General features: G+C 45.8%; 1 protein-coding gene, 4 long non-coding RNA genes and 1 pseudogene across 49 annotated transcripts; 3 read left to right on the top strand and 3 right to left on the bottom strand.

The window, feature by feature from the left end:
• Nucleotides 1-23,568: 23,568 nt before the first annotated feature.
• On the bottom strand, nucleotides 23,569-219,565 carry AFF1 (ALF transcription elongation factor 1). 43 transcript variants are annotated; one of them, XM_084973587.1, is made up of 22 exons: nucleotides 219,312-219,565; nucleotides 207,389-207,462; nucleotides 138,059-138,110; nucleotides 119,435-119,555; nucleotides 117,846-118,772; nucleotides 83,018-83,059; nucleotides 76,411-76,497; nucleotides 75,502-75,538; nucleotides 72,329-72,380; nucleotides 61,827-61,881; nucleotides 61,665-61,702; nucleotides 59,295-59,481; nucleotides 51,986-52,900; nucleotides 43,757-43,860; nucleotides 42,176-42,416; nucleotides 41,152-41,243; nucleotides 40,928-40,988; nucleotides 38,097-38,233; nucleotides 37,452-37,523; nucleotides 36,887-37,027; nucleotides 29,920-30,131; nucleotides 23,569-28,909 (listed from the first exon to the last, which is right to left on the bottom strand). In XM_084973587.1, exons 5-22 carry the CDS (start codon nucleotides 118,731-118,733, stop codon nucleotides 28,788-28,790), a joined length of 3,483 nt encoding a protein of 1,160 aa, XP_084829713.1. In that variant the 5' UTR covers nucleotides 118,734-118,772; nucleotides 119,435-119,555; nucleotides 138,059-138,110; nucleotides 207,389-207,462; nucleotides 219,312-219,565; the 3' UTR covers nucleotides 23,569-28,787. The 43 variants fall into 43 exon arrangements, with proteins under 43 accessions (XP_084829713.1, XP_084829706.1, XP_084829705.1 ...); XM_084973580.1 differs by having other exon boundaries at nucleotides 83,018-83,062; XM_084973579.1 differs by having other exon boundaries at nucleotides 83,018-83,062; nucleotides 119,435-119,558.
• On the top strand, nucleotides 111,216-112,918 carry LOC146401084 (uncharacterized). Its single transcript, XR_014813488.1, has 2 exons — nucleotides 111,216-111,298; nucleotides 111,913-112,918. It is a non-coding gene; the product is annotated as an uncharacterized LOC146401084 (long non-coding RNA).
• Nucleotides 135,452-137,495, bottom strand: LOC146401085 (uncharacterized; annotated as a pseudogene). The gene has a single exon (XR_014813468.1). The product of XR_014813468.1 is annotated as an uncharacterized LOC146401085 (transcript).
• Nucleotides 137,620-150,122, top strand: LOC106504773 (uncharacterized). Of its 2 annotated transcripts, none has more exons than XR_014813493.1 (3): nucleotides 137,620-138,140; nucleotides 139,372-139,911; nucleotides 142,621-142,900. It is a non-coding gene; the product is annotated as an uncharacterized LOC106504773 (long non-coding RNA). The 2 variants fall into 2 exon arrangements; XR_014813494.1 differs by lacking the exon at nucleotides 142,621-142,900 and adding an exon at nucleotides 150,041-150,122 and having other exon boundaries at nucleotides 137,977-138,140.
• Nucleotides 160,132-162,983, bottom strand: LOC146401086 (uncharacterized). Its single transcript, XR_014813502.1, has 2 exons — nucleotides 161,950-162,983; nucleotides 160,132-161,841 (listed from the first exon to the last, which is right to left on the bottom strand). It is a non-coding gene; the product is annotated as an uncharacterized LOC146401086 (long non-coding RNA).
• LOC146401087 (uncharacterized) lies at nucleotides 177,013-188,590 on the top strand. Its single transcript, XR_014813495.1, has 3 exons — nucleotides 177,013-178,195; nucleotides 179,178-182,019; nucleotides 188,003-188,590. It is a non-coding gene; the product is annotated as an uncharacterized LOC146401087 (long non-coding RNA).
• Nucleotides 219,566-264,026: the final 44,461 nt, after the last annotated feature.

Genomic DNA, 264,026 nt, shown 5'->3' on the forward strand with positions numbered 1-264,026 from the left:
TTACCCATTTCTCCCATCCCCTACATCGCCTCTGATAACCATTGATCACTATGTTTCTGCAGTAATATTTGAAACACATATGAAAATATATGTGCCATGGAAGTTACTAGGCATGCTAATCAGACGCCCTGCCTATGTAACCACTCCCCACTAAGAACTAGAAACATTCCTGGAATTGAAAGATGTTGAAACTACCTTTGTGCTCTTTCTCCATTCCAAACCCCAGCTCCCCTTCTCCCCAGAGGTGAGTACTGTCCTGAATCAGTTCTCTGCTTTTTTTTCCCTTTTGATACAAATATACCTAAGTCACATATTGTTAACTTTTATTGGTGAGCTTTATAAAAATTAGTACCATTCTGTTTGTAGTCTGAGGAATTCGATCTTTACATTCGACAGGTTTGTGTTTCTAATTTATATTGGGTATAGTTTTCCCTTTTTTTTTTTTGCTTTTACAATGCTAAAAATGAACATTTGTATAGTTTCTTGGTATACAAATGCAAGGTTTTTTTAAGTTTATACCTAGAAGAGTTGGTTGTAAGATTTATGCTTGATGAGCTTTATAACAGTTTATAAGATAATACAAAATTATTTTCCAAAATGGTTGTGCCAGTTAACAGTATGGGTTTATTATTTACTTTTATTGTAAGACCTGGTTCTTGCCAATCTGTTAAGTATCAAATGATATTTTACTGTGGTTTTAATTTGCATTTTCTTGGTCATTGAGTTGAACGTGTTTCCGTGATTATGAGTCATTCCTGTTTCTTCTGTGAAATACTTCTTGATGTCTTTTGTCTGTTTTTCTATTTTTTTTCTTATTTTCATAAGAGTTCTTCATGACAAGATGCTAATATTTCCACTTATTTTTATTGTACATGTCTTCTCCCAGTTTGTGGCTTATCTTTCCACTTTTTTAAATTACTCAGTGAACTTTATTAAATTTTATAGTTGTACAACAGTCATCACAACCCAGTTTTATAGCATTTCCATCCCAAACCCCAGGCGCATCCCCCTACCCCCCAACCTGTCTCATTTGAAAACCATAAGTTTTTCAAAGTCTGTGAGTCAGTATCTGTTCTGCAAAGTTTATTTTGTCCTTGTTTTAGATTCCGCATGTAAGTGATCACATATGATGTTGGTGTGTCACTGTCTGACTGACTTCACTTAGCATGATAATTTCTAGATCCATCCATGTTGCTGCAAATGCTGTTATTTCTTTCCTTTTAATGGCTGAGTAATATTCCATTGTGTACATGTACCACATCTTCTTGATCCACTCCTCTGTGGATGGACATTTAGGTTGTTTGTTTCCATGTCTTGGTTATTGTATATAGTGCTGCAGTGAACATTGGAGTACATGTATCTTTTCAAGTCATGGTTTTCTCCGGATAGATGCCCAGGAGTGGGATTGCTGGATCAAATAGTAATTATATTTCTAGTTTTCTGAGGAATCTCCATGCTGTTTTCCACAGTGGTTGCACCATTTTACGTTCCTACCAACAGTGTAATAGGGTTTCTTTTTCTCCTCACCCTCTCCAGCACTTATTGTTTGTAGATTTTTGATGATGGTCATTCTGGCCAATGTAAGGTGGTACCTCATAGTGGCTTTGATTTGTATCTAATAGTGATGTTGAACATCTTTTCATGTGTTTTTTTTTTGTGTGTGTGTGTTTTTTTTTTTTTTTTTTGGCCATCTGTATGTCTTTGGAGAATTGTCTGTTTAGATCTTCTGCCCATTTTTTGATGGGGTTGTTTGCAGGTTTTTTTGTTTTGTTTTGTTTTTTGTATCGAGCTGCAGAAGGTGTTTATAAATTTTGGAGATTAATTCCTTGTCATTGGCTTCATTTGCAAATATTTTCTCCCATTCTGTGGGTTGTCTTTTCATTTTGTTTAGGGTTTCCTTTGCTGTGCAGAAACTTTTAAGTTTCCACTTTGTTTTGGTTTTGGTTTTGGTAAATAAAACTTCATGATTTTTAACGTGTTTACATGTTCTTTGTGTGTCTTAAGTAATTTCTTATCTCTTCTAAAAGTCAGAAATTTTCTCATATAATCTTTAATCCACTTGGAACTGATTTCTGTATGTTTGAGAGGGAAAATTTTATTATTTATTTTATTTATTTTGTCTCTTTAGGGCCACACCCAAGGCACATGGAGGTTCCCAGGCTAAGGGTTGAATCAGAGTTGTAGCCGCTGGCTTACACCACAGCCACAGCAACACCAGATCCAAGCTGTGCTTGCGACCTCCAACACAGCTCACAGCAACGCCAGATCCTTAACCCACTGAGTAAGGCCAGGGATTGAACCTGCATCCTCATGGATACTAGTCAGATGCGTTTCTGCTGGGCCGCAATGGAAACTCCAAAAAAAATTATTTTTCTTACTATGTGGATATCCACTTTTCCTCACACTGTTTAGTAACTAATCCACCCTTTCCTCAGAGACTTTCTTCATGGCCATTTTCCATGTAAGTTAACATCTGTTTGGGGACTTTCTATTCTATTCCATTGGTCACTTTGTCTAACCAAGAGCAAAGTGACACACAGGATGGGTGACAGAGTCATCGCTCTTTTCTGTTCTCTGAATTATTTAGCATTGAAATAATCCATTTCTTGAGCATTTAATAGAACTTCCTTATAAAACCTCCTGGACCTACAGTTTTCTTTTACAGAAAAATTAACTACCAATTCAGTATCTTATTGGTTATATGATCTTTAGGACTTTTAAGTCAGTTTTGTTAAATTTTACTTTTTAAAATATTTACTGGATCCCACAATTTTTATTTGTACTGTTTTCATTAATGTTTACTTCTAAATATTTTTCTAATATTCATTACATTTGTCTTTGATGTCTGAGTTTAGAAGTATTTTTTTAAATTATCGAATATATATATATTTTTTGATCTATTTGACTCCACTTCATAGGAATGTATTGAGACTTGTTTTATGGCCTCTTATGTTAAAATGTGTTATTTGCGTATTCTTGAAAAGCCTGAGTAATGTGATGCTTAATCTTCTTTCTATATATTGCTGTTTTTTTCTTTGGCTGTTTGACCTGTCAATAGCAATAAGTGTGTTGGCATTCCATATTGTGATTAGTTTTTAGTGCATTTGTGGGTGTTGAGGTTTTCTGTTTTACATTTATGCTCATTCAAAAGAATTGAACGTTTTTATTTTTTTATTTTTTGCTTTTTATTTTATTTTAATTATTATTTTTAGGGCCACACCCACAGCGTATGGAGGCTCCCAGGCTAGAGGTCAAATTGGAGCCACAGCTGCCAGCCTATGCCACAGCCACAGCGACACCAGATGTGAGCCTGAGCTGTGTCTGCAATCCAGCACCACAGTGCTGGATCCTTAACCCACTGAGTGAGGCCAAGGATGGGACCCGCAACCTCATGTTTCCTAGTCGGACTGACTTACACAATGCAAGGATGGAACTCCCGAACATTTTATTGTAAGTGTTTCAGATGTGTATTTGATTCTGTTCCTAGGGACTATCCTGGAAGGGAGCTTCCACTGGTTAGTTCTGAAGAGTTTGTGAGGCCCTTTCAGACCTGCCTCAGACCTTTTGTTCTCCCTTGCTGTTGGAGAAGGCAGAGACGTCTTCCAGTTTCAGTGCGTTTCTGGGGCTGGTCCTCCAAAATCCTCGGTGAGTGCCTTGAGCTCTCGCGGTTCACGTGCTGGGAACATCCCCTGCTCAGTTATTAACATCCCTCAAGTCTTACTACCTGCGCAAATCGTGGGGTGCCCAAAACACGTGGTTTGATTAGGATGCTGTACATAAGTTTTTACATTTTGTCATCCTACTTGGCCTGGCTGGTTTATATTTTTGGATGGGAGATGTTTAAGTGGTCAGAAATTTTATTATTACCCGCACTATTGTTCAATAACCTTTTTTGGGTTTTTTTTTGTTTTTTGTCTTTTGTCCTTTTAGGGCCGCACCTGCAGCATATGGAGGTGCCCAGGCTAGGGGTCAAATTGGAGCTAGAGCTGCCGGCCTAAGCTAGAGCTAGAGTGATGCTAGATCCAAGCCATGTCTGCAACATACACCACAGCTCACGGCAACACCAGATCCTTAACCCACTGAGTGAGGCCAGGGATCGAACCCACAACTTCATGGTTCCTCGTCAGATTTGTTTCTGCTGTGCCATGATGGAAATTCCAAGAACCTTTTTTTTTTTTTTTTAAAGTCTTTTTGTATTTCCCCTCCACCCCCTTCTATTCTTTTACTGATTAACTGCTGAATTTTCATTGCGTATTTAACAATCTAACCAAGGAGTTCCCATTGTGGCTCAGCAGTAACAAACCTGACTAGTATCCATGAGGACCTGGGGTCGATCCCTGGCCTTGTTCAGTGGGTTGGAGATCTGGTGTTGCTGTAATCTGTGGTGTTGGTCGCAGACCTGGCTTTGATACAGCATGGCTGTGGCTCTGGTGTAGGCTGGCCAACTACAACTCCGATTCAACCCCTCGCCTGGAAACTTCCATATGCTGCCAGTACAGCCCTAGAAAGACAACAAATAAATAAATAAAATTAATCAAGGAGTTCCTGTGTGGCTCAGTGGGTTAAGTATCTGCTGTTGTCATTGCAGTGGCTCTGGTCTCTGCTGTGGCACGGGTTCAATCCCTGGCAACTTTCTGCATGCTGCAGGTGTGGCCAAAAAATTAAAAGATGTTAATCAGTATGTTAAATGCTTTTCTGAATAATGAGGACCTTAGGACACTAAAATTCATCTCCTTTCTTCAAACTTTTGTTAAGTATTTAGTTATTTCCCAATCCACATTTAAATATTATTAAATATATTTGGGCTTATTTTGTTTATCTCAGACATTCCTTCTGAAGTAATTTTTTTTCCCTACAGAATGTATTTTTAGGGAGGGGGAGGGAGTGGGGTGGGTTGGGTGCTTGGGGTTAATAGATGCAGACTATTGCCTTTGGAATGGATTAGCAATGAGATCCTGCTGTGTAGCCCTGGAAACTATGTCTGGTCACTTATGATGGAGCATAATAATGTGAGAAAATAGAATGTATACATGTATGTGTAACTGGGTCACCATGCTGTACAGTAGAAAATTGACAGAACACTGTAAACCATTACATGATAGAAAAAAAAGAATGTATTTTTAGAAGTTACTTTAGGGAAGTTCTGTTCAGTTGGTTCCTCTGAAAATGTCCTTATTTTATCGTCAATTTTTAAAAGTATTTTTCATTTTTTTAGCTTTATTGAAGCATAATTAACAAAATTATATTTACTTAAAGTATACAATATGGTGACCTGACATACACATTTCTGAAATGATCACAGCTTAATTAGCTCATTAATCTGTCACATCACAGTTACCTTTCTTTGTGTGTGTGGTGAGAACAGGTAAGGTTTACTCTCAGCAAATACACAGCACTTAGGGTTATTCCTAATAGTTTTACTAGATACAGTCGTAGTTAGTTTTCTCTCAATATTTTGAGAGGGTTTTTTAAATTATGTTTTTCATTTCAGAAGTTTTACTCTCTTTTAGATACGCATGGATTCTTATTTCTTAATTCTTTGTATCTTTTTCTGTGGGCAGTTTGATACATATTTAATTCTATATTCTATATACTGGGCTAATAAATCCAGTATCTGAGAAGTCTTTGGGGGGGGGGGTCTAAATCTGTTTATTGTCTCTGAATTTTTCCGTATGGTGCCATTCTTTCCTGTTTGGTTTTATTTTGTAAACACCTTCTTAATTGAACCTATGGAAATCCAGAGGTTCCAAGTCGGGCATGTTCTGAGCAGTTTTGCCTTTGCTTCTCTAAGCCAGGAACTGTCCCTGGGACGTTTTGGCTCTCTTCTTGGCTTCTGGCCTAATTCGAGGTGCTCAGATTTGACTCCTCCCGTTCCTGTGGTTCAGCGCTTGGTCTCCCAATCCCAGCACCAGTGTTGGCATTGTCCTCTGAGCAACTGACTTTTCTGTTTACCTAACCACTCCTGCTCATCTTCCAGCTAATATGCCTGCCTTGGAGTTTTCTCTCTTTTCTGAGAATCCAGTAAAGTATTTAAAATTGTAATTCTCTAAGAACTAACAGTAATGGGGGCATCCTTCAGAATATGGAGCTTTTCATAAACTTCCCAGGCAGTGCGTTGCCACTCCCAGTCTAGAGCACCCTCAGAAGTGCAGGGTTTTATCTCAGTTGATACTCACTCTTACCTTTCTTTCTTTTATCTAATACTCGACCCCTTTGTTAAAACTTCTTTCTTGACTGTCTCAGTAGACTTAACAGAAAGAGCTTTTCAGTCCCATGTATTTGTCATGCCAGAAGTTTTTTTTCTTAAACCGAGTTTATAATTTATAAAATGTAGGGTTCCTTAGCATAGCTGTGTCTATCACTTTGTGCCTCTAGCATCAGTTATTTTATATGTCCGTCCATAGCACATTAGTGTTATAAATCTTTTCATAAAGGACTCCAAAGTACTGATGTAGATTTAGAAAGTAATTGCATTCTGCCTAAAACTTTGCAACCCTTCTTAAAAAAAAAAAAAAAAAAAAAAAAAAAAAAAAAAAAAAAGTTTCTCTTTTGGCCTTTAGCCAAAAGTAATAAAACTCTTACCTGACCATAAATTCCTGATTTCTCTCTATTCGTCTGCAAACAATTATCTTTTTTCCTGCCTGGAGACCAGAGCTCAAGACTAAATGACACAGTGGCTATGTGTACTGCGTTGTGCTCTAGTTTTCCTCCTTATCCTTGTTTAATTTCTTAATATCTACTCCACTGCAATACCAAATCAGTGTCCTTTTTTGGGAGTCAGGTTGATTGAAGTATAGTTTATATAATAAAAATACGGGGTTACAATCCATAATTTAGTAAAGGTATAGAATTGTGCCAGCTCAGCACAATCCAGATGTAGTGATTTTCATCATGCTCCTGAAATTTTCACGAGACTTTCTTGCCGTCAGTCTCCACGCCTCCCCTCCTTTCCTTCCTGCGTCTTGCTCCAGGCACCCATTGATGTGGTCTCTGTCCATAAATTTTTCTTTTCTGCTTTTATCATATAAGTGAAACCAAACTCTGTAGAGTCTTTTGCACGTGGGTGTTTCACTGAGCATGATATTTTTGAGGTTCATTTCATCCATACTGTAGCATTTTTGCTGCTGAATGGTAGTCCATGTTATGCGTCTATACCACATTTTGTTTATCCGTTCACCAGCTGATCATCTGAATTGTCCCTATTTGGGGGGCTGTTATGCACAATGTTACCATGAATGTCTATAAACATGTCTTAATGTGAATACGTTTCCATTTATCTTGAGCAGGTTTATACAGGTGCAGTCACTGGGTCTTTTAAATACTCTCATCGACAGGGGCTATTTTATGTTCTGTTCCTATCAGTGCAGTTTGTTTCTGCTTTCTCTGCATCTTCTCCAACACTTTATGTTCTCTTTCTTTGGGTGTAAAGGGGTATCTCATTGTGGTTAAGTCAATTTTTTAAAAAACACTTTTTTTTTCTTGAAAGGAATGGCTGCTCTCTAGTGGTGCATTCTGCACATTACACTTAGGAAAGGGGCACTAATAAGACGCCTAAAGCTAAAACATCTTAAAATTTAAAAATGTGTTTCATGTTGTGCCTGCATTGTTTAGCATACTGTGTGCAGTTTGAGACTCAGGTTCAAAATGTTTTCCTAATTACCCCTATTAATCTGCAGAATCTGGCTGGTTAGCTGTGGCTTTAACTTAATCCCTGGAGGTACATTAGAGTCAAACCAAGCTTTTGTGCTTCAGATCTCATCCACTTTATGTACTCACGTCTTTTGGTATAAAAGTTTACACCTGTGGAGTGGCTAATGCCTATGGAGAATGAGGAAAAAAGGCCAGAGACGGTTTTGTTAGCTTAAACCTACCGCATCCTTCCAAACCAGAACCAGAGGAGTAAGTACTTCTTACTTGTGGAATGAACATAAATTCCTTTTAATAAATTGCACACAAATGGAATGTCTGGTGGCTTCTTGGTATTTTCAGGTAACACTTTGTAAATATGCCTGCAGAGAGTTGTAAAATTTTAGGAGAATGGGTCTCGATGCCCCTGGGCCTCTGCTGAAGTCAGAGCACTATTCACATGAAAATAGTGAAGAAATTGGGTCAGGGAAGGAACTGGCCAGGGACTGACTTAAGGAAATGTCCATTTGCTAAGCGAACAGAGACAGGACTTTAGGAGATAGAGTAGTAGAACTAAACATTTAATGGTTTTATGTAAGACCTTAGAAAGTTTTGCTTTAATGCAACAGGTTATCTCATTTTCTAGAAAGGAGGAAAATGTACATATATGAAATTTCCCTAACGTCTCATGCCTTAGCACGATGCACCGTGTTCTCCTGACAGGTCTGTAAAATCATGCATGTATGTATGTGTGTACATACACGTCCACACAAATGCCTGAATATAAAATAGTAGGAAGCATGATGGGCGAACCTGCTTGTGTTTGATTTACTACTTCAGTCAAGTGAAGGCAAGAGGAGAGGCCAGCCCATCTTTCTGTGAGTGGCATTTTGGTGCACAGGAATTCTGCTTCGTAGTAAATGGAACTGTGTGATCAACTGGGGCAGACGAAGGGGTATAATGTTTAGGATAGGAGATACAATCGTTCCTTCAACCTTAAGGTAAGCACTGTATATAAAAAAATTGAAATATTTGGGGCTTAAAATAATTTTTAAACATGCATCAGAACTTGAGCTCGCTTTGGCAGCACATGTCCTAGAATGTGTATCAGAATTTTAAAATACTGCCATCATGAAGATTGCTTTTTAAAGGATTAATATGTGGGGATTTTGATTGCCCGGATGCTGTCATCATTGCCAAGACAAAACAACCTAGGTATTTTATTATTTCACAAGGACAAATGTTTACCCTCTGCCTTTGAGTCTCGGAACCACATCTGGTGATCCCTGTGACCAGAGTTGTTTAACTCTTCCCAGAAAACCGTCGGAGAGTAAGGAGTATGTATGTAGGCTTGCCCATCTAGCTCTGCAAACAATTTTAAAGACGATGTTATAGATGGATTCTGTTGGCAACAGCTGTGCAAAACCCCACCCCCATGATTTTGAAGGACAGTGGTCTCTTTGGTAAGTTCTGTGTATCTGTTTAAATTTTAACTCGCATTTAATGGGGAAATATGTAATTACTAACGTTTTCACCACGTAGACTTTAGGATACATATTTCAACTCCTTCCTTTTTTGTTACAGGTGAGGAAATATACCAGACATTCAGGTAACTTAACAAGATAAAGGATGTTGGTTGTCATTCTAGATGCTGTGTGGTGAAAATTATTGTCCAGCGGGGGCCCAAGACATTCACCCCTCAAAGTCATCAGTTTCTGAGTGAAAGTTTTATTTGGTTCCCTTTCCTCTCAAACCTGGAGGTCCCAGGGGAATTCATGCTATTGTCTGTTTTAGGTATCATTTCGTATTTGCTGGGAATTTAACCTTTAAGAGTTACTTTACACTGTTCATGTAAAGTTTAAAAATTGTTTTGTGCTAATTTCCTTAAAGGGCTTATCACATGAGGAGTTCCCTTGTGGCACAGCAGGTTAAGTATCCAGTGTTGTCACTGCCGTGGCTTGGGTTGCCGCTGTGGCATGGGCTTGATCCCTGGCCTGGAAAGTTCCACATACCACAAATGCAACCAAATTGTTTTGTTTTTTTTGTCTTTTTGCCTTTTTCTAGGGCCGCACCGTGGCATATGGAGGTTCCCAGGCTAGGGGTCGAATCGGAGCTGTAGCTGCCAGCCTATGCCAGGGCCACAGCAACGCAGGATCCGAGCCGCGTCTGCGACCTACACCACAGCTCACGGCAACGCTGGAACCTTGACCCACTGAGCAAGGGCAGGGATCGAACCCACAACCTCATGGTTCCTAGTCGGATTCGTTAACCACTGCGCCACGACAGGAACTCCAAAAAAAGATTTATCACATCAAATGTTCCTTTTTTTTTTTTTTTTTTTTTTTTTTTTGTCTTTGCTATTTCTTTGGGCTGCTCCCGCAGCATATGGAGGTTCCCAGGCTAGGGGTCGAATCGGAGCTGTAGCTGCCAGCCTATGCCAGAGCCACAGCAACGCAGGATCCGAGCCGCGTCTGCAACCTACACCACAGCTCACGGCAACGCTGGATCGTCAACCCACTGAGCAAGGGCAGGGACTGAACCCGCAATCTCATGGTTCCTAGTCGGATTCGTTAACCACTGCGCCACGACGGGAACTCCAAATGTTACTACTTTTATTAAGTTTTTCTTAAATAGGTCATGTCTGCAAAGAGTATACAAATAAGAAAAACACTTTTCTCAGTGATCCCTAGTGGCTGGTCTCGTACTGGTAGATGGAGAGTCTGTAGGGCAACATGCTAAGCAACCTCAGCAAAGGACCCTGCATCACCATTGTGCGACTTCAGTCACATTTTAGACTTGATCTCCATGGGCCATGGGGAAACCTGTGGCAAAGTTCATTTTGTACATCCAGTGGGTTTCAAAACTTCGCCAATATTTTACAGCTTCCCATTTATCCAGGACAAATGCCATTGGCTTGGACCGAGAAATAAGTTTTAAAGATTAACAGAGCTTGAAATCTTGAGGGATCCAGACTGTGAGGTGAACAGAGTTTCAGTGACTTGGGGACTAATGATGGCCTCTGATGTTGGAAAAGTTGGGAAATGCTGGAAACAGCTCCTGATGTTTTCTGAGGTGCAGTGGCACCAACGCGGGGAAGGGTTGTGCAGTATATTAGAGAAAATCAACACTCGACTTCAAGTTACCTGTCTCACACCACAGCTCAGAAATGGACCTGCTGCTTTTACTCTAACAGCTGGGGAGCAAACGCTGCTCCCTCCATACAGGGCTGTGATAACCACAGAGCAAACAGGAGACCCTGCTCGATATCCAGTGCAGTCTCTGGTCACCACAACCCCCGTTACACTGCCTATCAAGGCAATAATGGCCAGCACCACTGAGGAAAGAGAAGGCAGGCATCATACTAAAACTAGCCCTTGCACCAAAATTAAATCACCACAGGCTACACAGGGATATGCCCACATAAAAGCTCTCCAAGATAACATATATTTCTCTTACTCTGTGAGTTTTAGGAGAAAGTAACATGAAGAGGCAAAGAACCACTCCTAATTAAAAGATCAAGAGAATTTCCCTCAAAGAACAATGAAACGGTCCTCTTCAGTCTAATAAACCCCAAGTTCAAAGAGGAGGTAATAAGATACCGAAGGAATTAAGAAAATGGTATTGGTAGAAATGCTGATTGCTATAATAAGGAACTAGAAACTAAAGAAGAACCAGGAAAAATTGAAAAACTCATTTTGCAATGATGAAAGCTCAGTTAAAGGCAACAAATAGCAAATTGAATAAAGCAGAAGAACAAATCAATGATCTGGAAGATAGAAGGGAAATCGCCAATCAAAATGGCAGAAAGACCAAATTTTATATATATATATATATATATATATATATATATATATATATATATATCTCCAAATAGATATATATCCAAATAGATGAGACCTATGGGATAGTATAAAGTGATTGTGCATAATAGGGATCTTAGAAGAAGAGAGAAAAGGGGGTCAAAAAAGTGAAGAAATTATGACTGAAAACTTCCCAAATCTGAAAAGAGGGAAACATAACCAGGTTCACAAAGCACAGAGGGTCCCAAACAAGATGAACCCAGACTGACACCAAGACATGTAATTCAAACAGCAAAAGTTAAAAGTTTTCTAAAGGAACCAAGAGAAAAAGAGTTTACTAGGTTACTCTACCCAGCAAGATTATCATTTGGAATAGGGAGATAGAATTTCTCAAGCAAAAACTAAAAGTCCACAATATCATACCTATCCTAAAAAATACTGCAAGATCTTATCTAAGTAGAAAAGAAGCAAGAATCTATAGGAAAGAGAAAATCACTGTTGAAAAATAAATCATTTAAGCCAGTACAAAGATGCTTTTTTTTAAATCAAAAAGGTTTTATGAAAGCAATGATAACCAGCATGAGCAACAAAAGGATAAATGTGCAGATGTAAAAGAAGACATCACGGAGTTCCTACAGGGCCCAATGGGTGAAGAATTCCACTGAAGCAGCTTGGGTCTCTGAGGAGGTAGGGGTTTGATCCCCAGCCCCACACAGTGGTTTAAAGGCTCTGGAGTAGCCGCAGCTGCAACTTGGATACAGTTCCTGGCCCAGGAACTTCTATGTGCTACTGGTGTGGCCATTAAAAAAAAAAAAATCAAAATAATTATGTAGGGGAAGAGACTAAGAAAATAATTTTTTAAAAGGATATTCGAGCCTATATGACTATAGGTCTAAAGTAGATATAGGTAATCTGAAAAACAGGGCAACCACATATTAAAAACACGATTGACTCACAAAAACAAAAAGAACACAAGCATTAAAAAGGGGGGGGGGCTCCCATTGTGGCTGAGCAGAAATAAATCTGCTAGTATCCATGAGGATGCAGGTTTGATACCTGGCCTTGTTCAGTGGGTTAAATATCTGGCATTGTGGTGAGCTTAAAGATGCAGCTTGGATCTGGTGTTGCTGTGGTGTAGAACAGCAGCTACAGCTCTTATTCAACTCCTAGCCTGGGAGCCTCCACATGCCACAGTTGTGGCCCTAAAAAGACCCAAAAAAAAAAAAAAATCCACAAAAGGAAGAATTAAAAAGAAAACAAGAATGTAAAATCAACTGGTAAACAAGGTTTAAAATGGCAATAAACACTTATCAATAACCTTAAATGTCAATGGATTAAAATGCTTCAATCAAAAGACACAGGGTGGCATATTGGATGAAAAAAAAAAGCTGGAGTTTCCATTGTGGCTCAGCAGGTTAAGAACCCAACGTAGTGTAAGTAAGGATGCAGATTCAATCCCCAACCTTTCTCTATGGGTTAAGGTTCTGGCGTTACCTCAAGGTGCAGCATAAGTTGCAGATGTGGCTCGGATCTGGTGCTGCTGTGATGTAGGCTGGCAGCTACAGCTCTAATTCAGCCCCTCACCTCGGAACTTCCATATGCCACAGGTGCAGTGATAAAAAACAAAAAAACAGAAGCCTACAACATGCTGCCTAGTTAGGGCAAAGGACACACATAGATTGAAAGAGTGGAAAAAAGATATTTCATGAAAACAAATGGCAAGAGAGCAGGCATAGCAATACTCTTATCAGATAAAATAGATTTTAAAACAAAGACCATAAAGAAAGGACATAAAGATAAACAAGAACACTATATAATGAATCAATACAAGAGGATATTACAGTCATCAACATGCACCCAACACCAACCCAACCCAACATAGGAGTACCCAAATACATAAATACTAGCAGAAATAAAGGGGAAAGATGACAGGAATACAATAGTAGGCGACTTTGACACCCTACTCCATCAATGGACAGATCTTCTAGACAGAAAAATCAGTAATGCAACAGTAATCTTAAGCAATATAATAGAACAATTACTTAATTTGTATTTTCTAGACATTAAATCCAAAATGCCAAGAACATAGTTTTTTTTTTTGTTTTTTTTTTTTTTAAGTGCACACGGAACATTCTCTAACCTTCCCTGGTGGCCTAGTGGTTAGGATTTGGTGCTCTTAAGTACACATGGAACATTCTCTAGGATTGGCCACATATTAGGACACAAAATAAGCCTCAGTAAATTTAAGAGGATATAAATTATTCTAAGCATCTTTTCTGACCACCTCAGTGTGGAACTAGAAATCAACCACAGAAAAGGAAATGGGGGGAGGGTGACAAAAAAATTTACATGGAGATGAAAAAACATGCTACTAAAAATAAAACAGATCAATGATTAAATACAAAAGGTAATGTAGGGAGTTCCCATTGTGGCTCAGTGGGTTAGGAGACCGACTAGTATCCATGAATTTGTGGGTTCAATCCCAAGCATCACCAAGCGAGTTAAAGGATCTGGTGTTGCAGTGAGCTGCAGTGTAGGTTGCAGACACAGCTTGGATCCTGCATTTCTGTGACTGTGGTGTAGACTGGCAGCTGTGGTTCTGATTCAAACTCTAGCCCAGGAACTTCCATATGCTGCAGGCATGGCCGTAAATAAAAAAAAAATTTTTTAAAGGAAATTTAAATATCTTGAGACACATGACAATGAAAACAGTAATACAAAATTTATAGGATGCACTAAAAGTGGTTTTTAGAGGGAAGGTCATAGAAATACAGGCCTTCCTCAAGAAACAAGAAAAAAAAAATCCAAAACAGCCTAACCTTCCACCTAAAAGAATTAGAAAAAGAACAAACACCACCTACAGTCAGAAGAAGGAGCTAATAAAGATCAGAAAGGAAATAAGAGATTTCTTTAAAAAAAAAAAAAAAGAAATCAATAAAACCAAGAGCTGGTCCTTTGAAATGGTAAAAAAATTAACAGACCTCTCCCCAGACTCACTAAGAAGAGGAGAGAAAGAAATAAGAAGTGAAAAAGTAAAAAAAATGTCAATGGATACTGCAGAAATACAAAGATCCATAAGAGATACTATGAACAATTATATATCAACAAATTCAACATCTTAGAAGAAATGGACAAGTTTCTAGAAACATACAGCCCACCAAAACTGAATCGAGAAGGAATATATAATTTCAACAGAGTGATCAGTAGAAGTGAAATAGAATATGTAATTAAACAAAAAACAAAACTTCTTGCAAACGAAAGTCCAGGACCAGAAGTCTTCACTGGGGAGTTCTATCAAACATATAAAGAACTTATACTTCTTAAACTCTTCCAAAGACTGAAGAAGAGGGAACACTTCCAAAGACATTCTATGAAGCTACAATCACCTTGAAAATAAACCAAAGACACCTCCAAAAAAAAAAAAAAAATTGCAGGCCAATGTCTTTGATAACTATATATGCAGGAATTCTCAACAAAATATTAGCAAACTGAATTCAACAACACATGAAAAGGATTATACACCACAACTAAGTTGGATTCATCCAAGGGTCACAAGGATGATTCAGCATACACAGGTCAATCAATGTGATACCTCATATCAACAAAAGAAAAAATATACAATCATCTAAATAGATGTAAAAAAAGCATTTCATAAAATTCAACATCCATTCATGATAAAAACTTACCAAAGTGGGTATAGGAGGAACATGTATCAAAATAAAAACTGTTTATTACAAACCCACAACCAACATAATACTCAACAGTGAGAAGCTGAAAGCCTTCCTGCTAAAATCTGGAATAAGACAGGATGCCTACTCTCACCATTTCTGTTCAACATAGTATTGGAAGTCCTAGCCACAGCAATTAAACAAGAGAAACAAAATGTGTTCACATCAGTAGGGAAGAGGTAAATTTTTCATTAGATGCAGATGACATGATACTATATATAGAAAATCATAAAGACTCCACACAAAAATACTGGAACTGATAAACTAATTCAGTAAGGTTGTAAGATACAAGGGTAATTTACAGAAATTGGCTACATTTCTTTTTCTTTTTCTTTTTTTTTTTTTGCTATACCTGTGGCACACACGTTTCCATGCCAAGGATCAAACCTGAATCACAGTAGTGACAACACCAGATCTTTAACTGCTAGGCCTGGAAATCAAGGAACACACCTTGGTTGCATTTCTTTTTTCTTTTTTCTTTTTTTTTTTTTTGTCTTTTGAGGGCCATACCCACGGCATAGAGAGGTTCCCAGGGTGGGGCTCCAATCAGGGCTGTTGCCGCCAGCCTATGCCACAGCAACACCAGATCTGAGCCGTGTCTGGGACCTATACCACATCTCACAGCAATGCCAGATCCTTAACCCACTGAGTGAGGCCAAGGATCGAACCAGCAACCTTATGGTTCCTAGTCGGATTCGTTTCCACTGTACCACGATGGGAAGTTCTGCATTTCTTTATACTAACAATGAAATCTCATAAAGTTAAAAAAAAATCCCTTAATGACATAAAAACAAAAACAAAACCCACTTAGGAAGAAACCTGACCAACCGGGTGAAAGACATATTCTGAGAACTGCAAAACGTTAATAAAGGGAACTGAAGTTGATTTAAAGAAATGGAAAGATATCCCATGCTCTTGAATTGGAAGAATTAATATTGTTAAAATGGCCATACTACCCAAAGCAATCTACAGATTTAATGCAATCCCTATCAAATTACCCATGACATTTTCCACAGAACTAGAACAAATAATCCTAAAACTCATATGGAACCATAAAAGACCCAGAATTGCTAAAGCAACCCTAAGTAAAAAGAATAAAACAGGAGGCATAACCCTCCCAGACTTCAGTCAATACCTCAAAGCTACGATAATCAAAACATCATGATAGTGACACAAAAACAGACATATGGATCAACGGAGCAGAACAGAAAGCCCAGAATAAACACACACCCCTACAGTCAATTGATTCTCAACAAAGGAGGCAAGAATATACAATAGAGAAAAGACAATCTCTTCAGCAAGTGGTGTTGGGAAGGCTGGACAACTGCATGCAAGTCAAAGTTAGAACACTCATATCCTACGCAAAAATGAACTCAGAATGGTTTAAAGACTTAAGTATAAGAAATAACACCATAAAAGTCCTAGTAAAGAACATAGGCAAAACAATTCTCTGACATAAATCATAGCAATGTTTTCTTTCTCTTTTTTAAGATTTATTACAGCTGATTTAAAATGTTCTGTCAATTTCTGCTGTACAGCAAAGTGACCCAGTCATTCACATACGTATATATATATTCTTCTTCTTATCCTCTATCATGTTGCGTCACAAGTGACTAGATATATTTCCCTGTGCTGTACAGCAGGGTCTCATTGCTTATCCACTCCAAATGCAATAGTTCACATCTACTAACAGACTCCCAGTCCATCCCACTCCCTCCTCTCCATTGCAACCACAAGTCTGTTCTCCACGTCCACAAGTTTCTTTCTTTCCTCTACATAAGTTCATTTGTGCCATCTATTAGATTCCACATATAAGTGATACCGTAAGGTATTTGTTTTTCTCTTTGTGGCTTCATTTAGTATTAGAGTCTCTAGTTGCATCCATGTTGCTGCAAATGGCATTAGTTTGTTCTTTTTGATGGCTGAGAAGTTGTCCATTGTGTATATGTACCACATCTTCTTAATGCATTTATTTCTTAATGGACATTTAGGTTGATTCCATGTCTTGGCCATTGTGAATAGTGCTGAAATGAAATAGGGGTGCCTGTATCTTTTTTAATGAGCGTTCTGTCTGGATATATGCCCAGGAGTGGGATTGCTGGGTCATATGGTAGTTCTATGTTTAGTTTTCTGAGGTACCTCTTTACTGTTTTCCATAGTAGTTGTGCCAATTTACATTCCCACTAACAGTGAAGGAGGCCCTTTTCTCCATTTATTTGACTTGTTAATGATTGTCATTCTGACCAGTGTGAAGTGGTGCCTCAACATAGAAATGTTTTAGTTCAATCTCCCGAGGCAATGGAAACAAAAGCAAAAATAAACAAAGGGGACCTAATCAAACTTACAAGCTTTTGCACAGAAAAGAAAACCATAAAACAAAAAGACAACCTGTACACTGTGAGAAAATATTTGCAAATGATGCAACCCACAAGGGCTACATTTCCAAAATATACAGACAGCTCGTTCAACTCTATAGCAACTATGACAATAAAAACAACAAAAATCCAATTAAAAAATAGGCAGAAGACCTAAATAGACATTTCTCAAAAGAAGATATGCAGATGGCCAATAGGCATATGAGACTATGTGCAACATTGCTAATTATTAGAGAAATATAAGTAAAAAACACGAGGTAGCACCTCATACCATTCCAATGGCCATCACAAAAAGCTCACAAACAATACATGCTGAAGCGGGCGTGGAGCAAAGGAAACCCTCCTATACTGATGGCGGAAATGTAAATTGGTAGAGTCACTATGGAGACTCCTCAATATGGAGTTGCCATGTGATCCAGCAATCCCACTCCTGGGCACATATCCAGAAAAAAACGTAATTTGAAAAGATACAGGCACCCCCATGTTCCCAGCAGCACTGTTTAGCCAAGACATGGACGCAACCTAAATGTCCATCAACTGAGGAATGAATAAAGAAGATGCGGTACATATAAGCAATGAACTACTACTCAGCCATTAAGAAGAATGAAATAGGAGTTCCCTTGTGGCACAGCAGGTTAAGGATCTGGCATTGTCACTGCAGCAGGCCAGGTTACTGCTATAACACAGGTTTGACCCTGGCCCAGATATTTGCACATGCTGTGGGCACAGGCCCACCCCCAAAAGAAATAATGTCATTTGCAGCAACATAGATGCAACTAGAGATTATCATCCTAAATGAAGTCTGTCAGAAGAGACAAATACCATATGATATCACTTATATGGAAAATCTAAAATATGACAAATGAATTTATCTATGACACAGAAAAAGGCTCAGCGATCGTGAACAGACTTGTAGTTGCCAGGAAGGAGGAAGGTAGGGAAGGGTGGGTTGGGAATTGAGGACTAGCAGCTGTAAACTATTACGTATAGAATGCAGCAAGGTCCTACTGTGTAGCGCAGGGAACTGTATTCAGTAGCCTATAATAAATCATAAAAGAAAAAACGTGTAGGTGTGCAGAAAGAGAGAAGGAAGGAGATAGAGCAAATGTAATGGTGGTTTACTCTGGGGAGGAATGGATGAGGCAGACATGCTCTTTTTGCTCTACATGCTTTTGCGTCACTTTAAAAAACGTGTCTATTTGTAAATGATTTTGGAAACAGTTCTTAACGAATTCCAAAGTAATACTTCCATAGCGCAGGCTTGGGGACCCCTGCAAAACCACTCTACCAGAGCCCTTGCTCCCTTGAGATGCTTGGAAAGTCTTCACTTGCAATCTTATGTCTGAGTCCTACCTGCAGGAGGAGTTTCTTCAAAGACAGGGCAAAGATAGGAAGGCAGGGAGTTGAATCGTCAAAGCCAGTTTCTTAAAGCCCATATGCCGTTGAGGACAATTTGTCCTCCAGTAATAGTGTGTGTATATGTAAAAGTGTATGCGTGCGCGGGTTAGATGATACCTCACAGGAATATTTAGCAGTGGAGAGATGCAAACCCATCATTATTTCTGCCTCCAACCCATGAAGGAAGGTAAATGAGACACCAGGACCGGGCCCTCGTCATAGAAAAGGGTGATATAAAGCATTCATCCCGAGCAGGCACATGGTCTTTTAAAGCTAAAATAGAATTACCTGTTTAGAAAGTATTTCAAGACCTGCCCTCCAGTCTGTTCAGAGGGCAAGGTCTTTATTATCAGAGCCTTGCTGTCTCACTACCGTCTTGGCTTTCAGCTGAGGGCGGTCTGGGGAGAAACCACAAGCACTGAAAGAATCCTGTTCTAGGACAAAACAGGGCGGACAGGTATAGTTATCTAATCACAACCGACAGCAGATAAACCTCTGATTATATTCTGGTAAAGACCCGCTGGGATTCAAAACTGGTTGGAATGGACTGGAGGGTTCTGAACACGACCTAGGTGTCCGAATTAAAAGTGGCCTGGTGAGTTCCTGCTGCGGCACAGTGGTAAAGGATCTGGTGGTGTCTTTAAGGCGGCTCGGATTCAATCCCTGGCTCACGAACGTCCATATGCCACAGATGCGGCCAAAAACTCAAAGTGCCCTGGCTTGTGACAATCTACACTCCCTACCAACCTGGCAAATAGTAAACAGATTTAAATAACTCAATTTAAAGAGCTCAGGCTCCAAAGATGCCTAAATACTTATGAAAAGACAGAAGGCAACCCAGAGAAGGGTTTGCGCCTTACCTCAGAGTTGCAGCCAGTCATCAGCAGTCGTAAAATTGCCTCCCAATGTCTGGGAAACAGTCCTTCTGATACTGAAAACAAGCTGCAAAGGCATTGGTACAATCTGCCTACTTTAAACAAACCGTTTAAAAGTGCCGTTAAAAAACTGAAAGGTAAAAGATACTCTTGAGAGAAATACTTACAGCATAAGAGCTTCATGTGCTGGATATGTAAATCACAAGGAAAAAGACGAATCGTCTGGAGGGATGCGCCGCCTCCCCTTCCTTCATTAGCAGAGACTTCCTAACGGTGAACCCATTCTATGTGATTTAAGTGAAACCCATCCCCGTATCTACTCAGGCTAGAGTATCGGTCCTGTAACCGATGCTCGGCAAGTGGCAACTTCGTGAGTGTGTGACAAACATCCTCAGTACCGTAGGAATGAAGACATCTGAAGACATCATCTCCCACCTATCAGACTGGGTGATTTTCTTTTTCCTTTTCCAATTTCCCAAACATAATACCCGCGGTTGGTAAAGAACTGGATTTAACTCATGCTAAAACACTAAGGGCGTTCCCCTGTGACTCAGTGGGTTACGAACCGGACTAGTATCCTTGGATGCAGATTCGATCCCTGGCCTCGCTCAGTGGGTTAAGAATCCAGTGTTGCCATGAGCTGTGGTGTAGGTTGCAGACCTGGCTCGGATCCTGAGTTGCTGTGACTATGGCGTAGGCCGGCAAGTGTAGCTCCAATTTGACCCCTAGCCTTCGAACTTCCCTGTACCGAAGGTGCAGCCCTAAAAAGATAAATAAAACCACTATGTGAAACATGGTTGGAACAGGACAAAGCCGATATTTATGAGTTTTGACGATCATAACCCTAACCAAAGACTTCAGCTGGCATCACTAACAGGATTTTAGGTGCCTCCTGATGTGATGCAATATGAAATACACAGCAACCACCGGTGAAAAATTCTTGCCAAGTATAATCAAGCCTCTAAACCTAACCCAGCTTACAGGAAATCTATACAGGAGATACAGAAGTGAATTAAAGGACACTTAGGAAAACACAAATCCCAAGATGTAAGACATTAAAATGTCTTTTTGTTTTGGGTTAATAAGGATATAACAACCAAATATAATGCCTGAAATATAACGACTGAGTCCTGACTCAAAAAAATAAGCTCTAGGGAGTTCCTGTTGTGGCCCAGCAGGTTAAGGACCCAACATTGTCTCTGTGAGGATGTGGGTTCAATCCCTGGCCTTGCTCAGTGGGTTACAGATCCAGTGTTGTCACAAGCTGCAGTATAGGTCACAGATGTGGCTCAGAGCCAGTGTTGCCGTGGCTGTGGCTTAGGCTGCAACTGCAGCTCCGATTCAACCCCTGGCCTGGGAGCATCCAAATGCTGCAGGTATAGCAGTAAAAAGAAGAAACAAAAAAATCTGTAAGAGCTTTGGGGGACAATTATAGATATTTACATATGAACTGATTATTAGATGTTGAGAAATTTTCTTAGCTGGGAGTTCCCGTCGTTGCACAGCATAAATGAATCTGACTAGGAACCATGAGGTTGAGGGTTCGATCCCTGGCCTTGCTCAGTGGGTTAAGGATCCAGCGTTGCATGAGCTGTGGTGTAGGTCGCAGATGTGGCTCAGATCCCACGTTGCTGTGGCTGCGGTGTAGGCTGGCAGCTGTAGCTCTGATTAGACCTCCACATGCTGAGGGTGCAGCCTCAAAATGCAAAAAAGAAAAAAAAATTTTCTTAGCTAATACATCAGTATCATGGTTATTCTGGAAAATGTCCTGTGAAATGCATACTTAATTTTTAGGGGTGTTACATAATTTAGCATAAATATGCATTTATATAAAGGAAATATGGTTAAATATTGTTGAATCTGCCCAACTTGTTTGCTTCAGGGATGGCCATGGGAGCATTTCTTATCGCCAAACTAGAGATAATCTCCATGTCTAACAAGGGGATTGGTTGAATAAACTAGAACAGAAGTTCCTGTTGTGGCACAGTGGTTAACAAATCCGACTGGGAACCATGGGGTTGCGGGTTCGATCCCTGCCCTTGCTCAGTGGGTTAAGGATCCAGCATTGCCGTGAGCTTTGGCGTGGATCCCACGTTGCTGTGGCTCTGGTGAAGGCCAGTGGCTGCAGCTCCAATTGGAACCCTGGCCTGGGAACCTCCATATGCCGTGGGAGCGGCCCTAGAAAAGGCAAAAAGACAAAAAAAACAAAACCCCAAAAAACTAGAACATGCAGTAGAAAACTACTACTGAAAATTTGTAATAGATGTGACATGGAAAGATTTTGTGTGAAAAAAAAAAAAAAAAAAGCAAGCCCAGGAGAGGTTTTATAACCTATGTTTTAAGTTCAACTGAAATCTCTTCCCTGTAGCTTAATCAGGACTAAAACAGCCCCTTTCCCATACTGGCCACACCGAATGCTTACCAGTTATTGCTGGCTTATCAGCTCTACCAGAAGCTTGCCAAGGATGGGAACCTGTTTGCTCATCAGGACCAATATAAGTAGAGGTAAACCGAACTTCAGGAAGAACAAAAAAATCAGAGGAAGAAGTTGGTAGCAAGGTCTTTATCATTGTTCAGAGACTGGAGGAGCAGCTGTGGGGATATTAGGGTACAGTGAGGGGAAGAAGTTAACAAAAAGCCTCCAAGAGTTCCCCTGTGGGACAGTGGGTTAAGGACCTATAACTGTCACTGCAGTGGCTCATGTGGCTACTGTGGCTTGGCGTTTGATCTTGGTGCCACAGGCATGGCCAAAAAAGAAAAAAAAAAGCTTCCGGTCTGAGTGTTTATGGCAGAAGTGCTATGCTAAGCACTGCCTGTACACCATCTAATATGATGATCCTTGATATCTTTCTAGGCAGACACCAAATCAACCAATTTTGCGGGGGTGGGGGGGGGAGGCAACACAGGGAGTGCTGTTTGTGGCTCAGCAGAGATGAATCTGACTAGTATCCATGAAGACACAGGTTCGATCCCTGGCCTCTCTCAGTGGTTTACGGAGTCATAAGCTGTGATGTGTGCAGGTCGCAGAGGAGGCTCAGATGGGGTGTGGCTATGGCTGTGGTGTAAGCCAGTGGCTACAGCTCCCATTCAACCCTTAGCCCCTGGGGAGCCTCCATATGCTGCAGGTGCAGCCCTAAAAAGACAAAAAACCACCGGAGTGGTTAAGTAACTTGCCCATGGTCACACAGCAAACCCAAGAGCCAGGATTCAAACTTAGAAAGACAGATTTCTGCACCTGGAGTATTTTCTTTTGGAGTAGCAAAGGAAGGAGACATCAGATGGCCTTTATATTCCTTTCAATATCAACAGTCTACAAACCTGTCTACCCAGCAACCTGAAAGCAGCACATGTGGTCACTGTTGCAGCTGGCAGTTGATGTCAGGATAAGCAACGCTGGTGCTAATATCACTTTGGTTTCATCACAGCAACACCCATTCTACCAAAACATTTCAACAGCTTAAGAAAAGGCATGCATACCTCCTAGGGGAAGAGACAGAGGATTTATGGACAAAGTTACAAATAGGCAATGTCAGTGATTGTATTGTTTAGGTTAACAGGCTCGTTTGTCATTGAGATCTTGAAGATAAACTTAACAGAAGGATGATCTACACTCTGCCCACACTTTTCCCACTTCAACAATAAATATATATTGTGAATCAGGCAAATTATTCCGCTTGAGACGCTCCTTGGCAGTAAGTGGTAATTACAGAGAGCAATTTTAGGAATTACTTTATTCGGGCCAGTGAAAGCATGGATTCCACCCCAATGATTTCTCTAAATTTTTATTAATTTTTTTTTTTTTTTACAGCTCGATCCTCTTGTGAAAAGTAAAGAATTTGAAGACAAACAAGTCAATTACATGTTTTTTTTTTTTTTATAACAGCAATTAATCCTCATTACAGAGAACAACAAACAAAAGATCTGTGGCACATTTTCTTTGGAAAGATCTTTTGCAAATGTTTCTTCTAAAAAAAGAAAACAAACTATAATTCTCACAGATCATACATGTCTCTTTCAAAGGACTATACAAGGCAGCTAAATTTTATTCACAAAGCCCCAGGTGCAGTTCCATTGCTGAGTAAGTAAAACACGTGGAGTCCCCTCATCTGTGCGGCTCATCTTCCCACTGACGACATCACTGCTTCCCTAGCCTACGGACAAAGTCGCTGTGTGGACTAGATCGCTGGCACACGTTATTACACCATAAAGAAAAATTCATATTATTTTAGAGATAGACCAGTGATCTCCATGTATCAACTGGACAATTTAATCTTTTTTAAACAATTTTAATAATACCAAGATTTGACTTTCCTCTAAAGTTATAAGAAAGCAAAAAATATATAATATAATATAATATATAATGGTAATAAATAAAAAAAAGGCAACCCTGCTCAGGTATCATCCAAAAACATGATCACATTCAGAAGAAAAAAAAAAAAAAAAGATCTGGAACACACGTGTATAAACACACACACACACACACACACACAAACGAGAACAGTGTATACTTGATATCTGGGGGGGGGGTATGTGCAGTTAATTTTAACAATACATATTGATGGCCTGAACAAAAAGGCACAGACTGCCTTTTGTTGTTAAACTAAAGTTAATTAACACAAGTTAATACTGCCTGTATGACGCATCGCTTAAACATCTACTTTTAAGCAAAGCAAGTTATCGTCCTTGGGCAGCCCCTGCCCGGTCGGAGCAGCGCGGCTCCGCCAGCCTCCCCGTCAGTGGTCTTATTCCTTCGTCCTTCCAGTAATATCGAGGCTCTGGGGAGCTGGACGGTCCCCTCCTGCCCTCCTGTGTAGAGAGATACAGGCGCTTCTCTACCCATCCCCGCACCTGCCGACGGCCGGCACACCTTCCCCAGGACAATAGAAAAGTTACAACCACCTTCAGAAAGGTGGTAGGTGATGCTTGTCGACTCCTCATAAGTAAGAACTAAAGAACAGGGCAGTGGTCACAGTTCCTTCCCGTAGTTTTGGTGACGGACACACTGGATGGGGGATTTGAGGTTTCCGTGGTAAAAACACCACCTGCAATGTCTGGAGGAAGATCCCCAACACCTGCCACTCCACCTCCCACAAACCCAACGACGAGAGAAAAGAAAAGCGCAGGGAAAACCATTTACAGCCCCAACTCCCAAACAGAAGCCAACGAAAGCAGCGACCCACGAGAGCAAGAGGAAAGGGAGGAAGTACCGCTCTGATCCTGACACCCCCCCCCCACGGCCGCAAGGAGCAAACCTCTACCTGTGTGTTTCCAACAGAAAGCCAACTATTCCTGCAAGATTTAAATACTGCTATTCAGCGGTAACGTGTGACAGATGAAGTGGCAAAGGTTTTCGCAGATTTTGTGTAGTGTCTGGGAAAATCAATCCTCAAGAAAAAAATGTAGGATCTAAGGTGGCAGCTAGGGAACCAAGCCGTCTTTGATTCATTTGCCTCAACATGCACCAACACACCTCAAACTTCACGAGGCAGAAGAGGTGAAAGACCCACCTAACATCTCCTAAAGTCATGGCAAAATAAATAGATTATTCCAAAATTATGTTTGGTCTACAAAGGCACAATAAATATATCCAATTCGGCTAGCCTCTTATTCTCCGTGTGTGTCTGTGTGTGCGCGCGTGCGCAGACACACACACACACACACACACACACACACACACACACGTTTCCTCTCATTCATCAGAAATAAATAAGAGTTTTGTTCATTTTGCAGGGCACGATGGTTTCTGCTTCTAAAAGTTATTGAACAGTTTACTGAACAAGAATTACCTATCTTTTAAAAAGTAAGCTCCTGCTTCTACTATCATTAATATTTAAGGTACCAATTAGGACAAGTTTTCAGCCATAAAGGGATGGGTGTTTTGCTTCTGAACATCCTGACGTCAGGAATTAAAGGATGCAGAACAAGGGAGCTAAGTGTGGTCCAATCTGTGCAGGGAAACAGCTAAACATGTGGGTCAAAACATTGTAAAATGAAGGTCCTTTTGTTTTAAAAAACTCAGATGCTTTTCCCATTCAGTCTTGTGATTAAATCACAACCAGATAAGCCATTCTCCTAGTGTAGTTCTCGTGCTGATACTATGCCAGCTGGGCTCTCCCCCTCTTCTACCACGGCTAGCACATGGCCCATGGGCTCACATTCGTAGCCCTGTGTAACCTGGAGAATTTCAATAAGGTGTGTTTCATAGTTTATCAGGGCCCTTGGTCTGGCGAACATCGTACATTCAGTGACTCACATTTTAATTATCTCCAAGGACAGAAGCATTCAACATTTTCAAAAGAAAAACAGTGTTCTTCCATTTTCTACTAAAAGACAGACAGACAGACACACACACACACACCCCCCGAAGTGTAGTGCCAGAGGCAAGATTTTTATACTCATTTTCACGCAAGATGTGTTTCTTGTATTTGTCTCACTGTGAAGGGTGTACTATTAATGGTTGTCACAAGAACGCCACGTACTCAAAAGGCTTAATTTTATCACCTAGTCCCTTCAGTGACCTGCCTGCGTTCAAATCTTGCCTTTGGGAATTTAAGCATGCAGTGAAAAAAGTGCAAATGATTAAAAAATCCTTTTGATTTCTATATACAACTGTCACAGCAAAAAGACCTTGGGACCACGAAGGATTCATTGCCCACTGCCTCTGACATTCTTTTTAAAAAGAAGCCACTACGAATTCTTTTAGGTACAATGCATGTTGCAGTACGAATCAGAAACACTCCATGATCAAAAGAGTACAAATGGACCTCTGCGAATTCATTAGGTTTTCAAGGGACAAATAAAATGTTCATATAAAGGTCAGGGGAAAAAACACACATACACAAAGAATAAGGCCACTGAAAAAGCCAATCACCTTTTTTTTTTTAGAAACGGCTGAAAAATTGACTTGGAAATGTTGTCAGTCAAGGGGGCACTGTGGCTCCTGACAGGAGAGAGAGAGAAAGAGAGAGAGACACACACACACGGCACAGTCTGCATAGATCAGAACAGTCCTCAAAAACACACCCTCCCAAACTGGCAGGTGGCTTGTGCTGGCGAGTGATGGGGTGAAGGGGGTGGGAATGGCCCACGGGGGAAAGAGGCTCAAGAACCACATCAGCCTGGTTCCGGTGTCTTGGCTCTTGCATCTGAGAGCTGCACAAGCGATGCCGCAAGCGTACAACCTATGCCAATGAGCAGGCAATTACTGTTCATTTCACAAGTTGCTTTTTGAACAAGGAGTTTAAAGAGGACCATGGCTTTGCTTTAGAACATCAACAGCCAAAGAACAGGCTGGGCCACAGAAGACACAGCTTCACACCCACAGTGAAAAAGAAGCATCACTCCCAACTTTGACGCCTCTCTACTACACAGCTACCAAATTACCAAGGAAGCTCTTACATTCATCACATGGCCCTTCGACCTCTTCATTATAAATAAAGGTGGTACGCCCTTCTTCACGAATAAATAAATATGACAAGGTCAAACAGGCTTGGCAGGGAACAGCGCGGAGAGGGTGGAAGAGGCCGGAGGGAGAAAAAGCAATTGCTGCGCCAACGCTCACTCCTCGGGTGTGATACATGTGCAAATTCGACTTCTAAAAGGGACAAGGGTTGGCTTCTAAAAACACTGCACTCACAATAATGCTTCCAATAGTGACCCCCAAAGTTTCAATCAAAGAAATCTGTGCTTATGGATATGTGGAAATTCTAAGCTTTCCCTCCCTCCCACTTTAGGTCATTGAAAATAAACTTGGTTTAATGGCTAGCCTCTGGCCATAACAGCTTATGGGAAGGCCACAGTTCTTCCTCAATCTAATCAAATCTGAGACTGAGAACATTCTGGAGTGAAGGCATGCGGTGACAATTTTTTTTTTTTTTTTAAGTCTAATTAACCACCCCAAATCTCCATAGAGCCTCTCAGGGAGATAACCTCCCCTGGACAATCAAAGCCTCGTTTTGCTATAAATATAAAATAATTCGTAGCAGAAAAATATAGCCTCTCTAAGAAGTGGATTTTCTTTTGTTTGCAGACAAAACTCTGAGTTGGTAAGACAACATGAGTTACCACGTAACTGCAGACCCCAGATCAGCACCGCAAATTCCAGCTCTACTTTAAACAAAAACCAGCAAGCACTGTAACCGTCAGGTGACAGACAGACGGTGGATCTCTTCTGCCCCACGGTGCAAAGTCAAGAACGTATTCCACGGGCACGGCTTTAGCTGAAGCAGGGCGGGGGGACAGGGGTGACGGTGGCGCCCGGCCCTCTGCCACGCCGGGCAGCTCCATGGCCTCTCTCTCCACAGCCCGAGGCCTCCTCCAACCCAGCACCGGAGCAATCGGGGCCGGGGCGGCCGTCCAGTTCTCCAGGCGATTCGGGGTTGCCGTCAATCTTAGACATCGTGACAAGACCTGATGTGATCGAAGCCACCGTTCACTGGCAGAAAGTGGGGCAGAGTGGCGTCCTTCACGACTTACGCTTTAGAGATGACCACATTAGAATGCATTCAACAAGTTATTTTCCCGAAACGTTAAAAAAAAAAAAAAAAATCCACCAAAACCTACACCACGATTCACGGTTACAAAAATTTCTTTCTGGGAATGAACTCATGTGGCTACAGAGATGATGCGATTTGCTTTCAGAGTTGAAACTGCTCCTCTTCGTTTCACTCTCATCCTGCTGGTTAGAAAAAATGAAATGTTTCTAGACCACACACACACCCACTCAGGCTGCATTGCACGTCTGTCCTTCGGTCGGGAAAGGCAGGCTGTCTCTGAGGCCAGCCTCCCCCCTTCCGCCTCCGCGTAAGCACTGTGTCCAGCCAATGATTCCAGAGGTGTCGAGGGTTTCAGGGAACAAACGTCCTGGCCATCTCATGGTGCTTTTCTTCTTGAGTTTGGTGTCCTGGTGAGACAAATGTCTGGACTGTTTTGAGGCTTCCAATGTGCAAAAAAGTTCCCAAGACATCAAAGCAACCTGGGCCTCCACTAAGGGGTTTTGGTGACTTGTTTTAGCCGCTGAAAACCCTGTCTTGTATAATGCACCAGATCCATCAAACTGCTGTTGAGGGCCAGGGCACACACGCTTGTGCTGAGCTGAGCAAAAAATTCTGCAAACAAAGCAAAACCAAAACCCACATAAACACACTGGCACAAACACAAACATCAAAATTAAAACGTAAAAAGTCCAGGTTCCAGCAACAATATCCCCACACTATTCTGTACTTCATCTAGCACAGAAGAGAGAAAAACAACAACCCCACAATGAGCAATGGCTTGCTAAGTCACCATACCCCTCCACTAGCCTAAAAAAGTAGCAATTCGATTTGTTTTAGAGTTGATTCCATAATGCCTGGTACGGTGGCTGACCCTGGAAAATGCTCAATTTATACTTTTGGATCAACGGATGCATGAATGAAAAACAACCTAACATGTTAAAAAAAAAAAAAAAAGCACCATTCGTTTGCTAAGCAGAAAGAAAGGAAAGCTTTAAGAGACTGTGAGGAAATTAAGTGGCCACAGCCACGAATTCCCTCTAGGCAGGAAAGACCGGGTGTGTAAAGGCACTAGTCTGGTGTTTACACATAAGTGTTTACTTAGTGGTCACTGTGGCACTGACGCTGAAAGCATATGCTAGATCAGCTCCTAAACCCTCGTTTTCTCCACGGGCCTTCTTCTCAGACGAGAGTCAAGCATGTTGACTCCACCCTGTTTCCTGGCCTGCTGCTAATCACCCCTCTTAACCCCGACAGAAAATGAACAAGCAGCTCGGTCTTTGAGCTCTGCTCCTTCCCATCTCAAATGCCTCGGGCCTGGGGACAGCCAAGGACCTTCCTTCTTCACGTGCTAGCGCTTCAATTCAGGCTGAGATGAGGACACCAGAACCTCGACGGGCGAGGGGCTGATGCCACTGCTATTTTAATACTGCTAAGATCTAATGGCTGAAACCCAGCTCCTGGCCACAGGCTCCAGGAAGAACAACGACGAGGTGATGAGACGGCACCGGAGAAAGGCGAGACGAGGAAAGAGAGAGACACGTGCTTTTCTTCCAAAAGCTGAACAGAAAATCCGGTGTGTCCCCGCCCCCCCAGTAATAACCAACACAGAGCCGCTCGCTCACCTTTGTTCTTCTTGATGAGGACCTCAGCCTGTTCCCAAAGGTCAAAGGCGGTAAGGACGTGGGAAGTGATGCTGACATAGGAAGATGTCATGTTCTGGATGGTGACCGGGGTGCTGACAGCGGCGGGCATCCCGCCGCCGGCGCCCGACTGCGATCCGAGAGAGCCGGCTGGCGAAGGCGTCGGCGAGAGGGGGGACGGCGTGCCTGTGCTTCTGGGGGCGGAAGGAGAGAGAGCTGGCTCGGCCCCTGAACGCCCAGGTCACCGACCTCGGCTTCAGGCTGTGTTGGCCGAAGTGACAACCCCGGCCAAGACCACGGCCACAGGGTCAGAGAGGCACCTGCCGCCTCGCAGTTCCGGAAATGCATTTCCTAAGGCAATGGGGGAGGGGCCCTCCAACCGCAGAAACGGGGCGGAGGCAAGGGGTCCTTCAGGCGCCTTGGCCCGGAATCCCTGCCCTCCCCGCCTCCCTGAGGAGCGGGTCCTGATCGCCGGTCTCTGCCTCCTTTCACCCGCTCAATCAGCACCGCCGAGCGCCCGCTCCCCACCCTTCCCAGACCCTGGCCATCCATCACCGCTTCCTTTCCGCCACTGTTTAAAATCACATCTCATTGTCCTTTTCCTGCCTCAAGAGAACCCTGAAGGCAGGGGCATTTCTTTCTTTTTTTTTTTTTTTTTTTGTCTTTTTGCTATTTCTTGGGCCGCTCCCTCGGCATATGGAGGTTCCCAGGCTAGGGGTCGAATCGGAGCTGTAGCCACCGGCCTACGCCAGAGCCACAGCAACGCGGGATCCGAGCCGCGTCTGCAACCTACACCACAGCTCACGGCAACGCCGGATCGTTAACCCACTGAGCAAGGGCAGGGACCGAACTCGCAACCTCATGGTTCCTAGTCGGATTCGTTAACCACTGCGCCACGACGGGAACTCCGGCAGGGGCATTTCTTACTCATGTCCGCGTGTCCAGCACTTAGCAAGTCAGGTGCTGAGAGCAGGCTCTTGATAAAGAGCTGCTGAATCCACGACTGGGGAGAGGACAGCCCCCAAGGCGCTCTCTGTTCTCCTCGTGGGTGCTCACCTATACCTGCAAGTGTACTGTGCCCTGATGTGGCTCAGACGAGAAACAAGAGTGAGGTCACTCGGACCTAAGAACTGATGGATATAAAGGGAAAGACAGGTCAGCAGCAGGGGCCCCCTGATGCAGACACATCTGTCCCTGGGCTGCATGGCTCCTAATGGATCCTAAGGGTCCCCAGCAGAATGTACTGTATATCTGAAGGCCTAGAGTAGACGCTCCCTGCAGACAGCGATTCCTGTCTGCTCTGCTCACTGCTGCATCCATGCACCGAAAACAAACTTTGGTGCCAGGAAAGTGCTCCACACACAGGGCTGAACGATGGCGAAGCGGTGATCGAAATCCTTGCGGCTGACAACCTATTACCTAGAATAACAGCTCAGAGATGGACGTCGTGAAAATGTGCAGAAGTAAAGAAGTTACTTCTCCACCAGGACTTTCTTAAGAGAGGCCATACCTCGGGAATTGCTTTTTTCAAATGTGCTGGAAATGGGGCATTTTCTAGGTGATATTCCTCAAATAGCAAAACCTATCAGAAATGGGAGCTTTTCAAGGAGTATGACCAAATTAAAAGGAAAAAAATACTAGGCAAATGCGAAAGGGGAGAAAATTCTATCTTCATCTTAAAAACACCCGCATGGAGTTCCCATTGTGGTGTAGCGGAAACGAATCTCACTAGGAACCATGAGGTTGCGGGTTTGACCCCTGGCCTCACTCAGTGGGTTGAGGATCTAGCATTGCTGTGAGCTGTGGTGTAGGTCACAGATGCAGCTTGGATCTGGCGTAGTGTGGCTGTGGTGCAGGCTGGCAGCTGTAGCTCTGATTCTACCCCTGGCCTGGGAACCTCCATATGCTGTAAGTGCAGCCCTGAACAAGACAAAACAAAAACAAAAAACAAAAAAACACCTGCATGAGAGAGGAGAGATCAAGGTGGCAAAAGAGTAAGACGTGGCACTCACCTTTTCCCATAAACACACACACAAACCATCTACATGTAGAATGATTCACACAGAATATCTACTGAACACTCGCAAAGACTGGAAACCACCAAAAAGGGCAAGAAACCCTCCACATAATGGGGTAGAACGAAAGGGGAAAAAAGCGAGAGAGAAAAGGAATCCAGATGGGACGAGCACTCTGAGAGGGAGCTGTGAAAGGGGAAAGGAACCCACACCCTGGGGAGCCACCTAACTGATGGGAAGATCAGCCGAGATGGAGGGACCTCAAGGCGCAGCAGCTGGACCGAGGAGGGCAGAGCAGAGAGGCACATGGGCCATGGGTACCACTGCCCCGACACCACAGCCTGAGATGCTCGGAAGGGGGCTCAGGCTCCAGAGGTTAGTTCTGGGGAAAGGACTCGTGCTGGCTGTGTGGAGACAGCCTGAGGGGCTTGAGTGGTGTGCCAAAGGCTGGGGAACAGAGCGCCACAGCTGAGAGAACCTGGGAGGAGGTCTGGGCCCACAGGAGAAGTGAGGCACCCTTGCTGGGGAAGGCAAGAGGAGGAAGGGTAGACCGCTATAGGAATATCTCTGCGCATGTGTGGACTCTCGGAGGGTGCAGCTGTGGACGACAAGTCACCTCACACAAGGGCTACAGGCAACGGGCTCCTCTTGCCCAGGATGTGGGTGGCAGCACCTCCTGTGCAGGCTAAGTGCAAGAGGGTGCCTCTTGAGTGGTCTACAGGCAGTGGGGGCAAACCACCACAGTCAGCTCAGACTCTTTTCTGAGGGGTAGGGGTGGGTGGAATGTGTTTGAGCCTGTATGACTACAAGGCTAAAACAAGCAGATATAGGAAGGAGTTAACATACTTGAAAAACAGGGCAACCATAAGTCAAAATCAAACAATACATTCAAAAAACTAAAAAAACAGGACACAAATATAAAAGAAAATCATCCAACCAAAAAAGAGAAAGGAACAAAGGAGAAACACAGAATCAACTGGAAAACAAGGTTTCAAATGGCAATAAATTTATCAATTATTACCTTGAATGTCAATGGGCTGAATGGTCCAATCAAAAGACATAGAGTGGCAGACTGGATAAAAAAATATAAGAGCCAACAATATGCTGCCTATAAGAGACTGGCCTTAGGGCAAAGGACACATAAATTGAAAGTGAAGGGATGGAAAAAGATATTTCAAGCAAATGGAAAAGAAAAGAAAGCAGGAGTTGTAATACTCATATAAAACGAAATAGACTTTAAAATGAAGGCCATAAAGAAAGACAAAGAAGGACACTATTTAATGATAAAAGGATCCATCCCCTTCAAGAAGAGGCTATTACACTTGCCAATATATATGCCCCTAATATAGAAGCACCCAGATATAAACAACAAATACTAACAGACATAAAAGAAGAAATTGCTAGGAATACAATAGTGAGAGAATTTAACACCCCTCTCACATCAGTGGACAGATTCACTAGAAAGAAAATCAATTAGGCAACAGAGATCCTAAATGACACAATAAAGAAGTTAGACTTTTTAAAGTTAGATATTTTCAGGACATTACTTCCAAAAAATGTCAGAATGTACATTTTTCAAGCACACATGGAACATTCTCAAGGACTGCCCAGACACTGGGGCACAAAATTAACCTCAACAAATTTAGGAGTACAAAAATTATTTCAAGTATCTTCTCTGACCACGAAGGCATGAAACTAGGAATCAACCACAGGAAAAGAAATGAGAAAAAAACTGACTACATGGAGACTGAACAACATGTTACTAAAAAAAACAGTGGGTCAGTGAGGAAATCAAAGGGAAACTAAAAAATACCTTGAGACAAATGATAATGAAAACACAACCATTCCAAATCTATGGGATGCCCCAAAAGCAGTTTTTTGAGGGAAGTTCATAGCAATACAGGCCTTCCTCAGAAAAGAAAAACCTCAAATCAACAACTTAACCTACCACCTAAAAGATGAGAAAAAGAAGAACAAACAAAATCTAAAGTCTGCAGAAGAAAGGAAATCAAAGATCAGAAAGGACATCAATAAAATAGAGATTCAAAAAACAACAAAAAAAATAAAAATAAAACCAAGAGCTGGTTCTTTGAAAGGGTAAATAAAATTGATAAACCTCTGGGAAGATCACCAAGAAGAAGAAAGAATTAAATAAATAAAATAAGAGCAGTTCTTTAGTGGCTCAGCAGTTAAGGAACCCAACTAAGATCCATGAGGATATGGGTTCGTTCCCTGGCTTCACTCAGTGGGTTAAGGATCTGGCATTGCTGTGGTGCAGGTCACAGGCGAGGCTCGGATCCTGTGTTGCTGTGGCTATGGCATAGGTCAGCAGCCTCGGCTCTGATTCAACCCCTAGCCCAGGAACTTCCATATGCAGCGGGTGCGGCCCTAAAAAGCAAAAAAAAAAAAAAAAAAAAAAAAAAGAGAGAGAGAGAGAAAGAAATGAAAAGGGAGAAATCTCAACGGATACTGCAGAAATACAAAAAAAAAAAAACCTAAGAGAATACCATGAACAACTATATGCCAACAAATTTGACAACCCAGAAGAAATGGACAATTTCCTAGAGACATACAGCCCACCAAAACTGAATCAAGAAGAAGATCAATTGAACAGTTTTATCACTAGAAATGAAATTGAATATGTAATAAAGACACACCCCATAAACAAACGTCTATGACCAGATGGCTTCACAGGTGAATTCTACCAAACATACAAAGAACTTATATCCATCCTTCTTAAACTTTTCCAAAAGGCTGAAGAAAGAATAATCCCAAAGACATTCTATAAAGCCACCATCACCCTAATACCAAAACCAGACAAAGATACTATCAAAAAAGAAAATTATAGGCTAACATCTTTGATGAATGTAGACACAAAAATTCTGAACAAAATTTTAGCCAACCAAATCCAACAACATATAAAAAAGATCACATACCACAACCAAGTGGGATTCATCTCAAGTTCACAAGAATGGTTCAATATATACAAATCAATCAATGTCACACACAACATTAACAAAAGTCAAGTCAAAAACCACATGATCATCTCACTAGACGCAGGAAAAGCATTTGACAAAATTCAACATCCATTCATGATAAAAACTCTTTCCAAAGTGGGTATAGAGGGAACAACACCTTAACATAATAAAAGCTATTAATGACAAACCCACATAAAATGCAATACTCAATGGAGAAAGCCTGAGAGCCTTCCCACTAAAATCTGGAACACGACAAGGATGACCTCTCTCATCACTTTGTTCAACATAGTACTGGAAGTCCTGGCCACAGCAATCAGACAAGCCAAAGAAATAAAAGGTATCCAAATTGGAAGAAAAGAGGTAAAATTGTCACTCTATACAGATGACATGATATTACACATAGAAAACCCTAAGGACTTCATGCAAAAACTATTCAAACTGATCAATGAATTCAGCAAAGTAGCAGGATACAAGATTAACACTCAGAAATCAAGTGGCATTTCTGTAATATTAACAATGAGATAAGAGAAAAGGAATACAAAAATGTAATACCTTTTAAAATCACACCCCCCCAAAATTAAATACCTAGGAATAAACCTGACCAAGGCGAAAGACACATATGCTGAGAACTATAGAACATTCATCAAGGAAATTAAAAAGGATTCAAAGAAATGGAAAGATCCTCCATACTCCTGGATTGGAAGAATTAACACTGTTAAAATGGCCATACTGCCCAAAGCAATCTACAGATCCAACGCAATCCCTACCAAATTACCCAAGAATGTTTCACAGGAATCCAAAAATTTATATGGAAGCACAAAAGACCCAGAATTGCCAAAGCAATCCTGAGGAACAAAAACCAAGCAGGAGGCGTAACTCTCCCAGACCTCAGGCAATATTACAAAGCCACAGTCATCCAGACAGTGTGGTGCTGGTACCAAAACAGACATACAGACCAATGGAACAGAATAGAGACCCCGGAAATAAACCCAGACACCTATGGTCAATTCATCTTTGACAAAGGAGACAAGAATATAAAATGGGAAAAAGAGAGTCTCTTCAGCAAGAAAAACTGGGCAGCTGCATGTAAATCAATGAACCTAGAACACACTCTCACACCATGCACACAAATAAACTCAAAGTGGCTTAAAGACTTAAACATAAGACAAGACACCCTCAAACTCCTAGAAGACAATATAGGCAAAACTGGGAGTTTGTGGTTACTAGATGCAAACGGTTGCATTTGGAGTGGATAAGCAATGAGATCCTGCTGCATAGCACAGGGAACTGTATCTAATCACTTGTGATGGAATATGATGGAGGATTATGTGAGAAAAAGAATGTATATAAATGTATAACTGGGTCACTTTGCTGTACAGCAGAAACTGGCAGAACACTGTAAATCAAAGATCATTTAAAAAAAAGAAAAAAAATTGAAAGAACCAAAAAACCACCTGCACACGGATTCCGTTTTTCAGCAGCTTATGGGACAGATGGGCAATTTCAATTCACAAAGTGGGGGAAAGAATTTAGCTAGAGACAACTGCTTTCATTCTTGATATCACTGTTAGAGATCCCGATGAAGGTGGAAGGTATGTGGTTCTAGAAAGTTCTTGTTTACTGAAATGCCAGGACACTGTGTTACACAGGAGAATGGACTTTGCCTCTGGTTCCGCTGGCTCGGCCCGTTTTGTGTTATTAGGCATATCTAAATTTCTTCAACACTCTAAAATATTGACCCTATATTCTCTGTAATTATCTTTCTGTGTTGCCCAACCAGCAGACACCTGGACTTCTAACTATTCCTCAAAAAAGCAGAAATATGCTAATGACTTCAGTTGAAGGATCAAATCACCAGACCGATGCACACAGTTTTTGAAAAGCCGAAGTCACAGCCAAAGGTAAACAAAGACATAACTTAATTTTGGAAATTATTTAAATTAGACGGATCATTACCTTGCAATGCATGGCGAAGGTGCCTGGGCAACTCGGGAAGAAGTCTTGAAGAAGTGTTCGTTGAGAGTTCGGGAATACTTTATTGCTATATCTTTTTTACAACGAAACATCGCCATGTTCAAAATGGACTGGCAGCGCATGCTGGGAACAAAACACAAGCTGAAGTCAAGAGCTGAGGTATCACTACCACTGAGAGCCACCCAACCCTTCTCACACCGTCAAACACATTGCGTCCTCCTCGTCGACCCAAGGAAAAACATCTCAGTCTCACTGCGCTGTTCCCGCTAGCATCCCGAGTTATCTTAGTGGAAAAATACAAACCCACAACGACATAATTTAAGTTACAAGACCAAAGTCTCCATGGACTCATCCGTAAAATGGCAGGAGAGGCCCTTTTGTAATAACTACCTAGCAGCGAGGTTAACCCCTTGACCACCCATCCAACCACTTTCTGGTCCTGATGCACCTGTCGTCATAATTTTCCCCTTACCAGATAACAACATCTTACATCAAAGACGCAAAACTAAACGCAACACTCTTTAGACAAAGAAAAAACTATACACACCATAAAACAGCAAATATTTTCTCCTGTGTTGGTGTTGTGGCATCTGAGAAGGATTTTAATGACATTATGGATCTATAGGAAAATAAGAAAGAATCTCAGGTTAAAAAAAAAAAAAGGCAGTCAGAAAATCCCAGACACAAAGACACTGTCCTGGTTTTACACTGATTTTTCCTGAAGATGGGATGACATGACAGCGACAGAGAAGAAAAATGAGGCTTCAGAGCAACAACTCAGACCATCCAGAAAATTAGGCGAGGACAGGCCTCTTCTCTGACCTGTGTACCTGCTTGAAACCTAGCAGACTTGTTTCCTTACTGCGCCCCTGATGAAGGGCAGGCAGTAAACAAAGACGAGAGGGCAGCTGCTAAGAAAGCCAAACTGGAAAAACCAACCCTCTGCCTGGAGGGTTTGGCATTTCACGGTGCACTTGGCGACACGAGGCAGCTGGCCCAGTTATGCTGTCCTCGCATTTCATCCAGAAAACAATTTTAGTTGACCAAAAAAAACAAAAGAAAGTTCCGGGATCAGTACCTTTTTCAAGGCTCGCCTTTGTCACGCTGTCTCCGTGGGCCAGCTCCAGCGGATGAGCGCGCCAGAGGTGAGGACGGAGAGGTACTGGGAGGGGCGGGTAGGGGGGACACTCACTTGATGAGGTCGAGGGTCTCCGAGTAGATGGAGTAAGCGGACCGGGACGCCGGGCTCTCCGACTCCACGGCGATGCCACACTCGATGAAGGCCAAGGCGGCTTCCAGGTACTTGAACGCCTTCCCGACCTTGTCCGTCTGCCGAGGAGCAAGGTCACTGTTAAGCCTAACACGGCCTTTTAGGTTCTCACCCGCTTTCTTTACAGTAACCCCCCTGCGCCGTCTTAGTCTAATGATGGCTGGGAAGGTGGAGGACAAACTCAAAATAGTAACCAAAGCCCGTCAGCTCTGACCCACTGAAAACCTTCTTTGAGGAGTTCCCGGCATGGCTCAGTGGTTAACGAATCTGACTAGGAACCATGAGGCTGCAGGTTCGATCCCTGGCCTCGCTCAGTGGGTTAAGGATCCGGCGTTGCTGTGAGCTGTGGTGTAGGTCGCAGATGAGGCTTGGATCCTGCGTTGCTGTGGCTCAGGCGTAGGCCGGTGGCTACAGCTCTGATTCAACTCCTAGCCTGGGAACCTCCACATGCCGTGGGTGTGGCCCTAAAAAAGACAAAATAAATACACAAATAAATAAAAATTTTCTTTTAGCAGAAATTCAGCAGGAAATAGAAAACAATCTTGTAATAAGACTATGCTCTCAAGAGTTCCCTGTGGCCCAGCAGGTTAAGGATCCAGTGTTGTCACCACAGTGGTGCAGGTTCAGTCCCTGGCCTGGGGAACTTCTGCCTGCTGTGGGAGCAGACAATCAATCAATCAATCAATCAATCTTTTAGAAATTCAGCAGTAGAGGGCCTTACTGATTTGCTGCACTGGTGGGAATTTAACTCTTCAAATTGACTTACTATCATCTCCTTCATGGAAGTTCCAAAATTTATAGTGGTTTTTGGGTAGAAGCAAAAGAGACTATAGAGAAGCAGTTTGCCAGAATCCACTTCCCCTCACAAAAGCACTGTGTAAGGTTAACCATGGATTTCTTCCAGTGTCCACCCTGTATCTCCCGAGACCGCGTCAGGGCAGTAGAGTTCTAACGTCCTTACTCAACGACGAGGCATGAAGAGAGGTCAAACACACTCCCCTTTCTATTCAGTTGTGCACTAGAGTGTTTGGAAAGCGAGACGGACACCTCCGAGACACTGTGCAATTAAAGGAGAATTTTCATGAAGCGGCTTGCCGTTCATGTCTCGGGGTCTACACTGGCATATTCTGAGAGTGGAATGAGCTAATATTTATTAAAGCAGGATGCAACAGGCACAGGAAGGGAGCAAGAAAATGTGCTTAGTAAAGATGAAAAGCAACCCCAAACAATGCACCTGGAGAAATAATCTTGTTTGAATAACCAGAAAATCTAGGACTGAAAGTGTTCGTTCAATGTCAAGAAAAGTTTTAGGTAACCAAGTACTGAATATTTATACTTTTTCAAAGATCCAAAGATTCATCCAGGTCTAGCAACAGCCTTGGAGAAGTGAAGAGGTTGGGAAGATGCTCTTATCTGGGGCGACCCGATCTGGCCCAGGACATGGACGCACAGGGTCACTTGAGAGCCGACCCTTGATGTGTCATTAGAGATGACGCCTGATGCGTCCCTGACCCTCTCAGAGCATCCAGCCCGGGAAAGACTCCAGACACTTTTACCCCCGTGAACAGGGACCTGATAACAGGGTCTCGCCCAGCGTTCCCTGGCCTGAGAACAGATGCCAGTCTACAGACCGGGGCTGAAGAACACTGGGCTGGGTTTTGGCAGCCACCACAGGCCGATCGGATTCGATCCCCGTGGCTCTCCAGAGTTTGTGGTTAGATCTGCACGTGGCAGAACAAGGCAACCTGTGCTGTTCTCCTGTGGTACCAAGCTCGACATACGCTATCTGCAGGGGTTTAGGTTTAGAGAAGACACCACGTAAATAAAAGCCCCAGCCTGGGATGTTTACATATGACAAAGGGCAAACATTATCTAATTACAGTGCAGCAAAGAAGTAAAAGCATGCTTAATCACGCTGTTTAACAAAATTACCACCTCCCGGCAAGTCCAACAGCCACCGGGTAAAGAGAGTTCCTTTCTCTAAAGCATGTTTACCAGCAGTGCAACTGTCCCCTTCATCTCGAAATGTCACCAGACGGCACCGGTCCACTGCTCCCTGTCAGGTCTCTCCAGGGCTTTAAGGTCATTTTGGAAGGAAGACAGGCTGCCTCACTTTTTGAAATGTTGCAGGGTGAAGACACACCAATCAACTTTTTTTTTTTCTTTTTTAAGGTCGCATCCTTGACATAGGGACATGCCCAGGCTAGGGGTCAAATCAGAGCTGCACCTGCTGGCCACAGCCACACCTGCAACCTACGCCACAGCTCATGGCCACACTGGATCCTTAACCCTCTGAGTGAGGCCGGGGATCAAACACATCTCACAGACACTATGTCAGGTTCTTGACCCGCTGAGCCAAAATGGGAACTCCACAAATCAACCAACTTCCGATAAAGAGCTATTTTTCACATGCAAGGAATGGATTCAGTGGGACGAGGAAGCCGTCCTCGTGTGTGTCAAACAAAACACGAGCAGGCAGATCAAGCTGCACGGACCAAGAGGAAAACTTGTCACTAGCACGTGGTCTATCTGCTCATGATCCGATTGAAGGCATGAAGCCAAAATAATTCCCCTGCACGTCTCGTTCATTGTGATCCTACTTGCGGTGTGGACACTGGACCAACGTCAGGTCCCACGCGGTCCTGCCTCCCGCCTCCCCCCCCCCCCATTAGTGATACGGAAAACGGCAGAATGAGCCGGCGGACGGGTCCTCGGCAAACAGTCCGCCAAAGGGAGAAAGAGCCAAGACTGACCACTAGTTCTGCTTTGTCCTTCAACCTTTTGGCCTCCTTCATGTGAAAATCTGCTTGTTGTCTGCAAGAAAAGAAAAGATCCAGCGTGGGTCACAGGGACCTAAAATTCCTGGACTGGAGCAAGATGACAAAAGAGAATAGAGGGGGAAAGGGATGGGGGCGGGGGGGGCACAGACGGGGCGGGGGGCAGGGGAAGGGAGACGAGAAGCAGCGGCCAGTCTTACTTGTCAGACTTCACGTGAGGCTTCCCTGGTTTGGAGTTACCATTTGGCAAACAAGGCACTGGGAAACGGTTTGCAGTATCTCCAGAAGATCCCTTTGGAAAAAAGCATCAAACAGATCACATTCTAGGACTTAAGAGCAGTGACCTAAACGTACCATCCCTCCAAGTTAGCCCAGAACAGTGGCTCACAAAAGAGGAGCTTGGTCCAGCATGGTCCCAGCTAGATTCAAACCAAACTGTAGGTTTTTGGGGTTTGCGTCGTTTTTTTGCTTTTTAGAGCTGCACCTGAGGCCTATGGAAGTTCCCAGACTAGGGGTGGAATTGGAGCTACAGCTGCCGGCCTACGCCACAGCCACAGCCACAGCCACGTGGGATCTGAACGGCATCTGTGACCTACACCACAGCTCGTGGCAACACCGCATCCTTAACCCCCTGAGCAAGGCCAGGGAGTGAACCCACATCCTCACGGGTGCTGATCAGATTCGTTTCCGCTATGCCACAGTGGGAACTCCCATCAAAAGCAGCTGTAGGTTTTGGTTGTGTTGGGGACACAAAAAAGTCCTAAGACAAGAATGTCCAAGAGAACAGAGTGGCAACAAAGCCAAATTTAACATTTTCTCTGAGGCAACACACACACACACACACCCACCCTAGATTAACAGGAAGAAAGGAATTTGTATTTGAGAAAATGGGTAATGTTTTTCCCATCATAACCAATAATGAAAGTATTTCAGATCAAACATCCAAACCAAGAACTAATCAGGGTAACCATTTTTTTTTTTAACTGCAAAACACCAGATTTTTCATCTCTAAACCACTTTAAAGGAGCAGCAACAGCTACCTAAATTTCATATGACAGAAACTATCTTTTCCTCTCCCTCTAAAAAGTAGAGCACAGATAACCCACTACCGCCTCATTAAATGGTGATGAATCGTTCCGAGGTACCAGCGTCAAAATCTCCGCTGTGCATTGAACGTAAAGAAACAGCCACTAGTGCATGACTCGCTCGGCTTCCGCTCCTTACTCTGTGTTCTGTAGAGCTTCCAGAGCCCTTCCCGTCCACTTTTCTGTGCTTGGAAACGGAAGAGTCTTTGTGGATGCCCTTGCTACTACTGGCACTTTTGGGAGGGTCCTGGCCACAGGCGTCTGCTTCCTGCCTCGGCCTCTTTTGTGCAGGTTTGGCTGGCTTCTGGGAGGACGAGGATGAGACAAGCGGAGGGGGAAGCGGCTCCTTCTTGGAGGGCTCCGAGGAGGGCCGAGGCGTTCTGGAATGAAACATCGTGCAGAACTGAGCTGAGGTCGAACACGAGCTGCATGACGTAGCTGTATATTTACAAGGACAAAATGGCCATTGACACAAAAGATGAACCCTCTCAGAGCAGGCAACCCACGTGGGCAGAAAGGCCACATTTCAGTGTCCTTTTTTATTGCATGCCTTAGAAAACTCTAGTCCTGGAGTTCCCGTCGTGGCGCAGTGGTTAACGAATCTGACTAGGAACCATGAGGTTGCAGGTTCGATCCCTGCCCTTGCTCAGTGGGTTAACGATCCAGCGTTGCCGTGAGCTGTGGTGTAGGTCGCAGACCCAGCTCGGATCCCGCGTTGCTGTGGCTCTGGCGTAGGCCGGTGGCTACAGCTCCGATTTGACCCCTAGCCTGGGAACCTCCACATGCCGCAGAAGCGGCCCAAAGAAAATAGCAAAAAACAAAACAAAAACAAAAACAAAAAAAAAAAAGAAAACTCTAGTCCTATCCAGGAGTACTGAATGAAGCTGCTGAATTTGTTACTAGGCGTGCAGGGTCTGCCCAAGGCCTTCCCTTCACCTAACAACCGAGCCGCTCTGAGGAGCTGCTGCCCGTCTAGCACCTTCTCAGACAGGCCCGGCAGACGCCTCTTCTCCAACCTTTTCTCTCCCTCAAGTCTCTGGTGACTCCTATATGGTGACACTATTCACTTGTTTTTGCCACGTCTTTCTGTGCTTTTCTTTTCCTTGTCTTTTTAGGGCCGCACCTGCAGCATATGAACGTTCCTGGGCTAGAGGCCGAATCAGAGCTGCCACTGCCGGCCTACACCACAGCCATGCCGGATCCTTAACCCGCTGAGAGCGCCCAGGGATCAAACCCACATCCTCTCGGACACTGTGTTGGGTTCTTCACCCACTGAGCCACACTTCCTTGTGCTTTTGTTAAATCCAAGTTTGCTGCCAAATGAACTGTTCAGTTCCCTAAGGTCTCATGGAGAAAAGGAGCATAGAACAAACTCAGCCGTATCATCTCAACGAGCCCTAACGAGTTTACGACGCCCTCATTCTAACGCAGAAGATTTGAAACATTTTTGCCACATTAAGATCCCGGAAGACTCGATCCCTTTCCAGGCTGTTCCTAATCTCTGTTCTCATTTTGTTTTTTGAGTTTTGGGGTTGCCCCTCAGCATATGGAGCTCCCAAGCCAGGGATCACCTCTGAGCTGCAGCTGTGACCTAAGCCGCAGCTGTGGCAACACCAGATCGTTAACCCGCTGTGCCGGGCTGGGAATCGAACCTGCGCCCCAGCACTCCCAAGATACCACTGACCCCACTGCGCCACAGCCAGATCTCCTCTGTACTCACTTTGACTTAGAAGGTTCTTTGTGGGAGGATGAAGCTGATGACTGTGATTTGATTTCCTTCTCCAGTCTGGTTTTCTTGCTCTCGTGATCTCTTTCTGATTCGCCCTATTATTGCAGAATAACAGAGTCAACTGTTACATAGTCGTACGGACAGAACAGGAAAAAATATACAGCAAAGGCAATGAAAGTAAGAACGCAGCCTTTTGGAAACAGCTCCACACACAGCAACCTTCTAAGTACTTACACCGGGGAGGGGTGTGGGGCGCAGGCCTGTCAGGCACAACCAGGTAGATGGATGTGATTTGTACTGAGCTAGAGTTTTGCACGAGGAAGGGCTGTTCGAGGAAAAGGACGAGGTCTGAGAAGGGAAGAAACTGGGTTTTTCTCAACCTAGGAAGAGAACGGTGGAGTTTTCCCAGGACAACGGGGATACCAAGTTGACAGCAAGCCCAACGCGGTCTGGACGCAGGTGCCGGCCCCCTGGGGAGGAGGAGCCACTGGCTCTCCAGCAAGGACAGCGCGGGACGGGGGCGAGTCCTTCAGCTGCCGGGGTGCGTGCGGAACTGCACTCCTCTGACTGTCAGCTCGCCCAGACCGAAATCCGGGACGCCACCAGCCGATCTAGGACAATTCCTAAACAAACCTCCCGAAATCCTCTTAGAGGCTTCAAGGGAAACAAACAACGCCCTTGCAATGGTCCCATCGGCGGAGGCCCCTCCACCGCAGTCTCTCCTCTGCTATCCGAATTTCTCCCCGAAAAGTGAATACATTGAGATGTGCGGGCTCGAGCTCTGCCCAGATGCGGACGAGAGGCCTGGCCCTGCTCAAAAGGAGGGAGAAAGCAAAGACGTGGCCTCCATCCAGCCCGGCACAAACTCCTGCACAAAACATCGCTCTCTCGTCTCCAGATGAAGCGCTCAGGGTGGCTCACAAGGATACCTGTTTCTAACCTCTTGGCAAGCACACGAATGAGCGCATTTAGCAAGAAGGGAAGATCCAGGTAGCGACGTTAAATCCAAGGGAGGCTGGTACCCACGGGAGGCCAATCCCGCACCGTCTGGCCCACTGCACCTGGGGACACGTGCACACGGCTGGCCACAGGGACAAGCCCCGTTGTGCCAAAAAGGAGGAGGTAGGCACGTGTCTACTGATTCAAGGCTGACGTGGTAACATTTTAGATCTGGTGGAGTAAGTTATCAAAATTATTTTTCACTGGTGTGTTTTCTTCCTTTTTGTATTTTTAATGTGGCAACTAGCAAATTTAAGATGACACAGGAGTTTCCGTCATGGCGCGGTGGTTAACAAATCCAACTAGGAACCATGGGGTTGCGGGTTCAATCCCTGGCCTTGCTCAGTGGGTTAAGGATCTGGCGTTGCTGTGAGTTGTGGCATAGGTCACAGGCTCGGCTCGGATCTGGCACTGCTGTGGCTGTGGTGTAGGCCAGCAGCTGTAGCTCCAACTCAACCCCTAGCCTGGGAACCTCCATATGCCACAGGTGCGGCCCAAGAAATGGCAAAAAGACAAAAAAAAAAAAAAAAAAAAAAAATTAAGATGACACAGCTGACTCATGCTATGTTTGTATCCACCAGCCAGCACGGTTTCACCCGCTTTTCCAGCAGTGATCTGCAGCGTGGACCTGGACCTTCCAATGAGCCAAGGCAAAGAAAGACGGTCAGGTCAGACAGGAAGCCAGGAGTTGCTCAGAAACACAACCGTTCATCACGGAAGGTTGGAAAAGAGGCTCCTAAGGGACGGCGTGAGGCGAGAACACGGGATGGGAGTGAGCAGCTCACCCGCAGGCCCAACTGAAACACAACAGGGAGCTCCCCGCAAGGCCGACGGGGAGGGCCAGCAGCACAAGCCTGGAGTGTGGCTCAGGGAGAGAGCGTAGGCCCTGGCCCAGGCCAGGGGGGTCTGCCCGGCCTGGAACTCACCCTCCGCTCCAGCAATTCATCGGTGGTAACGCTTGAGAGGCCCTCAGTGTGGCCAGAGAAACAAGAACAAGGTGCAAACGGCTGATTAAAGCTGAGCCCTCCCACTAAGGTACCCCCTGTCATGCCCCCATGACCAAGGGTCTCTGTTACGGCGGCCCCAGTGAATCCCCTCGAGGTTTATTTACTTATGTAGGCCTTTTTAGGGCCACACCTGTGGCATATGGAGGTTCCCAGGCCAGGAGTTGAATCAAAGCTATAGCCGCCAGTCTACACCGCAACCATAGCAATGCCAGATCCTTAACCCACTGATCGAGGCCAGATGGATGCCAGTTGGGTTTGTTATTGCTGAGCCACCAGGGGAACTCCCAACTCTGAGTTTTAGATTCAAGGCCAACCCGCTGGCCCAATGAGCACGGCAAGAGGATAGGGAATTTATCTTTGGCAAAAGCCACAGAATTTGCTAAAATACCCAAGTGGATACTAACTTGTACATAAAGTACTTAGGAAGATATACTTTTTAAAGTGGAAGGCATATAAAAATAAAATAAAACAAAATATGTATATATATATATATATATGACTGGGTTACTCTGCTGTTCAGCAGAAATTGGCACAATATTGTACATCAACTATATTTTTTAAAAAATACATTTTAAAAACTTCACCATAAAATCAGCTTCAAATGTATTAATTGAAGGAGGGGGAAGGGAGGTATTTCCAGTTAGCTCGTGACACACGCGTCCCCAGGACAAAGCTAAACATCAATGGTCCACAAAGTTACTTCCTAAAAACACACCAAGTACCGGCAGTGGAGAAACAGTTTTGTCTGTCCATCTTCGTGCTGCTGCGGACATGCCAGTGATGACCAGAAACCAAGCAGCAGACCTTGTACACCACACATGAAAATAAGGTGCAGAGTCAGCCAATCCTCACAAACTGGTTTTAACTTTGGCTTGTGCCAATTGGTGACTCAAGAGAAGAGCCCCAAGCCAAGAATCGCCAAACACGCACTTCCGTGCTGCTCTAACAACGGTGTTGGCGCTTCCTGGAATAATATGCTTTATATGGACTAGCATCCATGAGCAGCATCCACGGAGCAGCTCAGAAGCCGATGACATTCTGTGAGCTGCCGGAAAGTGAGCCATCAGGCCTCTGGGCCTGGGGTTAGGACTCGTACACTGTGCACCTGGAACCCTCTCGTCTTTGGAGCAACAGTCCCACGGGTGTCCCCAGAGCTGGCACTTGCGTGTCTGGCAGCTGGCACGGAAGCAGGCTGCACTACAACCTAAGTGGATGGATTTAGCAAGAGGCCATCAGGGAGGGAGCCATCTGATCCTCGGGGGAGGAAATGCAGACTTGAATTCCGAGGCTGGAAAATAGGAGGCAAGGAGTTGTGGAGATTTTTCTGGGGCAAGAAGTCATCTGAGGAGTTCTCGGCGTGGCTCAGAGGAAACAAATCTGACTAGCATCCATGAGGACGCAGGACTGATCCCAGGCCTCGTTCAGTGGGTTAAGGATCCGGTGCTGCCATGAGCTGTGGTGTAAGTCGCAGACGTGGCTCGGATCCCAAGTGGCTGTGGCTGTGGCCGGCAGCTGCAGGTCTGATTCGACCCCTAGCCTGGGAATCTCCATATACCGCAGGTGCAGCCCTAAAAGGCAAAAAAAGGAAGCCAAACAAAACCTGAGGTGTGAGTGATGTTCTCTCTTCAGGAGGGGAAAAAAAGGAGTCTCCTCTGCCCCACGGCTTATTCAGATCAACTCCCATTTCCGGGACCCCTACCTAAGGTCTGGGTCCTGGAAGCACCCTGTTTCCAGAAGGACAATGTCTCGTGGGGGCCACACCTCCAACAGGAGGCCGCAGCCGACGACCTGCTCTCTCGACTTGTTTGCTTTTCTTAACCTGCTGGGTCAGGCAGCCTTGGATTATCTGCCAGATGCCGCTCCACCTACAGAGTGGAGCAAAAGGGCAAGAATGAGGACCATAAAAGGAAGAGCTGGGCCGGAGCTGGGCCGGGCCGGTTTCTGCAGGGAAGGCCTCCGGGGCAGCCCAGCGCCTGTGCTAGCACCTGACTCACCACCTAGGAACTGCAGCTAAGTGGGGGTGAAGGCGGCTTTTTCCGACTGACACGTGGGGCTAACCGTCTGCTCAGCATTTGGTCCTGATGGGGAGAGATGAGAAGCATCGGGGAAGCGGAGGAGCTGGCGGTGGGGCACGGGTGTGGCCGGAGCAGGGACAGAGCAGAGGGGCTGCACAAACAGCCAGTCAGGACACTGACCCTGAATGATGAACCTGGGGCCTTGCTCCAGGAATCCTGCGGCCACGCCCGCCCCCCAAAAGTGGTGTGAAAGAAAGCGAAGATCCCCAGACTGGGAGGAGTCGGCACAGCGGCGCTGCAGGCCTGCTTGTGCAAAGAGCATGACGTGAGAACCTTTCTGGAACCCACGTGTGAAAAGCGGCGGCTGAACAGGAGCCGCGGGAGGCCTCGGCCCTCCAATTCGAAGCTCCATCCTCCTCTGACACACGGAAGCAAAGGAGCCTGGGGGCACAGGGAACGCAGCAAACGTGGGGCACCCTTTGGGGAAGTTCAGGTACTTTTCCAGGATGTGCCTCTGCAGGAAGTTCGTTAAGACATGACAGGGCAAACAAGCCCAAGCTGACACCAAGAATGAGGGCGGGGACTTACTGGGCAGACAGGTTACCTTCCCTGGCATAAGAACAGCAGAGAAGGAAAATGAACCCATTTCTCCCCCTTCCTTTTGGCGAGGGGATACATGGGCATCAGACTGGCCCCCAAAGAGCTCTTTAGTGACGCTCTTAGGGTAACTAGCAGGCACGAAGAAATTAGATGTAAGTGGCTCTAGGAAATTATAGGCATGACTTTTCAAACCCCTGATTTGAAGGATAATAGCTGGGAATGTTGACCTGGAGAAACAACCCGAGAAAAAAACAGCTCTTGGATAGAAGGGAAGGTCGGAAACAACCATCAAGCAAAAAAACTGCACACTTTCCCACCACATCCTGTAACTTCCCTCCTTATCCTTCAAAACACACATAAACAATGGCACTGAAATATGTTTCCAAAAATGTCCAAGCTTCTGGGTCAGTAAAGCAGTTATTTAGAAAAAGGAGGGGAGTTCCCGTCATGGCACAGGGGTTAATGAATCCGACCCTGGCCTTGCTCAGTGGGTTAAGGATCCGGCGTTGCCGTGAGCTGTGGTGTATGTTGCAGACGCGGCTTGGATCTGACGTTGCTGTGGCTGTGGTCTAGGCCGTGGCTGCAGCTCTGACTGGAGCCCTAGTCTGGGAACCTCCATATGCCTCGGGCGTGGCCCCAAAAAGACAAAATAAATAAAATAAGATGTCTCAAGGCTGTGTTAACCCTCTGAAAACATGTGTTAAATTTTGTGCCAAAAGAGGAACGAGTCTTTAAATAAATCCCACTCATGTGCAGGAGCAGGTGCATTGGTCAACTGCTCTCACTACATCCTCATGGAGCTATTTCTAGTGTTCCCACTTAGTAGGAAGAAAATAATTAAGTCTTCACGATCCAAATTTGGGGGAAAGCTCCCAAGCTCGTCATGGGGGGCGGGGGGTGGCCAAGGTGCGCTGAGCAAGGGGAGTCGGGGTCCCGGCGGGAAGAGGGAGCCTGCCCCTTGGGAAAGAGAGACCCCGGGGTCATGACGAGCAGCGTTAAGACCACTTAGAATCACAGGAAGTAAAACCAGTGATACTGGCTCTCTGGTCATGAGAGAAGTATACAGTTGGCCAATGTTTATATTGATCTGAAAGCTTTCTAAAGTGTCGTTTCTAACTGGCGACATATTTCAGACCAGGAGTTCCCGCTTGTCTAGATCTGCGATGTCTAAATGCACCATGCTGGACAGATTTCTCGGTCCAAAGAACCAACTGTGTACCATCCTGGCTCAGTGATAAGGTTCTGCTCCAAAGCCTGAGGCACTGGGATTACCTGAGGATCTAGAAAATGCCAATGGGAGTGTGGGGAGTTGGGGGTGGCACACATCCTGCCGCCAGTCCGAAGGGATCCCCTGGGGACGGAGTGAGCAGCCAGGGTCTGCAACCACGGATTCCCATCCTGACCCTGTCAGCCCCACAGCAGCGAGGCAGACGGTTCCCAGGGCCGGCTCGCAGCTGCCTGCCAGAGCTCTAAACAAGGATGCACTTGTCCAAGACGAGAGGGCCATCACTTCTCCATCATCTGAACGCAAGACAAATGAGCTGCCCTCGGAGAGCTCAGCCAAGGGCTGGGAACGGCTTTCAGAGGGCACAGTTCATGTACTCAACAGGGACAGCGGCGTTTCCCTTCCCGGAGCTGCAAGCAGAGCTTCTAGATCTGCACTGAAGTATGGGCGGGCACTGAGAAATGTCTGCGGAGCCACAATTTCCATTTGGTGCCTAAACACTTTTCTGTTTTGCTTTTTAGGGCTGAACCCGCAGCACATGGAGGTTCCCAGGCTAGGGGCCTAATCGGAGCCACAGCTGCCGGCCTACACCACAGCCACAGCAACGCGGGATCTGAGCCGCGTCTGCGACCTACGCCACAGCTCACGGCAATGCCGGATCCTTAACCCACTGAGTGAGGCCAGGGATTGAACCTGAATCCTCATGGATCCTGCTGGATTGTTTCTGCTGCACCACAGTGGGAACTCCCCATGAACACTTGAGAAGCTAATACTTCTCCCCACACCAGCAGATGAAGGTCAGCAGGCGATACTATGGTAGCTGGGATGTAGAGATAAAAAGATTTCCCAGGAGGAGGTAAATGATTGTATTTCTGAAGCCTTCTCAGCTATATTAGATACGGGCACCTCCTGCCTAGCCTGGCCCATCACGATTTTCTCCATCAAGTTTTACACTGCGTTCCCCGCCCCCCCACTTTTGACTGCACCCACAGGATACGAAGTTCCTGGGCCAGGGATCAGATCGGAGCTGCAGCTGCAACCTAGGCCACAGCCTGATCCTTAACCCCCTGCACCAGGCCGAGGACCAAACCCAGGCTGCTGCAGAGACAACACTGGATCCTTAACTTCACACACACACACCATCTTAAAAGTTATTGGGCAAAAGAATATGCCCTGTTCCAGGTGAAACAGCACTTCCAATTAGGGCTCAGTCCTACCCCACTGGGCCTGACCACTGCAGTTAGGGTGGCAATACACACCCTGTGCCTCACTCGACAAGGTTCTGGAGAAACCACTGCTCTTAACTACTTCCTAAAGTCATGTTATATTTTTAACCTAGTGGAGGAATCCGTTGAATCCTCCACTAGACATGACAGCAGACCTCACGACCTCTTTGTCCTTGTCATTCCTTACTCAACTTGCACAACGGAGTAAGAAGTTTTCTTTAATGTCTTTATAGGAGTGTTAAAGTGTTTATTCCGTCTCAGCAGGAAAGAGTGGGCCCTTCTCATGCCTTTCACTCTGAATCCTGGGCAGGCTGACTTGGGAGCGTCACTGGGGGGAAAGCTCACTCATCTTTCGTCACCAAGAAGCAGCAAAAGACACATCAAGAGCACAATGGTGCAGAATAAAGGACGAAAGGAGATCGCTTGTAACTGTGTGTCCAAGTAACAAAGGTCTCAGACAAGGCAGGGAATTTTTGTTCTTATTATGTTCATTCCTTCAGTGACGCTTTCAAACACTGCCGTGAGTAAAACGACAGATTTTCAGTGCTTCACCCAACAGCCCACATTACTCAAAAAGATGTCCTAACTATATAATAGTAGCTCTAAACCTTTTTTTTCAAAACGCTCCTGCTTATTAGTATAAGTCATTCATGGAGATCACCGATTATAAACCTGGTGGGTTTCAAATTAACGAAGTGTTAGGTGGCCATGAATTAAAATATAGACGCAATATCAGACTAGGGGAGCAAAATTTCGTGTCTTCTGTCAGTAATATCGGAATCAACATTTCAGTTCACCTAAGGTTTAGATTTCTATGGCAAAAGGAGTGGGCCAGGTGGTAAATACCAACGGCATCGGAAAAGAGAAAAATGTACTCTTAAATGCTGTATTATTCTAAAGCAAGATGTTCTTTTCAATGACTGTCTCACCTCTTCTTCAAACTAGCAAGACTGAAGGTATCTGGCATCTATCGATGCCTAACTGCAGTGAAAGAGGAACTCTGGTTTAGGAGTCAAGGCTACATCCAATCCCAAGATTCCCAGCCTCTTCTAGGACCACTCCGGGTTACAATCCAGGGCCAAAGACAGCCCCAGGCGCAGGGCAGGTGTGGCCCACCCTGAGCGGGCAGGTCAGCTCCTCACACTCACCTTTCTCTTTTTGGCCAACTTGCTGGCGGGGTCTGAGCTTCGCTTCTCAGGATCGGGCTTCTTCGCGGCCACGGGCGGTTTGTCCTCCGGCTTCTTGGGGCGGCTGGCCTTCCCGGGGGGCTGGGGGACCCGGGAGAGGAGATCCAGGGTGATCTTCACCATCAAGCTTTGCGGGGGCGGAGTGTCCCTGAGCGGGGAGAGCAGCTTGGTGTCCCGCGAAGGCCCCGGGGGTCTGTCCTTGCGGCGGTCCTCCTGCACGACCACGGCCAGTCGGCAGCCACTAGTCCTGGCGCCACCGCGGGCGGGGCCCTGGCTCTGCGTCAGGGGGACGAGCGCAAAGTGATCGGGGCTCCCGTCCTCTGCTGCCTCCTTCGGGGGCGCCTTCGGGGGGTCGGCGGGGCCGCTCCGGTGCTTCTTCCGCTCACCCGGGCCAGGGGCAGGCGCAGGCGCTGGCGGCTTGGGCTCGCAGCTCTCGCCGGCGCGCGGCCGCCCTTTCGTCTTGACCTTGGGCTTGTCTTTGGAGGGCTGGTCTTTGGAGCCCAGCTGGCTCTCCGCTTGTACGCAGGCGCGCGCGTCCGCAGGGGCGGAGGGCTTGGCGGGTTTTTTGGGCTGTTTGGTTCCCACGGTTTGCCTCTGCGGGGGTTCCTGCTGGGCGGGGGACTTCTGACAGGTCCTCTTGCCCGAGTGGGGGCCTTCGGAAGGGCCCCGGGGGCCTCGGCTGGAGCTTTTGGGGGCAGGCTCTTTGGACTCCGAGCGCTCGTGACCCGCGGGGGCGCTGTCGCCGCCCTTGCCCTTATTGTCCGCGTGCCGAGGCGGGGGCTCGGCGCTGCCCGGGGCCTCGGCGGGCACCGGGGGCTGGCTGACTTTGGTCAGCCAGTTGTCCAGCTGCCATTTGTTTGTTGTCGGAGGCTCGGGCTACAAACAAGGAAAAAGAAGGGTTAACCGACCAATGACAATGCTCCTCTTCCGGGCTAGTCACCCAATCCCACGGGACTGCCCAGGAGATGCAATCACTCCAAACACGCAGCTCCTCTTGACCTTCCTGGGATCATAGGTCAAATTCTATAACAATTAACCTTTTTTTTTTGGCTGCGCCTAGGGCCTGAGGAAGTTCCCAGGTCAGGGATGGAACATGGGTGGCACAGAAATTCCAGCCACAGCAGTGACAACCCTAGATCCTTAAACTGCTGAGCCACCAGGGAAGGGCACAATTAACACTCCCCCACCCCCTTTCCTTGTTAGGGCCACCCCTGTGGCATATGGAAGTTCCCAGGCTAGTGGTTGAATGAGAGGTGCAGCTGCCAGCCTGGGCACAGCAATGCAGAATCCCAGCTGTGCCTGCGACCTACCAAAGCTCACAGCCAGCGCCAGACGTGTAACCCACGGAGTGGGGCCATGGGTGGAACCTAGCATCCTCACAGAGACTAGCGGGTTCTTAACCCTCTGAGCCACAACAAGAACTTAACTCTTAAACAAGCTTCCAGTATTTTTGCACTACTGGAATTCTGCCGTAGCAGACACTGACCCATGTTGACCACTGGCAAATGGTTAGAAATCTGTGTAACCAATATTTTGTTCTACTGGTACTCACAGTATAATTCAAACGGAATTGAGTTATTTTGGCTTGTAAACTACTCTATCAGAAAATAATAGGGAAAATGAAGAATAAAAAGAGTTCTTTTATCAAAGGTTTTCAGGTGATTAAGAAACCAAGTCTTAGTGATTGTGGATGGGTTTCATCCTTTATTCTTTTTTGATGTACCTTTCAACTGCAAATGCCTTCCTTCAAGACTTGATTTCATTTCTCTTATTTACTTAATGACTTCATTTCTCTTATTTATTTATTTACATGCCACGGTTTTCTGTTCATCACTGACATACTATGTACTGATTTTCAAATTTTACACCTGGGTAAAAAGCGCCAAGTGAGGTCACTTGAGCCAACCATTAATTGTGTAACCAATATCGTCCCCTTTGTGGCTTGTGGTGCAGCGGAAACGAATCCAACCAGGAACCATGAGGTTGAGGGCTCGATCCCTGGCCTCGCTCAGTGAGTTAAGGATCTGGCGTTGCCATGAGCTGTGGTGTAGGTCGCAAATGTGGCTCAGATCCCATGTGCTCTGGCTGTGGCTGGTAGCTATAGCTCTGATTTGACCCCTAGCCTGGGAATCTCCATAAGCCGAGCGTGCGGCCCTAAAAGGCAAAAACATGAAGTCTCTTATTTGAGGCAATCTGGCCTGAAATAGCACCTATTTTTCTAAGACGCACAGGGAGGCTTGAGAGCACACAATTAAGAGTAGTGAGATTATACTGATTATCTGTGCAACTCGGCAAATAAACAGAAGTTCTGACTTCTGCTTACTGTGGAAATCTTGGTTGCTAACTCACTATTGATGCAACACACTTTCTCTCTCTTCAACTGAGCTATTATATCTTATTAAGAATGAGAAGAATGTCTTGGGAAGTTCCCTTCATGGTGCAGTGGTTAACAAATCCAACTAGGAACCAGGAGGTTACGGGTTCGCTCCCTGGCCTCGATCAGTGGGTTAAGGATCCGGCATTGCCGTGAGCTGTGGTGTAGGCTGCAGGCGCGGCTTGGATCCTATGTTGCTGTGGCCCTGGCGTAGGCCGGTGGCTACAGCTCTGATTCAACCCCTAGCCTGGGAACCTCCACATGCTGCGGGACCGGCTCTAGAAAAGGCAAAAAGACAAAAAGAATGAGAAGAATGTCTCTATCTCCAAATTCCACTATTATGTCTTGAACACAGTGGTGTGCATGAAATATTTGAGCATTCCCATAGATATATTACTGTAACTATAAATTTTATGCTATTTGGAAAAACATTAGTGTCTAATAGAGTAAGCAATGATTATACTTTTAAAAAGGGCATTATATGACTGGTATGCTACATGTTTTTCTTAAGATCCATTCTGAGAGGTTTTTTTCTAGGGCCACACCCGCGGCACACAGAGCCACAGCCACAGCCAACGCCCAATCTGAGCCACGTCTGCAACCTACACCACACCTCATGGCAATGCCAGATCCTTAACCCACTGAACGAGGCCAGGGATCGAACCCGCAACCTCATGTCGGATTCGTTTCTGCTGCTCCACAACAGGAACTCCAATTTTGAGAGTTCTTTTGTGGCTCAGTGGGTGAAGGATCCAATGTTGTCGCCACAGCGGCTCAGATCACTGCTGTGGCACAGGTTTGATTTGATCCCTGACCCCTGGAACTTCCACATGCCACATTCGAAAAAGAAATTTAAAAAAAACAAGAGAGAAGAAAAAGATCCGTTCTGACACGTGGTTTGTATGAATGACTAAATCATTTCCATAGCACATCGAGAAGTTAATCAAACGATATTCCACATAGGATTTAACTAATTAGATTATGGATAAAAAGATCCCTCCATTAGGGGACTATATTTTACAGAAAAGATTGCTAACCATTTCCCCAAGTGGAATATCCCAAACAATTCAACTCTATAAAAACATGCAAACTTAATGCATTTAAGGTATCTTATGCGGATGGGACGTAAAGGCTTTGGGGCCAGGAAAAAAGGTTAGGTGATGAAATGACCAGGTAGCTCTTTTGGGGCTTAGTGTGATTATAACGAAACAGAACTGAGAGAAACTTTAAGGAACTAGGGAGGATTATACTTTGGCCAGAAAGAGGGTTACGGAATTTTTTCCTGCTTAAGACAGCATATCTTCTTTATAGCTCCCTCGAGATCAACTCGATACCCAGGCTCTCATCCGAATCTCAGAACAGGGAGGGAGCGAAGAAGGAGCTATTCTAACAAAGTCCTAGGCACTTTTTTCCCCACTGTATATTCAGTATTCTAACAAGACAGAATGACTGTTCAGGGTAGAGGCAAGATTAGCACACAATACCTGCTTGTCAGGTAGTATTATTTCCCACAAAGATTTGAGGACGAAGTCATACTGGTGGTTAACAGACTGGGGACGAGGCATGAAGATACGTCACTGGTCAATTGCCTCAAGAGCTGAATTCCTGAAACCCTCTCTCCCAGGAACGGTACAGAGATCTCTCGCCAGGGCTGTGCTGACAACTGCACGGCAATCCCTGACACGCTTGCTCTACAGAAGGGTATTTATTTATGCGTGAACCGAAAGGGACGGTCATTCCTGGTATCAAGAACATCTGCTTCCCGCCACCCCAAAACAGGGCAGTTTGAGATACATTTAGTAGTCCCTAAAGGAATGTCCTGATTACAGAAATAAAACATGCTCTTTCACTGTGGTACTGAAAATGTCCAGAAGGGAAGCAGATGGCCTGATTGCAGGGCAAAACCGAGTTGGTGTGCCCGGACGAGGGGCGAGGGTAGGGGTGAGCCTTCCTGTACACCCACAGAGACGTAGAATGGACAGAATTCCTTTAAGATCAGGTATTATTTGGGCGTTGGATGGGGGAAAGTCGTGCCTAAGGGATTGATAAACAATCGATGTTAAGATGAACTTGAAGAGCCTTGGTGGACAGGATGGAGATTTGGACTTTGATTTCCTCCTCAGCCTTTCCTCATGCCCCAGCCCCAGCCTCCCAGGGCTGCATCAACCCAAACAAAAAATATGATTAATTTCCATTAAGCACTTTAGTAAGAGTTTGGCTGTACAGCCCCTTAATTCTAACATCTCAAACTGGCAAAAGTGCATGCATTTTAGAATGAATTATGACTCTGAATAAAAAGTTTTAAGATGCGTTCCCGTCATGGCTTGGTGGTTAGCGAACCCAGCTAGCATCCATGAGGATGCGGGTTCGATCCCTGGCCTCACTCAGTGGGTTGACGATCCAGCATGGCTGTGAGCTGTGGTGGAGGCTGCAGATGCAGCTCGGATCCCACGTTGCTGTGGCTCTGGCGTAGGCTGGCGGCTACAGTTCCAATTGGACCCCTAGCCTGAGAATCTCCATATGCCGCAGGTGTGGTCCTAAAAAACAAAACAGAAGACCGAAAAAAAGGTTCTGAGCCCTGCACAATATATGCCTACTTTTTTTTGGTAAAATATCATAGTTGTAAGGGAGTAGAGTCCAAAACTTAAGAGAGGAGGAGTGTATGGTGTAGTAAGAAGAAAAGGCTTCTGAGTGAAATGGCTCAGATTTCAATGGTTTCGATCGAAGGGCTACTACTTACTTCCTTACAGATGAAAAGAAAGTTCCCAGCCTTCTAGAGGTGATGGAGGGTTGCATCACATAATGCACAAAACATGTACCAAGAGCTTAATGAGTAATCAACCACAGTAGCTTACTACCGAAGAACTGGACAATGAATGGATTAGAAAACCAAGCAGATCCCTGAATCAACTGAGAATAGAATCCGTTTCCCCTGAACTTTACTTAAGCAGTAAAGAGGTGATGCGTCCCATGTATTCTGAAAAGCTGAGATTCACATGCTGACTCACACAATAAAGCAGAGAGTGGCTTTTCCCCAAGTTCACCGCCAGCCCACTTGGCACATGTGTCACATCTCAGATCTCGTGAGATCATTAGACTACTGTGTCAAATGAATTTAAAATGGGGGTTTAAGGAGCAAATTTCTCAGCATTAGAAATAGAATGAAGAAAAGGGTGAGAAAGATAAAACTAGGATCCATGACCTATTATGGAATGCATGTACCTTTCATCAACTAACACAGATTTACAATAATTCAGGTATTTTATTTAAAAAGGAAAGAAAGGCTATTCAATACCTTAAGGGAAAATTACAGGTTTAAAATCTAGTCAAAGATAAAGTATGTCTGAGGAAGTCAAGCCTTGACACGTAACATACAAAACTATACTCAAGTCTAGATTTGCACATCAACATAATTGTACAAATACGAACCTATTTAGGAAAGCGATTTTAAAAAGTAAAGTGAAAAGACAAAAAAATTTTTAAAAATTTAAAAAATAAAAAGTAAAGTAGGATGGGAACATCCATTTTTCTTCTAAGAGCCTCTAAATCTATTCGGCAACGAGATATAACCATTTTCGCGAATAGAAACACCAGATTAAATTCTTCTTTCAGGTTTCAATTGCCTAGCCAAATCGGTGCCATTTCCGTTGTATTTGAATTTTATGATTTAATTGGATTCTCTTGCTTGTATTAGTAACCAAACAAGCATGCAGATGTTTCTTGGTGAATGAGGTGAGAAATAAAGCAGAGACCTCCTGACTAGGGCCGTGGACAACCCCCAGTTCCTCAGCAGAACAAATCCAGTGCCTTTTCCCCTGGGGCACCCAAGAATTACTACAACAGCAACCAGCATCTCCTGAGGAAACTGAGAGCCCCCAGGCACACGTGGAGTAGCTTCTAAAATCTGAAAGGCACTTCGAGGGCAGCTAAGGCTGATCTGTGTTGATTCACTCAAAAAATATGTATTAAGCACTTACTCTGTGCCAGACATAAATTCACATCTAACAACAGAAAAGCAATACTCAAATGATCTCCTCATCCTCCCTTCCCTTCAGACGTGGCTCTTCAGTCTCCCTGCAGCATCTCCAGACGTATTTGGTTAATGCTCTAGTTCACCGGTCCTGCTTTCCAAAGAGCAGAGACCAATACTGAAGACTTTAATGCTTTCTTAATCAGAAAATCTTTATTTCCTGGGATTCCCACCTAAAATAGGCTGAATAATTTTCTCTATACGAGCTGGTCTAGCTAAGAATGCCTTCCCCAGCAAACAGTTCACATGCTGCTTCAACTTTTGAAGATAACCTGGCAACCTTGTTAGTTGTTGCTGCATTTCTTGAGTTCAGCACACTGCTAACTATGGGTAAATTTAGTGCTTCGGGCTTTCGGTCTCATCTGCTCATCTTTACAACGTCTCCCAAGGGTGGGTGACAGGCAAACACAATTACCCCTGGTTTACCTGGGGCAGAGGGAGCAAGAAACACAGCCCTGGCAGAATCACTTCACCGTCAATTTAATGCATGGCTTTCCGCCATTCAAAAATAGGATCTCCAATGGCTTATTTGGAGGCCACAGCCCTTTGCTCAATCAGGCTCCTGTTCATTTCCCAAATTCAAAAGGGTTTCTCATTAATAGGAACACAGCAGCCAACCAACATCGAATTTTCTTCCTCCAAAGAAGGGGGAAGGAAGCGGGGGCATGCACTCATTCTCAATGAGCTGCCCTTCAGAACAGCTCTGGTGGCACCGGGGAACAAGCTGGCGTTTTCGCCAGGAGGCAGAAGACAGCGCTCCCAAGCGCCACCCGCCTGGCAAGACACAGCCACGCCAAGGCCACCCCTGGACGGAGCGCCCAGGCTCGCGGGCTCCGCAGCCCTGGAGGGGCCTGGAGGGGCGGTACCTCGGGGGGAGCCGGGGCTTCCTGGGGCTCGTTCTCCTCGCTGTCACTGGAGCTGCTCTCGCTCTCCGAGTCCGAGGAGCTGTCCGAGTCGCTGGTGCTCTCCGACTCTGCGCTGCTGGAATGTGCGGAGGCCGCCTCGGGGGGCGGCGGCGGAGGCGGAGGCGGCGGCGGCGGGGGTGGCGGGGCGCTGCGGGGCAGGCGGAGAGCGGAGGTCAAAGACCCACGTGAGGCTCTTCCTTCCCGCCTTACTCAGCTCCCTCTTTGCCCATTTTTCTGCCCCGCCTAAGAAAAGGCCTTGCGATTGCCTACAGGTACTAAATGAGCACAGCATCCGTCCAAAGAAAGGCCCACCTGTGGCTCAAAAACCAGAAGCCCTGTACTTGCGATGCTGGGCGCTTTAAACCAGGGGTTGGCAAATCATGGCCCAAGCGGGCCACCCGCCTATCCTTTTCTTTTTCGGCTCATGGCATATGGAGTTCCCAGGCCAGGGATCCGATCCGAGCCACCGTTGCAACCTAAGCCGCAGCCGAGGCAACACCAGATCCTTCACCTGCTGGGCAGGGCGGGGAATTGAAGCTGAGTCCCCGGACTCCAGAGATGCCTCCAATCCCACTGAGCCACAGCAGGAACTCCTTGCCTGCGTTTCTGAATCAAGTTTTACTGGAACACATCCACGTCCAGTATTTATGTGTGGTCTGTGTTTGCTTCTGTACTGCAGAAGGAGCGGCGAGAGGCCACACAGCCTCTACGGTCCCCACAGCCTGAAGATTTACATTCTGACCCTTTTAAGTTTGCTGACGCCTGCAATATAAAACCCAAAGGAGATCATTTATCAAAGACCAGCCAGCCCCTTAAAGTCTCCCTCTAGTCTCGAGATGAGACAAACTGTAGAGTGGCAGGGACAACTGAATACAAGTGGGGTTTCCTTGGAAAAGTGACCTCAAAGGCCATCCACTCACACTTCTTGGGCAGAAGTGTACAATGAACCATTCCTTACGAGGGGCTTAGCATCATCGCCAAATATCAGCTGCAGCAGAGCTAACTACAGCAAGGAGAGAGCATTAACTCTAGGCCTATGAGAAAACACATCATGATCACGCTGCCAGACTCACACAGAATTTCAAAGCTTATCCTAAAACCTTACCCTAGATGGAACGGGCCAAAGCAGTAAGTAAGTCAACAACTCTACCTGTGAATGCCTCCAAAGTGACCTCAAATATTTCCAAAATACACTAAATAATGCTAGTAGAATAACACAACATTATTAGATAATATTAAACTCACTAGTTGAGGCAATTTGCAAACAAATACTATACAACAACAGGATTCTCTCATATAAAAATGTTGCCTTAAATTTGTGGTAGCTGAAGAGCTTGAGCCAGGGATGATGTGAAAGAGAGACATTTGCAACATTATTCCTGCCTCTGATTATCCTTTACCTTTTTTTTTTTTCCCACCTTTCCCCCCCATCCCCTTTGAAGTTAGGTTTACCTTGTCATATTTTCTAGGTCATTACAAGCCACCAGAAATCACTGAGCAAAGTGAGATATAAATAAATAAGCAGAGGTTATGAAGCCTTAAGACCTCACATAATTCCACGACCATCCTCCGCAGTAACTACAACCTCAGCTGTCCCAGGGGAAGCTTTTCAGCGCTGAGCTGGTCCCCGAACGGGTGACCACATCTCAAGGGAATCAAACAGCTCGGGGGTCATTTAACTCTGTTCCTGGAAGACAGGTGCTGGCGTATCGAATCACTCGATTCAGTACCAGAGGAAATGGTAAATCAAGCTGGTTCAGGGAGTTCCCATTGCCCAAACCCCGAGCAGGACGTTTTCTCAAACACGGCGAGCTGTGTACAAAGCGCAATCAGTGCCGCGTTCCGTCTCACTAAACTGTGCTGCGGGCCCTTTCCTAAAGCAGCTGAAAAGATTCGAAAGTTCACGGAGAACGACGAAGACAGGCACGAGGGGAATCAATTTCTAGAACTAGTTCAGCTTGAATGTTCGAAAACACAGCCCATCTGTCACTTTGATGAAAACACGGGGCTGGTCAGTATAACTGTTCAAATGCTGGTTGCGATTATCCTGGTGAAAGTGATTTATCGTTGAACACGCACATTTTAAACCTAAGGAACTGATCAGGTTTAGGGGGATGCGGGGACGCTGCCTCTTTTAGAGAGTGAACAACCTCTCCAGGGCTGATGGAAGCTTCCAAAATATGAAACAGGTCCTTTCTTTTAACGGGGCTCCTCCACCTCCATCTCCCCACGAAGAAGCTCTGAAAGTACGACAAGAGGCTGGCGTTTCCCCATTTGGGAGCAAACAAAGCGAACATGTTGTGCAGATGGGGAGAAACCCGCACACGGTACCTTGGAGGTGCAGATGCGGAAGGAGGCTTCTCTGGGGTCTGGGCGTTGGCGAGAAGGGAAGGACGGACCAGGGAAAGAACAAAAAACAGGTTAGGACAAGCGGCTCGGCAATGGCAGAGAGACGTCCGTGGAGTCCCGCTTCTGTGGGGTGACCGAACTTACTTGATCGCCATCACTGTCCTCACTGTCACTGAGCTGAAGGTCATCTCTGAGCATGCTGGAATGGAAGGGGCAGAGACAGTGCACAAGTGAAAATCATGCCTAGTAGCTTCTTCGCGCATATACATTGAAAAGGCAGTTAATGAAACCAAAGAGAGATGGGACAGGCATCACTTCTATTTATGCATCGAATGCCTTATTTTCCTGGAAACGTTAAGGTCTCTAATTTGAACACAGAAACTAGTTCAGTCCAAGCTTTGTACCATCTCAAGACTGAACCTTTCACACGTTCTGAGCATGAAAAGTGGAACGACAAGTTCTACAAGGGATCTGCTGCCAGCCCTGAGTTCCCAGGGCCACACTAACCAACCAAACAACAACAGAAATAAACAGTGTAGAAAAAACACACGCAGAATACACCCAAGCTTTCTTCCACAGTCTCCAATTACTGGAATACACGATTAACCATTAAAGGAATTAAGAGTGGATGAACGAATATCTGTCAAGTACTTAAAACAGGATATAGCTCTTCAAAAGTGCTACTTATGAATGAAATAAATACATAGTAAGATGTATGAAGCTTACCAAGGTAACTGTTACCCAACAGTACAAACAGGTTACTTTGGGGGGGGGGGGCATGCCTGTGGCATGTAGAAGTTTCTGGGCCAGGGTTCAAACCTGCAGCACAGCAGGGACCCAAGCCTTTGTAGTGATAACACCGAACCCTTAACCCATTGCCCCACATGGGAACTCATTACCTTTGTCCCAAGTATGTTATTAATATTGAACTTTTTCACACACAGACACAAATACCCTCTTGTTTGCTTGAATATTAATCCGTGAAAAGAGTAGTTAACACAAATACTATTGTTGTCTTAAAAATGTGTTTAATTGCTATTATGCAGGTGAAACGAAAAACTCAGTTCATGTAACTCAGTTATCTTAATACTTATTTGCAGACATTCTGGCTGACGGTGAACCAAATATTAAAAGCAAACATTTTCCAATCTGTACATGTTTTTACTCAAATCTTAGTTCCTTCTCCACCCACTCCCCTTTCACCTTCGTCCACAGAGATAACCAACATGAAGGAAATGAACCAGTAATCGCGCCTTCCCAGTTCCGCCAAAAATTTACAAGCAAGACTATTTGAGGAAATGTTATACATGAAATTGGAAAAACAAAACAAAACAAAACAAACCATCTTCTTGAATATTACTGATGTTCCCCAAAGCAAATCATTAGAAGTTATACCCCGTCAGTATTTCTAAAAATACCTCTTCAATATTCTGACCAACTATTTTTATTGCCAACCCACTGCCTGCCACTAAAGTAAGCAGGCATGATTATGTGGGGACTCCTTGGTAAAAATCACCATGTTTTCTAATGAAAATAAATGATAAAACGTGGCTCTTTCATAACGACTGACTATATGCAATACTATAATTCTGGCAAGGACTTATTTTCACCAAGAAATGTACTAAAAACATTTTGTGCTACGTTTCTTAAAAAATATGAGAACTGTCAGCTACTCATAAAGGTTGATCTTGCTCAATATTTACTCAGTAGAAGCTGAATTCATATTTTAGCAAGGCTAGAAGACACAGCCTTCAGATGTAGGACTTGGCAGCAGTGTCTAAGAAAAAGTCACTCAACAGGTTTCCTGCTAAATGGTGGCTTGGCTGGGATACACACGAGCAAAAGATAAAAGATGTATCTTTGGAATAAATGTTAGGTATAATACAACCAGGAAAAAAAATCTAGCAGCGTATATTCAATATTAACCAACAACAACAAAACCACAATAAATGGACCTCTTTGTCCCGTAGCCTTTGGGTTTTTTTTGTATAAAGCTGATTGGCCTTAATTTCCTGAGACATCAATGATCATGTAATCCATCCGTGCTTCCTGCTGCAAACAGAGGACTAACTAACTACTTTGTAAGCTGTCTGCCCAGCTACTGAATGCCTAGCCTCTGTGCACATACTCTCCCCAAGTCACAGAGCACGTAAGGTACACTTAGTAAGTCAGAAAGTTTTAGGTTCCGACTTTTAGCTCCACTTGCTCTTAGGGAATAAAAGTGCCGTCTCAGATCCCTTCCCCCTTCAGAGGATAAGGTAAATGATAACAAAAGAGGCCCGGAGCTCCCACTGTGGCTCAGTGGGTTAAGAACCCAACACAGTGTCTGTGAGGATACTGGTTCGATCTCTGGCCTCACTCAGTGGGTGAAGGATCTGGCGTTGCCATGAGCCGTGGCACAGGCTGCAGACATGGCTCAGATCCTGCGTTGCTGTGGCTGTGGTGCAGGCTGGCAGCTGTAGCTCCGACTTGACTCTTAGTCTGGGAACTTCCAAATGATGCAGGTGGGACCGTAAAAAGAAAAAAAAAATTTTTTTTTATTTGGCCTGTAGTAGAAAACTTACTCAGGACCTAAAGAGTTAAGGGACAGTAACCTCTGGAGGAAGATTGCTAAAGATAAGATATCTCCAAAGAAGCATTCACTCAAAAATGAAAACAATAAAGTCAAATGAAACCTATCATTTATGGAGGATATACTAAGGATTTACACATGGCATTTCATTTCATCAAAATTCATGGGTATGACTTGACGCAAGAATTAGCAAACACAGTGTGCTGTGCCTTCCAATATAGCCGAGAGTAACCACAGAATCATCCAGAAACCAAGGTTTATTCTATCGCCAGAGATGGTAACTTAACATAAATCAGCAGTGGAGGAAAGAAAGATATTTTTTTTGCTTTTTAGGGCTGCACTTGTGGCATATGCAAGTTCCCAGGCTAGGGATCCAATTGGAGCTACAGCTGCCAGCCTACACCACAGCAAAGAAAAAATTTACTTTAAAAGCATAACCAAGTTTTGCTAATGTAGAAAATTAATCATGAATACCACTGTGATTTTTCTTTTCTTTTTAGGGCCATACCTGCACCATAGGAAGTTCCCGGGCTAGGAGATGAAACGGAACTGCAGCTGCCAGCCTGTGTCACAGACACAGCAATGCCAGATCCAAGCCGTGTCTGCAACCTATGCTGCAGCCTGTGGCAACACTGGATCCTTAACCCACTGAGCAAGGCCAGGAATCACATCTTCACAGACACTATGTCAGGGTCTTAACTTGCTAAGCCACACAGGAACTCCAATTTTTTTTTTTTTTTTTTTTTTAAGGATCTACATAGTTGGGAAAAATGTAACCTGATGGCAGGTAAATGTTTTATGTTTAAAGGGATCTGTTGCTAAAATCCCTGACTTGTGCCACAAATAATTACATCTGAGATGAAGCACATCAATAAAATTACTATACCAGTTATATTAGTACAAAATACATTACTATACTATACTTTACATATTATATTCTACATTTACTAGACTGGTTCTTGAATGTCAAGAATGACAAATTGGAGCTCCCATTGGGGCGCAGCAGAAACGAATCCAACTAGGAACCATGAGGATGCGGGTTCGATCCCTGGCCTTGCTCAGTGGTTTAAGGATCTGGCGTTGCCCTGAGCTGTGGTGTAGGTCACAGGTGTCGCTCAGATCCTACATTGCTGCGCCTGTGGCGTAGGCCAGCAGCTGTAGCTCCAATTCGACCCCTAGCCTGGGAACCTCCATATGCCGCAAGTGTGGCCCTAAAAAGCAAAATAAATAAAAACAGAAACAAAAACCAAGGAGTTCCCAGGTAGCTCAGTGGGTTAAGGATCTGGCATTGCCAATGCTGTGGCCCAGGCTGATCCCTGGCTGGGCACCTTCCGCGTGCTGCAGGTGTGGCCAAAAAACAAACACAAACAAACCAGGACCTATGATGCTAGAATAAAATGAATACACTATTTTCCCCCCTATGAAAACAAATGAACTTTTAAATCTTACCTACTCTTAAAACTGGTCAAATACCTAATTTCATTTCCAAACTTCAAGGCAAATCAGTTATTTCAAAGCATGTGGCTTAGCCTGGCACTGTCCAAAAGAAGACAGATGCTCAGCTAAAGCCACGCTTTGAACTACCAGGTAGGTTCACCCACATTCTCTATGATTGGTTCGGTAAACTTCGTTCAGCAAAGGTTACAAGCGATCCTCAAGCCCCTTTATACAAATGCGTTCTTCAGGCAGCTGTTCTGCAAAGGTGACAGAGCCGCGTACAGGCTCTGGCAGGTGTGCTTCAGTGACTCAGAGGCCAACTGGTACAGGGTGAAGACACACCAGAAGAGCCTTTATTCCTTCTTCATCCCTTAGTCCTGGGCTTGCTCAAAGCTTCAACTGCCAATATCCCGTAACATCCTGGGAGTTCCCATCGTGGCGCAGTGGTTAACGAATCCGACTAGGAACCATGAGGTTGCAGGTTCGATCCCTGGCTTCACTCAGTGGGTTAAGGATCTGGTGTTGCCGTGACCTGTGGTGTAGGTCGAAGATGCGGCTCAGATCCCAAGTTGCTGTAGCCTCGGCTACAGCTTCGATTAGACCCCTAGCCTGGGAATCTCCATATGCCGTGGGAGTGGCTTAAGAAAAGGCAAAAAGACAAAAAAAAAAAAACTCAATTCAGATCCCCCCACACTATTCCAACACACAGACCTCCTGGCTGAACACTTCCTATGGTCGAGCCACACATTTTATGTGGACAAGAGCAAGAGCAGGCACGCTCCCAAGAGTTATCTGCAACGGCTACGTCACAGCCCTGGTATTGGGCGTGCTTAAAATGGCAAGTAAAGTGATACATACTTTTCAGAAACCACTAATGAGCATGTGAGAATGTGTCAACGTGCACGAGTCTCCTATTTCCCAAATGTTTAAATCAAATCAGGCTCCTAGTCCTTCTCTGGCGCAGAGCAGAAATAAGGGCTGCGTGTGCTTCGTCGGAGATGATGGGAGCCGACCGCTTAGGAAGAGGACTCCACTGACAACACATCTTTAAAAATGAAAAAGCAGACCTTAAGCTGCTGTGACATATGAGGGGAACTCTCCGAACGGTGACGGGAGTTGGCAGAACTCAAATTTGTGGAGCAACTGTTTGCGGAATTCAAATTCGTGGACTAACAACGAGGTAGGGGAGAGTGACTCAGTCCAGTGCATGAGCTTACGGTTGATGAGGCAGCGATCGTGGCCAAAGGTGTCAAAGATTATTTGAGTGAAGATGATCTGAGGTCAAATAAGGACATGAGAAAAATCACAAGGAGCATAAATGAGGGAAAATTTGAAGTGCAAGATGACGTACTGGACACCCAGAAACAAAATCTGGAAAAATTACCGCTGAAAATGCTAAGTCTGCTAAACATTGCTCATAGGTATTTCACCAAGCTTGTGGGTAATGTTCTTCCTTGTGCATTTATTCTGAGTACTTAACTATGTTCCCAGCCCTGTTCTGCACTTGACAGATACAACTCCAGGCAGAGAGAAATCCCTGCTCTCGTGCTCTCATGCACGGATAGTCCGGGGGGAGAGACGTAACCGAAATACGTGGCAAAGACGCCCATGGAAGAGAAACAGGCATAAAAGAGGAAGGATGGATGTGAGTTGTTTTCAGTCCACACTGGGGTAGTTGGGGACGATTACTCATGAGCGATGGATGACACCCAAGGAGGGATCTAAAGGAGGAGAGAAAGCGGCAGAGGCCAGAATGCAAAGTCTCGTGGGGGCAGGGGAAGGGAGGGCGGTGGGGGATGATTTAGGGACCGAGATGGAGACGTGGGTGGTAGGTCACGGAGGGCTTTGGAGGCTTCTGAAGGATGGAGAGGGTGAGACAGGAAGAGGGGGGGAGGGGAGAGAGAGATGGAGGGAGAATTATTGGGCAACTAGAACACACCTTGCTTCTTTAGGAGCCCAGCATCCCGGAGGGGGCGGAATGCATAAAGTGCTTCCAGGGCTAATAAAAATACATCTTACTCAATTTTTCAATCCAAGCTTAAATTGCTTTAGGGTCACTTACTATAGTAAGTCAGCAGTTAATTTATGATTAAAAATGAGACTTAAACAGACCCTTGGGGGCATCTGGAAAACCAGGTTTTCCATATGCAAACGAATACTTCAAAGGAGGCTCTTCTAAAAAGAACCACTCCCTGGTGTTTTGAAATGCCTTTGAGCCGGAAGCCTACCAAGCTCCTTTAAAGGTGCAAGTATTATCTGTCTGCCCGCATTCAGGCTCCAGATCCAACATCGCCTCCACCAAGCAACCGTTCCTGGGTCTCCCAGAAGTATCACCCCCACCCAAAAAACCTGCTCCCCCAAGCCTGTCCCTGTCACATCACCTCGGTGGAATCACATGCCACCTGCACTTGGTCACAAAACATGGAAGACAAGAACTCTTGTCTTATTGGCCACTATTTCCCCAAGAACCTAAACCAGCACCAGGCACACGGCGTGTGCTCCATAGCTGTGTGCGGAAGGGATGAATGGAGGAAGCAATGTTTGGAAGTATCTGCAAATCACCTGGCGCCAAGCCCAAAGAATAATATTTATAGAACTGGGGTCAAAAGCATGTTCAAGAATGATGAGAATGACTTTTCCTATGTAGAACATCAACTAACATTTACGTAACACTTACCCATTACAAAACAGGCACTTGATAAATTTAGTCTTTTTCATTTTATTTGACCTTTGGTTTAAGACCAAGTACGGAAGTATGTATTCACTTAAAGTAGGTATTAACTTATTACTTCAAGACATCATGCGACAAAGTATAGTTCCAAACAGAAAACCGGGAAGATGATCCTCCGGCACTTTTTTTTTTGGTCTTTTTGCCATTTCTTGGACCACTCCCGAGGCACATGGAGGTTCTCAAGCTAGGGGTCCAATCTGAGGTGCAGCCACCGGCCTACGCCAGAGCCATGGTGACGCAGGATCCGAGCCGCATCTGTGACCTACACCACAGCTCATGGCAACGCCGGATCCTTAACCCACTGAGCAAGGTCAGGGATCGAACCCGCGACCCCATGGTTCCTAGTTGGATTTGTTAACCACTGAGCCACGACGGGAACTCTGATCCTCCAGCACCTTTTTATAATTATTTAAAACACACTTCATTTCATAGGCTCCCCAGCATAGCCCTTCCACATTATGCAAGTTTCTAGCATAAATGTGTATTAAATGTGAACAAACCTATGAGGATTCAGGTTCTGTCCCTGGCCCTGCTCAGTGGGTTAAGGATCCAGCACTGCCGTGAGCTGTAGTGCAGGTCACAGATGCAGCTTGGATCTGGCGTTGCTGTGGCTGTGGTGTAGGCCAGAGGCTATAGCTCCGATTCAACCCCTCGCCTGGGAACCTCCATATGCTGTTTGCTGCAGGTGCAGCCAAAAAAACCCCACCAAAAAACACAAAACAAAAATTAAAGTGCTGGGTTCAGCACATGTTTCTTTCACACTCACATTCTTCTACCACCCGGCTGACACGCACTGGCCCCCAAACCTGCAAAGATGTAAGAGTCAATACAGACTCTCCACAGCTGGCTCTCCAGAGCCTGACCCCTTTTTCGCGTTCATATGCTACTACTCCACTTGTGCAAGGAGTCCCAAGTACAAGTAAGTCTGAAAGGAAAAGCATTAAGACCTAGATTGATTTTTTAAAACCAAAGTACAAAGGACCCTGTAATTAACACTGTTTTCCCTGACATTCCAAGTGCATCCCTGCCACGTCGCGTGCCATTCAAACAGTTTAACTGCTTGTCCAAGAACCCTCACGCTGACACTAGATCAAATTAACCTGCGAGCACTAAGCGATTGGCCACACTAACTCTAAAGCACCGAGGGCACTTGACGAATTAATTGAGACCCTGGTTTCGGCCAACCTCCATAAAAGCAATTCCTTTTTCCCAGAGGTACTTTTCTCTGGTATCTATCAATACACCAAGCCCACCCCTCACAACCCTCACTACCACCCGGCCTCAGCACTGCCACTTCTCTCCGAACACTCTCTTCCTGTCACCTGCACCCAGACCCACTCTCATTCCTTCTCCACACCTATTTGGATCAAAAGAAATATTCTTTTCTGGGTAATTTTAGATAGGGCAAATCAACTTTTTTTTGTTGCACTTTTTGCTTTTTAAGGCCACATCTGGGGCATGTGGAAGCTCAAATCAGAGCTACAGTGGATCCCCGACCCATTGAGTGAGGCTAGGGATCGAACCCGCATCCTCTTGGATACTAGTCGGAGTTGTTTCTGCTGAGCCCCAACGGGAACTCCCTCAGCCGTTTTTATAAAGAAAACATTACCTATGTTTGCAAGATACAAGCATACCTCCATTGTAAATCAACTATGATTTCAAAAAACTTAAAAAAATAAAGCGTACCTCTTATAAATGTGCGGGCACCTCTGATTTCAGTGGTTTAACTCACTTATCAGAACAGCCCCTTTCTCAGATGAGTAGAATTGTCATAGAAACAGTCTGAGCCCATGCCAGCTACTCTAGTCGGAAAGCTGATGGGAACTGGGGTCGGAGGCTGTAGCTCTGACCCGAACTGTGTGAAGTGATGGCTCAGGTCGACACGAGACCCAGGGGCTTCCTCTGCAAACCTGCTTCTTTTTCCAGCTCTGCTCCTCAGGGCCCACTTCCCTTCTGTTCTTATTGCCAAAAGGGACACACATCCTTTTTATTTTTTTTTTTTTTAAGGGCCACACCTGTGACATAAAGATGGTACCCGGCTAGGGGTCCAGTCAGAGCTGCGACTGCCGGGCTACGCCACAGCCACAGCCAACACGGGATCCGAGCCGTGTCTGTGACCTACACCACAGCTCCCGGCAATGCCGGATCCTTAATCCACTGAGCAAGGCCAGGGATGGACCCCACATCCTCATGGATACTAGTCAGTTTTGAAACCCACTGAGCCACAATGGCAACTCCAGGGACACAAGTTCAATTCCCCACTCCTCCTAAGACATCAGCCAGGGGCTCTTATGGTCGAAAGGGCTTTACTACCAACCATTACAAAGAGCACAAGGCACAGAACCTCAGGGATGTTACAGAGCCTGCACGGAATTAGCAGGAGTGTGGTCCTTGGCGCTGTCATGTCTATTTTCCACCTACTGCCATCTGGCTTAACTGACCACCTCCCCCTCTAACTATAATCTAAGTGGGTGATTCTAGACTTTCAGAACTCAGGAGAAAAGTTTTCTTAAAAGGAAAAAGGAGGAGGAGGTCCTGCTGCAGCTCAGCTGGTTACAAATCCAACCAGTACCCACAAGGATGCGGGTTTGATCCCTGGCTCTGCTCAGTGGGTGAAGGATCCAGCTTTGCTGCAAGCTGCGGTGCAGGTTGCAGATGCGGCTCAGATCTGGCATTGCTGTGGCTGTGGGGTAGGCCGGCAGCTGTAGCTCCGGATTTCACCCCTAACCTGGGAACTTCCATATGTCGCAGGTGCAGCCCTAAAAAGCAAAGCAAAAAAGCAAAAAAAAAATTATTTGAGAAATATTTTTTAAAAAGAGAAAAGGAGGGAAAAAAAGGCAGAAAAGAATAACTAATATAGGGTTAATTCTTTTTTCCAGCAAAGGGTAAAAAAAATAAGTGAAAACTCACCTCAGCCAGAATCGTAAACAAAACAGACTTTTTTTTACACACATGAAAATCCATCCTTCAAACTACAACAAATTTGTCTTTTAACCAAAACCCCCCTCGTTCCTTTTTTTCTTACTTTGCTGCAGAGAAGTGAAAACAACTGCATCAAGGACCCGGCCCCAGGGACCAGGACTTAACTCGGCCACGTTCAGGTGGTGAGCGGATACCGAGAACCACTCTGCCTCAACTATGACAGCCTTTGAGAGATCCAGTCCCCAGCAACATCCCTCCCCAAACACAGGGAACAAATACTACACCCGGAAAACAGAAGAAAGCCGGAGCTTGAACCTGGACTCCGTGGAGATGAGCAATTGGCATGGTACTAACTGATCAGATACTGAGGAAACAAGGGCCTCCTTGCTTAGCCCCTGAACCACTGCTAGCCACGAAGACAGACAGATGAGTGCAATACCACCAAGAAACGACAAATTGGGTCAAAATGCCGGCTTAAAAATCTTCACTATGCAGTTGGTTTCAACTGTTCCAAAAACCCAAGATATATCTGGACTTCGCTTGGCCTTAATAAAGAACAGCTGGGCAGTAAGGCTCATTCTTTATTAGTTAAAACTGGGCCAAAAAAGTGGCAGGAAACCTGAAATTGTGTGCGCACACATACACGCCCCCAAAATTTGTTTCCAAAAGCTAAAGCTATTTAAGACTAAAATTTATAACGCTAAAACCTTCAATTTTCCACAGTTAACATGCAAACAATAGTTCAAAAGCCTTTCTTTTTAAGAAAACCCTTTAGCAAACTCTTCTGGTGTCTAAACCTCCAACGGGAGAGCTTAATCCAAACAGAAATGTGGGTTATGCCTCCCGTTTACAAGGCAGCAGTACTTCACGCGTCATGACTGAAAGCAGCGGGGGAGGGGGCTCTCAACAACCGATTGACAGGGGACCTTACAATGTTACATCATCAACTTTTCATAAACGAAAGCATTCTTTTTTTTAACTTACGATGTTCCCTGCTGAGGATTACTGTGGGGTTTTGAAGATGTGTCATATTGTTCTGTGGGGGAGGAAAAAAAAAACGATCAGAGCAGCACAAGGACGAGTTCGGGAGACTTAGTTACAAATTCCCTCCCCTTTTTTGCTGCCCTCCCTCCTTTTCCACCCAAACGCTCAGGAGACTTCAGGGCTGTCGAGCAGAGTGCGACACTCTGCTTACAAAAGCATGCTCGTGTCACCTTTAGCGAGAAGGTCTGCCCAGGACTGGGAAGCCCTTAAAACACACACACTCTGAGGGCATCGCCTGCAGCACGCAGACCGCTTGCCGGCAGCTGCTGGGGGCTGCCGAGGCCCACGTGATGGGACGTCACACACCCAGCAGTGACTTGCCAGCACGCCCTTGTACAGCCTCTGTCCTTGGCCCACTGTGTCCCCACCTCTTCCCCCACTGCTCAACGCCCCCACTTCATTTATTCATCCGTGCTTTACAAACTGCCCCCGAGACACCAACTATTCAAGGCATTTGCCCCCGTCCTCGACGACGGCTGCTGGAGGGACATGGGACGCGCACGCGTGTCTGCAGCGCGAGGCGGTGCGGGATGAGCACGCGCCGCAGCCTCTGCATGGACGGCTGGGGGCTCGAGAGAATGCTCAGCCGCTGGTCGTGACCGGAGGCAGCGAATTAGAAAAGGGACCAAGGACGGAGGATCTCAACCTCTTTAGGACTTGACCCGGGCCAGATCGGGACGGGGAAGAAGGCCGGGTGCCGCGTGCACGAGAGGACCAGGGGAGGCAGATTTCGGGGGGTCCCGAGTGCCTCGATGAGACGTGAAAACGGGAGTCGTTGGGCAATGAAGACCCCGCCGAAGCAGGACACAGCAAGGCCTCAGGAAGACGACGCTGCTGGCGCCACCAGGACAGCGACAGAAATCTGGGGTGAGGAAAGGAACCACAAATGCCTTGTGGAGACCCTTGAGGTCTGCAGTTAAGCGCCTTATCCTCGTGGTGGCAGCAGCTCTTACACGACGTGTTTAAACTGCTTCCCCTCCTGGCAAGCTAGCCAGGCTGCGGCCACACATTCCTGGGGCTAAAGTCCACTCACATCCAGCTCCACGAGGCTCTGGTAGTCCTCAGGCAGCCGTGTGTTTTGCCCATGCGGACAGAAATACTGGGGCACATACAAGTAAAATCCCTATCCCTCCACAGACTCCAAAACCAAGAGACAACTCAAGACATCCGAATTGTGAAATCTGTCACAGTCCACCTTTCTGAAAGCTGTATCTACACATACGGCCCTTCCTCCCCACCCAACACACAAGCAGACCCCTCTAGGGTCCACCGAGGCCCCACAGAGGCAAACAAGGCTTTCGAGCACACAGCATGAAAGACCCCATGGCAAGCATGTGCTGAGCCGAGACCTACAGGAGACCTGCCAGCACCTGCAACGTCTCATCAAGGCCACAAGGAATCAGTCTACTCTACGCCACAGGCCTGGAAGGGGACCGTCCCCGGCCAAGAAAGCGCTCACCCGTTCCTCTTCAACTCCAGTCTGCTGAAAGGAGCTATCAGTTTCGAGGATTACAAGGTCTTTCTAAACCAGAAGACAGCAATCATGCAAACTGTGAGTAACCCAGGGGAGGGCATACCATCTGCATGGGGGGCAGCCCTAGCAAATGGGGCGGCGTGGGGGGAGCAGGGAGGTAAAGGGGTGCACAGCAGTCCTGCCCACGGCTGAGCTGGCGGCCCACCTGCAGACTTGGGCCACTTCACCCATTGCCCATCTCTGGATGGGAGTCCAAGGCATTAGGAAAAAAGATCTCCCCAGCTCCCAGGACTGTGGCAAGAAGGCTGGGTTTATTACACTGCCCCCCCGGGGGGGGATTTAGTTAGGGGTTACCTCAAGGTCTTACTCAGTATTTCTAGAGCACGGGATGGCAGCTTTTTCTGTAAAGGTCTCATAGTAAATAATTTAGCCTCTGCGTGTTACACCTTGCAGCAGTCCCAAGAGAAGGCGTGTGGCTGTGTCCTAGTAAAACCTTCTCTACAAAAACTAGCTGTATAGCAGATCAGGCTCCCAGCCTACAGGGTGCCTACTTCTGTTCTAGAGGAAGGATATTCCATTTCTTGCCTTTCTCATCTTTTTTTTTTTTTTTTTAAAACTCTCCTCATATCCTTGCAACTTAAACAATCGGACGATCAAGGGAACCTCTAAGGGAGGGAGAAGACTGAGATGGAGAGGTGTGAAGAGTCACCTCTCCAGAATGCCTAGGAGCAATCTTTTCCCAACACACACACACACACACCCCACCCACCCACACGCACCACTCACCCTGCCTTGGTCTCCTTATTCTGTGAAGGCTAAAACCACACGTGGAGGAGCGAAACGACTGCCAAGTCATTTCTGTAAGGCTTGAAATGCCTCGCATGCAGTTGAGACAAAGAACTTAGTGCATCGAAGGGTTCCTGATGAAGAGAAAGGCTGCATCCAGGTAACCTTCTTCTGCTTCCCCCTCAATTCTCAAGAATGTACCGTTCATACTTGTAACCACAATCGGCTAACCACAGCTCACCAGGAGGAACCGAAAAGAATTACATGGCCAGTACCTACAGAAGGACTAAAGAGGCCACGAGCGCTCTTCCTTATAAAAATCACTTTAGCTTTTTCTAAAAAAAATATCAGGGCGTTCTCATCGTGGCTCAGCGGTAATGAACCTGACTAGTATCCATGAGGACTGGGGTTCAATCCCCAGCCTCACTCAGTGGGTGAAGGATCTGGCGTTGCTGTGAGCTGTGGTGTAGGACCGAAAAAGACTGAAACACAGACACACACACACACACACACACACAAAAAAAACAAGAACCACACAAAACACTCCAACCCATTGTTAAATACAATTCCGGGGCAATAACGCTTTTAGGGCACTCTTAAGATATTTGTCAAATGTCAGGTAATAGCGAATTATATTAGTCAGGTACCTTACTAAGAAATCTTCAAGAACTCTTTGCAATAATCTGAAATTCTACCTAAAGAACAGCTTAATTTTGTCCTTTCTTCCTATTCTTTAACCGCGGGAAACACTCGTCTCTGCTCAGGAATTTTTCATTAATGTTTTTTAATATTAAAACAGTAAAAACCAGGCCTCGGTCTCCAATGCAATAACAAGTTCCACATAATCACTTACTTTGGTTTTGGGTTGCAGAACTAATATGCTGAGAATCCTAGAAAGAAAAATAAAAACCTCTAGTTAATACAATATTATGGTTTATACATCACTGCTAAACCTGAGAAATACTGATCAATCTAGTTCTTTTTTTTTTTAACCATGAAAAGGGGCAATGTGTTCAATATATTATTCAACAGAGAAACACGCAAGTCAGCAGTTGATTACCTTGCTATTAAAACCACCACGAATGCAGCTGATCCCACTAAACTTTAGGAAAGTGTAGGAGGTATGACATGTGTAAGAGGTATATACCTATGGGAGTTCCCATCGTGGCTCAGTGGTTAACGAACCTGTCCATGAAGATGCAGGTTCGAACCCTGGCCTTGCTCAGTGGGTTAAAGATCTGGTGTTGCTGTGAAATGTGGTATAGGTGGCAGATGCAGCTCCGATCCCGAGTGGCTGTGGCTGTGGTGTAGGCTGACGGCTTCAGCTCTGATTCAACCTCTAGCCTGGGAGCCTCCATATGCCGAGCGTGCAGCCCTAAAAAAAAAAAAAAAAAAAAAAAAAAAAGAAAAGAAAGAAAAGATGTATGTATGTATGGCTCTAAATCCCGAACTAGGAAGAAAACACCCCACCTCATTTTATTTTCCTGTTCCTCCAGTTCTCCCCACTCTACGGTTAAGATCCCAAAAATGAAAGATTATAAAGGCTTGAATATGTTCATATTCAGCTACAAAACCCTATACAAACGTAAGATGGTCTTACTGACATAACTGGAGAGTAAAGCACCTGGGTGCGTCGGGAAGCACTTTAGAAGCTCAATTAATTGCAATTTTAACCTGGTCTCTGAAGATCAACAAGCAATACTCGACTAATCTGGTGCACAGCAGTACTGAGACCCGTCCTCCTAGGCTTGTCAGGGGTTACCTTTGTGGGAAAAGGAAATTTGGACGGCTCAGCAGTACCGGGCGTGTGTATGGCTGTCAGAGGAGGCGGCCATGAATGGGTCATTTCCTGGAAAGAGACGTGGAACGGGAAGGAAAAGGAGATTATAAATCGAACAGTGATTGCTATCGAAGTTAACGTCTTTAACTGAACGGAGAGTGGAGCGATGGTCAGTGAAAATAAGTGAAATCTTAAAAGTTATTTCATGGGGTTCCCGTCGCAGGGCAACAGAAACGAATCCGACTAGGAACCATGAGGTGGCGGGATCAATCCCTGGCCTCGCTCAGTGGGTTAAGGATCCGGCGCTGCCGTGAGCTGTGGAGTAGGTCGCAGATGCGGCTCGGATCCCGAGTTGCTGTGGCTGGGGTGTAGGCTAGCAGCAACAGCTCCAATTTGACGCCTAGCCTGGGAACCTCCGTATGCGGCGGGTGCGGCCCTAAAACGACCAAAGACAAAAAAATAAATTAAAAAAAAATGCAATAAGTGAATCTCTTTATGAAACAGAGACAGACTCATAGACCTAGAGAACAGATTTGTGGTTGCTAAAGGGGAGGGGGGAGGGTGTGGGGTGCACGGGGAGTTTGCGGTTAAGAGATGCAAACTATCACATTTACAAGGCACAGACAATAAGGCCCTACTCTATAGCACAGGGAACTACATCCAGTCTCCCAGGATAGCCCATGATGGAAAAGAATATGAGAAAGAATGCATCCGTGTGTGTGTGTGTGTGTGTGTGTGTGTGTGTGTGTAGACACATATATAACTGAGTCACTTTGCCGTAGTGACTGGTGTTGCTGTGGCTGTGGCACAGGCCGGCAGCTGTAGCTCCGATTTAGACCCCTAGCCTGGGAACCTCCATATGCCGCAGGTACAGCCCTAGAAAGACATAACAAGTTATTTCATTTACTCTTGAAAGGACTCCTGCTTGGTGAGCTATGGTGGAAAGTGGAACATCTCCAATAAACAAAACTGAAACCAGCTGGAAGAAGAAAAACAAGCACACCGACCATGAATGGTCTGCACATTCTGGACAGCGTAAAAACGGTAGTAGGTGTTCCCAGAGCTTATATAACCACGAAAACTCAGCCTCGTCTCAATGCTTTCTTTCTCCCTCAGCTTCTTTATTGCATTTCCTGGAATTATTTAAGTTCAAAGGAAGAAGAACTTTCCTGTTTGACTTAAGCAAACAAGTAATTCAGGTCACTTGTTCCACTTGGGAGGGTGTTAATGGACTTGACCCTTCCCTGATACACATGATTAGAACATAAGAACTTTTGTGGAGAAGGCCTTTCAAAAGCCATCTTTTTTCGTTAACAGAAGTTTCATTTCTGTTCAGTTTTCATCGAGGTGGGATTTCTTTATCTAACGAATGACTGTATTTAACTTGGTAGTCTTTTTCCTAAGCACGCTCGCTTGCCAAAAAACAAGTGGAAAACAAAACATCAGATTCAAGGGGTCTAATGGCAAACATGCATGCACACACGGGCACACACACGTACACACTCTTTGTGGAAGAGCTAGGATGGCAATGTAGATTAATACCAGCTGGGAAAACCGATGGCTAAAATGGCAGGATTGGGAGTTCCCATGGTGGCTCAGCGGTAATGAACCCAACTGGCATTCATGAGGATTCGGGTTCGATTCTTGGCCTCGCTCAGTGGGTTAAGGATCCGGCATTGCCATGAGCTGTGGTATAGGTCGAAGATGCAGCTCAGACCCCACATTGCTGTGCTGTAGGCCAGCAGCTGTGGCTCCAATTCAACCCTAGCATGGCATGGGCACCTCCATACACCACAGATGCAATCCTTAAAAAAAAAGGCAGGATCGGGTTGCCCAGGAAGCTGACAACTGAGAGCACGGGGAACTGTCCCTTTTCATTCTGAGTCCAAGAAAAAGAAGCCCATCCCCACATGCGTCAGACCTGCCCAGTACACTGGCTTCAAGACTGACAGGCGAGCCTTGACCAGCAAGCTCGGGACCCCAGACTGTGCTGTATTACCTCACCTGTGCCTCTGCAATGCACTGTGCTTCTCCCCAAACGGCTGCCCAACCTCTCCATCACCAGAGAAATGCCACCCAGTCCTTGCAACAACTGGTGATGGAGCTGGGACAAGCATCTCCACTCCCCACCTCTGTGCACGCCTTCCCCGCCGCCGCCACCCAGCGGAGAACAGACATAAATAAATCACTGGGCTCAGCAACAAGCCAAGTAACCGATGCTGGCTTGGGTACTTTTTGCTAAAGTGCCCTTGCTCACTTAACTGTCTTCTGTGCGACACAAAAGAATTCTGTGCTAAAACGGAATGCAAAGAGAAGCAGCTCTGAAGCCAGAGTCCTGGGTTGGCTCTTAACTCTGACTCTGACCTCAAGGGCAGCCTGAGGGGTCGGAGCTCTCTGAGCCTCAGTGCTCAGGAAGAGGTGGGCAAAAACCATTTATTTTTCAGCGTGGAAAGTGCTAGAATACATGGTCAGAGAAAGCACTTAATAAAGAAAAAGCATTGCAATGTTTAATTAAAAGTCTAGGTTTTAAAGAATTTAAAAGACAGCTCCCTGCCATTCTATTTATTCGACTATCGGAGAAGGCAGGGGTCCATCAGAACATTACAATGTAAAAAAACAGGTAATAATTACTTGAGACACTGTTTTCAAAGTCTCACCCTTCTGTCTTCCAAGAAATTCTTCAGAATCCCAGCGGCACCTATGACTTTTAGTCACCAGCAATTCCCGGGAAACAACCATTGTATTCTCGATGCCTAAGGCTGCCCCAGCTATTAAATGAGGCAGTGGGAAAGTATATAAACTCTTTCAGGCCCTAAGTGGTTTGCTGGTAGCATGAAAGAATTTATGTACTTCCTGAAATGCCTAGCTTACCAGAGGAAGTTCGGCCTTAGGAGAATTAGGGCCGTAAGGAGAAGAAGCTGCCTGCCCTGTGACTTAGCGCGTGCATGGGGGTGAAATGAGCGGCACCTGCTCCAGGCCTGGCCTGCGAGGTGCCCCCGCTGCCAGCTCCTCCCCACTGTCCACCTTGCTTGTCGGCTCTAGACACACTGTCTCGTTCTCACCGTTCCTCCAACCCACCCACCCGTCCCCACTCGGGACTCTTGCCCTAAGGCTCTCCTCTGCCTGCGCCTCTCCTCCCTCGCCTGCTTGACGCATGGTGCTTGTCAACATCTGTCAGCATCTGCCCCTTTATTACACCTGAGCTTCCCTGCTACTAGGACAGCCGCAGGAGCAAGCACCTGCACAAGTACGCCACCCATATGGGGGGCCTCATGGATATTCGTTGCTGAATAAGTGAATGAACAAATAATGGTGCCACCCACCACTCACTGCACCGGTGGCACGGGACTGATGCCCTGAGGTCATGTCTCTGAGTCCTGTGTTAACGTCCCCCCAGGGCTGCCCAGGCTGTGCCACGGTAAGACGAACATCTAGCTGTTTCCACACACCCACGGAGGGGGCAGTCCCTGTCTGGGCCCTTGTGTGTGACCACCTCCTGGCTGCTGGGAGTGTGTGTCTGCTGTTTTCATGCCTGCCAGGCTGCAGGAGTCACAGGCCCACTCCAGGTGCCCTTTCGGTAAAACACGGCCATCGGACAACCAACCGACGTCATCTGCTGTGAGTTTCTCTTTGAGGGAAGCCCTGACTATTTCGGTCTCGCGTCGCGAAGGCGGTGGAATTCCTGGCCATCTCGGGACTCGCTGGTGGGAGAGAAGAACGGGAGCCACGAGGATCTGATCGGCATCAGAGAGTGAGAGCTGGGTTTGCCCCTGCAGTCATCTGCTCTTTTCCAGCCCAGGGCCTCCATTTCACCCGAGAGGAAACGGAGGTCGGTGGAGGACACACGGCCTCAGAGGCCCACGGGAGCAGGAGAGAAGGGGGCAGACGCGAGGTCTCCGCGCGGTGGCGGCCGAGGCCATGCCTGTCTCGGCCCAGGATCTCCTTTGATTTGCTTTCTCTACTTACAGGTTCCGAGTGAAAGACACCTCCCCCCGCCCTCCGCAGCCTGCATTAGCCACCGACTTCCAAGCATTTCCAGGGAAGCACAAACTCATCAAACGGAGATGGGCCAAGAGGGGACGGAGAATGGACCAATTTACTAAATTAAAAAGGCTTGCCTGATGCTCCAATTCCATCACCTTATATAAAGGACTTGACAAGTTGTAAATTGACACAGATTAAAACCTAAGAGATGCATCTGACCCGTGCAGGAGACGACTGATCTACACTGTTGTCTCCACTCTTGGAATAAACAGAGAACAAATCACACACACTTTCAGAGAAGACTCTCGGGCCATATTTTATAACAAATTCATGTGTTATGTTTATGACTCATCTTACCAAAGACTTTCAGAAATACCAGAGGAAGAAGATAAAACAGGAAGAAGATCAAGATAACTTATTATTGGAGTTTCCTTCGTGGCTCCGTGGTTAATGAACCCAACTAGGATCCATGAGGATGCGGGTTTGACCCCTGGCCTCTCTCAGTGGGTTAAGTATCTGGCGTTGTCGTGAGCTGTGGTGTAGGTCGCAATTGTAGCTGAGACCTGGCATGGCTGTGGCTGCCAGCTCTAGCTCTGATTTGATCCCTGGCCTGAGAACTTCCATATGTTATGGGTGCAGGCCCTAAAAAAAGCAAAAAAAAAAAAAAAAGATAACTTATTATTAATCCTGTTCACTAGTTGGCAAAAATTTCTCATTTTCAGCAGTACAAAGTATTTCCTTTCTCATAAAATTCTAACTATGAAAACAGGGGACTAAAGATTGTAACATACAAATGATGGGACTGTTTTCCAAATATTTATATAATCACTTTTGCCAAAAATTTCACAAATGAGAAGGAAACCAATATACTTAATTACTGGTTTCAGCACCACCTAACTTAATACTTTGCCATGAAAAATTAAAGCATCTATTTCGGAGGGAAAATGTGCTCAGGAGAGATAAAAAATGAACAGGTACACATGTCCTACCTCTTCTACTTCCCCACTCCCACCCCCACCCAAATCAAAAACCTTATAGTAAAAGACAAAGTAAAATTATCCTTAAAAACGACATGGAAGAAAACTAGAAACCATTGAGGAAGAACGAGAAATAAACAAAACTCTTAGTTATAATTACTGAATTTGAGCATGAAATGTAGCTCTAGATTTCCTGGAAATTAAAGCCAAAATGGGAGACACAACAGTTTATTTAATTCTTCTCTGATAAAAAGAAAGCATGTCGGTTCATGAAGGGAATTTATTTTTTTCCTGGAACCAAATTCTAGAAGGAATTTGTCGTCCTTGTACAAGAAAAATTGAACAAATGGATAATGGATTCAATGATGCATTTGCAGAAGCAGTGCAAATGTTCCTGGCATGATCTCAATACACAAGAGCAAAAAAATAACCCTTTGAAGGTAGATCTAAAGATGTCCATTTATTTTCTACTTGTTTTCTTTTTATCTCTTTAAAAATGCATGGCCTCTTTACAGATAAGGCCATACACATGAGGTGTCACATATAAAATGCCAAGACGTGTCAATCAAACCCCAGGCTCCTGTACTGCAGCAATCCAAGGAGTTTTCACTCTGGGAAGAGAGTGGTTCTCCTGAGTCTTCAATGGACAATCAGAAAAGGACAGATGTCTTAAAATTCTGGTCCAAATGCCTTGCAGTTTGTAGACTTCATCTCAGTTAATAAAATCTGCCTGGATGCAACTAGAGATTCTCATTCTAAGTGAAGTAAGTCAGAAAGAGAAAAACAAATAGATCATTCATACTTGGAATCTAAAATATGGGATAGGAGTTCCCATCGTGGCGCAACAGAAACGAATCCGACTAGGAACCATGATGTTGCAGGTAAGATCCCTGGCCTCGCTCAGTGGGTTAAGGATCTGGTGTTGCCATGAGCTGTGGTGTAGGTCCCAGACTTGGCTCAGATCCCGAGTTGCTGTGGCTGGGGTGTAGGCCGACGGCTACAGCTCTGATTTGACGCCTAGCCTGGGAACCTCCGTATGCGGCGGGTGCGGCCCTAAAACAACCAAAGACAAAAAAATAAATTTAAAAAAATGCGATAAGTGAATGTCTTTATGAAACAGAGACAGACTCACAGACTTAGAGAACAGATTTGTGGTTGCTAAAGGGGAGGGGGGAGGGTGTGGGATGCACGGGGAGTTTGCGGTTAAGAGATGCAAACTATCACATTTACAAGGCACAGACAATAAGGCCCTACTCTATAGCACAGGGAACTACATCCAGTCTCCCAGGATAGCCCATGATGGAAAAGAATATGAGAAAGAATGCATCCGTGTGTGTGTGTGTAGACACATATATAACTGAGTCACTTTGCCGTACAGCAGAAATTGGCACAATATTGTAAATCAACCATAATTAAATTTTTTTTAAAAAATCTGTCAGAGAGTTCAATAATGTCATAAGACTCCCTTTGTTGTTATTCTGGTTTATTTTGCTTTGGGAGGTATGCGGGAGGGCAGTGCTGATTTAAAGGGGTTTGGAATGGTAACTGCTCATGCTAAAGTCAAAAAAAATGACTATCTACCTGCCTACGTAAATATCTCAAATGAGGAAGAGTAACAATAACCTCACCTTCAGAATCTCTTCAACACAATGGACTTCATTGGAGTAGGTCTGCTGAAAGGAAAAAGCAAGAAGAAGATTAGCACACAAACAAAACACAACCTGAGCGCTGGTATTAATTGATACAACACTCTCGTAAGCAGAACCACCTCTGGGCTCACCTTTTACCAGCTAAATATGGGGAACCTCACTTTTTAGATGATGAACCTGATGTGGAAGAAACAGTCCCGCTGGAAATAACGGCGCACTAATGATGGCCCTCGGGTCAAAAGCTTCTGACGGAAAAGAGGTGCGTTGGTAAATCCAGGGGAGTCAGATACAGGGGAAGGCAAACGAGCCAGTGTTCAGTTGCTGCTTCACAGCAATACCTGTCCAGGTAGCCCGGCGAAGTGAACACAAAGACAAGCATCTTAATGAGCCCACAGTCAGGAGGCCAATATCCAGGCCTTGATAGATTTTGAGGGGTAATATTTTAACCTGCCAAAAATTCATTTTAAAGTTGATTGCCTCTGGACCTGCTTCAAGTCAGCATCTACATGCACACATCCATGTGTACACACGTGTACACACACACACACACGCCCCATTTCCCCAGAGAAAGACCCCATGGCCTTGGAGGAGAGCGCCTTGGAGCACCCCCAGATCAACAAATGAGAGCTGCCGCTGCTGGTATCACAACCACAGAGTGTGTCTAGGAATCGTCATTTTAGTCTTGTCATTTGTGAGTACAAAGAAAATGGAACAGTTACATCTTAAAAACAGTTCTTTTTCCTTAACTAGAGAGATGGAGAGATCCCCTGACTTCACAGCTTTCAATGGAAGAGCAATTTTCTTTCCGTGTCAGTTCGTGACCCAAGGGTCTGGGCGAATCTGACACAGCGCATCCCGCCGCCCCAACTCCTGCTCCTGCGGGGCAGAAAGCATGGCTCTCCCAGTCGGCCAGTCCACTGCTTGCCTCCCAGTGGGAGTGGAGATGGCAAGGGCTCTTTTCCTGGCTCTCGTCTCTAACTGGAGTGTGCTTTCATAGCGCACTGGTTGCTAATGCCTGATCTGGAGCTTACGAATTCAGCACTTCCCTCACTCCAGTTTCTCTACAGAAAAGAGCGTTCACATGCTCCTGGAATTGAATCTAATGGACACGTCAAAAATTCAAGTGCAATTCGACCCATCTGGGTCTGGTTTTAAAATATGCACATTTCATGGAGATGGTTTTACAAAAATATTTGCAGTTTGCTCTTTTTGAGCAGGGGTCTGGAACTTAGGAGGTACAGAACTACAGAACCCAGGGCATCCTCTTCATCTGCTGGCCCGATCGGACCTGCCTTTAGGCATAGTGCATGTCCTGACCAGCTTACCCAATTTTTGTTTTTCAAGACTAGAAAGGAATGCCTAAAAACTGGGCCAAATATTGGCAACCAAATATTTTAGCATAAATGTGCGAAACAGAAATGAATGCTGTTTTGCACTGAGGGTACAATGTAATTATGTCCCCTGGTTTTAATTCTTCCCATGCGTCATTAGGAAAAATAACAATTAGGAGTTGAAAGCAAATCAACGGAACAGAGCATATGACTACTGACTCTGGTCACAGAGTCCTCTCATCCTATCTGCTGCTGGGATGAGAACTGGAATCCAATTAAAATATCTGGCAATCAACAAGAGTGAAGCACAGTTGAATCGAGGGCAAAAAAAGATTTACCCACTGCATCCAACAGGAGGAGGTCAGAAAGCTGTAACTTCAGGACACTGAAAGACTTTCTGATCTTCATTATTACTCAATCCCTCAATATTTAGGCAAGATGTTTCAGGTCACTAAAAGGTTCATGTTTTTTCTAAAATTCTTTTTTTTTTAAACGGCTGAATCCGAACAGATGGACGTTCCCAGGCTAGGGGCTGGATCAGAGCTGCAGCTGCCGGCCACAGCCACAGCACTGCCAGATCCAAGCCACGCCTGCCACTTACACCACAGCTCATGGCAATGCCAGATCCTTAACCCACTGAGCGAGGCCAGGGATCGAATCGGCATCCTCAGGGACACTAGTCAGGTTCGTTACTGCTGAGCCATGATGGAACTCCCTAAAACTCTATTACATGAGATGAACTACGACTAGAGAAATTTTTTCTATTGCTTATTGTTTATTAGTATCGGGGTAAAATAAATATTGCTAAACAATTTCCATTAAACCCATCTAGAATTCTAACTAAGGTCTAAGGTTCAAGCATTAATTGCTACCGTACTGTGAATTTTCATGCCGGGTCCATTATGAAAGTGGGGTATTTCAAAGGGGTGCAGGAATTCCATTCCAAATACAGGAAGGCATATCAAATTTAAAGATCTCCAAGCAGCCCAGTTTCTAATGGCAAATAACTGGGAATAATCAAATGCCCAACAACAGGATCCAGCTAGACCTTTAAGAGCACCCATACTGCAGTATGCTGTACATAAAATATACATAAACACACATAAAGTGATGCAAATACATGTGCTTGAATGAAAAGGTGCTCAAGATACTTTCAACTTCTTCCTTGGAAATAATGTCCAAACAACAGAAAAACAAAAATAGTCAAAGAAATTCCTGCAAACCCTTCCCTCAGATTCCCCAATGATTACCTTGATAGTAATACACAATAAGCTATACAGAAAAAAGTTCTGTAGTCCTGGTTCATCTCATGTAGCAGAATGTTAGAAATACTGGCATTCTAGCGCATTTGCTTTCTACTTTTCTTTCTCCTCTTTCTCCCAACCCGCCCTCGCGCACATCAACGCTGAGCCACCGGAGAATAAATGAGAGCTTGAGTTAATGCCCTTTGACCCCGAAATACATCTGTGGGTACCAAGACATGCTTGAAAGCATTACTGAAGACGGGTGGTTACAAGAGAGTCTGTAGCACAGGAGCCCATTTTATGTCCCATCTACCTGAGATTCCTGTCTCCGCGCGCTTCCCTGACACAAATTAGGGGCTCTTGAACCAGACGGAGCACAGTAGTTATTGCAGCTGTGTTTGCAGAGAAAGATCTGTAAGGACAGGCTGTCTTGTTTGAGAAGGTACAACTTGGCACCTCCAAGTCTGCCACTGGAAGGAGACTTTCCAAAAAGGGAGGGGCAGTTCAACAAAGCCTTACAGCTTAATCCCTTTCCTTAAAATCCACTTTCCGCACAGGGTCTCCAGCTGAGCAGGGCCACTCCTGCTCAGGGAAGCCGGGGCTCTGCCTTTAACACTGTGGCCAAAGAGTAAACAATCAGCCTCTCTGAAGCCTGGCCAAGTTAAGGCGGGAGCTCTTTAGGTAAGACTTCCTCAAAGGAGGAGAGAGGAGAACCAGCAGCAGCAACAAAAGTCTATGCTCACTGCGTGGATTCAGCAGCTCTGGCTGGCAGGTCCTTCCCCGTCTAGCTCCCCGCCAGTGGCGGAGACCTGACTTTAGCACTTACGACCACAGATGGCAGTGCTGTCTCCCACCCTCCCAGCCAGGTTCCCCGAGGAGAGCAGCTCGGGGGGAGGGGGGGGGGGCACACATCTGGTGTCCTGTTGTCCACCAACCTCCCCACGGGGTACGGCCCTAGCACAGGAACCACAGTGCTATTCAATTAAAGAATGACAGTAGCTACTTACTGAATACATGTTGTATTCAATATTGCATTAAACGCTCTTCATGCTATTATTTCTTCCATCTGACACCATCTATGGTGAGATGCACCCTCATTAGCTTGGTGGGGGTGGGAGAAGCTATGGCAATGAACGCACTCATCAATTACAGATGCATGCCTTACTACAGACACTGAAAAAGGAAATAAAAACCCGAGGAATTCTGTATCACGTGCCATTTAATTCTCACATCAAGCTTTGGGTATTACCCCAGTTTTTATGAAATCGAAGAGTTCCTGTCCTGGCACAGGGGGTTAAAAATCTGACTACAGCGGCTCGCAGAGATTCTGGCGCAGTGCGTTAAAGGATCAGGTATTGTCTTGTCACTACAGCTGCGTTGTAGGTCACAGCTGTGGCTTGGAGTCAATCCATGGCCCAGGAACTTCCATATGCCATAGGTGCAGCTATAGCATGATAAAATGAGAATTTTTTTTTTTTGGTCACGCCCTTGGCATGAGGAAGTCCATAGGCCAGGAATCAAACCCGTGACACAGCAATGACAACACGGGATCCTTAACCACTAGGCCACCAGGGAGTGTGAAATGAGACTGAATTCTAAAGAAATGAAGTTACGGGGAGTTCCTGTCATGGCTCAGTGGTTAACAAATCCAACTAGGAACCACGAGGTTGCTTGCGTGTTCGATCCCTGGCCTCGTTCAGTGGGTTAAGGATCTGGCGCTGCCCTGAGCTGTGGTGTAGGTCGGCAGCTACAGCTCCAATTCGACCCCTAGCCTGGAAACCTCCATATGTCGCAGGTGCGGCCCTAAAAAGACAAAAGACCAAAAAAAAAAAAAAAAAAAAAAAAAAAAAAAAAAAAAAAAAAAGTACATAAATAAAATAAAGAGATGAAGTTACAAGTCCAAGGTCACACCACACTCTCAAGGGATTGAGCCTTGCTTCCTATTATTGCTAAACTGCTTTTCCAAAACCCTCCACTGCAGGCAGGAGACAACTATATTTGTACCGGAGGAGGGGGTATGACCCCAGTTGCCGTGTGCATCACCAAAACCACATTTAAAAGAGTCCTGTTTCGTGTGTGTTTGTGCAAAGCAGTTAGTATCCAGACTTAACTGCCTCTTACGACCACGGGTCCTTGAGACCACAAACGGCAGCGATGCGGGCCTCCGTGGGATTCCTCCTCCCGGCCTGACACTGCACCATCCGAAGGAAATGCGCCGATAGCAGGACAAACGATGTGACACAGCAGGACACGGTTTGTTTTAATAAGCGAAAAAGAGCGGCCGGAAGAAATACACCTCGCCGCGGAGACCCGGAGGCTCCGGCCAGGTTGTTTCCGTCTCTCGAGTTTCCCCAGAGCAGCACTTTTACAACAAAGCTGGTCTCAGAAAGGCTTCGTCATCACGACCCAGGACCGCGGGGAGCCCGAGGCTGAGGAAGGAAGCCCCAAGGTCTGGGGTTCCGGGTCTGGCTCTGCCCAGGACGGCCTCGCGCAGCGGCCCCAGGACCGGCTCCAGGGCGACCCGGGGAGAAAACCCGCCACCCCGCCCGCTTCGCACGCTTGGTGCGAAGGTCAGCGGGAAACCTCAGAACGTTTGGGAGGCACAGAGACGTGAGGAAAAGACGCAGGGCCAGCGTGACCAAGGCGGTCTTCACGGGGGACAGCTTTCCAAGAAACCCCAACGGGGGGAGCTCCCGCTGTGGCGCAAAGGGTCCGCAGCATCTTGGGAGCGTGGGGCGCAGACTGGATCCCCAGCCCCGCTCAGCTGCAGCTTAGGTCAAGACGGCGGCCTGGGAACCCATATGCCAGAGGGCAGCAGCGCCCCCCGGCCAAAGAAACCCCAATAGGTTCTCTACTCATTTGTCAAAGGTTTAAAACAACGGTGCATGCCCCTTTTCTTCAAATGCATGTCACCTTTGGGACTACGGTTCAGGTGGTATCAGCTACCTGCTGCTCACCTCCCCCCAGGTGGCTGGAGAAGCCGCACTCTGTGCTGCCCCCACCTGGGGCCGGGTCCCTCTCCCACCTGTCGGGGGCTAACTCCTACTCAGACTTGGGGCTGCAGATTAAAGACCATCTTTGGAAAACACCCTTCGTCTCCCTCACTCCCAAAACTGCACGCATGCCCCCACAGCTGCCTGACCTTCCCTGTCAAAGCGCCTCGTGTTTCTGCATCTCCGACAAGGTCCAGATGACAAGGTCCCTGACAGCGGGACGGTCGCTGCCCTGCCGAATCCCCAGTCACACCCTCTGCCACACACAGGCCACCGATAAACATTTGCTGGCATGGTTTTCAGCCTCAGAACTCAGGCTGTGAAAATAAATTTCCAATGTATGTGGTGTAGGTCACAGATGCGGCTTGGATCTGGCGTTGCTGTGGCTGTGGTGTAGGCCGGCAGCTGTCGCTCTGATTCGACCCCTAGCCTGGGAACCTCCATATGCCTCGCGGGTGCAGCCCTAAAAAGACAAAAGACGGGGGGGGGAGGGGGGGAAGGAAAGACTGACCATAATGTTGTGTCTATGAGCTAAATGTGGGCAAAGAGGTGCTCAAATATGGTGCTGGGCGGGAAGGTAGAGCCACACAGCCTCTGAAGACAGCAATTTGGCAAAAGCCACCAAATTCTAATTCCCCATCCCCTGCCCAGCAGGTAACCGCTAGCACCAACTCCTACACACACACACAAAGAGGACAGACACACAAAGTTGTTCCCTTCAGCCTAGCCTGCAAAGAGTAAGGTACCGGGGAAAGTCGAAATGCCCACCTAGAGGTAACTGGCTAAGAGAAGTGCGGTACGAGCCCCTTATACGGAATGACTACACTGCCAGGACAGGGGGTGAGAGCGGTCTTCCTGCACTGCTTTGGGTCACCTCCCAGATACACGGTTGGGAAGGGGCGGGGGGACCAGGTGCAGTACATACTGGGGTTTGAATAAATGAAAAGGTGACATCAGAAAAAACAAGAAGAAGAAGAAGTACGGGAGTTCCTGTCGTGGTGCATCAGAAATGAATCCGACTAGGAACCATGAGGACATAGGTTCGACCCCTGGCCTCGCTCAGTGGGTTAAGGATCCGGTGTTGCCGTGAGCTGTGGTGTAGGTCGCAGATGCGGCTCGGATCCCGAGTTGCTGTGGCTGTGGTGTAGGCTGGCAGCTATAGCTTCGATTCGACCCCTAGCCTGGGAACCTCCATATGCCACAAGAGCAGCCCTTAAAAAACAGAAATTAAAAAAAAGCAAGCATGTCACGTTGCTTATTATGCCCAAAAGAGCCCTGGGAATAACACACAAGAAACCTGTAGCATCGACTCCGCCTAGAGAGGAACACCAAGCAGCTCTAGGGTGAGAACGAGGGAAGATCTCCACCGGGCCTTTGCACCGTTTACAAGCTGCGCTGTGAAATACACGATCTGGTCGTAAATCAACACACAACAGTCAGGGTGAGAGTTCTGAATGCAGGGATGACCTTTTTTTACTCAGAAGTACAGCCACAGGCCTTCTGCCGCATTTGTGTCTCCTCTCTCTTAGCTTTCCTCTATGTGGCTTTCCTTCTCCCAAGCACAAATCTCCGTGAACCTGCCCCAGCTCCCTGGTCGGGGCTCTGGGCTTGCCTGTGGGACACTCAGCCACCGAACGCTTCCCGATCTGCAGTCACCCTTCCCGAGGGCTGCTCCTGGGGAACCCAGGACTGGCTGCCAAGGTCTGTCCCAGTATCTGCTGGCCCGTTCACTCTCCTGTTTCCCAAACTAGACCACTACAAAGTCCTTGAAAGAGATGCATTTGTTTGGGGTGGGGGTGGGGTTTATTCTCTCTCAGTTTCCATCAGTCAGGCTTAAACACTGGGTGGACACGTCTGACACACACACACAAAGCCTCATAGGATTGTTGTAAGGATGAAATAAGACCATGCATGTTAAAGCTAAAGCCACAGAAATATTTCCAAGCATTTATCATGAAGATGCCATAATCAGCATTTCTCAGAGACAGATTAGAGGAGGAAAGCAAAGGGCCTGCCCGAGCAAGGCTTTGACATAAAATTAATTTTATTCTGTGAATACAAGTAACCTAAACAGCTAGGCCTTTCCCAAGAACTGGCACATAGAGCCTGGGTGTGCCTTCTCAGGGGAGAAAAGGCACAGGTGCTAGCAGTGTCACCTCTGCAGAAGTATCTCACCCCCGGGGCAGCTACCTAGCTGTCTACTTCCACAACCAGCATTTAGGTAGGAATTTTTTTAAATCCCTGGGCAGACTTATGGACACACATATACAAAAATAGAAGGAAAAATAAAGAAAGCTATAGACTGTTAATATGAAGGAAGGAAAATGGATCAGAGAGCAAGACACCCTCCAACAGCTCTTCGTAAGAAGAATGAATAGATGTATAATATTAATTGCAAACTGTCAAACTCTTCCCTCAAAAATGTAAACAGAGTTCCCGTCGTGGTGCCGTGGTTAACAAATCTGACCGGGAACCATGAGATTGAGGGTTTGATCCCTGGCCTCGCTCAGAGGGTTCAGGATCCGGCGTTGCCATGAGCTGTGGTGTAGGCCGTGGCTGCAGCTCCGATTGGACCCCTAGCCTGGGAACCTCCATATGCTGTGGGAGTGGCCCTAGAAAAGGCAAAAAGACAAAAAAAAAAAGGAAAAAGTAAACACCCTCTATCTCTCCCCAAATATTTTCAAATAAAGCAAGGGTTTTTGTTGTTGTTGTTGTTGTTATTTGTTTGTTTTTAAGTTATAAGCACCAGAATGTAGCAAAGAATTCCCTGGAGGCCTTTTTTTTAATGCTAAAGGGTCTGTCAGGCATGGAGGCTACCACAATTCATGTCATGCTAACTGCAGACATCTCTACAGTTGTTTCAAGGAGAAGAGGAAAGAGATTGATAAAGGACAAGATTATTTTAAATGATGAGCCATCTGCAGGTCACCCACAGCTACTGTGCACCAACCATTTACTGTGGGAAGACCAGGCAATTCCACTCACGTTGGGGGATCTAGGGAAGGGAGCACGGTGTGGAAGCCGGAGTGGCACACACTGGCTGCCCTTTCCCAGAAGTCTGCCTTGACCTGACTCTCCACCCACCTTCCACTCCAAATGGCAACCCCTGGCGTTCTGTCTCCCCCAGCCTGGCTTCCTACTGGCAGGGACCAGGGTGTATTCATCTAGGCATCTCCCACGGCCTTCGTGTAATTCTGGACTAATGCAAAGATGCAAGTATTTGCAAAAGGAATGTATTTGATTTTGCCATCTCATGGCCTCCCTGACAGCATTCACAAACATGACCTGGCCAGAAAGTATTTCTGGAGTATTTTACAGTGAATTCTCCATTTTTTTCTCATGCAATGGAAGCAAGGTATGTAGGCTCAAATTTGCAAAAGCTCTGTGCCACCCACAAGACAAGGTTGTTTTAAGATGCAGAAATCCTCAACTAAAAATAATGACTTTCTATCACCACCACCAACCCAATTAGATGTTTCTCCCCCAAGGAGTAGTGGCCTAAGTGCAATTTGGGGGACGAGAATTTCTCAGAGAGCAAAGTTTCTGATAGGATAGTAACATCAGATCAGGACTGTTGACACTGGGCGTGCCTGCCTGGGGCAAAGGAAGGGTATGTCTCATTGAGACAGGAGATGAAGAAATAGTCCAGGATAAATGCAGAAAGAGTACGCGGGAAGCTTGCAAGATGTGCTAGCACACTAGTTCATTTATTAGATGAGAGCTAATATCCCTAAATTTTTTTAAAGTTCACCTTTAGATAAATCGTCCCTTTACAGGCAAACTATGAAACCTCCTTGTCTTTCAGCAACTAAAGCAAAAAGGCAAAAAAAGAAAAAAATGAAAATAAAAACACCCCCCTTAAACATCATTGCTGAAACTTACAAAACCTTACAGGAAGTATTCTGAACTACAGATACTTTAAAAAATCAATACGCATAGCTAGTTCATTATTCCTTTCCAGTCACTTGGATTTTCCAGGGAAGCAATTTGCTTTAGTTAGTGTCATAAAGAATTTATTTTTTAAGTAGTCATAAAAGCTCATAATTTGCATTAACTGAACTGCTTAAAATATTCTAGAAATCCTAGCTTGATCTCTATTAAAAGAAGGCATTTTTAAATTATGAAGCCTAGGGTCTAGTTCTTAAGATCTGACTTAAATAAATAAAAATAAAAAGAACAGTGAGGAGCTGTTCTCCACCGATACAATTATAAACATGAATTTTATAAAAACATACAAATGACTATGAGGAGAGTTGTAATAAAAGTGCTGGTTTCATTTATTTTATTGCATTTCCTGAGATCACATGTGTGTATAAATTTTAATATCTCTTCATAATATTATATAAATATTATAAATTATATAAAATTTAATACATTTGCAAGACTGCTGTAGAATCACATGAAAGAGTTTTTGTTTTTTTAAAAACACTGTGTTGCTGCATTAGATGAAGAAGAAGTGTTTTCAGTAGATATTCTTTATGACACGTCAACTAGCTTCTTAGTGTCAAAGTTACAAGGGGTGGGGTAAACTCAAGACAGGTTTTAAATGGACTTAGAAACAAAGTACCTGGATGAAAAACAAGTAGAAAAAAACCTACTGTTGTTTGACACTAAATATGCCTAAGATCAGTTATTCACCAACTTTCTGACTTGTGACGGTGACCCATTACCACTCGCTGTGTAATTAGGAATCAGAAATCCCCAATGGTCTAAGATTCGAAAACACTGTGCCTGGGATGGAAGATCACATGAGACCCCACGAAGCCCATTGTGGGTGTAGCAACCATGAATGATTTAGTAAGATTAGCTAAAAAGGCACTGCTTTTAAAAAAAGAAAAAAGGCATCACAAAGAACAAGGCTAGAAACCGGTTCCAAACCACTGATAACCAACTGACAAGTTCTCTCAGATGCTCCAAACGGAATGTCAGTCCCTTTCCACAACCAATTCCACCCACTGAAACCACCTTTAGGGTTTTTTTTTTTTTAAGAGAAATGTAATTTTTATTTGTGGGTGGGTGTACTGATTTGCAAAACCATTAAAATCCATCACTGCAGGGAGGGTGTGAAGCCGGAAGTGTTGATAGTGTTTTGTGACCAGATTACTCCCGTGCCAACCCGCCCTGCTCTCCACACACCCACCCACCCACACACAGCTTGCTGTCTCACAAATCATATTAAGTGATAAGTTCTGAGTCTAAAACAATACTACTAAATTACCTTGTCCCCCGACAGGATTTATAGATGCATAAACCTGTATTATTGTTCCTTTCAGAGGGTACACGTCTATCCAATTTAAGAGGCAAACCATGTGCAGGAACCATGTCCGATTCTGTGTTTCATATGGTGCCTGGACATTGTTTTACAGCTGGACATAAGCAAAGATGAGAGAGGCACCAGGAAAAAAAAGAAAAAACAGAAAAAACAACAACTTTCCATCAGTTTCTGGATGAGGCTGAAAGGAACTCAAGTCAGATGAATCACATAAGACATTTAATCCACATTTTGTCTAAAAGGACCTAAAGACTGGATCCTGGGTTTATTCCAGCAGTAATCTCCACAGTCCCCCCTGGGCTAGGTGTTGGTTGTCTGTCTCCTGGCATCATGATTTTTAAAAACAAAAACCAGAACAGCGGGGGGATTACTGGAGCGGTAGGCGAGAGGCCTATATACTCTAAGGAACAAATCTTGAGCTACATACTGCCCTGGGGATTACTGATACTATAATAAACACAGAGGCGAGAAGGCAAATAAAGACAGCCTTGCCCTTTACATCTTAATTCTGAATAAGTAAATATCTTTTTTTGGGGGGGGGGTCTTTAATATTGGGTAACAAACAGGTTACTTGCCAGGATCTAGAAAAAGGGCCAAAAGAACGTTCGAGAAAATATAATTCACGTAACCTAACATCACAAGGGTCCTAAATCTCCCACTTCATCCTATCAAAGAGCACCTATTTTGCTTTTCGCTAATTTTTTAAAAACCAGGTTCTTTTTAGAGGAAAAAAAACAAAAAACAAAGGTGCTAATTAATGCCACGGAATCTCAGACAGATTTCATAATCATTTCCTTTGCTGCAGTATCCCTGTCAGTCTCAAAGTATAGACAAATTACATGAGACTTCCAGGAAAGCTCATCTCATAGTGATTCACTGAACTGGCAAAAGGGAAAATATGTTTAATAACAAAGTTTTGAACAAATAATCACTCAACAAGTGCCAGTATTTGTTTTGTTTTATAAATATAAGGGACAGACTAGATACAGAGAAAAAGAACTACCCCTGAACTTATTTTAAACATAGGTATTTAATGTGTGCCAAGTAGAAAAGGTTCTTGGCTTGTAAAATAAATGACTCTAATACTTGCTGAATGTAAAAGCATTAAGCATTCAGGGTACATCTCCCACGATCCTATCACATGGTGTACACAGTCCACACTTCCAAAAGTGACAGTCGCAAACAACGGGTTTATACCCATTTTGCAAGCATGCAGCAGTGAGCGACTCTCCACACGTCTTTTCCCATCTCAGTGTATTTCTCTCGGTCCTTCTGACTCTCTCTCACTCTCTCACACCAACACACATGTGCAATCAAGTTTTAAAAGTATTCTTTTCCTGCGGTGTAGCACTAGGAACTCTGTCTAGTCACTTAGGATGGAGCATGATAATGTGTGAAAATAGAATGTATACATGCATGTGTAACTGGGTCACCATGCTATACAGTAGGAAAAAAAATTTATATTGAGGCAATAACAACAAAATAAATAAATTTTGCAAATTGAAAAAAAATAAAAAATAAAAGTATTCCTTTGATTTTAATCCAGAGCCCATGACCCAAGACTCCACCTTTTTCAGTGTATTTAAGGCGCAGTACAACTCAACTACATTTGCATAACTCCCAATATTTTTGCATTTCCTGATATTCCCACTTTCTCCTTTTCCTTCTAACTTTTCTAGAATGTAGACTCTAGGTGCCAGAGGAGAGACAATATGAAAAACAGGCCATCTTTCTAACAGGAAAGACAAAAGCAATTCCTCTTGAAAACTGCCCTTAAGAGATGGAAGGGTCCGCCCAGCAGAGGTACAGGATGCCTCAGTTGTGCCCGAAGCCCACTGGGCCCTCCTGACTGCCACACTGCTGGTCCACGCCCGCCAGGGGAAAGGCTCCTGTCCCGACATTATCATAATCACACTGCCAGTTTGGAGGAGGGTGGGGTGCTCAGGCCATTAAAACAAAACAAAAACAAACAAACAAACAAACAACTACTTAAAGATCTTTAATTGCAGCCAAATCCTTTGTGAAAATAGGCAGTATTATTAATATCATTGAAATAAACACTGTCTACCAAGCAGTATTCAATGAATCCAAAAAGTTTCCGATTGTCTCCTGAGCAGGTAAGTCTTTCTGATCTGTTTCATTGTTGGTTTTGTTTGTTTGCTTTTTAGGGCCACAACTGCGGCATATGGAGGTTCCTAGGCTAGGGGCCAAATCAAAGTTGCAGCTGCCGGCCTAGGCCACAGCCACAGCCACAGCCACGCCAGGTCCAAGCCACGTCTGCGACCTACACCACAGCTCGAGGTAACACCAGGGCCTTAACTCAGAGTAAGATTATTTTGGGGCGGGGCTGCATCTGTGGCATATGGAAGTTCCCAAAGCAGGGATCAAACCCATGCCACAGCAGAGACCCAAGCCTCTACAGCGACAACACCAGATCCTTAACCTGCTGCACCACAAGAGAACTGCCATAACTAAGACATTTAAGAAGCAACTCAGGGAGTTCCCATGGCTCCGTGGTTAACGAATCCAACTAGGAACCATAAGGTTTCAGGTTCCATCCCTGGCCTCACTGAGTGGGTTAAGGATTTGGTGTTGCTGTGGCTGTGGTGTGGGCTGGCGGCTATAGCTCTGATTAGACCCCTGGCCTGGGAACCTCCATATGCCTCGGGTGCGGCCCCAAAAAGACACAAAAAAAAAAGAAGCAACTCAGTGTCAATAAGTTGTTTTCGTAGTACAAGTCTCTCAAAAGGTTTTTGTAGGACAAATAAACCACTTTCTTCTAGACTTAACTAGAACACAGTCTTTAAAAACAAAAAGATGTGAGGGACACGAATCTTTAGAAAACTCTATTGCTTCCTGAGTCGGTGGTAACAGAGCTCCAACTCATTTTATGGTGTCCTTCCTACCTCAGAAAGCCAAGAGGCATAACCTACACCCAGATCAGTCAATGAAGAGTTTGCATCACCATAACCCGAGGGCTCTCCCCACTTTCTCAGGACTGCTGCCGAAGTGAGCTCTCTGAGCTCTCCGGCGGCTGACAGCAGATCCTCTGCTGCTGAACTTTAAAGTAAGCAAATTCTATTTTTTGAGAGGGGGGGGACCTAAAAGGAAACACTGTCCTCTTGTCTAATTAGCCTTTCATCACTTAAATGCACGCCCCAGATAGTCAGACGACGCGACCACAAACTACGCGGAATAAATTAACGAGCACCACAAGCAAAGCTACAAGGACTTGAAATTTATCTACGACACCTGCTTGCTCTGAAATACGATTCCTTCTAAATACTCCCAGGCTAGTGGCCCTCAATACTCCTTATCGGTTAAAACTCCCACTGTCTTTTACATTTGACTTAAATTCCACTTGCCTGCTGAAAAACAAAAACCAAACAATAAAAGCCAAGAGGGAGTGGGGGGCGGGGAGAGGACACACATGTACACACGCCGATGGAAGCCCTGATGCTGCCAATGTCTTTGATTTGTACCTTTACTTCAGGAGGACAAAAGAAACCAGCAGTATTTGCCAAGCGATCCAGAGGTTCGAGACCAGAGTTTGAAAGAGGGACAGAATAGCTGAAGAGTAAGAAACTGCTTCTTTTTAAATGTTCTTAATTTCTTTAAAATGCACTCACTGCCGAAAGTGTGCTGCGATTTGGGACAGATACCAAACCATACCACTCTCGGCCCTCGCTCCATTATTTCAGTAGAAGGTGACGGAGGGGAGAGAACGGAAAATCCACAAGCCAAACCAACAACCATGCAAACCTCAAGAGGTATTCCAAGTCTCCAGGGGCAGCCAAAAGGAAAAAAAGCCACACCACGCCACCTGTCTGTTACCTATCAAGCCTATACCTTGGGAGGGGACAGGGGAGGGGCTGAATGCCTGGGGCTGGAAAGCTGATTTACCTCGTTTGTCAGGTCACGTACACAGCAGCGCGGAACAGAGCTGATGCGGATCCTTTTCTTCTTTGATGTTAGCCCCTATCGGGGGAGGCAAACGAGAGGAGATGGAGGAAGGAGGGAGACGGGGGCAGGGAGAGAGCGGGTCCCTTAGAGGCCTGACCCTGCGGCTGGCTCTTCCTGGTACTTACTGGGGGGCCGCTGTACACCGGGGCACTTACCTCGGTGAGCATGTCTCACTGCCTTCCCACATGGCAAAAAGGCTTTCCTGTTTCCGTGCATCCCCTGGCCAGCCCTAATCGGTGCCACTAGGTCACTGTCTTTTGTGCCGGCAGCTGCAATGGCAGCCCTGACAGCAAAGAACTTTTCCTCGCTTCCCCCGCACTGAGCCCTAAGAAGCAGGGAGCGCTCCCAGGCACAGGTCCCCTGGCTCTGCTCCTAAAAACGCTCTCTCAAGTACACCGTTGCTTAGCAATGTTTGCCTTCCCCCTGTACATTTGAAATTGGCAACATCTGTCCCTTTGGCAGTTTTGACTTGTGCAAAGCACCACGCTCATAGTTTTAAAAACACAGACGGCTTTATGAAATGGGCAACCCTCCACGCTTCCCATGTCCTCGCAAAACCAGGGATGGAGGAAGAACCACCCAAGAGGTTTCATCTTCACTTAGCTTTGAAGGTCGATATAAAATTCTACAGGATTCAAAATGCTTAAGCCCAGCAGGCATTCCTGTTAAGCCCCACCTACTAAGCAGTGTGTTTGCAGTTACACCTGTGGATGTGTCTGCAAGAACAACCCCATTTAGTTTGAAATTTGCTCTATCACGATTTCTACCTCCAGGTGTTATGTGTAAATACCTATTAATAAGATATAACGGCAATTTCTTCCTGGAGGAAGGAGGACAATTCTCATGCTCACCGCGTAAACAAAAACAGGAAAACAGACGCAGGCACATGCAGACACAGATCAATGGCCAAGGAACCTAAGCAGTCTAGGGACCAAAAATGTAAGTAATTCCAACATCATGAACTTCAAAACAAATGACCTTAAGCTTCTTAAGTTGTTTTGTGCATCCTTCAACACGGCTGTCTTAGGATTTTACCAAGGTTACTCCTTAACACTAAAAGAAGCTCATAATATTATAATTTTATACATGAGGAAAAAAATAAAAAATCAAATTTTTTATGGGTAGTATACATGTTCTGCATATAATTTAACTTTTTTATCTAGCATATCGACAGGAAATACAAATCAGATTAAGACGCATAAAAGTTAACTAAGAATTGAACCATGCTCCGTGCATTCAAACTTTGGCATGTAGACATTTTCGTTCCTTTAAACAAATCAGGCTCTAATTTTCCTTTTGGCCAAACCAACCTTGACGTATTAGAAACACATGTTCTCAAAAACATTTTATAGGAACCAAGTTCCTGTTACAAAGGGCAGGCTGACTTATTGCTCTCACAACGTCTCTACCTGGAGCTCACGGTAGCAAAAAGCCTGGGGGATACTAATGGCCACGAAAAACACATCCAAACGGTCCTTGACTGGACTAAATAATAGCCCTAAAATTCTGTAACACACTTGGATTCATAATCCTGCTTAGCTACAAACACACACACACGCCCCATCTCAGAACCCACTTCTCACAGTAACTCGTCATCCACTACTTGTCCCGATGCACACAGCAATTTCTGTGAAGTTAGGCCGTTTATTGCAGTTTATGGGAGAAATCTGTGCAGACTTGCAAACTGGGGACTTCTCAAAAATCTCAGCTATCCCTCCAAGTCATCCTCAGTGGTTCTGGCCTTGCAGGGTAGTGCTGATGAGCAAGGTTCTGAGCTGCAGCTTCCTTCCAGACATAGCCCTGCCAGGGACCAGCTATTAAGTCCACTGCATGCAAATTATAGCCTAAGCACAGCACCTGGTCCATGGTCCATTCTCAATAAACTACAGCTATCATTTGTCATCAAAGATTAACCTTACCAATGACACAAAAGCCTCAGTCTTGTTTTTCTCCTTTCCTTCTAAAGGGTTCACTTATCCACCTTATCACCCAAACACCACCTTTATTTAATGAAGGTCTAGGAAAATTCTTCCGGATGGGGAAGAATGCTCAAGGAACAAATGACAACAAACTGCATGCTTCCGTAACTGTATAGTATAATCCTTGCGTGCACCTTTCTCTGATTTATCCTTCAGCACCCCAAAAGTCTCTTCAGGTCTGAAAAAGCCATATTGCAGACATCTGTGTCTGCAAGATGTTTCTAATAAATTCTGAGTTAATTCATGAGGGGGAAACAGAGGGATTTGTCCAGGCTGGGATCCCTGGCCCTGGAGGTGGGGGACGAGGAGGTGGGGGCCAGGGCAGGGGCTGAGGTGCTGTCCACCAGGCAAGTGCTGACAAGGCCTTGAGGGTTTGGTTGAGGTGGCCTCCAGGAGACCCTCCTATCAAGCCATCTATGGAACAAGGGAAAAGTGCAAAAAAGTTTCCTCGGAGAGGAGCAAGCAGGGACTGGTCAGTCCGTGAGCACTGCCCTGCTCCGTGACTGCTGCTTTACAGTCTATGCGGCAATGGCGGGCCACCAGAAAGCCAAACCCTGGGGTTTATTTAAGCAACCACTGAGCAGGTGTTCATTTTGAGGCTTCTGGCATGAGACCTGCTCCTAAGGATAAATGCCGCAATGCATCCCACAGTACCAATCAATAAATAATTATTAGGTCTGCAAAACAAGGGAAATAAAACACAGGCTGTAGTACTCTTATCAAATCAGGAGTTGCCATTGTGGCTCAGTGGTTAAAGAACCCCACTAGGAACCATGAGGTTGCGGGTTCAATCCCTGGCCTCACTCAGTGGGTTAAGGATCCGGCATTGCCATGAGCTGTGGTGTAGGTCACAGAAGCGGCTCCGATCCCATGTTCCTGTGGCTCTGGCGTAGGCTGGTGGTTACCGCTCCGAATGGACCCCTAGGCTGGGAACCTCCATACGCCGCAGGTGCAGCCCTTAAAAAAAAAAAAAAGTCTGCTATATCTTCATTACCAGGAAGGATGGTTCTACCCTATTTTGATAGTCTAAAGAAAATCTATGGAGAGTTCCCTGGTGGCACAGGAGGCTGGGGATCCAGCATTGTCACTGCCATGGCTCAAGTTCGATCCCTGGCCCCAGACGTTTATAGGCCGTGGGTGAAGGAAAAAAAGAAAAGGAAAATGTAAAGGAAAGAAGAAAATCTATGGCCCCTTTACCGTTTTCACCCCTGAAAATGTTCAGAGCCCAGCCTTAGAATCCTTCAAATCCTACATATCTAATAATTTGCAGACAACCTGCTGGCATAGTCAGAAATATATTTCACACGGTATCACCATAAAAGCCTTCAAAAAGATGTTCCTCACTCAAAAATGCCTACCATGCGGCAATTAGCAGCAGCAGCAGTAACAGCTGTCGGTAGTAAAAACATTTATTAAGCACCAGTTGGATGGAGGGGGTGGAGGAACAGGGAAAGAAAATAATGAATAAAATTCAGTTTTTCAAGCATGAAAAGGTCTTTCACCAGTGAAGACACAGAAACATTTTAAGTCACCTTGAGGCATCGAGCTCTCCTTCTGTGCAAATGCCCATCTAACGTCATATTCTCTCCTTCATGACTCAGGGTATAGTTGAAAACATAGTTGAAAACAAGTGCTACCCAAATTTCACTCCTTTCCACACCATCTTGACAGGGATACTATATTGTAACACTACGTGTACTATTTTCTTTAAATCAACCTATGACCCACTCATTTGAGTTTTACTGAAGTAGAGTTAATTTACAAGGCTGTGATACTTTCTGCTGTACGATGTAACCCAGTCATACGTACACGCACATCCGTTCTCTCGCAGAACTGTGTCCCACATTGATGATCAGAGGATGCTGGGCAGAGTTCTCCGTGCGGATCAACTCCCTTTTTTACTTGGCCTCTTCCTAAGTAGCAATATTCAGGAAATCCTGGGTTTGATGCAGGGGTACAGGTATTTCTCTAACTCACATTAACATCCATAGAATAAAGAGGGGTGCCCACATGCTCTTTTGGAAGTTCATGAGCCAATCGATACTATTTAAACCAGAGGCCAAACGAACGTCCTGGGACACCGATTTCTAAGTAAAGCTGCAGGGGCTCTCCCGTGAAGGCATCCTACTTCACCTGCTTACACAAGGGCTGCCCCTCCTCTACACCAGGCTCAGGAAGCCCTCGCAAGCTACACGTGAATAAGCCTGCTCGTGCCTTTCCTTACCGGATCTCCCACCCAGAAAATTAACGCTCTTAACAAAATGAACAGCCTACCATGGGCAGGTCAGTACAATCTTTTTCCATATGTTTCATGATGCCGCAATACAACTGAAAACCACCTCTAGTTCTAACAATGAATAGCATTCTGGATGAAATATAGCAGGTATTGAATATTAGGGCCACGCAACATTTATTCAAGTCTCATTTTAAAAAGCAGCATATTTTCAAAATTAAACCCATGACACAGACGTTCAGTACGTCCCCAAAACAACTGAGAACCACCAGCAACCAACCCAAAACATGAGGACCCTGCTGAAGACCCTGGTGACGCCTAAATAGAGCTGTAAAATCAATAAAGACAACACAAAGACGGGTGATACACGCTTTTTTCACAGTGTAAATCTGCTTTTACTGTCCAGGGAAGGCAGGATACCCTGGTCCGCTCGAGCCTAGGCAAACAGTTCCATTTCATGTTCACAGCCACCCTGCGGTTCAGGTGGACCTGTCCACTTAAACGTGGAGCAAAAGGAGCCCAGACGTCCTGGCTCCACAGTGTGAGGCATCGGCAATATTAACTCCAGGGAGTTCCCGCGGTGGCGCAGCGGCGAACAGACCCGACTAGGAACCAAGAGGTCGCGGGTTCCATCCCTGGCCTCCATCAGTGGGTTAAGGACCCAGCGTTGCCGTGGGCTGCGGTGTAGGTTGCAGACAAGGCTCGGACCCAGCGTTGCCGTAGGCTGCGGTGTAGGTTGCAGACAAGGCTCGGACCCAGCGTTGCCGTGGGCTGCGGTGTAGGTTGCAGACAAGGCTCGGATCCAGCGTGGCTGTGGCTGTGGCACAGACCGGCAGCTACAGCTCCCGTTAGACCCCTAGCCTGGGAGCCTCCATATGCCGAGGGTGCAGCCCTAGAAAAGCCAAAAAAAAAGAGAAAGAAATATGAACGCCACTCCCACTTAGTATCTCCTTAAAACGTCAGTATTCAAAACTTTTCAACTACTCAAATTTCAGGTTCTAAGCCAAGGCAAGGAGATGCATCCGCTCCATTCAGGCATCATGCAGATGGGGTCAAAAGAATGGCGTGGATGATGTAAAGGAATGACAAGGATGGGTGGCAGATGCTACTTATCATCACTTACTACACGCCAGCCACTGACCTAAGGCTTTCACGTCTGCTTATTTAAAGCTGAAAACTACCTAGAGAACGAATCTGCTACTGTTTCCATTTAACAGATAAGAACGTGAGGTGTGAGCAGTAATTTTTAAGTAACTTGCCTATGGTCTAACGGCTAATTCAAGGTAAGACAAGATTCAAACCCAAGTCTTCGTTCATCCAAAATCCATGCTCTTAACTGCATGTCCCATAACCCACAGAAACTTAAACATGAGGCGTTCCCTTCGTGGCTCAGCGGTGAACGAAACCAACGAGGATCCATGAGGATGAAGGTTTGATCCCTGGCCTCACTCAGTGGGTTAAGGATCCAGAGTTGCATTGAGCTGTGGTGTAGGTCACAGGCCAGGCTTGGATCTGGTGTGGCTGTGGTGTAGGGCGCCGACTACAGCTCTGATTCGACCCCTAGCCTGGGAACCTCCATATGCAACAGGTGCAGCCCTAAAAAGCCAAAAAAAGGAAAAACAAGAAACTTAAACAAGAGTTGTCTGTATTAACTACAGGATCAGCATTGCTAAGATCAGCTCTTGGGGGGGGGGGGGGCGTGTGCTGGAGTCTCCGGAGCCCCTCCCCGCAGGAGCCAGAGAGGTTGCATCCTCCCTCCCTGCTGCAACCAATGAAGGCTGTTCCCAGCACAAAAACAAAAACATACAGACGTTGCTAAGATCAAAGGAAGGAAAGCAGCTCCTGGTGGCTGAATGGGCGTTGAAAACCAACTTCCTATTATTCACTATAAAAACAAGAAAGGTAATTTAGAATAAAAAGTATTTAAGGATAGGCTAATGGACTTGGTATAGGAAACAGCGTCAGGCGTTCAACTGCTGGAATTCAAATCCTTTTTTTTTTTAAAGAACCATAATATTTTAGAATGGCAAAGAACGTAATGACAACCTACCCCCCTCCCCCAGACACAGAAGAAAACAAAAAAGCTAAGCAGGCACATTTTTACTCGGTGACAAGGAGGCTAAGAACCCATATTCCATGGTTTTGGGAAAGAGCTGTCAAGTAGATTAACACTGAGGGGTTTTTCCAACTAAAATATGAACAAAGGTCTGAATCACACATTTAAAGGTTTACAGGAAAACATCTTCACATTTGGAAACAAGAGCAAAAAGATAAAGAAGCCAGTAGGACCTACTTTATACACTTTCATTTAAAACTCTGAAAATCAACCTCTCTTTACCGGCTATCATCAGACATGTTGTGTTATAAAATCCTTCCAAAAAGATGTCCTCTGCACGTCTAGCTTCTCAGCCCTTGGTTCCCAGGGCTGGAGATGCTGGGGGAGAGAACAGCATCCCTTACGGGGCTCAGGCAGGTGACAGGTTGGCATAGGTGGGCTGAGAGCACACCCCAAGGGGCCAGCCAACTACTGTCTTGCAGGAATGCAAGTCCTAGGTTGCCAATGCTTCCTGTATTTTAAGGAAGAAAAAAAATTAAAATTCAGATTTCAATGTGAAATCTACTGATTTTCAGATCTTGCAACTAAATCCAATCAACACACCGCACAAGACACTGCCCCTCTGTGTGAGCGTCCGCCTGTGTTGGCTTTAATGTGTCCTTCTCTCCCAAGAGAGGGAAGACAAGATTGGGAAACATGCCCACTTAGAAAAGTCTCTTTTTATGCTAAGCACAGCCCCATCTACAGACTGGACAGCTTCCCTTCCCCGAAAGAAGGCGAAAAGGCCTCTGCCTGAGGGGCCAACGCATGAGACGGCCTCACGGCCGACCCGGGATGGTCCCCCCTCTTGGCTGTACAAGCTCCTGCCAAAGCCTGGGACTGGCAGAGGCGGCCTGACAGATCTCGAGAAACACGAACCAAGGAGGCCGAACAAACCACAGTTATTTTATATGACTTGCACGGAATAAATCTGTGAACTGCAGGTGAGTCAGAACATAATAAAGGGCCCAATTAGGTTCGAACAACACACCAATGTTTTCCCTCGTCTTAGCAACAAGTTCACTGGCATCCTGAAAGGACATGCGGGACACAAAGGACCCTGGTGTTTCTGTTTTATTCTTGACTGCAAGATAATTAATCTTACTAGAAAATTAAACCCAGGTTGCCAGTTGGGCATTTTCAGGGTCAATAATTCTTAAGTTACCAGGATACCAATTAATGATACCCAAGTGGTCCAGAGGAGTTAATGACTCTACCCAAAATTGTTGGCTCGTTCCCAAAAATGTGAATCATTCAATGGCAAAGTATTTAAAATGGAGACTCCTTGGAGAGAAACAGCAATTTTATTATAAGGGCGACTGATACCTTTTTTCAAAAACCCCATAACCCAAAATATACTAAAGGAAATCTGGTATCTAATTTAATAGAGAGGAAAGCACCTATATACACATGCATAAAGATCATTATTCTCCCATTTTTATAGTACATAAAACCACCTGATTCATCTCTAAACTCAATACTGAAAAAAAAAAAAAAAAAGCGCCGCAATTTAGGCCTGGAACTCTACTAAGAACACAGAGTAATTGGATTAGGCTGCTTATTTTCAAATCCACATACAAGAATGCCTAAAGTGACCTGCGAAATACTTGGGCTGAAAGATGCTAAGTCAAACAATTCCCCCCGCAACTGCTGACCTTAGTACCTGCTTCCCATCTAAGTGTCCCAAGATAGAAATTCAGAAAGCATCAACCTGTTTTTCCCCCTCTGCTCCAACAAACACTTGTAAGAGATGATCTTTGAGACTCTGGATCACAGCGCAGTGGCTAAGAACTCTGGGGCAGAGCACAGTGTAGGAAATAGCACCCTTTTGCCCCCCTCCTCACTCCAGCTAGAGGATGGACAAGCACAGGGGACAAAGGCTCCACATCCTCAAAGGGTTTGCCATCTGGAGGAACACACAGAGGATGCCGGAGAAGTGCTGAGACCGGAGGTGAGGGCACAGGAGATCCTCTCTGAAGGCTCCGGGTCTGGAGTTCCGGTCGTGGCTCAGCGGTAATGAACCCAACTAGCACCCACAAAGAGGTGGGTTCAATCTGTGGCCTCACTCAGTGGGTTAAGGATCTGGCATTGCCGTGAGCTGTGGTGTAGAGGTCACAGATGTGGCTCGGATCTGGCATTGCTGTGGCTGCGGCCAGCAGCTGCAGCTCTGAGTTGACCCCTAGCCTGGGACCTTCCATATGCCGCAGGGGCGGCCCTCGAAAGCAAAACGGCGGCGGGGGGGGGGGGGGGGGTGACTGTGGGTTGGAGGCAACCGCAGAGGGGTCACAGCCCAAGCCTGCAGAGACAGGTAAGAAGGCACTTGGAGATTTTTATCCTGAGGCATCTTTAACTAGGCTAACTTGGCCTGGTTTTCATGTTATACTTCTCTTGCGGAACAGTATGAAGGAAAAAGGCAGGAAGACAGGTTAGAAGGAAGTCGTGAGAGTTTAAGAGTGACCAAAAGTTCAACTGCAAAGGGACAGTGCGGACTGGAGAGAGGAGAAACTCTCCGCAGATATTTACAACGCAATCCTGGTGGGAGTGGGGTGTCAAATGGGGGGCGGGGGCACAAAAGCAATGGAGAGGGGTGACCACCAAGGAGGAGAACGTGCAGTGTGGGTGTGAAGAGGAAGGCAGAGGTGATGAAACCCACTGCACACCCCCAAGAAAAGCCCGGGGGGCAGCTGGATACAAGGATGTCACGCCCAGAAAACTTTTTGGTATTTCAGGCTAGAAAAATCACTTTGGGGGCCTTCAGTATTTCAGTAGGTAAAGACTTAGGTGCAGATGAGAGCCCCCCCCCCTGGGGGGGGAAGGCTGCAGAAGGAGAAGCAGGCAGACCTTGAGGAAAGGGGGGGACGGGCAGAGCCTGGAGGAGGTGAAAGCGTGTCCCAAGCGAGGGGTGGAAGCAAGACCAGACAACAAAGGGGACAGTGTTTGCGGGGAAGGTGGTCAAGGCCAGGGTCGGGAGCATCGGTGACTTTGCCCTCAGGAGGCGCCCCCAGGGGCCGCCCGGTGGAGGCATCAGCGGGCACTGGGTGCAGAGAGTGGGTGGGAGGAGAGAAGCTCAGAATGGGTACCTGCTTCTGTCTGCAGGGCTCCGGCTGTGTCGGGACAGAAAGAAGTCATGAGAGGAAGACAAGGGAGTGAGAAAGGAAGGAAGGGACCGCTCAGCCCCTTCCACCAGGACAGGCCTGGGCGCAACTACAGATTGTTAGGAAAGAGCCAGGTGAGAGGAGCAACGCCCCGCTCGGAGATCAAAGGGAAGAGGGAAGTGGTGGGTGTGGATGTGGATTTTTTTTTTTTTTTTTTTTGAGTCATTGCAGGTGGCAAGAACAGAGGTTCCATACCTGATGGATGCCGCAGAAGCAACGTCAAAGGCCTCAGAACAAGCCACGTGGCTGCTACCCCCAAAAGGGAGCTGGAATCAACATTTTTGTTTCAGGGCCGCACCCGCAGCATAAGGAAGTTCCCAGGCTAGGAGTCAAATCGGAGCTGTAGCTGCCGGGCTACACCACAGCCAAGCAGGATCTGAGCGGTGTCTGCCACTTACACCACAGCTCACAGCAACACCAGATCCTTAACCACTGAGCGAGGCCAGGGATCGAACCTGCATCCTCATGGATCCTAGCAGGGTTTGTTTCCACTGAGCCACATGGGCAACTCTGGAATCATCTTCTCATTGGAATCATCTGGCCACCTGACACCTCGAAGGCCAAGCCAGGCCAGGCCGTTAAAACAGTGCTCTGAACACTTAAATGAAAGTGGTAATCAAAGGATGGTGACTCCACAGAAAACCCGTTGTGTGGCGGAGAGAGTACTGGAACGAGAGGCCTGGTTTCGCGCCCCCAGCTCTGCCACTTATGAGCTTAAATCATTAAACTTCTTAGAGACTCGGGGCCATGGCATGTAACGTGGTGATTCGTGCCAAGCGCCCTGCCTAACTCACGAGGTTGCTGTGACAATCAAGAGGAAACAAATAAGCTAGTGCCGTGGGAATGATGACGGGGGGGGGGGGGGGGGCAGTAATGTATTTCTGAGCACACAAGCTTTTGCAAAGTTGCCAAACCATGGGAAGCCTGTGCCACCGGGCGGGGGTGGGAAGGGTGGTGGCCCCTCACCTTGGCAAACCAGTTTCAAAATGCTTGATAACTCCAAGCAAATGCTTTCTTTCCCTAGGCTTTTCCTTAACCCTTGAAAATCAAATGTCTAGGGCTTTATCGACCCAGTCCATCCTAGCTGGGCATTGCTGGTCCCTGTGATCTGATCCCGCCTCTGATTCTGGAGCAGACCCCGAAACACAAGACCCTATGCTCCATCTTCCCGCCTCCTCCGCCGACTTGTTTCGAGAACTCTGCCTTGTTCCTTAAAGCCCAGTTCATGTTCTGACTCCCACCACCACTGACTGAGCTCTTCTGTGCACCAAGCCCCTTTTGAGCGCTTCTCATGGACTGCCCTCAACCCAGCAACCGCACAGCAGACCGAACTGACAGCACAGCCAGGTCAAGTGCCTGTGCCTCTTTCCAGGCTCCTTGAACCCAAGGCCCAGCTACTCCTACCAGATTTCTCACCATTTCCTGCCTCTGGGCCTTTCTCTCCCAAATCCTTTAGACGCTCTCTTACCAATACCCACAGTGCCTCAAAAGTCAACTTTACCAAAAAAGGTACAGCTTCCAATTTCTGTGGTGGTTGTTTCTTTTTCTTCCGCCCCGTGGCTGAAGGAGCTCCTGGCTCAGATCAATCTGAGCCTTCGTTGCAAATTATGTCACACTTACGGCCAACAACCAGAGCCTTAACCCACTGTGCTGGACCAGGGATTGAACCTGTGTCCTGGTGCTGCAGAGATGCCGGCCGATCCCACTGCATCACAGCAGGAACCCCCAGCTTCCAACTGCGAAAGGTAGCACAAGGTAGGTATCACAGTTAAGGGTGTGGACTTGAGCCAGACCACGTGGACCTGGAGTCCAGATCCAGGACTTAGGGCCTGGATAAACTTGGAGAAATGGATCTCGCTGCACCTCTGTAAATCTCAGTATAACAGCGTCTACCGCAGGGGAGAGTTACAAGGATTAAATTAGTTGATAGAAATAAGGCATTGAGAACAGCTCCTACCACAAAATGCACAAGAAGACAGTGTTTCCTACTGAGTCTACTTTGTATTTTTTAGGCTATGTCATAAATGTACTGTTGGTATCTTTCTCTCCCGGTAGCTCCCCTTTATATCTAGTGGGTGTTCCAACAGTTGTTGACTAAAAAGGCAGAAACCTAGAATGCAAAAAGTGAATCCTTCTATGACTAAATCGTTCCGGAGAGGAAAGGTTTTTGTTTGTTTGTTTACCATTGTGTAAGAATGTCCAGATTATTTGGTAAAAGGAAAAAGAACTTCTTACACGTGAACATGCGCTCAAGCATAAAAAGAAAAAAATGTTGGAAGCAACACAAGAAACTCTAATTACAGCATAAAACTGCTTAAAAAAATTTTTTTTTCTAAAATGCAATAGGAAATATTTGCTTTGGGGTGGAGGATTTTAAAAACTGAGCAATGAAGAAAAGAAGCTTCCACAAAGCCTGAGTTTGTAAGAATCTGTGCAGGAAACATGAATGACAAAGAAGGCTTTCCTTTCCTAATTCATGCAGTTCAATGCAAAGCCTCAAGCCTGCCCAAATAACGAACTGACAAAAGTTCTACTTTCTGTCAATTGGAACCAAAAAACCTAAGGTGATTTATCTAAAGGACAGAGCTAGAAATAGGACCTCTAATTACTTAAATACTGAGGCCCCCAGATTAAAACACTAAACCTCAAAACCTTTCAGCCAAAGGGATTAAGGAGATTAGAAAGGACTTGACAAATTACTACAGGTTGGGGGGGGGGTGGAAAACGCAGAGAAAAAGTAGGCCACGCTTAAACAGGGAATAAAATAAAGTTCAAGAAAAATCTAACGGCCTGTGTGGACCCTGAGCATTTGCGGGAAGGGGGAGAGACCCAGTGACGTGGACAATCAGAAAAGGAACAATATCCCTGAAAAACAGCTGCTTAGAAAGTTCTCGGAAAATGTGAACATGCCACAAAGTTAACCTTGGAAAATAATGGTTTTCAAATAGATCTTGGCAACTGGAGAGGAGAAAGCCAAGGCCAAAAAATAAACTTGTTATCATAACATGAACCAGGATCCTCTCTGAAAAAGGAATTCTGCTCCGCCATCTCCCTCGGCGGGGCCACCCCCGCCAAGAACAGCCCGAATCCAAACCACGGAGGCGGGTCATCAGCAGGACTCCCGTTGGAGTCTGCTTTTCTGTCCCTGAAGATTATCAGCTGGCTCCAAATAAAACGCAATTAATCTGGAGAAGAGCTCGAAGGCCTCGGGCAGCTGGGAGAGCCTGGGAGCGCGCACGGCCTGGAAGATTCTAAGCGGGAAACGTCTCCGTCTTGGCAGCTGCACAGCTCGAGGACCCAGGGGGGATCCAATAACCCTCCCCAAACATCTCAAGTGTGAAAACAACAGGGAGGAACAGGAATTTCTTATCCTGGTACCAAATGTACTTCTGGCGTTTAGAGAAGGAATGGAAAGTCAAACTACAAAGAAAACAGCTCCGCTGAATGCCACCCAAAAGATGTGCCAGGTTCAACGGGCGGCTTTCTGCTGGGGCTTCTATAAGCAATTCTAGCCTTTGCCTTAACTCCTTTCTGGCAATTCTAGAGCTTTTCAAAAAATATGTTAGCCTGTATTCTTGAGAACGGTCCCTTCAGAGTTTCAAGTGTTTCTTTAAACTCAAAAATTTGCCAGAATCCGGAAATTAATAAAGGTGGCTACTCAGCTCTAGCGGGTGAAACCGAAAATCATATTACGACTTTTTAGCATAATTCCCCAGTTTGTTGATATTGGCTCAGAGGAGGGGGAAAAGAAAAAAGACATTCTATAGGCAAAAAAACAAAAAAACTCTGCAGGCCCAGTCAGGCTGTTGGGAGCGTCTGCTCTAAAATGTCTGTCAGTCATTTGTCACTATTTTTAAACTTCTATATTTAGATATTTGGGGGTCAAAACTTAGCCAGCCTCCAAGCAGATACAGGTTACTCGCCGCGGGTTATTTCTCACCGGTAGGAAGTATTCTGCTCCAGACATGCTACGTCATCAGGCAACTGAGCACAAGGTAACTTTTTTTGCTTTAATATCATTTTCCTAACAAACATTAAAGTCACGTAGCAAATACTAAAGTCACGTAGGTCTGCCCAAGTTAACTGAGCTCAAGCTCATGGAATCCAATTTAAATTTGCAAATAGAAGAGCTGTAATTTTAAAAATTAAAAAAACTGTACTTTAAAAAAAAAAACATTTTTAGAAAACTGAGTAAAGCTAGATAGGGTTGTGTCGGAATCTTACTTTGCCCATGAGCTTGAAAATGTTTGGGGGCGCAAGGGGGGTGGGGGAACGTGAGCCACAGAAGAAGAGTGGAGCCTTCGGGTCCTACTCCCTTATTTCTCCCCAGAGGCTCCTGTCCTGTCCTGCTCAGGACAAGCTGTCCCATCAGCCTAGGTGACCCTTCCGGCTGAGGACCCACATGGGAGACTCTGGAAGCACTGGGAAGGGGGCCCTTCTCTAATGCCTTGTGGCCTGATTATCAGGTCTTCTGGAAGAGTTCTCACTTCCAGGCTCTAGAAGAAACCTCATGAGAATCAGATACACAGTCCCCCCGTCTCTTTGCTGAATCACTCTTCAACGACCGGGCCTGGGCATTTTTATTTTAAACCATTTATATTTTTAATAGGTCTCCCCCAGGTGATTCAGACTTGCCACCAAGTTTCAGAATGAATGCAAAAATTCCCTCTGATCTTCAGCACTGGGCTTATAACCCAAGAAAACGTACAATGGTCTCTGCGCATCAGGGGAAATAAACCCCTGGCACATACCTTCCCTCTGCATGGAGTGTGGATGCTATTTCACTCCTAACACACCTACTACAGTCGATGCATATGTGTGTCCCCCCCCCCCCATTCATACTGAAATCCTACCTCCCAAGGCTGATGGTGGTAAGAAGTGAGGCTCTTTAGGAGATGCTGAAGTCAGAAGGGTAGAGCCTCAGGAACGAGATTAGTGTCTTAAAAAGAAGTTCCAGAGAAATCCCTGGCCCCCACCTTCTGCCATGTGAGGACAGAGCAAGAAGGTGTCCGCTGGGCCCTGAGAAGAAAGCCCTCGCAAGAACATGGCCAAGCCTGTGCCCCAAGCTTGGGCTTTCAGCCTCCACGACAGCGAGAAACGCACTTCTCAGGTTTGTAAGCTACCCAACAGTCGTGCTGTTTTGCTGGAGCAGCCCGGCCAGACCAAGACAAGCCCTGGCTCTTGTCACTTCTCCTCACTGCTCAAGTCTCACCTGACACTTCCTCAGAGACTTCTTCCCTAAGCCACCCACGAGCCCCCTTTTTCGCGCTTATAAGAGTTTGTAGGAGTTCCCGTCGTGGCGCAATGGTTAACGAATCCGACTAGGAACCATGAGGTTGCGGGTTCGGTCCCTGCCCTTGCTCAGTGGGTTTACGATCTGGCGTTGCCGTGAGCTGTGGTGTAGGTTGCAGACGCGGCTCGGATCCCGCGTTGCTGTGGCTCTGGCGTAGGCCGGTGGCTACAGCTCCGATTCAACCCCTAGCCTGGGAACCTCCATATGCCGTGGGAACGGCCCAAGAAATAGCAACAACAACAACAACAACAAAAGACCAAAAGACAAAAATAAATAAAAAATAAATAAATAAAATAAAATTACTCTTAAAAAAAAAAAAAAAGAGTTTGTAGATTCCTTTACAGGACTCGCCAAAGTTTCTGCACATTGATCGAAGCGGTTATTTGAAATAACACCAAGCTACTTTCTTTTCCTTTTTTAAGATTCTTGTTTTTTCTATTATAGGTGATTTACAGTGTTCTGTCAATTTCTGCTGTAAAGTGACCCAGTCACGTACATACACATATAGATGTATATACTCACACACACACACACATTCTTTTTCTCACATTATCCTCCATCGTGTTCCATCCCAAGTCCGCGTTTCTAACTAGACAGTTATGGTTCGAGAGGCCTGGAATCATCTGGGTTTCGCCCACCACTGCAACTCCACCCCAGCCCTAGGCCTGTCACACATGCAGCAGCTGCAGACATTTTAGTCAGAAGTTGCTGAACTGATGATGTGCCTGGGAGAGGGACCGCTTAGCTGTGTTTTGAGGGATGCATCGGGAAGGACAGGCACCATCGACACGAAAGTGAACCTCCTGAAGGGTACAACCACTTCACAAAAGGAAAACGCCCCCTTTTCAGGGTTTAAGATAATAAGGGAGCTAAATATGAAAGGAGCAAAGACTGCACACGAGCACAAAGTATTACGGCTTCGCACTCTTAGGCTGGCAGTTCACTGAAAATGGAAGGCACGATTTAAGAGTTGCCATGAGTCAAAGCAGTCCGACAACCAAGTCACAGCTGCATGTGACACCTGAGTTTTGGAAATCAGGTGGAAGGATGTGGTAACAGAAAATGTTCCCAGGAGTTCCCATCGGGTGCAACGGAAACAAATCAGATGAGGAACCACGAGGTTTCGGGTTCAATCCCTGGCCTCACTCAGTGGGTTAAGGATCCGGCATTGCCGTGAGCTATGGTGTAGTTTGCAGATGCGGCTTGGATCTGGTATGGCTGTGGCTGTGGCACAGGCCGGCAGCTGTAGCTCCGATTCGACCCCTAGCCTGGGAACCTCCATATGCCGCAGGTGCAGCCCTAAAAGGACAAAAGACAAAAAAAAAAAAAAAAAAAAAGAAAGAAAGAAAGAAAGAAAGGAAAATGTTCCCAAATGATGTCATGAGAGGCCACAAGGAAAAGAGCAATTGCTCTGCAGAAATGAGCAACTATCAGGACTCAGAGCCAGGCTTCTCTGGAGGGAAACAGAACGGGGCCATACAAGGAGGTAGAAACAGTAGCAGATTTACATGGACAGTAAATCCTGTTAGATGCCAGGGGCTCATTTGGGTAAATTACGACAGCTATACTATTTACACTAACACAGCAAACCCTATGTGAAAAAATAGCAACCCACAATTTCCCCTGATCTGTAAGCAGAAACTCAGGTTTCCAAGATGATCTTCGATTTTGGCTTTTGAAGACCCACCAGCCCTCACTTCTCCCCACTCCCTGCCCTGGCCGAGGGTAAAGCTGGGCCAGGGAGGGCCTGGTTCAGAGCCTTCTCAACTCTATCTGCCCGGCCCCAAAGCTTTAAATGCCTACGAGACGCAAATACAGCCTGACGTTCTCATCCTCAGCGCTGATGAGATGTCTTTCGTGTTATGATTTCGACTCATCGTGCGTGAAGCGTCTCGGATATAAGCTGTGTCAAGTGGTTCAAAACGGAGTCCCAGTGGCCAAGGTCAATGTCTGTGTCAGCTGTCTTGGAAAGTCCCCTGTAGGACCGCAAGTGTCTTAGAATAAAACCTTTGCACCCACTGGCAGACTCCTTAAAATGAGCCCACTGAGCCGAGTCACTGAAGCCTCTTCCCTGGAGGACCCCACTCCACCTGCTGAGAGCTGTCCCAGGTAGATGCTGCCTAAGGTTCATGCTCATCCCAAGACCCATTCCTGGACCAGAAAGGGCTGCTTGTGCTGAGACACCTCCTTCCCAGGCTTCCCCTGGAATGGTCACCCCCTTTCCTTCTTTCCCCACTTGACTAACCTGTGCCGTGTGCTACATGAATGCTGGCTGTTTGTTCTACTCCAATCCCATGACTCTCACCCCCTTACTGCTGGACCCACAGCAAACATCCCATCTCACGACTTTCTCTGGCCTGGGCTACTGTGATGCCTGCCAACATGTCACGTCTGCCTGGATACCCAACAGCATCTCCAGCTTCATAAATGATCCCGAGCTCTTGGTTTTCCCGGCAAACCCGGGCCACCCAGGTCCACTCCAGCAGGTGCCATCCCACCATCCACACCTTTCAAGTAAAAAAAGCTAAGTGCCTCATTTTGATGTTTCACTTTCCCTCTCGCCTCAAACCCACTCATTCTCCAATCACAAAGCCCTGTTAGTCCCCAGCCCCACCCATCTGGGACCTGTCCACTTCTCACTACGTCCATTGCTATTATCCTACCCCCAGCCATCATCATCCCCTACCCCCATCAACCTCCCTACTTCTGCCCCCCCCCCCAAGTTATTCTCCACTCAGGAGCCAGAATGATCTTTTTTCAAAAAGGAAAGCAGACATACCACTCCCCTGCTCAAGATGCCCCAGTGGTCTCCATCCATACTCAACAAGCAGAAGGAGAAGAGGTCAGAGAACTGAGAGTTCTGGTGTGGCTACTAACTCAACTGTAGCACAGTTAACCTCCCGCTCCTAGGGGTTTTTTTGTAAAATGAAAGGGCTACAGGTTTGCCCTTAAAAGTCTAGGATTCTAAGTCCAGGACACAATTTAATATGCCCACCTCAGCTTATCCCCTCTCTCCCTTTCAGTTAAATGCCTGTTTCCCAAGTCCTGCATCTCATAAGCACACCCACTCCGGCCCAGGGGCTACACGCAGCAACACTCGAGATGCCTTGGTTTCCCTCTGGCTCTCACTTGTTAACTTCAGGCAGAAAGGAAGCCCCGCCTTCCATGTGGGCGGGCCCACCTCCCCGGTGGCAGCTCCACAGCTAGGAGGCATCCACATGAGACTGCTTGAGTCCTGGCTGTACCCTCAGACGGGTCACGTCAAGCGGCCACGCATCTTCCAGTTGACCCAAAACTAAAACGGATGTGCCCAGAAAAACCAACCAACCAACCAACAAACCCAATACAGAATGTGAGATCTCAGCTCCACTTAGACGATTGACCTTCGATAATCTTTTTCTGGTAGGATTTTAGAAAGTCCTTTTTTGTTTGTTTTGGGCTGCGTCCAAGGCACGCAGAAGTTCCTAGACCAGGGACAGAACCCACGCCACACCAGTGACCATGTCGGATCCCCAACCCGCTGCGCCGCCAGGGAACTCCAGGCAAGACTAAGTCTTAACTGTGAGAAGGATTTATCCCACAAAGGAAGAGCATTTTTTTAGGGGTGCCAACTGAAGTACACAAAACACGGGTTTGCCATGAAGTGAAGAGACAGAAGAAAGCATAAGGACCTCTCTCCTTCGTGGCTGGAGAATGCAGGCGCACCAGACAGACAGGATGACTTGCCCATTTTGGTTCATCTCTTAAAAGACCGTTGGATGGAAGCAGTGGGGAAGGGGGAGAAGTGAAACAAGCCACGAACCCCTCGCCGCCACGACGAGAACTCGGCTTCAACTCTTCTAAACCAAAGGCTGACACCACACAGGAACAGGTTTTCCTCCTTCAAGATACGGCCTCTTGGAGTTCCCGTCGTGGCGCAGTGGTTAACGAATCTGACTAGGAACCATGAGGTTGCGGGTTCGGTCCCTGCCCTTGCTCAGTGGGTTAAGGATCCGGTGTTGCCGTGAGCTGTGGTGTAGGTTGCAGACGCGGTTCGGATCCCACGTTGCTGTGGCTCTGGCGTAGGCTGGTGGCTACAGCTCCGATTGGACCCCTAGCCTGGGAACCTCCATATGCCGCGAGAGCGGCCCAAGAAATGGCAAAAAGACAAAAAAAAAAAGAAAAAAAAAAAAAAAGATACGGCTTCTCGTTCCAGCTCCAGATGCTGGATGAGAGTCCCTTCTTTGAACCTTAAGGAATGCTACGTTCTAGCACTCTGTAAAGCTGACATCCAGGTGGTCTCAGGAGTTCCTGAGCAATGGATATGCAAATCAGAATGTTTACACAACAGATGTAATTAAACCATGGCTTTACCTTAACAGAGAAGCATTAAAATAAATTCACTCCCAACATTTCAGGTGCACTCCTAATCTGAACTTGAGTAACTCGTGCTACTTTAAAATGCGGGTGATAGGGTGTGGGCTCTGATTGTCCTCACTCAAACACCACTTTGCCATCTGTCAAAGGAGCAGAAAAAGCACTTTTTCCTTTGCTTAAAAAGATAAAGTGTTTTGGTTACTTGAAAAAGCCTAGTTCTTTATTTGTGACTCACTCTCAGACAAGACGTCGCCACACCCTCCTCTTTTTTGTAGGTGGTAAATAAAATATATGAGAACAGAAGTTCAGTTTCAAAGCTTCTTACAGTTCATAGGGAACAAATCTTTAAAAATGTGGGCTTTGCCTTCGACGTTTTGACCTCTTGTTTTCATTTTTTTATGGACTGGATCTCAGGAAAAACTAACTGCGGCTGAGGAAGTATTCACCAAGAAAAAAAACCTTTTTCCCCTTCGGTGTCTTTAAAGAAGCCAGTGTTCCCTAAAGTCAAAATAATCCAGGACAGCTCAAAACCTTCTGACATTTTTCTCACGATAGAAATGTTCTCTACATGGACGGGGCTGTCGGTGGTACAGGTAGCTACATACGTTCTCCAAAACACAGCAAACTATCCTTCCCCGGTATCTATAGTGCCCTGTACTTAAATTCGGGCTCCATAAAAAGGATTTGGAAAGGCTTTCTGCAAACCACCTTTCAGAAGCTGCTGTCAGCAATCCAGCTCAGACCTGAGCTTCATGGGTCCTTGAGATCCTCAAGCCAGAAAGGACTCTCCCTGCAACAAAGGCCACGGGCACCCCTACCCCCAGTTCTCCAGAACCTTCCACCTCAAATCTCCCTTCACCCTGGAACTGCCCCCGACGTCAAATTCCACTCACCTCGACCGACTGAGCAGGCATTTTGAGCTTAGTGAGCTTGGTTTTGGCAGGCACTTTTAAGTCTGTTTTTTCAAAGGTCTGTTGCCGGAAGTCTTCCGGCAGCGGCTTCAGTTCAGGGGACTCGCTGGGGGCCTGATCTTGGCCATCCATGGGCCGGACGTAGGCCGTGGGCTTCTGCTGCATTGCAAGGCTTTTTGACGGGAGGGGGGGCGGGGGGAACGTCTGAGAAGGGGGCGGGGGCGGGGCTCCCCCCAGGCCAGCCGTGGCCCCCGAAGGCTCTTGAGGGGTCTCTTTCTCGGGGACCTTTCCCGCCAGGTCCTTGGGAGACTTGCCCGGGCCGTAGCCCTTGCTGCTGCTGCTGCTGCTGCTGCTGTGACCCTTGCTGCTTCCCTGCATCCTGGGGAGAGTCTGCTGGTTGGAATGTACAGGAGACAGAGGGGGGACCGGGGACGGCAGAGCGAAGAGAGGCGCGAGCTCCCGCTCCGGGGCCGGGTCTGGCATCAAAGCACCGTGGTCGCCGTCAGCTCTGCGCTCGCGCTTTTTGTGCTGACTGGAGCCGTAGCCCTCGGGAGCGAGGCGATCTTGGGGCAGGAGCGGCCCGTCCGGGGGCCCGTAGCTTTTGCCCTGGAGACTCGGCACTGGCTCCATCCTGGGCTGCACCATCTTTGGGTTCTGGCTGATGGTACCAACAGGAAGTGGTCCAGAGGCAGGCGTGTTCCCTGGCTGGTGGTGGAGGCTGGGGTGGAAGGAGTGGGATGGGATGCCGCTCCCCTTCTCGGGAAGTAAAGGATATCTGGGCTTTCCCAACCTGTGTTCGGAAGCATCCAAGCGTTGAGAGTGGGACTTGGTACTAAGAAACTCCTTCATTTCTTCGTAGTTGCCCAGCATGTTCTGTATCCGGCTGGAGAGCTCATCACCTTTTTCTGTCTGAAAAAAGACAAGACAGCAGCGTTAGATACTGGGAGGGAAAAAACCACCACTTCATACACCATGTTACATCATGCCGTTAAAAAAGAAGCACCTCGATTTAATAGGTAACGTAGCATTTTTTTTAAAAAATCTTTTTAGGGCCGCACCTGCAGCACATGGAGGTTCCCAGGCTAGGGGCTGAATCGGAGCTGCAGCTGCTGGCCTACGCCACAGCCACAGCCACAGCCACACGGGATCCGAGCTGTATCTGCAACCTACACCACAGCTCACAGCAACGCTGGATCCTTAACCCACTGAGCGAGGCCAGGGATCGAACCTGCATCTTCATGGACCCTAGTCGGGTTCGTTCCCACAGAGCCACGATGGGAACTCCACGTAACAGACTTTAACGTGCAATTTTAACTCAATTCCCCTGTTGAGAAGCCTATCGCGGACAAATATTACTAAATACAGGAGACTAACGTTACAAAAGAAAACCATAAACTGTGGTCATTGTGACTAACAAGGTTCAGAGATTTTTCATATTTTGTTTTCAGAAACGACCTCCAGGATAAGCTGGTTGCCTTATTTTCGCAGTTGCAACCCTTATTCAAACTTACTCTCCTCGCAGAGTCAAACACGGTGATAAATCAGAAGACTTTCTCATAAACAAGAAATACCTTGTAGGGCTCTCCAAAAAGGGGGATCTTTTCAGAGAATGCCTCCTTCTCTTGGTGAGCTTCCTGGTTGCGTCTCTCCTTCTCTCTAATCCGAAGCAGGTTTCTGTCTTCATTGTACAAGCTGCTTCAGATGCCACAAAAGAAGCAAAACAAAGTTAATCAGTCTCCATGCTCTGCGGTGCATATGCACACACGAGGGGGAGGCAAAGGGAAGCAAGCCCGCGATGCAGAGACCTCGGGGAGGTGACCTCGGGAAAGCCCAACTCCCTGGGCACGTTCCCAGATGAAGGCCTCAGCCAACGGGCTGGGACCCTCCAGCCTTGGAGCCCGCTCTGGAAACCTAAGCATTCGCCCTGGGCTACTACTGCCTTCGTGGCTCAGGCCTGACTCCAAATGGAACAGTCTTTTATAATCAGGGGTGGAACGGAGACGAGATTAATGGTATTTTTACTTTCGGCTTGCAAAAATACGGGGTAGAGGTGGAAGCTTTTCATCTGCAAGCAGCCAGCAGGATGTGAACGTTAAAAAAGGCTGTTTTCTCGGATCAGTGTGGCACATTTTGGAAGATTAAAATCAAAAGGCTTATTTCATAATTAAAAGATCACTGGGCACCCAAAACAGCATTTACTTTATTCTCGACCTACTCTCCTGGAAGTGTCTTGGCATGTACGCCTGAAAAGATAATTTTTATTTCTCATTTCAAATGTCGAGGACGGGAAAATCCAATTTTAGAAGTCAGCACTACCTACTGAAACCTGTAGTCTGATTGCCCACCTTAAACCACATCAAAATGTATCCTAAATCATCAGCCTTGGCACCAAGGGGGTTAAAAAAAAATGCATTTGCTGTCAAACACATCGCAAAGATTGAAAGCAAAAAAAAAGGGCAGTTTTAGCATTTAAACCAAAAGCGGGCTTGTCTTAGGTCCGACACTCAGGCCAGGGCCTCCCAAACACAATGTATGATGTGTAAGAATAATGAAAATACGAACTATAAGAAGACTTTTGTCTGCACAGACTTGCTTTCGGGTATCTCCTGAATCTTTACCATCAATGTTACTTGAATAAATGGGAAAATATTCAACTGTTTCTCCAAGGCTCTATGCACCTTAGAAATAAATGCGAGCCCTGATACCAGACACCCTCCCCACCCCTTTCCTGGCCCCGCTGCCCTCTCTGGACTTCTCTGATGCCCCTAACAAGAACCCCGGCCTTCCCACGGAAAGAAAGCCAGTCTAAAGCTCGGGTTCTCACGTCACTACCCATACCTCAAAAATAACAAGTGTTTGATGGCTCTTTGCTGCTGTAGAGTAAACCCTACATCTTTGCTTTGGCATCAAAATCCCCCCATAAGCCAGTACAGAGCTACCCCAGAAATGACCTCGCTGCCTCCCGCGGGGCTGCTACGTGCATTCTACCCAACGGTCGTGTCCATTCCCCAAACACGCCCTGTTTGGGGGGCGGCTTTTTGCTCGATACCCGCCCCCTACCCCTCAACCCCCTTTTCCTGAAAGATGGATGAGCAGCTCTTCCAGGACTAGTTTACCCATTAAATATGAGTCTCCTGCACACCACCTCTATGTTCCAGCCACACCAGACTACTCCCCGCTCTTTAGTGATATCCTCGAAGTCAAGGCTTTCATTTGGAACCCACAAATTCCCTCTGCCTGTCTCTCAACCTCTTACTCCCCAATTTTCAGCTACCAGCACATCTCCGGAGCGGCTCCAGTTTCAGCCACCCTGAAGGCTTCCTTGAGTCCAAGCAGGTCCGACTTAACGTACTGAGAGGTTCTTGCCCCTTCTCCCCTTGAGCGCAAACCCCATCAGGACAGAACCTCTCATATTTTTCTGCAGGTGCTAAGATGTGGGACTTTGTACAGAAGCTAAACATTACATATTTTTCTTTCTTTTTTTTGTCTTTTTTGCTATTTCTTTGGGCCGCTCCCACGGCATGTGGAGGTTCCCAGGCTAGGGGTCGAATCGGAGCTGTAGCCACCGGCCTACACCACAGCCACAGCAACGCAGGATCCAAGCCGCGTCTGCAACCTACACCACAGCTCACGGCAACGCCGGATCGTCAACCCACTGAGCAAGGGCAGGGACCGAACCTGCAACCTCATGGTTCCTAGTCGGATTCGTTAACCACTGCGCCACGACGGGAACTCCACATTACATATTTTTCAATGTGAAAAACAGTCCCTGTGCTTCTAGTATATTCTTACGAACTTGTAATTTTTAACTCTGGAAGACATGTGCCCAAAAAGGCTTTTTTAAAAAAAAGGACAATCATCTAATTAATCATAGTTGTTTGCTATTTCCACAGCCTTTCCCTCTGTGGGGTCGGGGGGCGGGGGGCCGCGCAGGTGGCATTCACGGGCTTCGGAAGGACCCCCGATCAGACCACGCATCTCGATACCGGATTTCAGGAGACCCACAGGGTGAACTTTAGGTCAGTTGACATTCTGAAAACATTGAGGAAAAGCTCAACCAGAAACTGGCTTATGGCGTCTTCTTTAAGAGGCTCAATCTCGGGCAGTCAGACTTAGTGCTGGGGACAGGAGCTCCGGGGACTTGATGACCGACCACCCAAGAATTCCTTTCGATTGTTTCATGATTTTGATAGTTCTTGTTGGCTCGGGGGGGGGGGGGGGAGACAAAATAAAACCCATGTGACTTAACATCCAACCACAGGAGCCATGCACAGGGCTCATCAAGAAACAACTTTTTTCCTTCAAATTTGCTTCAGGGCCACTTAGTTTGCAGGGAGGGGTGGGGCAGGCCACTGTGTTCTCTCTAAGCAACTTGAATTCCCAAGTTCTTTCCTTTCGCAAAGCTACCTGGTGCAGGCACCCCACAGGAGGCATGCACAGATGGGGAGGCAGCTTGGCACAGACGTCTGCTCTGCCATTCTGGCCACTCGGGGAGCTCTCCCTTGTCTGATTCTGCTGGTTACATCCGTGAAGTCCCTACAGCATGACTTGCTTCTGAGTGTTCATGGCCTGTGGCTGTGCTTTAGGAGACAGAGCTCCGCCCACTTCTGGGGAATTGCCACCTTTGTCCCAGAAAAGGGCAAAATTCTCCGTCTCAGACTGAAGGGTGAGCATGTGCAAGGGCACCTCAACCATCAGGCTGCAGGGGTCCTGGCTTAATTGTCCTCTGAGCTACACAGAGATCCTGACAATCCTTAACCCTCTGAGCGAGGGCTGGGATCGAACCCGCATCCTCATGATACTGGTTGGGTTCGTTTCTGCTGAGTCACACCCTTCAACTGAAAACCCCAAAAATAGTGAGGTGAGGAAAAGACATCACAGGATCGCTGGTAGGATGAGTCTGACGAGGTCTAGACTTGGTGAGAAAAACTCCCCCACGCGCTGTCTGTGGGGCCTCTCCCACCGAGGCTCCTGGGCGGGCAGAGAAGGGCAGGGGAGACAGGAAGTGACCCATCCAGGTTCCAGGACAACAGGGGATAAGCTGTGAGCCCTCATTCCTCAGGGGTGCCCACATTCTTGCAACAAACAGGGTCTTGCCAGTGGTGTTGGGTAGCTTCCTGATTTATTTGGCTTTTACTTATCATGAAGTTTGCAATGGCCTAAGGAATGGTTTGTTAAAACTATCAGGCAAATTTTTGCCTAAGTACGTTTTCTAGGTTCCACTTTGAAATGGGGGGGAGGAGAGTTTAAATTTAAAACAACCTTAACACAATTAGTAGCATGAGTAAACCCTTGTTCAGCCTCTTACACATCATTGTTTTTAAACCAAGGTGCAAGCAAGGAGGGGGTGGATGGAAGAATTTTAAATGAGGGGGTGTTAGGAAGCAGTAAACCTCCTACGCGATTCATAAACTCTGTAATTACCCTTGAATAATTACAAGTTGACTACCACTTCACTTAATTAAAGGTGGCAGTTTCTTCTCCGGGACGAAGGGGCGGTGGGGGGTGGGGGGAACGCATCCTTCACCCCAACACGAGCCTTGTCAGGCTCTGTCCCTGGTCACGTGGAGTGAGTTATCCTTGGGCCTCTGGATCTGGAGACGAGGCTGTACCAGGGACTTGAGCACCTGTGGACTTCAGTGTTGGCGGGGGTCCTAGAACCAATCCCGTGGAGACACCAAGGGACGCCGGCCCGAGTTCTCCCCACCGCCCCGACGCGGCCCTTGGCATCAGATAAGCGGTTCTCAAACTTAGGTGAGCATCAGAAAGCACCTGCAGGACTTGTTCCAACACAGATCGCAGAGACCCACCCCCGGAGTTTCTGATTCAGTCAGTCTGGGGTGGCATCTGAGATACGCATGTTGAACAAGTTTCTAGGGGGTTCTAAAGAGCACAGGGGAGCACAGGCTTTGGGGCCTGCATGGGTTTCTTTAGGCTTACCCAAAAACAACAGCAGTGATGGAGGCAGCAGGGCCAAGGACCACCACCCCTTGGCGCCTGCTCATCAGTGGGCACTGCTTTAGGGACAGACAGGGCATCCGTTTCCTAGTTAAGACTCGCAAGTGCTCTGTGAGAGGGTGAGTATTAACCCCATTTCCCAGCCTAAAAACGAGGCTCAGAGATTAACTTGCTATTAAACGGTAGGCCTGAAAATTCAAATGCAGGTCTGCCTGGCACCAAAGCTTGGGTTCTGAACCGCAGGTCGGCCAGAACCACTTTCAGGCTATGTTCAACAGGGCAGATGCAGAAAGCAGGCTAAAGTGTGCTCATAATTCCTTATAATCCGTTGTCTCCAAGAGGCACCCATCGACAATTCAGGTATTATCCCTGCCAGCGGAGCATCTCAGAGCCATAAACTACACGGCTGGTTAAATGCATCCGCAAGGGTCTGCCCCTGCCTAGGGACTCAACAGAGGGCCCTGTGCATGAAGTTGCTCTTCAAGCTACAATTCTTACTTTAGAGCCTTTTTTAAGTGTATGGATTTGAGGTCACTGACCCCATAATCATCTCTGGATTCGCAAGTCATCTCTTAACGTGCCAAGGGGCTCTTCACTTTCATTTCTTTCAGGAACAGGCTGTAAATAAACTTGCACCGAAGTAGCCATTATGTGTCCCGGGTTGGGCTCTTTTCCCATTAACTTCTGGCCGGCTGACCCCGGCCCTGTTCCTAGGGCCTCAGTGCCAGCTTTCTGGTCAGCCCCGCGTCCCCACCTGGGGGGCAGACACAAGTCACATGGTGGTTTGAAGCAGCCAACTGCATACAGAAACAAGCCCACGTGCGGAAGGGCCCCTGGGCAGAGGGTGCAAAGTCTGACCACCCAGCAGACATCCCTAGTTCCACCAAGAGTCTGCGAAACTATTTTAAATCAGGAGGAACTGCACTTTGCAGGAGCCAAGCCTCCAAAGAGAGCTCCGAAAAACGCACCCAACCTCCGCCTCTACCACATGTTCTTTTAAAATTAAGTGAACCAGAAAGACCGTCGGAGGAAACCACAGGCTTTAAGGTCCAGTGCCCAGGGAGAGGGCGGTGACATTGAGACGCACTAGCCATCACTCAGGTGGGCTGCGTTTCCCTGCCAGAATCCCACCCCTTTCAATCATGTTCAGAGAGAAGGTGATGCTGCCGTGGCCCCCAGGGCTGCCCAGCCAGCCCCCGAGCAATCCTCCAGGCAGCCCCACGCCGGGGCCTGTCTGGGCACATTTACTGCCCACTTTTCGAAGGCTTCTCCTCAGGGTCATGGGCCCTCGTGTTGAAACATAGTGATAAAATGAAGAAATCAGAGCTCGGCAAGGATCTGTGAGAGTGACCTCCCTTTTCTCTCCCCCCTGCACTGAACAGGAAAGCACATTCGTGAAGGGGGCACTCAGGACGCGGGCGCGCTGGCTCTGCTCTCATCCGGCTGTAAGCACCTTCCCCGGGCTGAGCCCACGGGCCCTGCGCTAATCTAGGTTAGCCATGCAGGATCTCGGAATGCCACCGGGCGCTTCCATGGCAACTCGGCCCAAGGGGCAGGCTGTGCACAGCTGACTACCCATTTATCACCCTTGACCGGTCACTTCGCACAGGCCTTCCTCTGACGGATGTGACCGACTCCCGTTTAAAAGTTTAATTCTCCCTTGGAGGACAGAGGGCAATGTCTCCTGGGTATTTATCTTCGAGGGTCTGGACGAGACGTGTGATAGGAAGGAGGGGGGAAATCCTGAAATCAACGGGGTGCATGAATTCTCGAAAAGAACGAGTCTCTTCCCTCTTGTAGAAGCACAATGCCATTCTGATTGGAACGTACAAAGGACAGGGAGAAACATAAAACTCACAAGTCTGTTCACAAAAGAGAGGCAACTCTGGCTCAGAGAGTGGTGATGTATGGGCCACCAAGTGACGGAGGCCAGGGGACAGCAGGCTTGGGCGCTTACTCAATGTGCAAGTGACTTTTTCAGTTTGGGAGCCACCCCTGTTGACTTTTTAAGTCCATCTTCTGGCCCTTTGTGTCCAGGTCCTCTCATCCTACATACAGCCCAGGAATCAGATTACACGTTGCGCATTGGCTTTATGGGGAAAAAAAGAGTCGATATGCTTCAAAGCACAAAAAAGTTTTGGCCATGAAACGGTGACACTTCTAAGTCCATTTTAAAGTGAGAAAGCCAAGTGCCTGTGTGAAGGCAAACGAAGTGTTGCTTCAAAGAACGGGGAATGGTCTCCTCTCCCACTTCATGCACATGCAAGAATTCCCAACAGGCTTTCTCCTAAGAAAAATCACCGCGCTACATCTTTCAAGTATGTTTCCTTCCCTGCCTCCCCCGCCACTGAACACACACAGTAAATACAAAGAAAAAAAAATCGAGACTTAATCCTAAACAAACCTGATTGTATGTAAAGACTCAGTATCAGCCGAGCAGCATGACAAAATAGCATTTTGTCACAGTGGTTTTCCTGGAGGACCCCCCGGGGATCATGGCAAACAAACAGCGCTCCCCGAGACTCCTGCTTGTGACACAGGCGTGCAGCCGCGTTACCCCACGGAAACGGCTGCCTGTGACTCCACATGCTGCAAAATTAAATCAGCGTTTAAGACATTTTATAGACCTTAAAGGCACACTAAGAGTTTTAAACTGAGATGGGCCTCCACCCGGGGCAAACGTGGGGAATCAAAGTGAATCACTTCAATTCTAATGAGAGATGCGCTGATCGACCTTCCAAGAGAATCTGCCGCGTGCTTCCAAGAGGCCCATTAATGTGCAGCAAAGATCTGAAAGGATGCACTTTACAAAATCCATCAAGAAAGCACTAGACTGCGGGGAACGGCGAGGTGGCAGAGTGGTGGTTTAGGGAGTTTCTCACTTTAACATTCAGTTTTGTTTTTGTTTTTGTTTTTTGGCTCTTTCCGTCTTTTCTAGGGCCGCACCAGCGGCATGTGGAAGTTCCCAGTCTAGGGTTTGAATCAGAGCTGTAGCCACCGGCCTACACAACCAGAGCAATGCGGGATCCGAGCCACATCTGCAACCCACAGCTCACGGCAAAGCTGGATCCTTAACCCACTGAGCGAGGCCAGGGATGGAACCCGCAACCTCATGGCTCCCAGTCGGATTCGTTAACCACTGAGCCACAACAGGACAACATTCAGCCTTAACGTGCTTTTTGCACAAGGAATCTTTCCTTCGTTACCTGTGTAGTTAATAGTTCTAATTAAAGCCAAAAGGAAACCAACAGCCTGACGCCCGTGTAAGGATATCATCAGGATCAGGAGGAAAGAAGTATCGGGGTGTTGTTCTTTTCTGGCAGTAACTCTCAGTGGAACCTCTGAAAACTGATTCTGCACCCTGGACTCAGGCCTGGATCACACTATAGACCCATCTTCATAAAGCTGCATTGAAGACTCCGTTCCCAAGTTCAAACACCAGCCGCCGTTTTTTTTAACTGACGTCGTTTCACTCTAACCCATTTCCCTTCTTAGTAAAATCATACAAATCTATTTCGAGGGGCATTTTCCACCCCGTGAAAAGGACACGAACGTGGCTTCCTCATTCACAGGTTTTCAAGGGGGTGTGGGGGACACTGTGGGAGGGGGCACCCAGCACCAGCGAGAGGAGGACGACTGCGAGGGAGACAGGCGAGCCAACGCAGCCCACGTGCAGAAGCGCGTCCCGAGCCCCCCAAGCACATTTTAAAAACCAAAACACTAGTCCTGACCGAGGAAGGTCATCACGCCAACGACGCACTGACACAAACCACACCAGGGCCATGAAGCTGCCCCCCAATCGCAAAGATTTGGCCACACATACAGCTAGCAGGTAATAAGCTATTCGTTTTTAATGCTCCTTGAAAGGAGATCAGCCCCACCCCACGCTCCCGCTTTTTTACGGCTGCACCCGTGCGGCACGTGGAGGTTCCCAGGCTAGGGGTCAAATCGGAGCGGGAGCCGCCGGACTACACCACAGCCCACGGCAATGCTGGATCCTCAACCCACTGAGCGAGGCCAGGACTCGAACCCGTGTCCTCATGGACACTATGTCAGGTTCTTCACCCACTGAGCCACAAGGGGAGCTCTGACGGGAGAATATCTTCTTGTTACTGGCAAATTCCAGAAAACTGGGTCACTGAGGAGGAGTCCCTAAAATGTCGAGAGCACTTACCTGCACTTAACTGAAAGGACGGTATAGAAATTACTTGCTCCCCATAGTGGCGAAGGGCTCGCTGGAGAAAAATCTGCCACCTGACTCGGTGTTTGCGTCTCCCCTGCCTTAGTTACAAAGATCTCCGGTGATCAGAGCCGCCTCGGGCTGCCTGCTTGTTGGCACTGCACATTTGGCACCAATCAGAAACAGGGGTAGAAGCTGCTGGCTCTTCCCCTGCAAGGCTGGGCTGTGCTAGGATCAGCCAGAGCTCTGGCCTCGTTCCCAGGCCATTCTTCTTACACACTCAACTGACCATGAAGGACCAGATCACATACCTATCGAATAATGAGGCTGGTGAAAGTCTGTATCATTACAGCCACACGTTAAAAGAATGCTGTGGTCACCAAGTGGGAAAGAATGTTGACAAGCAAGCTTAAAGTTTTGTATTTTTTTTTAACGCCTGCCTCATTAATTTCATACTCGACAATTTAAAAGGCTTGGGGCATTAAATCAGTTAAATTCAAATCAAGTCTGGTATGGACTTCCTCACTTCTCAACCTGAGCTATCTAGCTCCACAAAGCGGCTTCTAAAAACCATGAATCTGGAGTTGCCATTGTGACACAGTGGAAACGAATCCGACTAGGAACCATGAGGGTGCAGGTTCGATCGCTGAACTCAGTGGATTAAGGATTTGGCGTTGCTGTGAGCTGTGGTGTAGGTCGCAGACGTGGCTCAGATCCTGTGTTGCTGTGGCTGTAGTGGAGGCCTGCAGCTGTAGCTCCAGTTTGCCCCCTAGCCTGGGAACCTCCATATGCCTCTGGAGAGGCCCTAGAAATGGCAAAAAGCAAAATAAATAAAAATCATGAATCTGCTCTTGCTACCCACTCACTTGATAACCTTCTGAGCTCCTTGCTGCCTCCAGGATTAAAGCTGATGGGTGGGGTGCCGAGCCAACACTCCCCCACCTGGCTTCCACGGACCCTCCACCCTCACGCAGAAGGACCCCTTTCCACCCACCCGCCTCACCTCTCGACCCTCTGAGCACACGGAACCAGGAGGCTCGGGAAAGCACAGCCCTCCTCTCGCTGCCTGTTCTCTGATGAACTCCTAACTTGCCTCTCAAACCCCTTCCAAAACATCACTGCCTCTAGCCTCCACGCTCACCCCCCATCTCCTGCTGTGAGTGAGTCCTTTCTCTGGGATACCTCTGTTCTTGCCAGTCTTTCCATGTTTATTTACAGAAATGAGACAGGCTGTACACAGGCTGACAGATTTTCCTTATTAGACTGTGAGCCCCTTAAGGGCAAGGACCATACCTGAGTGCTTAGAGAAAAGGGATGCTTAATACACATCTTTGACTACAACGATTATATTCTGGCACTTCTCAACTGCACACAACCCCAGAATGCTGCTGAATTCTGCCCGTCTTTAGTATGTGATGACAAAACATGATTCATTGTCTGATACCTAAAACCGATTTTACCAGACTGTTGTACCCATAAAATGACTCAAACCTAGAAGGAAACTGACATCATTCTTTCCTAGATCAGCCATCAAGTCTGCCTGGGCTAACACCGTCTGTTTATCAGCTAATGCGACAGGTTTTATTCTTCAGTTAGCCTCAAAAGTCCAAGTATTAACACCAAAGGGGTGGGTAACATTTACAGCACATACACATTTAATTTCAAATCAACAAGATTCAGAACAATATTCATAAGTTGCGTCTGGGAGGAAAGCTTCAGCAACAAAAATCCCACAATGAACAATCTCTCCAGGCTGCTATACAGGCATCATGGGAAAACAAAGAAAACATAAGCTCCAGAGAGAGATAATTTAAAAATACATATCAGATTATGTGGCTCCTTCTACTGCTGGAAGCCCCTTCTGTACCCTTAGCATTCAAGCTTCACGTCCAGAAGCCTGGCCTAGAAGGCACCAGCCCTACTTCTTTTTCTCAAAGGCTCCCTCCCAGATCTGGTCTCATCCCCAGGCAGGCCCGTCCTCAACTACCAGACACACTGGCCTTTTGCTGCTGGAATGGGGAGCTGCGCTGCTGATCCCAGTCTGGAAGCTGGGTCCCTAGAGCTGAAGACAACGCTGTCACCAATGTCTCCGGCTAAGAATCAGCCAGCTCAGCAGGTGTAAATGGCCGCTCTCCCCGCCAGCAGGAGCTCTCCAGCACTTTCCCAGGCTTTGTCTCTTTGTATCACTATCTAAAATGGTCTTGGAGTTCCCATCGTGGCTCAGTGGTTAACGAATCCGACTAGGAACCATGGAGGTTGCGGGTTCGATCCCTGGCCTCACTCAGTGTTGCCGTGAGCTCTGGTGTAGGTCGCAGACACGGCTGGGAACCCGCGTTGCTGTGGCTGTGGTGTAGGCCGGCGGCTACAGCTCCGATTCGACCCCTAGCCTGGGAACCTCCCTCCATATGCCGTGGGAGCGGCCCTGGAAAAGGCAAAAAGACAGGAAAAAAAAAAAAAAGTCTTGTCTGTTCATTTCTCTGTATAATTATGTCTGGCTCCCATTCTCACCTCCCTGAAGAATGGAAGCTGCAGAAGGCCAGTCGTCTCTTCTTTCTTTCTCCTCACCATGAACCCAGCACTCACCCATTCAGCTAAAAGAATTCCGGCTGAATGGGTGGAATTCTGCGTACACATTCAGAGAGTAGTGGTTTCTTTTTATTACTATAAAAAAAATCCTACAATTTGAAGTCAAAGCAAGTATTTTCAAAAGACAGTCATTTTTTAAAAAACAAGGCAGTTACGGACAGCATCTTCTAAACTGAGTAATACATCAAACTTTCAAGTACCGAATAGAAAACAAGAGAAAAATCATTTCCAAATTCATCTTGTGTCTCATGAGACTGCTACAAGGGGTTTACTTTTATTAATTAATTTATTTTGGCTGTGCCCACAGCATGCAGAAGTTCCCCGGCCAGGGACCAAACCCGAGCCACGGCTGTGGCCTGAGCCACAGCAGTGACATTGCCAGATGTTTTAACGGCTAGGCCACCAGGGAACTCCCTTAAAAGATCTTAAAAAGCAACTCTTCTCTCAAATTATTTGGGAACAAGTTTTTTGTTGCTTTTTTTTAAAAAGAGACTAATTCCACAGTCATCAGCGATCAAATATATTAACCAGATATTTTTGGTCTCTTAACAGCTTAAGCACCAGGTCATTCCCAACATACACCAAAGTGAACAAATTACCACTCTACAGAACAGCCTGGAAAACTACAGGATTTACCAGTCCAAAAGGAAGAGTCCCTCCCAATGACTGAACTTCTAACACACATTCCAGAAAACCAATTGCACCACATATGATAAGAAGAACCGTTTGAAACTGGGCCAACGTACCAAATACAGCATCAGCCAGAACAAATGCTCAGCAATGAGACTTGCTACCCAGCAGCAAAAAGCAACAGGAAAAGGCTTACACTTGGAAAATGAAAGGAAAAGCAATGTCTGTGTATTGATAAGAACAGCGGGGAACAATGGGATAATAAGGGAACTGGCAAGATGCTATGTATTTTCCAAAGAAGAAATTTGATTCAGAGACACTTATTCTTTACACGCGTACACGGAACTCCAATACTTTTTTTCCATTACTGAACAATTCTCCCCAAATTGGAGGGCTCCTCCTTTCCCCAGGTAACGAAGCTCATCCCATAAAGGGAGAGGATATCCCAGACTCAATTCAAAGACTCTCCATTCCCCCATCAACACTCAACCTCTCCTAGTAGAAATCATTGTCAATTACATCTTAAACCTAGTTCAACAGGCTGCTGTGGACACACAGACGAAGAGATCAACTTTCTAAGACTGCAAAAGGTTTTCAGGCTCCAACAATCACACGGAATAAAACCACAGGGGTATCTAATCTCAATTGCATGTTGCACAAAACAGACAGCGAAAATGCAAGAACAACGTGTTCCTTGCAAGTGTTTTTGCTGGACCATCAGCCTTTTCTTTCTTTACCTCTTGCCTTAGAGTTCCCTCTCCTTTGGGTTAACTGCACACGTCACACTTGTTTTCACAGAAGGAAAGTGCAATGTCACAAAAACCAGAGGCCGACTCGTTCCTCTGTTCCATTTCATTCCACAGACATTTCAAGGAGGAAGAACAGGGAGATTATTATAGAAGAAAGCTGGAAACATGGATTGGTATTTTATATGGCAACAAGCAACAATTACACGTTTCTAAATATTCTCATTTTCATCATAACCCCAGCTCACCTCCTACCACCCGCTATAATTGGCATCGCCTTAAAGCTAAACAGTAAGTCATTGTTTTTCTGGAGAAGTCTCCCTTCATTTTGACCTCTGCTGAGCAGTGTTATGAGCCTTACAAAGCTTGTCAGGATTCTTCGGGCTGGATTTTGGCCCAGCCGTGAACATTTATATGCAGAATCTATCATCTTTTCCCCATCACTGCCAACAGGCAGCTCGCTCGCCTGAAACAAAGGGTACTTATCCGGCCTAATAAAGCAGCCCTCCACCTTCTCGAGGGCTAGTAAACTAGAATCTGATGGCGCAGGGACTTGGAAAACAAGTACATTTCAGGACTTTTAGAGATTACGTGCTTTATAATGTTTCAAATTTTTCATTTTTAACTATCTCTTTGAATAGCAGAGGCTAATATGGCTGTGGTTAAGAAATAAGCAAACAATGAAAATGACCAAATATACTGATAATGACATATTAGACAAGGCCTCTGATTGTAAAATATTGTCTCCAAACAGAATTACATTTTAAATATTATTTATGCCACCTAGATTTATTTAAGAGCACTAAGCACGTATCTATCTGTAGTTTTCTGTAATTAACTCAAGATCTTAACCCTCACGGAATGGTAAGAGATCTCGTTGTTTCCAGTAAATATTGACTTCTACATGCTCGGCAAAGGAGTACGGACACCAGTGTGAGAAAGACGCAAGGGGGGGCCAGGGACCAAGAGTGACCGTAGAGGCTGGTCACAGGTGCTACAGAATCAGGGCAGAAAACACCAAGTCTAAATGGATGAGTCTTGAATGATTTAATTAAGAGCAATGACATCTGAGCTTGAGGGATGAAAAGTCTGGAAAACGGGAAAGGACCCCCCCCCCCATACCCCTGCTGAGAAAGGGATTATTGGCCATGGGTTATTTGCACCATCTCACCTCATGCCCCAACTCCAAATTTCTCACAGGAAGGGTCCAAAGAACCCCAGAGATGGCAGCTGTTGTTTTTTGGGGTTGTTTTTTTTTTTTTCCTTTTTTAGGGCCACACCTGCGATACATGGAAGTTCCCAGGTTAGGGGTCAAATCGGAGCTTCAGCTGCCAGCCTCAGCAACACCACCAGGTCCTTAACCCACTACGTGAGGCCAGGGATCGAACCTACCTCCTATCCTCACAGCCGCTAGGTTGACTTCTTAACCCGCTGAGCCACAACGGGAGCTCCAGTATGTCAGCTCTCCGCAACCACACTTTCCACCTCCGGGAACTTTCTTAGGGCAACAGTCCCCTGAGAGCGGCCTGCAGGCTCTTCTCAGCCTGAAACAAGGATCTCAACTACGGTACACACGGAAAGCGATCAATTTTAGGAATGAGCAGAGGGGGGCTGCCCGGGTGGAGCATGCAAACGGACTTAACAGTGGCCGCGGGTGATCAGGAAAGTCAAAGGAATCACTCCGTCCACACCCTCTTTCCTCCTCACGGCCCCACAGAGGGTGCACAGACCGGGCACCCCCAGAGCATCAGGCCACGGTCAGAGCCTCGCTGTGCAGAGCAAGCCTGGCACCCTAATTCAAATGACCTCACCCCACCTTCCAGACCCCCAAGGTATCACTCTGTCTGCTGAGCCAGCGGTTGCAGTTCCAGGGCTGAAAAGGCTCAGTAGTAAATTAAAAGAAACATTTAATGGACTCTCCCACCCCAAACTATTCCTTAATTTCCTGACATGACTAAGCCCAGAAACTTCAGAGTGGGGAGTAAAATTTGAGTGACAGGAGAATAAGGCTACCCGTGCAAAGAGGGGCAAAATTTTTCTACCATTCCTATTTGACTTATTTTTAATCACTGCTTAGATCTCAACCTATACATGTACACGGAACAAAGTTTGCAGAAACAAAAAGATGGACTAGACCAGGGGGGTGGCAAACGAGGGCCTATGAGCCAAAGTTGGCCCCGAGGCCTGTTCTTCCCCACATTTATTGGGACACAACCCTGCCTCTGTGGTTCCATACTGTCTGCGGCTGCTGTGGTCCTTGAACAGCAGAGGTGAGGAGCTGCAAAGCTGAGGAGCAGCCGCAAAGAATGCATGAGCGGTAAAGCGTAAATTATTTGCCATCTGGCCCTTTACAGAAAAGGTCTGTCAACCCCTGCACTAGACCCTACATTATTGAGAGAGAAAACTCAAGGATGAATTTTTAAAGTCCATTTTGGAGTGTTTCATTTTGAAGGAGGGGAGCGCAGGCTGCTTCTGAAATAACTTCTAGAATATGCACGTCTTTCAGGAACCCCCAATTTCTCTCTCACCAGCTTTCCTGCCTGGAGGGAAAAGATGGGAAATCTCCATTCTTATCTCTAATAATCTAATTTTAATGCCTTACTCTCTTATTTCAAAAGATGGGCAGCATGGAGTGTGTGGTGAGCAGCGTCCCAAGGGGGCCGCCTGCAGGTTCCGGGGCCACCCACGATGTCACCCGCTGTCTCTAGGACTCAGCTGCCGCGTCTGCAAGGCCTGACCTCACGGTCAATGGCTTCAGAAGGGTCCCGCAAGAGTTTGGGAGTAGAAGCTCGAGGGATGTCTGAGGCATAAAACATAAAACCATGCCAGGCACTGGTGCCAGCTGCATCTTCACCGGAATGAATAATGGCCTACAGACCGCAATTATTTATCCGTTTAGGATGAAAGAAGTGGAAAGGACAGGATGTAAGGGAGCTGGCGGAGCCTGGGACTAAGAGGCCCCAAAGCACGAGACAGCCCATTCCACGGCCCCAACTACTCCAGCAGGCAGGTGGGGTTTGGGGAAAATATGAAGAATTAAGCCAGGGGCTGCTATGTGAGGTAGGACTTACTGTTCCTCAAATGTCACGGTTCTTTAGAAGTCTGGTAGGAGGCGGCGGCACCCCTAGATCGGAGTACCTTTATTTGAATAAAAGGGCATCTGTGTGGTTGACCATGAAAGGAAACTGGTTGGCAGCCTTGAGGAAATTAAACTGAGATCTTTTTTTCTTTTCTGCTTTTTAGGGCCACACCCAGGGCCTGTGGAGGGTCCCAGGCTAGGGGTCTAATTGGAGCTACAGCTGCTGGCCTACACCACAGCTCACAGCCACACCGGATCCTTCGCTCACTGAGCGAGGCCAGGGATCAAACCCACAACTTCATGGTTCCTAGTCGGATGCGTTTCTGCTGCGCCACAACAGGAACTCCTCAACTGAGATCGTCAAGTGGAGGTTGAGTGAACTTCTTATTTGATGTCTTCTTCCTTTCAATTTATTTATTTATTTTCTTTTGACAGCCACATGTGCAGCCTATGGAGGTTCCCAGGCTAGGGGTCGAAATGGGGCTGCAGCTGCCAGCCTACACCACAGCCACACGGGATCTGAGCTGTACCTGAGACCTACACCTCAGCTTGTGCATTCTTAACCCACTGAGTGAGGCCAGGGATCAAACCCACATCCTCATGGACCCTAGTCAGGTTCTTAACCTGCTGAGCCACAGGAGGAACTCCCAGAATTTATTTTTTTAATTGAAGTATAGTTGATTTACAATGTTAATTTCTGCTGCACAACAAAGTGATTCAGTTATACATGTATGTATACAGATTCTTTTCCATATCCTTTTTTCCCTTATGGCTTATCTCAAGATACTGAATATAGTTCCCTGTGCTATAAATCTTGCTGTTTATCCATTCTCTACATATTCCCTCCATTTTAAAACCTCTTAAGGGATCTCCTATTAATTAAGGCTACTACCCCCGTTCTGCCCTCTGTAAGATGCTGCTTCCCTCACAACTCTACCCCAATGATAGACGCAACTATTCCTTTACAATAAGACAGCTGAGAAATAACAGGACCGTTTACATTAGACGCTACTGAAAACTGGAGGATAACAGAATAGAAAGTACCAGGTAATGTGCAACCAGATCATCTGATTGACAAATCTGTCTATACGGCCACCGCCTGCCATCACCCCAGCCTGCTCTCATCCTGCCCCACAAAGAGGCTCTAAGAGCCCTGGGCCCACCCACGCGGGAGGAGGGGCGTGTCCAAGACCACCTCTTTCAGGAGAGCCCCTGCCCCCACCTGTGACTTTCACAGCAATGCTAGCATCCCAGAATTCCTGTGATGCCTGCCTGGTTAAAGTAGCAGGGGGCAGCTTAGTCACATTCTGTCACAGGCATCTTACTGTTACCCCAAAATAGGAAGGTCTTAAAAAAGTGGACAGGGTCTCAGCTCCCCACAAAGTGTATTCACTAGGGGAGGGGCTATTTTCAAAAAAAAAAAAAAAAAAAAAAAAAAAAAAAGTCTTTCGTGACGTTGGAGTCAGAACTTGATTGTTCAAAGCACTCAATAATGAAGACTTTGCTCATTTTAAGGAAAGCAGTCTAGTCACAGACACAGAAGAAATTTTCGTTTTAAGGCCCAGGAGAAGTCGTTTTTAAAACAATACTCAATATATCTCAGAAGGATCAAAAATCCCAGAAACTCAAAAATAATCTAGGAGAATTCTCAGCAAGAGAAACCCCAGGTAAAGAAAAATGTACCTTAATCCGAAGGTTTCGGTCTGAGACCTCAAGAAACCACCTAAAGAATCTCTACAAAATGAGATTGATTTTTTTAGTGTCCACAGTATTTGTTAATCATTCCTTTATCAAGAGACACTATTCCTTAGCCCAGATGTTCATGATTCATGGTTCAGGAACACAGGTAAGTAACAAGCTGCCATGAAACACAACCCAAAGAAACTCTTGACACCCCCACATCACTGCCCCTCTGAAAGAGACCAGCCTTCCCCATCTCCTCCACATCTTTTATGGAATCATAATTTCTGTAGAAATCTGCATGCACTTTCTTGCTTGGTTCAGCCACAGCGAAATTACAGAACATTGCACATCCCAGGGGTAAAATGAATGCTCGCTCCAACACCGCCAAAGTGCAGGTGCTTGGCCAGAAGGCCACGTGTCTGGGGTTTTGTCAAAGAACTGGAAGCCGTGGTCGTTTTTCTCCTTGACAGTTCCACCACAACGTCCTTCCAGACTGATGGAGAAACATACCCCCAACGAGACTGTATCAAGTCCAACCAACTCCTCTGACAATTAAATAAACAAAACCAGAAATGACGCCCTAAAGGATCCAAAATAAAACTAAATCGTGTCAATTGACTCATCATTCGACACACACACCAAAAATAACCCTAAGATCAGCGCTATAACTTAGCAGGGGTTTGGGCTGCACAGATGCATGCACTGTCCAAACGCACCAGCACATTTTGTGGCATATAAATTTTATGGCAGAAGGGGGGAATAAAAACCCTGTAAATAAACATACAACTTTAGTGTTTAGTGTCCAAGCTGAAGTATTTACGGGAAAGTACACTGCAACGGACATACGAAAGTATTTAGGGTGGCATAAAAAGCACCAAAGACAGATTACTGAACGAAGAGAGAAACAGATATATGGTCAGGCACATGTAACAGAATGTTAATAGTGGAATCTGAGCATAAGGCTTTTTACTGTGATATCCTTTCAACTCTTCGGAATGTTTGAAAATGTTCAGAGGACCGTGTTAGGAAAAACCATCACGAGGATAAGCCAGTAAAGGTCACGGCATCTAAGAGGCTGCCACCGGCTGGGAGCGCCTAGCTCGTCCCACTGGACACGTGTGGAGACTCGCAGTGAAATGTGAAGCTTTATCAGAAAGAAGAACGTGGAAGCCCAAATCCATCTCTCAGCCTTTGGAAGGAAAGGAACTAAAAGAGCAGCCTTGAACTTGGGCGACACGTCAGCACAGCTGTGGTTAGCGGAACTGAAACAGCTGAGCGGGCGCGTGCGTGCAGCAGGAGCGCTGTCTGCACGAGCACAGGGAGCAAACCCTACCTCACTCCTTCAAAGTCCTGCTCTGGCTTCTGCTTTTTGCTCTGGGGAGAACCTACAACAGCAGAGAGACACATTTGCATGGGTGAGTTTCGGGCTCCCAGCTGTACAGCTTTCAGGGCAGCCTCCCCAGCAACCACCTCGAAATCAGGATTCACCCTCCCCTCCTCCCGCCTGCAATCCTCAACTTTAAAAAATACATATTTTGATTTTTTTTTTTGCTTTTCTCTATTTGAGAACTAGGCTGTTTGTCAGGTTTTGGGAAATTAATCTTCTTTGACTCCTGCCCTATTTCTTCATGTACTGATTTAGTGCCTAAAAAGGAACCACCAGAATCGCATTTCCTTCTTCATATTTCAAAGTGTTTTTCTTGCAAGTCCTTCCCTACAAAATCACCAAAAGCCAGAAAGCTTTGGGCTCTAAGGAGGGCCTGATTCTGCGGCTCTCTTTCCCCTAGTTTAAGTTACATCTGATAGCTAAGATACAAAAGGCTCACATTTTAGAAATCCAATTTACACCAGTAAATCTGTAAGACAATAGCTGGTTACTTTATACCTACCGATCTCCCTTTCGGCATATTTGTTCCCTCCAGCTAGTTCAAAATGCTGCTGCTATCAACCTCTTCCCTGCCAGATAACGCTGAGGCCCAAGTCCCTCTGAATTCTCTCCTTGCTCCTTTAGAAGGCTCACCCTAGTTCTCTAATGGCCCTCGTCTGACCTCTCACCCCTCTACCACCTCCCACCACAGAGGAACTGGATGGCCACTCAAGGTCTCCAAAGGGACATGTGCATATCCTACCAAGGTTCTGTTGAACTTGGGAAGGCAGAGAGGAGGCCAAGCAGTATCAGACAGGACAGAACGCTCTGCTCACCGGCACAGTAAGCTGGATGAGAGCATCGTCTTTGGAATTAGGGAGGGTTGAGTTTGGGCTCTGTCCCATCCCAGCTGTGATCCCCTGGGCATGGCATTTATCTTCTCTGAGTCTCAGTTACACCAGCCCTTAAAAAGGGGTGGTGCTGATAGCAGTACCGGTTTCCTCAGATCAATGAGGATTAAATGGGCTAAGGACCGCTCAGAGGCACCGTGAACAGAGAGCACTCAGGTGGGCAAGAAAGACGCCTGAAACTGTCCCTGCAGGCACCTCCAGCCCTGAGAGCACAAATACTGAGTTCTTCCCCTACCTCTTCCTACTTCACAGCCTGCGTTCGCCCAAGCCCCTCTGCTTCAACAAACCCTTTCCTCCCCACACTCAGAAGCGCTTCTTCCATTTTCTGAGTTTCGATGAGAACTCTGACCACTTCTCCCTTTTCTGCAGGGCTGCGCCATCCACACGGAACTCAGCAGCGTCTTGTGCACTGGGTCCCAAACAGGCTACCTCGCTTTGGGACCTGCACCGCCTGAGCTGGAGCCTGATCACAAGGTGCTCTGACTCACAAACATCCCCAAACGTATGGACGAGGGGGAACCTGGAGAGCAGGGGTCCTCAGCTTTGGGGCTCCTGACATTCTCAGCCGCATCCCTGTGCTGGAGGCTGTCCTGTGCGTGTAGTGTAGGATGTTTAGCAAGATCGGCAGCCTCTGTCTTAGGTGATGGGGGCACACCCTCCCCGCTGTGACAATCAAACGTTTCAAGACACTAGCAAATATCCCGGGGGGGGGGGGTCGTCAGATGTCCTCCTCCTCCTCTGCCTTCCTCCCCCAGGTTGAGAGCCACGGTTGTAGAAACTGCGTCCCCACATCACTGTTACGTTTCTACTGAGAAAGCAGACTGGAAACACACATGCAAGTCTTGCCTGACAGCTCCATGTGTGACAGGCACCTTCAAGACTTGGACCTGACTACCTGTGACCAACAGGGTAAGTCACACACTCTACGCTTTAGCTTCCTCTGCTCTAAGGTGGAGATAATTATACCAAAAATTTAGGGCTGCTGTAAGAATTCAGGTACCTAATGCATACCTAGTGCTTAGCCCAGTGCCTGGCACATGGTGAAGTATTCAGCAACTTCGAGCTATTAGAATAAATATATACAGCCGGAGTCCAAGAGCTGAGCAAAGCAGCACAGGCGTTGGTCCCCTCCCCCGCCTGCCCTCACCCCATCCTATGCTCCACCCACTCCCCTCCTCCCCAAGGAGAATGGAAAATAAATACTTAAAACGATGCAAGAGTCCCTAGAGCAGACAGCATATAGAACAGGTAAGAGAACAGCAGCAAACAGGAGAATTCAAGGATGGCATCAAGTGTGGTGCCCTGCAGCAGAGACAAAGGGGTGCTCTTTCATACTAAAGAGAGGCAGACGATGTCTGTTTCATCCCGCCATGGGTTTCTGACAAGGAAGCAGCATCCTGGGAGTTCCCGTTGTAACTCACCAGGTTAAGAACTCAACTTGTATTCACGAGGACTCGGGTTCAATCCCTGGCCTTGCTCAGTGGGTTAAGGATCCAGCGTTGCTGCAAGCTGTGGTGTAGGTCGCAGACGCAGCTCAGATCCCGAGCTCCTGTGGCTGTGGTGTAGACCGGCAGCTGCAGCTTTGATGTGACCCCTAGCCCGGGAACTTTCATATGCTACAGGTGCGGTCCCCCTTCCCCGCCTCCAAAAAAAGGAAGCAACATTTTGGAGGAGGACAAGGGGTAAAAGGGATTTCACATCTTTAGTCCATGAAGGGTCCACTCTATGTATCTGCCCTTCCAGATATTACAGAGTTCTCTGAATTACAAATATCCCACAATTCCCAAGAGCTGCACCGTCTCTCCCTAATGCCCCATGGGGTGAGCAGGTTGTGGGGAAAGGGTACTTCCAGCGCTGGGCATCAGGAAAGGCTGACCTCACATTGCTGCACTTTTCTGTACCCTGGGAGGAGTTTTACACACACCCCATTTCCCTTCTCTCCCTCCTGTTTCCTGTTTCACCGGCACAGCTCAGTTCAAAGTCAGGCACACATTCACACACAATCATGTTCCACTTTCTCCATCTTCCCTTGGCTCCATCACGAAACGAAGGGTCCCTGACCAGATGGACGAGCCCATGAAGGACCAAGCCATTTCATTTCAATGGAAGGCTGAAGGAGCTTCGTAGAGGCTTGCGTAAGCGGTCACTTGCTTTGTAACCTGGGTCAGTGAACCTCCACGAGCCTCAGTTTTTTCATCTGTGATGGGAGTGATAGTCTCTGCCTTTCAGATTCAGTTTTACCAAATACGAAAAGTTCCTGTCTCAGGGTTCAGAACATAACAGAATGGTCAATAAGTATGGTTATTATCATGTACCAAACCATGCAAAATGTCCTTCAAAGTCCGAGCTGACCAACAGAATACTCCCACCCGAATTCATTTTTTTCCACATTCTCCTCCTAACAAACGACCCCACTCTTCTCTCCCACCAAAACAAAAAACGAACTGAAGTGCAGGATCAGCCATCGTCTCCGATCGTGGCTTGTGTGTCTGCTTCACTTCAGCAGGCGCACTCTTTTCCATTAGTCCTAAATGTTTGACGTTTGGGCACCATTTTGGCCCCATAAGTGAAGAAACACTCTGGGTTCAGTCTGGAGGCTTAACCTCCGTCGCATGATTCTCACTGCGGCTTCTGCAATGTACTCTGTGTCCCAAAACCATGTTGGGGAGAAAAACAGTAATTAGGAAACGATCTATGCTTTTTCAAATTCCCAACACCTATTGGGATAACCACCCTCTTTTACCAGCCTAACTACAAAAATGTAGTTTAAGAAAAAATCATTTTTGAAATAAATTAGACATATTTACCTTGGAGTTCTCTTGCGGTGCAGCAGGTTAAGAATCCAGTGTTGTCACTGCAGCGACTTGGGTGGCTGCTGTGGCTCAGATTCAACCCCTGGCCTGGGAACTTTTCCACATCCTGCGGGGGGTGGGGAGAGGTTCCCTCAGGTAAATAAATAATTTCAGTGGCTCCTGTCCTACAGTTTGGGCTTTTCTCTTTTTTTGGCCACACCCACAGCATGTGGACGTTCCCAGGTCAGGGACTGAACCCACACCACTGCAGGGACCAACACACTTGCATCACAAGGGAGCTCCTAGGCACAATTTTTAAAGGAGTCCTATAAAAATGTCAGTATCTGAATTTTCTATTCCTGATAATTTAAACAATCTGATTAAGATTGACAAAGTTAAAGACAACTGCCAAAAACCTGTTTATTGGAGTTCCTGTCATGGCTCAGTGGTTAATGAATCCGACCAAGAACCATGAGGTTTGGAGTTCGATCCCTGGCCTTGCTCAGTGGGTCAAGGATCCCACGTTGCCGTGAGCTGTGCTGTAGGTCACAGACACGGCTTGGATCCCGCATTGCTGTGGCTCTGGTGTAGGCCGGTGGCTACAGCTCCCATTGGACCCCTAGCCTGGGAACCTCTACATGCCAAAAGGGCGGCTCTAGAAAAGACCAAAAAAAAAAAATCTGTTTATTACCTTAGCAATTTTAAAATGAGACAGAGTAAAAAAAAAAAAAAAAAAGGCATTTTTTTTTTCAAACTAATACTTAAAAGCATGGTTAGAAATAGTTTCAGTCCGCATGTATGATTCCAACTTCTCCTCCCGAGGCAGTGTGTGCATTCTGTGTGAGCCTGCGTGGACATATCTGCATGTGTGAAGAGGAAAAAATCCCACAAGGAGTCTTCAATTATTACGAGTGTATGGGCTACCCTGGCTCTTCACCTCTGCCAGTCTAAAAGGAAATACGAATGAGTGCAGTTCCTAAAGACGGCGCTCAGTGGAGTTTCCACAATCAGAACCATGAGCAGACTGTGATGTCTATTAAAATCTCCACCTCTACCTGGATCCTAGCGTAATGTAAAAATAACACCTTTGCTGTAGTCAATGTTAACTGATCAATTTTTGGTTTTTTAAAAACATATTTTTAGCATGGAGGGGGGCATATGGAAGTCCCCAGGTCAGGGATCGAACCTGTGCCCCAGCAGTGACCAGAGTCGCTGCAATGACAACGTCAAATCCTTAACCTGGTGCACCACCAGAGAACTCTGTAAGCAAAAAAGAAAGTCTTATCCCTTTCAAATGACAATCTCAAAAATCACAACAGTCTCAAGTAATCCCAGCTTCATCTTCTCCCCTCCCCCATACACTGACTATATCACTTACCAAAGACATATAAAGAATAATTCAATGATGTAAAGAAAAAGCTCAAAAGGAACAGAAGTTAAAATACTTGGTCAGGCATTCCTGTCATGGCTCGGTGGCTCAAGAACCCAGCTAGTATCCATGAGGACACGGGTTCAACCCCTGGCCTTGCTCAGTGGGTTAGGGATCCAGCTTTGCCATGAGCTGTGGTGAAGGTTGCAGACATGGCTTGGATCCCGAGTTGCTGTGGCTGTGGCATAGACCAGTGGCTACAGTTCTGATTCGACCCGTAGCCTGGGAACCTCTGTATGCTGTGGGTGAGGCCCTAAAAAGACAAAAGACAAAAAATAAGAAAAAAAAAATTTTTGGTCAAATTGTTGAAATTTAAGGAAGATATTTCTCTTTCATTTTATTTACAATTAACTTTAATATACTGTTGAATTCATTTTACTGAATTACAAAAGATTTTAAAGAGCCGAAACTGGAGTTCCCTGGCGGCCAAGCAGTTAAGGGTCCAGTGTTGTCACTGCTGTGGCTTGGGTTCAGTCCCTGGCCAGGGAATTTACACAAGCTGCAGGTGTAGCCAAAAGAGAGAGAGAGAGAGAGAAAGAGAGCCTAAATTATATCTATTACGGTCAAGGAAAGGTGAATGCCCCACAAGTTTGCTAAAAAATAAGACGCCATCCACAGCAGTACAGAGACTGCAAAACGCTCCTTCTGCCTAAAGCTAGATGTAAATCATCTCTCGAAATATGATTCCATTTACAGTTATGTTAACAATTCATTCACTCATGACGAGAGCCAATGGGATTTCCCAAATATCCCCAGATAAATGAGTGGCGTCTGGCTCGTGAGTCAGGAGTCCCTGGCACCCTACCGTGCCTTTTCCACTCCATGAAAAGCTACAGAGAACACAGTTGTCCTGTTTGAAACTGCAGCACTTCTGAAAAACAGGATGAGGTTTTGTAAGTTTGTGAGGAAGTCATCCTATTAAAAGCCACTCGTTTTTGACGAAATACTCAAATTGATCTTGAAAAATATACATAAGAAAATATCCACGAGAATTCTGAAAGCATGAAAGTAGAGATTAGTTCTATCACATTTTTTTTTGGGGGGGGGGTCTTTTTGCTATTTCTTGGGCCGCTCCCGCGGCATATGGAGGTTCCCAGGCTAGGGGTCCAGTCGGAGCTGTAGCCGCCGGTCTATGCCAGAGCCACAGCAACTCGGGATCCGAGCTGCATCTGTGACCCACACCACAGCTCACGGCAACGCCAGATCGTCAACCCACTGAGCAAGGGCAGGGACCGAACCCGCAACCTCATGGTTCCTAGTCGGATTCGTTAACCACTGCGCCATGACGGGAACTCCACATTTTTGGAGGGGGGGGGGCCACATCTGAGACATGTGGAAATTCCCAGGCCAGAGACTGAACCTACACTACAGCAGTGACAACGCTGAATCTTTCATCGCTAGGCTACCAGGGAACTCCTCTATCACCTTATTAAAACACATTACAGAGGTACAGTGGTTGAGTCTGAGGATGGCTCTTGAACGGAGAACAGAATGGTTAGCTTTCAAGTGGGCAGGTGGGGGCTGGGGGCTGGGCCACCCTCCCACTCCTTAAACCAAAATAAAATCCACATGCACGAAAGATGTAAAGATATATCTTCTATTTAAAAAAAAAAAAAAAAAAAAAAAAAAGATTGTGGAGTTCCCATCGTGGTTCAGTGGTTAACGAATACGACTAGGAACCATGAGGTTGCGGGTTCAATCCCTGGCCTTGCTCGGTGGGTTGAGGATCCGGTGTTGCTATGAGTTGTGGTGTAGGCTGCGGTCTCGCTCGGATCCCACGTTGCTGTGGCTCTGATGTAGGCAAGCGGCTACACCTCCAATTTGACCCCTAGTCTGGGAACCTCCATATGCCGTGGGAGTGGCCCAAGAAATGGCAAAAAGACAAAAAAAAAAAAAAAAAAGATTGTTACCAATACTCAAAAAAGCTTGCTGAAAGTATATGTAAGAAACTAGTATCTTTAGGGGGAGCAATTTCTAAAATGAAGCCATAACCAATATGAGTATCTATGCATCAAAAGCATTATATCAACATTCATGGAGTTCCCATCGTGGTGCAGTGGAAATGAATCAGACTAGGAACCATGAGGTTGCAGGTTTGATCCCTGGCCTCACTTAGTGGGTTAAGGATCCAGTGTTGCTGTGAGCTGTGGTGTAGGTCGCAGATGCGGCTTGGATCCAGTGTTGCTGTGGCTGTGGTGTGGGCCGGCAGCTGCAGCTCCAATTCGACCCCTAGCCTGAGAACCTCCACATGCCCGGGGTGCAGCCCTAAACACACACACACACTGCCAATGAAGTGCTAATGCTAAAAAGACGATCTGCTTTCACTCACCACCACCACACATGCACACACAGATAATTTTGGAGCATCTTGTGAAATATTCCTGTTTGTAAAATAGTTCTATCTCGGCCTAGAGTTTGGAGCACACCCCTGACTGAGGAAACGTCACCACCCTCCCCTGGCAGGACCCACGTTTGAATGATAATTGTCAGAAGCTTCGCTTAGATAACTTATCTCTGTGAGGCTGGAGTAAATGAGAACAGCTAATTTTTGCCTGAATGTTTGTATTAAAAAGCACATTGAAATAACAATTTCTAGGGTCACGTTGCAGTTATGGAATCAAGGAACTACATTCAATAATGTATTTGGGATCCTTGAGTTGTGGGTTGGAAGTTTCCTGTGGGATTTTTGACAACTGCGAGCATGCACTTTAAATTTTCATTTGGTTTTCTTTAAATATTTCTTGATAAGCTTCTTCATCAAAAAGCCCAACCACAAGACATAGAAAACAAACATATGGTTACCAAAGGGGAAGGCGGAAGGGATAAATTAGGACTTTGGGAGTAACAGATACACACTACTGTATATAAAACGGATAAACAGGAACCTACTCTACAGCACAGTTTACAAACCCCGCTAGTATCCATGAGGATGCGGGTTCGGTCCCTGGCCTCGCTCAGTGGGTTAAGGACCCGCTGTCGCTGTGAGCTGTGGTGTAGGTTATAGATGCGGCTCAGATCCTGTGTTGCAGTGGTGTAGGCTGGCGGCTGTAGCTCCAATTTGACCCCTATCCTGGGAACTTCCATATGCCATGGGTGCAGCCCTAAAAAGACCTAATCTAAAAAAAAAAAGAGAAAAAAAAAAAGCCTACGAAAACTCACATTAAATAAATTGAATGATTTTCACTTTATCTTTGGAAAATATGACTGCTAACGTTAAAATATCGAGATGTTTGTAAAAACAGGCCCTGGTCATGAGGGTTAAAATAAAAACCCTACACTATCAGCAATATGATAGAAATCACCAAATTCAATCTTTTATAACCTCCAATCTAGGGCTTTTTTTGTCTTCTGGGTACAGTTCCCATTTAAAAACCAAATCTAAGTTTAACTGGTTCAAGTGTTATTAAAATCAGGCGACAGAGACAACACTAGCCTGTATATTCAGCATCTTCCGGGAGCAGAACTTCATTTTGGAACAAATGTAAAACACTGGTTTTCATTCTACCCTTTTCCTATCCTAATGTTAGTGAATACTGTGGCCTAATTATTTCCATGTGGACAAAGTTTACGTTTACCCAGCTTTTTTTTTTTTTTTTTTCTTTTTTTTAAATGAAGAGTTAGCACAAGTATGGTTGAACCCTAAAAGGGAACTTGGAGAGTTCCCATCGTGGTTCAGAAGGAATGAATCTGACTAGGAACCATGAGGATACAGATTCGATCCCTGGCCCCGATTAGTGGGTTAAAGATCCGATGTTGCCAGTGAGCTGTGGTGCAGGATGCAGACTCGGTTCGTACATGGCCTTGCTATGGCTGGGCACAGGCCAGCGGCTATAGTTCTGATTCGACCCCTAGCCTGGAACCTTCCATATGCCATGGGTGCGGCCCTAAAAAGACAAAAACAGGGTGAGGGGGGACTTGGTGGGGGGCAGGTGGTGGAGATACACAGACTATAAAAGATAAACAGAAAACCACCATTCTCCGAAGTATAAATGCCAGGTCAAAGTTACTTGAAAATAACATGAGGGCTTCAGCTATGTTTTATTGTCCAAAACTTTGAACTAATACATACCATTTTTTTAACAGCAAAAAAAACACCCTACTTAAAACAGCATATTAACTCAATGAGAGGTTATTTTCATTGAAAGAAAAAAGTTAAAATCCTAGTATCATAGACTCAAACTTTAATCAGCATTTTGCCAGCTATTGCTACCCACTAGACAGGCCATCTCAGAAATGTCTACGATAGAAATAGTAATTGGTCAATCATGAGACAAAAATATGTAATTTCTGCAAATTACAGAAAAAGCTGGAAAGGAAACAGGTTTTGTACTTTTGTACAAAAAACAATGGGAACTGGTTCATTTTATACCACTTTCCATAAATTCACATCCAGAGTAAATCAGATACACCTGTATTTTTCAAGCAGCGAGACGGGGGAGAGAGAAGCCATTTAACAAGTTATCCAGATGCACAGTATCCAGGATGAAAGTCACATGATAGTCTCAGCTCCATCACCAGCACAAAAACACATGCCCCAAATCAAAATTTAATTACACTGCACGACACAGTTTGTGAATTGTGCTTCATATTTTATCAACTGTTCTGCTTTTGACAGGACAGTTTCCTGAAGGAAAGTTCCAAGAAGTGAAAAGTCACAACACCCACATACCAGAAAGTGTTTCCTGAATTTTGTTTCAGGAACTGACATCTGCTGTAATTTTAACATTTACTTCCCACAGGAGGGCCATTTAAAAATTGTTGTTGCCTATTATTTGTTCGATGACAGTACACACAGACAATGCTTTGATTAGAAAGAAAAGAAAACATACCAAACTTTCAGTTTCAAACGTGTGGATATAATTAATCAGTTTCAAACGTGTGGATATAATTAACCAATTCACAGTTAATAACTTTTCCCTGGGAACAAAAACATCTGTCACCTGATAAACTGGGAGGGGGGGTAGAGAGCGAGTGAGTGGTTTGGGGAGGGAGCCCAGAGTGGACAGGAAAGGGTCAATTAAGTACCCAGGCCCCTGCAGAAACGACTCTTGGGAAAGGGCTGTTGGCTCAAACACTGGACATCCCTCCTTAGGACCCTCCTTTTTCTTTTCTGTTTTAAAATATAGGTACTCTTGGCCATTTCAGCTAACACAAACATTTATAGAGGCTGGCATCTACCCTCCCCACCAACCTCCTGTCGATGTCAGTGCGGAGGGGGGGATGTGTCTGTCCGAATACACGGTCTACTTTGTAGGGTGCGGTATCTCGCTCACACACGCCTCATTCCACAGAGCGTGGCAGGTGGGCCTCTGGCCTCAGACCCAGCAGGGCTCCACCCACGCTCGACCCTGGACCTCCCATGGGGGGTGGGGGGGGGGGGAGGCAGATCTGCATGTGAAAAAGCACTCCTGGCGTTTCTGGTGTCTAATCCGGTTGGAGAGCCCTGAGCATAGTATAAAGACATTGCCCCTAAAATATTCCCTCACTTGTATTTGTTTCATGGCCAACCAGCCAGCAGTCAGCAACACTGACACGAAAGGCAAGTCCCTCTGGCGTAAGATGAAGGCGGGCCAGTGACTCTAGCGTCTCATCCTTACTCCCCCAGTCACCCAAACAAAGGGGCATGTGGCCCGCAGACCTCTGAGCACTCACGGTGGCGGGGGCCACGGCGGAGGAGGAAGGACAACCCAACATCCTTTTAGAACGTGGTCGAACGGCGGGTGCCCCTTGGAAACACAACACCTAATACCAAAATAAAGATCACTTAGCTGTCAATAGAAACGTCCCCCTTCTGTCTGCTTCAGTGCCTTTTGATGAGATGGCCCCACTGGGATTTCCTCTCCAAATATTAAATCGGACATCAAATGACGGCTTTGAGTCATTGCCTTAAGAACCTGATAGGAGTCCAATCTGGTTAAATTAAAAACGGAGCCAATAAACCAATGCGAGAAAACAACAGACGTTCACCAGAGAAAGAGGCTTTCAGGATATGCAGTCGGCTGGCTTTGGGGCCGTCAGGTTAAGCTTTAACTCAGGGTGCAGAGATAGGAAAAGGGGAACGTTTGCACAGGGGCAGCAGTCTCAACACTCATCACTGCCAAGACCCAGAAAGTCAGCACGGGGGGGGGGGGGGTTATTAAAGTTAATTTTTACTTTTAGGTCTCCAAGGGCACTAGCACCACCAGTTATAAATCTTATTCCACCACCACCCCGCCCGAAGCCTAAATAAACTTTATCTGGTACATACATATATTCGGGCAAGGCATCATTTTGCCTTCTACTGGCTGTAGTCTTTTGAGCCCATGAACACAGGCTGTATTCATACTCAAATAAATGAAGAACCATCTGAAGCGGAGCTAAAATTCTGCAACTTGAGCTCTTCCCCGATTGTTGTTGTTGTTGTTATTTTCAGTAAAAGGACAGGTAATCGTTTGAGCTGTCAACGTCACACACCGATCCCATGTCACTACCATGTAACTGAACCACAACAAAGACCGTGTGATCCCCAAGCGTGCTGTGTGTGTGCTTCCGAGCCTAAAGGGACAGACTGTACTTCCACGTGGTGCTGAGGCATGGTCGGAATACTCTGCTGCTCACCGTCTTTCTCACGACATCGCACGCACAGGGCTTTCTCCTTTTGGAGGACAGGAGATTTTGGAAATACAGCTTATTTTCCTATCTTGGAAAACAAACAAATTAGAGAAAATTGCTAATGGAAAACCAAGTGTATATATGTAGAAGCAATCAAATTGTTGCTCTCCTTCAAAGCAATAATGAAGCTAACTGATTTTTTGTTGTTTGTTTTGTTTTGTTTTAGGGCCGCACTTGCGGCATTCGGAGGTTCCAGGCTAGGGGTCTAATTGGAGCTACAGCTGCCAGATCCGAGCCACGTCTGCAACCTACACCACAGCTCACGGCAACGCCGGATCCCTGACCCACTGAGCGAGGCGAGGGATCGAACCCACAACCTCATGGTTCCCGGTCGGAGTTCCACCGTGCCACAACGGAAACTCTGAAGCTAACTGGCTTGATAATTCTTCTATTTTATAGCCACTAAGTAATACCTAGCTTTGGATGCTCAAAACAAATGCGATCGTCCCACGATGAGAGAGAGAGATCTCTAAGCCGGGAAGACGATAACCAGAGTATATTCTGACATTGAAATCGCTTAAATGCAGCATTCATCACATTTTCAAAAGAGCATGGAGCCAGCTACTGAATACCTTTTCCTAGCATAGGACGGAATCCTTCGGAGTCTCCCGAGAGCCCACTTAGGTGAATTTTGCCAAAGAAGGGACTCAGTCTCCTTCCGTCTTCATCATGGAAGCAGCTCTGCTCTGAGTCAGGAAGCTCAGCCGGGCTCTCAGGATGAAGCAGGAGGAAATCACTTAAGAGACGGGTCTGTGTCTCTCTCCTGTCAAGGACACTGTTTACAGCGGTGTCATGAGGGAAAAAATGAAGACATTCACGGGGTCCAAATGCTGCATAAATTATTTCCCTCTTGAAATCACTTCCCTGAATGAACAGCACTTTCCACAACACCAGAACAGCCTTCTTGGCTACTTGCTCATATTTAATCAACGCGTCTTCGCTTTCCCTGAATTTTCTTCCAAGGTGATCTTCACAAAGCTCATAAACCAGGGGTGGGGGCAGAGGACGGAGCAGAACTGGTTCCATACCAGTTCAGGAGCCCTGCTTCTTGCAGCGGAAAAAATCTGCCCCACCAGAATCAGAGAGCCACCAAAAACCGGCTTCCTCATAATCTTTGGGAACAATCTGACTTTGCTCGATTATTTTCTTAACTTCATTAACTTGAGTCAAAATTGAACAAACCAACCAAAACCAAAAAACTGTGGGAGACTTGACAAAACCGAATTTCCTTTTGCAGTTGGTCTGAAAGTGCTTTCTTCTGAGGTGTGCTCAGCCACCAGAAGCTCCTCTCCTCAAGGAGCAAGTTCAAGTCCCCCACCCCCAGTCATGCACCTCTCCCCCTCCTCCGTGGGGGCTGGGAGGGGGGTGCGGCCAGGGCTTCTCACACAGAGCAGCACAGGATGCATTTTCTCATCGGTTAATCCCAGACAGCAGTTGAAGATACTACATACTCCTTTCTAGAACTGAGAAAGTGCTTCAATGAAGGGGTGAGCGGCAACCGAGGACCAGACAAAGCTGTCCTTTCTATTTCACCCACCCACACGCTCAACATAAAGCAACGAATCCTTACAGAAAAGGACAGGGCTACCAACGGAGGGATTCCATGCCTACCCCTGCCCAGCACCAGTCAACCAGTCCTCAAGGGAGGCTGTGCAGGCTGGGTTGCATCCTTCTATGCGAGCAGTCTCCAAGTGTTTCAGATCAGAATTTGGAAACTAAAGCCATGCCCTGGAACTATTTCCCATTAATGAAAGCAAGTTTTTACAATTCCCACAAGGACATGGAGTCAATTATCTGCTGTGCTTAGGGATTCTAAAGAAAGCACACACCGATCTGAGACAGAAGACCTGGAAGATGCCCTGCTTTCACTTCTAAACTGCACTTCGAAGGGACCGCCTTTCCCCACAGTCTGGAAAACGCAAACCAAATATCCAATGTTTTCAAACTCTTGACCCCAAATCTAATTTAGAACTTGGGCAACTGACCTTTCATTCGAGAAACGTCTTCCGTATCTAGCAGAAGATGTTTAACTATAAAGCAAAACAAAACAATTTCCTACTTTCGGGTTTTAAAATAAAAGGAAGGGATATGCAACCTCAATTTATGAACGCTCTCGAGCCAAGAAATACTTAGGGAGTCCCTCCTCATTGAATGAAGTACTTCTGGATTATGCAGGGGATACTAAAAAGGAATTTATGTGAAAAATGAATCATACCCACCCCTCAATCTCAAATGAAGAATACTGCCTTATAATAATACCAGATCACGAGAGAGAATCCTGCCAGGGCCAGCTCAGGTGTTCACTATCAGTGCCACGAAATTCAGGTCCATCTAAGTTCTGCCCTACCTCTTTTGCTAAAAAAGAAAAATCACATTATGGGTGCACAATGAAATTGCTGTGGCTAGAACACACTGAGCAATGAACAGTTAGAGTCCCACAACCTCAATTAATTGTTTCAAGAGCAAACAGATGCTGCGAGCGGCACATGGGCAAGATTTTACCACCCCAGATTTTACATGGCAGGTGATGGTTGCCTTTCTCTTAGCGCTACTCGGGCAACGTGGTCCAGCTTTGGGGTTTCCCTGAAATCCAAAAGTACCTGCAATCTTCTCCATGGATTCTCCCTCTGGATCTCAAAGATTACCTATTCTCCCAGCAACACAATGTCTGAGGGACCTTAGACCACATTCCAGCTCTAACAGAAGAAAATGGGCATCTACCACTTGTGAGATACACTCCCAGAATGCGGACCACGAAAACAACAGACACCCCGGCCTCGGCAGCTTTGTTCCGAGTTCAAGGGCACATCCAAGGGCCGGGTAGAAGAGCGGGCTGTGGACGCTCCTCCTATTTCAATTACTAGCAAACTGAAGTACCATACTGTTCACTCGGATTTTTACATCTCACAGAAAAGTAGTTTTAGCAGAAATTGCTTTTGTGCACTGAGGCTTTGCAGCTCCCTTTTAACACCTCGTCTCAGCATTCATGAGGCGGCCTGGGAGTAAGGAAGTGCCGCAGAGCAGCTCAGCAGTCAGGCTCTGCTCTACCTGTGCGACTTCAAGCAGGGCACAGGCTGACGGAGCCTCAGTTTCCTTAACAAAAGTGAAAAATAAAAGTACTTACCTACTTAATGACTAATAATAGCCCAAGAGGTAATCCAATTACAGCCACTGTGCCTGGCACACAGCAGTGTCCAATTTAGCTATTACCTCATCTTATTCTTAATTAGTTTAAGGGCACAGGCATTGAAATCACTCACTCACACCTGAGTTCAAATCCCAGCTTTATACTGAGCTCCACTGGATAGTATTCCTTTAACTTCTTAGACGACAGTGTCTTAATCTAAGGTTTTGATACCACGGACTCTTTTGACAGCTGATAATTTTCAGTAAAGGTTAGCAAAAATAAAGATACGATTTTTGTTTCTCAACCAAGTACTCCTACTACGTGGCCCCCAAGTTAAGCACCTCTTTCTTAAAACAACCAGTAAAGAAAGTGGGACGGGGGATAAATCGCTCAGTGGAGAGGATTTATCCACAAACCACACAGGAGGTGCTCTAGAGAGAGAAGTTCTTTTTCTTCCCAGAAAGTCTGATCTCTTAAGAAAAAATTTCAAGGTCTCATCCAGCCCAAACTTCAACATTAAAGCATCTATTTCTTTGAGTGATCCATCTGGGTCTTCAGACCGGAAACATGTTCAGCCTTGTAAGAGTTCCCCCTAAATCACGGTATTAGATCAAAAAGCAACTTGAGGAGCGCTCCTATCATTTTACCTGGGACACCCAAAGTGCTTTCTAGCAAAACTGAAAGATAAAAAAGAATGTATACCTAAGTCCTAAGCGTCCCTTACACCAACTACTGTCGCAACTAAAATGAAATCACACACAACAGTCTGAACCTCCTAATACTCCCTAATGCCTTGTCATCACTCAAACGCTCATTAACAAAAAAAAGGAACACACCACGGAAAGTCGGGGCTGGAGGTTTTAAGATTAGCGTTCCTCTGACAGCAACTGCAGCTCATTATCCTCTCCCCTTCACCAACCCCGGGACATTCCTGGTCTTTGCCTACTCAGCAGATTCACGCAAGCTGTGCCGTTTTATGTGCAATCGTACATTTTGGCAGTAAAATTTCAAGTCACTCACCAGGCAATTCTTCAACCACCTCCCCCAAGGCGAACTGTTTCACATTAAGTGATTTCTAAAATTCTGCCGAAGGCATTAGCAGAAAGAAGAAAAAAAAAATTGTTTTTTCCAGGACAACCAAAGGGAAGTGCACAAAGAAACTAAACGACAATTTGGGCAAAGACAGACAAGTTAAATCAACTTGATTTCTCTGGAAATAATTGTCTGGGGAAGAGAAGAGAAATGTAACTTACATCTTAACTTTAACTCGATCCCTCTCCTCGCCTGCAATTGCCCAGTACGTGCTCCAAACTGTTTTTCAGCTGACATAATGAACCACGGCATCAGAAATGATGAGAAAGCAATGACAAAGCTGCTTCCTGCCCGTCTTCGCAGCACCCCAACCCTTCCCCTGCAACCTTCAATGCCCCCAGCCATAACGCATTTTCAAAGTTTCTCTCGGTCGCTGCCTTACCTTGACTGGGCTGCCATAATTCAATTTATAGAGCTCAAGGTCTCCTGTCCATCAGAGCCTTCAAGCCGCGGCCCTTCTGCCAGCGCCGCGCTCAGCATTTGCCGGGGCCGGGCGGGGACGATTCCCCAGCGCGACTCCCCGATGTTACGGGACTACCTGCTCCCGAGCCCGGGCGTCCTCAGCGCAGCCTCGGGCTCCGACGGTATTGGCTCGCGCTAATCCTGATGGACATCCGGGCACTGGGGCCTCTGCGGGCGAACTACCCTCCGGACGGGGCCGGGGAGCGTCGCGTCCGAATTCGGAGCAAGTGAGACCCTGCCGGGCGAGTCCAGAGAAGGGAAACCGCAGGGCTCTGCGCGCTACGCCCACCCGCGCGCTGCCCCCGCCGAGCCGCACTAGACCTCGGACCCGCGCTCGAAGGGAAAGGAGACCGCCTTTGGCTCACTTGAAGTTGTCCGAGTTCGCCTGAACACCCCCGTCAACAAAGTTCTGGTGGTACGGTCCGCCTCCTTAAAAGGGCACGGCGCTCCGCCGGCCGGGCCCGAGGCTGCGCCGGGCGGGGGTGCCGAGCCCGAGCGCCGACGGAGCCCAGCTGGCTCGGTGGCTGCTGGGCCCCGCCTGCAGGGTCCTGGCTACCGCTCTCTTGCCAGGTTTTAACAATGTGCAAACACACACCGCCAGAACACGCAGTACCCGGGCGCTCAGAACTCCAGCCCTCATTTGAGCATCTGTGGACTATTGGGCCTCAAGAGGCTGCAGTGAACAAGGAGTAAAAAAGCATAGCAGTGAACCACGTTCGCTACTTGTGATCGTTCCAACGCCTGCAGTCAGGAAATGTACAACTAACGCACACTTGTTTGACTCGGCTGGCTTTCAGTTTTGATTTCGTTACACTGAAACAAATATTTACAAAACGCCCTCTCTTTTATTGGACAACATGCGGATTACAAAGGAAACGGCAACTCATTTGGTACTTGAAGAAGGAATTAAGGAACTGACTGATTTTTAGAAAATGACTGAGCATGCAAAGCAACAGTATGTTAACCACTACAAGTATAAACGAAATCGTGTCTTCCTAAGAGGACCTGGGAAGACATTTAAATTTAAACTGTGCCCTAAGCTAAGCAGGAAAAAAAACGTCGTTGGGCAGGAGGGAGGTTGGGCTTCAGCATCTCGTGGGGACTGCAGGAGCTGGAAACTCTTAGCTGAATGCTGAGTGAATGCCTGCCCTGTGGACTCCCCATTCTACCTAGACTCATGACAGTGTCACCATCTCACAGAGAGCTACTCCAGACTGTATGACTAAGAAGCCATGGATACTGGCAAGTTGACGTCTGGAGGAAAACTGCAAAGCAGGGTCAGGTGAAGGGTGAGGAATGAGAAAGGAGGCCCAAAGTCCCTCCGTGAGTGGTTCTCAAAGTGTGATGTCTGGACTCCTGGGGGTTCCCAAGACCTTCTCAGAGGTCAAAACTATTTTGAGGATAATACAAAGACATTATTTGTCTTTTTCACTGTGCTGACATTTGCACTGATGGTGCAAGAGGAATGGCGGGGAAACGGCTGGCGCCTTAGCACTCATCCAGGCGGTGGCTCTTCACCACACATTAGCAGTTTACAAAAGTCAGTTTCCTTTATGAATATCCCTAAGGAAGCCAGCAGAAGGAATTACTTTTATTCAATCCTGACCCTTGAGTACAGGTCATTTCGAGGTTCTTTGTGACAAGCTGGGAAGTACATACGAAGCAGGGGGCTTCTGTACCGTGAGGCTGTCTAGAAGAAAAGCACTTGTGTAACTGAGCTGCAAGCTGAACTAGCTGTTTTTTCATGGACTACCATTTCTACTTGAAAGAACAATTGACAAACTGTGGTTATTCTGACTTGGGTATTTGGCAGTCATTTTTTCAAAAATGAACAAAGTGAGTCTGTTTCTTCAAGGAAAATAACTGACGGTATTTCTTGACAATGATAAAATTTGAGCTTTCAAGCATTGTGGAAAACTTGACATCTGCCACTCTAAGCTTGACAGTTTCCCAATACTTTTCCCGATGAGGTAAGAATAATCAGAAAGAGTGTGACTTTAGCAGATCTGCATCACTTACTGACCAGTATTTTCTAAGTAGTGCAAATCCACACATGGGTAAAAGGTCCATTGCAAGTGCAGGACAGGCCAATGGATTTTAACACATCAAAGGGAAAAAAATGATATGATTTCCGATTCCACATTGCAACTAGCCTTTAAGAAACGATGCTTAGAGAGTTTTGATATAAGGTCCAAAAGGGGTATGAAAATACTCCTCCCTTTTTTGTGCGCGGCCGGATCTTCTTCATAGATTTCAACCAAAATAACTTTGCAACAGATTGACTCTAGATGCAGCTATGAGAATCCAGCTGTCTTCTATTAAGTTAGACAGTCAAGAGATTTGCATAAGTAAAATAATGCCACTCCTCTTACTAAATTTTTTGTTTTGGAAATAGTTTTTTGCAAAATAAAAATGTTACTTAACAGGTAATGGGTTTACCGTTATTTTAAAGAATTTAACATTTTAAATACCTCGATTTTTTTTTCCCCTTTTTGCCCATGTCCTGAGGCATGCAGAAGTTCCTAGGCCAGGGATCAAACCTGCGCCATAGGAGTAACAACACCAGATCCTTAACCCACTAAGGAACTCAATTTTAATTTAAATTTTTTTTTTTTTGGTCTTTTTTTGTCTTTTCTAGGGCCACACCCACAGCATATGGAGGTTCCTAGGCTCGGGGGTCCAACTGGAGCTGTATCCGCCAGCCTACGCCAGGGCACAGAAACTCGGGATCAGAGCCACGTCTGAGACCTACATCACAGCTCACAACAACGCCGGATCCTTAACCCACTGAGTGAGGCCAGGGATCGAACCCGCAACCCCATGGTTCCTCATCAGATTCGTTAACCACTGAGCCATGAGGGGAACTCCCAATTTTAATTTTTAATACAGCCAAGCATCAATAGATAGAACACACATACACAAAAGTCTTTGGGGTCCTCAGTAATTTGAGGGTGCAAAATTACTCCAGCGTTATTTGGCGATATTTCCACAATCTCCCTCATCGCTCTGCAATCATCATGGCTTCTCTTATACTAAAGGTAACATGATATTATAGCTGTTCCCATGTAACCTCTCAACACCTAGATCAGCTTTGGTACCCTGTCAAAAGCACCTGTGGCAGGAGTTCCTGCTGTGGCACAGTGGGTTAAGAACCCAACTGCAGTGGCTAGGGTTTCTGCTGAGGTACAGGTTCAATCCCTGGCTGGCACAGTGGCTTCAAGGATCCAGAGTTGCCACAGCTGAGGCTCAGATTCCAACCCTAGCCTGGGAAGTTCCATATGCCATGGGAGCAGCCATGAAAATTAAAAAAAAAAGCGCTTGTGGCCTGTGTTAAAAACACAGACTCCAGAACTAGTGAACCAGAATCCTTATGGGGTGAGGTCTCAGGTATACGCATTTCAACAAATTGTCCAGCAAATTCTTGTCTGCTTATATGTGTGAACCACTTACCTAGACCATGCTTATTTATTTACTTACTTACTTTTGCTTTTTAGGTCCAAAACCTGGGCATAGGGAGGTTCCCAGGCTAGGGGTTGAATCGGACCTACAGCTGCCAGCCTACACCACAGCCACAGCAACTCGGGATCTGAGCCTCATCTTCGACCTACAGCACAGCTCACGGCAACACCGGATCCTCAGCTCACTGAGCAAGGCCGGGGATTGAACCTCCAACCTTACGGTTCCTAGTCAGCTTCGTTTGCGCTGCGCCATGACAGGAACTCCTAGACCATGCATCCTGACATAGTGTCTGTGAAGATGTGACCCCTGGCCTCGCTCGGTGGGTTAAGGATCAGGAGCTGCCATGAGCTGTGATGTAGGTCGCAGATGCAGCAGTTCCTGGGCCAGGGATCTAACTTGCACCACAGCTGCTATGGCTGCGATGTAGGCCAGCGGCTGTGGCTCCAATTTGACCCCTAGCCTAGAAACCTCCATGTGCCGCAGGTGTGGCCCTAGAAAAGACAAAAAAAAAAAGTTTATATTTTTTTTAAACAATTTTTTTTTTAATGGCCACACCCTCAGCATAGGGAAGTTCCCAGCCCAAGATCTGACTCCAAGCCATAGCTCTAGCAACACTGGATCCTTTAACCCCGGCGCAGGGCTGGGCATGGAACACCTGCCTCTGCAGCAACCTAGGCCGATGCAGTCTGATTCTTAACCCATTGTGCTATAGTGGGAACTCCAATTTTTTTTTATATTTAGGGCTGCACCCGAGTTATATGGAAGTTCCCAGGCTTGGGGTCGAATCAAAGCTGCACCTGCACACCTCTGCCACAGCAGATCCGAATTTGACCTACAACGAAGCTCGCAGAAATGCCAGATCCTTAATCCATTGAGCAAGGCCACAACAGGAACTCCCAACGAAATTTTAATTTAAGAAATAGAGGACAAAATCTTTCTAACATACCTTAAGTCAAAAAAAAAAAAATTTAACAAGTTCCCTTAATCAGAACTGTTAAATAATCATTCAATGTGTGCATTTACTCCACAATAGTCATTCAATGATTCTGATTTTCTACACACACTTTTTTTTTTTTTTTGCCTCCCCCCGCATGGCATGCAGAAGTTCCTGGGCCAGGGATCTAATCTGCACCACAGCAGCAACCATGACAGATCCTCAACCCACTGCACCATAAAAGAATTCCCAATTCTACCCTTTAACGGCGTTTTTGGTCTTAAAGTTACATAGGTTAAGTGTAAGAATTTTCACTTCATTTCAACGCGACATTGGTTAACGAGGACACTGCAGAGATCACTTTGCCAAAAGAGGGGGGCTCAAGGTGCCAGGGGATGGCCTCGAACAAATCAGATACGAGAACAAAGGAGGAGAAAGAGGATGAGCATCACCACCCTGGGTGGGCAGAGATACCAGGGCGAACCGGAAAATAAGCAGCGCTGGAAACAACTGCCTCCCCCCTCGGCTGTGACCGCAACACAAAGCAGCGCCCACCTTGCTGGTTCTGAGAAAGTCCCCTTCTTCCCCAGATTTACTCCGTACTTTTCCGGTCCTCTACCATGATCTTCGAAGTGGGGGTGCATGGATGTCCTCAAGAGGGATGCCGTCAAAGGTTCGCAGAATTGATTTCCAGGTCCTTCATTCCCAAAGGCCTTTCGCTTCTTTCCCGAATCCAGAGCGCAGGCTTTCCTCCTACCTCCTCCCACGTGCCCCTTGCCCTTCCCTACAGGAAGGAGAAAAGCAGGCCCCTCATCCATCCCAAATCAATCTTGCAAATGTAATTCGCTCCAGGGTGCAAATACCTCTGAGGTCCCAAAGGAACGGTTCTAGGTTCTGGTTCTAGGTTCTGCGTAGGACAGTCCCTGAGCGCCAATCAAGCATCGCTCCTGGGTGCCTGTTACAGACATCCAGCCAACCCGCCCGGAGCAAGACCCTGCCTCACCAATCCGGCTGTGTTAGGATTAGGAAACGGAGTTGGAAACTTTCTCTGCTGTGACTGAGCTTTGAGGAGACAGCCTTGGGGTTGTTCACCCCACGCAACGAGCAACAATCTTTAAGACTATACTGCCTGACGTCATCTCTTCCTTCACCCAAGGTCTTTTTCTCATATCTTCTCTTTGTCATCAATAAAACATCCTTCCTCCCCCTCCCAATACCCCTGCCCAACCAGACCAGAGACTTCTTCTCGGCCTATTGACAAATTCGTTTGCCCAACAGGTGAACGAGCAGGATGCTATGGGACCTTCCCAGGACAGACTCTTCCCCCGAAGCCTCTGCTTTAGCTCCTCTCTGGAGTACCTAGATAATAGTATCTGACGCATATTTCCTAAGATGTTTTGCAGCTGCTAAAACCCTCCACCAAATGGAAGAAATTAACTACTTGATGACCAGACCCTAGGGGCTCCTGAAGATAGTGCGAACCCCCGTGACACTGGCCTGTTACCTCGCCATCAACCAGAGACCTTCGCATCAACCAGAGACCTGCGCACGAGCTGATCACACGCCCTGGGACGCCCCTCCCTCACCTGCCCTTTAAAAAGGCTTTGCTGAAACCCTTCAGGGAGTTTCCGGGTTTTTTGAGCAGGAGCCACCCATTCTCCCAGCTCTGCCCTTTGATAAACCTTTCTCTCCTCTAAACTCCAACTTTGTTTGGCCTCACCCTGAGGGGGGGGTCACACCACAAGAATTCGGTAACAAACACACTTCTTTTTTAAATAGTCCTTTTTATTTATTTTTGGCCACACTCAGAGGCATAGGGAAGTTCCTAGGCCAGGGATAGAATCTGAGCCACAGCTGCTCCTACACCACAGCACTGGGCCTGGGATCAAACCCGCACCTCAGAGGCCACCTGAGCTGCTGCAGAGACAGTGCCAGATCCTTAAGCGGCTGGACATCACAGCAGGAACTTCTGGAATGATTTTAGATGTACAGAAAAGTTGCAAAGAATTCTCACATACCTCCCTAGCCAGTCTCCCCATGTTCACACCTTAGAGTACTACTTGTCATTTGTCAAAACCGGGACACATTAGAATATTACCATGAACTGGAGTTCCTGTCGTGGCTCAGTAGTTAACGAATCCGACTAGGAACCATGAGGTTGCGGGTTCGGTCCCTGGCCTCACTCAGTGGGTTAAGGATCCGGCGTTGCCGTGAGCTGTGGTGTAGGCTGAAGATGCAGCTCGGATCTGGCGTTGCTGTGGCTCTGGTGTAGGCCCATGCCTACAGATCCAATTCGACCCCTAGCCTGGGAACCTCCATATGTCGTGGGTGCGGCCCTAAAAAGACAAAAAAAAAAAAAAAAAAAAAAAAGAATATTACCAAGAACTAGACTCTAGACTTATCTTAATTTCCATGAATGTTCTCTTTCTGCTCCAATCCAGAGTATCACACATGACATTGTGTGACAGTTTCTCAGTCTTTCCTGGTTTTTTATAATCTTGACAGTTTTGAGGACTTCTGGCCAATATCCCCCCATCCGGGTTTGTCTAATGTTTTTCCCTTCAAGGCAAGGAAGGAATTAATATTCCACCTCCTGGGGGGTGGTAGTATCTATAACAGAGCATCTGGAATCCTTCTGTAAGAAATTCTCCATTGCTTCTCCATTCATTAATGTATTTGATCATTTATTTATATCAGCATGGCAAACATTCACAGCTATTTATCTTTTGGGCTATAATCCAATACCATTCGATTTCTTCCACTGCTCAAATTGCTCCAGCCCTGGACACCGGGGGCTCTTCCCTGTTACCTTCTCATCCTTTTATTTTTCCCCCCTTTGTCTTTTGAGCACTTCCTTACTTTCTGGTACTAGAAGATGTTCTGGGCTCACCTCCTATTTTCTTTTTTTTTTTTTTTTTTTTTTTTTATTTTCCCACTGTACAGCAAGGGGGTCAGGTTATCCTTACATGTATACATTACAATTACAGCTTTTCCCCCTCACTTCCTATTTCCTTTACCCCAGTTCTAGAATCAGCCATTTCTCCCACTTTTCACTCTTATCTCCCCCAAAACTACTGCCCACCCTCCTGCTATCACAGCTAAGCTTCCTAAACCAAGAACGATCTGCTCCTTGGAAGCTCTCTCCTCTATGGGCTTCCAAGATACCTCTCATTTTGGGGGTGACTCGCTGTGTTTTCTACTTCTTCCTGCTCCCACATTCAGCATCCAATATGAGATGCTAGAAAATGTCCCTTATCTCTCAGTCTACGAGGTGCTGCCTTGGACAACAGCATGGGTGACCCTCCAAAAGTATAACTCCACCCCAAACCTCTCCCTACAGCTCCAAGTCCATTCTTTCTAGCTGCCCAGAAACACTTTCTTGGGTATTAAAAAGGTACTTAGGAGGCTGCCCCCGTGGATCATTCACTTAGTGAAAAGTGTCACCCTAGAGATGCCAAGAGCCATGCATCATTCAACCTAAGCTGCTCCTTCTGTCCGCAAAGGGCAGTTTTGCTCCAGAGGGAGGGGACTATGTCACCTTCCCCAAAGAAAGGATGCCGTGGGGGTGGGGGCATTCATAGCTGGTTCCATTCTTGGGAATAAAGGCAGAATTCAGAGAGCACTTCCAATTAGCAGATCTGGAGGGATGTGGTAACAAAACTAAAAAAATTCATTATCTTTATAATGTGTTTTAACTGTAATGATTGGCAATTAACTTTTCGTTTTTTGGGTTTTTTTTTTTTTTTTTTGGCCATGCCCATAGCATGGGGAAGTCCTTAAGCCAGGGACTGACCCTCCCTACAGCAGCGGGCCAAGCCACTGCAGTGACAATGCTGGATCCTTAACCCACTGCACCACAAGGGAACTCCAGTATAAGATTAAAAAAAAAAAAAAAAAGTTGCTATTACAGTGTATTTGTTATGAACACACTTCATCAAAATTGAAGTAAATATGTGGAAGGGTTTTTTTGCTTTTTTTTTTTTTTTTTGCTCTTTAGGGCCACAGGTGCAGCATATGGAAGGTCCCAGGCTAGGGGTCAAATCAAAGCTACAGCTTCCAGCCTACACCACAGCCACAGCCACATCGGCTCCTTGACCCTCTGAGCAAGTTCAGGGATCAGACATGCATCCTCACGGACCCTAGTCAGATCCGTTTCCTCTGGACCACAAGGGCAACTCCCTGAAGTGGATATGCGTGTGGAAGAGAGGACTGGGCCTCTGCACCAAAATGCCAGTCATAGACGTTCCTAGATGGAAGGATCAAAGGACCTGTTCTGGGCATCTGAAAACATTCCAAGTATTACAAAATGAGCACTGACCCGCCATTTACAATGTTTACAATTGTCATGATGCACAATTATTGCAGCAAGTAAACCAGGACCAAATCTTACCTCCAGAAAGGAGACGAAGATCACCTAATCGTGTCCCCTGCAAAAATGCTTTCTCTGCCTACACTGGCCCCTTTGCATATCTCCAGGGACATCTGTTGTAACCACAAGGTAGCTCCTTCCACAGCTGGCCGGGGATAGTGCTAGAACATCCGAGCTCCACAGGGCGAACGCTGGGCTCCCCGCAGCCATTATCCATGGGTTCTCCTTCTGCCCTTTCAATTCTAATGCAGCTGTCCAGCTGTCCTGTGCTTCTTGTTGGATGACGTTATATTATTCTCTTTCCCTATGTCTATGCACGTTTTTATTTTTAAATGCATCTATTAGACGCAGATGATTGTGTTGGGTCTGCTGGATCTCTCCGCCTTGTAACTGAAACGTTTAGTCATTTATTTTAATTATTGATGTGGTGGGGTTTAAGTCCTATCAGCTAGCTAGTGGTCTTCCCTTTGTTTTGGTGGGTTCCCCCTTTGCTCCAGTCCTGCATTCTTTTGCAAACTTCCAGGTCCCACCCAAACCTACAGAAGCAGAAGCGCTGTGGGTGTGGTCCAGCTGTGGGTGTGGTCCAGCTGTGGGTGTGGTCCAACAGAGGTTCAACAAGCCCTCCAGGTGATTCTGTTTTACACACCAAAGTTTAGAAACCATGGCTCCAGGGCCAACCGGCTCCAGGGCCAACCGTATGCTTCCTTCTTCTGAACTTAGCGAATTGTATTTAGAGTCAATATTTTTGCACTAATTCGCTGACTCTCCTCCCATCATCCAAATCCTCTTGGAAATTCAAAATAACCCTAAAATCTTTCATTCTTTCTAGAACACCTAACATTAGTGCAGGTTCTTCTTTATCCATCATCATGCTGTTTCCATAGCTTAAGAGGAATTATCTCCCTTGCCAAGTCTCTTCCCTCACTCAGCCTTCAATTCCAATGTCAGAAGACAGAATATGTCTTTCCTAAAACAACTTCAAATGTTAGTCTCTTACCAAGAAGGAGGAAGGGCAGGGAAGGGGGAAGGGAGGGGAAGAGACGAAAGGGGAGGAAAGGAAATGTGTATTACTTGCCTCCAGGCTGAATGTTAAACTTCCTACAGGGGCATCCTCCCATTTGGGCCCCACTGCAGCAGCTTTCTCATCCACCAACCTCCCTCCACCCCATCCCCACACACGCCCCCCGAGCAGACACTTCACCAGTGCGCAGAGTATTTCCTCTGGGTTGGAAGGTCCCTTCCCCTCTTCTTCGGGAGATTCTCTACCACTGTTCAAATCCCAACCTAGGCAGCTCCTCTCAGAAGCCTCCTGTGGCACCTGCACAGTTTTTACCTACCGCAAACTCTTAGACCTCACTGCCTAGCCAGTTACGAGGCTGGATGGGACAGCCGAGCGGGCCTAGCTCCCAGGACGTCTGTTGTCAGCCCAAGGCAGCTCCGTCCACGGCCGGCCAGTGCTTGTTAAAGGGAAAGGCAGCCAGAAGACAAAGCAGCTAATAGATAACTGCTGACACAGAGAACTGTGAAGAATCTGCTGGAATGGCGTTGGCAGCATTGCCTCCTACATGTGAACGAGGGGGAGACCGGCCCCTAAACCAGCATCATGAGCCTCTCATCACGTAATCACTCAACTCTGACCTGAGTCTACAAATGAAGCAAGTGGAGACCAGGGAACTATTTTCAACTTTTTCAAAACGTCAAAGGAAATCACATATTTGCTCATGGAGAGTGTGAAGGACTCTGCTTTGGGCTTTTCTGGAGCTTCTGCCAACACCAGGTAGCTCAAGCTGATCAGGAAGTCTAAGTGGTTTGACTGATTTCAAAACAGGAAAACAAACTGTTTGTATGGCAGAAGGACTCTTTCGAAGCATGAGAAAACAGGTAACAGCGATATTAAAAACACACACAGAGGACATCATTTTGAAGAAAGGTACTTCCCCCTGGGACGTAAACAAATGAAAACAATTCAGATCCTTCAGCCTGAGCAGTTTACCACCTACAGGGGAGACGAGACTCACTCAGGGAGATTTATAAATTCCTGACACTCAGGCCACACCCTAGGCCAATTCATCTCTGGAGGTGGAACCAAGTATTTTTTATGGTTTTTTTTTTGTGTGTGTGTGTGTGTGTGTGTGTGTCTTTTTGCTATTTCTTTGGGCCGCTCCCGCCGCATATGGAGGTTCCCAGGCTAGGGGTCAAATCGGAGCTGTAGCCACTGGCCTACACCACAGCCACAGCAACACCGGATCCAAGCCACGTCTGCAACCTACACCACAGCTCACGGCAACGCCGGATCGTTAACCCACTGAGCAAGGGCAGGGACCGAACCCGCAACCTCATGGTTCCTAGTCGGATTCGTTAACCACTGCGCCACGAAGGGAACTCCCCAAGTATTTTTTAAATGTCCTCAGGTGGTTTCATGTACAGCCAAGTTGAGAACCTCTGCTCTTCCAAGTGAGGGCCCCAGAGTTGCAGCAGCCATCCTGCATGGGATGCTTATTTGAAATGCAAAATCTTAGGTTCTGGAGTTCCCGTCGTGGCGCAGTGGTTAACGAATCCAACTAGGAACCATGAGGTTGCAGGTTCGATCCCTGCCCTTGCTCAGCGGGTTAACGATCCGGCGTTGCCGTGAGCTGTGGTGTAGGTTGCAGACGTGGCTCGGATCCCACGTAGTTGTGGCTCTGGCGAAGGCCAGTGGCTACAGCTCCAATTCGACCCCTAGCCTGGGAACCTCCATGTGCCACAGGAGCGGCCCAAGAAATGGCAAAAAAGACCCCAAAAAAAAGAAATCTTAGTTTCCATTCTATATCTACTAAGTCAGAATCTGCATTTTAACAAAACTCCTAGGTGATCCATATGTGCCTTCAAGTCTGAGAAATATTGCCTCATGAAACATAGAATGTTTAAGAATTGCTTAACCTGGCATTATCTACAATCACCAAGATCAACAGATGAATGGATAAGATGTAGTGTGTGTGTGTGTGTGTGTGTGTGTGTGTGCACGTGTGCACATATGGGCACACGCGCGCGCACACGCGCGCGCGCACCCACACACACACACACACACACACACAATGGAATATTACTCAGCCATGAAAAGAATGAAATTTTGCCATTTGCAGAAACATGGATGGACTTTGGGGGTCATTATTTTAAGTGAAGTCAGTCAGATAGAGAAAAGAGATACTGTATGATATCACTTACATGTGGAATCTAAAAAATACAACAAATTAGTAAATATAACAAAAAACAGACCCACAGATATAGAGAACAAACTAGTGGTTATCAGTGGGGAGAAGGAAGGGAGGAAGGGCAATACAGGAGTAGGGGATTAAAAGGTAAAAAATATTATAAAATAAGCTACAAGGGGAGTTCCCTTGTGTCACAGTGGGTCAAGGACCCAGCATTGCCACTGCAGCAGCGTGGGTCACTACAGTGGCACAGGTTCAATCTCTGGTCCAGGGGAGTTCCCGTCATGGCCCAGTGGTTAACAAATCCGACTAGGAACCATGAGGTTGCGGGTTTGATCCCTGCCCTTGCTCAGTGGGTTAAGGATCCGGCGTTGCAGTGAGCTGTGGTGTAGGTCGCAGACGCGGCTCGGATCCTGTGTTCCTGTGGCTCTGGCATAGACCAGTGGCTACAGCTCCAATTCGATTCCTAGCCTGGGAACCTCCATATGCCGCAGGAAGCAGCCCTAGAAAAGGAAAAAAAAAATCTCTGGTCCAGGAACATCCATATGCTGCAGGCGTGGCCCAAACTAACTAATTCATTAGCCACAAGGATATATTGTAAAACAGAGGGAATAGAGCAAATATTTTATAATAACTATAAATTCAAAGGCTACTTGAGTATAACCTTTAAAAATTGTGAATCATTTTATTATATACCTGTAACATGTAATATTGTATATCAACTATACTTAAAAATATTTAATATTCACTTAAACTATTATTTTATTAAAGTATTTATTAAGGTATAAAATTTCCCTTAAAGTAATTGTTACAATTAGAGTTGTAAATAAAATAATAAATATATGGAAAACTCAACAACAACAAAAAGAACGGCTTATTCTCTCAAAGACAAGTGACTGCTATTCAGTCTAAAACCTTCATCTCTATAGACAATGCTTTGGGGCTGTTGTTGGAGGCTTTTCTATCCCTTCAAACTACCCTCAAATTTTCCTGATTATATATATGAGAAAAGGGAAAGATTTAAGAGCTGGAAGAAAGAGAATATCTCCTAGTCTTTCTTCGCAGGGCTGTTTTTTCCTTTTGTGAGGGGAAAAAAAAAAATTATATACACAGACAAGCCACAATGATCAGTAAATTGCAGCCTATAAGTTACACTAAGATCCAATCTCCCCAAACATAAAAGAGTTACGTCAACTACTGACATTGTGATACCCAGGTCTGTCCCAAAAGTATTGTTTTTTATTCTTAGCAAATGTTTAAATCCAAACAATTCAAAATCTAATTTGGGGTGCCAATTTTACTTTCCATACGAGGACTGGAAGGAGTTTTACTTGAAGTCTATTTGTCATGAGCTCTGTCTCCTACTAGGTCATGTGCAAAGCAGGGAAACTAAAATGAAATCAGATCATTCACTAAGCATATATCATGTCCGAAGTCCGGTGCAGTCATATAAAAGAAAGTTTTTTGTTTGTTTTTTTAAACCCTTGTCTTCTAAGCACTTACTATAACTAAGAAAGGGCTGCTCCATTTTCCAATGTCCAGAAAACACAGCTGACCCTTGAACAACTGGGGGGTTAGAGGTACCAACCCTCTTTGCAGAAATAGCACCTCCCACTCACAGCCCGCCCTCCATACCCGAGGTTCCTCGGTATTTGCGGTTCTGCACCCGCAGATTCAGCAGACCTGGGATGGTGCAGTGCTGTAGTACATATTTACCATAAATAATCCGGAAATAAGTGGGCCTGAGCCATCCAAACCCCAGTTGTTCAAGGAGCAACTGTATCACCAATGTAAAAAATAAAAATTGATTAATTAAACCATCTCCTAATCAGGGGGTGATGAGTTATTGAGCTAATTAGCTTTGGTTTGGCTTGGGGTTTTTTTAGGGCAGCACCTGCGGCATATGGAGGTTCCCAGGCTAGGGGTCGAATCAGAGCTGTAGCTGCCGGTGGTCTACACCACAGCCACAGCAACGTAGGATCCTTAAGCCACTGAGTGGGGCCAGCGATTGAACCCGCATCCTCAGGGATACTAGTCAAGTTCTTAACCTACTGAGCCACAAGAGACTCCTAAATGGTTCACTTTAAGCATTACGTTTAAGGATTCATTTAAGAGAACGACAGCAGTTTTAGTTTCCAGTATTGCCTGCGTTCTCAGAAAGGCGGGACTGAGGCAAGAATCCTCACATCTGGGAAGCTGGGAGGGGCCTGAACACCTCAAAGCCGCTGGCCTTGTACCTTAAAATGCTTAACAACTGGCCCTGCACGTCCACTTGGAAATTCACAGGAAGATGACTTTCCCCAGATGTGGTACTACTCCCTCGGTACGAATATTTGAGACATTTAGTAAGAGTCTTAGATATCACAGCCAGGCTGCAATGGAAAGCAAAGTCCTGGGAATAATTCTGTTGGTGACCTGAACTGCCAGTGCCACAACACGTCTCACTCTGTTCTAAGTGCTTTGCTGGTGATAAGTTAATTTCCACCACACGCTGTTAAGCCAAGTGCAGTATCACCATCCTGCTTTACAGACAAGGAAAGTGAACCTCAGCAAGTCGGGTGAGAGTCTCGAAGTCACGCAGCTGTAAGAGGTGGGACTGAGTTAGGACCCTAACTCTCAATCACTAGGCCAGGCAGCCTGTCCAGAGAAGCTACCATTACGCTCTTGAGGAAACAGCCATAGGATTATTTTTACAGTCTTTTAGAAAATCACTTTTCCTGCTAACACAACACTCCCAAATTTTGATTTTATGTTTTAAATTTTTTTAATTTTTGGCTGTGGTGTACAGTGGCCTGATGTGGGACCTCAGCTCCCAGACCAGGAATCGAACCCGGGTCACAGCAGTGAAAGCACCTCGTCCTAACCACTAGACCACCAAGGGAACTCCATAACACTCCCAAATCTGATGTGAGTTTTGAGCTAAGGTAAATGATTTATTATCATAGCAAGTTGGATTGGTTTTCTTTAGGAGTGTTTGAGGTTGAAATCCAATACCTGGGGCCAGAGCGTCTACCCTTTTCTCTTTTCTTTTAGGGCCATACCTACAGCATATGGAAGTTCCTGGGCTAGGAGTCAAATCAGCAACCTACACGGCAGCTTGCTGTTACGCCAGATCCTTAACCTATTGAGCGGGGCCAGGGATCGAACCCGCATCCTCATGGACCTTATGTCAAGTTCTTAACCTGCTGAGCCACAATGGGAACTCCTACCATTTTTCAGTGACTAAAGATACAGGTATAAAAAAAAGCAATGTGAAGTAAACACGGAACTCCAGTCCTGTCTTTTCACCCGATATCTCAGGTACCGTGAACACAAATGCCTGCCACCTTGCGATTCACAAGTCACACTGAGGATGCAGTTCTCATCCTTCAGAAAAGATGGCAGGACAAAGTCTGCAGAGCTGCAGGCAATGTTATTGAGTCTAGGGGGCAACAGTGACACAATTACTGAGGATGGTGTCGTCTGCAACAATCCTTTTAAGAATAGAAAGTGATTTTAGCACAAGAACTACCCTGGCTGGAGTTTCCATCATGGCGCAGGGGAAACAAATTCGACTAGGAACCATGAGGATGCAGGTTTGATCCCTGGCCTCGCTCAGTGGGTGAAGGATCCACCGCTGCCATGAGCTGTGGTGTAGGTTGCAGACGTGGCTCGGATCCTGCATAGCTGTGGCTGTGGCTGTGGCCTGCAGCTACAGCTCGGATTCGACCCCTAGCCTGGGAACTCCCATATGCCCTGGGTGTGGCCCTAAAAGAAAAAAGAAGAAGAAGAAGAAAAAAAAAGAACTGCCTTGGCTGCACTAATTTCAGCTAACAGCATTGCTCTGTCCTCCCTCCCTGCAGTAAATGTCGAGTTACAAGGGGCCACGTATGTAGGATGTCAATTTGTGACACCCTCGAATAAGTGGATCATAGGTGAGAGCCCACAATAAAATAATAAGCCAAAAAACATTTTCTGCTCAAACAATTCTCCTAACACTCACATACCTTTATTCTCAGAGCTCGATCGAGTCTGTGGGAAATACCATCTTCGTAGAGCCTCTTACTCCCCGCGTGCAATACTTAAGCCCCCGTTTTCCAACACACTTTGATGACGTCTATGGCACGTTCCCAAGACATCTCCGGCAAAGCCCCTCCTTACCCTCTCTGCCCTCACCGCTGGCGGCTAGCAGTGCTGCTCAGGGCTGGCACCCTCTCTGTGGTCAGTCTCGAACGGCTCTAGGGGAGCCTGGGGTTTCAAGAAATGGTAGCATCCACAAGCTCTGGTCTACAGCGCTCTGGAGATGGATCCTGTGGGTTTGTGTGTTCTTCAGACTTCTCAGGTGTCCACAGTTAACCACAGCTCTCTGGATATTACCAAAGCAGGGGTGCACTGCCTCCCCGCCCCAAAGGGGTCCTGCTGTCTTCTCCAACTTATGCAGTCTTAGCACAGGGAACTACATCCAATCTCTTGGGCTAGAACATGATGGAAGATAATATGCGAAAAAGAGTGTGTGTGTGTGTGTGTGTGTGTGTGTATGAGACTGGGTCACTTTGCTGTACAGCAGAAATTGACAAAACATTATAAATCAACTGTACCTTAATAAAAAATTGTTTTAATAAAAAAATTAAGGGACTTCCCGTTGCGACTCAGCAGTTAACAAATCTGACTAGCATCCATGAGGACACAGGTTCGATCCCTGGCCTCATTCGGTGGGTTAATAATCTGGCATTGCTGTGGCTGTGGTGTAGGCCAGCAGGTACAGCTCCGATGCGACCCCTAGCCTGGGAACCTCCATACGCCGTGGGTGTGGCCCTAAAAAGCAAAACAAAACAAAACATTTTTTAAAAAGAGAAGTGGTAAATCATTTCTGCTCTGCCCTGGTTATTGCCTCTGATTCCCATGCGGGTAGGAGTTACCCCCTCTTGAGGAGAGAGGGCTTCCACAGAGGGGGCTGGCTCTCAGCCAAGCCCGACGCAGTCTGGTCCATAAATTGTTGTCCAGCCCTTGGCAGACCCCTGACTCGAGGTGCAGAACTGTTGTGTTCAGACTCAGCTGGGGCGGAGGCAAATGAGCAGAAGAAAAGCACAGAGCAGCTTCCCAGGGTCCATTCGATCATTTGGCACAAACCCTGGAGTTTCTGCCTCCGAGGTGCACTGATAACAAGTAAGAAATTCAAGGTCCGGCGTTTCCCAGGTTTAAAGAGACTTTAAGATGAAGATTTAAAAAAAGAAAACAAAACAAAAAACCACAACCACGATACCACTATCCTATCTAAAACCTTCTCCTTGGATACTGAGATTTATAAAATTTTCCTTTAATAGTTGCAAATATCCAGTTAGTCTTCAAGTTTAACTGGTGTGCCCAGACCCAAACAGGAGCCTTTCATCACAGGGTTGGTGTGACGCTTTGGTCTTTTAATAACTATATATTTTTTTCCTGAAGATTTGTTGGCAGAAAAAGATGATTTTCTGTCCAAGTCTCACATTATGGATTTTGCTAATAGTAAGCAGGAAGTGTCTGGTAACCTGTTTCTCAGTCCGGTGTGTATTTCTTTTTTTTTGGGGGGGGGGGGTCTTCTTTTAGGGTTGCACCCGCGCCATATGGAGGTTCCTAGGCGAGGGGTCGAATCAGAGCTGTAGCCGCCTGTCTACACCACAGCCACAGCAATTTCTTGCTGCATATATATGTCCACAGTCAGCTCTTTCTTCTGTAACTTCATTTATGCTCTATTGGAATTTCACTTCCAGCCTCGTCCCTTTCTGTTTCTTTCCCGCACTTTCGTCTTTGTTGGCCGATTCTCTTTCGATTATCTGTTTTTGTGCAATGTCACATGAGCTTGTCACCGGGAGACAAGGAGGCAACACAGTGACACACTTTGCTATCTCTGCATGACCTAAATGAGCAAGTCGGTGGCGGAGCTCCAAACGGCCTTAAAAGAACTGATACGATTGGTCACTGATCATGATGCCATCTGTTATTTATATAGTGATTTGTGGAGCAATGAGCTAGCAGCAAAGTTTGTACTTTATGAAGTTGCTGTGCTAACTGAAATTTGAACCACGGTCTTGAAGGACTGGTGTTATTTAAACCACGATAACTGAAGTTTGCCTGTATTGGAACTGTGCAAAGTAAGGATTTAGGCTATTCCCGTCGGTAAACATAAACCACCAATTTGAGAAACTGCTAAATTCATATTTCATCGATGCTTTCAATTTTTAAGAGATTTCCCCAGCCCCAACTCTGATTTAATTTTCTTTTATAAGTATGTATAATACTTAGTTGCTCCAAAGTGAGTCACAAAGCAAGGTACCTTCAGGACAGTCTGGCTCCTATTTTTGTCCCTTTATCAGTTTGGGGTATATCCTTCTTTAGGGTTTTTTGTTTGTTTTTGTTTTTGTTTTGGTGCACCTGTGGCTTATGGAAGTTCCTGGGTCAGGAATCCAAGCCTCAGCTGCAACCCTTCCAGACCCCTAACCCACTGCACCACAGCAGGAACTCCTATCCTTCTATAATTCTTTAAGATAAGGAAATACATATATATTTTCGTATTCTTCCCCTTTACTAAGTAAAAGGCAGCAAAAGTACACACACTCTTCTGCATCTTACTTTTTAAATTATCTTAAAGATCACACAGCAGTAGAAAAGAGAGACCCCATTCCTTTTTATAGTTGTATAGCGCTCTGCTGTTCTGCAGGACCAAAATTCCTCAAACCAACTCCTTGTTGACATCTGGATTACTTCCAGTCTCTCGCTATCACATAGAGTCTGTAATGAATAAACCTGCAGATATCTTTTCCTTATTTTGGCCAGTGTATCTTGAGGATAAATTCCTAGATGCGAGCCGGCTATAGATCAGAGGGAAACTGCAAACATAACCTTGCTACCTGCTGCCAAATGCGCCTCCCAAGACTGTTGCAGTCTGCATCCCCAGCAGCTGTGGGCAAGAGCACAGTACTTTCCCCCCACGGTCTTATCAACCAAACATGTTGTCAACCTTTCGCTTTTCCCCATCCTGACAGACCAGATACGAGGGCGCAGCGGAGTTTTCATTTGCCTCTCTCTTAGCACGCATGACTGAGCATCTTTTCATACGAAAGGGACATTTTGAAAATGCAACCGCTTTGACAGGTTGGATATTTTAGAATAAGGGTTTTCAAATAAACTGCTCGCAAAGATAAAAGAGAACTGTTAAATACACTCCTTAAAATCTGAGTAATTTAAATACACACCCCCTCCCCCCCACATACATATAGGCTTTATGCCTATCAGTTCACCTAATCAGCATACATTTGACGGGTTTGGTGCAGCAGACCTGCCCCTGGTGCGAACAGAGGCGGGCAGACGATATGGGAAGGCCATGGATCACGTGTTCAGGGGACACCAAGTAGCCTTCACATGTTGGAGCTGAGAGCATCTGAGGCTTTTTTTTTTTTTTTGGCTTTTTAGGGCCACACCCGTGGCATATGGAGGTTCCCAGGCTAGGGGTCCAGTTTGGAGCTACAGCTGCCAGCCTACACCACAGGCACAGCCACGTGGGATCTTAAACCCACTGAGCAAGGCCAAGAGGCAACTTTCAATAAGCAGGAGTTCACTGGACCAAACAAGAGCGTTTTCTAGCTTTAGATGTGGCCTAAGCAAAGAGTAATGAGTGATCAGAGCAGAACAAGCCTACCTTTTCTTTAAAAAAAAAAAAAAAAAAAAGTGGTAGAATACACTAGGTACCAGAGAATTACTATGAGAAAAGCAAAGACAAAACTACTGCAATTACGAAAATACAAGCAAAAACCTAAAACTACTGCAATAAAAACCTGTAGCTAGGTACCTTTAATCTACCGGACTGATTAAGGAGAGAGTCCAAGAAAAAACAGTCTAAGAACAAAGAGTCCAAGAAGGTATTTTGTCCAAGGATAAGGATCTATCCCCTACCCCATGTGGGTGGAACCCTTTCTACCTAGGATTAAAATCTGAGAAACAAGCAACCTTACTAAGAAACTTTACCGTGAGCCATTTACTCGACGGAATCAGTCATGCTATAAACACAAAATGCAACAACAAGAAATAAGCTACCGCCACCAAGGAGACAGCCTTCAAAAATAATTCTAAGATTCTTTGATCAAAGTAATTGCCCTTCTAAACAAAAACCCCAACACAATTAAGCCGCTTCATAGCTTACTTCTCATCAAACCTATCAGCAACCATTTCCCTTTTCCCTCACACCCACGATCAAGACTGTAGGAGTCAACACAACCCAGGGCAGAGTACATGGCTGATTCATGCTTGCACGCCACCCCCCGCCCCCACAGCACCATGGGCAGCAGGCGCTCAATAAATATTTGGTGTATGAAAGAATGAAAACACTCTCGCATGGAAACATGTCCAGACTTCCACCGGAGGGCCTTTCTCCTGAATTATGAGTTAGGGCAACTCCCTGGTAAGCCTTTCAAATAAATGCAGCGCACACTCCCAGAATGCTCTGCGGAAGGCGCGGTGCTTGGCACTGGCCCCCAAAGATGAGAAACCTGTAGCCTTCACTACCCCGAGGGAACGTGGTCTACTGTGAGAAACGCAGGCGATGAAATACAATGGGAAGATGCCACCGCGGAGAGAAAAGGCTGTGGGAACACAGGTGAAGGAACAACGAATCATGCTGGGAATGGGGGGAAAGGAGGCTCAGAGGATCCGCAACGTCAATTCCAGCTCCTTCCTCCCCAACCCTCGCTTTAAAAAGGTACTTGCAAAAGATGCATGACCATTGCTAAGTGAAGTCAGCCATACAATGAGACACCAACATCCAATGCTTTCACTGACACGTGGAATCTGAAAAAAGGACAGACGGAACTTCTTTGCAGAACAGATGCTGACTCACAGACATTGAAAAACTTATGGTCTCCGGAAGAGACAGGTTGGGGGGTGGGGGGATGTGCCTGGGCTGTGGGATGGAAATCCTGTGAAATCAGATTGTTATGATCATTATACAACTAGATGTGATAAATTCATTTGAGTAATAAAAAAAAAAAAAAAAAAAGATGCATGACCATGCCATGCCACTGCACCTAAACCTCCAAGGGTCTACGACAGGTCAACGCTTATCTCCACACCATACAAAGTCCGAGACCACCAGCACCTATAGCTCGTGGGCACGTGCTGTGTGCCAGACAGGTTCCGAGCCTTTAGAAGTATTTAATCCTTAAAAGGACCAGATGTGGTTGCTGCTACCATCATCTCCATTTTATGGATGAAGAAACTGAGTCACAGAATGATTTTCTTTTTAACGCTTGTCCTAGATATTGGACATGGCAGTGCCAGGCACCCAGCTCTGAGCCCTATTCTGGCACCATGGACCCTTGTGTCACCATCCACTTCTCTGCCTCGTGTCCTGCCTCTGGGTTCCTTGCACTAGAAAACTTCAGCAATTGCAAACTACTTGAAATTCTGTGAGGGAGTTCCCGGCGTGGCGCAGTGGTTAACGAATCCGACCAGGAACCATGAGGTTGCGGGTTCGATTCCTGGCCTTGCTCAGTGGGGTAAGGATCCGGTGTTGCCGTGAGCTGTGGTGTAGGTTGCAGACACGGCTCGGATCCCGTGTTGCTGTGGCTGTGGCGTAGGCTGGCAGCTCCAACTCTGATTCGACCCCTAGCCTGGGAACCTCCATATGCTGCGGGAGCGGCTCAAGAAAAGGCAAAAAAGACAACAACAACAACAACAAAAATTCTGTGAACACACCTTGAATGTTTTCAAACCTCTGTGCTTCTGTGTGGAAAGCCCTTCAGCCACCCGTCACCAAACCTTCCCACCAGGTGGCAAAAAAAGCGTGGTGAGCCCCTCCCAGGATCAAAGTACCGGTGGCTGCATTCCTCCATCACTGAGCTCATCGCTGAATCACAACTATTCTTTTGCACTTACACTTCTACACACAGGTCTTCTGTACTTACCCTACGATAATGCTTTACTGTAATGACTGGTTTCAATGTCTTTTTAAGAAATGTCACCTCCTCAGAGAGGCCAATCCTGACTCTCCTTTATTTTACTTAAAATTGATTTTCCAGAGTTCCTGGGTGGCCTTGTGGTTAAGGATTCAGTGTTGTCACGGCTGTGGTGTGGGTTCGATCCCTCCCGTGTTGAGGGCACAGCCAAAGGGGGAAAAAAATGGATTTTCCTACCCACCTGAGTGACTTGCTTTCTCAGACCAAAGGTACCCCTGCCCCAGAGAATTCCTCACGGAGGAATTTTTTTGGCCATACCCACGGCGTGTGGAAGTTCCAGGGGCAGGGATTGAACCCGAGCAGTGACCACAATGGATCCTGCTGTGGCACAAGGGAACTTCTCACAGATCAATTTTTAAAATTGAATTTGTCTCCCCCACTAAAACATAAGCTTTGTGGGGACAGGACCTGTAACTGTTCTATCAGTATATTTTCAACACCTAATGCTAGGACATAGGGTTTATTAATAAATATTTGTACATCTGCCTCCTCACACTATTACTATTACATCCTTGGAAAAAAAAAAACAAAACACTGCCTTTTTTTTTTTTTTTTTTTTGGCTGCTCCTGGGGCAGGTGGAAGTTCCCAGGCCAGGGATCAAACCCACGCCATAGCAGCGACCTGAGCCACTGCAGTGACAACACTGGATCCTTAACCCACTGCACCACAAGGGCAATCCAGACAAAACTGTCTTAATGAGTTCTATATCCCCAGCACGCAGCACACCGGAAGCCTTCCATAAACATTTGTTGAACTAAAACCAAAGAAAGGTTAACGTAGGATAAACAGGTCTCCCCAGGAAAACAAAGCCGTGTAGGAAGACCCTTCCAGGTCTGGGACCAAGAAGTGACTTTGGCGGGGGGGAACAGTGAAGAAGTAGGAGCCCAAGAGAAACGCACAGAAAGCACGAAAGCAGTGAGTGCTCGGCAGCCTGCAGACGCCGGCAAGACTCTTCTTTAGGCAGCAATGATCTAGCAAGTTTTTTAAGCAGTCACGGTTTTAGAAAGATCCTTCTAGCAGCTGTGGGAGATGGAGGAGGCAGCGGTGAGCTGGGGGCACGAGGAACTGGAGCTGCTGGAAAAGCCAGGCAGGACAGTCAACAGCCTTCACCAGCAGACAGAGAAAGAGGGCGTGGACTCAGAGGCCGTACAGGACAGCAGCCTGGCCTCCACCACAAAGTGACAAGGGATCCTTTGTGTCACGACCCCTTCTTCAGCCAGTCCACAAAGTTCTTTTCTGAATTTAACCCATGTGACCAAAACATTACATCCTGCCTCTTCTTTTAAGTGAACTTGAAATGCTTTCCTGTGGTTTCACATTGTTAGCCTTAAGATATTTGATATGAATACTGTTAATTAGAAGAAATACCAGCCTTTCAGGAAATCACAAGTTAGCAATTCTTGATGGCATTTCCCGTCTAATCCCTTCATCTGCACTCAGAAAAAAAGCAACTTCATAGTAACCAAAATGACAATGGTGGAACCGCCACAAGAAGGAGACGGTTTAATATAAACCCCTGCACTTTTAAGAATGCTGAAGTTTTCCTAAGACAAAGTTGAATTCTGCTACAGCCGTTCTTCAGGCAAGATGGTTATGACACCAGAGGTTCCCACAGTGGCTCAGTGGTAACAAACTTGACGAGCATCCCTGAGGACTCGGGTTCGATCCCTGGCCCCGCTCAGTGGGTTAAGGATCCATCGTTGCCGTGAGCTGTGGTGTAGGTTGCAGACGAGGCTCAGATCCCGCAGTGCTGCGGCTGTGGATCCGGACTAGCATCCATGAGGATGCAGGTTCAATCCCTGGCCTTGCTCAGTGGGTTAAAGATCCAGTGTTGCCATGAGCTATGGTGTAGGTCACAGACACAGCTCAGGTCTGGCAGCTCTGATTCAACCCCTAGCCTGGGAACATTCACATGCCACTGCTATGGCCCTAAAGAGGAAAAAATAAAAAATAATTTTAAAAATGGTTAGGACTCCAAAGCCCCCCCAAAGAAAGCAAAAATGAATCAGGACAACCACAGTTCTCAGCAGAAAGATCTTACCCAGAACATGTCACCTCCTTTCACAAGCCTGTGACACTTCACTGACACTTGCGTTAGGGCAGTGATCACACACTTTGGTAACTTCTCTGTGTGTCTATCTCCCCGGTTAGACAGACAGCAACTCCCTATATCCAGATCATCTTTGAGACAGCAGACTTGAACGTACCATAAGACACAGTAAATGTTCAGTAAATACTTGTTCAATGAGTGAATGAAAAAACTTTAAAAGCGGGACGGGGAGAGCTTTCATAATACAAACTTTCTCAGTCACCATTCAGATTCTAGGAAATAAAGCCAAGCAAATCTGTTATTAGGATCCTTCTAATCTCTTTATGAAATCAATCTGCTTCCAGAAATAATAAGGAAAAAAGGGAAGTTGCTATACTAGTCTAAATATGTGCATTAAAACTGGGGGGGGGGGGGCCTTCCACAATTTGCACGTCTTTTTTTTCCCCTACTATAAAGAGTGTGGTAATTTAAAAACAGGGATTTTTTTCTTTTTGAGATAGATTTGGGAAGCCCAATGTAAAATTCAGCATGACAGGAGTTCCCTTCGTGGCTCAGTGGTTAACAAACCCGATTAGGATCCAGAGGATGCAGGTTCGATCCCTGGCGTTGCTCAGTGGGTTAAAGATCCGGTGTTGCCATGAGCTATGGTGTAGGTCACAGACGCAGCTCAGATCTGGCATTTCTGTGGCTGTGGTGTAGGCTGGCAGCTGCAGCTCTGATTCGACCCCTAGCCTGGGAACTTCCATATGCCACGGGTGTGGCCCTAAAAAGCAAAAAAACATATAAAATAAAACAAAATGAAATCCAGCACGATCTGAACAACTCCGCAGATTATTTCTACACTGCATGGCGCTCTCACCCTGCCCCCCTCTGAGAGGCTGCAGCAACCAGGTGTGACGGGCATGGGACCCAACCTAACTGGTCTCCCCGCCTCCGGCCTCTGCCAGCTCCTCATTTTGCTGCCAAGTTAACCTCCCCACAGCACAGCCTGTGATTAACAGGACCAAAATGAAACCATTGTCCTCCGCCCTCCGACGCCTCCGTGCAGGGGCGCACGCCTTCAAGTCCATTGCGACATCAAGGCCAGCAGCCTTAGTGGTGTCACCGACCTCCCAAAGCAGCCAGTGGAAAGGCCAGCCCTTCACCGGCCCCAGTTTTCTTCTTCCCCTTCCCCTCCTTCCAGTCGCCCTGTTTTCACTCCCTCTTGCAGGGCTCCCCGCCCAGCTCAGATCAGCTATGACTAAGAGGTATAATAATGATGGCTCCAAAGAGTCATATTAACTCTGCCAGTAGCCACATCAAAATGGTAAAAAGACACCAGTGCGGTCAACTGTAACGATATTTCGCTCAAAACCAAACATTTCCAAAAGGTGTTTTCGCTGTTTATCTTGCAATCACTATAAAGTTACTGATGTGATCTTTTCACGTGGTTCCCCAGACCAAGTCTTTGGAACTTGGGTCATGTTCGTTTCCAGGACATCTCAATTCAGTAATGATCACAGGTCACAATAAGTCATCACAGATCTAACTATTAAAAACAGCAGGGTCCAAAGATCACCAGCAAGGACTTACCAGCCACATGTCACGGGCTCAAGAGCCACATGTGGCCAGTGGCTACAGCACTGAATTGTGACAGGACAAAGTTTAGATGGAAAGATCTCCCCACACCCAGCGCCTCCCTCTTTCTCTCCTCTTGAGAACACGTTAATCCGGCTGTAACAGACCTTCCACGCCTCTCCTCTGGCTGTCTGCTACGCACGAAATGTCTTTTCTGCTTCTCTCCAAACTTAAACACCCAGAGTCCAAGGGCAGACTCACTCTTTTCTTTATAACCTCAAGCCTATCCCACAATCTCCCCCCATAACCCACCTCCACCCCATTTGTGCTTCTGTGTCACCCTCACGATGCCGTAATAACATCAGTGCTTGTGCTATTGTACCCAAAAGACTGTCAACTCTTGAAAGACGCAGTATTGCTATTTATATTATTGCTCTCAAAGAACACGGCGCAGGGCTTTGCATACAGCAGACCCTTGGCACGCTTTTGAGGAAGGGACCCCTTCCACTTTCCAGCCTTATATGAGACACGGGGACCCTGAACATAGATGCATATCCAAGGTACAGGTAGTTCCCAGGTGAGCTGAACTATTGCTCAATACCTGTGGGCAACACAAGAACTGGGTGTAGGGTGCACCCCCAACCCTGTGGTGGAAAAAGTGACTCTAACGCACATTCTGACCCAGAATTTTAGCAAATGCCAGAGATCAGAAACATCAGCTTCACGTAAGAAGAGGGCTGAGGCCAGAGCCCCTGGACATTCTATACAGCATCATGGGCTGTCACAATAATTAATCACAGATCTAACTATTAAAAATGGCACGCTCCAAAGATCACTAACGAGGACTTACTGTATAGCACTGGAAAAGCTACTCAATATTCTGTAATAACCTCCAAGGGAAAAAAGAATGGATATCTGCATGTGTGTATACGTATATATTTGTGTAGATAAAATAAATATATATATATATAACTGATTCACTTTGCTGTATACCTGAAACTAGTACAGCATTGTACACCAACTATATCCCAATAAAATTTTTTAAAAAGCATGCTCTACCGAGGTTAAGCTATTGTACATAGAATGGATAAACAGCAAAGTCCTACTGTGGAGCACAGGGAACTATATGCAATATTCTGTGATAAACCAAAATGGAACAGAATCTAAAAAAGCGCACACACATACATAACTAGATCACTTCGCTCTACAGCAGAAATTAACACAACACTGTAAATCAACCATACTTTAATAAAAGAAAAATTTTAAACTATACCATGCGCTAATAACATGCGAGAGAAGGGAAATACCCAGACTGGACACTTTTATCTGTGTGACAGAGGGCTGAAGTGACAACTGGGAAAAGTCTGGACCTGGTAATGCTCTGTGTTCCTGTACCACACCTTTGACTTTCTCTGTTTGTGAAATAAGAGGGAAGGATACTTCTGTCCACGGCAGGGACAGTTTCCCCTAAAGTGGGCTTCGGCTCCTGCCCACCACAATGTAGATGCTTCATGCTACTCCTCTGGTCAAAACCCTCCATGGCTTTCCATCTCACACCATCAACTTCCCAGTGGCCTACAAGGCCCTATAATCTGGCTTCCTGCTAGTTCTTTCAGGTCTCATCCAGCCACCCTCCTGGCTCACCCCTGCTCACTGGCTGCCTCATGGACTGCAGACTGCCCCAGGGCCTTTGCACCTACTCCCTCTGCCTGAGGTTTCCCTCTCCCCCAGCTCCAGTCATCTCCTTCAGGTCTCTGCTCAAATATTACCTTATCAGAGAGCATTGTGTACCCCCCACCAGTCCTGCTTTATAACTCTCGCTGTCACACGTGTACTCTTTGCCTAACACTGGACAGGAAAGTAGAATCACATTGGGTTTTTTGTTTTGTTTTTTTGTCTTTTTGCCATTTTCTTGGGCCTCTCCTGCGGCATATGGAGGTTCCCAGGCTAGGGGTCGAATTGGAGCTATAGCCACCGGCCTACACCACAACCATAGCAACGCAGGATCCCAGCCACGTCTGCAACCTACACCACAGCTCACGGCAAACGCCGAACCCTTAACCCACTGGGCAAGGCCAGGGATCGAACCTGCAACCTCATGGTTCCTAGTCAGATTCATGACCCACTGAGCCATGACAGGAACTCCAAAATCACGTTGGCTTTATCTGCAACTATATCCTCACTGCATAGACCAATGCCTGGCATTTTTGGCTGAATAAGTGAATGCACACTATTTTGATTTTCTGAAGGAAGTGGCAGAACAAGGGACCATTCCTTCACTTTCTTCGAATAATATTTCAAAAAACATTCATCTTAACATCATAAACCTAACGATAAAATACATACATGCACAGCATGGAAAAAACGATTACCCTTAAGTACATACTTTTTTAAAAAAGCCATTCTGCTAAGCAATCTGAATAATTCCATTCCCAAGAAAATGAATATTGCAAGAGTTAGGACGTGTCCTTTCAGCCCCTGTTTTTTTGTTTTGTTCTGTTTCTTTTTGCAGTCTGCGGCACCTGAAAGTTCCCGAGGTAGGGATGGAATAGCAGCAACTGCAGCTGAGGCTTACACTACAGCCACAGCAATACCAGACCCGAGCCACACCTGCAACCTACGCTGTAGCTTTCTACAATGTGGATCCTTAACCCACTGAGCAAGGCCAGGGATCAAACCTGCATCTTCACAAGAGACAATGTTGGGTCCTTAACCCACTGAGCCACAACAGGAACTCCACATTTTTTTATTAATAAATTTTACTGGAGTATAGTTTACTTACAAAGTCGTGTTAGTTTCAGGTGCACAGCAAAGTAAATCAGTTCTATGTGTTTATGTGTGTGTCTTTTTCAGATTCTTTTCCCATGGAGAGTATTACACAGTATTGAGTACATTATCTTGTGCCACACAGTAGCAGACCCATTTTAATACATGTTTGTCTAGATGGAGCTCTATATTCCTACTCTTAAAAGGAGCCCATACTTTTCATTCTATTCCATCATTTATATACTATACCGTGCTATGTTGATACACATTATCTCATCTTTTTAATAGCTACTTAATTTTCTATTTTGTAGGTATGCCTAAGGAAGAATTCCATCCCCTATGAATGGACTGATTCAAGAGGCTTTCATTTGAAAAAGACTCTCCCCCACCTTCCCCCCACCCAATAAAATCCCAGGCCAAATAACTCACCCTCTGGCCAAGACCTGAGGTTCTCACCTACACACCCAGAACCAGCGCAGAAGCCAATGCACATTAACGAAGGAACAGGGAGGCACCCCGTGCAGAAGGCACCACACGAGACCCGAGGCCAATGAACATGACCTTCTGCTCTCTACCAAATGGCCCCTTCTCTCGCTTCGGCTCTGCACAATTCAGCAAGCACTGATCAAGCCAGAGATGCTTCTGGGGCCCTTGCGCCATCTCTCTGTCTTCTGCTCCTTCTTCCCTCTTCTGAAAGATGGATTACCTCAACCCAGACGAACCCCCACACAGACGTACACCTATCCATTCTCCTTCATCCATGTGTGATGCAAAAGACATCCCTGAAGGGTCCCGTGGAGACCCTCCAGGGCAGACTTTATTTCCTGAGCTGCCTTCGTGATTTATACAGCCGTTTCTCCCCCTCTTGTGTCCCCAGCAGTGATGGCAGAACAGGATGTTGCTCGTAAATCTTTTCCCTCAAGCTTACCTACCACCCACGGACTCGCTTATTTTTACAAGAGTTGCCATTTCCCATAGTCCCCTCGTGTAAGCCTCCCATGTAAGGTCACAAAAGCACTGTTCTTAAGACAAATACTCTATGTGATCACTTGTATATAGAATCGAAACAATCAAACAACTGTATGTAACAAAACAGACAGAGACCAATCAATACAGAAAACAAACTAGTCGTCACCCCTAGGGAGCACAAGGGGGCGGGGGAGGGGAGGCACAAAACAGGGGTAGGGGGTTAAAAGACACAAACCACTGTGTATAAAATACATCAGCAACAAAGATACTGTATATACAGCACAGGGAAACATAGCTATTGTGTTGTAATAACTCCAAATGGAGTATAACCTATACAAATATTGAATCGCTATGTTGCGCATCTGAAACTAACATGATAAATCAACTACACTTCAATTTAAAAAAAGTGTAGTTCTTGGGATGGGCAAAGACCTTCAGAAAATGTCACACATCTGCCACTGCGAGTCTAGAAAGTTCTACTACGGGCTATGAAGGAAGGGTGATTTATTTCAAAGCACATCCTTAATCCAGAAAGACAAACATCAGTCACATCACGAAGAGGGTAGAGGGCAATTCTCGCTCATCTTTAAATTACTCAACTAGGAGTTCCCGTCGTGGCGCAGTGGTTAACGAATCCGACTAGGAACCATGAGGTTGCGGGTTCGGTCCCTGGCCTTGCTCAGTGGGTTAACGATCCGGCATTGCCGTGTGAGCTGTGGTGTGGGCTGCAGACGCGGCTTGGATCCCACGTTGCTGTGGCTCTGGCGTAGGCTGGCAGCTCAGCTCCGATTAGATCCCTAGCCTGGGAACCTCCATATGCCACAGGAGTGGCCCAAGAAATGGCAAAAAGACCAAAAAAAAATAATAAATAATAAATAAATAAATAAATAAATTACTCAACTAACGGATTATCCGTCTTCTAAGACTAGGTACACTGTCAGCCATTGGAGACACAAAGATGTCAGCTCCTCGTCAGCTGTCCAATGATAGAATCTTGTAAAGGAAGATAAACATAGAAGCTATTTGGGAAACAGATGCCGTAAGAAAAGATCTTTGAGCGGTAAGTGTCCATCATGGCTTGAGAGAAGGGAAACAGCACAGAAGCGGTGACTGAACCAGTAGCTGAACAGCCCCGGAGGCTCTGAACACTTCCTTCCTATGCTCTCTTCTCTCAGCCCCCGAGATAACATTCTCCTGGTCTTCCTCCCACTTTTCTGGCGGTACTCTCTCAATCTCCTTGAGCCTCCTTGCTCCTTAGTTTCCTGTTAGCAGGCATTCTCCTCCTCTTTACACTCCTTGGAAAATCTCCTATACCACTGATTCAGCTTCTACTGAACAAACGTGTATCTTGAACCCAGCCTTTCCCCAATGAGCTCTATTCTCAGATAAGCAACGGCCCACCTAACATCTTCACCTGCAAGGATTTTCCCAGGCATCCCAAACCAGACTCTCCTTCAAAGAAGGTGTCGTGCCTTCTGCCTTCCTCATCTTTATCACAGTATCTCCAAATCACAGCAACACCAAATGGCTGGGAATTCTTTTTTTCTTTTTTCTTTCGGTCTTTTTGGGGCTGCACCTGCAGCATATTGGAGGTTCCCAGGCTAGGGGTTGAACTGGAGCTGCAGCTGCTGGCCACAGCCACAGGCACAGGCACAGGAAAGCAGGATCCAAGCCTTGTCTGTGACTTACACCACAGCTCATGGCAACACTGGATTGTTAACCCACTGAGAGAGGCCAGGGATCAAATCCATGTCCTCATGGATACTAGTCAGATTCGATTCTCCTGAGCCTCAGTGGGAACTCCTGGCAATTGTTCTTTTGTTTTTGTTTTTTTTTTTTTTTTGTCTTTTTGCCATTTCTTGAGCCGCTCCCGCAGCATATGGAGGTTCCCAGGCTAGGGGTTCAATCGGAGCTGTAGCCACCAGCCTACGCCAGAGCCACAGCAACGCGGGATCCGAGCCGTGTCTGCAACCTACACCACAGCTCACGGCAACACCGGATCCTTAACCCACTGAGCAAGGCCAGGGATCGAACCCGCAACCTCATGGTTCCTAGTCGGATTCGTTAAACACTGCACCACGACGGGAACTCCCCAGCAATTGTTCTTGATCCTTCTCTTTTACATATCCTTTTCATCCAACCTACCTACAAATTTTTTTTTTCTTTCTATTCCTCCATTGTCCAGAATCCATTCAGTTCTATCCAGCTCTCCTGTGGACTACTTAGTTGGCCCTCAACTGGTTTCGGGGCTTCCATTTCTGTCCTTCTAAACCGCATTCCCCATTTGACAAGTGACCTTTTAAAAGCACATCTAGAGTTCCCGTCGTGGCCCAGCAGCAACGAATCCGACGAGGAACCATGAGGTTGCGGGTTCGATCCCTGGCCTTGCTCAGTGGGTTAAGGATTGGGCGTTGCTGTGGCTGTGGTGTAGGCCGGCAGCTACACCTCCAATTGGACCCCTAGCCTGGGAACCTCCATATGCCACGGGTGCAGCCCTTGAAAGACAAAAGACAAAAAAATAAATAAATAAACAAAATAAGCAAAATAAATACAAGCACATCAACCATTAATCTACCTAAAATTCTTTGCTGGCTTCTCATTCCCCTAAATACAAAATCAACGTTCTCAGCATGGCCCGCAGATGGTTGCCTGGTCTGGCGCTCTCTGCTCCAGCTGTAATTAAGTTCACTCAGTTCCTCAAAAGGGCCCTCTGTTTTTCACCCACATCTTCAGAAGTATGTTTCTTTTTACCTGGAATACATTTCTCCTCTCCTCTTTCCACCACCCAATTTTTTCAACTGACCAACTCCTCAACATACCTTAATGTTCTGCCGAACCACCACTCCCTCCAAGGAGTCTTTCCTGAACGTTCCCTAAATCTACATTTGGGTGCCTTTCCCGATAAAGCTCTGTACTTCCCTGAGAGCACTTAGAGACAGATGAATGAATGAACGAATGAAGGAAGGAAGCAGGGACGGGAGGAGGCCTAGCATACGCCAAGGCATCGTATTTGAAACCCAAAGGCCTGTATGGATTGTGGGAACTTCTGTAGAGCTAGGCACCAGGGCTGCTGGGAGGGTTGGTGATGGGACACAAGACTTGAAGATAAGGCTAAAGACCCAGGGGCAGAGGGTTTGAATGTCTCTAAATTGTAAGTGACAGGGAGCCCTGGAAGTTTGTTTTTGTTTTTGACTGTGCCCAGGGCACGTGGAAGTTCCCAGGCCAGAGATGGAACCCACACCCCAGCAGTGACCTGAGCTGCTGCAGTGACAATGCCAGATCCTTAATCCTGCTGGGCCAGGAGAGAATTCCAAGCCCTGGAAGTTCTTTCCTTTTTTCTTTTTTTGGTCTTTTTAGGGCCACACCCATATCAGATGGAGAGTCCCAGCTAGGGGTGGAATCAGAGCAGCAGCCGCAGGCCTATGCCACAGCCATTGCCACAGCCACGCCAGATCCGAGCCACATCTGCAACCGACATACACCACAGCTCACGGTAATACCAGATCCTTAACCCACTGAGCAAGGCCAGGGATCGAACCCACATCCTCATGGATACCACTCAGATTTGTTTCCACTGAGCCAAGACGGGAACTCCTTGCTTTAAAAAAAAAAAATATATATATATATATATACATATACATATATATGTATATGTATATATATTACAGTTGATTTACAATGAAGCCCTGGAAGTTTTTTAAGTAGAAGAGCAAATGAACATCAAAGAAACCTCCTAACATAATGAAGTTTCTCCTGTTGAGGAACAAGCAAGCTGAGGGCACCTCCTCGCCCTCAGGCACAGAGGAATACGCAGTGGGAAGAAGCAAAGGCACTCTGGAAGCAGCTGTTAGAAATCCAGCTGTGGGACTCACAGGTGGGAGGGGGGGGAGGGGGGGTGCGGGGTGAAGCCGAGACTGTGCAGAGAAAATGTGTGGGGTAAGAAGGCAGCAAGGGAAGTTCCTGTTGTGGCACAGTGGTTAATGAATCCGACTAGGAACCATGAGGTTGCGGGTTTGATCCCTGGCCTTGCTCAGTGGGTTAAGGATCCAGCATTGCCATGAGCTGTGGTGTAGGTCGCAGACGCAGCTCAGATCCCACGTTGCTATGGCTATGGTGTACGCTGGCAGCTACAGCTCTGATTAGACCCCCTAGACCCTAGCCTGGGAGCCTCCATATGTGGCAGGAGCAGCCCTAGAAAAGAAAATAAATAAATAAATAAAAAACAAAAACTTTAAAAAAAAAAAGAAGGCAGCAAGGCAGGGATAGAGGTCTGGGAAGTAACAACTTTTACCTGGTGGGGAAAAAAAACGAAGTTTCACGTGGAAGTGAAAGGGGCCAGTCAGAACGGTAACGAGCTTAAGAGTCTGAGAAAGGATCGGGGAGGCGCAAGGAATACCCACATCGGTGTCCAAGTTAGCATGCAGCACTCTGCATACAGCGGGTGCTGAGCATGTGCTGAAGTGTAAGATACCGCATTTATTCCAAAGACGCTGCATGTACAGCAGTGCTCTGCCTACAGCAGGTGCTGAGCATTTGCTCAAGTGTAAGATACTGCACTTATTCCGAAGATGCTGCATGTATTTCCCAGATTATCAAGGCACTCTCTTATTACAGGAATGGCACCTCGGGGAGTTGAGGAGGTTAAGAAGCACACCCACCACAAACAGTCTTTTGACTAGATTTCAAACAAAAACACACACTCATTCCCTGATTCAAAGGAGACCAGGCCTGAATCCTTTTGAAAAGACACAACGAAATTTTGTTCATACAAATTATTCTCCTCTGCTTTATCAAACTGGGGATTCTTTTTACTTGTCGGGGGGTCTTTTTTTTTTTTTTTAGGGCCACACCTGCAGCATATGTAGGTTCCCAGGCTAGGCGTTGAATCGGAGCTGCAGCTGCCTCCCTGCATCTCAGCTACAATGCCAGATCCGAATCAAGTCTGTGACCTACACTGCAACTCACGGCGATGCCGGATTCTTAACCCACTGAGCGAGGCCAGGGATCAAACCTGCGTCCTCATGGATGCAAGTCAGATTCGTTTCTGCTGAGGCCAGGGATCGAACCTTCGTTCTCATGGATGCAAGTCAGATTCGTTTCTGCTGAGCCACGACAGGAACGCCTCAAACTGGGGGGTTTAAAGCATCCTCTGTTTTCACAAAGGAGAGGGAGATTTTGCTATAGTGTGAAAAGGCCACCTGGGTGGGTGCAAGTGGGGGAGGGGTGCAAAGAATCGGGCAATGACAAATCCTGATGGAGAAGACCAGGCTTGGGCAAAGGAAGGCAAATGCAAACACCCAGGAGCTGAAGTCAGCCCCTCTTAGAGGGTCCACCAGCAGACTCTTTCCCAGGGAGTTCCCACTGTGGCTCAGCAGGTTAAGAACACGACATAGTGTCCAGGAGGATGTGGGTTTGATCCCTGGCCTCGCTCAGTGGGTTAAGGAGCTGGCGTGGCTGTGGCTGTGGTGTAGGTCACAGCTGTGGCTCCAATTCAACCCCTAGCCCGGGAACTTCCATATGCAGTGGGTGGGCCACACAAAGAATTAAAAAACCAAGACACCAGCAAACTTCAAAGTGCCTATCCTCCAAGTGCAGGCAGCATTCCTGGTCTTCCGGCCGCTGCTCTCCTGGCCGGCTCAGGATGCCGAAGAGAGCACGGGTCCCCTCCCTACCCCAGGGCTCCCTCGCCCCACTCCTGCCACGCTCCTGGTTGGTGAGAGGAGAACAGGCTCGGCAAGTGCACGTGGACGACCTGAGCATCAAGGCGAGCCTCACCCCCTCCCACCAAACAGACCAACATGCCGCTGCAGGATGACGCTGACAGATGAGCCTGAAAAGTGAAATACAGGTGACTTTTAAGCACCATTGGTTATAAGGCTTGCTGTGCTTTGAAGCAATTTGTTTTTAAAAGGTCAATGAAGACAAATAGATAGCAGTAAATTACTGTTTACACAATTCTGAAGACTTTATCCACAGGCCTTCAGATGGAGTTTCCAACGGTGGGGTCAACAAGCAATTGCCTCAACAGCTACAGGACTTCACAGAAACACCAAGTTAACCCGTTAGTAATAACGCCAGAACTTTGGGCTGTTTTTCCAAGAAAGGGCAAATAAATACCCATTATAACCATCCTCCATTCTCTTGACAGCAACAAGCAACAGCCACAAACTCAATCATTCATTCATGGCTGGTAATTTGCAAAGCACAGAGATAATGCTGAAGGATCACACGGACCTCTGGTGTGAGCGAATCACACAATTTACACAGATGTGTGATGTAACGCCGGGGCTGAAATCAGCTCTGGAGGTCATGTTAGTCTAGGTCTAATCAGTAGAGAGAAGCCACACGATCCTGTGAACAGCAGTGTAAACATAAAAAACACGGGAGGTTACCACAGCACATTGGGGGAAGGATCCGGCATTGCCGCAGCTGCATGCCACAGCCGCGGCGTGGGTTCAATCCTTGGCCCAGGAACTTCCGCATGCCACGGGTGCAGTGAGGAAAAAAAAAAAAAAGCCGGGAGTTCCCGCTGTGGCTCAGTGGGTTAAGAACCCAACTAGTACCTGTGAGGATTTCCTGGCCTCGCTCAGTGTAACCCATTGCTGGACGCCAGCACTGCTGCACGCTGTGACAGAGGCTGCAAAGATGGGCTCGGATCTGGCATTTCTGTGGCTCTGGCGTAGGCCAGCAGCTGCAGCTCCGATTGGACCCCCAGCCTGGGAACCTCCATGTGCTGCAGGTGTGGCCCTAAAAAGACACACACCCAAAAAAGCTATTAAACTATGATGGGGAAAAACTATAAAGACATAAAGAGAGACTCTATGGGGTAGTGTGGGCTGAGAGAGGGTCCCCAAAGAAGGACAAACTTTGAGGGGGGGATCACTCCACACAACTGAAGTTGAGATGTCATCGGTAAGGGTCTGTTTGCAGCCCACTGAACGGCAGAGAAGTTCCCTGGAACCGGTTCACACAAGTGAGCAGCAGGAGACAATTCTCCGAGGTGCAGGCAAAGCTGAGGCTGCTGGGTGTTCAGAGAGAGCTGGGCGCCGCAGTGGGCCTGGGGCCTGGGGTGTGGGTACAATGAGAGGCCCCAGGCAGGAGCCGCAAAGTCGCCAAGAGACGGCGAGCCCTGGGATGCCTGGCTGGGGGTCCACACATGCCACCATTCGTGCAGTGATCACAGCCGCATCACAGACCGTGCAGCAAGCGTAAGAAAGCGCTGCCACCACAGCCAGGAAGACTCTCGTCCCCTCTACGGACGGGGCTGAACCGGGCTCACGGTAAAGGAGAAAGGCCGAGTCCATCACAGCTGAGCCAGTACAGAAGGATGAACTGGAGGAGAGGCCTTCACTGAACCGTGGCGCAGAGGTTCACAAAGGATGAGAGGGCACAAAAAGGGCAATGAATTTCTTGGGTGATTCGTCTGAAAAGAGGTGATGTTTCAGCTGAACATGAAAGGATGGATAAGGTTTGGATGGAGGGGGGTTGGAGTGAGAGAAAACTCATTCCAGGCTGAGAGGACAGTTTTATCATTAACTCCGGGATCTGGAGCAAACCACTTAAACTCTTCGAGCCTGCCTACCATGTCAGATCCCTATGCGATTGAAATGCAACAGTGACCTGTGAATAAATTTTGAAAAAAGTCAAAAGCATTCGATGAAAGCCACTTGATGGTAACACCTTTACAGGGTAAGGCGAATGCAAGCTCTAGTACAAGCTCCAGCAGGTTGATCCACCTCCCCGCCAGGTCCCTCCCTTCTGCATCCTCTCCACAGAGCTCCCGACAGGTGCTTGAGATGTCAAGGTCTCTGCAAGTCTTGGCTGAACGGATGAGGGAACTTGGGGTTATCCTAACAGAGGTGCCTTTCCACTGAAAATCACACTGCGGGAGGAGTTCCCACCGTCCAGTGTTGCCACAGCCGTGGTGTAGGACACAGCTGCAGCTTGGATTCGAACCCTGGCCCAGGAACTTCATATGCTGCGGATGTAGCCAAAAAAGGCGGGGGGGGGGGGAGGGATCAAACCGGGGGAAACGCATGATTTCATATCTACCTAACCCAAAAGGGTAGAAGGCATTACTGATTAACTACCTACTCTCCTGCACAGTTAGGCACCCTTACTCTGATGTGTGCCCTGAACTGTATCTTAATGTGCCATTGAAAGAGGAAACAGAAAATTAGGATTTTATTGAGAAGCACATTCATGGTGTCATCTACCTTTTTTTTTTTTTTTTTTTTTTTTTTTTTGCTTTTTGTCTTTTTTTAGGGCTGCACCTGCGGCACATGGAGGTTCCCAGGCCAGGGGTCTAGTCAGAGGTGTAGCCGCCAGCCTTCACCACAGCCACAGCAACGCGGGATCCGAGCCACATCTGCGACCTACACCACAGCTCACGGCAATGCCAGATCTTCAACCCACTGAGTGAGGCCAGGGATCGAACCCGCAACCTCATGGTTCCTAGTCAGATTCGTTAACCACTGAGCCACAATGGGAACTCCATCTACACAAACTCTTAATAGTATAAATTCTAAAACAGAAGGAGTTCCTGTTGTAGTGGAGCAGAAGCAAATCTAACTAGGAACCATGAGGTTGTGGGTTCCATCCCTGGCCTTGCTCAGTGGGTTAAGGATCTGGTGTTGCCATGAGCTGTGGTGTAGACCGCAGACGCAGCTCGTATCTGGCAGCTTGTATCTGGCGTTGCTGTGGCTGTGGTGTAGGCCGGCAGCTGCAGCTCCAATTAGACCCCTAACCTGGGAACGTTGCTATGCCACGGGTGTGGCCCTAAAAAGACAATAAATAAATAAATAAATTAATTAATTAATTAAATAGCAAAGAAAAAAGCAGACTCATAATCACCCATGCCCACAGTTGGCAGGAACACTCGACCGAGCAGTTTACATACTGCCCGACCCAGGTCACAGACCAGGATCTCTGAGCTGGGTCTCAGAACAGGAGTAAGGACTGGGCGGTAGCTTCCCACACACTGCCCAGCAGAACCCAAACTTTCAACCTCCCAGAGGCCATGAGAACATCAGAGAGCTCATGGAGTTCCCACCATGGCGCAGCGGAAACGAATCCGACTGGGAACCATGAGGTTGTGTGTTCGATCCCTGGCCACGCTCAGTGGGTTAAGGATCCGGTGTTGCCGTGAGCTGTGGTGGAGGTCACAGATGTGGCTCAGATCTAGCATTGCTGTGGCTGTGGTGTAGGCCGGCAGCTGTAACTACAATTAGACCCCTAGCCTGGAGTCTCCATATGCCATGAGTGTGGCCCTAAAAAGACGAGACCCAAAAAAAAAACAAAAAACAAACAAAAAAAAACAAACAAAAACTATCAGAGTTCAAATCCTCTGCTCCCTGAACACCAATATTAGCAAAGGCAGGTCAACTGAAAGTAACAACTACTAACAGAAAATTAGTGTTTATGAAATACGGACTCAATTCAGACACCGGATTTTAAAAATGCATTATCTCATGTAGGTCTCATTCTTATTTTATAGAAGGAAGTAGAGCTTGGAGAGGTTAAGTAAACTGCTCAGCATTACACATCTAGTTGGGACTAGAATTCAAGGCCAAGTCTCACTGATTTCAAAGCAAACTCGCTTCCCCTTGAACTCCGGCTGCCTCTCCAGGTGAAAATTTAACAGCAGACTCTCAGCCAGCCTGTCCGTGTTCTGCTTTCCCTGAGTCACCGCTGCAGGTTGCACAGAAAGAAAAGGTAGCAATGGTTTTGATTTTAAGAACTGTTCCGAATATCTCCCCATCTCACTCCATTCCATGCCTTTGTTCAAAAGAACACATTTCTACTAGGCATTCCCACCATGGTGCTGTGAGTTAAGACTCTGACTACAGTGGCTCAGGTGGCTGCAGAGGTGCGGGTTTGAGTCCCAGCCCCGTGCAGTGGGTTAAGGATCCAGCACAGCTGCGGTTCAGGCCATAAAATGAAATACATATATATATTCCACCCCCCAGACAAGTAAGACATATATGCTGCTCTCATTTATTAAGGACTCTATTCTATTTGAAAATCAACACCTCCACTCTTACATTAAGGATGATTTCATCTCTCAGTTATCAGGTGCTCACTGGGGAAAAGTAAATTTCTGCCCATGTGGAGAGATCATCTAACATGAGAACAGCTCCAAACTTCTAACCTCCGAGCGCTTGATTTATTAACAGGGGCCACCACCTGACACCTGTGCCGGGCTCCACAGTCTGCAAAGTGCTCGGGTGAGAGAGAGCACATCACCTCCCCGCGAGAGGGAAAACAGCCTCAACTTATCGTAGGAAGGGCACCAACTCCATCCCCCGATGTTATAATTCATGCTTTTCCTGCCAGCAGCTTATTAGTCACCCCAGCCCCTCCCACCCTTTCTCGTCCCCACCCCACCTTCCACACCCCAACGTGTAAGGCGAGCACTTTGCTCCTGCTGGAGAAAACGACACACCTTGGACTTCTGGAGAGAAGCAACCTCCCAGGTGCACGCTTTTATCTAGTGATTCTTCGCAAGGTCAGCCATCCAGGATTTCTGGCCCGAGCCTCAGTTTCAAACCAGAGCTCCAAAAGCATTTCCCTGCCACCAGTTTTGGCCAAGACAACGTGGAACGGACTTGGGATCCAATGACAACAAGGAAGGTGGCTTGACTATCTGCCATGGATGAGTCCATTAACCTTTCCTATTTCCCTCTGTTAAAACAGAGCCCAGAGTTCCCGTCCTGGCTCAGTGGCTAACGGATCCAACTAGGAACCATGAGGCTGTGGGTTTGATCCCTGGTCTCGCTCAGTGGGTTGGGGATCCAGCGTTGCTGTGAGCTGTGGTGTAGGCCAGCAGCAGCTCCGACTAGTCCCCTAGCCTGGGAACCTCCAAAAGCCGTGGGTGTGGCCCTAAAAAGACAAAAGACCAAAAACAAAACAAAACAAAACAGAGCCCCACAGGGAGCTGTAAGATGAAATGAAATCACGCCTATCAAATGCTTCTTGGCACAAAATCTGGTCACTGTGCTCATTAAACATTAGCGGCTGTTGGCATCTGAACTCAGAAAAGCCGAGTCAACCAAGAGTGTCTTCCACATTCTCACCACTGCAGCACCTGGGGGATGGAGGCCCCATCTCTCTCTAAAATAGCTCAACACATCTCAGCGGGAGGACAGCTCCCCTCCAGCTGTGACCTCCGCACCTTTCTCAAATCGTACAACTTGTTTGGAAGATAGACTCAGAAGGTGATTACCAAACACTTGGGAAGTCAGTAAACACATTAGAATTCTTGGGTGCCCAGCGCCTTACTGGGTCCACTCGGGTTACAAAGGGCAGTCTCTGACCTCCAGCTGTTTAAAATCTGGCTAAGGCTCAGGAGTGCCCACAACAAAGGAGCCAAGTGAAAAAACAGCAAGGGAGAGATAAGCTTGATGGGGAGCCGGGTACACTAGCAACGGCGTTGACCGAAGGTGGACCTTCTTCAGCTGCAGGGTTGAAATTAGAGGGCAGTTTCCAAGTCTTGGTTCCATAACATGCTAGATTATCAGTGCCAATCACACACAGTGTCACTTTCAACCTAGAACATTGGAATGTAGGATGCTCAGGTACTGTAATTCTGATTAGGGGCTTTGATCCAATGCAAAGCCCTGAACCACATAAGTAAAAGGAACATTAACCTTAAGTGTAAACTTGAAACAATAGCCTTTGGACTTCTTTGCAAAGGTCTAAGAATTTCCTTTAAAAAACTGAGTTTTTCTTTAAAAATAAGAGTTTTTCTCTTGATGCTGGGTTGAAGGTGGCACAGGGGCGGGGTCTAAGCCCCGAGTCTCCCCAGAGGTACAGGGCTCCAAAGTTCTGCCCTGTCACCCCTTCTTGCAAGGAAAACTTCGACTCTCAACCAAGGGGGCGTACCTGCGGGGCCAGCCTGGCAGAAGCCATTTACCCAGGATTTGAGAGTCGGGGCAAACCCGGGTACCCCTAACAAAGATCTCCTCCAGCGGGAGCAGTCAGAATTCAAACGGCGGCGAGCAGCCCCGCGCTCTCCACTGGGAAACCCTGTTTTCTTTTAATTAAAAAAAATGTAGAGGTCATCCCTCAGCTTTGTTTACAAGTAATGAGTCCAGCAGCCCCCATTTATCACCCCTGGAGATTCTTTTACACTTTGATGTGAAAAGAGTCAGGGCCCATTGTGATTGCAACTCCTCCAACAGCAGTCCTTTCACTTGCAAACGAAGCTCGGGCCCCCAGTAAGAACGGATTGTCACAAAAAAATTCATTGCCTTTCCTTCCAGTGATTTATCCAAGATGGGGGGGGGGGGGCTGGCTTTAAGACAACTTTCCAGAAACGGTTCCTAGGACACCCCACTGCATTCTTGGCCTCTGCAGATTCTTTCTGCCCCAAATGCTTCTCCACTGCTCGGAAAAGGCAACCTTCTCTCTCGAAGGCATCCTGTTTGGGACGGCCTGCCTTCCCGCCCCATCGAGCTTTCTGAGGGCCCTATCACTGCTATTTGATGCTGCCTCCTTTCGGGCAACACTCTCCAGGGCAAAGAAGATACCAGCACCCTGACTCGGCCAGAACAGACCCCTAACCGGCCCAATAATTAGGTCACAAGGCACCCGTTCTCCCCATCTTTAGCAGTCTCTTGCATTAAAACAAACTGAGTCCCACGGAAGTTTAAAAGGAAAGAGGATTTAAAGAGTTCTTGAGGCATCGAAGAAGCCGAGGTCATAGCCCAAGAGAGGAAGGCAGGACTAGAAGATTTTCTCAAGCGAACTTCAGAAGTCAGAACACAGCACGCATTTCAAAGGTGCACAGAGGCTCACACGTGCATTGTCACAAAGTGACAGACCCCAGCAACCAGCACAGAGGTCAAATCACGGAATAATGCCAGTACCCTTGGACCAGAAAACATTTTCCCCCAGTCTTTTTCAGGCCGCACCTTCGGCATATGGAAGTTCCCAGCCTAGGGGTGGAATCAGAGCTGCAGCTGCCAGCCTACACCACAGCCACAGCAACGCGGGATCCGAGATGCTCAAGAGGCATCTGAGACCTACACCACAGCTCGCGGCAATGCAGGATCCTTAACCCACTGCGCCAGGCCAGGGATCAAACCCTCCTGGATACTATTCAGGTTCATTACCTCTGAGCCACAACGGGAACTCTATAAACTTTTACTGCGATTATTTCTTTTTTAGCAAAAAGACATTTCAAATTTAATTGAGCTTTAGAGCTAACTCCCATCCTACAGGAAATACCTAAGACAGAGTCACACAGATTCTCTACTTCAGCACTAGTGACATTCAGACCCAGAAAATTCTTTGTGGTGGGGGCTGTCCTGTGCATTGCGGGATGTTTAGCAGCACCGCTGGCCTCTACCCACTAGATGACAATGAGAAAAATCTCTCCAGACATTGTCAAATGTTCCCCAATCCAGAGGGTAAACTTATTCCGGGTTGAGAATCGCTTGCATGTATGCACAAAACACATCAAGAGGAAGCAGTCAGACTTACATTCAACTCAGCTTCCTCAACCCTCACCCTTAGTTAACCCCCACCCCCCAACCCCCATCCCCACCAAATAAGCAGAATAAATGCTCTAGATTAAGGCTTAATGGACAAAACCCAACACAATGTATGCACTTTGGGTTTGCTGGAATCATGGTATAAACAACTTTAATAGACATTTTTAATCAACCTGGACAGTTTGGACATGGGTTGATTAATAGACGAACCTAAAATTAAAATGTTAATTTTATTAAGGATGAGACTGGTATGCAATTATGTAGGGAAATATCCCTTTTTTAAAAGAGATTGCACAGAAGGTATGAAGGGTAAAAACAGATGTCTGGGATTTGCTTTAAAGCCCTTCAGCAAAGAACAAAAGGAAAAGGACAGGTTTTTGTTTTTTTGGTTTTTTTTAAGTGTGCAAAATACTGAGAAATGTTAAATCTGGGGAAAAGGGTATTTGAAAGTTAATGAAATAGTCTTTCTACTTCTGCTAACGTCTATGTCCCTGAGAAAAATTTTTCTTTTAAAGTGAAGAAAAGAGGAGTTCCTGTCATGGCTCAGTGGTTAATGAATCTGACTAGGAACGATGAGGTTGCACGTTGGATCCCTGGCCTCACTCAGTGGGTTAAGGATCCGGCGTTGCTGTGAGCTGTGGTGCAGGTCGAAGATGGGGCTCGGATCCCACGTTGCTATGGCTCTGGTGTAGGCTGGTGGCTATAGCTCCGATTAGAGCCCTAGCCTGGGAACCTCCATATGCCGCAGGAGCGGCCCTAGAAAAGGCAAAAAGACAAATAAATAAATAAATAAAAAATAAATAAATAAAGTGAAGAAAAGAAATAAAAAAGAGTTGGCAAGAACTATGATAACGTCTACACTAAAACTAGGTTATCATGCCCAATCAAGGTCAACAGTAACTTTTTTTTTTTTTTTTTTGCTTTTTAGGGCTGAACCCTGGGCATATGGAGGTTCCCAGGCTAGGGATCGAATCAGAGCTGCAGCTGCCAGCCTACATGACAGCCACAGCAACGCCAGATCTGGTCCACGTCTGCAACCTACCCCACAGCTCAGGGCAATGCCAGATCCTTAACCCACTGCATTAGGGCAGGGATCGAACCTGCAACCTCATGATCCCTAGTTGGATTTGTTTCTGCCGCGCCACAACAGTAACTCCCAACATTAACTCTTTACTGCCATTACAATGCACGAGGTTTCTTTCTTTCTTTCTGTCCCTCTGTCTGTCTCTCTTTCCCTCGTCCCTCCCTGATTCCTCCCTCCCTCTCCCCTTGGACTGTGTTTGTTTCCCTTAACAAGGCGTCTTGGATCACCTCTTGCTTTCAGTAGTTTTAATAAGACCTGTTCCCTTAACTATGTTTATTAACATCTTACCCATGTAAATACATACAGTCCAGCATCTACTGTTTCAAAATCATTTTAAAGCAACAAAAGGGGCGGCATTCTGCATTTCAGGCTGGGAAGAAGGCATCACCTGATGAAAGCATCAGAACTTGGTCAAAAGCAGAAATGAAACTGCAGAGTCCTTACATGTTAAATGTTATTTATTGTAGTGATTTAAAAATTTCCCACCAAAACAAACTAGCTGCCCCCGCATTCCCTAGAGTCTGATTTACACATTCGACTATTAATTTCTCCAGGCCTTTGCCTCCTCCAGTAAATGAGGCAGATTACTAATCTGACCACGTTACAGGGTTATCACTGAGGTACAGAAAACAAGGCTCAGATTCTAATTAATGTCCTCCAAGCGTCTGAAAAACAGAGAAAACAGGAACCGAAATTCTCTTCTTCTTAAACCTGTTCCTACAGATTCCAAAGGAGCTTTAACAGAAAAGGACTGTTATAACTGAAGCCCTCCAAAAAGTAAATGGTTCTTACCCCAGATCTGGACAGTACAAAACTAATGTTCCTACAAAGATGGGACAAACAATTCAACCCAGTGTCCATCTTAGCTACCACCATGGACCAGAGTATCACCCAAAATGATACAATGCTTGGACTAGTATCCGTTCTATAGAAGGCACTGAAGAAATACTAATTCATTCACCACCAGCGCACAGCATTAGTAGAGAGTTCAAGGCTGAAGGCAAAGAGAAAACTAAAAAATCTTACCCAAATGGATTTGAAACTGACCGCGGACACCCTGACTTGAGAACTTAAAACAGTCTTAGGATGACTTCTTTCTTTCTTTTTTTTAAGCTTTTTAGGGCCACCCCCAAGGCAGATGAAGGTTCCCAGGCTAGCAGTCAAATCAGAGCTGTGGCCACCGGCCTACACCACAGCCACAACAACATCAGATCCGAGCCATGTCTGTGACCTACACCACAGCTCACAGCAATACTGGATCCTTAACCCGCTGAGCGAGGCCAGGGATCGACCCTGCATCCTCATGGATACTAGTCAGATTTGTTTCCGCTGAGTCACGATGGGAACTCCCGTGGGGTGACTTTAAAAATAAATCTACCTTACAGGAAAGTAATTCCATTCTTAAACATCTACCCCAAGGAAAGGAAAACATATGAGCAACATTATTCATAATAGTCATAAAGTGTACACAACCCAAATGTCCATCAATTTAGTGAATAGTAAACAAAACACCGGTATATCCATACAACAGACTATTGCTTTTCAACAAAAAGGAATGAATAATTGATAACTGCTACAACGTGGACGAATCTGGAAAACTTTATGCTAAGTAAAGAAGTCACCAAAAAAAAAAACAAAAACAAAAACCAAAAAACACGTTAAATCATTTATATGAAATGTCCAGAGCAGGTAAAGATATTAAGTAGATTCATGGTTGACTGGGGTTGGGGGGGAACAGGCAGCTGGATCTGGGAGTGCAATTCTGACATTGGATTGCAGAGGCGATTGCATTATTTCAGTAAATTTACTAAAAACCATTCAATTGTACACTTAAAATGGAATATGTTATACCTCAATAAAGTGAGGGGTTTTTCCTTAAGACTATGCTTTTAACAAAAAAAAAAGTACAATCTACAGTACTTAAAGAACGAATGGCTGAGAAAAGGGGAGAGAAATCTAAAATAACACCATTTCAAATTCTACTATAAAGGAAAGTTATGAGAAACATTAAAAAAAAAAAAAAAGACTCTGCTCTTGTAGAAAAGAAAATACTCTGCAGCAGTGTTTTCTTGTAGTTTGTATGTGATTTGGGCCAATCCCATAGCAAACATTAAAAGTGAACTAGGAGTTCCGTCGTGGCGCAGTGGTTAACGAATCCGACTAGGAACCATGAGGTTGCGGGTTCGGTCCCTGCCCTTGCTCAGTGGGTTAAGGACCCGGTGTTGCCATGAGCTGTGGTGTAGGTTGCAGACGCGGCTCGGATCCTGCGTTGCTGTGGCTCTGGCGTAGGCTGGGGGCTGCAGCTCTGATTCGACCCCTAGCCTGGGAACCTCCATATGCCGTGGGAGCAGCCCAAAGAAATAGCAAAAAAGACCAAAAAAAAAAAAAGTGAACTAGATCACAGTAAGACCTGCAGATGTATCCACATGCCTGGCAAGCAAACAGTCCTACTGCTTTGGTTTTGGTTTTTAATTTTTCTATTATTTTTAATAGTTATTTCCCCAATATGATTTTTTTTTCTATTGTACAGCATGGGGACTCAGTTACACATACATGTACACACTCTATTTTTGCACATTATCCTGCTCCATCATAAGTGACTAGACAGAGTTCCCAGTGCTACACAGCAGGATCTCATTGCTCATCCATTCCAAAGGCAATCGTTTGTGTCTATGAACCCCAAGCTCCCCAACTACCCCACGCCCTCCCCCTCCCAGTAGTTTGTTTTTAAAGGTCCGTTTCCTCTATGAGTCTCCTTCCTATGAATGCAAATCCCTGGAGTAGCTCCCACAGGGATCGCTTCCATCCAAAGGGTCACCTCGAAACAAAAACAACTGTTCTCCTCGGAGGTAGAATTGAGGCAAATTCTGACTCCCCCGAAACCCAGCCCCTCTACCGTCATCGCCAGAGTGAGAGATTTCATAACTGACCGAGGATTTAGGATTTGCCAGGCCCTGTGATAAGCACTCTACATACATTATTCGCCTTATCCCCATTTTAGCGAGGCTTTAAAAGTTGAGCAATCTGGCCAAGCCACCGACACGTCAGAGGTCTAAACACAGGCTGCGAGGCCCCCGAGTCCCACGTGCAAGCTCCCTGTAACACACACGCAGTAACAGGACAACTGGATTTTACTGGTGACATTACTCAATACCTCTACAGTTTGGCCTTTTTTTTCCCCCTCCCCAAATCTAAGGGTCCATTTGGGAAATAACTAATTCTGGAAAAGATCTCCCCGGGTCTGGGATACGTCTGAAACCATACTCTCCTAAACGCATCAAACTGACTCATCTTAAACTCCGTATGACAATGACACATACTTCCCAGGAACCCCGGTCTAACATAAAGGGAAACAGTGCATCTGCAGGAGAAACAGTATTGCACTTGTAAATCAGGCCGATGACAACTTGCTTGGGAAAGACAGGAAATTTCACAATTCCAGGTGTGGATTATTTACAGCGCCCAGGCCCATCAGTATTTCAGGAAAACGTGCGGCCTACAGCCATTAATCTCTCCAGTTAGCATCTGGAAGTTAGGCCCCCAATCCACTCACACAAAGAACTCTGTCCGCAGAATAGGTGTTAATCAGCTTAACACCTTGTAGCTTCCTCCCTCAAGGAGGACGCTCCTCCATTGGGACAGTTAAACATCCTTGCAGACTCTCCTGGGAAGGAGGGCCACTCTGCAAAGCTCTAGGACTGCAGCACTGAGAGGCAGGGTTCACAGAATCCAATCATATGCCCATCTTCCCCCAAACTGAAAAGCACATCTCCTGCCGTGTACAGAATGGCAAGAAGGCGAACATGTTGGTGACAGCACAGAAAGGTAGGTTCTCTCTCTCAACAAGGAAAAGGGAAAGTCATTAACAACTCCAGGAAAAATAGAACCACCACCCCAAGATGAAGCCATGTAAACTGGGGCATGAATCTGAACCATGTACTCAGCTTAAGAGTTCATTTGGAGTTCCCGTTGTGGCTCCGTGGAAGCAAATCTGACTGGTATCCATGAGGATGTGGGTTCGATCCCTGACCTCGCTCAGTGGGTTAAGGACCCGGTGTTGCCTCAAGCTGTGCTGTAGGTCACGGACACGGCTCGGATCTGGTGTGGCTGTGGCGTAGGCCAGTGGCTGTCCCATTCGACCCCTAGGCCTGGGAACTTCCGCATGCAATAGGTGCAGCCCTTAAAAAAAAAAAAAAAAAAAAAAGAGTTCATTTTTTCCTGAACAATATAAGCCTTCTCTTTCAAGTGGTCCTTCGAATCACTTGTGGGTTGACTTCAAATCTGGGGAGGAGAAATGAAACCCTAAACACTATTTTGCTTCCTGATCAAAATAACATAAATAATGCTTATTGATTTTTCAGCTTTTATTATCAATTAGAAGACAAAGCCTGCAGGAGTAGAGATAATTATAAAATAAAATGCACTATCAATTTGGACAATTTAAAACTAAAAGAGCCAACAGTTGCAGGGAAAGAGGAGAAGCAAAAAAAAAAAAAAAAAAAAAAAAAGAATAAGGATAATGGTGTTCTCATATTAGACTATAGAAAGTTGATGGGAAAATTTTTTAAATTTAATACTGACCATATAATATATTGTACTAACCTAAATTCATTCTTACTATAAAGACATTTCAATGTTAAAGATATTGAAGCTCGTGAAATAAAAATAACGATCAAAACTGAATAGACAACATAAAAGAATTTATGATTTTATTTATTTATATATATATATATATATATATTTGTATTTTCTAGGGCTGCACCCGCGGCATATGGAGGTTTCCAGGCTAGGGGTCGAATCGGAACTGTAGCGGCTGGCCTACACCACAGCCACAGCAACGCCAGATCCCAGCCACGTCTGCAACCTACACCACAGCTCACGGCAACGCCGGATCCTTAACCCACTGAGCGAGGCCAGGGATCGAACCCACAACCTTATGGTTCCTAGTCAGATTCGTTAGCCACTGAGCCACGACAGGAACTCCAAGAATATATGATTATATTTAAATAAAATTCAAAAACAGGCAAAAGAAACGCATGGTGTTGGAGGTTAGAACACTGGCAGGCCTGGAGGGAGACACTAGCTGAAAGGGGACCACAGGGGCTTCTGGGGAGCTGGTATTGTTGCTTGATGGTTACACAAGTGTGTTCACTTTGAGAAAATGCACTGAACTGTACTAATAATGTCTGCCCCTTTTAGTTTGTTATACTCCAGTAACAATTTTTAGAAAAAAACAAAAAGGGAAGGAGAAATATAAGAAAATGAGGTGCAATAGTACCTAATACGGATAAATCTGGAAGCCAGAGATAAGCCTATTATTTAATAAAGAACTAAAATAAATATTATCTTCACATGATATTAATATTCTAATATTCTGTCCACCCTTATGACTTGTGATAGCCCTGAGCAAACTAAGGATTCACACTCAGACTTCTTTTTAGCTTGAGCAGTAAGAGCTGCCTACCCAACACACATCTGTTTTCTTTAAAATACGTGCTCGACTAGGACCAGTCTCACATGAATTTGATTTTTTTTTTTTTTTTTTGGTGGCCTACTAAGAGATTAAACTACCTTACCACCAAGACTAAATATTTAAACAAGTGAGCTACTGGCATGCAGCCATGCCCATGGCCTGCAGAATCTCCAGCTCCAGGGATCGAGCCCTTGCCACAGTAGTGACAATGTCAAACCCTTAACCTGCTGAGCCACCAGGGAACTGCCAAACAATTGGTATGCGTTAAAAACAAAAACGGGGGGTGGGAGGACAGATTGGGAGTTCCCTGGTGGTCTAGTGGGTTAAGGGTCCCGTAATGTCACTGCTATGTCATGAGTTCAATGCTTGGCCTGGGAACTTTTGTGTGCCCCAAGCACATCACCCTACCCCCCTAAAAAGGAGGTCCATTTAGGATTTCTCTCAGCTTATCACTTGCACTATGTATTAAAATTATTTATTTATTTTGCTTTCCAGGGCTGCACCTGTGCCATATGGAGGTTCCCAGGCATGGGAATCAGAGCTACAGCTGCCAGCCTATGCCAGAGCCACAGCAAGGCAAGATCTGAGCCGCACCTGCGACCTACACCACAGCTCACGGCAACTCCAGATCCTTAACCCACTGAGCAAAGCCAGGGATCAAACCACAACCTCACGGTTCCTAGTTAGATTCATTTCTGCTGTGCCACAGTGGGAATTCCTGGATATTAAAATTAAAAGGAACACATGAGGGAGGGAATAAGCTGAAGAGATAAATGTAACAAATAATAAAAACAGTTCTGTGATTGCTAGAATGTTAGTCGAAGGGACAGTTACATCCTAACTTAATGGTGACAATAGAAAACATATGTAAATACACTACACAATATCTTTTTAAACTTGCCACTGATGAGATATTGTTAACTATTATAACTGGTTCTTCAACCAGAAATGATCCTGAATGCAATGTCAATAACTAGAAATACTTTAAAAAATCATACCTCCAAAATATCTTAGAATTGAAATTTGAAATTCCTTTACACTCTTGAATTGCTCTTAGTCTGATATTTAGATTCATTTGCAGAAAGACCCAATTTTAATATTCTACAGAATTCAATTCTAATTGATTAGTTTAAATCAAAAGGCCAACAATAATTTTTCCAGAAAACGACAAATGACTTCAGAGTACACATGAAAATGTAATATGTAGCTGTAAAATAGCTATAAAAATTCTAAAAATGTGAAGTAATGACAAAGAATCTGCCTGGATATTAAGATCTATAAAAATATCCTGAAATAGTATAGCATCACTGCCAGAAGAGACAAGGGAACAAGAGTCCAACAACAGACACCAGAACATGATGGAATTTGGACATGGAACTCATCAGTAAAGACGGATGATTTAATAAATTATCTTGAAACAAGAGGCAAGACTTTTACTTTAAAAAAGGGGGGGGGTCCCTAGTATTTCCCAAACTCTTCATTTTCTTGTTAGTATGGAAATTTATAACTCACACTTCACACTAAAATTAATTACAGATGGATCAATATAGTAAAAAGTCAAGGATCTAAAATGGGCTGCAAATTAAGAAGGTAAAGCAGCTGAGTGTCTAAATCCAGCTGTGTGAGAATTGCAGTGAACTAGAAAAGCATCCGTGCTTTCTCATTTCTTAACTTTTTCTTCTTTCTTTCTTTCCATCAAGTCTCTCTGGGGCAAGCTGACAAAGCAGGAGGCAATAAGGTGGGAGCCTGGAACTCTGGTTAGGACAGCAACATCTTGGCACACCATTTGGAAAGTTTTGAATTAGAAAGCTAATGCCAAAAAAAAAAAAAAAAAAAAAGAGGAGTTCCCGTCGTGGCTCAGTGGAAATGAATCTGACTAGCATCCATGAGGACGCAGGTTCAATTCCTGGCCTCGCTCGGTGGGTTAAGGATCCAGTGTTACTGTGAGCTGTGGTGTATGTTGCAGACGTGGCTCAGATCCCGAGTTGCTGTGGCTGTGGCATAGGCTGGTGGCTATAGCTCTGATTCAACCCCTAGCCTGGGAACCTTCATATGCCGTGGGGGCAATCCTAAAAAAAAAGAAAGAGAAAGAAAAGAAAAACAAAAGCTCATGCCTTCTCCTGAAGAGTGGTAGCTATTCAATTCCATCTGAGTGTTGCTACACGGCAATGCAAAGCCAATGCTGTTAAATCTCAAAATTTTCGAGACGATGGCAGTCTAGATTGTTATGTACAAATCATTGGCAGATCTTTTTAGAACACTGTGAGAGGCCAGACAAAACCCATCTGTTGACCAGATCTGTCCCACAGGCCACCAGCTCACAAGTTCTCATTTAAATGCAAAAAATGAAACCTTTCAAGTGCCAGCAGAGAACACATGACATTATTTTCTCAGTCCTAGTGTAGGAAAGACCTTTCTACGCACGATCAAAACCAGAATCCATAAAAGAAAAGACATTTAACTGCATAAAAATTTAAAACTTATGTGTAACTGCACATTATGAACAAGCCTTTAAAAAAAAAAAATACTGATGATAACAGTTTCCCCTCTGGCTCTAGTAGAACGTGGATTGTTGCAGCCTGGGTCACATGACTTCCTCTGTGGGGAGGAGAGTGTACCAAGTTTAACAGCAGTACCACCAGGACCGCTTGGAATATAGGAAGAGTTTCCTACATGAACCAGAAAGGAGGAAGAAGTAGGAAAGCCTCAGGATGCTCCGGAACTATGGTCACATCACTTAGTGCTCATTTACCATTCGAGTCTCACACTTCACATGCACTTGAATATCTAATAGCATAAATGAAAACTGATCAGTGACATTAAGAATTCCTTCTGGATACTAGGATAAGTTCGTCTCTTGCTCTCACGCTCTCTCTCTCTCTCTCTCTTTTTTTTTTTTTTTTTTTTTTTGGCTTTGCCCACAGCATGAGGAAAAGCCCTTGGCCAAGGATCGAACCCATGCTACAAGAGTTATATCACCAGATCCTTAATCGATTCATTGAGCCACAAGAGAACTCCAAGAATAAGTTAGTCTTCATAATTGCTTCAGAATGTAAATATGCTCCCCTCAATCAACCCTGACTGGGTGCTCCATGCAAGAAGGCAATTAACTAAATGTTCAGAGTTGGAGTTATATATGCAAAATATAACTGACAGACCTCCCTCCTTCAAGGCTCTCAGGATAAGGCGGATTTCATCATATTTGTTTTAGCACAAGCTGAACAGATGCACATTTCCCCAAATCAGTGTGATACAGAGCAGCACCTTGAACACAGAATTAGGATGCTGCCCTAATACAACACCCACATGTTAAAGAAATGAGTTAAGAGACCCAGAGAGCAGTAGATTTCAAGAAAATAGGTAGCAGGTCTAATAGGTTTGGTTTCATGTAGGGAAAACTGAAATCCTCCTGCACCAGAGTTCATAAGTCACAAAAATAAAAAGGACTAAACTTATTCTTTGAAAAAATGGATGATAAAATTAAATATCCTATCTGCACATCAGGGAGTTCATGGTTACCTGTTGCCACTGCTGTTGACTCTTTCGGTAAATGCCATCGCTGCCCGTCAGTGGAAAGTGACAAGTCTATTCATCTGAAAGAGAAACAGCAGCCTGTGAATATTAGCCCATAAGTACACGCAAAGGTACACCTGACCTGTGAAATCTTACTGGACACAGAATTCAAAGCTCTCCTTTGAATAAGAGAAGGGTTCCTCACCACCTCTCCAGTTGCCTGAACAAAGCAGCTGGCACATATCAAAGGCCAAATGCACTTTTAAGGCTGCTCCTCAAAGCAATTGCAGCAAGGAAAAAAATGTGCACACATTTATCATGAGGAGGAAGAAAGGAAATAACCTTTCCCCAATGTCTATGCCAAGCATTGTGTTAAGCCTTTTTAAAAATGACATTTCATGTACACATTACAATACGCTGGCAAGGTACATACGAATACCCCACATATGAAATAGCTCATTTTATGTATAAGAAAACTAAAACTCCATTTTAAGTAATCTGCCTAAGGTAACAGGTTGTGTCAACAACCTCACTAGAATCAAAAGGAAAAAAAGAGGATGGACAAGAATAAAAAATTAACAGCTGATCTTCATGTAAGAATTCAACACTTAAAAAGTGGGCCCAGTAAGAGCCAATTTGAGATTTTACTCCCATTCATAAAAGGTACTTAGTCCCCAAAGCAATTCTGGAGCATTTTCTCAAAACAGTACTGGTTAAAAAAGAAAAAAAAAAAGTTGTTATCCAACCTGGGCAGATGGCCTTGGTGCTATCTCCTGTATCTCTAGAAACAACCTCTCTGGCTGTGGTGAACACGACCCACAGCTGTTTCCTTTTCCCTTTCTTGTATGTATTTGTAAATTTACTGCTCTTATCCTAACTTGCTTTAAATAGTTTCTATTTTTTCAAACATCCTTAAGGCAGAGGGTATGTTACTAAATTATCTTGGTACAGATTTAAGAACTATTTGATACAAAGGGAAACATGATATAAACTTTGTAACAATTTTAGCTTGCCTGCTACATTCAAGAGGCTCACTGTTATACTTGATGCCTAAGGCTAAAGAAACACTGAATAGTCCTTCAGCTCTACCAGGACTCCTGATAACGTCCGCCTCCATGCAATTAAAATTGCTAACTTGCTGTCTACAATGTATCCTAGTAAGTACCATTTGTCATTCTATCTCCGCCTAGGAAAGAAGGCAGCATAGATGCTGCAAGTACTCTAATTAAATGCAAACCCAGTAGAGTTCTAAAATGTTCAAGATCAAACTGGTTTGGGAGTAGGATGCTCCTCCAATTGGCTATAGCGTCTGAGGCAAGTTTCCTAAATTCTCCCACTCAAATCCCAATCATCTCCCTCCCTTCCCTACTTACTCCCACTTTCCCTTTCTCCAGCACACTTTTGTCTCCTTCCTCTCTTTCTTTTCCCCCCTCCTTCTATGCACCCCCCCTTCTTTCTAGACATGCAGGGTTGGCATACAACAAATTATCAATTAAATAGGAGGCATTCATTTTGGCATTAATCTTCCAAACAATACAGGGCTTAAGGGTCCATGGTGGCAGTCCCCAAAAGAGCCCTCCCGGTGAAGATGCCACCCTTGCTTGCAGCCCAACAGAACCCACCCCAGGGCTGACTGGTGGAGAATGAGAGGACAGCGAGGGAGGAAGCAGGTTGGGCTGTTGCAGGAGGCCAACCTGAGAGAGTGGTCCTGAGTTCAGGTGTTCATTCATTTACTCACGGAGCCAACCAATACTTCCCGAGGATCTACTCTAAGAATCAGACTGAAGGAAAGAGGTGCCAGCCATTGCTGAGTTTACAAGCTATAGAAGGTAAACAAGGATGAAACATGATATATAGATATTAGGCTTTAAAAAGTGCTACAGAGAAAAGCAGCCAGAGGGGAAGGGAGGTCAAGTGTTGCAATTTCACACAGAGTGGTCAGAGAAGGAAACATTTGAGCAAAGGCTTAAAGGAAGTCAGGAGCAAACCTCACAGCAGAGCTGTAGCGAAAGATGGGCCAGCACTCTGGGTGACCATGTGTCAATGTTCTAGTTGGTCAAGTGTAACAAATGTACCACTTTAGAGGACTGGTAATGGGGGAAATGGGGGGGGGGTGCAGGGATGGGGAGGTCTATGGGAAATATCCGCATCCTTGACTCCATTTTGCTGTGAACTGCTCTTAAAAATCACTTACTTAATTAATTAATAAAGCCTATTTAAAAAAAAAAAAAAAAAGTGCTAGACTGAAGGAGTCCGCCAGATCCCTGGGTCTCACTGCTGGCTTTTTGGGTGGGTGAGTGAAGTACGAAATGAAAGAGACATATTTGCTGAGAGTTCTGGCCCCTGGGCAGAGCTGGGGGCTTATGTGTGCAACTCAAATTTATGACTTTTGCAGGGAGATTGGATCCTTCCTTTCCACAGAGGCAAGGGCGAGGAGGCTGCATCTCCAGATTATTGACGCCTTTATGTCCCACGGGAGAGACCAAACTCAGCCTACAAAAGTCGGCTTAGGTGCTGCTGGGTTGCAGAGTGTGCACAGCTGTATGAAGGAGCCACACAACCCAGACAGAAGAAGGTTAGTGAGGTTAGAATGTGAGCCTGCTGTAGTCAGGAAGTTATTACCCAAAACCATTGCTAAGAAATGCAATTCGTATGTTTGAGTTAATATCTCCTTCAAAGACTCTTTCTTAACAACTGTCCTATTTGTACAAAGAGGTTTGTGTAACAAGGTTCTTTATAATGGCAAGAAAACTGCTAACAACCTAATACCATCACAGAAATGACAGATAAATCAGGATACATCATAATAAGTTGCAATGTAACATCAAAAAGAATAGGTTTAGGTGTTTCCGTTGTGGCTCAGCGGTTGATGAACTCGACTATGATCCATGAGGGCAGGGGTTCAATCCCTGGCCTCACTCAGTGGGTTAAGGAGCCGGTGTTGCTGTGGCTGTGGTGTAGACGGGCAGCTACAGCTCTGATTCAACCCCTAGCCTGGGAACCTCCATATGCTGCAGATGTGGCCCTTAAAAAACAACAAATAATGCTTTCTTTTAATATTTACACATAACACATACCCTGTAACTAACACACACACAACCCAAATGTTGCTAGTGGCTTCTCTGGACAGGGGTACTTACTTTCATCTTTCACTCTGTATGCTATGAACCCTTTATTACCTGTGTAATATTTTTCTCTAATACTTTTTCTCTAACTATGAGGGTCGGGCGACCAGATGTACTGGCGCGTAAATGCTGAAATCAGAAGATTCTCCTCAAATTTTCATATATTTTTATATTACTTTCCCCTGATTATAAAAATACCAGAACAATGAATAGGGAGAAGGCAGTTTAAAATCCTCCCACGAGGGCGGGGGCAGGGAAGCGTCTGATTTGGCTCCATTTAAAAACAAAAGCAAAACAGAGCAGTGCTGTACAACAAAAAGAGATTACGTTCCAGCAAGACAGGTGATCACTGTGGGCAAGCGAAGCCCTACCAGCCTCAGTGCTCCCATCTGTAAGATGGGAAACAGACTATTTGTAAACTAAGTGTTGCAGAGAAGAGCGCTTTATAAAACCAAGCAAAAATGCCCAGCACACTGACACATCACAGGCATTCAATACGCAGCAGTTCTTCTTACTGAAGTCAGGAATGTCTATCTTACATTTTCTGTGAGTGAAACAGACTGTATTTCACGGATGCACCCTGCCAGATTTAAGTGACCCTTCTCCAGTCCTGCCAGCTTCTTGCAATGCAAATTTATTCTGAAATGGAAATGTCATGTACATCTAACTACTTTTCTCCCCAAAATAGCAGGTAAAACATTTCAAGTAAAATTTTTTTAAGTTTTATAGACACATCATATACACATACAATTACAAGGACATAAAAAGAGGGAGAAGGAATACAAAAAAAAAAAAAAAAGATTCAGGATAGTATCAAACATTCTATTCTAGGTCATTAAGTTCTTCCAAACTTAGTACATTCTGGGGAAACTGCTCTCCCAGGGGTCATTGTGACTTGCTAGTTAAAAGGCCTGCTTTGCATCAGCTATAATAGAAAAATAAAATCTTAAAAAAATAACAAAAACAAAAGGCCTGCTTTGCAACCTACCAACCCTGTGACCTCAAGAAAAGCCTCACTGTTCTTCCCCAAGGTTTTAGCCTTCTCATCAGTACCATGCAGCTTCGTGGGACTGTTGTAGGGTTAAATAGGTGTAATATTTTTAGCACAATGCTTACCTCATGGTAAGCACTCAATAAATGGTTGCAGTAGTTGGTCCAGTTATTGTTCTGTCAATCAAACCACACACTTTGGACAATCCATACACTGGAGAAGGTTGTGGGGTTTTTGTTTGTTTGTTTGTTTTTGTCTTTTTGCCATTTCTTGGGCCGATCCCTCGGCATACGGAGGTTCCCAGGCTAGGGGTCCAATCAGAGCCGTAGCCACCGGCCTACACCAGAGCCACAGCAATGAGGGATCCAAGCCGTGTCTGCGACCTACACCACAGCTGACGGCAACGCTGGATCCTTAACCCACGGAGCAAGGCCAGGGATCGAACCCACAACCTCATGGTTCCTAGTCAGATTCGTTAACCACTGAGCCACGACGAGGAACTCCTGGAGAAGCTTTTTGATGGGACAAACAGTGCTAAGCAAGTCTCAAAGCCCCATGACCATGACCCAGTTTCCAAAGGAGAATAGGAGAAAAATAACTGTCCAGAGGCTAGAGGATGCCTGGCCTGGTCAGTAGTCCCTGCTCAGATCCACTTCCCCTTTCCCACACATACCCTCCAGGAATAACCGTCTCCTGGTAACTGGCCATGTGTCAGGGGTGAGTCATGGGTCATACACTGTTTTCATCTGAATTCTCCAGAACTCGATCCGAAGCAGCTCATGATCTCCCAGGGCCCCAAGCTGACCTGATCGCCCACAATTCCTTTAGCTCACCAGCGCTCTGTGATGCCCACACGTTTCGAAATCCACGATGGAACACATGATTTCCCCAACTGTCTCTTCACCACTTTAAATCCTTGTTCTGGGGGCTCTGGGGCTGCCCCTCAAGTCAAGGACACAAAATCCACATCATTCCGGTCTCAGCTCAAACACTACATTCTCAAAGAGGCCTCTCCTGAGCTCACTGGAGCTAATGTAACACAATGCTGTGCCCTGCAGCCAAGCCCCGCCCGATTCCATGGTACTCTATGTGGGTCCAGAATGTGTGTAGCTACAAGTAACAACTGCTCAGCTAACAGAGGTTTCCAGGAGTTCCCACTGTGGCTCAGTGAGTTCAGGACACTGAACTCTGTGAGAATGCAGGTTCTATCCCTGGCCTCACTCAGTGGGTTAAGGATCCAGTATTGCCACAGCTGCAGTGTAGGTTGCAGACGTGGCTCAGATCTGGTGTTGCCATGGCTGTGGCAGAAGCCACAGCCACAGCTGCAATATGACCCCCAGCCCAGGACTTCCAGGTGCCGCAGGTGCAGCTTTAAAGAAAAAGAGAAAAGAAAATAGAGGCTTCCATTTCTCCTAAAGCAAGTCTAGAGGAGGGTGACTATTGTTATAATTTTAGCTGTTCCATGAGGCCACCGGGAACTCTGGCTCTTTCCGCTCTGCCAGATTTAGCGTGCTGTCTTCATGCTTGTCATCTCATGGTACAAAAAGGTTGCTGCCATAACCAGACATCTTTTCAACATGCAAGGCAGGTAGAAGAGGAGAGGGGGAAGGTGTGGCTATGTCAGCCACGGCTGTCTCCTTTTGTCAGGAACGGAAAAGCCTTCCCCAAACCTTTGCTATCCGAAAGCCAGAACTAGGTCACCTGGCCTCCTCCAGCTGCAGGGGAAGCAGGTAAATCAGGACACAAATTGTCATCACTGGCTGAGAACAAACACAATCTATCACCTAAGGCTGGGCACAATGCAGTCCCCTCCACATTCACGGTCCTCTTAGCAACAACAACAAAAAAAATGGGACTGAGCACTAGGAGGAAAACAGTGTCAACCACACATATTTTTTTCACAGCTCTTTTCCACTGTCTGCAACAATGTATGCTACATAAGTAAAAAAGCAGGTGTTCAGAGCTTACTTCTCAACAGAATGCAAACTCCCTGTTTCTATACGCACATACACACCCAGAGTGTGTATTTTTAAATAACTGTCAACTTTCTCGCAATAGGCTGGTATGATAGGTATTGGAATGTGGTAAGACCTAGGTTATGCTATAGGACCACATGAACCCCCCACCTTTCAGTGGTTTAACAGAAAAACTTTTCCTGCTTATTCTTTATGCCCATTGCATATGGGGCGGGGCAGGCAAGTGCTGGCAAGGAGGCGGCAGGGAGCTGTTCTCCACCTTGAGAAACCTAAGCTGGAAAAAAGCCAAGTTAGAAGCTCCACTATCTGAAAATGCGGCTGCGGTGTTTAGTCCAGAAGTGAGGTGGATGGTCTCCTAAGAGCCACTTCAATACTTCCGTCCAGAAGTCCACATCACTCCCATAGACAACCCACTGGACAGGAGGAGGCACGTGACTCTACAACCTAAGGGGGTGCTTTTATGTTCTGCTCAAGTACTTGCCAAATCTTATTACCTTTTATCTCCCCAACGAACCAATAAGGGAGATACTACAGTATGGTTAGTTAACCCCATGCTGCAAGGGCAAGGAAAAGTGTTGGGAGCCAACTCTCCATGTTATACAAGCAGAGACATCACCTGTCTTTGTACCAGGCAATCGTTAAGGATGCTTGTGCGGAGAACAACACTGGAAAATACGTCTCCTTCTAGAGCAAAGGGCAGTATGTTTACTAGCCAGGATAATGGAGCAAAGCGCCCTTGATAAAAGATTAGGATCCCTGGCCAGTCCCTACCCAGGGCAGCATGCTCTCTGGGGGTGTAAATAAAACTTGCTGTATATACCCCCCCCCCACAGATTAGGATTCCCTAAACTCTGGTCTTCTCTCCTTAATACACCTGTATTTGCAGGTATCATCTGCCTCTCTCCATATCTCCCTCTGGAAACTGAGGCTTAGGGAAGAAAATGTTGCTACTCTGGCTACAGCTATTATTATGAGTAATAAAGCCATTCCCAAGAGTCCAGGAAACTGTGGCAGGTTAGCTTGTTAGCTTGAAAGTAGGGTAAAATCTCAGAGTCTTCACAGTTCTTGACAAGAAGTTAAGTAACTTGCCTAAGGTCTGACAGCTAGTAGGTGGCATATCCAAGATTCAAGCCCAAGCTGTCGGGCTTAGAAATCATGCTTTTAAATTCTCTGCTATACTGCACTAGTCCCTCAAGTGTCATTCCAGAACTAGCAGCATCAACATCACCTGCAAACAGGCTACAAGTGCCAGTTCTCGGGCTTTATCCCAGACCTACTGATCAGAAACTTGGCTGGTGGAGGGGGGGGGGTATGGTGGCTGAGGGAGAGACACATCCAGGTCTTAAAAGCCTTCCAGGAGAGGTTGATATTCTACTGCATGTATTCTGCATATATTCACTGTATCTATAAGACCGAAGGACATGGTATGAGCATATCCTGATTTACACAGGGATACGAACTGACCTTTCATAACTTAGTAGATTTGAAGCGTGAAGAGAGATGGTTCCTGAGCCCTTGCATCTAATTTTTAGGAATATGAAGATCTTTCTCGGGTGCAAATACATACAAGTTTGTTTAATAGGCGTGCATATTTTCCTTTAGAGTCACAAATATAGGTAGGTCCAGAATGCCAAATGAAAATACCTGCTTTTTTATTCCCATAATGATTAGAAAGAATTACTTAGCCAAGGAGAAACACTATTTATATTTGAAAGTCAAGCTGTAATTCTTGAAAAACAGGAAACCACATATCAACACAGCCAACCAGTGTACCATAGTCGAAAGGGCACCAGGCTTTGAGTCACAGAGTCAAGTCATTTTACTTCTTCAACTCAATTTCCTGATTTTAAAATGGAAAATGAACTCCAACTTCAGAGTTGCAACTAGGCTTAAATGACATGTCACGTGAAAGCCATTGGTAAAAAGCTTTTGGGCTACACAGATGCAAACCCCAACTGTATGGGCTCTTTCTCTGCCTTGATCTGGTGTTATCCGTTTCTCCAATGCTTAGAGTACTGTCTGGTGCACGCAAGATGCTCCATATTTATGAGGTATTAGGGATAAATATGGGACATTAGACTAATGATGTAATTGATTCCTCTGGGCTCCACTTGTCACAATAATCTCAGTCTTTTAATTGGAAAAAGTCACTCTAACAAGAAATCCTTAGTCATGTTTTAAATGGGCCAGATAATTTAAGAAAATCAGCTGATTTTCTTCCCCTGGAGAACACTACTGAAGGAGTTCTGTCCTGAGGCATAAGACAGAAACTCCTATTAGCAACTCTCATGGCCTTAGGTCTAAAATAATGTCTTGTGCTCTTATAAACAGCCAGGAATAAAGGATGTGTGCCTATAAAGAACTAAATATTTCACATTTACTATTACACTGTAGCAGAATTTTAATAAATACATTATTGGGCTTATGTAATCTATTTCAATAAAATCTAAGATTCAATTCAGCAAATACTAAATAAGCTATTACTGTGTATTAAAAAAGAGCAACTGCTGGAAAACCACTGTCAACTAAGTATCACTTGGGAACAGACATCATTGTTGAATTTTTTTATTTGAAAAAATCTATTTACAAAACTTTCTATATTTATGGCAAATGCAGTTCCTTAATTTGTACTCTCCCCAACATACTTTCTCAATCTCCTGAAAAATTAGTTAACGAACTAGTCTTGAAATAGGGGAACTTTGGGCTCTTAGCTTCAACAGACATATCTGAGATAGCAAATGGATTCAAGCTGAAGGAAAGCTTTCAGTGAAGGGATTCAAGAGTAAGAAGCATACACCTGCATCCTAGCATAAGGTATGCCAGGTTGCCATACCTCAAGGGACATCTGCAGGGTGTACTGTCCCCTGTGTCTTATAATAATCCAGATGTTTGTATATAAATAGATTCTATCTTTTAACAAGTGAAAGCATAAGTCTATCTCAAGATTTGGAATTTTAATGGTCAACTGACTTTATAAAGGATTATGCAAATGTGTTTGATGAAAGAGCACGAATCACAGAGTTAAGCATGAAACTCCTTTCATTTGCTTCTTTAAAAATATGGAAAACAGGGAGTTCCCACTGTGGCACAGTGGGTTAAGAACCTGTCTGCAGTGGCTTGGGTCGCTGCGGGGGCACCAGTTTAATCCCTGACCCTGTGCGGTGGGTTATGGATGCGGTGTTGCCACACCTGCGGAGTAGGTCACAGCTGTGGCTCAAATTCAATCCTGGCCCAGGAACTTCCATATGCCATTGGGTCTGGCCATATTGAAAGAAAGAAAGAAAACAAGTTTGTCTTTCCTAAGCTTCTTTTTTTAAACCCATCTTTTCAACTCCCAATGTAATATAACTTTAACTAAACAATCACATGACTACAGTGATTTGTAGAGGTTCCTAATAAAGATGCGGCTCATACATATGCATCTTAATTGAAGAGAATTCTTCAAATGTAATCCAAAACCAAATTAAGCAATTATCTTAGTCAATAAAAAAGTAACTTTTAGCTCCACCAACTCCTTGCAAAATTCAGAAACCAGTAGGAAACAGAAGAGGAAGCCAATTTTGATGTCGTCTAACTATCTTATAACCCCACAGTGAAACAGTGACTTCTGGTGGCAAAAACCGCATGTGGATTCTGCATCTTGCAAGAGAGAGCAATGCTGAAAACCACCTGGGCTTTAACTCTTGCCATAAATTTTCAGTCTCTTGATGGTTTCTGTATTGTAAATTAACACTTTGGAGTCTTCAAAATTGCATTTTTACAAAGTTGAAGAGTTAAGCAAATGCCAAATAAACAACAGAAATTCAATTGCTACAGTGAATGAATAAGACATATGAACTCTCTTATGCAAGAGTTCATTTTCTCCCTGCAAATGGAAAGCAAAGAATTCACCATAACACACCTCCAGCTCCACATCCCAGCCTCATCATCCCTGTAAATTCCATTTAGAAAAAGGGGGGGGGGTGTCCTCAATATCTAAACTTTTTTTTTTTTTAAGATTTATGTCCCACTCTTCAATACCTCTTTGTTTTAAAGTGACCAAATCTGTCCCAAATCCTTTCTTTGGTTCCTCCTCTCCTAAATTAGCTGAATTCAAATGAAGCTTCCCAGTTTTAAATACTAGTTATCCTCTGCCTCCTCTCCCCACTCCTTGCATTCGCCTGGGACATAATCCCTTCCTTCTCTCCATTCCTCTTCTGCATACTTATCTTCAAATTCTACTTTCTGACACTGGTTAAGAGACACCACCTTCAAATGAAAGCAGGCGAACGACCCAGAATTTTCAACTCTCCTGTGAATTTATTTCCAGAACATCCACTCAAGGAACCCTTTCCACTAAAGATGAAAGGCGAGCTAAGGAAATACATTAGACAGAGGAAGTAAACATTGAAACAGGGCCATGCCTAGGTATTCTTAAGCCTCCGAGCAGAATTAGACTCCTGAGTCCAAAGGTCTCCCCCCCCCCCCCTCTGGCTTTTCTGAGACTTCTACCTCCACCGGGAGTCTGACACCACGTAGGTCAGGCAGAGGTGTCTCAGCACCGCCCCTACCTTCTACCACCTCTGCATGACCTTGCTCTAAAATAATCTTGCACAAGCAACACCCCCCCCGAACAAATTCTCAGGCCAGGTCCTTGCCCAAGGTTTCTGTGGCTCAGTTCCTGAGCCCTTTTACCTTGCACCCGTTTCAAGGAACACTGGGTCTTCGCCTTCACGTATGGCTTCGCCTTTAAAGTTTCAAATCTGGTCGCGTTTCTCGACGGTATGTCATCCCCCATGCCCACCCGCGCCTCCAACGTGCACCAACAGGGTTAAAATGACCGCACCCCATCCTTAAAAAAACAAAACTTCGTCTGCAAGGCCTTCCCCACCCCCACTCCACCCCCCAACAGAGAAGGGCTCCCGGAAGATTAGGACACATCTCCACTTCCAAAGCCAAGGGTCTTCCAGGGACAATTTGCATAACAATGTGGGGGCCGTGTAAGGAAACTGCTACAAGACTAACCTAGGAGGAAAGTATCAAGACCCCGGAAGGTCCCTCGCAGCTTCATTAACCTAACTACCAACACGTTAAAGTACGCTTCCTATAACTCGCTTCCCCCACGTAATTCGCCGACCCCGGCGCTCGCAAAGTCCGAGGGCTCGTGTGCCGCAGGCAGTGAGAGGATCAGACACCAAGAACAAACGATCCTCAAGGGAAATTAACCAGATCCATGTTCTGCAGACGCCGTTTCCCTCTGCGCCAGGAGCAAGTCTCAGAAGGTGTCTCCAACTTTTGCCCTCCGTTTCCGGAGGCTGCGGACCACCAGACACACCTCCATCCCAACCACCATTTGAAGGGACTGGCACCACTAATCTCTCTCTACTAGACGCAGGGGGGAGGGGTAACGGGGGGGGGCGGAATGGAGGAGAGAAAAGCCCTGCTTTTACCTCCCAGAGAAACTTCTGGGACTCTTCCATTATGCAACCCGGGGACCAGGTTACAACAACCGAACATCTTTCCTCAAGACTCGGGGCGCACAGGCAGATGGTTGATTTTGGGGAGTGGGAGAGGGGGAGGAGGATAGGTCTCTGCCTGTGTTTCCCTCCCCAGTTTTTCTAGATGCTACCTGCTGGAGATTTCTAAGTAAGGGTGGTGCGAGCTCTGCGTCTCCTTCGCCCGTTCTCCCCGAAGGTTCCCACCGGAAAAGTGGGAACGCCAGCGACTTGAGTCAGCGTGCTGGGAAGCCGGCAGCGAGGAGGAAGAGAGCTTGGGCTTCCCAGAAGTCAGAGGCCGCGGCGTTCGGGCCAGGATGACCCACCCCCTCCCCAGCCCGGGGGGCGCAGGGTTCTGCTTACCTTCTAGACCCTTAGTCCTGCAGTCTCGGGTCGTGCGCCCTCGCCGCCCTCGCCCGCCCCGGACCTGATGTGGTCGGGAAGGGGCGCTGGTGCGGAGAGCGCCGGGGAGTGTGTGCTCCCGAAGCTGAGCGGCGGCTCGCGCCGGACCCCACTCCCAGCCGCGGAGGCGAGAACGCAGCTGTGCCAGCGACGCGCGCAGGCGGAGGCCGAGTGCGCAGGAGCCGCGCGCCCGTCCGCTAGCTGGCAGGCAAGCCGGGCTTGCGGGCGGCCCAGGAACGCCGGGGAGGCGAGGCCACGCCCTCCCGTGGAGGCCACGCCCCCAGCGCGCCTCCGCTCCGCCCGGGCCACGCCCTCCAGCTGGCACCGCCCAGACGGAAAGGAGCGGCGCGGCCCTCCCCGGGAGACCAGTGGGAGGTGGAGGGCGAGCCGTCTCTCCGGGTGGAATACCGCAGGGACCGCTCCGGCGGCCTGGGTGACCCTGTCCCGGGCTGGTTTGGGGCGCAAGAACCCTTTCGATTTACAGCGAGATTAAGCTTCGGGTCAAGTTGTGACTAAAAGTGTCAAGGAGTCTTTTTGCAGTCTCCTATGCAATTGAAACAGATTCTGCGTCCTTTAAAGGCGATGATAGCCAACATCTGGAGAGGGTTTTACGGTTTATAAAGGGCTTTTCACTCACACACAGGCCTGTCTCATCTTCACAACAACCTAATAAAACAGACATATTATTGCTGCCCTTTCCCAAATACTGAAACCGAAGAGCCGAAAATAAGTATTGTGCCCAGTGTCACAAGCTTCAAAGTGGCACGGGAAACCGGTCTCCTGCATCCAGCCTTTCGGTGGTTGTTCTCCAGCAGCCCAACCCCAGAAAATTCCAGTGGGTACTGGGGCTTTGGCAAACAGATCCAAACGAAGGGAAAGCTCATGTCTGGTTAAGTTGCTACCGGATCCCTTTTGTGAACACACCAAGGAAAGAACACATGCTGAGTTCTCTGCGTCATCGCACCTTCCTGCCTGAAGGAGAGGCGGAAAGATTACATCAAATGGCCCTGACAGGCTTTTCCCCAGTATCTTAATAGTTTTAAATGGGTGAAATAATTTGGATGAAAGAAATCACCTTACTCAAACGTAACATGATGTAAATGCAAATTAGTACCGTGTATGAAAATAACCCCCTTCGGATAAGGAACAAGGGCCTACTACATAGCTCAGGGAACTATATTCAATATCCTGAGATAAACCATAGGGAAAAGAATATGACAAAAGAATGTGTATACATATAACTGAATCGCTTTGCTGCACAACAGAAATTAACACACGGTAAATCAACTCTACTTCCATTTAAAAATTAAAAAAAACTCAGTGACAATAAATCCCCTAAGACAGACTACGAAAAAGAATTCCCTTTCATAGCCTCTCTCTTCTCCATTTCTCTTTCTTTCTTTTCTTTTTTGTGATTGTTGCTGTTGCTTTTCCCCCTCATCACGCCTTCACTGTCTGCTTGCACAGGGTTTGAAAACTAAGTGACAGATATTTGCTTTTCCAAACTAAACTTGGCTGCTTGATAATTTCCCATGGATTGTTTTCCAAAATATAACTTTTCTCCCTACTCCCTATGCCCCCATGATGATACTGATTGGATTGACCTTAACAGCGAAAATAATCTATGCGCCCCTGGTGAGGCTTGGTGTGCCTCTGGATGAGAGCTAAGGAGGTCTTTTCCGGGCTGGGTGGGAAAGCAGTCACACCTGAGGACCCGTGTTTGTGCAGGTAAATGTTCCTAACAGGATTGACACCTATTCTAATCATAACACATATTTTCATCTTTTTGAGATGGCATAAACACATTTCATTGTCAATTATATATAAGCCTAGTCATAATTTATAATCTGAAAGTTTTTACTACTCCTGTCTAAAACGTTTTCCTTTGTTGTGTTCTTAATCCCATAATATCTCCTACTGCCTTCAAGCTGTAGTCAACTTAGTAAATGATGTTGACAGTGAAAGTTGGATCATTTTATTTTACTGCTTTTGGAGCTGAGGGATGTAATTGTGCAAAAGTTTTTTGTTGGAGATAATTTAGCTTTGTTTCAGAGAAGAGTTCATTCCATTTATAGGAATATTTTCAAGGCGATGTGCTGGGTGATGGACCATATCAGTGACAAAAACAGAACACCTGTTTTCATGAGAGTCCATGCCTTGCAGAAAGAAACGAGGAAATAAAAAATCCCAGTGCACGTCTCTGTTGATAAATTTCCATAAAGGTGGTAGCTTTTTTTATTTTTTTAAACTTAATTTTATTTTATTATTATTATTTTTTTATCTTTTTGTCTTTTTAGGGCCGCACCCACGGCATATGGAGGTTCCCAGGCTAGGGGTCCAATAGGAGCTACAGCTGCCGGCCTCCACCACAGCCACAGCAATGCCAGATCCGAACCGTGTCTGCAACCTACACCACAGCTCATGGCAACACCAGATCCTTAACCCACTGAACAAGGCCAGGGATCAAAGCCACAACCTCATGGTTCCTAGTCAGATTCATTTCCACTGCGCCACGATGGGAACTCCTAGGAATTCTTTTTTTTTTTTAGGGCCGCACCTGAGGCATATAGAGGTTCCCAGGCTAGGAGTCTAATTGGAGCTGTAGCTGCTGGCCACACCACAGCCACAGCAACTCGGGATCCTCAACCCACTGAGCGAGGCCAGGTATGGAACCGGCATCCTCATGGATATTAGTCGGGTTCCTTAACCACTGATCCACGATGGGAACTCCCTCCCAGGAATTCTTAAGTTACATTTTTATCTCACTCAATAATGTTCTAGCATTTTCTTAATCTTGACAACCTAGTCAGTTTTTGATAGTTTCTGCTAAGGTGAAGCATGTCTCTAACAACCATGATCTTGAATAAAACAGAACTGAAAAAAAAAGTTTCCCTTTTTTGGGAGTTCCTGTTGTGGCTCAACGGTGACAAACCCAACTAGTATCCATTAGGTTGCAGGTTTGATCCCTGGCCTCACTCAGTGGGTTAAGGATCCAGCGTTGCTGTGAGCTGTGAGCTGTGGTGTAGGTCACAGATGTGGCTCAGATCTGTGGCTGTGGTGTGGGTGGGCACCTACAGTTCGGAGTCAACCCCTAGCCTGGGAACTTCCATATGCTGCAGGTACGGCCCTAAAAAGCAAACAATAAGTAAACTAAAATAAAAGTAAAATAAATAATAAATAAATAAATTTTAAAATCCCTTGTTTAAAAAAACCCACTATTTTTCAACTGGTCCTTTTCCAGCTGCCTCTTCATATAAGGACTCCTGGGATGTTGCCTGACAATTTTCAGCCCTGATTTTGCTTAAATTCTGAAGATAAACAAGTGAGCCCCTGGGGACTCACAGAAGCTCATAGGCTGTATTCCCAGAGCTCTGAGATTGTACAAGGGGGCAGGCAGCAGGAGGGGGGCACTGGGGGGAACGTGCCTGCATCACCAATCACAACACCGACAGTTACTTGCTTGGCCAGCCTGAAGTATCCCTAAATTCTGAAGTCAGCCAGACCTGAATATTTTAACCAGCAGTTTAAATCGTGTTACTCCATGTTACTCCAAAATTACTGCATGTATATTTCAAAAGGAATAAGTTTCTTCAAAGTGTAAAAAAAATGTCACCACCGCTTCCGAAAAGGAACACAGTGCGGGAGACTAGGAGCTCTGGGCAAGATGATGAGGGGCAGTCATAAGCCATGAGATAGGAGGGTTCGATGGGAAACTGAGGGTGAAGAGCCCTACATGCCAACCTAGGGAGTTTCCTTTCATCCTAACTGCGGTAGGTAGGAGATTGATTTGATCAGGTTGCATTTTAGAAAGACTGCTGTGGCTGCCATACAGGAATGAAAATGAATAGGAGACAGTAGGGCTGTAGTCTCAATCCCCGAGGCCATGCAAGAGCTGGGCATAGATCGTAGGCAGATAGAGAAATTCTTAGCTTTATATCTCTACCTGGGAGGCAGGTATATAGATATAAACCTGCTCTCTTTTGCTCTGAGAAGAACTAAGTGCACCACTACTGTAATTAAAATAACTGTTGGAGTTCCCTGGTGGCTCAGCAGGTTAAGGATCCAGCATTGTCACTGCTGTGGCTTGTGACACTGCTGTGACATGGGTTTGATCCCTTGCCCTAGAACTTCTGTATGCTGGGGGTGCAGCCTAAATAAATGAAAAAAAAATTTTTTAAAGGAAGCTTTGGAGTTCCCGTTATGGCACAGCAGAAACGAATCCGACTAGGAACCATGAGGTGGCAGGTTCAATCTCTGGCCTTGCTCAGTGGGTTAAGGATCTGGCAATGCTGTGAGCTGTGGTGTAGGTTTCAGATGTGGCTCGGATGCTGGGTTGCTGTGGCTGGGGCGTGGGCCAGCAGCTGTAGCTCCCATTTGACCCCTAGCCTGGGAACTTCCATATGCTTCAGGTGCAGCCCTAAAAAAGCAAAAAAAAAAAAAAAAAGAAAAAAGAAAAAAGAAAAAAAGAAAGAAAAGAAAAGAAAGAAAGAAGGAAGCTTTTAAAAAATAAATAAGAAAGAGTTCCTGTGGGATAAGCAACATCTATGCAGCACCCACAAGCAGGTTCAATCCCCAGCCTGGCACGCTGAGTTAAAGGATCCTGCGTTGCCACAGCTGCCCCATAGATCACAACTGCAGCTTGGATTTGATCCCTGGTTCGGGGAACGCCATATACCACAAGGTGGCCAAAAATGGGGAAAAAAAAAAAAAGGGGAGTTCCCACTGTTGCACAGTGGGTAAAGCATCTGGCGTTGCTTCGGCTGTGGTGTAGATCGCAGGTGTGACTCAGAGTCGATCCCTGGCCTGGGAACTTCCATATGCTGCCAGTGCAGCCAAAAATAAAAATAAGTAAATAAAACCACTGTCCTTATTTTATCATGAACACTTTGCAGAAAACACGGTTCCTAATGAACTGACCTCATTTTTTTTCTGACGCCGCTTTTCCTAACAAATACAACATGAGTTTTGCATTGTGTGAATGTTTACTTATTGCTACTACACACGACTTCCCAATTTCAGTAGGATTGTGAGTATTTTTCAGTCATGCAATGGTATCGTTAAATTAATTTCATATTTAAAATAGTAATTTGGGAAACCCAGTGAATCTGGTGCAAAAGAAATGAGCGCAGATCCATATTTTTCTCTAAAGAAATAAATGTAGGGATTTAACTGAATTTCTACAATTTACCAAACATCTCACACATTTTTGTTGTTGTTTGTTTTTATGGCCACACTTGCAGCATATGGAAGTTCCCCAGCTATGGGTCAAATGGGAGCTTGCAGGTCTATACCACGGCCACAGCAACCCCAGATGTGAGCTACCTCTGAGACCTACACCACAGCTTGCAGCAAAGCCAGAGCCTTAACCCATTGAGCAAGGCGAGGGGTCAAACCTGCATCTTCATAGACACTGTTGGGCTCTTAACCCACTGAGGCACAATGGGAACTCCCACATAGTTTGGTTTTTTTAACCCCCTTGAAAACATGTATGTAGCTCTAGTATAAGTATAAAGAAGCAATTCATTCAGAGAGATTATTCAGCTCTATCTTGTTTATACTACAAAAGAATAGCAGAGACAATATTTGATTTTTGTTTGTTTGTTTTTTTAGGGCCCCACCCGCAGCACATGGAGGTTCCCAGGCTAGGGGTTGAAACGGAGCTGTAGCTACCCAACTACACCACAGCTCACAGCAATGCCAATCCTTAACCCACTGAGCAAGGTCAGGGATGGAACCCATGTCCTCATGGATACTAGTCGGGTTTGTTAACTGCTAAGCCATGACAGGAACTCCCTTTTTTAAAAGTTTTTATTTATTATTTTTTTTCAGAGACAGTATTCGAACACAACTCTTCCTTGGTTCAAGGTCATGTTCTTACCACTATCAGAATTAGATTAGTATAAATATCCCAACTAATGTCTATAATAGTTAAATCTACATCTTTGAGCCCGAGGGAGTTGGCAATGGTTTTTCATTCTGATAGTTACATCTGGAGGGTTAAATAGGAAGAGGATAAGTAAGCTGAGAGATTATGGGAAAACCAAATAGTTGGAAAATGAGAAAGGAAAGAAACAATAGGCGGAGTCAGAATACAAGAGCTAGTTATGGTGACCCAGTGGGAGCTGGGCTGGAGGTAAAAACACCCTAAAGATTTTGGCACGGGGGTTCCCACTGCGGTAAAATGGATTAAGGATCTGGTGTTGTCTTTGGGGCAGTGAGGGTTTGATCCCTGGCCCAGGAACTTCTCTATGCCTCGGGTGCAGCTGAAAAAGGGGAAAAAAAAAAAAAAAAAGACTATGGCACAACTTTAAGAACTCAATTCTCAATACCCTGGTCACCTCAATCCATATCTCTCTCCTAAATTCCAGACTATCTGCCTCATGTGTTTGCAGATTTCTGCAGGGTTGTTCCATAGATAAAACAAACTCGACATATCTAGTATGAAGAAACTCAGAGTATTTCACTCTGTCCACCTATCCTTCCACAACCCACTGATCCCAATTCCTCCTATTTTCTTTCCAGCTTTTGTTACTAGTAACATTAAAAACCCAGGATCCAGGTTCAAAAGTCCCTCTTACACTGTTGGTGGGAATGTAGATTGGCTCAGCCACTATGGAGAACAGTATGGAAGTTCTTCAAAAAACTAAAAATAGGAGTTCCCTGGTGGCTCTGTAGGTCATGGATCTGACGTTGATACAGCTGTGGCTTGGGCCCCTGCCATGGCACGGGTTCAATCCTTAGCCCGGAAACTTTTGTGGGCTGCAGATGCATCCAAAAAACAAGCAAAAAAACTAAAATTAGAGTCACCATATGACCCAGCAATCCCACTCCTGGGTATATACCCAGAAAAACTGAAAACTTTAATTTGAAAAGATACATGTACCCCAATGTTCCTAGCAGCACTATTTATAACAGCCAAGACATGGAGGCAACCTAAAAGTCCATTGACATATGAATGGATAAAGATATGGTGTGTACACACACACACACACACACAAATATATACACATATAACGTATATATGATGGAATATTACTCAGCCATAAAAAAGAATGAAATAAGGCCACTAACAGCAACATGGGTGAACCTAGAGATTATCATACTAAGTGAAGTTAGAGAAAGGCAAATACCATATAATATCACCTATATGTGAAATCTGAAAAATGATACAAAATAACTCATTTACAAAATAGAAATAAACTCACAGACACAGAAAACAAACTTACGGCTATGAAAGGGGAAAGGAGTGAGAGAGGGATAAATCAGGAGTTTGGAAGTAACAGGTACATACTACTGAATATAAAACAGATAAACAACAGGACCTATAGTGTAGTACAGGGAAGTATATTCAATATCTTTATAATATTCAATATCTTATTCCATATCTTATAATAACCTATAACGGAAAAGAAACTAATAAAGAATACGCGTATATCTGAATCACTTTACCATGTGCCTGAAAATAACATTGTAAATCAACTATATTTAAATTAAAAAAAATTTTTGGAGTTCCCGTTGTAGCTCAGGGGCTAACGAATCTGACTAGGAACCAAGAGGTTGCAGGTTTGATCCCTGGCCTTGCTCAGCAGGTTAAGGATCCGGCATTGCCATGAGCTGTGGCGTAGGTTGCAGATGCAGCTCGGATCTGGCGTTGCTGTGGCTGTGGCATAGGCTGGTGGCTACAGTTCCGATTAGACCCCTAGTCTGTGTACCTCCATATGTGGCTGGTGCAGCCCTAGAAAAGAAAAAAATTTTTCTTTAACTTATTTTCTTTTTTTTAATTCCAGGCCAGGGATCAAACCACACCAGAGCAGGAATGAGAGCCACAGCAATGACAATGCCAGATCTTTAACCCCCTGAGCCACCAGGGAAATCCCAATGAAAATTTTTTAAAAATAAATACATGAATGCACACACACAAAGAATAAAATACAGAATGTAGAAAACCAACTTTATTACATTAATGAAATTAAGTTTACTAATTATAAAAAAGTCCATTATCTAAGTCATGTTTAACTTTCCTTTTAAATATCTTCCTTCCCCACAAGTTCCCTTCCTGTTTTTGTTTCATTTCTCATTCTTTCACCAAATAGCTACTACTTCAGTTCAATTACAGGATATAAAGACAAACAAGAGACTGCCTTTGTCCTTGGAGAGTTCACATCTCCAAGGAAAGTGTTGAAGGCAGAATTTGAAGATGGCCCTGAAGTTTCCCACTCCTGGTGTGTATTTGCTATTTAATTGCCTCTCTCTGAGTGCGGGCGAGTCGGACCTAAGCAGGTGAGGTTTTTTCTTTCTTTCTTTTTAGGGCCACACCTGCAGCATATGGAAGTTCCCAGGCTAGGGGTTAAATCAGAGATGCAGCTGCCGGCCTAGCCACCACCACATCAACGCTGGATCTGAGCCCCATCCAAGACTTGCACCGCAGCCTGCATCAGTGTGGGACCCTTCATCCGCTGAGCGAAACCCGGGTTGGAACCAATCCTCAGGAACACCATGTCGGGTTCTGAACCCGCTGAGCCACAACAGGAATTCCAGTGAGCTCTTTTTAAAAGGAAGATCCAGGGGCCAAAGAAGGAGGAAGTTGGAGAGGTTCAGAGCTACAGCAGATGCTCTCCTTTGGCCTTGAAGGAACGATTTGCTATGTTTCTGGAAAGAGAGGGCCATGTAACAAGGACCTGAGAGTGATCTTTGGCCTCCGGTTGGCAAAAAAGTAGGAACCTCAGCCACACAACTGCAAGGCAATGAATTCTGCCGAGGGAACTTGGAAATGGATCTTTCCCTGTAAGGCTCCAAACGAAGATATAGGCAGATACCACCTTGACTGCAGCCTGGCTGAGATCCAGAGCAGTGGACCCAGGTAAATATGCTGGACTCCTGAGTTACAGAAACTCTGAGGTGATAAATGGGAGTTGTTTTAGACTGTGAGGTTGGTGGTAACTTTTAATGCGTCAATAGAAAAGTAATACGGGAGTGCCCATCATGCCTCCGCGGAAATGAATGACTAGTGTCCATGAGGATGCGGGTTCGATCCCTGGCCTCGCTCAATGGGTTGAGGATCCGGTATTGCCATGAGCTGTGGTGTAGGTTGCCGACACGGCTCAGATCTGGCGTTGCTGTGGCTCTGGCGTAGGCCGGCAGTTACAGCTCCAATTGGACCCCTAGCCTGGGAACCTTCATATGCCGAGGGAGCGGCCCTAAAAAAAAAAAGGCGTCCTGCCCGAAGTAGAACCCAAGAGGAACCATAAAAGGAAAAGAGGACGGTGGGGAGTGGCGTGACTGCAGGGGGCCCAGGGCGCTAAAATGCACACATCCCAGAGTGACAGAGTTCACGGTAAGTTTTAGAAACTAGAAATACTTCCAGAGGCCTGAAAGTAAAGGGAGAAGAGTAAAAGGTTTCAAAAGAGATGTAGGAAAGGGGAAGAGGATGGAGTTCCCATCATGGCTCAGTGGTTAACCAACCCGACTAGGATCCATGAGGATGCGGGTTTGATCCCTGGCCTCGCTCAGTGGGTTAAGGATCCGGCGTGGCTGTGGCTGTGGTGTAGGCTGGAGGCTTCAGCTCTGATTCGACCCCTAGCCTGGGAACCTCCATAGGCCCCAAGTACCACCCTGGGGCCAAAAAAAAAAAAAAAAAAAGTAATAAACACATAAGACTTACATGTTGGCCCAGTGTGTGATCTCAATTGCGGGGTTCCCAGGAACCCTAAGTGTGCTCATTTGCCTCAAATCCAGTCCTGGCTCTTCCTCCAGCGGGCTGTGAGTCACAAGGGGTTGTTTCTTGGAACCACCGTTTCCAGGCTTCTTGCCAGGAAAATAGGCTTCCGGCTGGGTTTAGCCAATGGCTGGCACCGGGAGGAGTGGAGGCAGGAAGAGGGCAGATGCCACGATTCTTCTCCTCTCCTTCTGCTCCCGACCGGGGCTCCCACCCAGTGGCTGCACCTCCGCCGCAGCCCCAGCTCCCATGGATCCTGAGGGGTGGCTCTGCCTCCTGGGCTCCGGTAGCACTAGGCCGTCCCTCAGCCCAGCCTTGGGTGCAGCTATTCATTGCTTCCTACTGTTGCTTAATCCCCGAGGAGCCTCACCTTCCCCAATTTGGTCTAACAGCTCTTCAGCCTGTGCCTTTTAACTAGTTCCCTTATTAAATTCTCTCTATGGAACTACCACCGGGCATGAGGCTTCTTTTCCTAATTGCATCCTTACTGGATCATTATGTCTGACAGGGGAAGGAACTCAGAGACAGATCAACCTGACCATTAACTCGCAGTTCAGATATTGTGGAGCTCCATGGAGGCTGAGGCTGTGACTCTCAAGGGTTTTGCTCTCTAACAAGCTGCCCGGTCTCCCTGAACTTGCTGGCTCCTCTTCCTTTCTCTATTATAGTAGCCTGCAGCCATTCAGCATCTCTTCCCTGCTGTCTCTCTAATCTGTTCTCCACAGGGCTGCCACGTGAGCCCTCCTTAAGCCTATCTCTGATCATGTGACTTATCTGGCCCTTGCAAAGTGCATTAAGCACCACTTCCCCTTTCTAGACCCGAGACTCCTCAGACGAGCTCTTAAATCAGTCTTTTTGGCTTCGCTTTTGTTAAGTGTTTATGTGGTTCTACTGAAAATCTACCCTTCATGTTCACGTCTGTGTCTTTGCTTATACTCTGTCTCTTCCCTTTAGCTGGAATGCTCTATTTCTGCCTTTTAAAATAATATCTGTCCTCCAAAAGTTACTGATTTATTCATTCGCTTAATAAACTTGGGCAAAGTACATTCTGGTCTTTGGGACAGAAGGAAGGACAAGATGGTCCCTGACCTCTAGAGTAGGCGTTGGCATGCTTTTTCTGTAAGGGACCAGATTATAAATATTTTAAGCTTTGTGGGTCACATGGTCTCTATTGCCACTGCTCAGCTCTGCCCGTGGAGCACAAAAACAGCCAGAGGTAGTACATAAATGAAGGTGTATGACTCTTCCAATAAAACTTCGTTTACAAAACCAAGTGGCAAGCTGGATTTGGCCCAGGGACTGTATGTAGTTTGCTGACCTCACCTCTAGAAACTCACATCTAAACAAATGGAAAAGGTAGCAGGAAATAATAATGAATAAAACATAGGAAAAAAAAAAAAAACACATGGGGAATTCCCGTCATGGCTCAGCAGTAACGAATCCCTCTGAAGTCCATGAGGATCCGGGTTCAATCCCTGGATTTGCTCAGTGAGTTAAGGATCCGATGTCGCCGTGAGCTGTGGTATAGGTCACAGATGTGGCTTGGATCTAGTGTTGCTGTGGCTGTGGTGTTGTGGTGTAGGGGGCAACTCTAGCTCCAATTCAACCAAAAGCAAAAAAAAAAAAAAAAAAAAGGAGGACATATTGAAGAGAAAATAAAGTTAAAATTAAATTTCTCATAACTGGAGTTCCCATCGTGGCTCAGTGCTTAACAAATCCGACCAGGAACCATGAGGTTGCAGGTTTGATCCCTGGCCTTGCTCAGTGGGTTAAGGATCCGGCGTTGCCGTGAGCTGTGGTGTAGGTTGCAGATGTGGCTGGGATCCCGTGTTGCTGTGGCTCTGGCGTAGGCCGGTGGCTACAGCTCCGATTAGACCCCTAGCCTGGGAACCTCCATATGCCGAGGGAGTGGCCCTAGAAAAGACAATAAATAAATAAATAAATTTCTCATAACTAATGAAAGATGAATGTTTTCAAATCATAAAAGGCCAAAGAGGTAAGAAGAAAAAAAAAAACAACAGAACTAGATATAAAGAGAAAACTCTTTCTAGAAAGAGGGGACATGTGAGCTCCAAAGGAACAAGAATCGTGTTGATATTAGACCTCTGCACAGGACATGGGCTGCAAGAAGACAAAGGCATGATATATATTGAGCTGAAGAAAACTTGAGCCTAGAATCCTGTGTTTGACTAAAGAGTCATTCATAAATAAAAGCATAGTAAAAGTGATATTCAGCCTCAGGCATACAAGTTCTCAGAAAATATGCCACAAGGAGACGCACATTGAAAACATTTTTGAGGAAGTACAGAAACGAGAAGACAAATTAAAAAACCCCCAAATGCTTTAAGAGATCTCAACAAGTAAGAGTATTATACATTTATGTAAAGTTTATTGTAGCCTTAAGAAAGAAAGAGCAACTAGGACCAAACAAAGAGAAAGTTTACCTACTACAATACAAAACTAAAATCTTAGATATTGTCAATATGACGCGGGTGCTTTGGGAAAAAATAAAAAGAACAGGAGAATGTATGCGAATATCTACTTCTTAGGGTAATAATGTGGATGAGACACAAATCGGAAGAAAATAATTAAGGTTATGGTTGTATAGGTCATGACACAGAAAGCATATCAATAATTTATCAAGGAACATTTAATGTAACAGTTATGGACTAACAAAAGATGGTTCAACTTTTAACAAAGTTAACAAAACTATTGAGAGAGGTAAAAGATAAGTGTAGACTAGCGAGCGGAGTCTGGAAGTTCCCAGGCCAAGGACTGAACCTGTGCCACAGCAGTGATGATGCTGGATCCTTAACCCACTGAGCCACCAGGGAACTCCACAGAATAGCAAATGTAGGTAGTCCTATTACCTTTAAGGTTGAGGGAGGATACGCAAGGGAGGAACAAGCTTGGAACAGGCCCCCTTCCCAAGGCTGAGGTTCGTGTGTCCTTTCCTTGGGGAGGGGGAGGCTGTAGCTCACTGGGTGATGGAATTGCACTGGAGAGCTACAACTCAGAGCTGGGGTGCAGCGGGCAGGCCAGCGCTGGTTAGCTGGAAGCCGTCAGTCCTTGAGGGTGAAGATGCAGTTTGCTGGAGAGTGAGTGGTACTGGGTCTCCAAAGGAGACATCTCAGAAACGGAAGATCCGGGAAGGGAAGCCACCGCCTCTGCTCAGCCTTGCCGTGTCCCGCCAGTGCCCTCTACTGATAAGGCCCGACACTGTACCAGCTGGCAAGTTAGAATGCTCACAGGGGCCACTTCCAGGTGGCACTGGAGCTGACAAGCGCTAAACTGATGCCTGGCATAGTCCTCCCCCGTTTTTCCCCAGTCAGGGCTGCATTGTCAACTTTCATCATTCATGTTCTGTGTTATCGAATAGTCTGTCTTGGGCACATGTTCTGGTTATCGTTTCCCTGCATTGCTTCATTTTTGGACTGTTTTTCAGCTCTGTGAGGTTTAGAAAGTGAATAATAACGCAAATAATTTTAGTCCGTAGACACGGCAGTGAATTGTTTCCAGTGAAACACAAAAAGTTGACTCTTCCTGTGGTTAGACCATTTCGTATCTGTAAATTCATTCTAGCATTCCTAGTTGCCCATAAGTATGATCGTTGGAGCGCTCCTTCGATCTAGTCGTGACGTGGTACTGGTTTCCTCATTAATTGATGAGGTGAGTAAAATATTTGACATGTATTAATTTTATATTTGTATGAGCATTATGATCTTATCTTTCAAAAAAAATTACATCTTAAATCAGCCAGTCCTAGAGCCGTCAAGTTCATAGAGATGAAAAGTGGAACGTGGTAAGGAGTTCCCTGGTCACCTAGTGGTTAATTGCTGTGGCCCGGGGTTAATCTCTGGTCTGGGAACTAAGATCCCACATCAAGCTGATGTATGCCATGGTCAAAAAAAAATTTTTTTTAAATGTGGTTGTCCAAGCCTGGGGGAGGAAGGGCATGGAGAGTTATTATTTAATGGGTACCAAGCGTCAGTTTGAGAAGATCAGAAAGTTCTGGAGATAGATGGTGGTGATGGTTGCACAAAAAAAAATGAGAATGTCCTTAATGCCACTAAATTGAAGGTTTAAAAAAGGGATAAAATGGTAAAAAACCCAAAAGGATAAAATGGTAGAGTTCGTGTTACACATATGTGACCACAATATAAAAAACAAAAATTAAAAGTTGTACACCAGCTACATTCATTGCTTCTCAAATTCAGTCATAGTTCTCCTACATATTCTATTACCTAGAGAATACAGACTATATTGCAGGAGTTCCCACTGTGGCACAGCAGAAACAAATCTGACTAGTCTCCTTGAGGATGTGGGTTTGATCCCTGGCCTCGCTCAGTGGGTTGGGGATCCGGCATTGCCATGAGCTATGGTGTAGGTCAGATGTGGTTCAGATCTTGCATTGCTGTGGCTGTGGCGTAGGCTGGCAGCTGCAGCTCTGATTTGTCCCCTAGCCTGGGAATTTCCATATGCCTCAGGTACAGCCCTAAAAAAGCAGAAAAAAATTAAAAATAAAAGAAGACTATACTGTAAAGTTAGCCTCCAACAACTTGGACATGGAAAAATGGGGAAAAGAGGACAATATTTAATATTTACAAATATCTTTTTTAAATTTTTAAATATTTTTATTATTATTTTTTGTCTTTTTGTCTCTTTAGGGCCACACCTGCAGCATATGGAGGTTCCCAGGTTAGGGGTCTAATTGGAGCTGTAGCCACCAGCCTATGCCAGAGCCACAGCAACACCAGATCTGAGCCGAGTCTGCAAGCTACACCACAGCTCATGGCAACACTGGATCCTTAACCCACTGAGCGAGGCCAGGGATCAAACCTGCAACCTCATGGTTCCTAGTTGGATTCGTTAACCACTGAGCCATGACAGGAACTCCTTACAAATATCTTGATCAGAAACAATGCTGTCGGTTGGAGTTCTCTTGTTTTGTGCAGCGGGTTAAGGATCCATCATTGCAGGGGCTTGCCACGGTGTGGGTTTGATCCCTGGTCCAAGAACTTCCAGACACCGTGAATGACACCAACACCCCGCCCCCAAACAAACGAACGAAAAGAAGCAATGGTGTGTGGAATACCATGCTCGCCGACAAGGCGTTCTGAGTCTCTGGATGGAGGGATACGGCAGTCTGAGCCTACCTGGCAGAATTACGGGGGAAAAGGCATCTATACCTGAACATGTCTATTCTAACGAGGCGGATTTTCTGCCCAATCAACAGTGGAAAAGTTACAGTGTAATCAGCCTTCTCCCAGGTGGGTTCTGACAACCCTGAGCAATGGTGTCCCATCAGGGAGCCCGCGCTGGTCTCTGCTGTTGGCAGCTAAGGCCCTCGGCCATAGCGTTCGCAGGGGCAGCCTTGGTAATGAGAAGTGCATGCTGTGGCGTCCATGGCTAGCCTCCATCCCTGCCGTGACAGTTGTGTTCATGGGGCCCCTGAGGAAGCACCGGGGGTCTGGGGAAACAGGTGGTTTGACGTCCAATGAGCGCGTTGTCTGTCCACGGGATGATTGAGAGCCTCCTCCGCAGTGAGCCCCCTTTGGGAAGTGGGCGTTTATATAGGTGGACACAATCTCTCTTCAGCCCTTGTCCTTTTCAAGAAGACAATGGACATTCCTCTTCTCCTCGGCTCTTTGTCACCAACGTTTCAATCCAACAACCACCACGCAGGGGCATACATGCATCTGTCTTCTCACGTCAGACAAGCTGCCTGGGTTGCCGCAACACATGGCCACAATCAGGTGGCTTAGAACAATGGAAGTTAATATTATCTCACAGTTCTGGAGGCAAGGAGTCTGAAATTAAACTGTCAGCAAACCCATGCTCCCTCCGAAAGGCTCCAAGGGAGGGTGATTTCTTACCCCTTCCTGGCTTCTGGGGGCTGCTGGCAAACCTCGGTGCTCCCTGACTCAGAGACATCTCAGCCGCTTCCCTGCTGCTGTCATCACACGGGTTTCCCTGTGTATCGTGTCCACATTTCCCTCTTTTAAGGATACCGGTCATGGGGTTAGGGTCCACCTTGATCCAGTATGACCTCATCTTAACCTGATTACACCTGCACATATGCTATCTCCAAATTAGACCACATTCGCAGGTGCTGGGTGGGCATGCTTTTTGGGGAAGAACATTATTCAGCCCAGTACAGCAGATAATTCTCCCAGGAGGATTTCCCTTCACCACCATCCATTAGGGTCATTTCTGGTCCTAAGCATATTGCAATGAAGTAAAAATTTAATTACACAAGGATAGATAAATTTCAGATATTTGGAAATTGTTACGTATTAGTTAATGAACTTTATGTTAAAAAAAGGGAAAGTACAAAGTAAATTAACACTTAGAAATAAACAACAATGAAAACAGGAGTTCCTGTTGTGGCTCAGAGCGTTAAGAACCTGACTAGTATCTATGAGGATGCAGGTTCTGTCCCTGGCCTTTCTCAGTAGGTTAAGGATCCGGCATTGCCGTGAGCTGTGGTGTAGGTTGCAGACGTGGCTTGGATCCTGTGTTCCTGTGGCTGTGATGTAGGCTGGTGGCTACAGCTCGGATTAGACCCCTAGCCTGGGAACCTTCATATGCCACCTGTGTGACCCTAGAAAAGACAAAAAAAAAAAAAAAAAAAAAAAAAAAAAAGGATCCGGCACTGCTGTGAGCTGCAGTGTAGGTTATAGACACAGCTCCAATCCAGTGTTGCTGTGGCTGTGGTGCAGGCCAGCAGATGCAGCGCTGACTGACCCCTAGCCTGGCACTTCCATATGCTGCAGGTGCGACCCTAAAAAGTTAAAAAAAAATAAAAAAACACATGTAAATATATGTATTTATTAAGAAACAGGATAGTTTTAAAACCAAGCAACTAAGCATTTAACTATGGTATTTGAATAAAATTAATATCCAAAGAAAAAAGAAGAAAAAAAATAAAAATAAGCAATAAAAATAAAGGGAAGAAATAAAAACAACAATATATTTTAAAAGATAGACAATAGTAATGAAATATTAGATAAGAAAGGTGAATTCACGGCAAGATTGATGAAAAATGAGGCAGAGAGAAAATGCAAATAGAGAGCAGTATGACTAAAGGGGAATTAACCACAGTCTCTACAGAAATCAAAACTTGGCAATGTAGTATTATGAATAACTGTAGGTAAATAAATATTAAAACCTAAACGAAATGGACAAAACCCAAGAAAAAACACAAAGCTCCAAAAAATGTTGCAAAGAGAAAGACCTTGAATAAATCAATAAAGATTAAACAGAACAAAATAAAACCTCAAGGGCTAGATGGTTATACAGTTTTCATCCAGGTGTTTTTCTTTCTTTCTTTTTTTTTTTTTTTTTTGGTGTTTTTGCCATTTTCTTGGGCTGCTTCCGCGGCATATGGAGGTTCCCAGGCTAGGGGCCGAATCGGAGCTCTAGCTGCCGGTCTACACCACAGCCACAGCAACACAGGATCCAAGCCAAGTTTGTGACCTACAGCACAGCTCACGGCAACACCGGATCCTTAACCCACTGAGCAAGGGCAGGGACCGAACCCGCAACCTCACGGTTCCCAGTCGGATTCATTTCCGCTGAGCCATGATGGGAACTTCAAAAGACACCATTTAAAATTATCAATATAAGAAGAAAAATGTATTGGGATGGAAATGCTATAAAATCAGGTTGTGATGATCATTGTACAACTATAAATGTAATAAAATTCATTGAGTAATTAAAATAAAGAAGTAAAACTGCAATAGAGGGTATAGAGGTTGAGCTGAACAAATGAGAAGACATTCTATGTTTGGGGTGAGAAAACTTAATATGACAACAAATACTAATTTTCTCAAGTTAATCTATAAGTTCAATATAAACCAAATCAAAATTTTAATTGAAAAAATTTAAGGAAATCAGTAAACCCATAGAGAGGAGTAAAAGTCCATAAATAGCTAAGTCAACCTTGGAAAAGTAGAATAAAAAGTATATCTTGCCCATCAAATATTAGGGCGTATTCCAAAGATGTAGTAATAAATACTGAATACCGCTGGTGTAGGAACAGACAGATAAATGGGAAACCAGATCGCAATTGGAGACAGTAAAACTGGATCCCTAACGTTATGTACAAAGGGAAACTACAGATGATTTAAGAGAATAAATGGGGGGAGTTACCATCGTGGCTCAGCAGAAACGAATCCCACTAGTATCCATGAGGATGCTGGGTTTGATCCTTGGCCCTTCTCAGTGGGTTAAGGATCCAATGTTGCCATGAGCTGTGGTGTGGTTTGCAGATGCAGCTCAGATCCTGCATTGTTGTGGCTGTGGTGTAGGCCTGCAGGTGTTGCTCCAATTCGACCCCTAGCCTGGGAACCTCTCTATATGCTGCCCTAAGAAGAAGAAGAAAAAAAAAGGACAAAACTAAAAACTATGTACAAATAGAAGAAAATGTAGAAAAATACATATTTTTTTCTTTTTCACAAGGAACTTGGAGGGTGAAGGTGAAAGCTATACGTGGACAGTGACAGTGAGACTGGAAGGGTCAGATGGAAGCTATTAGCAGGCTACCATTAGTTACCAATCAGTTACCATTGACAAATTCCTTAACTTCTGCTTATATTGCTCTCTCAAAGTTTAGAGGAGATCGGTGAAATGGGTAAAAAAATGCATATACATTGTTTTATATTACACAGTTACTTAGGATAGTTTTTGGTATGGTTATAAAGAGGATAAAATTTGGAGTCAGAAAACCTGAATTTAAATCATTAAATTTCACTTACTAAGTATGCCCGTGAGCCGTAATTCTTGTCTCCAGGCAGCGCATGGTCAAAAAAGCTAAAACTTGCAGCGCGGTACTAAATACAGAGCTCAACCCTATGGCCGCCCTTTTCCCCACTTGTACAGCCTCCTTCCTGTTATAGTTGGTTTTTGGTCTATGTCTGTAACTGGGAATATTCTTTCATTCATGTTATAGAGAGGCCAATTCAACCAGAATTAAACCAAACAACAAAACAAAAAGAGGGGAGGGAATTACCAGCTCTTAAAGATGTGAAGTCTATGAGTTGATCTAACTTCTAGCATGGCTGAATTTGAGTGCTCAAAACATGTTTCAGAAAGCTGTCTCTCAGAGTTCCCGCTGTGGCTCAGTGGTAATGAACCTGGCTAACATGCATTCACGAGGACACGGGTTTGATCCCTGGCCTCTCTCAGTGCATTAAGGATCTGGCATTGCTGTGGTTGTGGCATTAGGCTGGAGGCTACAAGTCCAATTCAACCCCTATCTTGGGAACTTCCATACACCATAGGTGTGGCCCTAAAAATACAAAAAAAAAAAAAAAAAAAAAAAAAACCCAAAGGCAAGCAAGCTATCTCACTCCATCTCCTAGCTCTGTTTATCACAGGTCAGGTGTGCCCTATGTGGTGTTCCATTGGTTTCATGCCTCTATCTTCACAGTCTCAAGAAGAGTTTCTTTTGGAGTTCCCCAGTGGCCTAGTAGTTAAGGACTTGGTGTTGTCACTGCTGTGGCTTGGGTTTTATCCCTGACCTGGGAACTTCAGCATGATAGCACCCACCTACCCCCTCAAAAAAAAAAAAAAAAAAAAAAAAAGAGCTTATTTTGTTTTAAATTCTCAGAGAAGTTCTGGGATATACATATCCCAGTGGTTGAGTAACCGTGGTTCCTTTTTTTCATCCTTGAGCCAATCACTGTAGCCAGCCAAGGGACACTTGTTTTGATTAGCTTAAACCAACCAATGTCACATAATCATTCTTAGGATTTGGGTGGGTTCAGGTGCACTCAAACTATGAGTACTAGAAGTGAGTTACCAGTAGTTTCCAAAGAAAGACGGGGTTCTGTAATAAAATAAAAAAGGAAAGGGGGAGGTGCTTGGCAGATAAAAATGAGATATTATGATATCCTTTGTCTTTATTGTTCATTTTGACCAAAAAACACATGTGTGGAACCATCATTGGAACCAGAGTCTTGGTGTTTAGCCCTTAGGTAGGACCTTGACTTGAATTCAAGGATGCCAAGGTACATAAGACCATGGGTTGTAGGAAAAGTAAGTTGGAAATTAGTAAAGCCACTTCCTTGCATTTTTATCACACAGAAAACTTTTGTAAAAAATAACTTTATGGAGATACAGTTCACACCATATAATTCACCCATTTACATATGCACAACTCAATAGATTTTGTAATTCATGGAGTTGTACAACCATCATCACAACCAATTTTAGAACACTTCATCATCCATGTACGCTTTAGCTATCATTTCTCCTACCCTTGATTCCCCCACCCCCACCAGCCTTAGGTAACCACTGATCTACTTTTTGTCTCTGCAGATTTTCCTATTCTGGATATTTAGCATAAATGGAATAATACAATGTGTGACCTTTTGTGACTGGATCTTTCACTTAATGTAATATTTTCAAGGTTCATCTGTGTTGTAAGTTCTATCAGTACTTCATTCCTTTTTATCGCTGAATAGTATTCCATTGCATAGATATACCAGATTTTCAAAAATTCCTATTCATTAGTTTATGAACATAGGAGTTGTTTCCATCTTTGGGTATTGTTTTTGGAAGGCAGCTATGCCAACTTTATGCTCCAACACTTGGGTATTTTTGGTGGGTGATAACATGTTTTCATTCCTTTTGGATATATACCTAAGGGTGGAATTTCTGGGTTAAATGATAACATTATTTTTAACTTTTTGAGGAACTGCCAGACTGTTTTCCAAAGTGGTTGTACCACTTTACACTCATAATAAGGGATGTATGAATGTTCCAATTTTTCCACATCCTAGCCAGATCTTTTCATCATCTGTATTTTTAAAAATTACAGCCATCCTAGTAAATGTTAGGCAGTGTCTTGTGGTTTTGATTTATGGTTCCCTAATGGTTAATGATGTTGAGCATCTTTCCATGTACTTTTTGGCCATTTGTATATCTTCATTGGAAGAAGATTTTTTTTTCAGCTACACATGATTTGTAATTTTTCCCCACTCTCTGGGTTGTCTTTTCATTTTCTTGAGAGTGTCCTTTAAATCAGAAATTTGAAAATTTTGCTGAAGTTCAATTTACCCACTCTTTTCTTTCATTGCTTGATTTTTTATTTTTTATTTTGGTCTTGTTTAGGGCCGCACCTGTGGCATGTGGAAGTTCCCAGGCTAGGAGTCAAATTGGAGCTGTAGCTGCTGGCCTACCACATAACCACATCAATGCAGGATCCGAGCTGTGTCTGTGACCTACACCACAGCTCATGGCAATGCTGAATCCTTAACCCACTGAGCAAGGCCATGGATCGAACCCACATCCTCATGGATACTAATTGGGTTTGTTACCACTGAGCCACGATGGGAACTCCATTGCTTGATTTTTTAAAATGCTACCCATGCTGCTTCTAAACCTGGTATTTATATACAAGCTTATCTCTGGGAGTTCCCAAGAAGTGCCTTTGGGTGGATGTGAGTGGGAGCAGCCTAGTGCAGAGGCAACAGAAGTCAAATGCCTGGTGTGTTGTGAGCCCTCAGGGTTCTCACAGGGAACACGAGGAAGGCGTGTTGCAGCAGCAAAAAATCGGTCAAGGAAATACACAGAAACAACTCTGAAAACTTTCCAAAATCTTCATCTAAGCTAGGATGCCAGGAACTCAGCGGCGTTCCAGGGGCTTTCCAGCCCGTATACTAGCCTTGAACTTAATATGTATAATTAATATTAATGCTTTCATGTTAATTAGGCCTCTTCCTAAAATCTGTGGTAAGAGATCTGACCTGTGGGTTGGATGGTCCCAAGAGAGGGGTGTGGATGGGGTGGGATGAGAGGATTTCTGCCAATTTGATTTGATGCCACAAAACAAATGAGCTGGGGAAATTCCCATGAAAAGGGGCTGCCACTGGGACCTCACTCCTGCTCCGCCCAGAGTCTTCTAAGTGTCCTCCCGTGGGACAGGGTTTACATCCAGCGAGTCACCAGAGACTTCCTTCCCAGCTCCCCAGAGCCGATCTGTTTCTCTTCACCGCAGTTCTGACTTGGTTCTTTTGGGCAAAACTTTCTAACTGGTCTTCCTGCCCCTGGTTTCGATGTTCTCGGAACCATTCTCCATCCTGCCACGTAATGATTTCCTTTTTTCCAAGGATTAATCTGACCCGGATAAATGCTACACTGCTTAGATGTCCTCCAAGGACCGTCTGCCATACAATCAGCTAAAACCAATATACGCCATGTCCTTTGGGGTAATGTTTTTACCTTTCTTTTCTTTTTCCGTCTTTTTAGGGCTGTACCTACGGCATATGGAAGTTCCCACGATAGGGGTCAGATTGGAGCTGCAGCTGCCGCCGGTCTATGCCAAGGCAACACCAGATCCTTAACCCACTGAGCGGGAGGCCAGGGAGTGAACCTGCTTCCTCGTGGATACTGGTCGGGCTCGTTTCCCCGGAGCTACAACAGAACTACATTTCTTTCCTCTTCTTTTCTTTCCTTCTTTCTTGGCACTATGGTGGCATGTGGAAGTTCCTGGGCCAGGGAGCCAACCCACACTACAACAATAACAAGAGCCGCAATGGTATCAACACCGGATCCTTAACCCACTGAGCTACCAGGGAACTCCTCACCTTTCTACCTAAACTTTCTACCTACATCTTCCTTCTTTTTCCTTTTCACAACGATCGCTTCATTTTATGTCCTGCAGTTAATATATTTTACGTCACAGTTTAAAATGCCCAGAAAAACAAGAAGTTTAAGGGTTGTGTTGTACGCATCCATCCCCTGCCCTGGGCATCACAGTTTCCCTCTCCCCAGAGGTTACAGCTTCCTCTCTTGTTGACTCTGTCCACATCTTCCTCCAGATCTAGAAATAAATGCTATGTTGCTAGTTAATTTTAAACCTTAAACATTTTTTGGGGGGGGGAATTCCTGTTGTGGTGCAGCAGAAATGAACCCTGCTGGTGTCCATGAGGACGCAGGTTCTATCCCTGGCTGCATTCAGTGGGTTAAGGATCCAGCATTGCTGGGAGCTATGGTGTAGGTCTCAGATGCGGCTCGGCTCCCGTGTTGCTGTGGCTCTGGTGTAGGCCGGTAGCAACAGCTCCAATTAAACCCCTAGCTTGGGAACCTCCATATGCCGCGGGTGTGGCCTTAAAAGAACAAAAGACAAAATCAATCAATCAATCAATCAATTGAAAGCAAATGGATGTGTGTACGTGTATACCTGAATCACTATGTTATACAGCAGAAATGATCACCGTCAAATTATTACAGGTAGTTCCCGTGTAGCACAGTGGGTTAAGGACACAGGTAGTTCCCGTGTAGCACAGTGGGTTAAGGACACAGCACGGGTTGTAACCCTGGAACTTCCACATGCCCTGGGCGCAGCTAACAATTTTAAAAAGAAGAAGTAAAACAAATAATGCAGAGAATTTGAAAAAGAAAGTATCACGACATTGTCAATCGACTCTACTTCAATAAAACTAAAAAAAGAAAAAAAGCCCTAACCCCCGCCATATCTTCTGTGTTTTAGTTACAGTGGCTTCAGCAGCAAGAGAGGAAATCAATTCAAGGTGGCTTAAAAAATGAGAAAATTTGTCTTACAGAAGCAGTCTGAAGTGGGATGGCTCCAAAGGTAGCTGACTCAGTGACATATGGCACAGGTGGTTAGCCCTGATCTTTTCACTGTCTGGCTTTTCCTTCCTGTCTTTGTTCCCTGCGTCGCTTTCTTTAGGTCCTAGGATGGCTGGGGCAGTTCTGGGTGTGTTGTACATTCGGACAGACAGGAGAGAGTGTGAGGGAGAAAAAGATAATCTCTTCATAATGTTCTCTTCATTAATGCATGTTTTCTAAGAGCTGAGGACACAGTTTCCAGGAACTCCTAGTCAATTTTACTTCATGTTTCATTGATGAGAATGTATCACCTGCCCAAAGCTCTCTGATAAGGGCAAATGGGATTTACCTTGATTGGTTTAATCAGCATTTACACTCAGGAGTTTAGGGAGTAGCCAGCATCCACACAGCACATGACCTAGTGGAGGAGGGTAGATGCTTGAACAAAACCAGAGCTTCGGAGTTCCCACTGTGAAACAGAGGAACGAATCCGAATAGGATCCATGAGGATGCATGTTCGATCCCTGGCCTTGCTCAGTGGGTTAAGGATCCCGCGTTGCCGTGAGCTGTAGTGTAGGTCACAGACACAGCTCAGATTCCTAGTTGCTGTGACTGTGGTGTAAGCCGACAGCTGTAGCTCCAATTCGACCCCTAGCCTGGGAACTTCAAAATACTGCAGGTTGGGTGCTAAAAAGCCAAAACAAAAAACAAACAGAGAGCCTTGACAGCAAGGAAGGAGAGATGGGTTTTGGAAAGCAACCAAAAACAACTGCAGACACACTTTGTTTAATTGACCCTGACTTTGCCACTGTCCCTCTAATGCTCCCATTTTTAGGCTCTGACTTTGTATTGGCTCCTGCTGTTTCTGTCACTGTCTGTAGAAAGCGGAAGCGTCGGCTTGACATTTGCAGTCTTTCTGGGAAGTCATTTATCTCTGGGCACTTGACCTTGTGTGCCTCGTAAGTAAAATTAGAGCATAACTGATACTGGGCACTCCCCTCTTCCCTGAGACGGGGCCCTGGCTACAGGTTTGCACCAAGCTCCCCCTCAACTCCTGTCACCATCAAGGCTAATTGTTTCAAGGAGGGGACAACGAACCCAAGTATAACCAGTCAGGTTCTCTCCATATTTCGTATTAGAACTGAAAGCTCAGTCTGCATTTTCTTCAAACTCTAACTTCAAACTCAAGAGAGGCAGGTGTATTCCATCCTGTGCTTGTTGGAATAGAAAAGTCAGCTTGCAGGGAAGCAACAGAGAGAAGCAGAAATGAGATGGAGTGCAGTGCTCCTGGCTCTCCATTTCTTTCTTTCTTTTTTTCGTTTTCTTTTCTTTCTTTCTTTTTTTTTATGGAGTGGAGTGCTCCTGGCTCTCCATTTCTTGCTTTCAATCCCTGCCTGAGAGCTGGCTGCATTCCTACCCTTGGGTCTCATGAGATAAGCCAGTATCCTCAGTATAAATCTCCCTTTCAATTTAAACTTGTTCCATGGAAGTTCTGCTATTTTTAATCAAATTACAACTAAGGGGAATATGACCAGTCCTTCTGGACTAAGGTTCTAAAACCTCAGCGCTTGTGACTTTATCATGTGGCTCAGGGCTTCTTTCTCTCTGCCTGGTCACCAGGTTTCATTTATTGGTGTGCCTTGTGGGGAATCCGGTAGGTAGGGTTGGGAAGGGGATTGAGGTGTGGTTACCAAGACCCGGTAGAGAGAGCGTATGTTTTGTGGGTGTTTCACTTTTCTTTCACATGGCCTGCAGGACACATTAATAAATATGTGAATAGATGACTATTTGATGCCCCATAAATCTGAATCTGATAGGCCAGTCCATTTTAAAGTGATTGTTAACGGCTGTGGTGTCACACCATATTACAAACTCTGCAGCCATCCTTAATTGGGGTACCTGCAGTTGCTGTGTTGGGGTATTGGCCTTGCGTTTATAGGCTGACTTCCACCTGCATGTTATGCAGCCAGTTGGCTGTGGGTGGGACCATCCTGGGGCTGACAGAGGAGACCCCTGAGAGAAGTCTGGGGGAGTTGCCATGGCTTGGGACCCACCTGGACAAGCCCTTTTGCTCAGAATCTTGGCACTGATTTTGTCACCTCCTCTGATCCTGTGTTTGCCTCCTAGCCAACGTGCACCACTTCCTCATGTCCCAGCTCTTTAGTACCCAGCTCTTCATATCCATGGCGCTGTTTTGGACACGTGGGAACAATGGTTCCCAGAATCTCTTTCCTTGTATGATGTGCATTAGAGGTGGAAAAAAAAAGAAGCTGCTACGAGATATGGTAGGTAGAAGTGTGAAACAGCAGCTATGCTCTGGAGAAGCACGCAGAGAGGCTGGTGCATCCCAGCGGCTCTCCACTCTCCACCGTATTAGTGGCAGGTCCCTAGGTCCTTGTTCTCTCCTGCCCCACACCCAGCTCTTCTCACAAGCGCGGGCCCCGTTGATCACCAGGGACTCCAGGCTGGGCAGTTCCACTCTGACAGCTGAAGAGCCTGGCTTTCCAGACAGCTTTGCAAGCTCCATCTTGCCCACAGGTGCCAGCACTGAAGGATCCTTCACCTTCTGCTTTCAGACCCTTAATTTCCCAGCTTCCTCAGCACTAGTGGATAGTAGCTCTGTCTTGTTTGCGCTCTCAGAAAATCATCATACCTTCTGGCGTATAATGCTCAGGAGACATTTACTAAATGATCCTTAGTTCATAGAAAGAAGGAAAGAAAGGAAAAAAAGAAGGAAGGAAGCAAGCAAGAAAGAAAGAAAAAGAAACTTCTCATTGAACTGGTCTAATTTTTTCTGTACAATTTTGGCTGTAAGAGGAAAAGGAGCTTTCCAATCTCTTCTTACTTACTTCTTAAATTAATTCCACAAGGCACATTCCTTTAAAAAAATGAAAGAAAGAAAAAGCATGGTTGAAATAGAGAATGAAAGTAGCTTGTTTAAGATCCTGGGGCAGGAGAGGAAGTAAACCAAAGTTAGAACTTGTACTTGAGTTTTTCCTAACTACAACTTAAGTCTACTTAGCAACCGAGGGAGTTGTATCTGCCTTCCTTTATTAAACCCACTTTCGGGGAGTTCCTGTTGTGGTGCAGCAGAAACAAACCCGACTAGGAGCCATGAGGTTGTGGGTTCAATCCTTGGCCTTGCTCGGTGGGTTAAGGATCCAGCATTGCCATGAGCTGTAGTGTAGGTTGCAGACATGGCTCAGATCTGGCATTGCTGTGGCTCCAGCATAGGCTGGCAACTACAGCTCCGATTGGACCCCTAGCCTGGGAACCTCCATGTGCCGCAGGTGCGGCCATAAAAAGACAAAAGGCAAAAAAACCCCCCAAAACGCACTTTTGTTCACCACCACCTCTTCTGCCCCTTTCCCCCCCACCACCATGTGCAAACACCAGCACTAAAAATTATGAAAATATGAAAGAGCTGGTTGCAAGTGTGGCTCTCCAAAGGGTGAGACATTCGCGTCAATCAAATGGGTATTTATTGAGCATCTTGATATAAGAAAACTTGTGCTGCCGGAAAAGCAACGATGAGTAGAAGGCAAATGCAGGGTGGAGTTCCTGCTGGAGAAACTTGACACAAAAATCCTTTTTTTTTTCCATTTTTTAAAATTACAGTTGTTTTACAATGTTCTGTCAATTTCTGCTGACACGAAAATCTTCGATGTGGAACCACTGTTGGTTATTACTTAATTCCTACTCTCCATATTGTGTCTTTTTCTCCTTCATCATTTGAATCTTGAGGTTGTGGTTTCCTAGTGAACACACTCCCAAAGTAGCTTAATACGATTCAGCAGAAATAGGCCCCGCAGGCTGTTTCCACTGTGGCGCAGCAGGATCAGTGGCATCTTGGAAGCACCGGGATGCAGGTTTGATCCTCGGCCTGGCCCCGTAGTTAAGAATCCTGTGTTGTCGCAGCTGCGGCTCTGGTCACAACTGCGGCTCAGATCTGATCCCTGGGCTGGGAACTCCATATGCCGCAGGGCAGCCAAAAACCAACCGAACAAAAACAGCAGAAATAGGACCTCAAGCTCATGGCCCACTTAAGAGAACATTTTTGTTATTCCCTACGCAGGTGGTTCTTAAAATCTACCAGTAAGTCTTCACCTGGGAAGCCTCTTTAAAAATGCAGATGGCTGGATCTCTATTTTACCCCCCCAACTCTGCCCCTGCAGATTAAAAATGCAGGATATCCATGAAATTTGTATTTTTCTCAGTGCTCCAGGTGCTCATCTGATATAAGCGTATTTAGGCCACTTTTGGAGAAATGTCCAAAAACACCTGAAAGAGAATCACCTGGAAACTTATGTTTAAAAAGCTGATTTTTAGAGTTCCCATTGTGGCTCAGCACCTTAAGAACCTGACTAGTAGCCATGAGGATGCAAGTTCAATCCCTGGCCTCGATCAGTGAGTTAAGGATCCCATATTGCAGCAAGTTGCTGTGTAGGTCACAGATGTAGCTCAGATCCAGCATTGCTGTGGCTGTGGCATAGGCTTTCCATATGCTGCAGGTGCAGCCCCCGCCCCCAAAAAGCTGATTCTTGATCCCTATCCCCCTCCCCCACCATCTGAATTAGAATTTTGATGATAAGCTCTAGGAACATGGATTTTAAATTAATTCCGCACTTTGTTCTTATGGGTCCACAGATTCTTCTTTGAGAAGTATTTTTGGATCTCTTGCTGTACATTGAAGGCCCAGTTTAGACCCAAAGCCCACTGGGGAGAAAAACAGAAAAAAGAGAAGGCCTTTCTCTCTAATAAACATTGATTTTATTTTTTTTATTTTTTTATTTTTTTGTCTTTTTGCCATTTTCTTGGGCCGCTCCCATGGCATATGGAGGTTCCCAGGCCAGGGGTCTAATCGGAGCCATAACCGCCGGTCTACACTATAGCCACAGCATCGCCAGATCCTTAACCCACTGAGCAAGGCCAGGGATTGAACCTGCAACCTCATGGTTTCTAGTTGGATTCGTTAACCTCTGCACCACAACGGGAACCCTCTAATAAACATTGATTTTAGATTCATCCTTTCTTAACTGTTAGAATCTGTTCCCAGTTTATTGCTGATCTGAGCATTTCCTGGGGAATGGCTGTGTTCCCAAGGTCAGATGGACCTCACGCCCTCTGGGCTGCTTAGGACGGCTGACGGGACCCATCCCAGCTAGCCCTCATTTACGGACCAATTTTTTTTTTTTTTTTGCTTTTTAGGGCCTTGTTGCCATCTTCTCTGGTGTGATTTGGCTTTCAAAGTACCGCCAGTCTCTCACATACACATCTTTTATCTTAGTTCAGGTGGCGTTTTTCCCGCCGCACATGTGTGTGTACATCTGGCTTTCTGCCTACAATTCAGACAGAAGTCACAAAAAGGCCTTTAACTCAACAAAGGTAAATACCTGTATCTATTATGACATTTTATACATAGAACTCAGTGGAGATGTATACTCAACAAAAAAAATTTTTTTCTTTGGTCTTTTTAGGGCCACACCCACAGCGTATGGAGATTCCCAGGCCAGGGGTCTAATCAGAGCTGTTGCTGCCAGCCTGCACCGCAGCCACAGCAATGCCAGATCTGAGCCACATCTTCGACCTACACCACAGCTCGGGACATTGTCAGATCCTTAACCTACTGAGCAAGGCCAAGGATCAAACCCACAACCTCACTGTTCCTAGTCGGATTTGTTTCTGCTGAGCCACGATGGGAACTCCTTAACAAAATGGTTTTTAAGTTGAAACAACACAGTAAAGAGTTTAAAGTGCCCCTGGATATTGCTTACCATGCAAATCTATTGTATTATGACACGTTATAATTTTAACTATTAAATCATAAAGGTCCAATTGTTTCACCAAGCCAATTTGGGTTGGGTTGCGTTCTAGTTACGCTGTATGTAGTTTGAATTATATATAAATTGCTCCCAGGAGTTCTCATTGTGGCTCAGCAGTAATGAACCTACTAGTATGCATGAGGATACAGGTTTGATTCCTGGCCTCACTCAATGGGTTAAGGATCTGGTGTTGCCATGTGCTGTGGTGTAGGTTGCAGACTTGTCTCGGATCCCCTGTTGCTGTGGCTGTGGTATAGGCCCACAGCTGCAGCTCTCATTAGACTTCTAGCCTGGGAACTTCTATATGCTATGGGTACGGCCCTAAAAATACAAAAAAAAAAAAAAAAAAAAAAAAAATTGTTCCTTCTCCAGGCCACCCCGGCCCATCTTCGTATTTTGCAAGATTTAATTGGTTATACACCTGGTGCCCCTTCCTTGCTACAGTCATCATTATTTGATGGCAAAATAGGTCTTTCATCATTGGAGGAGAAAGAAAAGACTGTGTCTAATTGGTCCCAAGATTTTTTGAGCTGTGGCTTCATGGTAACTCTTTGCCTATGCATCTCCTTTTTGGACTTTTTTTTTTTATCTTATTATTTTTATCACTTCTTTAGGGAAGAGGCTTGTGACCAGTACTAATCTTGAGTATAGTTTTAGCTTTTTCTGTCCACAAGTATTTCAATATCTGCTCTTAATATTATCTACTCACACTTTCTTGGGGAATAAAAATCAAATGTCAGTTCTAGGAGATGTTGCATATAAATCCTTAGCAAGTAATGACTACAACTCAGATGATTAAGAATTTTGTGGCGTTCCCGTTGTGGCTCAGTGGTTAACGAATCCGACTAGCATCCATGAGGATGCAGGTTCGATCCCTGGCCTTGCTCATTGGGTTAAGGATCTGGCGTTGCCGTGAGCTGTGGTATAGAGTCAGAGACATAGCTCAGATCCTACATTGCTGTTGCTGTGGTATAGGCCAGAGGCTATAGCTCCAATTCAACCCCTAGCCTGGGAACCTCTACATGCCATGGTGCAGCCCTAAAAAGACCAAAAAAAAAAAAAAAAAAGAATTCTGTATCAGAAAGCTCTATGTTTTAGTTTTTATACACAATTATGATAATTAGCACATTGTAAAAATATAAACTTTTTCTTTTTTTTTTTTTTGTCTTTCATATTTTTAGGGCCCTACCCGTGGCATATGGAGGTTCCCAGGCAGGGGTCCAATGGGAGCTGTAGCCGCTGGCCTACACCACAGCCACAGCAATGCCAGATCCAAGCTGCGTCTGCAACCCACACCACAGCTCACGGCAACGCCAGATCCTTAACCCACTGAGAGAGGCCAGGAATCGAACCTGCATCCTATGGATGCTAGTCAGATTTGTTTCCGCGGAGCCACAGTGGGAACTCCTGTGGGTTTGAATCTTGTCCTCATCCTATACTAGCCTGAGGTTGGACCAGGTACTGAACCCCAAGGGTCAGGGCAGAGCAATAACGGCAGGGAGGGGTGAGCGAATCAGGAAAACACTGAAGGGGCTTCCGGGTACTTCCTCTCCTGCTGACTCCCTATTTCCCTTCAAAATCATTCCTATCCCTTCACTCCAGCCGTTACTCTCCCTGCTCCTGGAGTCAGTTACAAGCTTGAGAAGCCTTCCTCATCACCAACCCCCCCACCGCCTGCCACCGCCCCAGCCCCGATTTGTGGGGGACCCTGCCCTGGAAGGCACTGCTTTTCTCACCAGCTTCTCATAACCAGGGCCCCCGCTCCGCTCTGTCATCTTTCCGCTGTAAAACCTGCCTCTAGGCCTGGAAGGGAGCATTTGCTGAGCACCTGGCTTCCCAGTGCCAAGGGCTAAAGGTACTGCAGAAAAAGTGCTTAGGGCAGTGCTTGGCTGGTTTAGTAATTACAGCTATTACTCACCATTGTTTGCTATTTAATTCTCACAGTGTCCCTGGCCAGTGGGTCCTGCCTGCTGCTCTGCTCTTTTGAAGCAAAAAAACTTGGGGGCTCAGAGATAGCAACTTGCTTCTGATCCCATAGCTAGGAAGTGCTGGCGCTGGAATTTTAACCAAGTCTGGAGATGGCTCCAAAATCCATACTTTTTCCATTTTGATTATTTAAGGTGTCAGCCTGAAGACTTACATTCAGAATAAATATAGGGATGCTTTTAAAAAAAATCTGCTAGTTCTGGAGATATATACACATATTTATTTTTTTTTTGGTGAAATTAAAATGATTTATCAGTGACTTAAAATTACCCAGTATTTATGGGGAAAGTGACGGATTAAATAAAATTGATAGCCACTGACATTGGGTGATGGGTTGATGGAGATTCAGTACGTGAATCTTTTTGCTTTTATGTCTGTTTGAAATTTTTTTCACTGAAGGGTTAAGAACTAAATCCATTCTATGTCTGTCCAGGACCTAAGAGATTTTAGTAGCAGATTATCTGTAGGTCCTCAATCAGTCGTTTGTTTTTGTTTTTTCATGACCACACCTACAGCATATGGCCGTTCCTGAGCCAGGGACTGAATCTAAGCCACAGCGGCAACCTCTGCCGCAGCTGTGGCAACGCTTGATTCTTTAACCCACCGTGTGGGGCCAGGGATCCACCCAGGGCCTCCAGAGAGACAAGCTGAGCATTAACCCACCACACCACAGCGGGAACGCCTTGTTTTCAAAGATTTCGAACAGTAAGTTTTTACTTTTTAAACTCTCCAAATAGTGAGAATTTGTTTGTTATATAACATGGGCAAGGCTTACTCTTTTAATTACTTACTCTTTCACGAATATGTGTTCTCAGCTACTGGCCATGAGAGGCCTGGGATGGGAGTATAATTATCTCCATCTCACAGGTGGAAATCCAGGGCATCCAGGTACCTTCCTACCTGGAGGTCTGTTTGCTGCCCAGGAAGGAGATTTTGAATTCAGGTTGTCTCCTGTCTGCACCTGCCTGAGGGCACCATCTTTAAGCGTATATTCATCTTAAGCATCACTGAAGAATGGTTTTACCACAACTAGCAGACAACCACACTAATCATAGCTTGTGTGGGTGAAGCAATCAAGAATGTTTGACTCAGCAGTAATGAACCCGACAGTGATCCATGAGGTTGCAGGTCCCATCCCTGGCCTCGCTAAGTGGGCTAAGGATCCAGCATTGCTGTGAGCTGTGGTGTAGGTCAAAGATGCAGCTCGGATCCTGCGTTGCTGTGTCTGTGGTGTAGGCCGGCAGTTTTAGCTCCAGTTGGACCCCTAGCCTGGGAACTTCCATATGCGGCGAGTGTGGCCCTAAAACACAAATAAATGAATAAATAAAAGAATGTTAGGGAGTTCTCGTCTTGGCACAGTGGTTAACGAATCTGACTAGAAACCATGAGGCTGTGGGTTCGATCCCTGGCCTCGCTCAGTGGGTTAAGGATCCAGCGTTGCCGTGAGCTGTGGTGTAGGTCGCAGACGCGGCTGGATCCTGCGTTGCTGTGGCTGTGGCGTAGGCCGGTGGCTACAGCTCTGATTCGACCCAAAGCCTGGGAACCTCCATGCGCCTTGGGAGTGGGCTTAGAAAAGGCAAAAAGACACCCACACAACAAGAATGTTACCATTCTCTCCTAAGGAGGAGACCGGATGGAGGCAATCCAGGTTTAACACACTGCGTCATGGCGCCAGGTTCCAGGCACTTCTGTCCTGATGCCCAGCCACCCTCTGCTTGATCACTTGCCACCTTGAGATTTGTCTTCTCACTGGTACAAGAAGGGGGCCTCACACAACTTTTCAAGAGACTTAGATGGGAAGCAAAGTCAGGGGCGGTGCTCTCGAATCCTTCAGTGTGTTCTTCCTCCTCAGCAGGAACCAAAGTATTTCCCAGAAGGTCCCAGCGGACTTCCTCTTATGTCTCATTGGTCAGGGCTTTGTCTCTGCCCACCTGAACTATAAGAAAAACGGGGAGGTTGAGTGTGTAGAATAATAGTACTAGGGCTGACTTAAGTACGTGGTTCGTGAGCCCGGGGGCACATTAAGTCACTGGATGGTGTTAAGTTAGTATTTATTATTAAAACATTATATACATATAATACAGTTCTTAAGAGTTTTTTTCAGGAGCACAGGGGAGAGACTCATGCCACATAGCACAGCACATGTACCGTTACATATCTCTCTGTCCCCAAAGTCCCATGTCTTATATCAGTTGCCTTAATCCAAGTCTGTTCTTCCAAAAGAGTGAACACCGTTGACCTTCTCCTCATTATACCCACTTTCCACCTTTCTCTCCTTCTAACTCTGCCTTGTTTCCCGATCTTTTTTTCTGCGTTTCTACCTCTTTCTCCTGTGATTAATCTTGTCTATTGTGTTAGTTATCTACTGGAGTAACAAATTACTCCAAGTTTAGTGGCTTCAAATAGACACATGATCTTATTGTTGCTGTGGGTCAGGAATTTGAGAGCAGCTTCGTTGGATGTTTGTGGTCCAGGGTCTCTCCTGAGGTTGCAGCCAAGATGTCGACAAGGGCTGCCGTCATCTGAGAGCTTGACTGGGGCGGGAGGGTCCATGTCTACGATGGCTGTTGACGGACTCGGGGCTTCCGTTCATCCCCATGGCCTCTCCATAGGACTGCTCGATACGGTGGCTGGCTTCCCCTAAAGCAAGTGATCCAAGAGGAAGAAAATGCAGGTAGCCACGGGACCTTTTATGGTGGAGTCTCTGGGTGACACGCAGTCACTTCCACTCTATTCTATTTGTTAGAAGAGCATCACTAAGGCTGGCCCACACTTAGGGTAGGGACATTATACTCTTCTTTTTATTGACTTCCTTAAAAAAATTCATTATTATTATTATTTTTGCTTTTTAGGGCTGCTCTTGCAGCATATGGAAGCTCCCAGGGGTCAACTCAGAGCTGCAGCTGCCGGCCTAGATCACAGCTGCAGCCATGCCAGATCCAAGCCGTGTCTGTGACCTACACCGCAGCTCAGGGCAACGTGGGATCCTCAACCCACTGAGCCAGGCCAGGGATGGCACCTGCATCTTCATGGATACTAGTTGGGTTCACAGCCTACTGAGCCACAGCGGGAACTGTTACGCTCTTCCTTTTAAAGGGAGGTATGTCAAAGGATTTGTGGACATTATTTTTTCTTTTTTTTTTTTAAAGGGGGAGAGGCAAAAGGGAAGAAAGTACAAAGCAATGGGAACGAAAGGGAGCCATGGGTTGGTAGCTGAATTAGTCTCCTAGGCCTGCATAACAGAACACCACAGACTGGGTGGCTTAAACAACAGAAATGTATTTTCGGACAGTTCCGGAGGCTAGAAGTTCAAGATCAAGGTGCTGGCAAGGTTGCTTTCCGGTGAGGCCTCTCTCCCTCGCTTACAGATGGCCACCTTCTTGCAGTGCCCTTACCCGGCTTTCCACTGGGTGCACACTCCTAGCGCCTCCCCCTCTTGGAAGGACACCAGTCCCATTGGATCAGGGCCCCACCCTTTGATCTCATTTCACCGAATTCTCTCCCTCAGGTCCTTTCTCCAGAAAAAGTCACATTTGGTGGTGGTGGAGGGGGTTAGAGCTTCAACATATGAATTTTGGGGGACACGTAGCTAAGCTCTGTGTGGCATGTTGCTGCTTTGCCCATTCTTTTTATTAAGATCATATTTTAAAGAAAATGGCTTTGTGGCTTTTTTGGGCATTACGAGTATATTGCACTGTTTAATATTATCCGAAAGTTACATTTTTGTGAACAATATCTTAAAGCAAGAATCTTTTCCTACAGGAAAAAAATGAAAGTAATTCTTAAAGCTTTTTATGATAAAAATGGCTCATGCAGAAAAAAGCATCAAAAATAAATGTACAAGTTAATGAGTTATGAGAAAGCAATCATCCCTTTAACTGCTAACCAGGTTAAGAAGTAAAACCCTGCCTGCAAGTCCCCCTGCATGTACTTCGAAATCATAACCTCTCTTCGCCCTCACAAAGTAACCACTGTCCTATCTTGCACAAAATTCATTTTGTTTCCATTCTTTGTTTTTTCTTTTTTGGCTGCACCGCAGCAGCACGTGGAGCTCCCGGACCAGGGATCAGATTGCAGCTGCAGTTGCAGCAGGCTGGATCCTTTAACTCACTGTGCTAGGCTGGGATCGATCCTGGTGTTGCAGGGATGCTGCGGATCCCATTGCACCACAGCGGGAACTCCACCGTTCTTTATTTTTTAACTACCTGAATATGCATCCCTATTGAGTGTTCAAGACCCTAGGGATACAGTAGTGAAAGAAACAGATGTTTCCCACTTTAATGGAGTTCATATTTTAAAGAAAACAATGATCACATAATAAACAGTAAATATAATAAATGAACTGCATAGAGCATTTTGTTGGTGGTGGTTTTTTTAGGGCTTTACCCATGGCATATGGAGATTTCCAGGCCAGAAGCTGAATCAGAGCTGTAGCTGCTGGCCTATGTCACAGCCACAGCAACACGGGATCCAAGCCAAGTCTGTGACCTACACCATAGCTCACGGCAATGCCAGATCCTTAACCCACTGAGCGAGGCCAGGGATTGAACCCGAAACCTCATGGTTACTAGTCAGATTCGTTTCTGTTGAGCCACGAGGGGAACTCCTCTTGTTGTTTTTGTTTAGGGCCACACCTTCTGCTTATGGAAGTTCCCAGGCCGGAGGCTGAGTTGGAGCTGCAGCTGCCGGCCTGTGCCACAGCCACAGCAACACCAGATCCGAGCTGAATCTGCCACCTTCGACCTCTGCAGCATTGCTGGCCCTTGACCCACTGAGCAAGGCCAGGGATTGAACCTACATCCTCATGGATACTAATTGGGTTCTTAACCCCCTGAGCCACAACGGGAACTCCCTGCAGTCATACTCTTAACCTGCTTCGCCATGGCCGGAACTCCTGGAACAATCTCATTTCCATTTGGGTGCAAAGGGGTACCAGATTCCTAATCTGAGAGGGCAGTTTCCTGTATTTCCCATTGCTTCTGTTTGCTTAATATGAATTTACTTTATGTAAGTGAAAACTTAGCTTGCATGAAACATTCCCTAATCCTTTACAAGATATAAGCGGTTGTTTTTGAGATGGATGTTTTAGAGCCCATAACAGGGCTGAGCAGAGGCTCTGCAATATGCCTGGACTTTGTAGAAATCGACAACTATTTTTTTTTTTTAATTTTATTTGTTGTTGTTGTTGTTGTTGTTGTTGCTATTTCTTGGGCCGCTCCCACGGCATGTGGAGGTTCCCAGGCTAGGGGTCGAATCGGAGCTGTAGCCACCAGCCTACACCAGAGCCACAGCAACGCGGGATCTGAGCCGTGTCTGCGACCTACACCACAGCTCACGGCAACGCCGGATCGTTAACCCACTGAGCAAGGGCAGGGACCGAACTCGCAACCTCATGGTTCCTAGTCGGATTCGCTAACCACTGCGCCACCACGGGAAATCCAAAATCGACAACTATTAATAAGGCAGTTTTCTTAAAAAAAAAAAAAAAAAAAAAGCAGATCAGGGTAAGGAGATTGGTAGTACAGGACTGAGGGGTAGTGGTTTTGACTAGAGAGTTAGGGAAAGCCTCGGTGAACAAGGCCTTGATGGAGGTGAGAGCTTTCAGGCCTGGAGGAAGTCTGTTCCAGGAGGAAGTCTGTTCCAGGCGGAAGGAACAGCTGGTGAAGGCCTAAGGCGGTGTATTTGTTTTGTTTCATCAGTCTGCTCCAACAAAGTATCACAATCGGGGTGGCTTAAAAACAACAAACATTTATTCCCTCATTCTTTGGGGGGCCAGGAGTCTGAAATCAAGGTGTTGGCCGGGCCAGCTCCTTTTTGGAGGCTCTGAGGCAGGATCTGTTCCTTGCCTCTTTAACTTCTGCTCCTTGCTGGAGAGCCTGGGCTTTCCTTGGCTTGGAGACACATCACTCCAATCTGTGCCTCTGTTGCCCTGTGGATTTCTCCCTCTGTGCCCTTCTGTCTTTTTTGTAAGGATACAGTGAGTGGACTTAGGGCCCACACTAACCCAATAAGATGTCACCTTGGGAGTTCCCATTGTGGCTCAGCGGGTTAAGAATCTGACCTGGTGACCTTGAGGATGCAGTTTGGTTCCATTAGATCCCTGGCCTTGCTAAGTGGGTTAGGGATCCAGCGCTGCTGCAGGTTGCAGTGTAGATCACAGATGTGGCTTGGGTCCAGAGTTGCTGTGGCTGTGGCGGAGGCCTCAGCTGCGGCTCCAAGTGGACCCCTAGCCAGGGAACTTCCATATGCCGCAGGTGTGGCTGTAAAAAAAAAGAAAAAAAACCCATCACTTTGTAGACATTAGGTACATAAATTACATTTGCCAATTATCCCTTATGTTTTAAAAAATAATTGTTTTAAAGAAAATTTGTTCAAGTAGACAACAAAAAATTAAGGAGTAAAATTCACAGTTAACATTAGGAGGTCAATGTTTGAGCAAGTAAAATAAAATCTATGTTTTGAAATAATTCTTTCTTTTTGAAATTCAGAATTTAAGTAGATTGATATTTTTTGTCCTTGGGGACTTATCTGCATTCTAATTTTAGATTCTAGCCTGAAGAAGAATTTTAATTGTTTCAGGACAACTTTCACAACTGACAGAGAGGCAATAATTTCTTTTCCCATATTTCTCCAAGCTGAGAATGCATACTTTTCATAATTGATTTAACTCTTCATGGGAAAAGAGAGCTTTCTTACATATGGGGGAGGAAAGGGAGGGGACGAAGTTTGGACCACAGGAGCCAGTCACAGAACCCTGCATACAGAAAGTGCTCAATAGATACGTGTTAAATTGGCTTAAATTTAGTTGAATTAAAGCTTAAGATGAAATATGAATCACTGACATAAATAAAATTTAAGAAGAATAGATAGATAGGATAAACCTCAGGCATAAAAGTTTTAGGACAAATAAAACATATCCTTTTATACACTAACTTTAATGAATTCTTTTTGTCGTTGTTGTTGTGGTCTTTTTAGGGTCACACCCGTGGCATATGGAGGTTCCCAGGCTAGGGGTCCAATTGCAACTGTTGCTGCCGGCCTACAACACAGCCACAGCAACAGCAACACCAGATCCGAGCCATATCTGCAACCTACACCAGAGCTCCTGGCAAGGCCAGTTCCTTAACCCACTGAGCAAGGCCAGGGATCGAACCCACAACCTCATGGTTCCCAGTCAGATTCGTTTCCACTTCACCACAATGGGAAGTCCAAATTCTTTATATAAATATACCAAGATATAAAATAAGTAAGACTACTGCCATTTACTAACTTGTTGAATATTTAGCACTGTAATATTTCTGGGAAAGATTTAAACAAATCATTGAGTCAGTCATATTTCTGAGGGAGCTCCTGGCGGCCTAGCAGTTAAGGATGCAGCATTGTCACGGCTGTGGCTGGGGTTTGATCCCTGGCCTGGGAACTTCCACATGCTGTGGACGGCGCCTTTTTTTTTTTTCTGAGAGGTATATATTAGGTTTCAAAAATTATACAAAGGCTTAGAAACCGTATTTATGAACAGAGCCGACCGTCCAGGGATTCGGGGTTCCTAGTCAGATCCTTTCCATCAGAGCATATTACCTCTTCAGATGGTCTCTGCTGCCTCAGGAAAAGTTCAATTGATGTGATTTATAATATTTGAAAAGTCCATGCACTGTGACTCACTGTAAGAAATATTTGGAGGTCTCCTGTGGCACAGCAGGTTGAGGATCCAGCATTGTGACTGTAGCGGCTTGGGTCGCTGCTGTGGCTCAGGTTCCATCCCTGGCCCAGGAACTTCCACATGCCATGGGTGCAGCCAAAAAAACAAACAAAATATTTAATGAATAGCTAGAGAATCATCTTTTTTTGTTTTTTTTTTTCTTTTTTTTTTTTTTTTAGGGCCACACCCTCAGCATATGGAGGTTCCCAGGCTAGGGGTCGAATGGGAGCTGTAGCCACCAGCCTACACCACAGCCACAACGATGCCAGGTCCTAGCCATGTCTTTGACCTACCGCACACCTCATGGCAACGCCAGATCCTTAACCCACTGATCGAGGCCAGGGATCGAACCTGCATCCTCATGGATTCTAGTCAGATTCGTTTCCACTGAGCCTCGACGGGAACTCCCTCATCTACGGTTTTCTGATTGCTTCTACATTCCTACTTACTCTTAAAGTTACATGATAAATCAGCATGAAACTGAAATGTCACTTGGACAGATAAATCCTTTCATTAGTACTGTATAGGGTGACACCATGACACCCCAAAGGTCTCATCCATTAAGCTCAGTAAAGAAAGACTTTTTAACCTATCCTTACAACAAAGGTTTTATGTTTGTGCAATGGAGGAATTCAAGGGTTGCTGTCAGGGGCCGTATAAACAATTCCATGGCAGGTGCAGTTTGCGGTGCCTTCTGGGAGCCAGCCCAGGAATCCCCACTGCTCCAGACTTTGTCCTGGGGAGAATTCTAGGCTGTAAGTCATGTATCATAATCCTGGATGGGGATAATGGATTCTGATCTGCTTTGCCTCCTGTTCTTTGGAAAAGGAAAATTGGGTACCTAGGAAATTGTGACTTTTGCCTCGAAGTGAAGCAGAGAGACTCCTGAACACTAACTGAAGCTATTGTTTTTGTTCTGGTCAGAAAATTAGGTTTGAGGCACAGAAACCTACTCCATTCCCCTCAAATAAAATGGTGGGTAGTGAGTGTTGTAGGAATGGGAATCTCGTGGACACAGGGACATACAGTCCAGCCAGAAGATCCAGAGAACTTGAAGGAGGCAGGTCAGGGGTGAAATAGCCCTGGGTTAGATTTGGCTCTGCAACTCATTAGTTGTGTAATTGTAAGCAAGTCATTTTGTAACTCTACAAAATTCTTTCCCCGGAGTTCCCATTGTGGCTCAGCAGGTTAAGAAACCAACTAGTATCCAGCTGATGCAGGTTCAATCCCTGGCCTCTCTCAGTGGGTTAAGGACCCAACGTCGCCATGAGCTGCAGCATAGGTCACAGATGCAGCTCAGATCTGGTGTTGCTGTGGCTGTAGTGTAGGTGGCAGCTGCAGCTTTTATTCGAACCCTGGCCTAGGAACTTCCACATGCTGCATGCCAGCCTTTAAAAAACAAAGCGAAAACAAATTCTTTCCCCCTTTCCTGTGCCATTGTCTTCTTCCCTCCTGAGCTGTGAAGATCAGATGTCGTATAAGAAGGCCAAGAATGATGGCTGGCATGGAGTAGGTGCCCAGCAACTTGCTTTATTATGGCTCAGTGCTCTAGACATGGCTCACGGGAGACTCCTGGGGCATCCCCAGAAATAGAAACAGAAGAGATGGTTTAGGGAGTAGGTGATGAATTATGTTTTGCATGTGTCGAACTTTTCAGCTGAACAGGCTATTCAGGTGGGAACAGAGGCTGTGAATTCAGGGAAGAAGGCAGGACCGGCCAGAGAATTAGGTCTGGAGCCCATCTGAAAGGAAGTGATGTCACATGAGTGATAGTGGAGCCACTGAGAGCCCTGGGGTGGAAGGAAGAAGGGCAGAAGGGTGTACACAGCTTTGAGGGAAGAACAAGAGAGGGAAGCTCGGGAAGGGTTTTCAGTGCTGTTAAGTTCTTCGGTGATTTTAAAGTTTTTGCAGATAAATGTCTTTCCTCTCTGCTTTTCTTTCTTTCCTTTTTCTTTCTCCCTTTCCTTCTTTCCTTCCTGCCTGCACCCAGGGCATGTGGAAGTTCCCCAGGCCAGGGATCGGACCTGTACTGCAGCGGTGACTCAAACCACTGCAGTGACAATGCCTGATCCTTAATCCACTGCGCCAGAGGTCCGCAGACGAATGGCTTTATCATTGTCTTATAGTTGGTATCATTCCCAGAGACATTTTGGGTGTAGCCATGAAAAAAGTGTAGGCTGAATCTGCAATTTACATATTTAGTCAAAAGAAAAAAAAATTGCTCTTTGAATTAAAAATATCTTTTTGCCATTTCTAGGGCCTCTCCGGAGGCATATGGAGGTTCCCAGGCTAGGGGTCTAATCGGAGCTGTAGCCGCCAGCCTACACCACAGCCACAGCAACTCGGGATCCGAGCCGTGCCTGTGAGCTACACCACAGCTCAGGGCAATGCCAGATCCTTAACCCACTGAGCAAGGCCAGGGAATGAACCCGCAACCTCATGGTTCCTAGTCAGATTCGTTAATCACCGCGCCATGATGGGAACTCCTGAATTCAAATATCTTTAAAAATCACTCTTTGAAAGTAGAATGCATATATATATATATATATATATATATATATATATATATATGATGAGAAATTAACAGAATGCTTGAAAAGGGCGGTTGCAAAAATACTTAAAAATATAGGAGTTCGCATCTTGGCGCAGCGGAAATGAATCTGACTAGGAACCATGAGGTTACAGGTTCAATCCCTGGCCTCGATCAGTGGATTAAGGATCCAGTATTGCCGTGAGCTGTGGTGTAGGTCACAGACTTGGCTTGGATCCTGTGTTGCTGTGGCTCTGGTGTAGGCCGGCAGCTACAGCTCCGATTAGACGTCTAGCCTGGGAATCTCCACATGCTGCAGGTGTGGCCCTAAAAAGAAAAAAAAAATATATGTATACACACACACACACACACACACACACACACACTAAAACCATGCCCTAATTACAGTCCTGGGAGAATGTACAGTGCACTAGAGAGATTAAAAAATCAAGAATCAGCTTGTCTTAGAGTTCCTATTATGGCTCAGTGGTAACAGACCTGACAAGTGTCCATGAGGATGCAGGTTTGACCTGGTCTTGCCGTGAGCCAGGGTTCAGGTCCAAGATGTGGCTCAGATCCTGCAATATGTGGCTGTGGCGTAGGCCAACAGCTACAGCTCTGATTTGACCCCAGCCTTGGGATTTCCATATGCTATGGGCGCAGCCCTAAAAAACCAATAAAACCCAAAAAAACCAACCTAACAAAAAAAAAAGCAGAATCAGATAGTCTTGGGTCAAATCTTGTGACCTGCTGGAGGTGGCTGTTTTTCCTTCTCTAATAACCTGAAAATCATATCACTAAATTAATAGTACCACCAATTGTTGTGATAATTAAATGAGGCAATGTACGTGAAATACCAAAGCACAGCAAATGTCATCACCCTGGCATTGCTTCTGCCTTGTGATGATGCCTCCTTTGCAGTCCTCCCGGTACCTCAGTTTTCTCACTAGGTGGCAGCAATGCTCTTAATCAATTTAAATGCCAAGGGGCAACTTTCTGAACTAGTGGAGATCAGTGAAGATGGTATACGCGGGGCAATAGAAGAACAGAGGGGGGCTGTTGATAGAGATGGAGACGGAGAGAGGAAAGCAGGGGAGGGAGGAAGGGGGGAGGAAGGGAGAGGAGAGAGAGGGAGGAAGGAGGCGAGAGCAAGGGAGAGTTATGTTTAGAAACAATTTGATATTTCAAAAAAAACTAAAATAGTAATTACGGGGGTGGGAACCAGATCTATATTGGATATCTTTGCATATTCCATACGATTTTCTGTTATTTAGTTCATAATAAGTGGAGGAGTGGCGCTTACCATATACCATTGACCCTTAAACAATGGGGGGGGGTCTGGTCACTGACCCCCCCCACTCCCACAGTCAAAAATCTGAGGATAAGTTACAGTCAGCCTTTCGTATCCATGGTTCCTCTGTAACCATGGACTTGAACCATCTTCAGATCTTGTCGCCCGGTTATTAAAAAACCCACATTTAAGTGGACCTACAAAAGTCAAACCCGTGTTGTTCCAGTGTCAAAGCGTGTTTTCTGTGCCGATGGTTTTTAAGGATCTATACTGGTCCTAGGTGAGATTTAGCAGAAGCAGCTGCCCAGTAAAGGTCAGCAAAGCGTGTTTTACTGCTTATTTTAATCAAGCCATTAACCTCAGTGATAAACACACGGCTATTTTCTTCCATGTAAAATATTCCCTCTTGGAATTCTCTTGTGGCTCAGCAAGTTTAAGGATCTGGCATCGTCACTGCAGCAGCTGGGATCGCTGCTGTGGCTCCGGTTCAATCCCTGGCCTGGGAACTTCCACATGCCTCAGGTGTGCGCCCCTCACCCTCCCCCCCCAAAAAGAAGGAAAACAAAATTCCTCCTACAATAAGACTCGAATGGGGAGTTCGAGTTGTAGTACAGTGGAAACGAATCTGACTCGCATCCATGAGGACGCAGGTTTGATCCCTGGCCTCGCTCAGTGGGTTAAGGATCTGGCGTTGCGTGAGCTATGGTGTTTGTAGTTCACAGACATAGCTTGGATCCGGAGTTGCTATGGCTGTGGGGTAGGCCTGCAGCTGCAGCTGCAGCTCTGATTTGACCCCTAGCCTGGGAACCTCCATATGCTGCAGGTGCAGCCCTGCAAAGACAAAAAAAAAAAAAAAAAAAGACACTCATGGCATAATGGTATATTAGTTATCCGTTGCTCTGTAACAAATATCCCTAAGATTGATGGCTTAAAACGATGAACATTTATCATCTCATATTTTCTGAACGCCAGAAATCCTTAGGTGGCTGAGGTGGTTCTGGCTCAGGGTCTCCCATGAAGTTTCAGTGAAGACATCAGTGGGGCTGCAGTTATCTGAAAGCTTGAACCTTGGGGGATGTGCCTTGATGGCACGCACACAGTTGGTAGCAAGAGGCCTCAGCTCCACCCGTTAGAGGCCTCGATTCCTCTGCAAGGGATTTTCTCCATAAGCTGGCTTGAGTGTCCTCCCAACATGGCAGCTGACCTCTTCTAGGGTTCGTGATCCAAGAGAGACCTCCAGGAGGAAGCCACAATGCTTTTTATGACCTCGTTTCAGACGTTATGCTCTGCCTTCCACCATATTTGTTCAAAGGGAGACGCATAGAAAATAAGTTCCCATGTGGAGAACTCACAGACTGCTTTCTCTCAGAGGGAACCTGGACCCACCACATCCCCTCCCTGTGCCTTAATTTCTCTGCCTATAGAAAGAAAACAGGCCAGGAAACCACAGCCACTTCAACTCCAAGGTGGCCCATCTCTGTCCCATCGGGTGTGACCTCAGCTAACAGCTTAGTCTTGGCTTCCTTGTCACTAAAATGAAATGATCCTAGACAGTGGCTTGCAAACGTTTAGGTCCCCTCTGAGAACTATATTTTATTTTGAAACCGCACATACACACGGGCATGAGTGGGTTCCACAGGACAATACTGACAACACTTACGGGCATGTGGTAGACGCATCTCCCCTCCCCCACCAGGATACTAATTTATTTAAACAATTCAAGTCAAAATCTACTATGGAGATCTCAAAATCCATGAATGTGTTAATCCACCAATGTGTTAAAATACGAACACCCCCTTTCACTTCCGGCTGCTCCTTTTCCATCGGTACTGGAACCCAGTGAAAGAGCAACCTTGTAATTTCAGGGAAGCACAAACGTACTGGCTACAGGACGTAGCCAGTAACTCTGGGAGCCTGTTCTAATTAGTTGGGAGCCAATATCAGAGGGAGCTTGTCAGGGTGGAAGGGGTACTGTGTTTAAATTAGTTGGGAGCCAATATCAGAGGGAGCTTGTCAGGGTGGAAGGGGTACTGTGTTTAAATTCAAAAGTTGGCC

Source organism: Sus scrofa, chromosome 8 (assembly GCF_054392235.1).
Source record: "Sus scrofa isolate SSC_HxYL_T2T_F1_AM1 chromosome 8, Sscrofa_HxYL_maternal_Yorkshire_Landrace_v2.0, whole genome shotgun sequence".
Classification (NCBI taxonomy): domain Eukaryota; kingdom Metazoa; phylum Chordata; class Mammalia; order Artiodactyla; family Suidae; genus Sus; species Sus scrofa.

Coding starts and splice junctions, on each gene's coding strand:
- AFF1 (XM_021101780.2), bottom strand. CDS start 207,426: ATGGCATTTACCGAAAGAGTCAACAGCAGTGGCAACAG. Junction 61,882..72,328: donor AATCCTCAGCAGGGAACATC/GTAAGTTAAAAA, acceptor CTTCCATTCCAG/CATGCTCAGAGATGACCTTC. Junction 41,244..42,175: donor GAAGCTCTACAGAACACAGA/GTAAGGAGCGGA, acceptor TTTTTTCCAAAG/GGATCTTCTGGAGATACTGC.